This window comes from Lepisosteus platostomus, chromosome 3 (assembly GCF_059453375.1).
Source record: "Lepisosteus platostomus isolate fLepPlt1 chromosome 3, fLepPlt1.hap1, whole genome shotgun sequence".
In the NCBI taxonomy this organism is placed as follows: domain Eukaryota; kingdom Metazoa; phylum Chordata; class Actinopteri; order Semionotiformes; family Lepisosteidae; genus Lepisosteus; species Lepisosteus platostomus.
Genome location: NC_142613.1, coordinates 64,597,561 through 64,885,918, shown reverse-complemented (window position 1 = coordinate 64,885,918; position 288,358 = coordinate 64,597,561). Strand labels below are relative to the sequence as shown.

Below are 288,358 nucleotides of genomic sequence, written 5' to 3'. Positions count from 1 at the left end.
AATAAGCCAGTTTTGCCCAGCTGTTCTGAATCATAATTACATGATCTTCTCGTAAAAGCAAAGAACAATGTGGAGGATGACGTGGAATAATTCACTCCTGTATTGAAGTAAATATTTGGGAAGCAATGTACATACAGTACAATCTCTAACACGTTGGACTTTCCAGTCAGTAAAACAATATGACAACCGGGTAACCACCACAAGTCTAAGAAATAAGTAGAGCCAACTAACAGACTGTTAAATGTATTTCTCTGTATTTATATACCCTGATATCAATTTACTACATTAATCAGTACCAGTGTTCGCTATATACAACATACACAAATTCCTCTTCTCACATTTTTGTTGCATGCATCCCACCTCCACCCTACCCCATTTTTGAAACTACTACTTGGTTAACCTCTCTCTCTAAATAGTGTGCCAGACCTGCTTGTCCTGTGGCCAGTGGGCTGCTCCTTGACCAAGCAGGTTAAAGCAACAGTTATTATACTTCAAATACACAAGAAACACCAACAAAAGCACCTGATTCTTGGGTGTCACATTCTGTCACATGTAATTAGATGTTTGGTTTGATTGTATTAAAAATGTAAATGTGCATTACGTTCATGTACTGTAAGTTCCTTCTTTCAAGCCAATGGTTTATTTATACTGCAAATACAGAATTGCAATTGTGATACTAAATTTCAGCTCACTAGTCCAGCAGATATCACAACGAATATTGGCAGTGCTTAGAAAACAGCCTTCACATATTCAACCACCAAACAACAGCGGCACTTGTCCTACAGTAGTTCACTCAGTAGATGCTGATGTATTTGTAGGTCAGGGTTACACACCTCTCAGGTTTGTGTCTCATTATGTCCTTTCAAAATGACAAAAGCATAAATATCAATGTACTTTTTAAAAACCAAATTTCCTGACAGCAGCGAAAAGAAGATAGTTGTTTCACACCCATTAACTTTGCTTTTTGACCGCTGTAGATGAGGGATCCCCTTCTCTGACCTGTCACTTCATTAGTTACTTTCATTTTTTCACCTCCTACTCTATTGTCACCTCAGAGCAGGTCTTCTGAAGGAGAAAGGCTGTTCTCTCACATACTCTCTCAGGCAAGGAGTTGTCAGGAAAGCTCCAGGGGCTTAACTAAAGTCAATCCGACACCTTGTCTGAAATGTTGAAATTTTAACATATACCTTACAACATCAAATTGGTGGGCTGAGTGTTTAGTTTTTTTTGTAGTTGGGGAAAATTTTAAAATGTCTTGCCCTTTAACATTGACAACGGTGGATAAAGCTGTAATCATTGTTTAATAATTCAGGCATCTCAGAAAATATTTCAGTTGCAAAGTAGACAATGTCAAGTCCATGCAGAGGTGCAACAAACACTTCTATGAACAACAAATCCTATTTCTGTGCTGTACTTCAGAGGTTTTACAGGGCTCTAACAATACAAGGTCATTGCATTGCATTCAGATGGCAGTGAGGGAGAATGAACATGATTGGAATGTTCTAGAGTGAGCAATTTGAACATTTCTGGCACAAATGCTGAAAATGAACACTGAGAGGTAACCTGAAGACAACTAAACCTAAAACCAGGAAATCAGAGTTTTTATTTATCATTCTAAAGATTCTAAAGTCAAATGTTTTCCACACAGTGAAGCATGTTTTCAATTCAAGTGATTTATGTTTCCTCTCTTGTTTTGATATGTAATAGTCTGACATTTTACAAAACTATAATGGTACTGCTGGGAATTTTTTTGACAAAAAATGATAACTGTTTGGATGTGACCTTTTTACCCTATTGCATATAAATGTTTATTTTTTCTGATCATCAGAAAATGATGGTATGAAAATGTATTTTCAGATTTAATTAAATGTTAAAACACAATAGTGATTATCATAAGTTACGTTTTTGTGCCTACAAACGTGTAAAAATGTCCTAAACAAATCTCCAGGTGGAAATGTACATTGTCAGATTCATATCATATTTGGAAAAAGTACTAAATGTAAAGGAATATATAATAAACAGGCCTTAAAAGACTTGTACAGAGTAAACACAGATGTGATGATTTCTGTAGGGGCGGGTTGGCATTGTACAGTATGCAGTAAAATAACAAAGAAATGTCCAATATTGCTCTTAACTTAGATATGTTTTTAATTTTTTTACGAATCAATACTTAGTGACATTTTTATATTTCATTATGACTCTGCTGTAGACTGCCAAATTTTGACAACCAGCATATACAGTAAAGAAAGTGTGATGAGGCCTAGGTGATAGAGGCTTTCCATTCTTGGCATCCATACTACAGTGAAATTATGTTTTTTTTTTATGTGCTGATAATCTGTTATCCTATTGACTGACTTTACAGTATGTTTTGTAGACATCAAAATGTTACAGTCCTCAAATACAAACAATAGCACCCTGACCCACAATGTAATATAGCAAGTAATTATGTAATACATAAGATCATAATACAGCATGGAATAATATCAAACAATTAAAATACGAATGTGTGATTCAGTTGAAAAGGCTCTATAAAGAACACTATAAAACAATCTAGCATCTTAATAAGCCACTTCATTAAATTCAGTTTTCCTTTTAATAGATTATCTCTGTTTCAGGTTGTACAGTATGAAATTCAGTTTAATGGAATAAATGTTGGAGTTAATAATAAAACAATGTGTATAAACAAGTGCAGCTTTATCTGCACTAAAAGACTATAGAAAGATCCTTTAAAACAGTTTAACACTTTGAAAATTAATTGCTTTAAGATAAAGGATGTTATACTTGTTATCAGGTGTTTAGAAAATCACAAAATTTTAAAATGTAAAGGAATACATATATAAAATATAATAAACGATCAAACATAAGAAAGGGATACTGTATGCCTTTGCCTTGTTCTACATTCATAATAAGACATAAAAGTCACAGCAAAATGTTTTGAAATAAAATATATAACACCTTATCCATCAAATTTACAACATACTGTGTATTTATACAACATATCCTTTTGTTAACATAGAATGTGTTGATTCTTCAATTCAAGACATTTTCCTAGTCTAGCACTTTAGTAGTTTAGGTAGTAGACAGGTGTTTACATCAAAGGAGGAAGATGCTAAATACCAATAAAATGATGTTTGAATCTACAACCTTAATTAACTAGTCAAAGTCAAGAATGTGCGATGTACTGTATAAGACATAAATCCTTGTAAAAAAGATGCGATGCAAAATAGCTTTAAATGTTTTAGAGAAGTGAAACATCTGGATCTTTATTGTACTTGTATATTTATTTCTAACATTTGCAAATCTGTCTGCATATTCTGCACGGCTGGAGTCCAGTACACCCTCACCCTTGAGAAAATTATCTAAAATCTGGCAGTTTTCTGCTCTTAAAATTGACAAAATAATCTCTGTTTTAATGTAAAAAAAAGATAAGCTAGTGTCAAGAGTACTCATCTCTCACATAATAAAGTTTTGCTTTTAGACTATTAGTACATATAACACTCCAATACATAATGGCTGCCTAAGTACCACAGGAACTAACATGAGAATATTTAAAACACCTTAAAAATGAATGGTTAATCGAATTTACAATTCACTCATTTAGTTTTACCAAATGGTAGACAGCGTTTTGAGTGGCACAGTAAGGATTTATCATCTGCTTTTTCCTGTGGTTGTTTTCTCCAAAATAGTAAAATATCAGTGGAGTCAGACAGACACATATACCAAGCCTCATGAAAGTATTCAGACCCTTGTTAAAATATTAACCCAGGAGTTAATAGAAAATAGGAAACACAAACAGAACCATCATAATAGGATAAGTACTTAAGCCTTTTGCTGTGGAATCAAATTACCTTACGAGTCACACAATTATTTAAGTGGTCTCATGGTTGTGAATTTCAAGTGAAGGCTTTACCATGAAGATTAAGGAGCTTTCAAAGGATTTGGAAGAGCATCCAATCTGATAGTAAAGGTTAGTTTATAAGGTCAGTCTACAAATTATTTTTTTTATTTTGTACAGATTGTCATATGGCACATATTTTTAGGCCATGTTATTTAAGTATATATCTCTCACTCCAGACATCCCATCCAAACCACTACTTTTGACACAGAAAGTAATGGTTACATGTTAAAGAAATTACGTTTAAAAGTTATTTGTCATGTAAAAAAAAATAGAAAGCACCAAACAGCACGGGAGCTTAATATTCACTTTCTTTTTTACATATCCTGAGATTATCACGAATCAGTGTCATGTCAGGTAAGAACTATTATTGGTGAGAAATTAAAACATTAGAAAACTGAAATCCAGATTTAAGTTAAGTAATAGATGAAGCAATAACACAGAGAGTCAAAAGGAATTTTTAACTTAATAATGCCCTGTAGTCAGTAGTTTCACACTTTGGTGAGGTGGGGAGAATTTACAACGCTACATAATATGTATTCAAAAAAGCTCTTCAGATATAAAGCTTAAAACATTTCAAACTCTACATCACTGCTGCTACCAAAACAACTGACCAGCTGGCTTCACAAGGGACTTCAAAACTATTGGCTTTATTTTTCATTTTCTTTTGTGACTGAGAACAATCTTTACTATTGTAATGTAAAATACATTTTGCACTTGTAAAAAGTCAGCCACACAATTTAAATCTTCCAAAGTCGTAAGTCAGGCTAATAGGAATATTTTTTTGAATGTCACTTATTTAACATTTATATAATCTGGAAGATTTATGTTTTTGAGTCTTTGGAATTTATTCTAAATAACCGAGTCACTTTCAGAGCTGCTGTCCTTAAGACAAGACACTGGGAATACTGTAGCAAGAATATATGAAGTGAAGCACATTTTATATGTGCTGACAGGCTTCGTAAAATGTACTTACTTCAATAACTTCTACGCATGCGGTATGATTCCTATTTGCCATAAATATCTTAGCTTTCTCAAACTGGAAGTAATTTCCACTTAAAAATGTACTGGTGAAACATTTCAAAATGTCACGATTCACTGCATTGTAAAGAACATTATATTTTATGTGTCTCTGAATACCATTATATGAAAACTGATAGACTGCCTGAGGAAGATTAATAGCTTAAATCTCATCTGCTTTACTTACACCACAGCTACTTTGGTAAAACAATTGAGTATGTGAATCATTATATTCAAAGGGTGAATAAAAAGGAAAACAGGCCGAGCTGTCATTGCTGGTCCAAGTTAATCGGGCTTTCATTTGTTTTTCTTCAAATTTTCTTAAAATCTTTTATATTCTGGATTATTATCAATAAATAACCTCTGACCTCACTATTCTATTGTGACCCTAGTCAATAGAATATGATAATTTTTTTCAACAGGATGGTTTAATTGGACCTTTGGAAATTATGGTATATTTTATTGATCAAAACAAAGTTGTTAACACTCTTCATTCTCTGTTTTCCTATTTAGTCATGAAGTATTACAGTAACTCTGTGTGTCTTTTCTACTAAACATTTTATGTTTACAGTTATGGAGTACTACAAATGGAAAGAAATGGCATTCACCGAATATCACTTTATGATTGTTCGGTGATTCATTGTAAGACAGCACCAGAATCGAATTACTGCACGTTACCTGTAAAAATATAATTTTTCTGTTGATCCTGTATTCTTATAAGATAATTTGTGTTTTCTATGTAGTACACAGGATAAAACTATTTGAAATTCAGATGGTCATTCATTTAGCATGCATTTATAAATACAGTACGCTGTTTTAAGTTATAGCAATTATCTTTCTTAATATTTCAATTTCCTTGAAAAGTCTGCATCTTTCATGATTAAGACTCAGCAGTATTCTAATTGGAGTGGTATAAATCATCTGTTTTTTTTATTCAGTCTCTATGGAGAATGACCTCCTCCACACATTTATATGAAGGCCTTTTTGTCTGTCTCATTACACTGCCTACATGCTCAATCTAGTTAATGGAAAACTTGTCCCAAGTCACAGCTCTTTAATATTTGATTATTACTAGCGGTCTAGAATGCTTCTCAAGCATACTTTATATAACATCTTCTTTTGCATTACTGATTTGTCTTTAGATATTCTACAATCATTCTATATGTGTCATCATCATTCTGAGTCTAACTTGTCTTTTCAGGATTTAGATTGGATATTTCTTATGTTATTCTTATCACTTTCTTATAAACAAGACAGACAATGTTGAACTTTCTTTACACGAGTTATGTTTAGAAGTCTCACTGATGACATGTACATCCGTAAAAACAGATGTTTCAGTTATTTTTGGACATTTGTGAGAAAATTGGAAAGCCTACAAAAATATTACATAACATTTAAAAGCAAAGTGCCAAATGTCAAATGAAATAGGGGAATACATAGTATTCCCACTACTGTACAAAATAACAATTACACTTCACAGAGAAATCTGGAAATAGACTAAAAATTGAAAAACATGCAGTCATGTTCCTTTCGTTGTGTTCCTGTAATTAATAAATACATTACATACGGGTATACATTTTATAATGGATATGCATATAATTACAAATAGCTTTACTGGTGAGATCCATAAAATCTGATTACAGTTACTGTCAATAAATTATAAAAATTCGAAATACTTTTGGGATTACTAGTAGTTAAAAAGGAACAAATTAATCATATTTGCTTTGACCCTTTGGGATCTTATAGATATAAATGAAGTATTTCATTGATCTGCTACTATCATAAAATAAATATAATTTAATAGAAAAACAAAGCTTGTATACCGCACCTCACTCTCAGAACACAGAGTACTTTTGTGTCTCTTAGGTCATAATTAACCACTCAAAATGTAATTATATATCGAAATACCACAGTTTACTACTGCTGATGTGCAAATGATTATCTTGGCAAAAGAGAGTTAACTTATTGGTGCCAGTGGTGCCAGTACCCAAAAAGGGGCACCCTAAAATCTTGAATGACTACAGACCAGTGGCACTTACATCACACCTAATGAAAACTCTGGAAAGGCTTGTACTGGACCATCTTAGAACCCTGGTGAGTACAGCACTGGACCCCCTGCAGTTCACCTACCGGTCACACTTGGGAGTGGAGGATGCAGTCATCTATCTGCTACACAGAGCTAACTCTCACCTGGAGAAGACGGGGAGCATTGTGAGAGTTATGTTCTTTGACTTCTCCAGTGCCTTTAACACCATCCATCCACCTTTACTGAGAGATAAGCTAAGGGCTGCTCAGGTGGACACTCCCCTGCTGTCCTGGATTATAGACTATCTGACCTGCAGGCCACAGTATGTACGGCTACAGAGCTGTGTGTCTGAACAGATTGTTAGCAGTACTGGGGCTCCACAGGGGACTGTCCTTGCTCCATTCCTGTTCACCTTTTACACCTCTGACTTCAGGTACAACTCTGAGACATGTCATCTACAGAAGTTTTCAGATGACTCTGCAATTGTGGGGTGTATAAGAGAGGGGAGGGAGGAGGAATATAGGAGCTTGATTACCAACTTTGTGGAGTGGTGTCATCTTAACCATCTCCAGCTTAACACCAGCAAGACCAAAGAAATGATCTTTGACTTTCGAAGGAATAAGTCTCCGCTGAACCCTGTTTCCATCCAGGGTGAGGAGAAAGTACTTGTACATTCCTACAAGTACTTAGGGGTACACCTGGATGATAAGCTGGAGTGGTCTGGTAACACTGATGCTCTGTACAAGAAAGGTCAGAGCCAACTCTATTTTCTTAGGAGACTCAGGTTCTTTGGTGTGTGTGGAACACTGCTACACATTTTTTATGAATCAGTGGTGGCGGCGGCCATCTTCTACGCTGTTGTGTGCCGGGGCAGCAGCATCATGCCAAAAGATGCAAATAGGCTCAATAAACTTATCAAGAAGGCTGGCACTGTGCTGGGGATGAGCCTTGACCCCATGGAGGTGGTGGCTGAGAGGAGAATGCTGACCAGGCTCACAGCTATCATGAATAACACCTCTCATCCGCTTCATGGGACTGTTACTGGGCAGCGGAGCACTTTTAGCAACAGACTGCTCCAGCTACGGTGTTCAAGGGAACGTTTCCGCAGGTCTTTCCTCCCGGCGGCTGTCAGGGTGTATAACGCTGCCCTAGGCTAGGACTGTTAGCCCTTCATTTGCTCGTCTATGGACAGCATGTTTGCTCCATTGTACTTTTTGGACAATCAGTCTGTATAAACCTATGCACATTTTGCACATATTTTATTGTTTTTACAGTGACTATGATCATCGCATTTTGCACACACCTATGTATTTATTTTATTATTTTTTTTATTGATTTTGTTGTCTTTTGTTTTATAACTATTCTGATGTCTGTTTTTGCTTGTCTTGGGCTGGACTGCTGTAACACATCAATTTCCCTATGGGATTAGTAAAGTATTATCTATTTATCGTGATGGTGACCAATTCTCCATGTTATTATTAGAGTTGATGTTAGTAAATTAGTTTCATTGTTGTTACTAATATTTTATACAGAAAAAACTACAAGAAAAATCAAACATTGCACTCCCAACATATTCCTGTCCCGATGGCAAGCATTAAATAAAAGGATAAAAATGTAAAAAAAATTACCTTTGCGATGACCCTAGGACTGTGTAGTAAAAGTCAAACTTGAAGCGGAATACAGTTACATTGTTAGTGTTTGTTGGCTTAAAGCTTTGAAAAATCTGGCAAAATTCTCAACATTGTTTTAGTTTCTTATAATAGGAAAATGCACATGTGTTTTCTCGCTGTAATATTAATTTCACACTCAGATGTCTTACTTTCTCTCCACGGTTAGTTTACAGGCTTGCTGGGAAAAACTCCAGCTCCCCCACGACCCTATCTTGGATAAAGCTGTTAGAAAATGGATGGATTTTAGATTACAGCAGATTACACGAAAAGCATATTCATTAATTCTAAAATGTGTTTTAATTCATTTACGTTAAGAAATGGGAATATTCTCCACAGAGTAACACAGTCAATGTGAGTACTGCAATTATTTTTTTTGTAGGTCATGCATACCAAAACTTGACGCCAAAGTGACATCTAGAATCCACATGGACGTAAAAAGAACATTGTTCATTGGCTTGATACATATCTGGTACAAGCATAAATCATACAAAGATTCATAAGTGTTGCTTTTAGTCCTTTGAAATTTAAATAAGAATCCCAAATGAGTGTACACTAATAAGACTGCCTTGGACAACTTACTCAAAAATGGATCATTATGTACTGCTAGGACGAGACAGAAGATTTGGTGCAACAATGGAGATGCAATGCAACATGTTTTGGGCTCTTTTTTAATTAAACTCCAGTGGTCTGCAAGACAATGAACAAAGCAATGGACACAGTACACTTTTATTTCCTGTACCTGTATGTTTTTATTTTACAAGGGACACCTCGTTTGTTACTCCACCAATCCATTTTAGAAATATTTTATCCAATACAGGGTCACTGAGAAGCTAGAACATATCCTGGCAAGCAACAGGCACACTGTATACAGTACCAATGCCTTGCTAGCTTACCAAGGATACAAGCTAATGCCTGGCTAAACCAGAAGCCATGAAAACATCAATAATAAAAATGCTAAACATAACTTGACCTCTTCTAATCTGTAGGCTTTTTATGTTTTTGCACTTTCATAGCACTTATGACCTCCTCTCATTTGTAACATTCATGTCATATGAGGCATATGACTTGTGCCCAGAGTGCTCTCCCAATGTCCCAATGTCCAAGGATGCTCGTACTCAAAATCCCAAATTGGCAAGCAGTAGCATATTGACCATCATTTTTCAGTGGGCACAATAGCCTTAATCCAGTAGGACTACAATGTAAAGTGTATATAAGCATATACTGTATTCATGTTTGCAAATACACCTGTACCTCTTTTTAGGAAAATAATTTGTTCCCAGAAACCCATTCATTTTACTTTTTTCACCTAAGAAATCACAAAAGAAACAATAATATCTAACATTCATACTGTGGTTTGTGTTTTTAGTAATAAGTTTTAGTGTAACTGCTTAACTAGTTAGACATCCTTAAACGTACCTAAGTACAATAACCACTTTATTTATTTGTGTAATTACACAGACACAATTTTCCTTTTCTTAACACCTTTGATAAACACCAATGATAAAGTCTAAACCACACATTTTTGTACACAAAAGGAAAGAACGCACACAATAACGAGCAATGTATGAAGCCAGTTGTGGTGAACTATATTGCATGTTTCTCCTGTCACTCTGTAGGCTGTGCTCGCTCTCACTCGTACTAGTTAGTGGAATGTTAGGCGAACACTCAGCATAAAAATAGTCATATGACGCCTTACGCTCCACTCTCTGCATTTGACCGAGGTTTTGACATTTTTCTTCTTGTCTTTTGTTCGTAGTTTCAAAGTTGGCTTTCATTACTCGAAATGTGGGTAGCAATTCACATGCTTCGTAGAATTGAATTTTCATAAAAAAAGATACTTATTGACAGAGCAGGTACTGTAGGTATCAAATTCCAAAAAACTTGCAGCAAGGCATTCCTAAGCATTGATGCTCAGAAATGTCATAACACCTAACCCAACAACAGCACTTGCTTAATATAAGTCTGGTGGATTTTTTTCCAACAGCAGCTTAAATCTGTACCCCTTTCTACAGTTGAAGCAATGTGAGTGAAATCCCTTGCTCAGGGGTACCCATGGTCTTCTAAAGATGACTTCTCAATACTACTCCACATGGCTACCTCTGGTAGCAAGTAGACACAATGGCCCTAAAAGAGGTGCAATGTTTCACATAACATTCTCTCTTACCAATGTTTTTAAATGTTTTTAAGATTATTATTGCATTGCATTTCATGTATGAATAACAGCCTTAAGGAATTTCAGAACTATAGTGATCTCAAAATTGAAGGATTTCAATGTACTTTAAAAATGTTTAAACAACTTGTCACTGTACTGTAGACTGTAGAAGCAAAATGAAAACACAGACGTTAACATAGTCAACCATACAGAAATTGAGTTTCAACAAACCTTGAAAATATGCTGCAAAGTAACATGTAGATGCTAAAACTTTAAGTAGTTTTACTTGCTTATCCTGGACCTCTATTGATACTTCAATTATGTTTTGTACTTAAGGTAAACCTATTAACAATAGTTTTCCCTATGTTACTAAAATCTGGCATATAGTTAACATAAATTGTGGGTAGTCCCATGTCCTCTGCCTGTTATTTATCTTCCATTAGCCTAGAAGAATTGTCTGATATTTAAAACACTGTCTTAAGAGTGAGCTGCTTTAAAAATGAGAAATGTTTTGTAAAGAGCTCAGCTATATTACTTCTATACAGAACCTAGAAACATCTTAACCTCTAAACTAGAGATTCTTCAATGGATCACTGAAGCAGGGCTTTACTCATGTGGATAAAAACTTGCAATAATACATAGCCCTGCTGCATTCAGATAAGCACTTACAGAATCTTATGTACAGTAAGTATTCAATTTACCCACTTCTGCATCTTTAGTGTAAATATACTTTCAGCAGAACCTATCACTTTGTTTATGCATGAATTGTTTAGAAAAATAAAGTTTGTGGATTGATAGAATGTTTTTGACGTCAGTTTTGTTAGTTGATCATTCCTGCCTACGGTAGCTGTGATACACTCGAGTGACTTTGTTTAAGTGCTCAAGTATCTCATTTGTGAAAGATTTGATTGGTCACAGACGGTGGGTTATATTGTTGAATGTAAAGATTGTTGCAAATCAAGAAACAAAAACTTAGAAAGGAACCAATATGCCCTGCTTGTGGTGACTGAGATAACAATGCCTTCACGCAATCGGAGTGCACAACTGGCTCCTTCACTCCACACCACTCACTAGAAATGAATTAAAGTTTTACATAGACCACTTTGATGATGTTGCCGAATATGCTGCAAAAGTACAGGTTGATATGCTAATTGCTATGTGCAACAGACAAAACAATGGATTCTTTACAATCCAAGTATGAAGAAGGAAAAGTGACTATTTCTATAGAAGTGATTTGCGAGTAACTGAGGGCAACCTCAATTCCTGGGTTGCTCTTCCTGTGGAGTTTATGTATTTCCTCCATGTGGTCTGATGGGTACAGTGGTGAGAAAAACGTTTGTGAACCCTGTGGAACCATCTGTGTTCTTGAAGATATCACATTTTAGGAGCAATTACTGCATCTTTGTCATAATAAATAAACACAATCTGATTAAATACAGTATATAGCACACAATTGAACTTTTTCTTGTCTATATTGATCACATGGTTTAAACATTCACTCTCTATGCTGGAAAAAGAATGTGCACCTTTAGATTAAGTAACTGGTGGAACCTCCTTTAGCACAATGACCTCAACCGTTTCCTGTAGCTCCAAACTGCACAACAGTTTGGGGATATTTTGGCCCAGTTCCTCCTTACAGAACTGTTTCAATTCATTGATATTTTTGGGATGTCTTGCATGAATGGTTTGGTTCAGGTCATGCCTGAAGTGTGATTTTCCTTCAAACATAATACTGCATGTTCATGCTAAAAAGTTCAACTTTGGCCTGATTTAAATTAGGTTATGGACAGGACTCTGACATGGCCATTCCAAAATGTGAAATTTCCTCCTTACGCCATTCTCTTATAGATTTACTCCTGTGTTTAGGATCATTTTCATGCTGCATGACCTAACTTCTATTAAACTCTAGATCATGGATAGATACCCTGATACAATTTGGAATTCAATGTTCTCTCAATTATTAAAAGTGTCTGGGCCCTGAAGCACAAAAGCAGCCCCAGACCATGATGATCCATCCACCATGCTTCAAGGTTGGGATGAGGTTTTCGGGGTTGGTATGCAATGTTTTTTTCCATCCAAATGTAATGTTGCATATTCATTCTAAAAAGTGCCACTTTTGCCTCATCTGTCCATAGAACATTGTTCCAGTAGTGGTGTGGAACATCCAGGTGGTCTTTGGCAAACTTAAGAACAGGCAGCAATGTTTTTTGAAGAGCAGTGGTTCCCTCTGTGGTATCCTCCATGCACGCCACTATTGTTCGGTATTTTTCTTATTGTGGATTCGTGAATTAGCCAATGCACGAGATGTCTGCAGATCCTTAGCTGTTACCCTAGGGTACTTTGTTACCTCCTTGAAGATTGTACAGCTCGCCCTTGCTGTGGTTTTTGCAGGACGACAACTCCTAGGGAGAGTAGCAGTTGTACTGAATTTCTTTCATTTGTACACTATTTGCCTGACTTGATTAATGGAGGCCTAAATCTTTAAAAATGCTTTTGTAACCCTTTCCAGCCTTATGAGCATCAACAAATATTCTTCTGAGGTCTTCTGTAAACTCTTTTGATTGGGGCATGTTTCACTTCAACAAATCTGTGTTGTGAACAGCAGACTCTGTTTCTAACAAAGCTTTGTTTTTATAGGGCAGAGCACCTCTCACTCACACCTGAATATCATCTCATTGATTGGAACTCCTGACTCCTATTACCCCCTTTAATAGTGATCATTATCCTAGAGGTTCACATACTTTTTCCAGCATAGACAGTGTATGTTTCAACAACATGTTCAATATAGACAAGAAAAAGTACAATTGTTTGTGTGTTACGTGTTTATTCATATTGTGTTTATCTATTGTTATGACTTAGATGAAATTCAGATCACATTTTAGGAAAATGAATGCAGGAATACAGATAATCTCACTTTTTCACACAACTGTACTGTGTCTGCATGTGTCCTGCAATGGACTGGCATCCCATCCAGGGTGTATTCTGCCTTGCCAAGATAATCTCCGACTCCCCTCTACCCTACATTTGATTAAAGCAGTCAGAAAATGGATGGATGATGGCAAATTGACAAAACGGTGCAACATTGATCAAGTCCTGGAACCTCACTTGCTGCCCTTGCTGCCCTTCGTGGAAACTCATGCAGGACACAGCATTTCCTCATGCATTTCTCAAAGACTGCCTGTCTTTTATTCAGGTGGACAAACCCAAGTTCGTTCAAGGAATTGAGAAGGCTACTTAAGGCATTTTTCCCCGCTTAATCAGTGCTCCAACATCAATATAGAGCATTCTGTGCTAGCTTTCACTTTCACCCTAACAAGCTCCTTTTTTCCTTGAGAAAATTGTAAGCACTGATTCAGTGGGGTCTTCCACCAGACAAAGACAAAGACAAAGCCTCCAGCTCATTAAAAAAGCAGTCACTGCTGGTTCTATATTTTAACCCTTTTTGTGAGCAGTCACCTCCAGGGCTTTTCTTCCCCAGACTTCACCACTGCCGCTACCTGACAGGCTGTCTCTGCTGGGGGTCACGGCCTCTTTCTACCAGCAGCTCTTTGTCATCCCTGCCAAGGCTCGGTTATCCAGTCTCTCTGAAGACTCCCAGAGCTTTTCTGAACCCCTGAATATTCCTATATAATGTCTGGTCATAAAATGTCAATAAATGTCATTTATTAACAAATAAAGGCATAAATAAAGGTCAATTCTCAGTGAACCTGCTAGAAAACATTTTACCAATCTCAGGATAATAACTCTGTGAATTTGTAGCAGTTTTAAGTGTTATTTATATAATCTTTCTTTCTGTGATGCTAAATTTAAATGTTTTAGAATTACAGTACTTAAACACAATTTCCTATGACTCAATATATGACTCAATCAATGGTGCGCAGGCATTATGATCTGTTCTGTAATGGTAATTTCACCCAGAATAAGGTAATTGCCAACGTTCTCTACACTAAGATTAACTTTGTATTGAACAAACAGATTTAAACAGCTACAGCAATGAACCAGACATTAACTGGAAGATGTATATATTATACATTTTAACTACTTGCTTTCTTTTGCTATGTACTGTAGTAGCAAAAGTACACTAGGTTACTTAGGTGTTCATATACTCACATTCAAGCAAGCTACAGTATATCAGTAGATATACAAAGAGTGAATTAAACTTATGCAGGGGACAGAAAAGACTCCATAAAGTGAAAAACGGTGAATTTACAACACATACTTCACTGTAGTGAACCAATAAACACACCTGAGGCGGCTGGCTAGGGTCGCAGAGCTGCAAGCACACAGCTGGGGTGGAAAGAGGCTAGTCGGGCAGGCAAAAGGCCCAAACCCTGTAGAAATGCATCTGAATGAGGCATTCCGGGTCAAGCAAGGGGGGAGACAAAGCACAGCCGGAGGGAAATCCAGGAGTTAAGGTGGAAGAAACACAGTCGAGAGCCAAGCCAGAATGACAGCACACACACTTGATCTTAAATCTGCCAAGGGGCTTACAGGGTTATTCTGAAGCGGTCATACCTGTCTAAAAATAAAGGTCTCCCAAATGAATGAAACCTTAGATCTTAATTCCCCTAGTGGGATGATACCCAAGTATCCCACACAGCATTTTCTTATTCCAAAACTTGTAAATCACAGAACTACCATGATATACTATTTGAAAACATACGAAAAAGAATCAACAGATGTAAACGTACAAAGACTGAGAGCTCTGATGTCAAGCATAAATGAAGCAGTTCATAATTCACACCCTTTACCTCTCAATATGGCTCGGACAGTAACCATACAAGAACATACCTGACTACACTGCACATGTTAAGCATCTATGCCCCCCAGAACAATTCCAAGGGTCTTGAACAGTCTCAAAGATCATCCCTGAACAGCTTTCATCCACATCAGTACCTTAATCTTTGAGTGTAAAAGTCAGTATTTGTTTCCATATTCTTTTGAGGCAATAACGTTATAAGTTCTATAACCCACTAAGCTCACCAAAGAGTTTGCTTAAACATTTGAGGTGCTCTGCCAAACTATTTCTTTCCCCACATAAGAGCTGTTATCTGTTCTTGGATTATTCAGAGTATGCAAAAAGCAAGGTAAATTGGATTTAAATCTGGAGAAGGATTTGATTAGTCTAATATTTTCCAGTTCTCTCTGGATGAATCCTTTGCTTGTATTGGCTTTATGTTTTGGGTCATTGCCATGATGTAAGGGTGAAATACTGCCCAGTAAGAATGAAAGCACTTTTTCCTGTCTAAGTAGACAAAATGTTCTGTAACCTGCAGAATTAATTCTTCTGCTACCATCACTATATATCCTCAATAATTGTCTGTGCACCAGTCCAGGATGTGTTTATGCACATCTAGGACATGACTTTACCTCAATCATGCTGCACAGAAGAGGTGCTGTTCTTTGGAGCGTCTGCAGTTTGTTTATTCCATAGTTTAAATGTTCATGTCACTTTGGTAAAGGTTTGTTTTGGTTTCCTCTTTGCATGAATCTTTTTGATATGACTCTCCTTGCTCATCTTTGTTCTTCTCGGCAAATCTGATTCAAATCTGTGGTCTAGTTTTTGTTATTCCACTGTCTTCATTTTCTGTGAACTGTGGATTTTGATCATCTTCACCCCTCTACTGTGGTGTTTGTTGGTGATTTCACTTTCAGTTGTTTTAACGTTTTCCTTGACATCTCTGATAATTTAATCTGTCATCAACTGCAGATGTTTTTCTTGGCCAACCTGGTATTGGCTGATGAGTAATTATACCTGTGGTTTCTTTTTTCTTCAGTATATTCCAAGTTGTTGATTTTGGTAGGCCTGTGTTTCTGTGTTATGTTATGATTGAGCTTTTCATTTAGCTTCAAAATTGCCTACTTTTCTTTAACAGAGTTTTTTACTTTTCATTTTGACCTTTGAGTGTAGACTACAAACAGTGAAGCTATGATCAATGCTTTTTTAAGAGTGCTTAATTATGTACCTGTCAGAAAACTTCCTAAAGAGTACCAACACTATCATCTTATTTAATTGACCAAAGTAAAAGTTATTATAGTAATGGTGAAGTGTGTAGTAAAGACCCTATGTGTGACGGTATAATCCAGAAGAGTCTGGAGAAGGACATCAGGGAAAGAAACAGCAGGGTTAGGATGGGTTGACAAACAGGAGGTGGTGACTGTAGTGATCCAGTGCACCAAGGCAGCCAAATCCAGGGTAGTAATAAGGGTAGTCAGGGCACAGTCCATCATCAAAGAGCCGGGAGAGCCATCCAAGACAAAGACAATTAAAACCAGGGAATGGGGAAGTAGGACCAGAAACACGGAAGATAAAAACATGATGGGACTAGGCACGCCAAGCCCCAGGCTCAGAGATCAGGACATCAGGGTGAAGGCCTATATCCTCAAGCTTCCCCTGAAGCCTGGTAGTAGGTGGGGCTTCGGGTGTCCATCTTCCAGAGCTGAGCCAAGAACTACAGAGACGCTGGGCTTATATAACAAAAAAGGGAGGAAACACAGCTGAAAGTACTAAAACTAAAATCAATACAAAAGAGGACGGACCGTGACAGTAAGTTGTACTTACCTACTGTACTTACAGTACATTCAGAGTTCATAGTAAGTAAAGATGGAAACACCGAAAGAGAAACACAGAAAGAAATAAAAAGACTGAAAAAAGCTCTTCAGCATAGAAAAGACTAAGACACATATATAATAAAATGATATCAATGCCTGCTAATGATAACAGCTTTCCAGATCAAAAACAAATGGGTTGCTTAGAGATTCTAGTTCCAGATACTCTTCATAAAACCATTATCTTTCACCATTCATTAACTGAAGATATAAAACAGAAGTACCATAAATCCACAAAAGAAAAGAACAATCAATTTATTTCACAAAACATTAAAGGGGAAAAACACAGAAGAAGTACAGATTGACTAAATGTGCTTAGAAAACCTTTGAATTTTCATGAAAGCTGATTTTGTAGGGGTAAATGAACAGGATCATTTATTTTTTAAAACCGCTACTAGTGAACCTAAGAAATAAGCTGGTGCTTTCATGTCTAACACAATACAAGTTACATAACTGCAAACTAGAAGAAAAAAATCTGTCCTAGTCGACACCGTGAAGAAAGTGCACGTCAAATTATTTTTCGGAAATCCATCTTTGATTTGTTATTCATTGTTCCGATGGATGTAATCATTATGAATTTTGAATCCAATGATTTATGACTAAGAAACATGTCTCTGTAAACTTCATGATAATCATGCTTTCCTTCTAGACAAGTGGTATTAAAATTTAAAGACTGAATTAATGTCCACTGATCCTGTTTCCAAAACATGTTTGAATGATCGCACTCAATGAAAATCTTCCAATAAGATTAGTGAAAAAAGAAAAAAATCACAGTTAAAAAAAGAAAAAGAAAGCTCCATTGAGCTGAGATCTTTCAAATCCAGCTCCACAGACTCAGATGTTTTTTCCACATAAAATAGTAGTTTGTAAACACCATGAAATGAAAAACAAGTCAGCATATGAATGCTTTAGGAATATGACGTCTCAGAAAACTATTCTTGAAAGGTTGGTAGTGAGATCCAAGAAGAGCACTTCATTCATCCAAACAAGAAGCAACAATTTGTGCCGGAGAGCAGAGTAATATCAAAATCCCTATTGAAAGGAAAGGGCCCTCAAGCAATACGGGCATACCTTACTCACAGATCATTTGAAATTACTTTGTCTCTGTGGTTCATGTTTTCAGTTGTGGATCATGAAAAGGGGTAATTTGCAGCCATTTCATACTGAAGTACCATGAGAGGGTTTCCTGGGATATGAAACTTATTTATGGACAAGAGAAGAGTTCTCCTGCTGCAGATATCGGTGTTTTGTAAAGAATAGCTGGCAGAATAGTCAGACATGGAAAGGTCACACCAATTATTATTAATTTATTCAAGTCATTGTATTATGGAGGTACTGTATAGATGTAACATTGCTATATATGAAAAAGGTTACTGTTGACAAAGCCACCAAAGAAATGCCTGGAGGTCTTGCAAATTGTACCATCAACAATACACATTCATCTGCCAATCACACTTTTTCCTGGAATATGTATATGTCAAGATGTTAGCAGTCTATATTTAATTTAAGAAAAAGGTTCCTGTGTTTATGAACAAATGCAAGACAAATTTTCAGAACCACAATTGACTAGAACTGACGAACACCTGGAACAAACATTTTGCTTTATGTGCCATAAAGAAAATAAAACATGGTGGTCTATTCTATCAATCCCACAGAAGATCAAGATCACCAAACAAATCCATTGCCAGATCTGGAAATGTGGATGATCAAGTCTGCAGCTCCCAAGACCATTGCAGCTCCAGTGCCAGCACCACTGAAAAACGCAAATAAAGAGCTGATGCCCTTTTTTCAGGAATACAGCAATTTGAGATGTTGTCTCCCTGGAGCTGCAGTATTTAACATCCTCCCAGTTGTTGACCAGGACAAATGACTGGTCTCTCCAGTTGTAAAAAATTCAAAGATCTAAGAAAAAATACAGAAGAGCGGGGAACATCAGTGGTATTCCCAGGAATAATATGTGCACCATGCAAAGGTGAACAACTGGAAATATGAATTTTTAAACATGACATGTGAGTGGACCCCAACTACAATTACGAAAACATCATCTTTCTCACTGGAAACCTTTCCATGGCAAAGGCCATTTATACACATTAGATGGATTACAGTACATCTAGTTGAGTTGGGACCAGCTGGCTTGGGTCAAAAATCTCCAAAGAAATTTGTAAACATCTAATGTTGAATGGAAGGGGTGAGAATTCAGAGGAAATTTGTAAGGGGAGTACTCTGGAGATACAGAACAGAACTTCAGGAAAAATGTCAGATAATGAAATGATTACATCGAAATGTCAGGACCCCAAATTCAAATAGGATTTCCTTAATTCCAGATAATTAAATCAAGAAAATACATGTTAAGAAAGGTATACTGCACTCTTAACCAAGTAGTTCATCAGGCAGAAGAAGCGGAAAGTTTTGACAAACAGGAGGTGGTGACTGTAGTGATCCAGTGCACCAAGGCAGCCAAATCCAGGGTAGTTTTCTCCTGATTTAAATCCTATTGAACATGCATTTTAATTGTTCAATAGGAAACTAAAGTCAGAAACCCCTACAAACAAGCAAAAAATGAAAGTGGCTGCAGTTAAGGCTTGGAAAAGCATTCCAAAGGAACATATCAAGAATCTAGTGATTTTCACAGGTCACAGATTTGAACCAGTCATTGTATGTAAGGTAAGACCAATTCCTAACTTTACACTGGTTTAATTTACTTTTAAGTTAATTTGTGCCAATGCTTCTAATCACCTAAAAAGGGGAGATTGAACATAACAAATCATATTGTCCTAACATGGCGAAAAATGTAAAGTATGCAAAATGATAAACAGAGTTGAAATTCTATACTTTTGCTTCAGTTTTATCTTTTGATCTGAGATACAGAGTTCTTTACTGCACTGCAAAAATACAAAATTTCACTTCACCATACCAATATTAATGCTTTTCATTCTATTTGGAACTTGTTTTTCTAAGTTATAGTCATCATGTAGTTAGAAAATAAACCTGTAGGCCTAACTTGATAGGTCTAACAAGATTTAAGGTCTTCTGACAACTGCAACAACAGTAATGATACAGAGCATCTGAGATGATTATATTTAGACATTAAGAAGGGTTTTGATAAAGCTCCTTATCCATCTTGTAAAGAACAATGGACACTGGACACAAGTGAAAATTGAATTTAGGGTAATTTAAGAATGTAAATGTAACAGTTCTTTGGGTTTCCACCTTTTCCACTCCTGCCCTGCCTGGGCACAAACCTGGGTCTCCAGCATCACGCAACAGGGAACTTGCCAGCTGAGCTAAAGGAGACCTCCTCCAGCCTGGGCAGCTGAGATTTCTGTTCTACGCAGGGGCGTATTGGTTACATAAACAAGACACACTTATTTGTACAGAGGACAACCAACTTACCACATAGTTAAAGAATAAATATGCCAGATCCTTTAAGAAGTAAAGAGATAACATTTAATTAATTTGTATTCAGCATTGCCACCGGGTTATTGACACTGACGTCTTCATTTATTGAAGGTTATAGACGGGTTTGTACATGATTTTGCAGCCCCTGTAGTGAAGTGTTGCCTAAAATAATATGCTATTTATTTTAGGAAAAACTGTCTAAACAGACTATTAATTCTTCTTGGTTTAGAAAAAGGGTGTATTAAAGGGTAACTGCTAAGTACCTTTTTGCCCTTATTAAGTTTAATCAGTGTAACCTAGAGAGATTTACAGTAATCTTTCCAAGTGTGAAATGGCCTGAGCAAATTAATATTAATTCCTATAATTCACAGCCTTGTAACATGTATGTATAAATAATAGATATTAGTTATGTCACATTGGTAAATCATAATAAAGGCAGCATTAGTGTCACGATTGTAGTCCTTCCCCCTTAAGGGCGCTCCGGCTCGTTCACTTTTTAGTTGATTTCGTGCACCTGATCCCTGTTCCTGCCTCCCTACAAAAGCCAGAAGCTCACTTTGTTCCAGGCTCTGCATTGGTTTCCTGATCTAGCCGAGTCCGGGACCTGGAGCGCCTGGTTCCGTTTCCCCTTTTTCCCCAGACCCTTCGCAGGATCCCACTCCAGTTTTTAACTTTGTCATGTCTGTCTACAACCCCTCGCCGGATTCCCCTCCGGCTTTTAACTTTGTTTTGTTCATCTTGGATTTATCACCCAGCTCTGGACCTTCGCCTGCACTGGACTTCCCTTTGGACTCCCTTTTGGACTGTTCGCCTGGACCACGCCCCCCGGAGCACCTTCGTCACGCTTCCCCCCCCACCCCAGTTCCTCTACCAGCCCAGTTCCTCGTCTCCAACCTGTGTGTGTTCACTCCCTTCCGGATTGTGTCCTCTGCATAGGGTCCTGAAAGAACTCTTCGTAACAATTAGCATTGCTTGGGAGAGTATACCTGTGTACAGACACTAGCCATTAATTAACTATAATGAGGGATTCTCGCGTGGACCTTAATTGAATTTAAGGGTGTGTCACTGCTAGTAGAAGAAACATAGGGATGTAAACCCAGACATTGAGTGAGCCAACTTTAAGCATTCTGTATTAGGATTTATTTCCGACAAACCCTTGTTTTTTTATTTTAAATAAATTAATACTAACTGCAAACTTTTAAGTACACTGGTGTTTGGAGTCTTTCATGTGTTAGAGTCCCCTGAACCGAGAAGGGGAGGGCTATAGTGCACCTCTAGTGTTCAGGGATATAAGCGACATTAAAAATGGACTTTTCTAGCCTGGATTCTCCCAAAATGCCGTTGGAGGTTTTGATTTACTTAAAGTGAATGTGTTCCACTGGGCTGAGTACAACGTTTTTTTTGTCTAACATTATCAAATATATGCCTTGATTTACCCAAAATATAAAGCTGCAGTGGTTCAGAGGTCAGCACTGCTTCCTTGAAGCGCCGGGGCCCTGGGTTCAATTTCAGAGCTGGGGTGCCATCTTCGTGGGGTTTGTACTGAGTGCTCTCCTCATGTTCACATGGGTTTCTTCCCACAGTCCAGAAATACAGTATACTGGTAGGTTAATTGGATCTGGTGTGAGAGTGTGCAGGTCTAAGTTTGTGTCTGTGTGTGCCCTGCAATGGACTGGCATCCAGGTTGTATCCAGCTATTAAAAGATTAATTCACCAATTTCAGATACTAGGCATTCAACGTTACATGTCTCTAGATTAGAACTGGTCAACAGATAGAAAACAGGATGACTTAGATCAATACAAACTACGGTGATATCATTGGTAGAATACTGCAGGAGGCTGAATTAGGACTCTTGCATCTCCTAGTTTATATCAATGATCAGTATTCTTGTAAGTTAATGAAGTAGTCAAAACCACAGGAAATTTCAATATACTGTAAGAAGCAAATGCTGTAGAGCTTGCAAAGGAAATTCAAAAAGATTTAGTCTGGGTAAACATCTGGCAGATGACATTTAATGTAAACCAGGACAGTGTGTTACATTTAGTTAAGAGAACAAAACTAAATACAATGATAACATGACTATATATTTAGATATAGAATTGGAAACAATGAGCCTGAAGAAGCTTCTTATGAAAATGATGTATGTGAATATATTGAATTAAAAAAGATATTCATAATGTTAGGATATGTAATTTAATTGAATATAAATAACATCAATGAATGTTTTGTGAAACTAAGCCCACATGTATACTATTGCATATACGGGAAGAAAAAGGGTTGAAATATTCACCGTACGTACTACGAGGCCAACAGCAGTTGCCAAAGGCTCCGGCAAACTTCTGGTCTCCTATGTGCAGCATAATAACTGGCTGTATTTGAATGAAAGTGGAAATGCATTGAAATCCAAGAACAGCAGGCACAAAGGGGATGTGGGAGCATGGAGCAAGCTACCCTGTTGTGTCATTGAAGCTGATACCCAGATTTCTTTAAAGGAACAGCTAGTTGAGATCCTCAGATTAACTATTAACTACCAAATGGACAAAATGGGCTGAATGGGCTTGTCTTGTTTCTAACCTTATGTCCTGAGACATGACAGTGTTTGTTCCACAGCGAATACCCTGTCTCAAAGTACTTCTCTGCTAGATTCATAAAAGCATTTCCCACAGATTAGTATTTGCCAAAGAAAAGACTCCATGTGAAGTGCTAAGGCATCCCTGTCCAAAGAATCAGTTAAATGCAAGCCAGAATAAACAGATGTGCAAGTGAAAATTCAGTTAAAACAGAGACCACATGAGATCAAACAGAAGTCAGAAGATGTTCCAAAAATTAAAAGTCTTTGTAACTTTTACAAAGTTCATATATCTGAACACTGAATTATTGACATTGTGATATAGGCAAAACACTTAGAGCTTTCAGCAATGGTCACACACCACCAGTTCATAGGGAATACAGGGAAGCTACTGTATGCATGTTGTCTAACTTTTTTAGAGAAGTGCTTGGGCCAAACAACAATTTTTTATTCTAGGTCCAGTCATTCAAGCCCCACAGTATGTGGGGGAAGGAACCATTAACTTTTTTACCTTGGCCTTGGCCTATCAACATTCCTAATTATGACACCCTGCTCCAAGCTGCTTGACACGGTGGTTTCACATTAGGTGGGTAGATGACAAAAAGTAATTTTCAATTCAAATGTTTTTTCTAAAAGAAAATATCACATTTCTCTGATTTCCTCTTGCTTCAGGATCACTGTATAAATACGTTTTGTGAATATGAAATGATTACCCCATAATGAAGGTTTGCTGTGACATTTGTCATAGCTGCTCTAACCAAAGTAACGGAAACCTCAAATCTACCAGAAGACCTTTCACTCACCCCATTGCCATGACAACCAGGTCAGGTGGAAATCGGTCCCACTTGTGTGCACTTAACCTGGCTATTTAATACCTGCCCCTGCAATACTCGAATGTTCAATCTTAGTGATTTTCATGCTAGTCTGGCCATTCTTACTGTTACCTTTGCTTACTGCCTTGTCTTTCTCTCACCTGAAGAAGGCTCCATGGCCGAAACATTGTGTTTTCTCTGTTCTTTTTTTTTCAGCATGGAATAAACCTATTACTTATTCTTACTGTGCTTATCTTGTTTCTTGTTTTTTTGCTTTGTTTCCCTTTGCTCTTGGATTTTTCAGTTTAGATGGTGTTCTTGTTTATTCCATGGTCTTCTGGATCATTTCTCACTCATGACTTCTGTGATGTTTGTTTTCATTTCTCTCCAACTTCAACCCTTGCTTGTTTTTCAACCTTGGCTCTGGAATGTGTACCAAAGGCTTTCTCACTTGTCATTTCAGCTCTTACTTACCTGCAATTGAATCCATCTGGCACCTTCTGATGACTACATTTTCTCGAAGTAAGCACGGCTATTACAGGTATATCATAGTAAAAGCAGAATAAAGGAAGGTAAAGGGGGGGAAAACCAAGGTTAAGAACATAAAACAAATCTTGTATCGTAGCATGAAGAAGTTAGTGACTTCACTCCCCATGACTCTTAAAACATTGAAATCCCAGAAGCTAGGAGATTAGCCTTATTAATGTTATTATTATGTTATTAATGTTTGAAAGGGAGTGTCAACATCCCTAAGAAATCTTAAAAATGAGTGCTTGTGTCATCAAATCATGTGCTTGTAATATTAACAAATGGGCAAAGCTCTGCATTATAATGTAATTTGCCCAAAATTACAGTTAAAATACAGGCAAGTGCTTAGTGAATTTTGCCTGTTTTTAGAATTTTTCAGTTTCAAATAGCACAATGTCAGTATTATGTAACACTTAATGGTAATATATGTGTGTCTGATGGAGTACTGTATGTTGACTTTTGTGATCTAATTATCTACCAAATAAACTAGTTTTCATCTAGTTTCCAAACCAATTTCCGAAAATGGTTAATATCTGTTCCAAAAAACAAGTACTTTAGTACTTTGGAGCAAAAGAAAGCATTATTGGCATTTTAAAGTGCTTCACTACATTTGAGAATAAACTCATTTTAGCTTTATGAGAGATCTCTAAAGAACCATCAACCATCAACCATCATCCTTCAAGTAAACTATACATTACTCTTTAATGTACTGTACTTATCTGCATTGCAGGTGGTGAGAGCTTCACAAAGCACCATATGAGGGCTATTTGTCATGCCTGAATTGTTACATGTATCTCAGTCTACTGAGAATTTTGTGGAAGTGAATTTGTGAATTATTCCTGATTGGATGAGGTCAGCAAGGTCTGTTTCACAGCGTGTTGTAGACCTAATATATCTTCTGTAGCATAAGACTCACTTTCGTTTGTATGTTGATGGTACTTATTATTTATGTATAACATCCTTTTTTTAATGCATTTGTATTCAGGCCAGGAAAGGTCTGTGTTTCTTCTTTCATCATCTTTAATCATTTAAAATGATTAATCAGTTTAATCTGATGCCCACTTACCGTTTAATTCCTATTTGTGCAGTGAAATAACGTGCTCTACATGAAATACGTGTTGGGATTGAGCAATAAAAATCACTTTAGTGTCTTCTCTGTAGTTAGATACTACCTACTGAGCAGCAATGGCATCTTATAGTACCTTGTTGCCTGATTTCATAAATCTTAAAAGAAGAAAACCTCTAGTGTAAGTGTCAGTGGGGGACCAGTAGGTGTCACTCTTTACTCTGGACTAGAATTTCCGATTTCCAATTCAGCAAACTAAAGATCCAGTGTGAGGCTTAAACTGAGGTCCTGACTAATTTGTCAGTAATTATCCCGTCATAGATGCTACATTTTTAAAATTTAATGGAGTTTTTAATGAAAGTTCGGGAGCAATGAAGGCAGCCGAGCTAATTTGACACAGCTGCTGCAATTCCCACTAATTCTGATGTAAGCAACCGGTCTCCATATATACCAAACGTCACCCTCTCTTCTTCCTCGTTCGTTTTCTGCATCCCTCCTCCACCCCCTCTCCACCTTTGAAGCTGCCCAATTGGTCGCATCAGAGTCCTATCCTCCCCGTCCAACGGCCGGGAGGTTGGCCCTCAGCCAAGCGGGTTAAGCCATGTCTTCATATCCCAATAAACGATTCTAATTTCTCTCAACTTTTCTGCTGCTGTCATTCTTCGTGAATTGTAGGTGTTTGTCTTAAAATGTACTCATATTTAACTAAGTATTCACTACCCCCCCCCCCACTTCTTAAAAGTAAAAATACTCCAGTAATATTAAGAACATGTTATAAGAAATAGGCACTGCTTCATTTGACAATGCCACCAAAGTGATGTATTCACTGTATATACATGAGACCATGTTCTATATGTTCATATGGGAATCATGTGTTGTGTGAATTGCTTTTCAAGTTCGACAGATATAAATACCAAAAACAGAGGCTGTCTAAGCAAGAGCACCATGATTTAATCATTTCCAGCCAGGATATGAGACTATGCACTATGACGCAAACTCAGATTAAACGTTGACATAAACTCTGTTGATCATATCAATAATAATGTGCTTGGGCCACTGCGGGTGAAGAGGGGCACAGTGTGCTGTAAACTTTTCAGATTTTTGTAAGTGTGACATGGAATGGAAAGGTTAAGGAACACTATTAGTATTTTACTTTGTGTTAGTGGTTCTTTCATGGAAGATAAGGTCTTCAAACTGTTGTTATGACTGAGCTAGGGTGGCCCAAAAAACTGACAACAACCATAAAAACAAAGGATTTATTGTTTCTTTTTTCAGGTTTTTACAACAACACAAGCACTCAGATCCCTCCACACACCCGTACACGCACACACCTGTGTGAGTATGCATTTTCAGACCTATCAGCATTAATCCCATAATTAAATAATTAGCACCCAGTGTGGTGTTTTACAGTACATCAACTGTAATACGTGACCGTATAACAGCCTCTGGCGGCAAGTCTTCTTTAACTGCAGCCCATTCTTATGACAGCCCACCACAATGGCCGTGGAAAGTTTTTCATGCATTTTTTTTATTTTCTTTCTAAATGTATTCCCTCTAATTGTACATCTTTTTGTTAATAAAAGTAGTTTTTTCTTATTATTTTCATTTTCTAGTACAAGTTAAAATGATAATGGGATCTTACTGGTTTTGTTACATTTGCTAAGCCATGTTGTTAGCTAAAGAAATACTGACAACCTCTGGATGGTCCCCAGAGGGGTGCAAACAGCTTTAACATCAACATCCACAAATGTCGGGACCTTATAAATCACTGTCAACAAAATGCATTCTGTTCTTTGAAATAAGGCTAATTACACAATTCAATTCAAAGGGAATATTCTATTCTCTGTCACCAAGAAGCTTTTAACTCGATTTTGTTTTTCACAGTGCTCTAATTTATTGTGTTTAGCTTGTCTCAGTTCTGAAATTGCATCAGACTACAGGTCTTGACATCTCTCGACTTCTAGGAGACCCTTATCTTCAGTGTTTGTCTTTGCCATGTACTGGAAATGAAATGATTTGCAAAGTTAAAATAAAGCAGGAAAAGACCATGACAAATGTTAGTTTGCTAGAGGTGCTATGAAATCTACCTGAGCACCTTTTCCTTCAGGCCATGGACTCAGACGTCATTAGCCACATTCAGTTGTGCTCTAATAACCTCTAAATAACCTGTCAGAGCAGTGTGATATGGGAGTTTGGGCCTAACACAAATGTGTACTGTATAGTCATGCATTGCATCATTTTAGAAGTTATACAATAAGTGTTTATTGTCAATGTTTGAGCAGTGTTGTACAGCCAAACATTTTAACAAATTATGCATGTCTAGGGACTGCCAGTGGCTCCCTGCTAAGATGGTGGTTTAAATAACAGGTTCTCACACATTGAGCCTATCTCCTCTTAAATAAGTCAGTTTCTGTTTGGGGCCATTTTCACAGCTATACCCCTTTAGTCATGCCCACAAAAAGCAAGTTTAATTGGCAAAGGAGTCAGGTAGCCCCCTCCTCATAACTGAAGGTTAACAAGCCTCTTGCCTGGCAGACTACAGATTTCCTGATTCTCCAGGGGAAGTACTGTTGATCTCCCCGAGACGCAACTCCACAGTGAGGGATTTTACTGGGGACTACCTCAGAGGTCACTGAAAACCAATCTATTTGTTAATGTAAAAGCTGTTTGCACCACTCTGGGGACCATGCAGTCTCATCTTCAGTGGGTGGAGGAAATGATTACAACTGCTCATCATCATTTGTCAACAAAGAAAGCAGCTGTGTGGAAATTCTGCACATAGAGCAATGGCAAAGACATAACATCAACAGGGAGTTGGAGAAGGACATATCCCTGTTTCATTACTGTTCAAATAAGAGGATATAAGCCTCTGCTTTAGGTTCAATACAGTCAGCTAGCCAGAGGGCACTGAGGGAGACCCATTTACTCATTCAATTATTAACAAATACTGTACCTACAGTACCAAAATGGCTGCCCTCACTGGCTACCATCAAGCCCATTGGAGTGATGAGAGATCATACACTGCAGTGCTCTGTGCCTAATCAGGACTTAGTATGCATAAATTATGAGATTTAGCAATTTAATTAAAGCCTCAACTAGTGTTTGCTCACAATTGTGATGATGATTAATGCAGTTTAGTTTGGGTGAGAACAAACCAACCAACAACTGTCTTTTAACAATCTTTAATTCAAAAGCGTGACAGTAACTGAAGGTACCCTAGACACAGTCAGTCAATATGAAATGTTGTGGTAGCCAATCCTTCACAATCGCAAATATTTAATGCATTGATTGCAGTTCCTTATCTTTAAATTTATCTGCTCCTCTCTGTACAGTTCATGCATAAAGCAAACCAGCTGTTTCTTGCCATACAAAATACAGATCCCTCAGGATTAACTATTATCTTAAAACAAAATGGTTAGCTTTCCTGTAGAAAATCCCCTTGGGATTGTTTATGCACAAATAAGGAAAAAAATGAAGTGAAAAGACTAGAACAAAACACAGATAAAATGCCCAAGATGAAATACAACATGACACAAGATACTGCCCAAAATGATACACAATATACTAAATGCATTACTTGTGTTAATATTCAAAAGGCTTTGCTGTGGAAAACACATTGCAAGTACAATGATGTTCACAGATTAAGAAATAAATACAGTAGTGAGTGCTATTCCTGCATACAATATATCAAGTACATATTTGTGCATAGGGATGTAATAAAGTGATAGTCTTATAAGAGGCATGTTTTGCCAGACCGAAGCTGTGTCACAGACTTATTAATCTGGTGCTCACATTGGATTTATAGTCTGTGGCTTGCAGATTTTAACACAGTTACCAGGAGCAGCAGTTATTCTCTTTTTTACTGACATTAAGTTGAATGTTTGTGGTCCTATAATAAGAGTTTTCATACCTACATTATACTTATTGTTAGGTGATATAGTTATCTCGTCAAGTAGATAAAATACTTCGTTATCTGCTAAGTATTGCCAGCACTTGACAAGAATGAACTTCAGTCTCATTGCTAAAACCATTGTTCATTTGAACATGTGAGCAATCGCATGCAGTTGACCGGCCTACTGAAATAAAGGAAGAAAAAAAAACTTCAATGGAATACTCAGTTGAGTTCTATACTACTTACCAAAAGCAGAACTATTCATATATCTCTAAAAAAAATTAATTATACTATATACTGTAAACATGAGTAAAACAAATGTTTGATAAATGTTTTTAAACTCATACATCTATTTTCTTTATCCTAGAGTCTAGCCTGGGGGGATACATCTTGGACAGGATGCTAGTCCATTGCAGGGCACCTACAGTACAGATGCTTACACACACACCAGGGCCAATTAAAGCTCTGCATATGCCTTAAGTATTATGTCAAATGCCAAAAATAAATGGCTGGATGAGATCCTTGGGATGAATAAACTACCAAGAAACCAAACAAGATAGATTGACGCAATGAACTCCTCTCATTTGCAACTTTTCTTGTATTTTTACTATAGTTCTTCAGTTAATGAAATAATGTCCTAATATTTTAGTAATGCTTATTGGTCTTTATCACTGTGAACATAGAAGGCACTCATTTGTATCCATATCTGTGTTCTGCAAATTTCTTCTGGTTTGAGCTAGGATTATGGTTATTTAATATACTGTATTTTGATCTTATTGTACCTACTGTACATGATTGTTGCTTGTACTCATTATCTAAATTTTCCATATTGTACGTCTCTCTGGATAAGAGTGTCTGCTAAGCAGATAATAATAAATGATTTCAGTATTGCTAACGGTTTATTTAAAATGATAATGTTTGTGATAGAGGATTTACAGTCCCACTGTTGGAAAATTAAATCCATGATTTAAATTGTTGTCTATGCAAGGTAGTCAAATGTCAGGCCAGTAGTGCAATATATCAAGTCTGCCCTGACAGTGGGAGAATAAAGACATTTCATCTCCTCACCTCTCAACAGGGCAGAAAGGAGACTGATTTATTAACCTGCAGCCTTGTGAGTCACCCACCCAAAGCACCATAGATTAGATGAGTGCCATGCTGAAATGTCTATGGGAACTAATTTATTGAACTGACTTATTGAGCAACAATTTCACAGTGTTTTAATAGCAGAATCACAGTATTATTGTGAAGAAGCTATACATGGAAGGCTAACTAGCAATTCACAATATATACTGTACATACAGAAAGAGAATACTTTATATACAAACAGGAAACAAAAAGGAAAGCAAACTAAAAATATTGTTTGTGTAGGCTTCTACCCATTTACTTTAACAGAGTAACAGAGTACTTTAACTTCAAGTAAACTAAGGAGAAAATAGAATGACACTTGCTGGATTGGAGCCCAGTGACTAAACTATATTTGAAAACCAGAACTTAGAGGTACAGGGCACATTTTACCATGTGCATTTAATGTGTAGCTGTTGTAGTATAATAACTTCAGAGTTTCAAGTCAAAGGATGTAGTGGTTCCTATGACAGCAGCAGTTTCCAGTTCGAGATAAAAATGGGGAGCCCAGTTCAACATTGTAAGTAAACAGTGGGCCGTGGTTCAAGTGTTAAACCTATCAGCAGGCACAAACAGGTAAGCAACAAGTGGGTCTAGCAAAAAGGCAAAACACAGTTCAGAATTGTAATCAGAGAACGAGCACACTTTAAAGCTGGAGAGACACATCAAAGGCACAAAAGGAATATCCAAAAGCCGAGGTCCAGTGAAGAAATATGGGTTTGTACAACACAAGGGAAAGCCAGGGTCAGAGCCAAGCAGGGTGAAGAGTCCAAAGCAAAACACAGACAAAGCTACAAGCAAGAAGAAGATTAGGTATTATCAGGTGCTTTTTTTACCTTTGTGGGAGTGGGAAATATTTTTGCGATCTGTGAAGTATACTGTACTTCTGAGGTACAAGCCAAATATAACTAAGGAAAAAAAACAAATGGTAGTCATCCTAGTTAACATAAGAATCCCATTTATACATTTACTAACCTTGTTAGCTTTAGAATTATAGTTTGTTAACTGGATGAACATTTTTTTAGCAGAAGCAGAGTGTACTGTAGGCCCTCTACCAAGTTACTAAACTACACTATTAGTATTAGTCAGATATGAAGTATGAGTCTCAGTCACTGCTCTATAATGTCTCCTTTTTGTGCCGATGATTGGATTTTAAGCATTCTTATTAATCAAACAGTCTGTGTAGTTTCAATCAACAAGCTCACAAGAGAGATTTATAGAGCAATAATATAAATAAATAATACCTGCAGCTTTTAAAATAGCAGATCTGTCCAACACATAAATAATTTGATGTGGGCTATCTACAGCAATCACAGTCTGAAGTATAAATCTACCTTTTTGGAATGAAATTCTGGAGGAAGGAATATAGACTCATCACAAACAATGGCTAAATATAGCTCCAAACAGATTGAATTCTACTTTGGGTTGCATGTCCGTAAATTGTGATCTTCTGAGAACAGCAGATTTTATTTGAATTCTTAAGGCACAAAAAGGCATATCCAAAAATCTCCTAGAACACTAAAAAATATAACAACGTTAATTTAAATTAGTGAATTAATAAAATAATAAAATAAATTTTCAATTTTAAACTATTTTCACATGTTTAAATGAATATCAGATGTTAAAATGAATGAGTCTTAGTTTTACTTTGTGCTATGTAAAAGATTATGTGATTCTACACAGTACAATTAACAGTTCAAAGCCCATTATTATATTAATCTCTAGTCATCCTTGATGCAGTAAATAAGTTATGGCTTTAAGGTAGTTAAATAGTTTAAGGCTTTAACTATCATGAAGGGAAATCTCAGCATCTCAGAGACAGGAATAAGGTGTAGAAGAAAGTATATACTCAATAATTAGAGATACAGAGTTAATTTTAAGTTGAGTTTTAATTTCTGTTCCTTGTTGCTAGTTATACTACAGTATGTTATACTATACTAATGTTATACTATATAAAATGTTATTATTGTGAAATATACTATAATAAAACCAAGCTCAGAATCCAAGTTGCATAATACCTGTTAAAATTCCTTACAGAAACACATTCTGGTTTCCGTATGTCTCCCAAATTCTCTTTGACATGCTTGACTTTCAAAATGTGAAAATGAGTTTAAATGTCTAAATTATATTTTAGTATAAATACGAGGTGTTAAATGAAGCAGTGTAACATAGTGGGTAAGTCTCTGGACTCCTCTGGACTCTACTCAGGTTTACTGCAGGTATCCTGAGCTAGACCCACCCTCCTACTGACATCAGGACCTTACTGTATATGCTTAAACAGCTGGGTGGACTTTACCAACTGGGGTAACTGGGGTAAAACACCTAATTCAAGGATACAGTAGCGGTGTTAACAGTTGGGACTTGAACTCACAATTTACCAGTTATGACTGCCCTCCCCCCTAGGAAGATCTCACAAAATGGTTATTTGTTTATTAGATTGTGAACATCAGGGCATTTGAATTTCACCATTGAGATTTATTATTAGTTCCATATCAGTGGAATAATTTTCTGTATTGCAATTGAGTTGCAGAGGTATTAAACAACACTGTCAATACCCTCCTCTTTGTGCATTATTAGTGAATTGATAGGGGCATCAGGTATGTGATCTGAGTTTAAGGTGGGGGCTCTTAAGGAAAGGCAGAGTAACTTACCTATTAATTCTGCTAGATAGGGAATGCTATTATAAACCCATTTTCTGTGTGTACAGTATAGTGAGTTGATTTTTGATGCAGTGTCAGTGTATAATACCAAGTATATGGCGAACATGAAGTTAGATCTGTTAGAGTTTGATTTTTTGTTTAGTTATTTGTAGTTTTTTGACTGATCACTCATATGACATGTTTGGTGTACAATATTTGATTTATCACTTTGCTATTTTCAATACCTTTGAACATAGAACTCTCCCTTAACTCATTATTCTGATCTGTTGAGGACTACCAATAACACATAACACATAAGAAAACTTTACTTTTCAAACCCAAATCATTCTTATGATTGAAATCCCACAACATGCCAGGTTAGGTTAATACATGTTCCGAAATTGATTAATAAATGCTTCCAAATTCCAGGTATAAGGGTAGCACCTAATAGCTTAATACCCACTATACTTGAAACCCTACTAACTAAAGTGATCTTTCAGGTTCATAACACACGTTAGATTCATCTGTGGCACTTTACTATAAAAGCTGTTCATATTTAGCTTACAGGGAATAAAGAAAGCCATTTGAATGTGATGTGATGACATAATTAATTAAAGTCAATAAGAAACTGAATTGACAAGGAATGGCTTAGCTGAAGAGCCAATGGTAAAATGTTACCATCTGTGGCACTGTAACAGAACACCTCTAAGTCAGATCCCATGTAAAAGTTGAGAAATGTTTCCAGTTCACCTTCCAGCAAGTGAGTGTGGAATCTATCTGATAAATAGACCTGTTCAAAAATAAATCTTGAGTTTCATTGCAGAGTGAGGTGGTGATGAGGCATGAGACTGAAAATGTGTTCTTACCCAAGACACTCAGATACAAAGAACAGATTTCTGCAGTTTGTCCTGCATCTGTGTTCCTTACCGAAGGCATCATTCAATGAGTATTATAAAGAAATTTAAATGTCAAAGAAAATACATTTTAATCTAAAGATTTGAACTACCACTTTTTTGTCTCCATATTTTCATATGGATATGTGGATATCTTAAAACTACAATTTGCTAGTATTTTATATATATATTAATTTTATAGGCTTGTAGAGACTGGATGTCTGATGTGTAAAAGCAGGACATGGATTGTGTGCCTAAGCAGCAAAAGAATCCTGTGTTTGACATTGCCAGGTCAGTATTTCTGGATGTCAGAAATATTCTTTGCTGGCATTTTCCCAAATATGTCCCTTTTCCCTTTAACACGACTTTTATGGTAACAAGGGAGTCTGCTCATGCTGTATCTACTGTATGTATAAAAAGCACCTCTGGAGCTGAGGGTAGCAGAGAACACTGGTGTCTCCCTGTTCAGCTCTCCAGAAGGACTTTCATGAACTTCTTCCAAAACTACACAAAAGTGCTGATTTGTTGCACATCAACACACCTTTTCCTTTGAATTGTTTGTGCAAGAGAAATGATTCCACGTATTAATGATTAACAAATATAATATAACTAATTCAGTCTTAGGACTGATTTGAATTAGTTTCAGTATTCTAATCTTCAACAGATTATGTGCCTTTCATGATACAGAAAGTTGGAATACAATGTTCTGAAAATGAATACCTTATGTATCTGTAATGTTCCATACCGGAAATGCCTGAATGCCTTTGCGTGATCTCGATACATTATTGATGACAATATGTTTGCTTATTATGGAATTCCTTTTACCTGCTTTAATGTATGGTTTTACATTAGAAGGTGCATTTGTGCTGATGTCCCTGATCCTCTTCTGAGATTATGAAGAAAAACCCTAAATGCTTTATTGATCAAGAAGATCAGGGAACAGACTGCAGGAAGTGGGTATAAATGTTATGAAAAGATTAATTATACATTGAATGGAAATAAAAATGTCAAGATAAAAATGCTACTTAATCTATACCATTTCTGGGTTCTAGCTTCTCATAATTAGGCTTTACAGTGTGTAGATACTTTCATTTCTTTTAATTGAAGACAATTGTCAACTTTTTGTCACTGTAGGTGCATTTTGCATGTCTTGTTGTGCTATCAAATCCAGAAACATATTTTAAACAAAAAAGCAAATTAATACTGTCGCCTTTTCCACTGGGAATTAATAAAGTATTTTTAATTCCCTTTTGTTCCTATTAGTGTTGGTGGACCAGAAGGTTTCACTCTTCCCTCAGGACATGTATTAGAAGACCAATGCCCCAGTATGACTACCAGGGACACTGTGCTGTAGGAGGCGGTGACCAGGGCCGCCTTAATCACGGGCCCCTGGGCTATAGATTTTCAGGGAGGCCCCCCATCTCCCAACACACATCACTCCCAACGAACAAACACAACTGTGCCCAACATGTCATTACATTTAAAATTCAAATGTTGTTCAAAACGTTCTACAAAAACAGAACTTAAGACAAGTTAGAACAATTTCTTAATAGCACAGTATTATAGGCTACTATAAGTGAAGTCTACCTGTATACTGGCTGATATACGAATTTCGTCCGCATTTGCTAAGCTGCTAAAAACATTTTTAACACCGCCACAGACGGACTTCCCAACAAACACAAAGTGCATTCCTACGTTATTCCCAGAACAACAGATTCAACCAATGTCCACTCAAAACACCAGCACCATTACAGAGAATGCAGTTAAGAAACGCAAATCGCACAAAATCACCTAAAATGCAAATAGGTGTTTTACTCCTCTGCAATCAGGACCGTGGCTGGTAGCCTAGCTGATAAAACTACTCAAGACAACTTAATCGTTTTGGCCAGTGATGAATACAAATAACGGTAGAGGCTCATGTTCAGAGAGAAAAAAAAACATTTTAGTTACCGTCAGTAAAGCTGAAAGCAATGCACGTGACCTGAACTGAACTTTTAAGAACAGTGGACGGAAAACAGTTTTGAGTGTGGAGAAAGAGTTTTCGCCTGTGGCTGTCGAAGCACAGCATACTAAGGCCCGTTGAAATGTTATTAATAGACTACTGCAGGCATTCCTTAAATGGTTTTGTGGTATTCTGATAGAAGTCTCCGAACAGTCCATTTCTGAGGCCTGTTCCTCTTACATCAGGCACATTAAGAATCGGTACGCAACGTGGCACATGTCGTACATCGAATCCAATCAAAGACGAACCGGTGCACCTCCGGGCATTCTGGTTGAATTGATGAACGCACCCATATGCGCTATAAAGCACACAGCGCATAGCCTACGAAAACAAATAGCCTTACCAAGCAAAATGCAACATGAAGAAAAAAAACCTTTATGTTGGAAACCGTCTTTGGAAAAACAGCTAGCTACAGACTAATTAACAAAGGCAAGCCGATGTTAACCACCACACCGTCCCAACGAAATTATAGCAAGCACAATTAAGTTAGACATCTTTGCAGAGATTGAAAAGAAATGCCATGGCTGGCACGGAAATAATAACATCATGTAAACAGGCCTAATCTAATATTCAACTTAGCCCTACCTTTGATGTATTTTGAGTTGGCGTGCAATGTTTGGTCTTGGGCTACATCACAAAGCGAATACAGCAGGGCTTGTCATTGAATATTGTAATGGATTCGGGTTCTCTGACTTGTGCCCTCATCACTCCCTCCCCAGTTTGTCCCTCCACTGCATGGGCATAATCCTGGGTCTCCGGTGAAGACTTTCCTCAGCCCGGGCGGCCAAAATCCCGCAGGGGCATATTCCTTACAATATGATAACTGATTATATTTTTTTTCCATGCTAAACTGATTAACTTTGGCAAGCTTGTATGTGAGTAGCTTACAAAATTGCACCACAATTGGCTGGATTTTTTTATTTTACTTCAATGTCAAGAGTTTGATAGAGACTTAGTCAATTATATCACATTGACCTGCCCATTTTATTTGTTTAATTTTCTTATTGGAAACGCTATGATGCATTTTGCAAAATGGAGGTGAGCAGGGAAATGACCCAGAGTATTTAATTGAGAGATATTAACGGGACTGGTAGGTAGCAATACATGGATAAATTGCAGTAACCTACTGTTGTCTCCTAATTATACCCCAAGTGCTCCACCCGGCCTTGAGCCCTGGTAAGCCCGTGCATTAATATGTCCCTGGTGGTGTCCTTCAGATGAGGTGTTAAACCAGATTCCTTATTGCTTGATCATCAAAAGACCCATGACATTCTTTGAAAGATTAAAGATGTTAACCCCAGTGTCTTGCCTTTACTCTCTGGCCTCTTAAAGTTCCCCCTCAACTCAATTGGAATGGAATCTTTTACTTCTTGACCTGAGCTACTGTGTACAGGTGTCGCTGCCCCGTAACCACAAGTCACCCAATGGGTGCTGTTCTTCTGTTGTGGATGAAATGCTTTCTCCTATATTTGAAGTGCTCTGGGATCCTATGGGACTAAACCAATACTATCTATACCAAGCTAAGCAACTATACTCATAGTTACAGTATAGCTGGATGATATTAAATGAAACTTTTAATGCCGGCAGCCGTATCACCCTGTAACTCACAACTTGCCCACTGAAGCTCAGCAGGTGTGGGCCTGGTCAGTACCTGGATGGGAGACCTCCTGGGAAAAACTAAAGTTGCTGCTGGAAGAGGTGTTAGTAGGGCCAACAGGGGGTGCTCACCCTGCAGTCTGTGTGGGTCCTAATGCCCCAGTATGCTGATGGGGACACTATACTGTAAAAAGGCACTGTCCTTTGGATGAGATGTAAAACCTGCCCTTACCAATCATGGCCTCCTAATAATCCCCCTCTATGAATTGGCTTCATCACTCTGATCTCCTCCCCACTGAGAGCTGGTGTGTGGTGAGTGTTCTGGCGCACTATGGCTGCCGTCGCATCATCCAGGTGGGGCTGCACATTGTTGATGGTGGAGGGGAGTCCCCATTACCTCTAAAGTGCTTGTAACCTGTAAATTGGAGTGTCCAGAAAAGTGCTATATAACTGTAAGCAAATATTATTACTAAAGCTTTAAACCCAAACATTGTTGTAAATTGAAAGAGATGGGGCAAAACTCCTCCAACAATAACTGGCAAGAAAGAAGTTGAAAATTCTTTTTAAATTGAAAGAACCTATGTTTTTATTTAAGAGTGTTATTTTGTTCAATAGAAAAATGCTGACTGGGAGAAAACCCAAAAGCATAATTACTTGGAACAACTGAATTGAACATCCACAGTACATGGTGTATAAAAGTACAACCACTGGTTAATTTTATGCTTAATAACAACTATGACATGTGGTCTTTTAATGCAGGGGGACAATGACTAGAAATTCAGACGCTACCATTGCCAGTCTGCATATGAACAGCTAAATTATCTTAATGATAATGTTGCTTTATTAGCCCTATACAATTTCTTGCATTAGGAATTCATCTTTTCACATACCCCAGCTTGCTCTCTATGAGACACAGACAGGGAGAGAAGCTTGGGGTCAAAGTGCAGGGTCAGCCATCATACAGCACCCCTGGAGCAGTCAGGGTTAAGGGCCTTGCTCAGGGGCCCAATGGAGTAGGAATCCTCTGCCAGCTGCTTGATTTGAACCAGCAGCCTTCCAGTCATAGGTACAGATCCTTAGCCACAGAGCCACCACTCCATCTTGCAGTCCTGCGGCAAGACGTAACTCTGACTATTATTTGTTCTAGTCACTGAAGCGAGCACTGTAACTCATTTTCCAAGATGTTGAATCCTTGAACTCTGGTGTTGACAAGTGTTTTTCAAGGCAGCTGTCATGAGAGATTTTTTTAAGTTCAAATCATAAGATATTCTATTATTGGAGCTTTGCATGTTTGGAAGGCAAATGGACTAACCACATTGAAGTGAAGGCAACATTGAACAAAGACTGAAATCTTGAGTATTCCTGAACTGAAAGAATGGCCCTTGTAAATATTAAGATGTTTTCTTCATGTTTTCTCAATGGTCTCATTGTGAAAATACTTTCCACGTTCCTACTCGGGTATTTGAAATTGTCTGTTATGCGTTTCTCATAAAGAACTGATGAGCCAAAATCACTAATTGTTTGATTTTAATTTCTCGCCTTTTGGATATGTAAAATCTGTAAGGAACAATATTCAAGACCGAAATGATTTATGCTGACAAGACCTCCACAGCATGTGTCTTACAAAATCAGTAGTATTGTTTGTCAACCCCAAATGTGTCGATCATTGCGTAAGATTAACACCAATACAGCCAACGTCGTATACAAATGAATGAAGATGTCTTCTTCTAAACCTTCTAGAGCAGATTAATATTATAGATGGGTGTGACAGGCCTATCTCTCCTCAGGTGGCTGGTGAGGCCTGAGCACATGGACAAACACAATGGAAAGAAAAAAAAGAAACTTCCTCTAATGCCAACTATCCCCATTAATCCCTTTATATATCAGACTTTGGCTACATGAAGGCCAGGTGATAAAGTGACTCTCACACTTCAACAATTAGACAATTAACATAGTATCCTATACGTATAAACTGTAGATACAGTGTATACTGTATATACTATAAACACCAGGTGAATATGTGCACATATACTGTATATACAAATGACTGAAGTCCAATCAACCTCTAAGGAGAGATCAGCTGAAACTAATTTATCACTAACTGCTGGCCAGCCTTGATGGAGTGAAACACATGGGTTTCCTCTGGGTGCTCCAATTTCCTCCCACAGTCCAAAGATCTACTGGTAGGTTAATTGGTTTCTGAGAAAATTGGCCCTGGTGTCAGTGTGTGTGTCTGTGTTGACTGGTGTCCCCTCCAGGGTGTATCTCACCTCGTACCTGTGGCTTGCCAGGTTGGGCTCCCCCCTTGACTGGATCTTAGGAGTTGGAAAACTAAATCTAAAAACGTAGCCTTAATATTTCAATAAATCCATCCATTTTCTAACCGTTTTATCCTATACAGGGTCAGTCATGGGAGCCAAGCAGGCAACAGGTACAAGGCAGGACCCCAGAGGGGATGCCAGTCCATCACAGAGCACACAGAGACACAATTTCAACAAATCAACTAGGGAACATATAAGCGGAAAGAAAGGACACGATGAAATAATTAAATAAACGATAAGATCCAGTTCAAGATCTGGAGGAGAATAAATTGCAAGCACACGTGAAAAAGCTTATGGAAAGGCTAATAGAGAGAAAGAAAAATTGTAATGGAGGCTAATAAAAAATAATAAGTTAATAAGTAGGTCAGTATGGCAACAGCAAGAATACATAAAGGAGGAAGTAAAATGTATCTAGAACAATAATGGGAAACACTTAGACAATGAAAGAGATAAGTACTAAAGAAGTACTTCACTCAAGTGTTCACTAAGGAAGAAGAGAACAAAAATACCTCACATAGTGCAAATACAAAGTTCTGTACTAAATAGTATTGACATAGAAAAGGCAGAAGTTTCTCGGGTACTGAGTACTAGGAACACCCAGTATTTACAAATCTCCAGGGTCTGTTGCTATCCCACCAATAGCTCTTAAGGAAATGAGATACTGTATGTCAGAAGGCATTGATACAGCTCTTCCAATAGTTATTCAAGATGAGTGTAGTGTAGTACCCGTGGACTGTTGAACTGTTAATGTAGCGTCCATGCATTGAAAGGCTGACATAACTGAACCAGGTGCTGTATGCTACAACTGGCCAGGTATACGTTCTCAGCCTTCAGTCTCCTCGGCGACTGGTCAGATTGGCACAAGCAGCTCCACACCGCCTGGTGCTGTCCCAGACACCTGCTGCCCATTAACCCTGATTAGCACGGTATTTAAGCCCCACAGCACCACTGCATGGGTCTGGTTATTGAGATGCTCTCAGCCCCGCTCTGTTATGACCTGAGAGCTCTGTTTTCAGAGTTGTCCTGCTTACAGGCAGCCTGGTGCCGTCCCACTCCTGCTTCCAGTCCTGTCCTGCTGCTAGCGGTCTTGTTCAGTGCTGCTTCACTTTCCATGCTCCTACTGTATCAGCACAGCTCCAGCTGCCTCTGTCTGCTCTTCCTGAGCAGCTTCCACCATCTGGGAGGCTTCGGGTGTTTGACCCCTTCTGTGTCCAGCTGAATGCTGCATCAACCTCTTGTCTGTTCCATTTACTACCTTTTCAATAAACTGGGCTGAACCACACAAATGGATCCCTCAAAACAGCTATTTTCCATCAGGCCACGGTGTAACACTGTAAGTATAGAATACGTCTGACTTCAATTGCAATTACCTGTAAAGTTATGGAACCAATAATTAGAACTTAAGAATCACATATAAGGAAATAATGTTCTAGGCGATCTACTGTAGCCAACCTAGATTTATAAAAGGTACAGTTGGTCTTGCGTATCTAATTTGTTCGAATTTTTTGAACAAGCAACAACAGTAATCAATACAGACCATAGAAGACGGTGTGTTTAGATTTTTAGAAGACGTTTGATAAAATTCTTCATAAAATATCAATTTTCAATTAGCAGGCGGTAGGCATATGCAGAAATGTGTGTTTGGATTGAGAACTGCTTAATGGACTGAAAGCAGAGAATACAGATAATGGGATGTAATTGTGGAATACTACAGGGATCTTTGCTAGAAACACTGAGTTTGCTTCTTTCTATCAGAGATTTGGATTCTGGTAAAGTTTGGTCAAGTTTGCAGATGCAGACCAAAATAGGAAGATTAGCAAACACCTTAAATCAAGGCATGTTATGTTAAAATTGCATATTCTACTAGTATGGCCTCAATTAGAATATTCAAATAAATGTTGATGTTCTGAAATCAGTCCAGAGAAGGGCAATCAGACATTTTCCTGGGCTTAAAGGAATGGCCTACACTAACACACCAAAAGAGCTAAAGCTTTTTAGTCTCAAACAGAAAACATTCAGTGGAGACCTGATCCAAGTATTCAAAGTCATCACATACATTGTCATTGTCAACCCAGTGAACTTCTTTATTATCAAATGTGTCTTTTCATGAAATGACACACCATAGGAAGGGTTTGAAAATGTCCATAAGGTAACCTTAGTGCACAGGTAATAGAAGAAGTAAAGCCATTTTTAAAATCTCCAATATAATATCTAAATCTTCTTACTTCTATCTTCTATCTTAATGGCCTTTTCGTCTATCTTCTATCTATCTGGGTGGAGCGGTGGCACTGTGAATAAGGCACTGTGGCTGGGAGGTTGCTGGTTCAAGTCCCATGGCTGGCAGTGGAATCCTACTCTGTTGGGCCCCTGAGCAAGGCCCTAAACCCCAACTGCTCCAGGGGCACTGTATAAATGGCTGACCCTGTGCTCTGACCCCAAGCTTCTCTCTCCCTGCCTGTGTGTCTCAGGGAGAGTAAGCTGGGGTATGTAAAAAGACAAATTCCTAATGCAAGAAATTGTATATGGCCAATAAAGTAATCTTATCCTATCATCGTTTGTTATAGAAATATTCTTCCATAACATTTTTTTTCTTTTTAAGGGGCAAAAGGGAATTTTGGTCATGGTGTACCATGTATTTGAGTTTAGCTCCGGGTGACATATCAGTTCTGGTAGATTTCCAGACTATATGAGGTACAACATTTATAATTTGGGACTAGCTTTCATCATGAGGCACAGATAAAGGTGTAGCATATTATGAAGTTGCTTTCATACAATTAACAATTGCAGATTGAGTTCCCCAGTGAAAATAAGACTGACGTCATGGCACGTCAGGTTCAATAGGAAGGCTGTTGAGTCAGGATGTGTTGACTGGGTTACCACGGTAACAGCGATAGGCAGGGTCCTTATAAATGGATGGAATTGCTGCTTTCAGGAGTAGCAAATGGTGACTGAAAAGGTGAGTGTAGAATAATGGTTGTGGCAGAGGCAATAAGGTCAACAGCAAAAAGGCTCAGTTTGAATGCAGCAAATAAACACTTCATTTACATTTCAAGGTTCTTTCATTTTCTAATTTCTTTAGACTTTGCATTTCAGTTCTTAGCTCTTTCATACAACAGCTGTCATCTTTATTTATCATTGTAGGTCTGCATAGACACATTTCTGTATATTTGTTTTTATTCATTCACTCTTTTTGAAAGCTGTATTCACGTGTTGAGAGTCAGCTCACTCATCTGAAGATCTTCTGTCACGCACACATCAAGTAAAAGTTGAGAAGGACTCAGGAGCAGCAGTACACATGGATTCCACAATGCACGGCCTTACTGTGAGTTTGTTGCTCTACAATACCATGCTAGAGTTGCTAGAGCAAAGGAATTCTAATATGCTATAGTATAAAGAATACTGATATTGTTTGGCCTAGTTGGTCGGGATTATTGCATGTCACCTTGCATTCAGGGTAAAGCAACACATTTCGATGAGCACGGTTAGCTCTCAATGAGAGGATTAGATAATTAGAGTCTCCCTTTATCAACTAGAAAGGTTGGTGGTCCAATAGCATTGTTGGGTTTTGATGATGAATGCATGCTAGACAATGGTGTTTCACCTAGAATAGTACAGTCCAAAGTCCTGCTGTATAAATTAGTACAAACCTAATATGCCTTGGTTGAATGTATCATTACTAAAAAATTAATATCTCAATTACTGTAGGTATTTTTTTCTGTGGCTAGGGGCCCATATAAGCTCTTAAACGTGGAATGTGTTTGGAAATCTATCACAGAAATATACTGTAAGTTAACGTAGTATGTTTGTAAAGCCTATACCTTTACTTTTGTTTATTTTACCTCATTTCTGTCCATTACAGGGCCTATCCCAGAAGCACAGAGCACAAGACAGGACTTCGCCCCAGTTATTGCTACTTCCAAAAATAATTACAATTGTCATTATTAACAACACACAGCCCATTCAGCACCTGTGTCCTTATACATTCATAAAGAGAAAACAAAAGTACAATTGTTCCCTGTGCACCGGATTAACAAAAATCAATACTGTGCACCAATGCTGGAAAAGAGCAGAAGTGGGCTGTTCTTAAGGTAAAACAAATCTTCAAGTCAGTTCTAATTTCACTTTTAGCTATGGATTTAAGTTTATTTGTTCTTATAAAATAAAAAATCACAGCTGTTTTTTTCTTTTCTGATTTTTCTGCTGAAACAGAAATTTGAGTTTTGTGTTCTGTATCATATAGTACCTCAGTAACTTCCTATGGATTTGAATTGTTCCAATAATTACAGTGTCATGCCATGTAATCTGCATGTAATCTTCATGTTGGAAAAGAAATCCAAAAGATGTATGCCTCTCAGTTCCACAAGTTCCACAAAAGCCCCTAAAAGAAAAATGTTTAATCTGTATCACCACTTTGTACGAACTCTTAAATGGTCAGTGAGCAGAGATCTGGAAACCATGTTAATGGTTCCTAATTTAAAAAAATGGATTGATCCAATTATGCTCAGCTAGAATGAAAACCAGAAGACTCTGTGGCTCTCCGGAACCTTTATGCCTAGAAAGCACTCTGCCTTGTGGTTTTGAGCAAGGAGTACCTTGAAAGCATATTCAAAACCAATTAATAAAAGCAAGTCAAATCAGCACTCGGAATGATGGTAACTTTAGAATGATGCAGCTTTCTAAGAAGCACATTAATATTGAATACGAAACTATGAGAAATGTTTGCGTAAGATATTAAATGGCAATAGTCAATATCGCCAGTTAAAGAATCTAACAAATGTTGTAATGGACGTACCGGAATGATAAGCAGGCTGTCCATGTGACTGGTGAGAATTGTGCAGAGGGGAGTGAGGGCTATCAGTTTGCCGGGAAGTGTAGATAAATTACATGGGGAGTATGGAAACAGGAATGATGATGTTCGAGCAAATCGCACACTGCTAACAGGCAGAAGAAGAACAATAAGAATATTTTTTTCTCAGTACAACTTTTTCAATATAAACCATGAAATGCAAATTTTACAATACTGTACAGTTACTTAATAAGGATATATATTTTTAACCATTACTGCAACTATCTTTTACCCTAAACAGCAATAGCTTTGCCGTGGCAATTGTTTTTGAGTTATTGCAATTATTTTCCAGAACTATAATATCCGTGAATCAATGCAGCCAGGAAGCAACTCACTGTGACATGAAATCAAGCCTAATGCATCCGTTTTAGTTTTTTTTTGCTTATAAAGATGTTACTGCTTCATAAGGAAGTTGCCATTGTAGTTAGAAATGATATTTTGTGCTACTCGAATCAATTAGCTTCTACCTGTAACTACCAATCGGACTACATGAGACTACTGTTCTCCTTTGGTTTGTGACTTCTGATTTTTCGAAAGTGCTTTTAAAAGTGGCAATTCCTCGCTTGAATTCATAATGCGCATCTATTAATAAATCACAATCAAATATATTACTATGAATATAATTAGTTATGATGGAGAGGCATTAAATATGTTTTCAACTGAAGTTTTTTCAATGGGATGTGAAGATTTATTATATGCTCTTCGGCCGGTTTAACGCGGTGGAATGTTAGCTCTCTCTGGTGGTCAAGGATAATTCCGTTAAAATTCAACTGACAGGTGTTCAAAGAAAACTTCACGGGTAGTGTAGTCGCAACGTTTTTAAAATGATCAACAGCAAACAGTGGCTTGCCTTGGCTGTCTACCGAAGTGTTTCACGCTGAGCTCTGTGAAAAAGAAAGATACCTCATATATATATATAAGAGAGAGAGAGATTGTTTAATGCCATCTAAAAAACCCACACATGACAACTATACCTATATACCCAGTGGAACAAGTAAAGGTTTATTGCACCAAAGTACATCAGTGAGCAATTATTAACATCCAGGGCCTAACTGGAATGTTGCTTTTGTTGCTTTTAAAATAATACAGCTATTTAGTTTAGAGAGGTTTGTTTCTAGTCGTGTTACACTCAGTGGTGTTCTTTTTCCTATGCACTTACAACATCTTTTTATCGTAAAAAAAAACAGCAATCTTATTTAAATACGAACTCGGGAACACTGCCGTCATACGTCACGAAACATTTTTAGGACCGTGTTTTGTCACCGTGTAGCGAAGTACTTAAATCCTACTGAAATAATTTTACTTTTGTTGGTAACAAGATAATAGAGTTGAAATGGTCATGTTACGGTTACTTTTCTGAAAACAAAGTAGCGTTTAGTTCCAGAACAGGACGCGTAAAACGCGGTCAATTAATAGTGTCTTAATACTGTATTCTCTATACGAGAGTTAACGTGATCACTGTCTGTGCAATAGCGCCATCTAGCATTCTAACTAGATATCGCCTTTCATGTAAGTTCAAAGTTATTGCCAATGCAAGAAGGGTCTAAAATAAAAACCAATATAAGTACACAGCCTTATCTTATGGGAATAAAAGCTCCTGATTAACAGGGGATTTAAAAAATTTACCGTCACTGTTGAGATTTACTCCCATGTAAATAATCTGCTCCTTTTTTCCCTTGATATGTTTTCTCAGACATTGATTTATTTACAGAGTATCAGGTTCTCCTGTATTTTTTACCATTCCCTGTGAATGTAGCATGTCGCAGCTTGCTAAAACAGAATTGCATTAGAGGGCCTTAGTGACAACAATACATCAGCATGTAACATGCCATGCTTTGTCATCAAATTCAACTTAATTGCAAAGGACAGCCTGACAGCAGGGGCCTAAATTAAATTCAGGAATTCAGGAAATCAGATGGAACTTTCATATTCGGCTTACTGGAATGGCACTCAAAGAGCCTGTCTCATTTGAAATATGATCCCCAGGTGAACCCCTCCCTGATCTTTCACTAAAGATATGTATGACTCTATTTAGATTTAGAGTGTGTGGGTTTGAGTCTGTGGGTGCCCCGGGATGGCCTAGTGTCTTGTCCAATATGTGTCTTGTCCAATACTGCTTGACAGGTTAAGCTCCTTCACGACTCTGAATGGGATAAAAATGTTAGAAAATGCGTGGTTGGGTAGCTTGTAAGATCTGGCTGAAGAATCTTTAATCTTCAATGAAAGGACAGTTGAGTTTCAGGACAAAGAATTATTTATTCAGGCATGCGGGGGACATGAATTGGGGAAAGTTGTACTAACAGTTTCAGGAAAGTACAGAATACACAGAGATTTTATAGGTTTCAAGCCAAGGTAAAGCTGTAAGTTATGGCCAACAATAATACATGTTTTGTAAGATGTATAACAGCGTATTTTCCACAGCATCCTTGAGACAGTTGGAGTTGGCTACCTTTCTGTTGCAGAACCTGCTCATTGGCAGCTTCACACAAAATATTGAAAAATTAGAAATCACAGCTGATACGCAGAAAACAACAGATTTTACACTAAAAATGCTAAGAATAATTGGTAAGGCTTCTTCACTGACCTTCCTGAAGTTCCCCCTTACTTCAATGAGTGAAGCAATTTTATCTACCAGATCTGATGTGCAGCTGATGCACAAATGGCTGCCACACATCACACATGTGGGTGCTGCACTATCGTAGTGGATAAAAGGGGTCCCCTCCTGCTCTAGATAAAGCACTCTGGACTGGGATGAAAATTACTGTGCAAGAAAGTATTATTAAATACATGCTGCATTCATTTACAGCACCTTCTTGTTTTCCTTATAGATTCCATGCTATTGCAATAGTTTTGAAACTCTTTACTCTGGTGCTGAAACAAATGTAGGTGAAGCCATCAAACCATACTTTGCTGACATTTAACAGCTCATAGTTACACAGACAATTGCAGCAAACGCAGGCAGTACCTGCACACAAAATGACTATACAATTGTGAAAGAGATTCTGTACACTTATAGTGATATTAATCCTCGCCCAACAGCTAGGTATTACAACAGAACCCAGATGAATACTCTGTCTCCAAGGTCTTGATATTCCAGACCAGACCAGTGCTGTCCACCAGTTTTAGAACTAGAAGGGCGACAGATCTTCCCAATCATCAGAATCGCTACAGTCGAACCCAGGTGGAGGCTGATTACCTTGGTGTGCGATTCAGAAGGCAATTGCTTAATCCAGAGCTAATTTACAATTGCTATGACTAAAGGGAGTTTACACTTATCTAACCCATTTTCCTAGGTTTTCGTTTGTACTTTTCAGAATGTTTCAGCGTTTTTCACTTTGAGGCTGCGTGTTACAGTGTGTAAAGATCAAATAAATTCAGATTTTAATATGTCTTGATTTCAGGCTGTTAGCACACTAAATGTGTTACATTGGAAAGGGGGTGTAGACTTATTATAGACACTGTGAATATCAGATTTCATTATTTTATATAAAACTGTGTTATAATGGATATTTTAGATCTGGATTTGGGTATATTCTATATCGTAGCACACTTCTAGTCCTGTGCACTTTGAATGCTGCTTTGGAAGCCCCATCTAGATATTTAGACCTTTCATACATCCAAGATAAGATAAGAGATAAGATAAGATCACTTTATTAGCCGTATACAATTTCTTGCATTAGGAATTTGTCTTTCCGCATACCCCAACTTGCTCTCCATGAGACACACAGGCACGCAGAAGGGGAGAGAGAAGCTTGGGGTCGGAGCGCAGGGTCAGCCATTTATAAGGCGCCCCTGAATTAACTGGGGTTAAGGGCCTTGCTCAGGGGCCCAATGGAGTAGGATTCCTCTGTTGGCTGTGGAATCTAGGTGATGTTCCAGTACCTGTCTCTTCAGTGGGGGGGGAAACAACACAGAGGCCATGCAAGGCCAGAATTGAATATTAGTGTCCTATGTTGTAAATTTAGTATTTTTATAATTCAAGCTGCATACAGAGTACAGATTTTCCCAATATTCCATTTTTGACATCCCCCTTCCTGTTACAAACAAGAAAATAACAATTTTTTCCTGAGATATTTACACTGGCTATATTTCGCAAAAACAATAAAGTGATTTCACAATAACATTTCAGAAGCTTAGTTTATAATATTAGAGGCACAAAAGATAAATGTGAAATGTCCATTTCATGTGTGAAATAAACAAGAATATTTCTAAAATTTCTTAGCCAGGGCAACACAAGTCTACTCCTCCAGAAACAGTAAATGATTCAATGAATAGAACACCTGGAGCAACACTGCACAGCATCATTACCCATAGAAATGCAAATCCATAGCTTAAAAAGCCATGACCATCTTTATATAAACTTCTTTAGATTATTAAATTAAGATTTTTTTTGCTATAAAAAAATCAGTATTGTGAACTTTGTGTCTGGAAGCAATTTTCATGTTGTTTAAACAGAAGCTGAAAGAGAGGCTATAAACACAGTCACACTGTATCGGTTACTTGATATTTAACGCTCATATCAGACCAGGTGAGAAATACAAAAAAATTATAACACAAACCCAGGTTTTATAATAGACGATACAAGAATGAACCTGGCACAAGAGAAAAAACTCATGTCTGCTATCAAACCAACAATTTCTTCTTGACCAATTCATTTTTCTGTATAATCTCAGCTACAATGCTGTTGTACCAAGTTAAAGTTGTTAAGATGTCCATTAAAAACATTACTCGAAGACAGTACTTACAACATTCAACTTGCTTCCCACAAACCTGATTAACAAAAAGAAATGTCGTGAGAATTATTTTAAAAAACTCACAAAGCTTTGTGATCAACATAATTGAACATAATGTTAAGTTTACAATACAGAAACACTGATAAAAATCTCAAATTTTCTAGCCAGTTTTTGCTAGAGTACCTTGGTCTATAAGCACCTTAGAAGTCCATGAAAACATGCAGCATCCTTTGATTAAAGTAATCAGCCTATTCCGATTTCTCTGTTTTTGCTTTTTTTGCTTTCCTTTTCAGTTGTAGTGTCTTCAGCTCTGTCATTGTCGCAAATGTTCTGTAAATCCAAAGAATCTGAATGAAAAACAAAAAAACAAACTGTCAAATAATATAGTATGGAACCTTAAGGCTACTGTCATTTTAAGGTCTGATGGTCTGTTTATTTAAAATTAAAATATTAATGAATGTGCTTTCCTGTTAAAGAGAAAATATAAAAATAGATGTAAAGATTAGGGAACTCTTAATACAAGGTATCTTCCAGTGAAGAAACTTTCCTAACTTCACCATACCAACATGCTCCATGTGGCATTTCACATTTTTCGAAGTCCTCAAAGCCAATTGTTTTATAAGTTCAGGTTAAAATGTGACTTATCAAGCAAAATAAAACTAAATTACAAGTCAATTGCCCAATACAATAACTACAGACATTTGGAAATTAAATAAAAGCACAGAGAAAGGACTCAATTCAATAAAAGGCTCAGCTGAAAAATGCTTAAATTTAAAGCTTTTGCACAGACTTTGTAAAATGGAAGAGATATAAAAAAATATCAAAACATTTAAGAATGTAGCTTCATTACAAGCTACTGTAGAAAGCAAGAGATATAAAGTTTGATATGTTTCTAGGACTAGCAGTAACCTACATTTTAATGTACAGTCAGGTAAAAGTTTAAGGGACAGGAAAGAGAGCCATGATCATTGTTATTTTGTATAGAATTAGATTACTTCAATTGGAAACAGAAGCACAATGCAATTTGATCATTTTCTGTGTCATTTTATTATACCTGCTATCTGTTCCTATGATATTCACTGATGTATCATTTGGAAAACCTGACAGTAGTTCATATAATCATAAATCCTTACAGTATATAATAAAACTGTGTACCCCAAACAAAAAATTAAAATGCAAGGCATTCATTTTTTGATTGTTCAAAACTTTCTATGGTTTGTTAAGTCTTAAGATATATGATGAAAACAGTTCTTTTACACAGCACCCGATTTATAATTTCACAGCACATTATATAATGTTGTGTCTTCTACAGCTGTCTTTCACTTTCTGATTTTATTGTTGTAATTATTATACAGAAACGTGTTAAATCATTGTATTAAAATGTCTATAAACTTTCAATTGATACTTGTAAGTACTACACATGTATGTTAGTGTATAATGTGGAATTCCCACGGATTAACTTAACTTCGGTCATAACTTACCACAATAATGATAGTGTTGAGTAAAAGGGGTGCTGAAAACACTAAGGAGATGAACATTCCTCTTGAATCAAAGTACTGGTACTTAGAAAATGACCTGTTTTTATAAAGGAGACAAAAACTAATTACTCTCTTTACAGGAAATTGAAAATGTGGCATAATAATGTGTAGGAACTAGTAATATGTTTATTCCACGCTGAAAAGAAAAGAAAGAAAACACAACGTTTCGGCCGTGTAGCCTTCTTCAGGTGTGAGGGCTCCACGGCTGAAACATTGCGCTTTCATTCTTTTCTTTTCAGCGTGGAATAAACCGTATATCAACACACAACTGATAAAATGAAACAAGAGACACGGACCACAGTATAGAAAATGTTAATTAGTATCTTCCATTCTGAACAGTCAAAAAATAAATACAAGTGTTCGTGGATAAATTTATTACTAAAATTTAATGTAATGTTGTCAATGGTAACTATTTCATATGATGCTTATATTTAATGTAATACACCGTTACCATTTTTGAGTACATAAAATGTTTTTGCTTGTATTTATTCATAAATCTACAAAACTGTATTTCACAAGTTACCAAGTTGCACTTATAGCATAAAATGTTTGTACAAGGTTATCACCGTGAAAATTTACAGAGAAATATTTTAATTTCTCTTTTCTCATTTTACAATTAGGGCACTTATCAATTCATAAGATACAAACTTACCTCCAATTCATTGCTGCAATTTCATTTATGTTCTCTGCAAAGTACACCATCCCAGCTACAAGAAAACAATCCTTAGTTAGCTTAACTTATTAGGCTCTTTTAATTCACTGTGCTTTGTCTTTGTAAGCTGTTCTTACTGTAAAAAGGTTAAATGGTATGTTTTTAACTTTTCTAGGATTTTACATCATGATTTGGGAGGATTTAATTCTAACTCATACTAAATAATACTGATTGAACAGAGAATGTAATATTGCAAATATGGCTCATGGTATTACAGCATGGTTTAAAGTTATGAAATAATAAAACCACCACAAAAAGAGACTATCATAACCATAACTACATCACTAAGCATTTTCATGAAACCCATGCACCTGGACAGAATTGTCAAAGATGATTTTTTCTAGTAATGGTACACCCTGATACAAACCGTAAACGGGCAGCAAGTCCGTTTTTATCATTTATCACATGGCGCTCGTTTTTATTGGTAAAAAAAAAGAACAGATGCAATATCTATCAGAATTGCCTCAAGTAAATGTTGCTTACTATAAACAAGTTTTTTCCAGAGGTATGGTACAAGAGTGATAAAAAAATAAGTATCCTATTTTGTATTCTTAACACTAATGCACACATTCAGATAAAAGAGAAAAAAAGATTCTCAGAAAAATATTTTGCAATGTTCATCCACCCTTTTTCCTAACCTCTGTATCCAATACAGAGTCACAGGGGAGCCAGAGCCTATCCCGGCAAGCAACAGGCGCAAGGCAGGGTACACCCTGGACGGGACACAACACTTCTAATTGCATTGGTAAATAATTTGTCAGTGTAAGAAATTAAATTTTGTATATATCCGAGAGATTTTTTACAATTGAATAAGTACCTACAAATCATTTTTAAAACACATATGGATTATATTTTATATACTTTAAATCTGATGAAACTTACTATTTTGTATATTATCTCCACATTTTACAAAGGAATTGGTATGGTGTACAATGTGAGTTGTACCCTCTATTTTGTATTTCAATTTTTGTTTGACAGTTTTCTTTAAACTTCAGGTTAATACCACAATGATATGACAACCATGGTATTTTGTGGGTGAGGTCCTTATTACATGGGAATTTCATACCATCCCACTCCTAAGACAAGTGAAATACTTATTCACGACTGATATCTGGGAAAATCCGTGCTCACTATGGAAGGGTTTCCTTTGGAAGAACCACATAACTGGGCAAGCAGCACCATGGTTGTGAAGGTTTGAGCTAAGCAAGGTATCCTGTACAACCAGAGTCCCTTGTCTGGGAGTGTTCAGCCTGCAGTTTGATGCTAACTTGGATCACAAGTTCAAGAGCACGCAGAGAGCATCATCATTCTAGGGCTGGTTTGAGGGTAACAAAACAAGAGACAAGTTGATTGGTAGGTGGTTCAAAATTTGGGAAGGGGGATGGCATAAACATTATGCCCTCTTCCTAATTAAATACATAAACATTGACTGTGTTTATTCAAAAGTCTAAAACACGAACCTTCATAAATCCAACTCCACGCCAACACTGTAGAGTTTCACCGATTCGTTCGCCTGTTAGAAATGCGAAAGCTCTCACTGGCTTAAAGAGTACTCACCCATCACAAGGAAATGAAAGATCTGAAGTCTGTAAAATCTGAACGTCACAAAGGTAATCAACAAGCAGATAGCGTGGAATGTCACAAGTCCAATCAGCCAGGCTTCGGACCACTGGATCTGAACAAACAGCAGATTGAAAAAGTTCTGCAAGGTTCTCTTTCGCAAAACACTACTGACACCTGTCTATGTGGCATCATTAGGAATTCCTATCTATGCCTATTACTTCATGACTCATGACATGGATTTCAGGGTTAGGTTTAATTACCCTGGCAGAGTAGCAGAGACTAAGACATATGAGCAGAAACTGAATTGTGAAAAGGTAAACGTATCAGACGTCGAGATATGCACACCTTGTTTTAATTATCTGACATATATGGAATATGCATGATTGCTTATATCGGAAGATATTTTTAACTAACTAGAGCAATCATTCACAACAGACCTATGGCCCTATATTAGGAGATTACGCCGTATTTGGGACCCACAGTTAAATTTGCCAGTAAATTAGTGTTGTTGTTTTTTTTACATTTTTTCCCCATTTTCCGACGGGAAAGTTGCCAAATTAACCGAATTTAAAAACGTAAACAGAGCATGAAATCTGACATTAAACGTAGGTTGTAATATCTTCGGGGGACATTATGAAAACGCCAAACATTATGCATGCATCATATTTAATATATTGTTTTTCTCACTGGCGTAACACCTGCGTTCATTGTCTTTTCAGAGGCAGAGGGAAGAAAAGGTTACTAAAGTACATCATGCTTGAAGACAGCATCACCAAAAGCAGATACATATTACATCATGTGAATGTTACAAACTTCCTTGACAGAATCATCACAACGAAACTGCTCAAAATAAGATGTATTATAAAACTCCCTTACAGAAAGCAGGAATGTCCAAATAGAAGTGATCCTCAAGTTGCTGATAGCATCGATTGGAATTGAACTAACATTCTGCTCTTCTTGCTCAGCCATTTCAAAAAGTTTACTATCACAAAACCAACAAACCACTAAACATAAAGTCATCGGAAGCTCACTAATAAACCTGGTTTAGCTCAGCGACGGCGCATTGTGATGACGTCGGTCAGAGCAGCGCCGTAAAACAAGTGAAAGACGCGCTGATTTAGATTTTGAGACCCTACCTTATATCTGTTGTTAAGTATTGAAATTGTTTTTTTTTTCAATAGTCCGTTCTACGCCACATCTCCATGAATCTAAACATTTATGAAAATGCACACCCTTCCTTACACACATACATGTCACCGAAATTATATTTATTATTCAAATTGGAAACAAAACTTGTTTCAATATTTAATCCGAGTTGGTTCGAAGAGCACAGTCTGCTCCTCTTGGCAGGCATTGATGAGAATTCTGAGCTCTTTATCAGCTGCTGTCTGATGTTTGTCAAACAATTTCTAAGCAAAGGACAAAGTAAGGGTTTATTCCATCCTGAAAAGAGAAGAAAAGAAACACAAGAAGAAGGCTCCACAGCCGAAACGTTTCGTTTCTACTCTTCTCTTTTCAGCATGGAATAAACCTTTACCTTGTCCTTTGCAGCCTATACATGCCGACGTAGCTAATACTAGCAACCTATTTCTGAGCAAGCCGAAATTGTATCCAGTTAAGTATCCCCTGGAAATCTGTAACCCACTCCGAAATGCTCCATATATAAAATGTTTATTATTATTATTATTATTATTATTATTATTATTATTATTATTTATGCAGCTAACACATAAGGACAAATATGCACATAGTCATTGTGTGCTTCCTTTTGGGTTTCCCGTCCCGTGCAACAATAATTTAAACTTTCATTCACGTGGTGGCGGTAACTTTGTTGCATTGCTCCAATCTCTAGCAAACGCACAAAATACATGGGGAAAGCGATATAAACACACACAAACAACGGGCTGCTTTTTTAACCCATATCGTAATAAGCAAAGGCACAAACATGCACGCAGGAGCTGTCTACTGTATATCAGCGAGCATCCTGGACATTTTTATTGAGCGTGTGGTAGGATAGGATACGACACCTGTAGAAGACCCCGGTTGTACAAGAGCTGCTACATTCCCCAATGCACCAGTTTGACGAGGGGAGCGAGCCGGAGGCTCAGAGTGAAATAGAAGACCACTCCGGCCTCTCATGGCATACAGGAGAGAGAGTGATCCACAGTTCAAGACAGAGAGCCAGCTCAATGCTGCAAGAGACCCAGATTTATCAATGCAAGATTAATGGCTCAGTAATAAAAAAAATAAAAACTGAAGAGCTATCACCTATATATCCAAATTTTAGTCACAAAAGATCAACCTTTTTTAACCTCTAACACCTATAAGCAGGTGCAAAAACATTTCGTCTGAATCAGACTAATGTCTTTATCGCTATTTCTAGAGGCACACCAAGTAATTACCAAGTACAGTATGGGTTGATGAGTTGATACTAGAGCACGAAAGACAAGTTTCTGCAGAGGGGTTGCATTTATGAAGAAAGTATTTCTCCCATGTTGCTAATTATAGAGTTTAATAATTGAGATAGTGCCAAATCAAATAAATCTTTAAAAGATCTCTTCACAGCATGAATGTTCCCAAATGTTTTTGTTCCCAAAAACGTTTCCGCATTTCCTTCCTCCCGGTGGCTGTCAGGGTGTATAACACTGCCCTAGGCTAGGACTGTTAACCCTTCACAGCATGTTGCACGATTGTACTTTTTGGACACTGCATTAATATACTGTTTATACTGTGGTACTTTCAATCTGTATATACCTATGTGCATTTTGCACATATTTTATTGTTTTACAGTGACTATTAGCATATTTTGCACACACCTATTTATTTTATTTTGTATTGCTGTATTATTTTATTTTTTTGTCTATTCTGATGTCCGTTTTTGCTTGTCTTGGGCTGGGCTGCTGTAACACCTCAATTTCCCTTCGGGATCAATAAAGTCTTATCTAAATGTGTTGTTGTTTTTTATTTGTTATGCAGGGAGGTGTAGAGGCAAACAATTTTCAGATTTTGCATTTTCACTTCTGTATCAAAATATACATTTTGTTTTTATTCAAATCAATTTTAAGTTGTACTTGTTTTATTTATTGTTCAGACTTATCTGTTCATCATTACTCTTAAGATTGCATTCCACTTTATACTACATCACAAAAGTCTAACTATAAACAAATGTATACAATTCTAAATCATGAATTCATTCAATTGATCTCTTTATTATTTTGTCCTTTCTGCCTCCTTTAGTGTTTGCCTCACATAAATACATTTTACTTACATTTAAATAACTCTCAGTAGTACTCTTTGTGGAGCAATCATATTGTAAGAGTTTAAAATCAAAACCATTCCAAATAGAAAAAATGATCATGGGACAGTTTACCATTATACACTGTCAAATACTTACTGTAAATACCTGAAAATACAACAATACTAGCATCAGTTTTAAGATATTTTTATTGACTTGTAAGTGTCAGAATAGTAAATACAAAACTTCAATGTTATTTATTTTCAACATTTGAAACAAATAGACCATAAGTAAATAAAAAGTTGCTATGAAGATGACAGCTATATCTTTTAGTAGAGATAATTCAGTTCAAAGATTCATCATTCACTTTTGGTGTTAATTAGCATTCTGATATGAAATAATTTATATTTAACTTTTAAAATATTAAAATGCAATATAAAATATTAAAAAAGTTTAATTCCACTATGACAAAAAGGTTTTCTACAGACTGTTTTTCAATACAAAATAAATATAATTTTGACTTAATACTTTACATTTAGCACACTGAACATAAATTAGCTCTTAAAGGCTATCATTATGATTATGTTGAAAATTCTGTAAAATTACAAAAAAGCAGGATTCAATGATAATTGTTAACACTTGATAACACTGTAAAGTTCATTGAAATAAGAAAGCTTTTTCACTGAAAATAATATATAACAGATTTTACAGTACACACTACAGATAATCACAACATAGCTATAAGATACCTTTGTTATTTTGGGACATAAAACATTTTCTATTTTTTTAGAATAGTTTTACATGTGGACATTTTTCCTTTTTTACCATGTGGTTACACAGCATACCTGTACACACTGGTTTTCAAAGAAAAAAATGGGTGGATATTTAAATTTACAAGCCAACAATTAATTGACATTCACAAATGTTTAAGAAAGAGGGCTTAAGATTCTGTTTTAAAGAAACTGAAAAATAATATCACATAAGGCACTTTTAATTACACCTTTTGAAGTCTTGTAGAATTCAGTCAAGACTTTAATCCTTTGTGTTTAAGAAAGCCAGAAGGTGGCACATCTGTTGCACTTAAGGCATGTATTTAGGCTAAGGAATGTTTCACAGGTGAAATTTTGTTAGTCAAAAAGTTCCATGCTGAAAATTAGAAAGAAAAAACAATTCAGCTCGGCAGACCGAGAGTCTCTACACTCTCTTGACCAGAATACTGTGGACTCAGACTCTACTACACCGCCTCCCATAAATACTGGGATGTATAAACAGGTATCTTAACAAGTTGCCATTTTAAAATGAGAATTTACTCCTCACTGATTGATGTAGTTAACAAGATAGATACCCGTTCTAGATACAGAACCCATGCCCGCTTGGGACTGCTGTTCAAAAACCTGACTTGCACTCCTCCTTTTATACAATCGTATTTTAATTTAAAAACGTCCACTTTGAAATTTCTTTTTCACTAGCAAATCTGACTGCTGCATGTGGCACCAATACATTACCCCTTTTATATTTTATGTAAATCAACACAAAATTAAATGAGACCAATGAAAAATCAGTAGCACGAGCATTTGTCAGCATCTAAGCTACTATGGATTGTTCGTTTAGTGATTTGAACACTTCATAATTTGTTCAAAAGTGCAGCCAAAGCTTAAATTCATCTTGTGAATCAAAGACAAATTTGAAAAAGACAAATAATACAAATAGTCATTTTTTAGCACTTCTAAGGTACACATACTTTAGGCACACTCTTGAAAATGTTTAATTTCGCACTTGTTTCCACAGAAATAACCTAACCTAACCTAACCTAAGAAATAACCTAATATCCTGCTTTTCTTTTATTGTGTTGTGAGAGGAAGATATTGATGTGTCGTGTTTATTCATGTAGAACAGCCAGAATACTGAAAGCAAAAGTAGTCCATTCTTATATCATTCCCTCCTTTCTCTTCAGTCGTTATTTTCCACATTGAATTCCCTCACCCTGTCTCCTAGGCTTCAGCTTGCATCACTCAAACCTCTTCCATTTCGTTCTTCTTGTCTCACACATTCACATGCTCCTGTCTTCTGCTCGAACTTGCCTTTCCCTTCTTTCTACCCCACTGAGACATACTAGACAATATTACAGACTAGCAATATTCTGAGAATTAACATGACTTGTGGTTGCTACAATCACAAAATCAGATTTGAAAGTGACTGTCACAATTATTCTCCAGACTGTAACCTGAGGTATTGTGAAGTTTACAGTCTTCAGCACTTAAATACTGACATTTGGTTTTCAGTACATTGCGAAAATGGTATAATATTTCAACTATTACAGCTAATAATTTTCTAAGTGTTTTATAAAACACATTTTTTTAAAGTTGTTGAATGTAGAATGTCTAAGATATTTACACAGCATTATACTGCCATATTAAATATTACAGAACACTTTATACTCCTTCAATTCATTATAATGAATCACGTTTATTCTATAAATGTGATTCATTTTGGATCAGGTGTGATAAAAAGCTTTTCATGATAAACAATGTAAATATATTGTTTTTGTTTTCTGCTTTTGTATACAAATATATACATTTTTTATTAAGATTAAGAGCAGCTTACACCAATAGATAAAGTTCATTACCATTGTGTCCCCTCCTTTTCTTGAGGCAGCATAAGCAGAAGTTAAGGAAAGTACTAAAATACTGTAAGAAAAGCACATTACCTTTTTATTACCTCAGGTAATATTAAGACGTTTCATGTGTTCATCATTAATAACTTGTGTTCAAGATTTCTGAATTTTCTCCAAAATCATTATCTGTCTCAATTGGCTTCTGATTATGGTGTCATGCAGACAACTAGAATACGAGGAGTTGATGTCCCGGTCAGCCATGGATGTGGATTCGTCGCCATTATCAGCTTCTTGACCTTGCTCCATGTGTGTCTGGGAAAAGAGCAGTTGCCACTGTCATAGGCGAAGAGTAGCCCGCTGCAAACTCCTGAAGTCCAATCACAAGACACCGCCATCCAAACCGAAGGGCCTTGCCCACATTCTGCAAAAACAATTGGGACATTGGGTTTGAATCCCACATAAAGAAATGTCATTAGGTGTAGAAGTTATTAATACAGTACAGAAGATAAATAACAAAGGAAGAAGTATTTCTTTAAAGATGTCTAAATAACAGCAGTTTCATTTTTGACATACAGTGCCTTGCGAAAGTATTCGGCCCCCTTGAACTTTTCAACCTTTTGCCACATTTCAGGCTTCAAACATAAAGATATAAATTTCTTATTTTATGTGAAGAATCACCAACAAGTGGGACACAATTGTGAAGTGGAACGAAATCTATTGGATTTTTGAAACTTTTTTAACTAATAAAAAAATGAAAAGTGGGGCGTGCAAAATTATTCGGCCCCTTTACTTTCAGTGCAGCAAACTCACTCCAGAAGTTCAGCGAGGATCTCTGAATGATCCAATGTTGTCCTAAATGACTGATGGTGATAAATAGAATCCACCTGTGTGTAATCAAGTCTCTGTATAAATGCACCTGCTCTGTGATAGTCTCAAGGTTCTGTTGAAAGCGCAGAGAGCATCATGAAGACCAAGGAACACACCAGGCAGGTCCGTAATACTGTTGTGGAGAAGTTTAAAGCCGGATTTGGATACAAAAAGATTTCCCAAGCTTCAAACATCCCAAGGAGCACTGTGCAAGCGATCATCTTGAAATGGAAGGAGTATCAGACCACTGCAAATCTACCAAGACCTGGCCGTCCCTCTAAACTTTCAGCTCAGACAAGGAGAAGACTGATCAGAGATGCAGCCAAGAGGCCCATGATCACTCTGGATGAACTGCAGAGAACTACAGCTGAGGTGGGAGAGTCTGTCCATAGGACAACAATCAGTCTTACACTGCACAAATCTGGCCTTTATGGTAGAGTGGCAAGAAGAAAGCCATTTCTCAAAGATATCCATAAAAAGTCTCGTCTAAAGTTTGCCACAAGCCACCTGGGAGACACCCCAAACATGTGGAAGAAGGTGCTCTGGTCAGATGAAACCAAAATCGAACTTTTTGGCCACAATGCAAAACGATATGTTTGGCGTAAAAGCAACACAGCTCATCACCCTCAACACACCATCCCCACTGTCAAACATGGTGGTGGCAGCATCATGGTTTGGGCCTGCTTTTCTTCAGCAGGGACAGGGAAGATGGTTAAAATTGAGGGGAAGATGGATGCAGCCAAATACAGGACCATTCTGGATGAAAACCTGTTGGAGTCTGCAAAAGACCTGAAACTGGGACGGAGATTTATCTTCCAACAAGACAATGATCCCAAACATACAGCAAAATCTACAAAGGAATGGTTCACAAATAAACGTATCCAGGTGTTTGAATGGCCAAGTCAAAGTCCAGACCTGAATCCAATCGAGAATCTGTGGAAAGAGCTGACAACTGCTGTTCACAAACGCTCTCCATCCAACCTCACTGAGCTCGAGATGTTTTGCAAGGAAGAATGGGCAAGAATTTCAGTCTCTCGATGTGCAAAACTGATAGAGACATACCCCAAGCGACTTGCAGCTGTAATCGCAGCAAAAGGTGGCTCTACAAAGTATTAACGCAAGGGGGCCGAATAATTTTGCACGCCCCACTTTTCATTTTTTTATTAGTTAAAAAAGTTTCAAAAATCCAATAGATTTCGTTCCACTTCACAATTGTGTCCCACTTGTTGGTGATTCTTCACATAAAATAAAAAAAATTATATCTTTATGTTTGAAGCCTGAAATGTGGCAAAAGGTTGAAAAGTTCAAGGGGGCCGAATACTTTCGCAAGGCACTGTACAGTAAACCACGCTTTGCAGCTCAAAGAGCAAGTGCTCTTTCTCATGCTATAAGAAATGTCAAGCTGCAAACTTTCCATCCAGACAAGAATTTATCATTTAATTCAATACAGAGACATAATTTAGTACATAGGTCACATCATAGTTCCAGCTGGTTTCATCCTGCTACAGACTATTATTATAGATTTTTTAAATTTATGTTCATTTTTTATTATATTGTATATTTTACTATATAAATAGTAATTTATATTTGGCGGAGCGGTGACTCTGTGGCTAAGGATCTGTGCCTGTGACTGGAAGGTTGCTGGTTCAAATCCCGCAGCCAGCAGAGGAATCCTACTTCGTTGGGCCCCTGAGCAAGGCCCTTAACCCCAGCTGCTCCAGGGGCGCTGTACAATGGCTGACCCTGCACTCTGACCTCAAGCTTCTCTCCCTGTCTGTGTCTCATAGAGAGCAAGCTGGGGTATGTGAAAAGACAAATTCCTAATGCAAGAAATTGTATAGGGCTAATAAAGCAATATTAACATTACATTATTTTTGATAATCCAAAGCAATTTAAAGAAAACTCACTCAAAAACAAATTTAAATTAAGATTAAAGTCTCAGTTAGATCTGTATTATAAACATAATTAGAAATAAAAAAATCAAGATGCAAAAAAGCAAGTTCAGCTGGAGCTAAATAGATTTTTGTTAGAGACATCTTTGTGTTGAGTGATTCACAGGATTGTACGGTTATGCTCGCCCTGCCCTCACTGTTCTCCAGTGGGGCGTGTCGCAGTTTCTGTAGTCTGCGGCCATGCCCAGCTCGCGTGGAGACAGCTGATGCAGTTCACCTGACAGCAGGTCCTCTGAGGGTTTTAAATCCCTCCACTGTTTCTCCTCGCCGACTCAGCATTGCCATTGTTCACTCCACTCCTGAGCCACCTGCCAGCGTCCTAGCAGAGCGCCTCTCGTTCCTGGTCTCTAGGGCCCTTGGACTCCTCCTGCGAGCTCTGCCCATGGCTGTGCTTTCCAATAACTTCACCAGGCTGCTGAGTGTGGACCAGAAGTCGGGACCCTACACCAGACCCGGATCCCAACAAACAACTCCCTTGGCTCGGTCACCAGCGCGTCTCCCTATTCCGCCCCGGCCTGGTCTCCGGAAAGGACCACCTGACGAGCATGCGCCTCTTTCAGTCCAGAGACTGAGGCGCCTTGAGCATGACTGTGCCATCTGGGAGTATCCTGATCCTGCCTGGCTTCAGCGCCAGACCCCTCAGGCCTGGACTGCTCCTCGGAAGCAAGCACAGCTCTGGGCATTGACGGCTCATCCCCTCCTTCACTAGTTTGGCCCTGCACTTTCCCTTCCTGCACCACAGCCTGCCAGTCCGCCTGACCGCACGCCAGGCGACTCCAGAGGGCCGTCCTCCTTTCCTGCGTGGCCTCCATTTTCCCGGGAGTGCAGCTGCAGGAATCCGCTCCGAACTGGAAGAGAATGGGACCCCAGTGGCCCTTGCTCCCAGACTCCAGTCGGTGCACTTTGGTGAACAAGTTCGCTTCAGGCTGGTGCTGCGCTGTTCCAGACACTCCTGCGCCCGAGCCGCCATGAGCCGGCTATCCCCCCTGGTCTGTCGCGCCTTCGCTCTTGGGTCTGTAACACCTACAGTGCCACCTCAATTCCTGGGGGGTGGGGTTGGTCATAACATGTACGCTGTGATAAATTACAGAACTCATTTTCCCCCATACAACCATAGCTGTCAGGTGCCCTGAAGGCCAGGTGATGCAGGCTTACAGTGTTAATTTCTTTCTGTGGCAAACTCATATTGTCACCAAGAAGTCCTTCAATGTAGTAGATCTTCTTCCTTCATTGAGAAGAGACTGCAGGGAGCCAAGGACTGCTACAGAGACGGGGCAGGAGATTGAGTTCCAGTCCCAGGATATGTAGCAAATGAGAAGAGTCCTCACTTTCAGGAATACCAGTGCCTATTGAGGGTTTGTGTGTGCTGTAGAGGGTGTGAACCACACCTATCCGAAGTTAATTCTTTCTTAACTCCCTTTAGAACGGAAATATTTGATTTGAAACAGCCTATATACGTTTTTAAAAATCAAATACATAACTCAAAGTCCTTTAAAAGTGTTTCCATGTTTTTCTTTGGTCTTTGGGTTCTTAAGGCGCAGGCTAATACGGTGTATTTTCCATGGACTGACTTCTTGCGTCTCGGCTTCCAGAAAGATATCAAAAGTATTTCTGGTTTTCTGAACCATTTACCTCAAACCCCAGCTATGGCCATTGTTCAGTGCTTTCATGTCCTCCACTAAAGAAAATAAGCAAATCTGTACAGACAATCGTGTTACTATTCTTGTTATTTGTGTACAGTTAACTCGTTTCTGAAAAGGCACTTCCGCTTCTTTTCCCTGGGGGGGTTCCACAGCAGTGCACTGCTGGTGTCCTTCCCAGCTCAGGAACGGCCCAGCGAAAACAAGCATTTCCTCTCTTCTTCATGTGCCCCTTCCCTGGAACCTTGCTTGCATCTTGTTCACTGTGACAGTGTTCTTTGAGCCCGTCTTTATTCATGCAGCACATTGAGCTGCATTTCCTCCATGACTACTTGGAACTGGTCATAGATGTAACACTGGTTGGCCAGATTTTCTCACACACTGCCTTACTTTGCATCTGCATTGGCTACAGGTCATGGACTTTCAAGGGCAAAATCAGTCGATCGCATTCAAGAATATAATCAGCCTCCAGAGTCCACTCCTCCGCCCACTTGGAAAACAGAGGTTTAAAACTGCCGCAAACACCCAGAGACGGGTCCCCCTGCAGGGAAATGGGGATGGATCACGCAGTCAAACTGCACCTTGGAAGAAAGAGGTATGGTGGCAGCTTGGGAGAGACCCGACAGTGAGCTGGGAGAAAAGTGCAGATGCACTGGTGTGGTGGGACTGTACTGTATGTGGGTGTAGCAGAGCTAGTTCAGATACAGTGACATCATCACCCTCACTGCGGGTAGCAGGGACCTCAGCTGCCTGGGCTGGAGGAGTTCTCCTTTAGCTCGTGCAGCTGGTTCCCTGTTGCATTATGCCGGAGATCCGGGTTCGTGCCACAGGTGCTGCGGGACAGAACGAGACTGCGCGGAGAATGCGACGAGACTGCGCGGAACCGCGATGGTCACATGGGCAGAAAGGCACCGAGCAGCTGTACAGTCAGAAGGCTGTACAGTCAGAAGGCTGTAATCACCACTGGCAGAGGCCATCATGAGTGTCTAGTTTCAGGCTGAGGAGCCCACATGAAACCACATGAGAAAAAATAATATAGATATTATAGTCGAAAGTATTTCTTAACACAACAAAGGGAAGAAGATCTTTGCTCTCCTTTACAGTATGTGCAATAATTTTGCGATGTTGTTCTTTTGTCTTTACAATAATGCATATTCTGTGTATTATTTTGACAAAATAGCATGAGAAAGAGCACTTGCTCTTTGAGCTGCAATGCATGGCTTACGTCAAAAATGAAACTACTGTTATTTAAACATCTTTAAAGAAATACTTCTTCCTTTGTTATTTATCTTTTGTACTGTATTAATAACTTCTACACCTAATGACTTTCAGTATGAGCTTGACTTAAAGGTTAGGATAGGACCTAACAAACAGTAAATACAGGCTAAAAGTGAGAACATACTGTACTAACAGAGGTTTTTCAACTTATAGAGGACATCTACCTTATAGCAAAAGTGGATTTTTAAATATGGAGCATCAGGGTAACAGGTAGCACATTACATCTGTGATTTAGATCTTTGTCATGCAATAAACTATATAAAATAGGAAAGATATCAACCTTTGATACTTTTTATTTGATAGACAATGATTTATGTGTTAACCAACTGATTTGATGACATGGCAGGAGGGCACAGAGTAACTGGGAGTAATTCCAAAGTTCCATAGTCTACTGAAACTGATAAAGCTAATGAATCATCACTGTCTAAAAATAACTATTTAACTTGGTAAGTTGGACTTTTTTGTAGAGTGTTCTTGTATAATTTGGTACAAAATTATGGCCCCGATTTCACTATCCATGCGATTTACTAACTATAAGTCATAATTACCTTTTTTTGTCCATTTCAAAGCCAGATGAAATGTCATTGCAAAGATTCCTAAAGTCAATAAACATAAAACAGTCTGTCTGAGCTGCTAATCTCCAAAACAAACTTTGTAATAAAGCTGTAAACAAGAGGAATAGCAAATATTTATCTTTCAGCAGTACAGGACAAGACTATCCATTATTTAGTAACAGACTAAAGTATAACCAGTACTCAGAACTGTAGCAGCCATTTCATCTGACTGCTCACTGGAAGGAGTTAATACAGACTGCCAACTAACAAGGAAAAACATATTTGTGTTAAGCAAAATATAAACCACAAAAATGTTTCCTTTAACTCAGCAATGAAGACAAACATGTTTTTTCACATGCTAAGCCCGTTTGTCAATAGAAATTCCTCTACAATCGGCATCTTACCGGTAACAATACACTTCACTGGCCTGACAAGGGAAGTCAGGAGTCACGGAGTCATGTTTGCTGCTTAATACTTTATTATAGGTCGACAACGTTTTGGTGACAGATCATAGTTTAGAGATGTTTTACTGTTTTCAGTTGGAGGTAGTGAATACAGACCATGGGTGGAGATCCTATTTTTAAATTGATTTTGGTCATTCTCAGTGACTGGAAACCTTTAACAGTCCTGCTAGTTAGCAACCTTCTAACCATCCATTATCAGAAAGTTCTGTAGCCAGGCCAGGGTTACTACAGTTTAGCAATCATCTTTCCAAATCAATACACCAAAAACAGCACTTCACATTAACTTCTGCCTGTTACAGTAGTTACTGTATATTGTTTCCTTTTTGGCTAAGGTTCCGCACCTGTGGCTGGAAGGTTGCCGGTTCGTATTCCACGGCCGGAAGAGGAATCCTACTCCGTTGAGCCCCTGAGCAAGGCCCTTAACCCCAGCTGCTCCAGGGGTGCTGTATAAATGGCTGACCCTGCGCTCTGACCCCAAGCTTCTCTCCCTGTCTGTGTGTCTCATGGAGAGCAAGCTGGGGTATGCAAAAAGACAAATTCCTAATACAAGAAATTGTATATGGCCAATAAAGTGATCTTATCTTATGGAACAGATGATATTGAATATATGTATCGTGTTGAAAAGATAAATATAAAATCTCAACTTTAGATATAATGTTGTCTCCTCTTTCACAGTATATTTAGAAAACATTAAGATGGTAGAGAATTCAAAGCTCTAATGGAGAAAGCCTGGAAAGTAATCTCCTCTAATCCCTCTGGCAATCCAAGCCATGTCACCTGATAACAAATATGCACATACTTTGAAGGATGAAAAAATCATATTTATGAGCTGAAAGTAACTAGTGAGGAAAATGTGCCAGCTGAAATTATAGAGAATACCAGCAATTCTAAGATTGATTTAAGTTTATAATCTTAAGTATTCTTCTTATTGCTTAAAACAACTAATTTAATAGTAATAAATAGGTTTAGATTGGTTTTGCAATACTGAATATATATCTTACAGAGTAACAACGTACATTTAACAGCCCATGATTATGAAACTTTAAAGATTTCAAAGGCTTTAACAATTTTAATGGTAACATATTATAAATTGGATTATCTATTATTTTATCTATTTGATCTCTTATATGCTGTTTACTAGAGTTGACTAATTTTTGAGCATGTGCACAGACTGGTTTCCTTGATTTGGCTTTGCGAAATATAAAAGTGTTTTTTTTTACCATCATTTTGTAATTGTGTTTGTTTTTTTGTAAAGAGTATATTAGCATGAATGAGACAGTAATGATATTTCTGTGACTGAAGAGGGAACTTTCTATTATTCCCCTCTCTTATTACTACATAATATTGCTTCATACACAGGTAAACTGATGAACAATGAAAAATGGTAGGAAAGCAACGGTACTCTCATTATTTTAATCTGGATATTTACTTCATACCTGAAGTTATTTCAACCTGACACTACATTGGAGACAGAAACAACCTAAGATGTTTCTCCCTTGATATGTACAGTATACAAAAGTCCAGTGCATACCCCAATGAAGGTTACAAGCAACAGAATTAAATGTAATTTTAAATACTACAATTCTCTCAGTATTTTTCCCCAATAATCATGTAATTTGTATAATTTTGCAGATAAGCAAATAAAACTCCCAATGCACACCAGTTACATCTTTTTCAGGTTTCATGAACCAGAGAAAGAACTGACGGCATGCATTTGAATAGGACCCACAGCCAAAATGATGAACAGAAATACCTGTTCCTCTGTCCCTCACATACTACCGCAACTTGTTAACCTCTTGAGAGAAAGCATTCCCTGTTCTGTTGCATTTGGCTGCTGCTCTGTTGCTGAAGCCTAACAGTTTTCCATCTAATACAAAAATCCTCAAATTCTTCAAGCTAGCCCCATACCAATGCACATGACTTTAGGGTACCTTAATTAGTTTGTTTTCTACTACATGAGCATGTGAATAACATAATTACATCAGTATGCTTAAGCTGCACATAAAGCACAGTATATTAGCCTGTAAATATTTTTTCTGGCTGCATTACTGGTGTTTGTAAATTGACAAATGATTCTTTTAGAAAATGTTCAATTTCATCTCACATTTTTAATTCCTACATCAAACCTTTGATCTAAAGTCCACAAATTCATAATGAATTTCAATGAATGCCACAAGACCTGAAAACATTTCGCAAGGATGAGCTGGATATAGTCCACAAAGGTTCAATGAGATTCGTGCCTGGTGTCTGTCGAGAAAAGTGAAGAGTTTGCTACCTTAGACCTCTTTCATTCTTGGTCTTTAATATGGTATACAAACAGGGACAGCTTCATCCAAAAACCATAGCCTTTAGAAGATCATTATTGCTTAGAATATCAGATGTTTTAATGGTAAATCACACTTCACCCCCAAAAGTCAAAGAATCACAAGTCTGGACAACTCTTCACAACTGGACACCTTTGAGCACTTTTTGCTTGCTGTGACAGCTAAGCCTGCTACAGATTTATTTTATTTTTATTTTATTTTTTATTTCTGGTGTTCTTTAAAGAATTGAGTAACAGTATTGTGACAGCAAAAAAAAGTGATATTCGGAAAAAAACGGCTGTTTTTTTTTCCCCAAACTGTTTTCAAGAGGTCTCTGTAAAAGGTCTGTTAAGAACTGGGTTTTAAGGAGTGATTACTATGGTAATTAAATGGAATTCAGGAAGGGTCAACGTGCACAGGTTTTTCCATCAAAAAATGTAATCGTATATTCAGTTAGGTCTGTTTAGTTCATTCATGCTTTTACATTAAAGATACAATAGTCCACCTACCTATCCATCCATTTTCTAACTGCTTTTTTAAAATTCAGGCTCAAGCAGGAGCCAGAGTCTATCGCAGCAAGCGTGGCGGGATACACCCTGGATGGGATACCAGGCCATCGCTGGGCGGGCGGGCAGACAGACACAAACACAGACACTAACACACACCAGAGTGGACTGAGGAAGAAAGAAAAGCAAGAGGAAACCCATGTAAACACTGGGAGAACATCCAAACTTCACACAGACGGCACTCCTGGTCTAGAATTGAATCCAGCGCTCCAGCACAGAGGGCACCATCTCCATGCCACCCACCTTTTAAGACAGTGATCTACTGTACATAAAAGTACTGTACATAAAAGTAATCTCAATAAAAAGACATTCACAGTTCCATTTTCCAACACATTGGTCTTCCTTTTCTTATTTTACATGCTTACGTTATTTAAGAAAAGTGTACTGTAAATAACCCCAAATCCTTTCATCATCATCATCATCATCATCGCACATACCACATAGCACATACTGTAGCACAATCAATAATGGCACCGGTAGTAACTTGCTTTTTACACACATTTTTTTTTAATTACCTTTCTGTACTTCTTGTACTTCTGTTTCTTTTGCTGTTTCTTTTCCTCTTTAGCTCGTCCTGTCGTCTCGTCGTCTTCTACCAAAGGCTCGTACTTGTCCGGTAAGAAGGCGAAGTGAACCTGTCTGGAAGAGCGCTTGTCTCCTTGACTAGTGCTGGAGCCTTCGCTTCCTTCTGAAGCGGCAGCCTGCGGGGAGTCCGACTGCCGCTTGCGCCACCTTTTCCCTTTTCTCGTGTTCGGAGATTCAACAAACTGCTCTTCGATATTCTCGACGATTTTTGCTCTGTCATCCCGAAGTGTTTTTTGTTTCATCTTTGTTTTAAAACGCCTGTCCTGTTGTCATAGTACACTCGAAACCAGTTGTAGCGATGTGTTCGTGGGCTAGCAAGTGGAATTGGAGTTAGCACCGGACCTTGGACACAGTAATTAAAGTAACTTGAATAGCTTTACGTAAGACGACTAAGGCTTTGCAGTTGCACGCAGATAATTAGACCTGACACATTCTTTACAATAGGAAGTGTTTTCTTTGTAACTGTTGGAAATCTGGTATTATTACAAAGACCAATAGTCTCTTATTTTAAATGTATTGTAAATTTTAAAAAAGTAGGATGAACACAAGGACCGCTCCTCGTTGCAACCATGTGATAAGAAACCTGGATATCGATCAGTGAGCCTCAATAAATTCTCTGATCAGGATTTTAGGCTCTTAAAAATAAATGTAAAACAAGTTCATTAATGTATGAAAAATAGATTATTATTATTAAGATTATAATTTTCAATTCATCACATAAACTATATATTTATATTATATACACTTGAACTGTGAACTATAAATGTATCACGGCTAGTGTGCGTCATGTAAACATTATGTATGTACAGTATATAATTTTCTGTCTTTAAGTATGTAACAAGTGAACCTCTCCCTGCGTTGATTCGATCTCAGTTGCTCGCGGGTTTGGAGCTACTGACCTGATGGCTCACAACTACACTGATGTAACAAGCTTGACCCACTGAACACTCTTACATTTACATTAAATAATACTAAAGTATATGTGGGGTTCGATTAACGGTATTTCTGGCATAGTCAATCACTTTTTTTAGCCTTCACTGATCATTGTATTTGGTGTTACCAATTTATAATTAGTATTGTTAATTTGATGCCACTTAATACGGGCTAGGTGTATTGAGAAACAGGTTACACTCCAGTGAAAGCTGGGATAAAAAAAAATCCCTTTATATAGCACACAATTAAAATTGAAATGCATGTTCATGTGAAAACAAAAAATCCCATTACCAAATCTATATTCTAATGCCTTGTGGTTTGTGACAGGCAATAGCTGAATCCCACCAGGGTTGGAGCTACACAGAGATGTCCATGGCCACTATTGACACACTCATCAGGGAAGGGTAGAGGGAAGCCCTCAACTGTTCCATAGGTCCTTTCCAGGCAGTGCAGACGTTACAGTATAGCCTGTTGGATGACCCCACCCCCACCCCCAGTAGAAGGCGTGTCTTGGTCACCCTGAAGTGATCTACCTCCTGACACCTCGGACCGCAATGCTGCAGAGAGTACTGTCTGCTACGGGGTGCACCCAGAGCTGCTTCTACACCCCATGGACGATCTGTTGACCTGACCACTGTGCCCAGAAAGCCCTCAAGGAATCTGGGTCTGACCAACACGTCCTACAGTATGAAGGAGGCATTCCAGCTTTCACACACTGACAGACCAGCTTGAGTTTCACCCGTCAGTTTCCTGAATGTCTTCTGAAGACGGCTTGAGGCCAGGCAGAGGGATGCAGCAGTGTCTCAGCTCTCACTCCTCACAGCATTCTCCAAGACCCCCTCTGCACTTGGCCGCTGGGACAGGACATAGGCTTTCAGATGGTGCTGGCCTGGACAGTGTTGCACAGTGTCAGCAGAGGACTTGAAAGGTGCTGTCAAAAGAGCTGCTCAGGTACACCTGGCACTGGGTAGGAGGAATAGACTCCAGGTCCCTTATTCAGAAGTCTCTCAAACTTGGCAGGAGTGTTGTAGAGGCTGAGAAGCATCACCTGAAAATGTCTAGGACCTTACCCCCCTCACCCCTTATATAGAGCATGAAAAGAGGAATAATAGGATTTATTAATAATTCCTTCGATGCAGTGTTTTTGTGGACACTCTGCTTCATCAATGATGAAGCATTTAACAGGTAATGGGGACTCCCATCCATCATCACCAATGTGCAGCCACACCTGGATGATGCGACAGCAGCCATAGTGCACCAGTATGCTCACCATACACCAGCTATCAGTGGGGAGGAGAACAGAGTGTTGAAGCTAATTCATAGATGGGGATTATTAGGTGGCCATGATTGGTAAAGGCCAATAGGAAATTTGGCCAGGACACCAGGGTAACACCCCTACTCTTTTTGAGAAATGTCCTGGGATTTTTAATGACCACAGAGAGTCAGGACCTCGGTTTTACGTATCATTCAAAGGATGGTGCCTTTACAGTATAGTGTCCCCGTCATTATACTGGGCCATTAGGACCCACATAGACCATAGGGTGAGCACCCCCTGCTGGCCCCACTAACATGTTTTCCACCAGTAACCTTAGTGTTTCCCAGGTCTCCCATCCAGGTACTGACCAGGCTCACACTTGCTTCAGTGGGCTTCCATTCCAGGGTCATTGGAGATCTGGAGCCTATCCCAGCAAGCAGCAGACGCAAGTCAGGATACACCCTGGATGGGACGCCAGTCCATCATAGGCTGACGCATTCACACCAGGGCCAGTTTTCCTCCCAGAAACCAATAAACGTACCAGTAAATATTCTTTTTTTTAATTTGATATTTTTACATCTGTTGTTAGTATTGCTGCCTCACAGCACTGAATTCAATTCCTTGTTACTATCTGCATGGAGTTTGTATGTTTTCCGCATTGTTACATGAATTTCCTCCAGGTACTCTGGTTCCCTGCCTATTCCTAAGACATGCTGGTAGGTTTATTGGCTTCAGTAAAATTTGACATTAGTGTGAATGTGTTTATGGCTGATGTCCCCTCCAGGGAGTTTCCCACATTACTCCTGTTGCTGCCAGGATAGACTTTGGCTCTCCTGTAACCCTATACTGGATAATATAAGTTTGAAAACAGATGAAGGAATGTTTTATGGAGTCCTTGTAGGTGACCATGGACATCACTTGGAATGGTAATCTCTGAAGTCTGTGTACAATCCCATAAAACCAGCAGAGTGAGACATAACAGTATAAAGCAGGAAATCACATTGACAGAGCTGTCAATCTTAAAACAGCCCTTTGCTCTCATTCGGTCTGAATACCAGTCCAATAATTGCCTGCAGCCTCATTGTATCATGTGCAGTCCTCTACAACCTGGCTATAGACTTGGGTGAACCACCTGTTCCATCTCCAAGAAATTCAACACACTGGAGTTTTCACTCCATTATTATTGGGCCACAGACAAGGATGCTTAAAGGTGTTATGTGGTACCAATATTATTTAAGCCATAAGTTTCCACTTAATTCTGGACCTTTATCATGTGATGCAGTGTTCTGCTTAGTAAAATTCTAAATTGCTTAAGTCTATAGCAAGAGCTGTACAACCATTCCCTTATTATGTAAGTGTTTGGTTCCTCAAATCTTTACATATGGATAACTCACATTTTACGCATGTTAGAAGCAACCATTTCTTGGCCATTGCAGGAAGGTAGAGAATTACCATTCATGATATTGCAGTGATGCACCCTACTTGCTCTAACTGTGTCATTGAGTGAGGGAGAAGCAGAGCAGAACTGCAGGCTCACCAGGGGTTTATTGTCCTTTAATGATTAACAGGTGTGTGTGTCATCAGGGAAGGGAAAGAGAGCAAGAGAGAGAGAGAACATAGAAGCATCTAGCAGTCCATGAGCTGCTAGAGCAAGGTTTCCCAATTTGAGGTCTGTGACCCTCAAGATGGATTGCCAAAAACACAAGGGGGGCTTTTATAGATTTGATGTAATAAAATAGTTTTAAAAATAGCTTTTCCTGCAGTGATCCACACAATGTATATTCAAATTCATATTATATTTACAGTTTGGATAAAACAGTAGCCTTAGTTTTGCTAATTGACCTTCAATCTACTTCACAAGCACATCACACTTCACATCTGGGACAAAATCTACAATTAATCACTGCAACTGTGCCAATTCACATGCCAATATGTGCTGCAAGCTGACCCCCCCAGATGATAAAGCTTTCTTTGGTCAGAGTCGAAATGGCACAGGGAGTATAGCACATTTGGCAAAAAGTGTTGCCAGGAGAGCTACCTGGATTTTGGTTTTATAGAAAGTGCAGATAAGAGTTGGCCAAAATGTGACAAATGGGAAAAATTTGCCAGAGAGCATGAAGCCTTGCAAAATGCCAAGAAGCCAGGAAAGGTGACATCCCCTGAGAGTATGAGATAATTTCCAACAAAAGAAAGATATACTGTATCAATCGCTATTAGACCAGTGGGCATGAGAGACGCTTTTGCAAGAGTTGGGAGCGATGCACTGAATCCCACTGAGGCTTCTTTCGAGTGCTCACACTGAATCACACAACAAACCACATGACATTAGCAAATACCTCATTAAAACCCGCTTGTATTAAAATGGGTGAGAAAACGTGGGGGCTGCAGGTAGCTGCTAAACCAAAGACAGTACCGCTATCAGCACAGTCAACGACAGAATCGATAGGACGGCACATAAGAGGGGATTTTTTTCATAAACAAACTGATAAACGGGCCACTTTGCAGGTCAGTTGGATGAGACACCCGTTGCGAATGAAGTGGCATTGATTGTGTACGTGCAATACATTGTCTTGTTTTAACTCGGTTTTATCAAGGAGAGCAAAGGACATTTTCAAAGAATTTGACTCCCACCTTACAGCACAAACGTGCTGTAAAATGCAAGAATATCGTCACCATGCATTGATGTGGCAGCTTCCACGATGGGGGCGTGGGGGAGAAGAACAGGGAATTCAATTGTCAATTGGGAAAAAAAGGCTCCTCGTTGTCAAATAGTTCATGGCATGATGCACTAGACAGCAAAAATTGTCTGGCGGACTGAAAAATCCCCCCCGATAGCGTAGCAAGGGGTTTTCGACATGAACTGCAACCGTATACTGCCCCGGGTAGCAGTGGCAAGCACATCACTCGGTCTATACCGGTTGGCCACGTTCGTTGGACAATATTACCCCCGCTATAATCCTTCTCCGATTTGTTGTACCAGGAGAAACCTCTAACCTCCAAATCTTCCTTTATAACTGCTCGCTATTCTTCTTAGCCGTGAGAGTCGGTGTAAAGGACCGGGGTAAAGAATATTCGTGCTTGTTCAAAAAAATGTCATAAAAACGAAAAAGTAAAGACTGAGAAAGCATCCACAATGTATTTTATACACAAAACAAGCATTCTCGCAACTCTAAGAGGTTTCGTGAAAGCGCTACAGGCGTGCCAAAATCTTTTTCGAACTTCGAGCTAACTTTACCCCGGTGTAAAACCGCAACCTCTGACTGCCTCAGCAACTGCTTAATAGGAAGCTAGCGATTCCAAGTGCAGCCAATTCAGCGATTTCCTCGCGGAATTTGATGAATGCGGCTGGTCTAAATGAGATGACCTCGGCCCTCGGTGATTCATCTGTGCTCCCAACACCCGCTTTGCTACACGGACATGTTCGATAAACGCCTTCAATGCTCTGAGACTAACTGTTGTGCAAGGGAGCAATATATGCATTCGTTCGCAAACTGGAGAAAAAGGAGCTTCAAAACACAAGCCAATGTGCCTAAATCAGTGATTAAGGAGGTACCCGCTAACACAGAAACAGGTTCGCCACAGTACTGTATATAGAGGTTACCACACGTGAACGAAAGGTGAGACTGAAGTATACAACACACCTGATGAATATTGCATTATATTCACTATTCATCTGCAGAACAAACTTGCTGCACTACTTGCTCTTTATATATGTAACTTTAACTTTTCCTACCGAGAAAAACATATTTTAATAATAATTTTATGTAAAATTAACCTTATGTAAATCGAGTCTTGTGTGACTGGGGAAAAGGTTACTAAATTAGCCTCTGCATAATCCTGAAACGGCCTCCTTTGAGTCACTGGATTTATCAAACGCTCCACAGCCGAAACGTTGTTTCCTTTCTTCTCTTTTCAGCATGGAATAAACCTATTACTTGACACTTTCAAATGTAAGTAACCTTTCTTATTTTTTTGTGGCTGTGCAGCTACTGATCCTACTACGGCCTTTTTATTGATCATCACAACTGCACCTTGTGAAACACTAAAGCATGATGTAAGCATGCTGGCCAGGATACCAGACAGATTATATTCGGGAAAGAAGTGTTTTTTTTGGGGGGGAATATCATGAAGGGAAAAGGGACAGTACAAGGACTACTCTCACTTCTGGTGGTCGGGGACTGTAACACAAGGATGATTTCTGGTGTGCGTGTGCCTATTGTGGATAACGTTTTGAGTTCCTTTTTTTTAAAGTTGATACATTTTGTTCATTTCAAACAGTTTTAGGAATGTCTTGCAGCGGTCTGCGAGTGTGCTGGGTCTCTTCGGAATCCAACGCACAGAGAGCAGGGAGATGCGTCCTACAACCTTTAAAATTGCTTAGGTCGTACTGTAGCTGACTAGATCCTGAAAGTGTTGTGACGTACTCTGCTGAAAGTGCATTACCCGCTCATTACACTGAATTTTCCCCTTTGAACGGTTGGGGTTTGCACTGAAATTTCCCCTTTGAACGGTTGGGGTTTGCACGAGGCGATATAAGTCGTTTGTCTCAGCAAACACTTATTTTTTTTCATTGGAGACTTGGCACTGCGGAAAGTTACCATTCCTCTCAGTGCTGCTGTTGGTTTCCAGCTCAGCCAAAATTATTCAGACAAAAGATAACAAGTGTATATTATTAAAAAAGGGTGTTTCGAAGATTTTGTTTTGTATGATTTTTTTTTGTTAAATCGTTATCAAGAGGCAGCCAGCTCAAGCCATTTGTAAATGTTATGTAAGTATTGAGCTTTGGTGTGAATGTTTCAGAGGCATAGAACGTAAAATGATTTTGTGTTCATATTGCTTTGGAATACCGTAAATACATAATATAAATCACTTTTAAAATAAAAATTAAACATTCTCTAAACCGTTGTACAAAATGTAATTAAATCCATAACGAATTTTAATTGTGCGTTATGATAATTTTTTCTCTACTTTACTACCTCTGCGCTGAATAGATTAAAATTCAGAATACCATTTGCAATAAGTAGCAGACGAGGCTCACAATAAAAGATGTATTTCCTTCAGATAATCAGAAGGAGACGATGTCTAAAAAGCCGCTAATGTGAAAATATGATTACCTCTATTGTATATTGAAGTTGAGATTCATCCCAGCAAGGGGTTGAATTTCTGAGTTTCAGTCTCAGATCTCAATATCTTTGATATCCCAGGGACTATCCCTGATAGTCTTTAGCAAATACATTGTGTATATTGTTACGCTCCGGGGTTCATGTAAGTATGCGCCCTCGCCGCTGGCGTCTCAGGTCAGCCCCCCACCGTCGGGGACTCGAACCCGGACCTCCGGCGTCACTCAACAGGAACCCAGCCAGTTGAGCTCAAGGGAAATCTCCCGTCAGCCCGGCAGCTGCGGTCCCTGCTATTCACAGGGAAGGGCGGTGATGTCACTGCGCTGGTAAGCCGGCTCTCACAACCTGCAATGGTGGCCGTATGCGTTACAATATATTGGCGAGCTCATTGCATTATTAAATGAGTTGTTCCCCTACCAAATAATTAATTTTATTAATAATTACAAATGCATTTGTGAATATTATATAATGGATATTTAGATTATTACCTTGCTGGTTGAGCAGAAAATGGCAGTTGAAGTTGCAGTTACGAATATTGCTTTCAAATTGATACAGAATAACAATAACAGAAAGTCTGTGTTGAGCTGTTTGTTGCTTGCATTTGAGGAAAAATTAAAATATGCTGTGGAATGAAATTTGAAATGTTTTTTTTTGGTTCGGACTTCATCATAATCCACTAACTCTTACTGTATGTGTCTTTGCAGATTATTGAAAACTCAGCAAAAACAATACTGTGGACAGCCATCTTACTTGGGACACTGAAGCAACATTATCTACTTTTAAACTCCATCTTACTGTTACACACAAGCTCTTCTTCCTTCCAATTTACTTTAAAGTTCTTTCTGTTCCTACAATATGCCACACTTAGACATCTGGCCTTTTGATATAACATCTCTGTTATTTGTTCTGCTTTGCTTTACTTTCATTTTCTACATTTCTAAACCCCTAAAAATGTATAATTTCCCACCTGGTCCCCGAGCTCTTCCAATCATAGGAAACATTCATATTCTGGATCTCAAAAAACCATACATGACCTTGATGGAGGTAAGTTCAAATACGGTTAAATATCAGATGTCATGTGTGTGCTCATTCTCTGTTTGGACAGAGTATGTAGCTTAGTGATCATACTGTAACTTTAGGGTTAGTTATCTACGCTTTTGAAGTTTAGGATTTTCATGGTGTTTATAACATAATCCATTAACAAGAAGGAGTAAGTGGTGATGACAAAGTGTTGAAAACTACCAGTTTGCAAGCATGTGGTAATTTGCACAATTGACAATTGGTATTTCTTGTTACGTGAAATGAAATTTGATCTTTTTGGATGAACAGCATCTAAAGGGTGTGAAGGATCTAGAGTCATTTTGCAATTGAGGAATGTTTAACAATCCCCCCTGAAAAAGTCCAAAATCTCATAGTATGCTAGAAGAGAAATCTTATTAATCTAATCCATGTTATAGAAGGATTTACAAAATACTGAAAGGATGTGAATAAATGGAAATGTTTTTTTCTGGATTTAAATTCTGTTTGACCAATAAGACTTTTCCCTGTGGAAAACTATTGAAATTACAGAATAACATTTTTAGATTTCTTAAAGCAAGATACATTATCCCGTTTACATATCTTTTTATTATATTTGGTGTTCCTAATTCCGCAGGGTATGAAAAAATCACTTTACAGGGTATATAATGTGATGGGCCGGGGGTGAGGTTCAATAACACTGGCCATCTTTTCTGTCAACAATGGAGATAAAAATTGCTTGCATCCACTGTGCACTTTGACTTTTTTGCCCAGAAAAAGATTATGGTGGGGAGATAAGGGAATTCATGTTCCTAGTTTTAACAGGACAATGAAGTAACATTTTTAAATTATTTTCACAAATGCTTAAAACAAAACAGTATTATCTATGAAATGTGTTACCTTTAAACCAAAATATACTTAGGTTCTTAGGCTTTTTTCACTGGAGAAAAAGTAGAATTTGTACTTGCATCATGCATAAAATTGTATTTTCTGCCCTATTTACTAAACTAATGATATGATTAATATAATTAATGACACTAAATGCCTTAATTGGAGATGACACAGTAGATACAGTACAGGGTATGCCACAGAGACAGTGTGTAGACTAAAGTCATTATGCAGATTTGCATGATTGATTTATAAGATAAAACAAAGCTCTGTTCCACAGACATTTTTATAGAAATATTGGGGATTCTGGATTGTCTTTTTGCAAATTTCATTTCATTTACTGAATTTAGCTTGTACCTTGTTAATAGAACATACTGTAGATAAGAGGACAATATGTATTTTAACAAAAAATATGGCTTCAAAAGGATATTAGATGTTTCCCTTCACTATTTAAGTAATGTCTTTCTTTTTTCTTAGTTAGCAGAGACATATGGATCTGTGTTTAGCATTCAAATGGGCCTGAGGAAAATGGTGGTTCTGTATGGATATGAGACCATAAAGGATGCCCTTCTATCTCATGCTGATGAATTTGCTGAACGCCCAAAAATACCGATATTTGAGAAAATTACCAGAGGAAATGGTATACGCATATTATTGTTGAAGAAAGTAACTTTGATCCAGTATCTTTTGCAGAAAGGGGGCATTTTTTAAAGAATTCTTGTTATACTGTATTTGTGTATTCCTGGCTGGCCTTGTGACTAAGTGTTTTGCAGACGTCAGTTCTAAACCAGCATTCACATAAACTACAGCATCATTGTAATGAACTGAAGAACGAGTTTAAAAAACTTTGTCTTTATTTAAAGCAAAAAAAAAGTCAAAATAAAGAAAAAAAGTGTTAAGAAAAATACAAAAACTTACAGATACTGTAGATACTTATAGCTATAACTATATAATTCATGCTTTTTGCAGTCAAGTAGGAGTCAGGACAACCAGTGTGAATTCAGTAACCTTCAATGCATTCTCAGGAGAATTTAAAGGAGGGAGAGTGCTCTTATCCAGGACAATTCCTATTCTTCTGAGTCTCAGGAAGTCCAGTTGTACCAATATGGCCATTTCTAATGTCAAATATTTTAAGTGGGTAAATAATCCCAATATCCCTAATATGGGCATTCCAACTATTTACTTTTGTTATTTCTTCTACCACCAAAAACCTACTTGAAGTTAGTTGATGCAGCAAACACATATGATAGCCATGCAAGCAAAAGAGAGAAAACTCACAAATTCCCTCTCAAGACTCTTAACTCTTCAAGATGCTTTACATTTTTCCTCAATAACCACAGGCATTATCTTTGGTCATGGGGAGTCTTGGAAAGCTGTCCGCAGATTTACTTTATCAACCTTGCGTGATCTCGGAATGGGTAAAAGGACCATCGAAGATAAAATCATTGAGGAATGTGATTATCTAGTGAAAAATTTTGGAGACCAAAATGGTAAGTAAGGACTATGTTCTGAATGTACAAAAAGCTCTAAATGAGAGGAGTCCATTTGGACTACTGTAGGTTGTTTGCAACAGCATTGTCTTCAACAACATTTACCGTTGGTTAATGTTCTAACTGATTTTTAAAACATAAAAAATATGTATTTAGCTCTTAACAACACAAATCTTTATTTGCATGTATAATTTATTGTGGTATTAAATGTATATCCAGTATAATGTTTTCTGGCAGCACGGACTTAAAGATGTTTTAGATAGCCTGTCGAAAATCATCCTAGTATTACTTCCATGTCAGTCTCCAGTTTAAAGCAGTTCAAGTAGGCAGCTGCGTCAGCATGTGTAGGCTGCAAAGGAACAGGTAAAGGTTTATTCCATGCTGAAAAGAGAAGAAAGGAAACGCAAGGCTTTGGCTGTGGTGCCTTCTTTGGGTGTGAAACCTGCTTCACCGAAAAAAGAACTGTTTTGTTTCTTTTCTTCTCTTTTCAGCATGGAATAAACCTTTACTTGTTCCTTTGCAGTCTCCAGTCTTTGTCTTAATATTTGTTGTAGATTTTGCTAAAAAGGTACCCAAATTGTCAGGTTTGATTGGTATATCCATCTACAGTATCTATCCCTGCCCTGGCATGTTGCAGTTGAACGATTTGTTACTTACTGACATACAGTACTGTAAGAACTACAGTTGCCACTTGTGAACAAGGTCCTAAAGCAAGACTTTTCCACTGAGGGCCATTGCTTCCTCCTACACTTTTCTCTAGGAGAGAATCATGACCTTAGATCTGGCGGTGTGAACTGTTATCTGTAAGTCGCATCCAGCAATCCTCTGTGCCATTGCAGTGTTTGTAGCGTGTCTTTGTCATGTTCGGCAGTATTGCCATACCGTGCAGTCATGCCATTAGTGAGGCATCACTGTATGGTATGGCACACGCACATGTAATGCATTCAGCAGCTGCTGGTGCTGCATCATATTGAACTGGTCAGCCAGTACTTCTCAGCCAATTCATTGTTGCTCAGAGGGTCTCTTTCATTGACATTACAACATTACCGACCGCTGGTATCTACCAGTGTATCCTGTGTTTGTTACCGTGACTGGCACTAACTGACAACAGTTCAAAGATTGATGCCATCTGTTTCAATAGCCAAATTTGATTTAGACTTTGACTTCTGTTCTAAAGTTTATTGAGAAGTTTAACATTAATAAAAATAACCTAGCGATAGCAAGGTCATTTGCATTCTCTTCTATCCTCACCTACAATATAAAGGAAGATCTATTGGAGGTGGGAGTTGCAATCGTTCTGCTCAGGTATAGTCAACATGGATTTATAAAATGTAGATCTTGATTAACCTGTTGGTTTGAGTTCTCTTAACAAGAAATAACAGTAATGGAAGCATATGTGTAGTGTACTGTATGTAGATCTTCAGTAGCCTTTTAATAAGGTTCCTCATAAAAAGCTAAGACTGATGGTAGACATTCAGAAAAATGCATACATTTGGATCGAAAATAGTACAGATGAGGAGTGAACCCTCAAATTGGAGTGGTGAAATTAGTGGAGAACCAGTGGAATCTGTGCGAAGACCACAGCTTTTCCCAGTTTATATTAAACAACCCAGATTCATTATAATTAGTAACCGTGACATGTAGTCAAGTTTGCAAACAATAGAAAGTTTGGCTTAGCAACCACTATAGAAAAAGCAAATGAAATGAAAACATTTTAGATAATACTCAACACTGGCCAACACCTGGAAAATACCCTTCAGTGCAGACAAATGCAAAATATTACATGAAAGCAGCAAATACCTACATTAAACACAAAATGGGAAAGGATGAGCTTTAAAAGGCTACTTATAAAAAAAGACTTGAGTGTAGATGTAGAAACATTTACTTATCCAGGGTGGGCCCTTGGCTTAGGCGAACTAGGAGGCTCCCTTGGGCCCCGAGTCAGCCAGGGGGTCCCCTCAATCCAATAATTATATCACCCTGTAACTCACGACTGACAACTCACTGACGCTAAGCAGGTGTGAGCCTGGTCAGTACCTGGATGGGAGACCTCCTGGGAAAAACTAAGGTTGCTGCTGGAAGAGGTGTTAGTGGGGCCAGCAGGGGGTGCTCACCCTGTGGTGTACATGGGTCCCAATGACCCAGTATAGTGATGGGGACATTATACTGTAAAAAGGTGCCATCCTTTGAATGAGACATAAAACCAAGGTCCTGTGGTGAATTCAAATCCCAGGGTCTTTCTCGAAAAGAGTACTAGTGTTACCCTGGCGTCCTGGCCAAATTTCCCATTGGCCAATTTCCCATTCTTGTCTTTACCAATCGTGAATCGGTTTGCCTTTGCCACGACCCCCAAGCACCGGATCACCGCCGTCATGCCCCCCTGTCTGTCAACCCGTCCTGATCCTCTACGTCTTTTCCCTGTTGTCCTTCTCCACTTACTTCCGAACTATACCATCTTCATATGGTCCTGGACTACACTTCAATTGTATGTGCAAATTGTGATCTGGAGGGCCCCCAAAAAGATAGGGTTGGCACTGTAGGTATCCTGCAAGTGGGTAGCAGGCCAGTAGCTGAAGGAACTGCAGTAGCAAATGACTTGCCACTAGAGGCCGCCAAAAGGCCTCTAACTAATGTAAATAGTTGAGTCATTAACTCGGAAAGATGTTACTCTGTAAAACATACTGAGTGTTAATTTGTTAATTATTTACAATGTTAATTGTAAAGGGTCTTTTGGTACAATTAGTACCAAATGGTGTAATTTGGTTTAATTAGTGGTGTATCTGGCGTAATAAGGGCTTGTATAGTGATAGCAGTGCTTGGGTTTAGTGGTAGTCATGAGGGTGTTGAAGTAATTCAAGTGGGTAGCTGCATCAGCGTGTGTAGGCTGCAAAGGAACAAGCAAAGGTTTATTCCATGCTGAAAAGAGAAGAAAAGAAACACTGCAGACACAGCCAAAATGTTTTTTCTTGTCTTTTCAGCATGTCATAAGAAGGTTGCTTGGAAGTATTTTTCATTAATTGTAAATTATTCAAATTGCAACAAAACTGCCTGCACTTGATGTTGTTACTTTTTATGTGCATAGATATTTGAGACTATCCTAGCTAAGGATGAGGTCTGTAACAATGTTCATTTAAACCCGTGTTAAACAGTGTTGTGAGAGTATGGAGCAAGATTACTAGTCATGTTTTTTAAATCTTCTGTTTCCATTCCAATTAATTTCTTGAAAAAAATAATAGAATTACATGTTAAAACTTTTTGATTGTTTTATCTATAAAAATCACATAGAACCAGATCAAAAGTATCAGGAAATGAATGAGAAATACTGGTGAACAAACCTTGTTTTTTAAGCTTCTAATGTTGATTAGATTTCAGCATTTGTTAGTGTTATCAATTTGCATTTTCAGGACAGCCATTTCAAACATTACTTTTCCTGAATGCAGCGACATCTAACATTATTGTTTCCATAATCATGGGACACAGACTTGAATATGGAGATGAGAATTTTAAGAAACTTCTTGAAATGAATAATAGAAATTTTGTGCTGACAGGAAGCCCACAGGTTCAGGTAAGGAACAAAAATATACAAAATAATTCTTAGAATTTTATATTAAATTACAAACTACAACTTTGTACTACATCAGCAGAGTCTAATTCTATTTTTCAGTTGTACAATATATACCCAATTATCCATTCCTTACCCGGCTTTCATCATGATGTTTTGAGACACCAAGATAATCTGAAAGCATTCTTCAGAAAGATCTTCATAGAAGAAAGGAACGTATTAGATGAAAACAGCTCAAGAAATTTTATTAATTCATTTATGAAAAAACAAGAAACAGTAAGTCCTGTTTTATATCTCTAATCCTCAGCCAAATAATTTTTAGACTGTAATCAGTATGATTGTCAGTTTTTGTTGTTGCAGCTACAATTTTATTTGCAAATGTCTTGTTTACTACTTTAATCAATTCAAATTGGTAAGAAATGTTTTGTCATTTCTAGTAAAAATGCTAAAAATTAAGTAGTTCAGCAATTTAAGAGAAATGCCTGAAATGTGTTGTTGGAAACTAGAGGTGTTACAATTTAATCAAATCAAAATTAATATCAGTATCAAAATCAAATGTCCTAACACTAGCTTTATATGCAAGCAAAAGAAAACCTTATTGGCAGATAATACCAAGTGCAACATGACATGTTTTATTTTTTTCCCTAGTACAGTATGATAAGTTAAAAGGACAATGTTTATTTACAATAATAAACATAAACAAGTTTTCATAGCAATTTTGAACTGATAGTTATTGATCTGCGAGTTCCAGCGCCATGATTTCCATAGTCAAATAAAGCACAAAACTCTAACCAGCAATTGAGGACCAAATACAATAAAAGGAAACTTGTGTCTTCTAAAATATTAGTTCCTCCTTAGAACTAAATCACTCTCTAAACCAGATACTAAATGAATGTAAATCTTTTTCTTAATAGCTAAAAAATGAGATACTACTTTTAGCCTGATGGATACTGCAAATAGGAAATCGGTATTTCTTCAATTATAATAGGCCAGTTCCTTACTTAAAACCAAGACTTGACCTCCTTAATGCACAGATTATCTCAAATGATTCTGGATATTTAGTCTGTTAAAAGAGATTCTCTCTCACAATAACTTCTTTCTCCTGTACAATTTTCTTTTCTCCACTATCTTTTTATCCTGCCATGCCGTCTATGTGATTGCTCTAAGAGGGATGACACTGATTTAATAAAGAGTTGTTTGGCTATTGTGATGCCTAAAGCAAGATGATAAAATAAAAGCTGTGTAAATACATTCCAGGATGCCCATAGATTTACTTATTGAATAAGGGACATTTGAAATTTGAGAAATTGGAAATCCCCAACAAGTCACATTATTTAACCATTAATATTAAGAAAAATAAGAACATAAAAGCTTAATATTTTCTCATTTAATGTAATAAAGATTCGTATATGTACTTTTAACACACTTTCTAAATTGAATATATGAAAGTGAAAATGTATTGGATAGAAATCAAAGAATGCATGGGGTTCTTTGAGCTAAATACAATCAAATGTAATGTCAAGTTAAGTAAATGTGTTAAATAACATCAGCTATCTGGTCAAGGGATGAATGGGAATGAATATAAATTTAAAAATATTTTAGCTAGCCAGTATTTAGTGGATATTTGTGTTTTATTAGTGACTGAAATTGTAATCTTTCAGGAAAAGAAAAATCCTCATTCACACTTTCATGAGTGGAATCTGTTATGTACCGTTACCAATTTGTTTGTTGCTGGGACAGAAACAACTTCCAACACTCTGCGCTGGGCTATTTTACTTATGGTGAAGTACCCTGAAATTCAAAGTAAGTTGTGTGTTCTCACCTCTATTTCAATAGTAAAATTTAATTTAGATTTCTGTTCTAACATTTTTTCCAGAGGTTTAACATTAACACAAATGACCCAGCGATATTTACAGTAAGTAGATATGGATAACTGAGAAAATTTATACTGTAGGATAGTGGCCATTTCAGACTCTCATTTTATCTGGAACACACTACTTTATTAGAAGTAATAAAAAAACGTTGGATGTTTTTGTGGTCTTCACTTTGTTCTATAATGTATAGAACAGTCGCATTTCCAAATGCAAAGAGTTCCACTTTTGAGAGACTGGTGGACTAGCTGTCCAACCTAAGACCTAAATCAGAAATAAGAAATAAATAAAAACTTCAAATTAGCAACTAGTCACTAGTGCCATTACAAACACAGTACTTAACTAGCATATTGCTTACCAGAAGCCTCTTTTTTTTAAGTGATATATGAAATATTCTTGTAGTATTTTACTGGTGGATTCATGTTTACTTAAACCATGCCTAATCAAACAATTATGATAATGACACTGATCTATTCAAGCTACACTGACATAAATGGTGTGACAGTGTGGTGCGGATAGCGCTCCGGCAAGCACCGGTAAAAAGTCAACGCCTGGGATAAGGGGCCAGAAGCACCGGTGTGAGGTTAGCAGGGACCAACAAGAATACGAACAGAGGTGGAAAAATAAACAAAAAGCAAAAAGAAAGTGTACCACTGTGCCTTGTTACCTCCAGGCTGGGCTTTCTCTGTTTAGCGGGGTCCAGTCTGGTGAGCAGAGCGCGTAAGGTAAAAACAAACCAAGAACTGAGTGCGTAACAGAACATGAGTGTGTAAGCTTGCCCTACTGAAAGTGCGTGATGGGACAGGCAGAAATAAAAAAAAATGAAAAGAAAACCTTACGTGGTTGCTATCCCCTCCGGAACTGTCAGTGAAAACTCCCCCCCTTCTGGGGGGTGTCCAGTGTGTCTTTATAGGATCCGCCCAGCTGGGGCTCATCAGCTAGAAGCCAAAACAGCTGAGACCGCAGAGACGAGCCGTCGCCCTTCTACCAGGGCTCCGCCTCCACACTGGACACGCCCCCGCGTCATGCCACAATGGATATAAAACATTAACTACACAAACTGACGGGTAAATCAGGAAACAAAGCACCACACCATTTCAACTACTATTTATCTTTAGATTTGTAACGCTATCGTGGACACCTATGTCGTGTCGTATCATCCTAATCCGTTAACATGACATGGAGGACATACACATAGAAATCCTGTGTTTCAAATGGGGAAATGCAGGACTGGGGCTGTGGCTGGACCAATCCTGAAGTGAGCAACCTTCCCAGCCCAAACTTTGTCCATTACCTACTGGCCTTTCTGTTTGCTGTATTGACTAGTACCTAAACTATCACGATAATCCTGTCTGGCCAGAGACATATTACAAATAGGCATTGCCAGTGCCGCTGACACACAGCAGTTGTTTTGTCATTAAATATTTGTAATAATATGCCTCCTCACAAGACTGAACCTTTTTAAGCCTAATCCATTGTCTCACCATATGATTTTACCAGCCTATTCCGTTACCCGAGTAGACTACATTTTTATGGAGGAATCACCTTGCAGGCAGCTGACATTTATTCCTCTAATAATTTTGGATAAAATACAGAACATTATAAAGCTCTCCATCTCTGGAGTATCCCCACACTATCCTCTAGTGGACCGAAAGCACAGAGAAAAAATTGTACTAAATATCTGTTCGTTTCTTTGAGTTTTGAGTTTGTAGTGACTGCAATTGATGTGTATCAATACTATGCACGCTTCTTATGTGGTGACCAATGTAATCGATGCAGGATTACCAGTCCTGCCAATGGTGATTAAATGTCCTTCTGTTCTCAGAAGAAATCCAACATATCCACACCTGTTTCTGACATAACATGGGTTTCTACAATGAATTTCAGACTGTCATCCCGTTTTCATGCTGCACACGTCAGTGTCCACCCAGGTTTAAGCTGATGCCTTGTATGAGAACCAGGTGGCATTTTCTGATGGGTTCATGATGAAATACACAATGCACTCAAAATGTTCCAATTCACTGGCATAACTGATTTCTTACAGTAAGAGGTCCTTTTAAGTGAGGATTTGAAGTGTTTTTACTTAAAACAACTGAACAAAAGAAGTATAAAATAATTAAAGCAAGGAATTCAAACTGACATAATCAATGACATCAAACCTTTCTCCAAAGCGGGTCTCCCGAAGTGGATTAGGTTTTAGACAAAAAAATCAACGGGAACAAATTTGTTAAATGTGAAAGCTTTGACTATGTGCGGTCAAACACTGTATGCACAGGATATGAAGCGCACATCGTGTCCTTGTTGCTTCCAGTGGACCATGTGACAGCACCACTTTTAGAGGAGAGAAGGTGGAAGGCGAAAACACTCCCCAGCAGGCTGTGAGGGGCGCAGCGGGCACTGTAGGCATGCGTGTTTTGTGCTGTAAAGTGATGGCCATTCCCTGTGATCTCACAGCAGGCAAATGAAAGTGTCCAAGATTATGATGTAGCCTTCCTCCTGAACTCCTGTTATAAACTCCATATAAACATTCAAACAAGGAAGAGTACACAGGTGTATATCTCAACTTTGAAAATTCAATTTGGAAGACATTTGTTGTCTAGTTACCTGTGTAGAAATCAGATCATTTAGCTCCTCATCTGTAGATCACTATGGACCATTGTATTCTGTCATTTCTGTAAAAAGTAGTAACGTAATTTTCTAATAAAATTTCTTCAACTGTGAAATTTTGGATTATCCGTACAAGTCCTCAAGGTCAGTGAGTAAAACCTTAGGAAACAGGTTATTTTGTACTAGTTAAGAAACAAACTAAAATTAACTAGATGAGTCTTTGGCGATCCAGGAGTAAGGTGATTTTTTTTTACAATAGAAAAAAATGGCACCATTTGATGGTTTATTTGGATTATTAGAACTTATTGGTTGTACCACGGTTTGTACTTTGAATATCTGTTCACGTTTGATGCACATTCTAAGAGGTGCTTCTGGCTGGCATCATTGAACTATTCTATATTTCTTCTAAAACTGACATTAAATCTGTTCATTCTCTAATTTAGAGGAAGTTCACAAGGAGATAGACAGACTTATTGGGACTTCTACTCCCAGGTTTCACCACCGCCAGCTGATGCCATTTTCCGATGCTGTGATGCATGAAACCCAGAGATTTGCAGATATTTTACCAATGGACCTTCCCCGTGAAACTACCGTGGATGTAACTTTCAGAGGATATTTCATTCCAAAGGTAAATTTGTGCTGTACCAATGAGTTATTGCAGGACAAATCATGGCAAAGCAGTTGCAGGATGATGAATAAACTGACATTTTTTAAGAATTTTGGAGTGCAGAGGTTGGGTGTACAGTACTATGCATCTCTATTATTAAAGTCATGGGCACAGATGGTAATTAGCATATTCACACAAAGAGGGAAAAACAAGACGATTCAGGCCTTCCTAAGCCAAGAACAGTTAGGAGTGGGAATTATGACATTTTTGATCCCTTGATCCAGCATGATTGATGATTTTACTATATTCGGAGCAAAAATTTGATTTTAATATTTCCCTTATACAGTTGTAGGGTACTCCTCTACATACCACAGGGTCTGTGGTACCATATGTTGGGATTGTCTCACTCCTGTAGACTTCTCCCTTAGGATCCATAGCAGTCATGCCTCATACATATGAACTTTAGGCCTGCAAAAGTCATAAACACACTACACAGGTCCAAGTAGTTCAGGTGGGTAGTTGCGTCAGCATGCATAGGCTGCAAAGGAACAAATAATAGGTTTATTCCATGCTGAAAAGAGAAGAAAGAAAACGTTTCAGCCATGGAGCCTTCTCACACTTGAAGAAGGCTCCACGGCCGAAACGTTTTCTTTTTTCTCTTTTCAGCATGAAATAAACCTATTACTTGTTCCTACACAGGTCCAGTCTTCTTAACTCTTTCTTTTCAGGTTGCACATAAAAGGGAGCCTCTGCAGAGGAACTCCCAGAATAAAAAATTACAACAGGTTAAGAACTCTGGACGCTGAACTCTGGTGGTGCCAGAGGGTTCACACCAGGACCAAGCCCTCAAGTTAAACTCTGCATCATCAGAAATAACATTCTTTAATCATTACACAAAGTATTGCACATGCAAGCGATCTCCAATATCCTCTAAATCCAGCCATTCAATTTAAAAGTAATATCTGAAATCTGAAGTATATAATAGTACAATACAAGCACTTCACCAACTGGTCTGACCCAGAAACTTTCTAGTTATAAGTCAAGGGCTCCAAAAACGACTACATTTTGCCGTTTCCATGTCTTCATCCTTTTGGGTTCGTTTCCTCTCCTCAGCAGAGGTTTCTGAGCCACTGCACTACGTGTCCACAGACATAATTTTATACAAATATGCATCTTAACTAAACTTGAAGAAACAGTAACAAGTGAACTTACAGAAAAATATTTACAAGACCTGTACTGGATTATTTTCATACAGAGAATTTACATTTGGTATGGAATGTCTTCCTCAACCTCTTGTCAAAAATACCAGTTTCTCGAGCCGCCTCAGAGATTCACATAAAGCAGTGGGTGAAACATGTTGAGCTATGGACTTGTTTAATATGTTTGCAAGTTGTTTATCTGTTCAGAACTATTAAACATAATTGTATGTTTTTCCTTTTTTTAGGGAACCTACATTATTCCATTACTGAGGTCTGTACACCGTGATAAAAAATACTGGGAAAAGCCAGATGAATTTTATCCTTCACATTTTCTCGATTCAGAAGGGAACTTTGTAAAGAGAGAGGCCTTTATGCCCTTTTCAGCAGGTAAAATAGAGATTACTGAGAAAGAATAACAAATTAGGCAAAGCTATATTCATTACAAGCTTTTCAAGAACTTCTCGCATTCATTTCCTTCCCGAGAACAGCTGTTTCTGAGTGTTTTGTTGTGTTCAATTTCTCAATTTTCACCTTTTCGTGAAACAACATTCTGGTGTGCATTCCATTTGACACGAGAAGAAAAGATCCAGCTTGGCCACTGCCATTATAGACTCATTGTGGAACAGATCATGTTCAGTGACTTCCTCAAAAATATATTTGCTTGTATTTCGGTAAGATCACATGAAAAAATAAAAATAAACCAGGCAGTGTTGTAAGAGATTGCATAAATAACCATGAATGTATAACCTTCACAGAAAAATAGTTTACTAATGTGATGTCTTGATGACATATTGCAAGTGTCATCAAGTAATTGGCAATCTCTCTGTTCAATTTTTGGCGATGTTAAGAAACTCATAGAAGAAACATTACAGAGGAAGGCTGGCCTACTCATCCTAGGGTGTTACTTATGGATAGTGTGACGTCTCCAACCTCTTTCAGTCCACAAGCAATGAGATATTTGATTTGAGGTTTTTCAAAAGTTTAGAGGGAACCTTAAAACTTAAGTTCAATATTATTAAAGAGTGTTGTGATAGATGATAGGTTCAGGGAAGAGGATGCTAAATCACGATGCAGATTTAGGGTGAATAGGATGGTTTTCTTACAGCCTTTTCTTCTTTGGCAGGACGTCGAGTCTGTGCTGGGGAAACGCTTGCCAAGATGGAACTTTTCTTATTCTTCACTTCCCTGTTTCAGTCTTTCTCTTTCCATGCTCCTCCTGGTGTCACAGAAAAAGATATCGATCTCTCTCCTGTCGGGGGGCTAACTTTGTCACCTAAGCCCCAACTTGTGTGTGCTGTAAAGCGCAAGGATTTTGCCTAGAAAGATCAATGCAACATTCTAGATGGAAGCTAAATGTGCTGTATTAATTGCATTAAGTGAATTAGGAGGTGTGCTGTTCTTCATTAGAATGATTGAGATCTAGCCAACATGATGTGAAAAATCCATGTGTAGTAATGTATGTGAGTGAAAGATGTTTAAGACATTGCTTTCAAGAAACTGTGTTCTTACATTTTTAAAAGGCTGTAGCTAGGAACTACATAATCTTTATAAAAATGTCCAAGAAGAACAGGTCAACTCAATATTTCCACCTGTACTTTAAACTCATACTATAGACTACTGTGTATTAAATTGATAAAAATGATCAGATTACCTAGAATACCGTAAATAACTTCAGTTTCAATTAATTTAAAAATGAAAGTGTATTATCCTGTTTTGCTTGCAGTGTATTGATTATGATGCATTACATTCTATACCATATTACACCTAAAGTTTATAGAATGATCTATTACAATTTTAACTGGTAGTCCATCATAGAAATGCTTCTGCAGTAGTGTATGTCACAAGATACTAACAATTTATCTTTTTAATTTCGTGGATTTGTACTGAAAATGGTTTAATAACCGTGCTAAAATGTCACAAAGACTCACTTGTGGTTTAGAAATGCACAGTAGTTATGTAGCATGTAGTTTGTATGAGACAATCCACTTCAGCAACAAACAAAGGAAGGTACTGGAAAGTAAACTCATGATATCTATTGCTAATTTGGCTACATACATTAATTATTTAATTAATAATTAATTATTTAATTATTTAATGTTACTTTTGTCAGATCAATTTAACACTTAAGGGTCTTATAAGTGCTGCAATGGATACAACTGAAACACTGCATGTTCTGTAGTACTGCTTTATGCTTGAGACGTAAGGACCATCTTTAACGTCTCAAGCAGACAAAGTTGAGCATTCATAAAGAATTAATCTGTAATAGCACAGAGAAAGCACAAGTAAAAGTGTCTCATCCAGCCATATAAATATAATACAAACCTTTTATCTGCAATTGCTAGAAACCCTGAAAAACTTGCCTAATTTCAAGTCCAAGTATTCAAAGTACAGGGTGCTTAAGAAGCTATTGTATCTAAACAGGTGTATTTTGAAAACTGATCGCCACAAAGCAAAGTAATTTTCATGCACATACTAACAGAAATAACAGAAACCCATTCTTACAGACATTGACAGGATACCCCAAAGGGCATTTATATCACAGGTTTCAACAACTGAAGAGGCAGTGTATTCCTGAAGTATACAGATCAGTGGACAGTACAGATGTTCAGCTCCCTATTGTCCAATGAATAACCTGTCTGGAGAAAATTTAATTCCTCTGTGATTAATAACACAGGTATTAGAATACGAAACACTATAATCTTAAATATGAGCTTATTAATTCCATTCAAATTTCCCGGCAATTTTTGGCAGAACGTTCCTTCCCTGTTCTGAATTTCTTATTATTTAATCTCACTGTATATTGCATTCCTCAAAACTAATTTAACAAATGAAATTTTAGGGATAACTTGTCAAATTAACATTTTAATGTTAATTTTTATTTGCACATTAAAAGTCCATTTCTGTAAGGAAGGAAAGCTTACTATCATTTATTTTTTAGGGCTTTCAAAATACTGTAAAGTTGTCGTGTTCATCAAATTAAAAAAGGGATTCACAAACTTAGTAAGTTGGTTCTTGGAATCATGCTATAATGATTAAAAGGCACTTGCTTTGCCTGTGAACTGAGTAAAGATAGCTGCTCAGCTGAGGCCAGAAAATATAGTGTGCATACTAGAAGACAGAAACATGAACATAAAGCTATTAGCTGTTCTTAAACTGATAAGTTATTTTATTTTGTTTAAAATTATTTTAAGAGGGTTTGAAGTTTTGTTTATTTTTGATTAAGTGAAGCCACTATAAATTTATTTTGAGATAATTCGATTTAATCATTAAAGCCAAAACATATTAGGAAACCAATGCGTAATTTGGTCTTGAGCTGTGCAAAGATGCTGGCTGACAAATACTGTTTCAACATAAAATATCCATGAGCTTGTAAGCTGTAAGAAAAATGAAAATCACAACTGAAGTGTTGAAAATTTTAATGTTTTAAAAAGCGTCTAATACACAGGTAACAAGATCCTCTAGTTTTTCTTGAATCTCTGAACTTGATTTCTTAATTGATCTAATTAGATAATGTCCAACGTTTTAACGTGGACTTAAGTTTCTTAATCAGGTGCTAATTGTGAAGCACCAATAGATGCTACAGGACTCCAGCCCTGGTGGCCTGGTTGCCCATCACTGTGATGAGGTCTAAAACCTGAGCTACACTGCTCATTTATTAAACAGCAACATTTATGTATACACCTAACAAACTATAATGAAAAGGCACTGATATAGCATGTAATGCATTTCTAATGCCTTTCTGTATATAAATCATGAGAACACGCAGTTGTCCTCACTCTTGGGGGCGGAAGACCAAAGTACTGCAGGATTTATAAACCACAAATATTTTTCTGACTAAAAGACTAGAAATACTTGTAATTAAGGCAAATTAAAAGAGTTCAGGTAGAATGAAATACAGAAGATCCTATGCTCTACCAGATCAGGATTGAGACGCAATGTCTTACCATTAGTACTCTTTTACTGATGAAACATCATCTGCACACAAGCAATATATACATTATTTATATTCATACATTTTAGTTTTTCAACTGAACACATTTTACATATTTTGAGCAATCAAACATTTTATACACCATATGTTTCCTTGCTTTGTACAACACATACTGTAGATTCATTAGTTTCACGCAGCACATTTTCAGTTAGGGATGTCAGTGCGGGTTGTGCTCTAACTCTAAAACCCCAAGGCCAGTTCCAAGAAGGACCTTTAGCTGAAAAATATTCACTTTTCATCTTCCTCTTCCTGATTTGGTCTCGCAAATGGCAATGTGGTCTGTGTACGATCTGGGTCATTGAGACGAAGAATCCGAATCAAATTATTCACTGGCAGAGAACTGAAAGACAGTACATAGATGATAAGCGATAAAGGAAATCCAGATCTATAATATAAACACAACTACAGTATATACAATACAAGGAAACAAGTAAAGATTTATTCCATGCTGTAAAGAGAAGAAAAACACATCATTTTGGCTGTGGAGCCTCCGTCAGGTGTAATACCTGACACCAGAAGAAGGCTCCAAAGCCGAAATGTGTTTCTTTTCTTCTCTTTCAGGGATGGAATAAACCTTTACTTGTTCCTTTGCAGCCTATGCATGCTGACGCACCTACCTACTTGAACTTTTATATACAATATATATAGGGATTTTCATGTTTAGTTATAGCCTTTAAATATCAAATAAAAAATAAAATATGAAATCAATGTTGATCCAAACATGAGAAAAAACACCACAAAACATTATTCCCTTTACATTAATATAACTAATTTACTGACAGTTTTAAAAGGAAATTATTGACACTTGTCTTTATACTCAGAACTTGCATATCCTACCCCCAAATATTTTCACTCAAATGACAGCCATACAGTATGTAGACAGGTTTATTGTGCTGCTTTTTCATGTCCGCCAGGTTTGGCAGTGGTTTTACTGAAAACTATATAAAATAGCAAATATACGCAGGACACACTTTAGTTTAGAGATTTAGTTTTTTGTATACAGCACTTTTGTGCGAAATTGAACATTTTCTTTTAAAAAACTAAAATTTTGAATACTAAGTTATTTTATTAGCACACTACAAACTTACTTGAAAACACAGTATGGTGTAGAGGGGCCTGACTGTTTTCAAACTTTTCTTTAGAATGGGAAGAGAGAAATATCAAGACTGGAGCTATACCTCATGCTCTGTGGGGTCAGGAAAATGAACTGCCGGTAGCGCTGACTTGCAGCAATTTTCAACATCATGTCCATGGAAATTCTTCGATTCACCATATCCTGTATTTTAAAAAAGGAAAAATCTTCCAATGAACTTATTTCCTCAGTCTCCCTTTTTTCCCCCCATTCAAAGGCAATTCTATGAATATGACACAAGTGCACTACACTCCTGGACCTTACTGACAAAGCCAACCCAATTAACCTCTATAAGGAACTACAGCAGCCACCAGCAAAGATCGGCTTGGCTTGAACAAGCAAATGAGGAACAGGAACAGGTTTAAGAGTCTACTATACGACAAGGCAAGGGATGTCATTATCCTGTATTCTGTTTAATCCACGTCCTTTGACGATTTCCACTACTTTAACGTCCCTCTGCAACTCCAAACCAAGTGATAAAAACAATAACGTACCATGTACACATCAAACTCATCCAGGCAGCGGAAGGGGCTCTCTGCGATGGCCCACAGCGACAAGACGAAGCAGACTGTGGAGAAGGAACGCTCCCCTCCAGATAATGATCTCATATCACTAAGAGCAGCTTTGTCGCCCTCTCCTGGTTGAACCTGCCAATAGCCAAATAGGAAAAAGACCACACAAGTTATGCTGGGTCCAAGACATCTTAATCGAGGTCACTGTAGACAAGAAAAAGCCTTGTTCAACTATACTAGATGCAATGAAAAGCTTCACTTACTGCAATTGAAAGAGCTCCATTTTTATGGTCAAATGTCATTTTCCCAGAGTATCCTCGCTGTGCCAGCAGAGAATCAAAGTAGTACTTGCATCGCAAAGAAAGATACCTTCCAAGAAATTAAAAAAATGTTTACAGGTTGTGTTATGTTGTTCAGAAGATTTAGTATCAGAGACATAAAAAAGAAAAACAGTACAACTGCAATCATTTTTGATTTGGCTTAGTACGTATAAATGCCTGGCACTGATCTACCTGACACACAAAACAAAGCTCAGAAAACCTTTTGGCTAACCTGTCCACTCTATAAAACATATGTAAAAGTCTCATTAATACCAACAAGAAAAAAAATTAAAACTTCACTGTGTTGCCATTTTATATTGATCAAAATCAGAATTTAGAATTTTCAGACTTCTAAATGGAATAAACATTTGTGATTTCCAATTATAATGCATATTTTGAAAAATACAACAGCATTATACATTATAATTAACGTCAGGGTGGCAGGTACTGAAGAAAAGCATTAGGTACACCACGAGGAATTACATGTTTTTTTATCAACCCAATGAAAGAAGCAAGACTCAGATCTACAGACTAGACCGAATCACAAGTCACCTACATTCTCATATCCGAGTAAGCTTTGTGTCGATCATTCATTATCTTGCCCAGCAGAACAATGAACTTTCTCAGGTTCTTCATCTGCAAAGAGATGTTTCTGTACTTTTCTAATGCCTCACGGTACTGCCTACAAAACAGGAAATATGCACACAGAACCAGAAGAATAAAAAAATGTTTTTTAGTAAGCACCAGCCATGAATACAATTCACTTCTACAGATTGTTTTACAAAGTAGCAAAGGCACAAATTGCATATTTAGTAATTACTTCCATCTCAGCTTAACATGTTCTGGGGCCTTTTGGGTAGAGTAGCTCTCCTAAGCACAGGCTGAGCTCTAGGATCACAGGCTCAGGCCTAATGACACCAGCTGTCTGCAATCACGATTCCCTAAGAGGGAGAGCAAAACTGGCTGAGCATCACCTAGGGCAGGGTGGGACTGGTCAGCCAGGGCTCTCTCGGCAACACAGCGACCCAGGGGCTTGCAGGCAAGTTGGGCCTGTCTTCCACTCAGCTCTGAACAGCTAGCAATTAATGATAAAGGCGACCTGCAGTCCCAATTTCTCAGACCTAATATTAAATCTCAGTAACAAAATAAATTCAGTGACGTTACAGAACAATTTGATAAATAGAGAATGAAGCACAAAATCTTAAAGTTTGTGAAAGTACTGTAAGTCGCCATGTTGTCGCAAACTCGCCTTCGGGCTCCCAAGAATTGAGATGTGAAGTGACCCTTTCTGCTCACTAGTCACTGTAATGACTAATGCAATGTGATTTACCAGCAAATAAGTACAGGTTGTGCAGCAGACATTTCACAGCAGAAATGATCCAACATAATCTGCAAGCCAGAGTTAATAAGTAAGTAGTATAAAACGTAGTATGAGACTAAAATCGAATGCAATATTTCTATTGGAATAAAAGAGATGTATTCACAAGCCTGCTTGTTTACAATGTCATAGGGTCGCACAAGTCACCGTTCTGCCTCGTTCTGAATGGCAAAACTTGGTGCTGCGCTGACCTGGAAGCTTAATCTATTTCGTGATGTAAATTGGCGGTTTTACAAGTTACTGTGTACATTGTACTTTTATTGTGGTTTGAAATGCACCCATCTATGATGATTCTTTCTAACCCCAAAATATAAAAACAGCACTGCAGTTCCCCTTTAAAAGACAGAAGGAGGGAGGGTAGGAGAAGACTGTTGACACTCCCTCAAAGTGTGCGCAAACTGAGACATGAAAAACACACAATTGGCAAGGACAATGAAAATAACTAGTGGGGGGGAAAAAAAGAGCAAGACTTTTTGTCACTGTAAATGCAGCTAAACTCTGACACGTTTGTATTTGCTCACAATTAATGGTCAGTAATATACACCTCGGCTATGGTGTTTGTCACTAACGAGTACTTCTGCTCTCTGGGTGTTTTCCTCTTGCGAAGATTATAGAGAAACAAGATATTTTTTGTACACCACACCCTGCAAGACATATTTTCCACTGGCACACATTTTGTGTCAGAGATATGAAGGAGATGCACTGTTCTCATGCCACAATCCGGTAGAACAAGATGACTATCTTTTCATGGGCTGCGATCCAAAAAAAACTCTGCACTGTTTTACCTAACAATTTCTTCTCGGTCCCCTTGCTGATCCTGCTGCGTACTAATTTTCTGCCGCAGGCGATTAATCTCGCTGTCGAGGCTTTTTGCTGTCCTCCTAACTTCAACAGGTTCAGTACAGATCTTTTTGGCTTGAGCAACTGATTCCTGTAGAGACATTTGACATGATAAATACATTTAAATATTCAAATTTATATATAACCTCTCTATTCCTGCCTTTTCAAAACTACAAGAAGGACAGAAGTGTTTACAGAAAGCTAAAAATTCTTGTTATAAGCAATACTGTTTAAAGTTCCTTCCTGTGTTTATAAGAATATACCAAGTCTAATTTTAAGTATAGCAGACAGAATGGTTTGATATGAGTTTCAGTTGCAATAAAAATGAAAATATTTCCCATTTTTCTCATTCTAAATTCTATAGTTTTCAAGTTTTATACAGCAAATATCTCATTAAAAATCTTGTTTTAGCAATTTGCACTAGGCTGGCTGATGTTAAAACATACCTGCAATTGCTTTTCTTTTGTCTCCAGGTCTGCCTTCAGTCTTTGAATTCCACTTAAATGTGCCTTTCTTTTTTCTTCGTAATGCTTTTTGTGGTGCTTACTTCTTTCCACTTCCTGATCAGTTTTGCTAAGTTCCTCCTGTTGAAACACAAGACGTCCTTGTAAGAAAAAGTTCACAAAATATCACTGAGAAACAAAATGGGTACCTGAAAAGGCTCCTCTGGTAGAAGGATGTGCATCTAAAGGTGCCAGAAAAATAGGTTACTAGGGATAGAGCTGTTATTGCCAACTGAGACAAGGCTTCACCGTCCTGATCCAGATGTCAAAGTCACGCTGTAAGAATCACAGCTGTCCACTGCTCTAGGACACTATTTTGTGTTCTGAAAGCCACCTGGGTTCAGCAACCCTGTCACCACTAGACTACATTTAGATAAGATAAGATCACTTTATTGGCCATATAACATTTCTTGCATTAGGAATTCATCTTTTCACATACCCCAGCTTGCTCTCCATGAGACACACAGGCACAAAGACAGGGAGAGAAGGTTGGGGTCAGAGCGCAGGGTCAGCCATTGTACAGCACCCCTGGATTCCTCTGCCAGCCACGGGATTTGACCCGGCAACCTTCCATCCACAGGCGCAGAGCCACTGCTCCGCTCCGCCGTTTATCTCTCTACCTACTTCCTGGTACCCAAAGAAAGGAGCAACTACCCCATCCTCTATCTTGAGGAATTAATAGCTTCTGTAAAAGGCAGTAGATCCTGCTTTATGATCATATATACAGAACATGAGCTCCATTCAGCCCAACAACTCGGACTTCAGGATTTATACTAATGCATTTGAATCCACACGATGACCCACTGCAGATACTGTTCTCAGAAACAAAGGACTGTTGTAGATTATAATTGTAGACCGAGCGTGTACGAATGTCTCAGGTTGTTTAAAAGAATAGACAGGAAAAGGAGTCGGAACTGTTGGGCGAAACGCACTACACATGGAATGTTTTCAGAAACCTTTTATGGTGGAACCTGGTCTTTGTGGCTAAGCCTCGATGGATAATTAATTCTGGATGTTTCTATGAGAAATTGCAAAATGAAGTGAAGTGTTTTTGAGTTTTGAAATATAATACAATTTCCAGTAACTGTTACATTTACAATTTTAACAATTTTACAACTGTAACATTTATCAATTTGTTAAACATTCTGGAAATCAAAGTCTTACGTTGTTTCTATCAGAAAACCATTACAAGGCAATGTGAGACAAACACTGCTCCCCTCATCTTGGCCACTCACTCTAATTGCAGCAGGAATGAGACGTAGCCAACAGTAAAAATAAGTGAACAGCAGGATGAAAAAAGGACTATTTCATGGCCTACTGCCTTCTTACCATTACACGAAGACCACACCAGGGACAGATATTGGATGACTGAAAGAGAAGCAATACCAGAAGCCTGTGGTGGGGGGGGCTATTATTACCCTGGCGATTCGTACCCCCAGCTCTTTTTCCAGCTGATAGGAGATGATGGCATCTGCTGTTAAAATCCGTATTTTCCCGTGCGTTACTAATTGAGGTGAATACACACATTTCTATTTTCTCCCTAAAGGCAGGTTTGTCCTAAAAGCCTTGAAAATACATTTTTTTATATAAAAATTGGAGGGTATTCTCAACAAACGACCCAATGGTATTTTTGAAGCAGACTGCCTAGAACTACAAGTACCCAAAAAAGCTAGGTATACCTAAAAACCTATTTTCAACTACAAGCTTCATACCCTTCCAAGTTTTTGAATTCACTAATGAGACAATACACTGGAGTTCAGTAACAACCATTTCATACAAGGTTACAGCATCTAAAAACAATTACAATCATGAAGTTACCTTGATTGGATCTGCTTCTTCTCTTATGTTATTTATGTCTTCCCTGTGCTTTCTATAATTCAGTTCAGCTTCATCTAAAGCTTTTTTGAGCTCATGCATCTTCATTCGGGCATCCTCGGATTCTTTTAAAGCAGTTTCCAGTTTGTTGCTGATGTCCTGAGACTCCTCTTCCTGTGCCAAACAATGAGTTATATTTTCATTACAAAAAAATGCCACTGCATTACTTACACAGCAAAGGATTGCAATGCTAAAATCGCAACAAAAACCATCAACATACATTTCAAAAGTACACTGTAAAGGTTTTATTTTTTTGCTCTGAATCTTACTAATTAACTGTAAACGTTAACTGTAGACAAAATGTAACACCATAGATAAAGTGGATAAAACTGAAAGTATCATTCAACTTGAATAAAAAAAAAATCCACAGGAGCACAAATGTTTGAAAACTGCCCTGATAGTCAACATTCTTTTTTTTGCAAGTAGTTCCCAGCCTTACTTTAGCATTGTAGCTTACATGTTACCACCTGAACAAGGCTACCAAACAATTCTATTACATTTTAATATATAAATCATTGTATTACTATTATGAATTGCAATATTTAAACTTTATTTCTACTCATTTCAAAGACACTAAAATACAAACATTAAGCTTACAAGTGCACTTATGTCTTCTGACTGGGGTTCCTCAGTGTTTTGTAGATCAGTAATTTCCAGTTTTATTTTTCTAGCTTTTTCCTGTATAGGAAAGAAGACTAAAGCATGAAGGATGAACATAATAAAACAAAAACATCAACAAACTGTTTATGGCTTTTAGAAAAACATTTATAAAGTTTATTTTATGTCCCTAAGCACTGGTGACCTTTTGACAATATGCACACTGAAAATTTTATTTAAGAATCAATCAGCAGAAATCAGTCTATTAGAGATCTATTATAGAGATTTATTATAGGCTGCAAAGGAACAAGTAATAGGTTTATTCCATGCTGAAAAACTGTACAAAGATTTGCTAGTAGGTTAATGGCTTCTGTAAAAACTGGCCTTGGTGTGAGTGTGTGCGTGTTTGTATCCGTGTTCTATGATGGAATGGTGTCCAATGCTGCCCAGGATAGGCTCAAGCCCACCTTGTCCCTGAATTGGATAAGCTGTGATGTAGTGAAAGTGATGTGACGTTTTATAAAATATAGTTCAAAAATAATTCTGATCCTATAAAAATAATTGCAGTTAAAATATCAACCAGAGACCATGAGTAGTACACAAAATGAATCACCTTTGTGTTTTTCTGATTTTCCAGTGTTTTTCGATGCAGATTCTCATTGCGACGGATCTCCTCCTCTATAGTACGTATCTGCTGTTTGAACCTTGCGATGTGTGCCACCTGATTTTCTATTTCTGCTCTCCGATGCCTGTGGAAGAAGTGTTAATTCCACACTAAGATTATTAATATTAATTAGTATTAATGTGAATACCAAATACTTCATGAAAAACTTTTAATCTACCCATACAGAGAAAAAAAAAATATTAACAATATCTACATAGCTGGTCAAGTTTAAAAACCAAATGCATAAAAAATCCAAAACAAAATGGTGATATCAGTAAGATGTATAAGATTACAATCAGTATTCAGAACTGAGAGTGAAGATCATCTGCTTGTACCATGTTACTAGTTACGTGAAAACACAACAAGCTAAATGCTGATTAGCTCTTAAATGAGATCAGGGTTAAATCACAACTTCCTACTATAAATTGTGTAAAAGGCCTATACAAAAATGAGTCTGACTGCAGTAAATGTGGTCAATTCCATACGAACCTGATTTCTTCCTCTAAATCTCCACTCAAGTACTGCGCCCTCTTCTGCTCGTTGGAATAGTAGCGGTTGGTGTAGACCTGGTCTCCATCCTGGGTAAAAGCTTCACGGCAGTTCCTTGGGGGACTTCCACACTGCATCACCTGACGGGCGTCTTTGTTGTTCTAACAACACAATATCATCACTTGTGTTTAACAGTAAAATCGGAGAGCAGCCCGCACTGCTTTGAAAGGATTAATAAACTTATAATTTTGGTTTGAGGTGAAGTCCATACTAAGGCATTAAAGTAACAAGCAAGGCATCTGAAATGGCTCAATGACTAAAGACGGTCGCCCAGAGTGCAGATTGAGCCCAAATTCAAGCTCTCCTGGTTCACGCTCAAGACACTTTATTAGCCACAGGACACCAAAGCCTTATGATGCAACATCAACTCTGGGGAAATGCCTGCTGCCTGAGAATGAGCTCAGTAAGAGACGCATGGCTCAACCAGCTGGTGCTCAAATTTTAACTACGAAAATCTGTGCAGGCAAAACACCTCACAAAAAAAGGAATTTTGTCATTAACCCTTAAACGCTTTGAATGGCGCCTTTTCTAAGAAGAATCGCCGCCTTTTTCTTCTACTACAAAAAGAGTATTCTTGTTTATGCGATTCAAATACAGAAGAAAGACTACAAGTGCATTTTTAAGTTTCAATGTTAAAGACCTTCCCTTGAATTGCAGCATTTCAGAAGGAAAGGGTTGCAAAAACATTTGTGACGATACAGCATAGGTAAAAGAAAAGACATACTTTAATCAGGAGGACTGTCTCTATCCCTCTCATGTCTATTAGACAATTTGTTATGACTGGATCCTCTATTTCCAAAGCCTGAAGAACCGATGGGAATTCTGGGTGATTCACAGCCCTAAAAAGAAAAGCCTAATGTTAGTTTTACATGTCACTTTCAATGACCACTTATCCAATTCAGGGACACGGTGGCCTTGAGCCTGTCCAACGCCAGTCTATCGCAGGAGACAAACAGACATTGACACACTCATACCAGGCCCAGTTTTTACAGAAGCTAATTAAGCTAACAGTTTATGTTTAGCACTCCAGGAACTGAACCCAGGACCCCAGCGCTACAAGGCAATAACACCATTCTAGTTTCACACGGCTCTAATTAAAAACTGTTGATCATATATACTGTCTGATAGAAATTCCCCCAGACATCTGATTAAGAACTATTTCTTGAAGAAAAAAGTATCAACCACCTGCAAAGTTTTTTTCATTAAATTGAACTCTGTAAAATTTACACTCCAGTATTTTGCTTATTAACAAGTTTCAGAGTTGCATTGGCAAAAATAACGCTGATCATTCTATGAGTCATTCGAATTACATTGAATGAAAGTATTCTGAGAATTTATTCTGATTCATCTGACCCAAACGGCTTTAAAATGTTGATGTAAATTTCCGATATAAACGGTAAGTTCCAATCAGTTTTAGCCAACTTCAAATGTTAAAGAAGTGACATTTTCACAAAAGTAGAACAGTCATGTTCACCCCTCCTTGAGTCAATAAAATGCATTCATGATCTTTAAAGCAGTCCTGCACAGAGGATAAGAGTTTTGTTTAATGGGTCACATTGTGGCTCCCTGAATGACTCAATCAGTAAAGGTGCGGTTTTCAATTCTGTTACTACTCAGCTGTAGCACGAAGAATGAGTGAGCTTTAGTATAGCCAGGGTATCATCAGTTAGCTGGACAAATGACTTCAGCTGATATTTCAGGCGCTTGCAAGCACAGGACAGGCAGTAAGACACAGTGGACTGCGGACTATGCACCGTGTGGAAGGGGGAAAGGCTCGGACGAGTGCATTATTCCGAAAACATAAGCTGGGTTTGCAGGTAACAGGGTCGGGTTTGCAACTGGACCAAACTGGAAGCGTATCAAAATAAAGAGCAAAATATCACTGATCCTAATTCTTTCAAAAGGACATGGCAGAACGTAAGAATTGTATAACTTCACATTCCCAATATTTTCTGAATGTGATTAAAACTTGGCAAACTGAGCAACTGCTGTTGAATTCTGAGCAAGACCACATTCAGTCATTTCGAATTAAAACTAAGACACTAAGAAGCTCTACAGTGTTAGGTGCATTACTTTCAAGAAAAATAAAATTCCTTGCTCATTTATGAAGAAGGACATTACTAAAAAAACATTTTAAACATGAAATGGACAGAAGGTGACTTCTAAGGTCACAAAGAACATCACATCACAAGGATGTTTGAAAACAACACAAGAAGCAGTGTTCTAACATTATTTAAAAAAATAAAATAATTAAATAAACATAACAAAAATCAAATCATACCTATGTCTTGTGTTGTACTCTGTGTTTGAAAATGCGCTCACAATAATCTGTGGTCTTCTCCCATGATTGTAGTACCGAGACATAATTGTCTGCAGCGTCTTCTCATCATTGTAGTTGTCACAACAAAAGGCCATCATAAGTCCCTTCAGACAGCTCTCTACAGCTAATGCAAGGTCAGGGTATTTAAGCCGTATGCAGAATCCTGAAAAACATATTTCAAAATCCGCTATACTGTGCATGGACTATTCAATAAAGAAACCAAAAATGGTGGCTGCTGATTAAACAAAGAAAAAAATAATTTCATTTTTTACATCATACCATGATTTAATAATAGTAGACTTACAACTGACGTGCAATTAGGCTGAAGGCACTTGAGAGAAAGAAATATGCACAAAACAGAGCACAGATGTAGCTATAAAAAAGATGTGCTATACAAGGCCTTTATGTCTTCCACTATACTTAAGTATTTAGAGTAGGGAAAAAGAAAACATTCAGAAACACATAAAAAATTATGGGACTTTACCAATAGGTCCCACAGGTTTCTTTTTAAATACTCCTCTCCTGTTTGCTTCATCAATGTCTTTTAAAAGAGCAGGCATATATTCCCCAAATCTCTTAATTTTATCCGTTCTGCTGGCCTCCACAGCACTCAGTTCCCTCCTTTTGGCATTCGTCAACGCTTGAAGATCTCTCTCTTCACGACTAAGACAAGTGAATGAAATGTAAAATGAGCATGGAGGAACACGGGATAAAGGTAACCGTTATGCCAGATGCTATTGTGTGACAGCAGGCACACTGCCACGCTGACTGACACACCTCATCTTCGCAAGCTCTTCTTTGTACTTCGTAACCACCTGTCGAAACTGGTCCAGCTGCTGGCCTAAAGTATCGTCTTGCTGGCCTAAAGACGTTAGCTGGTCCTCAAGAGTGGCAATTCTCTCCAGTCTTTCCCGCCGGTCCACCTCAGTGGACTGACTTGCGCTATCGAGAGACGACATTTTATTGAACAGGTTGCAGGTAAATAACATTTTCGAGTTTCTCACGCTCCTACTATGTTGAGATCAGATTCGGTACTCACTTAAGTAAATATCGTCTGCAACTTTGAGCTTTTCATTATCCACACTATAAGCTTTCCATCACTCTGGTTAAGGGTTATCTTGGTCTCATTTGTTGATCAAAGTTCTAAAACTCTCCTGACCTAACTGACCCAAAACATAGGGCCCGGGCAACCAAGGAATTCACCAGGAGAGAAGAGTGAAAAATCGAACATTTATAAGTTTTGACTTTGCTGTCCCAGTACTTTTGGATGGCACTGTATATGCCCAAGCACTGTATTTGCTTTTCTTGCTTCCCCACATGGAAGATTTCTTTCATGTATCTTCTAGCAGCTCTGAATGCAATATGTGTACTGGACTTTCTTAGTCACAGATTGGATCACCTTTTTTACTTATCAAAGTTAAATTTAATTCAATGTCTCCAGACCAGAAGATAATGAATGACAAGTGTGGAAATACCTGTACTTCAGCTCCTCAATGTGCTTTGTCAGCTGCTCTTTGTCCTTCTCCAAGTGCTTCAAGTTAGTCTTACACCGATGATATGCAGCCTGATAAAGGAATCAGATAAGAATACAGGCATTAGAATATGGGAACCAGCCTATGATGAAGCTCAAACAAATCAGACATTTACTCAATCTTAAAACAAGAAGCATAGCTCATTTTGTTCTAATTCTGGGAAAAAAAATAAGAGGACCATACGTATAAAACACATTATAAATGAGAGGAGGCAGTTCAGCCCATCAGACTCACTCAAGAGTTAGTAGCTATTTGACTAAAGGATCTGATCCAGCCATTTCTTTATATAGAAACCAGGGTATAAGCTTCAATAATATGTCTGGGTAGCTTGTTCCAAAGTTCCACAACTGTTCGTATAAAGATGTACCTCTTGTTCTCAGTTTTACATGCACCATTGTTTCCACTTTGCCCTCCAGTTGGCGTTTCACGATTTATTCCTAGAAATTCCACTAGGTTGATTTTGCAATGTTCTAAATGATTTCTAAATGATTTTGAATAGACTACAAATATTCAGTTTATTTAACCTGTCGGTGTGGAACATTTTCTTAAAATCCAGAAGGCATCGGAGGATTTTCATTGAGCCGATTCCAGACCAGCAAATTTATTTTTTTGTAATTTGGTGACAAAAATTGCCTACGATATTCTAAACAAGGTCTTACTATTGTTTTTTACCATTTTAACATAGCACCCCTTGGCTACAATTCTACCCTTCAAACTATACATCTTAATATTTTTTGTATTTGTACTGCTTCCCTGAACTGTCTAGAAGACGTTAATAATATATCAATATAAACACTTTAGTCTTTGTCTTAAGTAGCCTCTACAAGATCAGTAATTCCCACTTTGTATTTACAATTTATGTTTTAGCTACCTGCATGCAATCTCCTGCACCTGTCCACATTAAAAGTCATCTGCCCAATCTGAGAATTCACCTCTTATTGTACTCTCCATATTCAATTAACACACATTTTCTATCACACAGGTCCCCAGATGAATACCGCCTATAATTTAAGAATCAATCCTTTATGAAGAACTTCATCCAAAGCCTTCCAAAAAATGTAAATACGCTATATACTCTGTGTTTGATTGTTGCTTGTAAACAAAAACCTCATAACAAGTTAGTTCCCCTTAAGTCCTATTTCTATAAAGCTGATCCCCTTGATTGGTTTTGAAAGTTGTTTACATAACCTTGTAAGTAATGGTCAGAATTGTCTATAATCACTTGGTTCAATATTATCACCCATTTTATGGAAGGGCAGCACATTAGCAATTGCTGTACGAATGCCTAAGCAACTTTTCTCGTTTCCATATATACAATTCATAGGATTCCATCTGACCATGGAGATTTATTCATCTTCAGTGCTTCTGGTTCCCAAAACATGTCTGCCTCTCCTACGATAAAACTATTTAATGAAGAACTTTATCATTCTACTGCCTGAAGGAGGTAGTTGATTTTTTTCTTTAGTAGCTATTTGAAATACTCATTTAGTACATCAGTACCGTAGTACCATTTCCAAAGTAGGAGCAACTGTTAAAACAACTTGCAGTGAAATGAACAGAAACACAAAATGGCTGTAAACATACAGGCAACATAGCTGCGCAGTGGTTAGAATTGCACTGGGTCCTTGGTCCATTTCCTGCTTTGTTTCTCCTTGTGCTCATGTGGGTTTCCACTGGGTGCTCCAGTTTCTTCCCACAGTCCGAAGACATAATGAATTGGCCTTGGAGTGAGAGTGTTTATATATGTGTTAGCCCTGAGATGGACAGTGTCCATTGCTTGCCAGGATAAACCCGGGCTCCCTTACAGTCGTTTGGATAAAGCGATTAGAAAATGGATGGATGGCTGTAAACATTACAAAAACATCACGTACAATTGACCGGGACAATCGATGGGTGGGGAGGGTGACTTTATCTATATGAGCATCAGTTCCTCTTTGTGGCTTTAAGTCTTTTCAAACTCACCTCAGCTTCTTTGCACGCTTTGCTCCGTGCCTGTGCTTCACCCTTCAGAGCTGAACACTGTGGATCCAGAACGCGGACCCTCTCAGTGATGTTCTCCAACTGACCATGGATCTCTTTATATTTCTTCTCAGCTTGATCCACCTTTTCCTAGGGAAAAAAACAAACTGCTTCAAAGGATCTGCCTAAACAATGTGCACAATGTTTCAGAACTGACTTTTTAATAGAATACAAAGGCAAGACAACCTGTGTAACACAATCATCTGAATACTTGGTTTATGCATTCCTGTGTTAAATATTCCCTGCTGTTATTCCCTCTCCAGTAAGGAAGAAATCAAGGCCTCTGTAAAAACAAAACCTACAAACCAATTGCAGAGCAAGTACAAAGTAAGAAATGGCAGATTCTTGGTGGCAACATTTCAAACAGAATGAGGCCTACAGTATATTCAAAATCAATGAATGCTACAATATCATTACCCTAAATTCCACAGATACTTAGATCCTCAACAAAAACATAAATAGAATTTATTCTATTTACTACTTCTAAAAAACTGTGTAAACTAAAGATAATTAACCACAATTACTCAATCAAAAAAGTTAACCTTCCACTCTTCCACTTTCTGATCAAACTTCACTGTGGCCTTTTCTTCATGGGAAATTCTGTCCTTGATCGGCTGCAATTCCTTCTCAATTTCAGCGACCTATTGGAATCAAGCAAAATATTAAATGAACATGAAAATATAGTTTTTAAAACTGCAATTAATAAACTCTATAATTGGGATATATTATCGACAAACGAGTATCTGTATAAGCCACAATTACAGGAACAAGTAAAGGTTTATTCCATTCTGAAAAGAGAAGAAAAGAAACGTTTCCACTGTGGAGCCTTCTTCAGGACTTAGAGAAAGTGTGTAATTCTAATTAAACTAAAAACCTGACAGTGAACCCTACATGCTTAATAAAGCAACAGCAAATAACACATCAGAGATGTGATGAATTTGTGAAAAAAAAGAATAATGATTGGTGATTGACACCTGAAGAAAGCTCCACAGCCGAAACACTGTGCCACTTTCCTTCCCCTTTCAGCATGGCAAACTTGATTTACTTGTTCTTTTGCAGTCTATGCATGCTGACTACTTGAACTACAATTAACTACTTGAACTACTTGAACGCATCTAACTACTTGAACTACAATTACAGGAAGTTAGGACTTTCGCTTACCCTATAAACAATTATTATTAAACTAGGAATCTGCTCACTTACCCTAGCTTGATTGAAACTGTATTGAAAAAATATGAATTCAAGAAATACAATTCAATGTCATTTTGATTCCAGTTAGTCAGCAAACTAACTTTGGGATATCTTATCTGCAATCTGTACACCATGCTCATAACAAACACAACGAAGTATTTTTAAAGATAACTTATACTCAAGCACAAAATAATAACATTAGTACATAAACCTTTCCTGACAAAATCTGATTTGAAAAACATTTCCTGAGAAAAAGACGTAGCTTAAGGGCAGCCATAAAGAACCTGCTACCATCCAATATTTTTGTTCATGACCTCAAAAGATAATCAGAACAAAGAACTTCTAAAGCTAATTCAATTGGTAATAGCTAAATTATTGATAAGTATGTTACAACATGTTTAAAAACTTTGAATTCATTTATGGTACTACCTGTTTTGCAAACAACTATGACTACGACTAATATGAATAATAAAATATAAAAGATGACATTGCGAATAGAAGTAGTGTTACACCTATTTATTACATATCCATTATTGTGCATTTGTTCACTGAATAGCCCAACACAAAAACAAACCCAATTGGAAATGGGAGAGTTGAACATAAAAATTCTAAAAGCCCATTAATAGATTTTAAATTATTTTGCAATTCAACCAAAGTTGCAAAGAATTACATACAGTAGAATGTAATATATCTTTTTTTTAAAGACCCAGTCAAGGTAATATAATCATAAGACTAGACAAAGTCAAATAAAGTATTTTCAAACTGTTTGAATCAATCCTTTACGACTAAAGCCTTGAGTGCTCATTTAAGGAGGGAAACCTACAGCAGCATATAACAACAACAAATAACAGTGCAAACCCTGTTGGAACACACTAAGCTGGATTCTCCATTCAGTTACGTAGAGTCCTTGAATATTTTTCTGAAAACCAAATTAAGTGAATCTCGTAACATACGGGTGTACTCAGCATTTAAGATCATTTCACAGCTTGTCTGTTCTAATGTGATCACTTGCGATACACACAGGAGTGTACTGCTGGGACGTCAACCTGCTGGATTCTCACCCCTTGATGGAGGGACTGGATTCTCAGTTTGCCAGTGAAAAGCATCGACTAGAAATATCTGTTCTGTACTGGCCAATTACAGTCAAGGCTTGCTGGTCACCGGCTTACTTTTAAAGAATGGTACAATTATTATTTGGCCAATGTCTCACAATGCCGTGACCATAACAAAGCAATGTTGAGGTGACGTCACAGGCAGGCTTCTCATCTCTAATAGAGCACCTCTGTCACCAGCTCACCAATGCCATCTGCAGAAAGTGGCAGATTTTTCACAGGCTGTCCAGACGCTAATACCCAATACTTCTTTTGCTAGATTTATTTTTCATTTTGACTATGGTACATTCTATTCAGAAAAAAATATTATTTGATCTGTGCTCATCTTCATATTTTCCGTGATTTTGAAGGGAATCTATGTGTGAGTCCTTGATTAAAGGACAGAATGTTCATTCTACTTTGTAATTTGGTATATACCAGTACTCGATGTTCATATTTATCTGGTCTGGAAGTACGCAGCAGGACTGAAGATACTCAATGCTGAAAATAAGAACAGAAGGATAATATGTTTTACCAATGCCCAGGCCATCTGATGCTTCAGTTCTTCCAGTTTGGCAAGCATCTCGTCTAGAGAAGCCAGACCCTTGTATTTATCTTCTTTTTCCAAATACTGGCGTTTTAACTCCTCTAGGCTCTATAATAAATTGGAGAAAAAAAAAGCTTTCCATATCCATTTTTAGCACACTATATTAAACATTCGTTTTGTTACATTAGAATTAGACCAGGTTAAAGTTTAATATTAAACTTCATCAGCACGGGTTAAATATCTTTAACTTCCTGAAATTTTCCATTCCTTATAAATTCTTGTAGTTTTCTATGCAATGCAGGTCTAGTGGCAGTTTTGTTTATGTTTACTTGTACATTAACTAGATGTATGAAAAAGGCAAAAATAGAATTTGTGAATTCAAAGTTCATGTTTATATAGAGAAGATCTTCAGTACAAGATGTCTTAAATTTATTGAGTAATTCTAACTGTACGTGCATTGTAGCAGCCAGTGGAAAAGAGAACAGGCTGCTCTGTATGTGTGTACTGATGGAAAAGGGATAATATAATAATTACAGAAAGGAAGCAGCAGTACTTAAGAGTTCCCATTTCAAACCTGAAATATGTTTGTGTAAAAAATCTAAAATCTTAAAATAAAGAGAATATTTTTTCCTTTCAGCATGGAATAAAACTTTCCCTCTTCCTTTAAATGAAGATACCTGGGGATTCAGAGTACTCTGCTAGTACCTGTGCCTCACTGACACAACTTACATATTCTTAGGATTCAGGACTTTGAGTTTATTATGTACTGTATATAAAAGAGTAATTTACAGTTCTCTTTTTACTATTTATAGATTGTATCTGCTTCAGATTACAATCAATAAGATTTTAAGCAACTATGAAAGTTACCTCTTCGTGTTTTTCAATTTTACTAAGTGTGACAGTCCTCGTCTTCATAATGTAACTGTAATCTTCTTTCATCTGCTCCAGCTGAGTGGCTTTCATGAAAAACTGAAGGAAAATATATAACAAATAATTAACTCAAGAGGCCAAATAAAGGCAAGTATCAGTGAAAGTAACCTAAGATTACTTACATTAGCAGCCAGCATGACAAAATTACATGGAATATACCTACAATGAACAGTGGTGACACTTGACTCTGTGCTTATTTGAATTAGTATTGTACAGTAGCTCTTTGTTAGATCTGTAAGTAGCAATTTATTAAAAAACTACTCAACCATATACAGTATACTGTATGCAACAGAACAATAATTGTTCTAAACAATAACTATTATTTGCAGGATAACTTATAAAATAGAATATATGATTAAAACAGCATATAAGTGGCCAAACAGCAACAGTTGAAGGCTGCTCCTGTCATTGTCAAGGGCACTTCAACTCTTTACTGCCTATCAGGACTTGAAATTCCCACCAGTAAAAAAAACTATGAATCTGACTGGACAGCAATGAAACGTCAAAAGACATTAGAGTGTAGAATCAGTAATCACTGGCTCATATTACTAACAACTACTTTCAACACAGGTGCAGAGAGACATCTCAGGACTTCACAGGAAGGCCCATTTTCTGCAAATACTGTTGTTTCACGATGAAAACGTTTCTGAGTCATCAAAGTAATCATTCCTACATTATATGAGAAATAAGAACTTCTTACTTTTGTTATACAAAAACAAAACAAGCCCCAAAGGTTTAAGTTGCATATTATAATTATGTTTTACTGTACATTGTGGTTATCACAAGATGCATCAATATAACATTTAAACTGTCAGCAAACAACATTACACCCTTCATTGAGAAGTGTGTGCGTTATCAATGTCACAGCCCTGAGGTACCACATAATTCATTGACAAAAAATGAAAATATAGCTAAATGAAAAATAAACTGACAAGTACTTAACAAGTACTTTTACACTAGTAGAACATCTAAAGAGCCTTTTAATTTTTTATTATAGATCTTCTTCTTTCTCATCAGTTTCTGATTTAAGTTCTAGATGCAGACTGCCTTACCTTGTATTTATCTCCTTCCCCTTTCGAATGTAGGAAGTGCTTACTCATTTCTTGGGTTAAAATCGACACAGGGTTATCAACCTGGACAAAATGGGAAAATGAACTATCAAGCACACGTATTTGAAGTTGCATTTCTTTTCCCCGATATCAATAAAAGTCCTTTGCCTTATTCATGACAACGCCGATGAACAATTTTACAGCCGCCGACACAGAAGATCTCAAGGCTGGTGATGAGACAAGACAAGCATCCCTCCAGTTCTTAAATATTTCTGAGTAAATCAATGCACACACCTGGATGTTGAAGTGATCCAGAATGGAAATGAGCTCCTCCTTTTTCGTTGACATTAACTGACCTTTTAAGAAACAACAAAACTTTTCCAACAGTTCTGAAAAAAGATAACTAGAATGCAAAATAAAGTGTCAAGTCTGAAACACGTTTATCACTTACTTTTTCTATTACTCTTTCTGCACAAAGATTTAACAACTTGATTTTGGTCTTTGGCTAGTGTTTCCTTTAATTCAAATGTTCGCTGACTCATAAACATTGTTTTTTCAGAATTCTATACGTACTGCTATAACATATCTATGTAAGTGGAGTACACACCAGATTAAAACACCAAAATTGTCGATAACACCATGATTACCACTAGTCATTATATTAAAATTAGCAACAATCTAGAACCTACTGCAAAAAAGTCAATACAAACTTAGAGATTGAAGAGCTCTAAATAAATACCAGAATCCCACTCTATAGTTACTTTCTTGGTAAATAATGCAATACAATACAGGTCTACATACAGTAGTACAGCTTAGTATAGTACATAGATCCCTTCGTTTATATTAATCCTATGTCATTTGCTCCTATATTGAATTTTGGAGCTCAATGCTTAATGATAAAGGAATATAAAAACATCTGAAGCCCAGTGAGGAAGCATTAAAATTGCTTATCCTAAAGCACTGAATGGTGTGAGGCAGGAATTACCCTCTCTCTCACTACACACCTGTGTCAAGGAAATGTCTGATCAGCGTTTTGAGTTAAAAAAAGTAGCCTTGCTGTTACTAACTCTTTGAGAGAGTGAACATTTGACCTATGTGTTGCAAAACTGAATGACTAGTACAGTAGGGAATAAAAACAGGTTTATTTAAAACAAAGAATAAGAAATTACCCATTTTGTTTTTTAATTTGTAAGATCTGACACCATCACTCGAAATCCTTTGTTCAACAATGATGGACTCCCCATATACCACAGGCTTGTAAGCATCTGGTCCTCTGTTGCGTAAAGTTATTGAGACATCTGCAGAACTATACATGCAAAAACATAAAGAGCTCTGATTACATATCTAAATAAGATCAGCTTTGCCCTATAATTCTGAATATGTACTGCAGCTCATACTGTACGTTGATCTAGATACAAAATGGAGCAGTACTGACATTGCTGACATAAATGGTGGATAAAATTTAAAGAGACCCACCCATTTTAATTTAAAAAGTGACTGCCTCATTAACAGAAGCTGCTACTGCTGCTATTTGTTAACGATATCAGTTAAAATATATAGTTAAATATATCAGTTTGTGTTACTGCAAGAATCTGTTGACAGTATTGCATGTATTTCAGCCTTATTACACATTGCCCCAGCTCTTACCTTTCTCCATCTTTCACAAATCCTTTCAAAGATGATCCCCTGTTTGTAGCCACTGCCTTACCACCAAGGCCAACAATCAGTGCTGTGAGAACAGCACTCTTGCCACCTGATATCCAAAAAAGAAGACACATTATTTTGCTATATATGATTACCCAACAAAACAATAATAAAATAAAATAACCCTAACCCTATTATTAACCATAATAAAATAATAAAAAGAAAAAAAATGATGTACACTTCCAACATATTTGTTTACAAAGTGTACTATGTTAATGTTTTGGTTCTGAGCAAGTAAGATTTCAACAAATATTTTTTTTAGTTTAGATACAGTGTCTTGAAAAAATAAGCACACTCCCAAAAGATTATGGCTTTATGCGTTTAAACATTTGGTTTTCACTGAGTCCTCACAAAGTCCCAACAGCAGATAAAATTACAAAGGAACAAGTAAAGGCTTATTCCATGCTGAAAAGAGAAGAAAAGAAACACAATGTTTTGACTGTGGTGCATTCTTCAAGTGACAAAATCAGCCTAATTTAACACACACGTATTCAACTCCTTCATTTATTTTAAAAATGAGCCAGCATTCAATACCTCTGTATGAAATAGTAAGTAAACACCTTGTTTCAGTAACTTGTGGCACCCCTTTTAGAAGCAATAACTTGAATTACACGTTTCCTGTAAAAGCTCATCAGTCTCTCACACTGCCTGGGAGGAATTCTGGCCCACTCTTCCTTACAGAACTGCTTCACATCTTCACCATGTTTGAGGGCTTTCTTGCACATACGTCTCTTTGAGTGCCACCATCTCTAAGGGTTTAGGACTTAGACATGGCTATTCCAAAATCCTGTATTTCTTTTTTTATTAGCCATTCTATCACTGCATTGCTTATGTGTTTTAAATTATTGTCCTGTTGAATGATCCACTTTCAGTTCAGCTTTAGCTTTAGCTATTAGACCGATGGTCTCACGTTTCCCTCTAGATACTCTGATATAGTGGGGAATTCATATTAGACTCAATGATAGCAAGATGTCCAGGTCCTGAGGCATCAAAACAGGCCCAAACCATCCCCCTCCCACCACCGTGTTGATGGCTGGTATGAGGTTCTTCTGGTCAAAGGCTTTCGCCAAACATGAAGTTTTGCATTGTGGCCAAACAACTCCACTTTTAACTCATCTGTCCAAAGCATATTGTTCTAGAAGTCTTATTTTTCATTGAAGTGACATTTTGCAAACTTAAGGCATGAAGCAGTGCTCTCCTTGGAGAGCAGGGGTTTATTCCTTGCTATCCTTACAAGAAAGCTTCTCTTTTTCATTCGTTTCCTGATGGTGGACTCACAAACTCCTTCCTTAGCATGAGAGAAGCCTGCAGATCGCTGGATGTAACCTAAGGGTTCTTTGAGACTAGGAACATCATGGTGAGAATTAGGTAGGATGGCCACTCCTGAGTAGCATGACAGTGGTTTTGAATTTTCTCCATTTGTAGATTATCGTTCTTACTGTGAAATTCATATTGTTTTGAAATGGCTTTGTAACTTTCCCCAGACTGATAAACAGCAACAAGGCAGTTACAGATTTATTTTGATCTGGGCATAATGTGTTACCACAAACCTGAAGGCTTTAGGCCAAACGTAAAGTTTAAACAAAGTTTCTAATTTTATATACAGGTAGAATCTCATCCTCATGATCAACTAATCATTTGTACATTTTGATGCACCCGACTCTACATACTCCTAACTGAAATGGCAGAACTAAGAGTGCACTTACTTTTTCACACAGAGATATTAAATTCTGGCTGATTTTTTTTTAATAATGACAAAGTAGACTTTTGTATGTTATTTGTCACATGGGGTTAGTTTTATCTGCTATTAGGACTTGCTGAGGAATAGGTGAAGGCCATATATATCTAAATATGTTAAACATTTTATAGTTTAACCTTTTCACAACACTGTATGTGGATATCCATTGTTTACATTCTGTTTACTTATAAACAATGCTCATTTTAAACATGGCTGAAAGCAATAATGAATCATTTAACATGAAATGACTGCACATAAAACTCATGTTAAAGGTCATGTCATGTGAAAGAATGTTAGCAAAAATTATCATTATATATACTGGCAAATCACAAACATATAATCATCAAATAAAGACGCATTATCGAATAATTCTGGAAAAGAAGTCAACACACATTTCAGTCAGGAATAGGAATAAGTGGACTTACTTCCATTATTTCCAACGACAAAGTTAACATTTGGTCCAAAAGTAAAGGGTCCTAACAAGGCATGGCACATGAAGTTTTTCAAAGAGATGCTTTCAATGATACCCACTTCTCCAGAAGTCTAAAGGAAAAAAACAATGAAATCCAAAAGGCAGATGGCTTTTGATAACTTTCCCTAATTTCATATTAAATGCCTTGCAGTCCAAGTTAGAGAAAACGTTCATGAGTAAAATGTAAAATTAATTTCTTGAGCATTGTGAAGTAGAAGAGAATGAGAAATAAATACACAAGGGACTGTTAAAAATGCTAAACTACAGCACATGCAGAATATTTCTGAAAACCTGTCCCTGTTGTCTAGGACTCAGACTGAAAAAAGAAACTGTCCAAAAGAAATCTACCTGGGAACTCTGAAATACAAGATCTACATTGCAACGACAGAATCCTGAATCAGCAAATATGAAACGATTAAAAATAAAGTTGGGAATTATTTCTCACAGCTTAAGAATCTTACAAACGGGATCAAAGCATGTGAAAAAAATGAAACATGCCGAGAATGACTGAAATGTGCCGTGTAATTGTTAGGATGACTGTAGGTAAATAATCCATACCAAGTGTGCGGTGTTGGCAGTGGCAGAGAAGACGTGTCTAGAGGAGTCGGAGTCCTCATCCGAGTCTTCCTCTGGGGCTGTCCGTGCCCTCTTGTGCGCATTCTCGCTTGGGGCATTTTGTTTTCGCTTGGACATTTCTTCTCTCTCTCTGTGAAACACAAAACTGCATTGATACGCAACTACACCAACAAACACACACTGTTACACTACCATATAAGGACATGGGGCCCTAAGATCATAAAATAAACACCTCAGAGTGTATGAAACGTTTCCCAAAACCGCCACAAATGCGATTAACAAGATCCTGTGGTGTTCACCCCAAATGTGGCGATGGATTTACAGCTCCTGTGTTCCTACTTGGCAGAGATTGAGAACCTGAGTGAACAAGATTTATTCTCAACTACACCTGACAGTACCCATCCAGCACACAAAGAAACCTGAGTTCTGAAATTATGGAAATACTGTATTTACCAGAGTAAATAAGAATAATTTCTGACATTTATATAGCGTATTTCTGGATACTCCACTCTAAGTGTTTTACAGGTAATGGGGACTCAACTCCACCACCACCAATGTGCAGCCCCCACCTGGATGATGTGACGGCAGCCATAGTGCACCAGTCTGCTCCCTACACATCAGCTATTATTGCAGAGAACAGAGTGATGAAGCCAGCTCATAGATGGTGATTACTAGGAGGCCATGACTGGCCAGGGGGAAAGGCAGCTACGACACTGGCGTAACACCCTTACTCTTTTCAAGAAACATGGAGACCATAACCATGGAGAGTTTGAACCTCGGTTTACATCTCATTTGAAGGACAGTATAGTGTCCCCATCTCAATACAGATGGTCTCCAATACAATACAGGAGGTCTCCCATCCAGGTACTGACCAGGCTCACACCTGCTGAGCTTCAGTGAGTTGCTAGCTGTGAGTTGCAGGGTGACATGGCTGAATCACATAAGATCTTGCGTGAAACCTTCAGTTAGTTAAATACAGTATTTCCGTAATTACAGAACTCTTTGTGTACTGGATGGGCACTGTCAGGTGTAGTTGAGAATAAAGCAAGTTAATATTTTACTCATACTAAGCTGTGCAAATACAGTGTTCATCATCTCAGAAGCATTCAGATCTTAGTCTAAAGGCATTTGGCATTTGAAAAATAATAGGATCATAGATTGTTTTCAGACAGCAAAATGAAGGAAGAGAATGAAAGTGATCCAAAATTTCAAATTCTGAAACTCAGCTTCCAACATAAATTTGGAGACTGACATTTGGAAACTCAAAAGGAAACTACAGGTCAAATTTAAAAGTGTTCCTATTTTTGTTTGTGAATACTGTACGTAGAGTAACTTGTGTGTTGTATGTTTGTGTAGTTTGTGTCTTGTCGTTGTAATAAATATTTGTTTAAACAAGTGTGGATTATTACTCCTCTCACCAAAGCTTTGTCAGAGAACAAAGAATCCGTGTGCCTCTAATTATACGTACCACTTGGGTATATTCTAGAGAAATCACTTACAAGTTGGGAGTTATCAATAATTATTTGACGTATTGACTGAAATGCTTCATAACAGGTGTTCTAGGTTCACTGTAATTTTGCCCCACACACAAAATGCACAATCATTTTTTTGGGGTATTAAATCAGACTTGCCCAGATCTGCATAACCACATCGCACAATGAAACCACCAAATGAGTTGTTCCACAATTGCCGGGTTAAAAAATGAAAGTGAGCAAAAAAAACGCATAGCTCAACTGCACAAAGCACGAGGAGAAGAGCATCAACTATCGGCTGATCACTTGGTAATGTAGTGAGATACCCTGGACTCCTGCTCTTCAGGTGGGATAGTTCTAGCATGTACTCAACCCATGAATGAGAGGAAATCATATACTTGTGCCTGAAGAAAACTACAGTAATAATAATAATAATAATAATTGCTTACACTTATATAGCGCTTTTCTGGACACTCCACTCAAAGCGCTTTACAGGTAATGGGGTCTCCCCTCCACCACCACCAATGTGCAGCATCCACCTGGATGATGCGACGGCAGCCATAGTGCGCCAGAACGCTCACCACACATCAGCTATTAGTGGGGAGGAGAGCAGAGAGTAATGAAGCCAATTCATAGATGGGGATTATTAGGAGGCCATGGGAAACCAGTAGGTTTCCCATGCATAAACAGTCACAAGAAGTGCCGACTAGATTAATGAAAAAAGCTCAGGATATAGTTAAGGTTAAATTATGCAGCAATACTACCGCAAACCCATCAAGAACCCTAAAATGCTCTTTGACATCCTTAAACAACATTTTAATGAACTGACTGCAATTGTAGCTTCTACTGCATTATGCCAGCATCAAAGAGACTTGAATGACTACTGCATCCAGCAGAAGCAAGGCCGCAATAACGAAAGCCCCAGCCACGAAGTCGCATGATTCTTCAGGAGGGGGTGATGTTCACATGAAGCAACTACAGTATGTTTACCTCCTCTCGGCGTAATGAAAGGGCAGACTGAGAGAAAAACGCGTCACGGCGCGATCAAAAGGCTCACTGGTTTAAAAAAAATGCAATACCCCCACCCCAACCACCAAACAAAACAAAAAAAAAAACCATGCAATGCATCTAGCTAACCAGGGATCAAGACTAGGACGTCAACACACAGGCACGTTTCCGTCCATTCCTCCTCCAGGAACTGAGACTGCTCTGGAGCAAACAGAAAGCGAAACTGCGCTTGCACTGACTGCACACGCCGCACGCAGTCAACACGGGAAGTGGGAGTGGGGTCCCGGGTGGATTCTGATGCTCGTGCTGGTTACCGGGGAGACAATCGTTGAGATGCTGCGATTCCAGGCACAGGCAGCAGTACTGTACTGGGACAGTTTTTGCGTCGATGCTGGTACAGTCAAGTTTCCCAGGCCCCCAAAGCGGAAAAACTCGCCAATGCTAAGAAAGGAGCCCCAAAAAGCAAAGTGGCAAAGGGATCACCCGGCAATTTTTTTTTTGTATTGAAAAGTTGACACAACACTGGAGGGTCGTTTAAGCACCTTATAACATAGTTTACGTAAAACACTCGATTTAAGACCATCACGTCGTTAAAACATCCGTTGTACTAAACGCGACAGCTGCTCAAAAATCCGTTTAACGAAATAGCGATACATCAACCATCAACCAGAAATTGTTTTCCCCCAAAAGTACTGCTATTGCAGTTGCATTCATTCGCCGTATGCATTCACCGAGCATAAGTGTCACTGATATCTTCTATCTGAGAAATTTATGTTATCTCGCCCGGTCGCTATTATTACAGAAAAATATACAATATTTCTTGAGATAGCAATACTTTACCAGACTTTGTATACCTCCCTGGATGGGTGTCACATACCGCGCTCTTTCCGACTTAGGAATTCAAAATGCGCAGAATCCAAGAACATAGGTGATGGGCTCGCAAGTACCGTAATTCACATAATAAGTGAGGACTACTATATATCACTAAGTTTAACGGCGTCTTTTCATGGTGTCATAACGACTTCAAAAGCCCTTGTAAGATAATAAAAACAGCACAAATGAAAGTCGTGTCAAAACATTTTACAAAACCTATATTGAACAAAGTTAAAAAAAACTTTTGAAACCTTTTTTGACGCAAGCAACTAATACAGTTGCTTTCTTTTCACGCCACACAAAGACCCGGGTAAAGGTAAAATAAAGTCCATACTAATTTATTCCATTGCTAAACATATGATGATGTTGCGGTTGCTGTCTTGTGGGAATTTGTCCCATTCCTTTCATAGAACATAGAGAATCGTGTTTCTGCTCACTGGTCTCCGAGACCTAGATGCCAAACCTCATCCCACAAATGTTCAATGGGGCTTAAATCTGATAAATCACAGGCATCCACAGCTTATCTGTCACATTCCTTCATCTTAACTGCGACAAGACTGAAGTCATGCTTATTGGTACCCCCCATCAACTTCATAAAGCCAGTTCTGTAACCCTGTCTGTAGATGGTTCTGTACTTGAGCTTCAATCAAAATTGAAAAACCTTGGGGTTATATTCGATTCTGGCTTAACATTCGACCCACATGTGCAGCATACTGTCAAAACATATTTTTTTCACCTCAGAAATATTGCTAGACTACGCCCTATGCTGTCACTAACTGTGGCTGAAAAGTTGATCAACACATTTGTGTTCTCTCAAATTGACTACTGTAATGCTCTACTCGCTGGGGTATCAAATCTACTCTGAACAAACTGCAGTATGTCCAAAATTCAGCAGCTAGAATCCTTACCAGGTCTAGTGCAAATGATCACATTACTCCTATCCTAGAGTCCTTGCACTGGTTTCCATGTAGACTTTAAAATCCTCATGCTCACCTATAAGGCTCTGCATGGCTTGGCACCTCAGTACCTGTCTGAACTATTATCGCCCTACTCCCCACCTCGCAACCTTCGCTTTTCTAATTCTGCTCTCCTTACTGTCCCCCAAGTCCGTCTACATTGTATGGGTGACAGGGCCTTCTCCTGTTATGCCCCCAACCTCTGGAACTCTCTCCCTAAGGATATCAGAGAGTCACCTTCTCTAAACTTCTTCAAATCCAGACTCAAAACCCTCTTCTTTACTTTAAAGAGCCTTTACTTAACTGGTTCCATTCTTTACCCCTCTGCTTTTCTTAGTACCACCATTCACAGTCTCCTCTATATATTGTAATTGTGTTTTATCTTGTGTATTCGTCTTATTTATTGTTGTTGTCATCCTGTAAAGCACTTTGAGAAGCCACTTTTTAAGGCGCTATATAAAATAAAGTTTATTATAGTTTATTATTCCCCTCTCTCAAGAAAGCTATTGTTATACAAACAGCACCTTCTGGGGGGTTGTCACATCAGAAAGAGTCCACAGGAAGGGCTGTAAGCGAAGTCCCAGGTAGTACTGATCAAGGTGGTGGTGAGCAAGCTTGTTATCATCAAGTCTTACTAAACCTTGGAATTCAATGACTTTTTCAAGAAAATTTGGCGTATATATTCTAGATATTACGGTTGCACATGCTTATCCTAAAGTTAACCAAAACAAAAGCGAACATATCTTAAAGAACAAACAAAATTGATAACATATACTGTGAGGTATTTTCAGGAACAGGCAATACACCCTGGACAGTAAATTCAAGTTTTACTAGTACATGCAATGATTCAGCCCTCGGTCTAAATCATCCCACATCCTTGACTAAACCGGAAGCGATCTCCGAAATGCAATGTCTGATGCTCTTTTGAAATGCCTAAATGTTGAATATCCACCTATATACAGCTATATTTCCAAGTGTTCACATATACAAAATGAATCTAACCCACATTCTTCATCATAATTGTTTAAGTCACAGAGATCATTAAAAAAGATTCATTTTGTTGATATGGCTTTAAATGAAACTGTAAATACACACCCGGAACCGGAAGTCCTGTGAAGCGCTCAGGCAGGCAGGAAGGATGAGAGTTTGGGAGCGCTTTATTTGAAATTCGCTTTTCAGGGGGGTTTGTTCTAGAGGTAAATCAAGCCAATTTTATTATGAAGAAAGCGTTTGCCATCTCTGATGTTTTAGCATTTATTTCTAAGTAATGTGTACGAAATTTGTGAAAATTTAAAAAGAAATGTACATATGTGAAGTAGATACCCTGACTGAAATCCATCCACTGTATCCACTATAGCCGGTACGCATGTCTAGTTACCAATGGAGCACAAAATAAAACGTTTAAAATAACGCTACCCTTTTAAATAATTACATCATGAGTTAAAAAATGATATTCAGGTGTTTATGATGGAGAAAGCATGTTATATCTGACGTACATTAGTCTGTTTTCACCTTTCCAAGAGACTATTGTGACTCCATGTTTCTTTTCGTGTCCTATGGAAATGAAAACCTGATATATACATATGCATTATAATTATTTTAAAGAAGATTGAGCTAGGCCCCAAGTGACGTTATTTTAGCGGGTGTAAAATATTGATCTACATGTCTATTGGTTTTACTGACAGCAGGACCTGATCCAAGCACTCAGATCCACAAAGCCATTGACTAGTTCATCTTTTGGACTTTGTTGGTATCAGCAGTGAAACATGTAGCACGGGGCACCATGAAATGGAAAACAAGGGGAATTTAAAACTGATAACGGGAGACGTGTCTTTAGTAAAGGATTGTGGGAACTTGGAACAAGTTACCCATTCATACTGTCAAAGCTTATGCCATTACTTCTTTCAAGAAACGGTTGAATGAAGCTCTCGAGATAAAACAAAATAAGCCAGATGGGCTATGTGTTTTCATCTGAATACCTTTTGATCTAATTCTAGGCACCCCGGAACTGTAAAATTTGAAGCATGGGCGTTAATGAGTTATGGCCGATTCTGGAGCCAGTGAGAGAATCTGTGCCCCTCTACAGTCTTAGTGGGAAGACCTTGGCTGTGGATTTAAGCCTGTGGGTTTGTGAGGCTCAGTTTGTAAAAGAGATGATGGGGAAAGTTACTAAACCTCATCTCAGGTGAGTTATCTCAGGATGAAGACTTCATGACTAATACCTCTCAGATCAAAACCAGCAGAGGAATTTTTGTAATGAACTAAACATGTATTATGGATAAATACAAGCAATTTAATCTTTTATTTCCATTCTTAATGTTTTCTTTGTATTAAAAATTAAGGTGTTTTTCATAGGTCTGAATCACACAATAGAGTAGAGTGATATAATAATGCAAATGGTTATAACAACCAATTAAAATAAGTACAGTATAATACAATACAAGGTACAACATGAATAGTATAATTAAGTGGAGGGTTATACATTTAAGCAAAAATAACACAGCTAATCACAACTTAAATTTCAAGTTCACTGTAAAAAAAACATGAAAGATGCATTTGTAATAGTTTAATGTAGAACTGATGACAAATTCTATGCATCTCAGGAGACACAATCACAGGTGCAAGTCTATTTATGTGACCATTATAGAGAAACATGTTTTGCATTGATTAAAATGCAGATGTAATTGCCATTAAAAGAAAACTTGAAATGAGATGTGTTCATTTGGATTCTCATCCTAATACCTATAGAACTTTTTTTTCACCTGTAACCACCAAAAAAGTAGTTTATTTTTTCTTGGATTGTAAAAGAGAGAACTTATCAGCATAACCTTTAAATGTCTTTTTTTTTCTGGTCAGAAATTTATTTTTCCGAGTTATGTCTCTAACGCTTATGGGAATAAAGCTGATTTTTGTGGTGGAAGGAGAAGCGCCAAAACTGAAAGCTGAGACTATGAACAAGAGAAATGAGATGAGATTTGGACCCTCAAAGAAGCCTGCATCTAAACCAGGAAAAACTGGAAGGTCCCATTTCAAGTCTGTACTTAAAGAGGTCAGGATGTGTGTGGTTTCACGTGCTCTGGTCTAGAGAATGTGTGTCAGTATTGGTGGAAAAGCAGCCCTACCAGTTTGTGTGTTTTGTGTTAATTGTGACTTTACTGTTTCTTTTAATCTGTTGGCATGCTTCCTGAAAAAAAAAAGGAAGAATTACTGTACAAGGTTTAATTTTTAATTGATACATTTTACAAATAAGCATATTTAATAAGCAAGGGGCGGAGCGGTGGCACTGTGGCTAAGGATCTGCGGCCGGCAGAGGAATCCTACTCCGTTGGGCCCCTGAGCAAGGCCCTTAACCCCAGCTGCTCCAGGGGCGCCGTACAATGGCTGATCCTGCGCTCTGACCCCAAGCTGCTCTCCCTGTCTGTGTGTCTCATGGAGAGCAAGCTGGGGTATGCGAAAAGACAAATTCCTAATACAAGAAATTGTATATGGCCAATAAAGTGATCTTATCTTATCTCTTATCTTATCTAACTCCCTGAGTTCTAATACTCATGGATTGTTTGTAATGTTGAATTTAGATGATCAGACTGTTTTTGTTTTTAATATGTGATGTAAGGGGGACTGTGCTGTCCTGCAGAGCGCTCTAAATGTTTTGCCGTTATGTGCTGTATCTAGTGCTCACAGATGCTCGACTGTCTCGGCATTCCTTGGGTCACGGCAGCGGGAGAGGCTGAAGCTCTGTGTGCCTACCTGGATGCCAACGGCCAGGTGGATGGATGTATTACAAACGATGGGGATGCCTTCCTTTACGGAGCTCAGACGGTTTACAGAAACTTTAACATGAACACCAAGGTAGGATATTAGTTATCTCTTACATTTCCTATGTTCAGTATATGCGTTACAAACATATATACCGAGCATAAAAGACAGAATGTTTCCTTGGCCAAATCATTGCAGTGATTGTCTGATAGATGGTATTATCGATACATCTAATTGCTAGTAATTTGCCATGCAAATAATTTCAATCAAAGGGGAGTTTTTCTGCAGTGTAACTGGAGCTAGAATTTCTTTTGCATTAGGTCAACTTGTAATTTGCTCTTTAAATAAAAGGGTGTAGTAATACTGGTGAAATAAAAATTATACATTGTGACACATCCATAAAATAATTTAGCCCTCTTTGTATGCTTTTTTATTGTAGCCTATAAATATTCCCTATAAATTTAATCAGACTCCTCCGCTTATGATACAGTTTTGAAACAGGCGTTGCATTGTATGTCTACAAGGTCATGGAACAGGTTTTGTTATTTTCATCTGTGTACTAAAGACGTTTCAAAAGATGGATTTGCATGGTATGTGCGTACTGGATTGAGGAAAGCTGTATCAATCCCTTAAAACCATCGGGCAACTTCTGATTTGTAGTCTGATGTATGCCCACACGTTACCTGTGAAGATGTGTTCTGCCACATGCCACCACATTACTACAACAGAGGTTAGAATTATGGGATTTCAATCAGGGATACAAACAATTGGGTCCTTTAAATTTCCTGTAAAGGCATGTATTTTAGCAGCTCTGGGTGTGAGGAAGCTAAGCTTTTCTTCTGATTTGCAGCTCATCTTATGAAGTAGTTTGGGATGTGGTGTTCATTGCCATTTAAAATAATTAATAATAATAATAATTGCTTACACTTATATAACGCTTTTCTGGACCAGAATTACCAAACCAGTACCTCAGTATGGTGAATGGAGCCACAAAGGTATAGGAAGTGCTCTCCTTTGGATGACACATTAAACTAAGGTTTTGACTACTTGGTCATTAAAAACCTCATGACACTGTTGGACAGAGATATTACCGTGGTGTGCTGTAATAATGTACACTTTTATAGCACTTTTCTGGACACTCCACTCAAAGCGCTTTACAGGTAATGGGGACTCCCCTCCACCACCACCAATGTGCAGCATCCACCTGGATGATGCGATGGCAGCCATAGTGCGCCAGAACGCTCACCACACATCAGCTATCAGTGGGGAGGAGAGCAGAGTAATGAAGCCAATTCATAGATGGGGATTATTAGGAGGCCATGATTGGTAAGGGCCAATGGGAAATTTGGCCAGGACGCCGGGGTTACACCCCTACTCTTTTCGAGAAACGCCTTGGGATTTTTAATGACCACAGAGAGTCAGGACCTCGGTTTTACGTCTCATCCGAAGGACGGCGCCTGTTTACAGTATAGTGTCCCCATCACTATACTGGGGCATTAGGACCCACATGGACCACAGGGTGAGCGCCCCCTGCTGACCCCACTAACACCTCTTCCAGCAGCAACCTTAGTTTGTAAAAGTAGGAAGGATGTCGCTGTGACTGCTGTACAATATTTTGTGATTTTTTTGCCTTGATCACTTTAGCTCTCTTTTATCTTGTAAGACTTATAATAAAACTAATAGGCTCCAACCTGTAGAGAATGAATCTACTATATTATTCATTTACTAACATGCTATACCAGAGTTCTTGTGTTTGTCCTGGTTAGTAATGATTTCTCATAAGGACTCTAAAGTAGCAGAATTACCTTGTAGAGCTTTTTATGTTCTTTGGAACTTACTTATTCTAAAATTTATTTAATCAGTTCCTCAATCACAGGCTACTTAATTTAATCAGCTTGGGCTGGAGATTCCAGATGTAACTTAGTTAACATAAGGACTGGTAAATATCAAGAGTCCTTTAGATGTAAACTGAAGGCCTGTAATTTTGAATGTGCTTTTGTGTTCCTGATTATAATTCAAAGGTGCTGTGCCCAGGAACTGTGTTCTGTTTTTTATTTTTGTAATTATAACCTACTACAGTACCTGTAGTAGTACATTAGTATTTTTATACTGCAAAAAGTATTTTAATAAACATTGTGGTGTTTCCATGCTATTTACGTTTACGATGCCTTATTCTGCTCTGGCATTTTCTCCATTTCACAACTACATTGTTTTTCAGGATCCTCAACTCGACTGCTATAAAATGAAAAAGATTCAGTCTATCCTGGGACTGGAACGGGAAACCCTGGTGGGTTTTGCAATCCTGCTCGGTTGTGATTATCTTCCAAAGGTAGGAATCAGGTGTATATTATCTCTTTCAATTACAGGCGGTTACAGAAATGCAGAATCAAATGTTTGTATACTGTACAAACGTCAACCTTAACATGGACAACATTGACGTTTTTTTTTTTCTCTGCCAGGGAATACCAGGAGTTGGAAAAGAAATGACTTTAAAACTTATAGAGACATTAAAGGGAGAAACACTCCTTCAGAAGTAAGAATTGACCTATTAAACATATTTCTGTGCAGTGTTTTAAAGGCCTTTTTAAAAGACACTTGGTTGGGCATTAAATACTACTTACTTTTCCAGTTTCCAATAATTTGTGAAAATATTTGAACAATCTCATAAGCTGTCTCTTGCAATGGGACTTGAACAGCAGAGTAAATTTGGATTACAGCATTTTTAACCCATCTACCCCAATTCTACACCTTGAAGAAGAATGTGCTACACTCTCGCTTGATGGACGTGGCTAAATATCAAAACTATGAACTAATACGATACGGAATTTGTTGTTTTCTCCTCTGTGTAGGAGAAAAAAAATGTGTAAAATGTGTAGATGGCCGACCTAAATGTTGTAAAAAACAAAGCAACATTAGACAATTCTTTTAAAATTTAGGCTCTTGAATTGTCTAGTGAGAATTTCCTCAATATGAAATACTCATTTCTAGGTTCAGCCAATGGAAGGAACAGACTCAGGATCTGGACGTTCAGAGAAGAGCTGTTAAAAAAGTAACGCATTGTCAAATCTGCTGTCACCCAGGTGGGTTATTGTTCTCCTTTTCAGAGGGTAGTGCAGAGTTTGGTGCTTATCCCATTCCGGCTTCATGGTGGCCTGGAGCCCATCCCAGGAAGCATGAAGCACGAGGCAAACCAGTCCATCTCAGTGCTGGACCCAAATACAGACACACACACACTCGCACCTCGGCCAATTAACCTACCAACATGTGTTTGGACTGTGGAAAGAAACAGGAGGACCTGGAGAAAACCTGTACAATTGCGGGAAGAACATACAAACTCCACGCGGCTGGAACTCCAGGCCTGGAATTGAACCCGGGGCCCCAGCGCTGTGCCACTGTGCCATCCCCACCTCTGATTGCCTTTCACAGGAATGTACAGTATATGAATGTCATTACAATTTTTCAGAAGAGGGGTGGGGGGGCTATTTTTTTTGTGCTTCCACAGGATCTGCCAAGACACACGAGAGGAACGGATGCAACTTGTGCGACAGCAAACGGTTCTGTGAGCCCCAGGGATACGACTACTGCTGCCCCTGTGACTGGCATCAGACAGAACGAGGAAGGCAGGCGAGTGCAGCAGAGTTCAACATCAAAAAGTAACTTTTCACCTTCACTCTTATCTCCATGTCTTGGGTGTTCCAGAGAGACTTCGGGTTCAAATACCGTAGCACAAAATTTAGACTCAGGAAGTTTAGGCTTCGTACACTGAAATACTCAGTTCACGTTTCATTAAAATAAACACGGGCTAATCTAGATATATACACTGTATATATTTCCGTAGGACATTGATATATTGTCTGCATTTTTAGAAGATGACTAATCTTGAGGTTAAATGTAAATGTCAAGGATACTGACAAATGGATACTATGTATGTTATAAATTATTTTTTGCTGATCAGTTAGAAACTTTGTAACTTTTCTGATATTATCCTATTGATACATTTAATCTTCTTGCTCAAATGATCTTGTTTTTGAGCTCTATAAATATAGCTCTTTACGCAACGAATTTCCTCTTATGTAGTAAGGCTAAAACATTTCATTTATAAAATGTATGCAGTGTGTTTGTAACTTAATAAGTGTACTGAAGTCATCTGTGGCCCGAACAGTGTTAACTTTTGGGTCACACTGAGTGTTATTTGTACATGCATTTGCATTATTTTCTTTGATTTTATTTAATAAAAACTTCATAATTTGTTCGTTTTTAACTATAATTTCAAATTGGTAATTCAGTTACTTATATTGCACAATTAATTTTTATAAATATTTAAAATGAGGACAGATTGCTTATATTTGGGAAGTCTGAAGCCAACTATATCACCCTGCACATTACATTTATGAAATGTGTATTACAATATATATGACATCTTAAAGATACAGATGTTATTTATAAAGAAATGTATATTATTCTATAATATATTGAATTATTACAATTCTAATAACTAAGTTGTGTTTTCTGTGAAATGTGTGTGAATTGTTTTACAAAATATTACCTATTTCTTAACAGAAAAGCCCTAGCATGTGAAGGATTCCCTTTTTCAGAGGTAATCATCAGTGTCAGCATTTGTCACATTGATAAGAATGGTCTGATCATATTTTATTTTTAAAGTATTTAATTCATTGTCATGTTCAGTTCCTATTTTCCTCCCAGCATTGATTATTCTTCTTTCAGATAATCAAGGAATTTCTGATATCCAAGGACAAACTTACTAAAAACCTCAAGTACAGAAAACCAAATCTTTTTGCAATGCGGGTAAGCTGGATTCTCTACTGTGTAGAAATAGTACAAAGGAAAATTAAATATTTAATTATTGTGTGCATTTTTATGTTAGCACACTGCATCTGTAATAATGTAAAAAATACTTAATGTATTATGAATCGTGTTTTTTAACTACATAACTGCCAGCAATACATTTATGGTATTTTACTAGTTATTTTTCTTTTAATCACTTCCAGTAGCGTAGTGAGCTTGGTGACATTACATGTCTGTGACATGAGCTGAACAGCACTACACAGCTATATCCACTGATTATCACACAGTACCGTTCGCGGCACTGAGCATCACTCGGAGGAGTGATAACTGCATGTAGAACACATTCTTCAATATACACAGCTGCTCTGCTGAATTATCTACTTTACAAGAAGATGCTGCCAGTTCTTGCATGTGCAACTTTTGTATTCATTTTCCATTTCAAATTTAAGATAATGGAATTAATGATGATGTTTGCAGTCACTATGAAAGCAAACATAAACTGAGTAAATGCTAGCTTTGTGTAAGATCTAGTATTCATATAGTAAACATGATTAAAATAGTGATTCATCTCTGGTTTTGTTTCTGATTAGTTGAAAATGTATTTCGTTTTTCCTTTTCACAATTTGTACCCTTTAGTGCTTAAATGATTTGAGTTTCCTGATGAAAGATTATTCCTGATTGGGAGTATTACTGTACTACTACTATTAAAGAGCAGTTTGTACAGAGTCAGACTTCTTACTGTACATGGACAACTGTCATATCACTTTACATGTTTCAGAAATTTGCTCTGGACAAAATGGAGTGGCCTGAACACTATACAAGTGAGAAGGTGGTTGTGTTGATCACATATACAGAAATGATGAACAGAAAATGTGGAAAAGAGAGTGCTTCACAGATAGAGCCAATAAGGTATTGTACTGTTTAAGAGTTTTAAATATGGTATTGCGGCTAGATTATCTGAAAAGAGTCTCTTTTCACGTTACACTCCATTCAGAGAGTGTTAAATACAATAAAGCCATATTTACATTTCAGTAGCCAGCAACTGTAAGACGTTATATGGAGAACTATTTTTGTAAAAAAAAATGTAATAATACAAATTTAAATCATGTTTATTTTATGCAGGATATTCAAGTCAAGAGTCAGAAATGGAGTTGCTTGCTATGAGATTATCTGGAAGAAACCAGGTTAGAAAATTATTTTCTATAAGGGGTTCTTATTGAGTTTTTTATAAACTGATGCACAGATTATGTTGACTAGAAAATAATTTGTTCTAATTGTTGTTATAATAAATACTACTATATGGGCAGTATTAAAATGTTTTAGCAAAGTCAGGTTTTTCTACTTTTAGATTAGTAAATTGCTTGTTCCGTTAGATTACAATACATTTCTCTCATACTTTACCATAATATAAATTTTCAGGAAAGTACTGTGGTAAATGTATTTTTATTATATGGGTAGATTGTGCCAACTAACCTATTAACTCGCATGTGTTTAATGCTAAGATGTATTTGGCTATTTTTGAGATCCCTCTTGATTATAGGAGTTAATAATGCTCCTACAATGTCATTTTCCACATTTCTCAGTACCAGTACCATCTGTCAATCTAGTGACCATCTCCTGATTGAGTTGTTGGTCAACTCTCTGTTATCAAAATACCAATTCATCTAATTATTTTAAGATGATACATTATTCTGCACAGCTACTAGACAGCATCTGATAAAAATGTAATGTCCTTCTATTCTTCCTAAAATGTAAATTATAGAAAGCAGTGGAAGAAAAAACAGTGACTGAAGAATCCAAATTTCACAGTTATAGATTGCACTGTTTCTTTAGGAACTTGTTTTTTTTCCTGTTGTAAATTGAAATTTTAATACCGATTAAAGGTGCCAAATTAGGCACTGTCCCTGAAGGTGTCAAAAGAACTTCCTCTTTTCCAGTCTCAGGTCTTACACAAACAACCCCCAAGCATGTAGTCTTGTGTCTAATCAAAGTGAAGGCAGGTCTTATTCTTTGTTCGGATTAATTATTTCTCAGTTACCAAACTCAAGTTGAATTTGTACTGTAAAAACGTTTCAGGCAATAGTGCAAACCCATTTTTTTTCCTGTCAGTTTAAGAATTCCATTGGAGCACTTTAAACATATATTTTGCATACTCACCTACAGTTCTTGTTGTCTTTTGCGATTTGCGTTCTGCACAAACATTTTGACCACTAAACTATAAATGGTTCTGTTTGCATTTTAGAGCACTTTATTTATGCAGAAGATCATCCTGTAGAATCTTTGGACACAGTCAAAACAGTTGAGGAGGTATCTCTGTTCCAGTCAGCCTACCCAGAGACCGTTGATAGGTTTTTGAAGGAGAGGGCTGAGGCTGAGGAAAACAAGAACAAAAGTAAGTTTGTATACGTTATATTCTTTAGCTCGTACGAGATAAGAGCTAAGAGGATGCAGCTAATATTTTACAATAAACATCTTCCATTGTCACTTCAGTATATCAATTTAAAAATATAATAACAGCTATAAATGTTCTTTCTTTTGATGAAAGCACTTAAGGAAACATCCAGAAATAAGACGTCTCCTCCTTTGCTGCTGCAGCTGTGCAGTTCAAAGTGATTTTGTATCATGGCTCTTCAAAATTGGTCTTCCTCTTAAGCCTTTTATTTCAGAGGTGTTGCTAAGCAAAGGACACACATTTGTACCTCTGCTCAGTTTGATAAGATATATTTTCTACTGAAAATATCATAGGCAGAGTACAGTGAAAGTATAAATTGAAATGTGGCATATATTATCATATACTGTAAAAACCTAAAATTACACTCACCAAAAAACCTCATGGAAGGAAAAGTAGGAAAAAAAATGAGAATGATACTTTTTAACTACACCAAGTAAATAATAATGCACAATTACACTTCAGATTCAGATCTTACAGATGGTGTTTTGTGGTCATTGCAGATAAAAAGAAAAAGCCAAAAGGGCAGAAGTCAGGGGATACTGATGAAGTTTCAAGCCTCTTTGCCCAAATGAGCATCCATAGTTCTTCTCAAGAAAGAGCAGAAGTGGCTGCCATTGCCACAGCTCGAATCCCTGCAGTTGTTGCCATAGACCACGAAGGCAGTGAGGCGACACCGGATTGTCAAGTTCTCCAAATTTTCGCCCACACAACTACGAGCCAGCAGGAAGAGTTGTGTGAGCACCACACAAATCTGCATGGCCCAGAGAAGCCACAGACTGAAGATGCTGGTCGTGCTCTGTCTCCTGTTTCGCCAGATAAGGCCAGTCTAGCCTCATTCTCCCATTCGGCATCTGCAGTAATAGATGTGCTGCATCTGAGTGACATTGACTGGGCAGCAACATCCTTTGGTGCATCTCCACCTCCACAACTGCAAAACGCAGCATCTGAACCAAATAATGTTACACCTCAAAAAGGTGTCAACTGCAATGGCGAGAGCACTGGCGAATCTGGTGATTTCAGTTCCTGTAATAAAGTAATAAAACCCACAGTTTTGCATTGCGAGAGATTTTCAAATCAAGGGACAAAGCTGCCCGTTTCAGAGCTTTCTTTAAGAGAGCGTGTTATTATGAAGAACTTTAGTCAGTCCAATAACTCTCATATTCAGCATGCAGCTGGTGACAACTTAAGGCACAAAGCTCAGCCAAAATACCTGATTCCCGCAGGGCACAATACTATGTTCCAGAAACCAATAACATCACCCACGAATGCCATCAAAAAGACTATACAGACAGCAAAAGAACAGATTTGTGCTGAAAACACATTGCTGAATTATCATCAGAAATCTTTTAGTAAGCAGAATACAATCTCTTCTCTTCCAAAAGCAGACATGCCTCTCACAAATCAGAAGGCAGTCAGTAGAATTAAGCAATGTGCAAAGAACTCTAATAAGTCATTGGAAAAAAAACAGTTTCTTAAGACTAGCAGCATAACTAAACCTTCCAGTGGAGTACAGAGGCTAAGTAGCACCAATGTAGCCGACCAGCCTGTTCACAAAGGCAGAAAGAAAAATGTCTTTAAAAAGAGTGAATGCCATGTACTGTATTCATCTAGCGAGGACAGCGATTTAGAGAATAAAATACTCAAAGGCCATAAAAAGGTGGTTCTTTCTAAACCTGAACAGAAGTACACATCCGTCAGTAATAAAATCCGAAAGCCAGCCAAGACAGAAGGCAATTCGGCTTCTCTGAGAGCAGACTTCCATACTGCAGATCTTGTATCACAGACAGCTTCTGTGGAGCAAAATAAAAATAATCATGCAGAAATGAAAGCGAAGAAACAAATAATTGTTGATAATGAAGAAATTATAATAGGGGACCAGAGTTGCACTTTTGACCTTAATTCTCAGAGTCCTAAAGCTCTTTCTCACACATGTGATAATGTAGCAGATGATTCTGTTATTTTATTAGACAGCCCGCTGCCTCTAGCTGAAAGGCTGAAGCTCAAGTTCAGTAGCTAATGTATTTTAAAATAAAATTTACAGAATTTTTAATGCCCTTTCCTGGTAGTTATTTTCTACTTTTTGTGTTAGTTAATTCTGTATTTCTAATATTTGTGTAATTTTCTTCATTTTTAATTATTGCAAATTTTACATAGAGAATTATGTTCTAGTGTCTTTATTCTCTATTTTAAAATTATTTCATTGTAATTCACTGTAAACTTGTGTAAATATCTGTAGCTGCTTTTAAGTATCGGAAAACTAGCTTGATTGTGCTAAACATTAAGAGAGCTGTGAACACTAAAAATTATTTTCATATTTTTTGTTTGTCAAATTGATTGAAGTTGTAGGTGATTGAAACTAAATTACAATGATGTGAGTTGTAACATTGTATATATACTTTTATGTGAATAATGACACTTTATATGTACCTTTTATGAGTGACAACTAGTATATTATGCCAGTAAACCTATAGACTTCTATGAAAGTGGGCATTGGTAAAACATTCCTAATGCAGTTAAAAAACACATTAGAGGTTATGATTTTGTTTTTGTTGTTGCAGCAGTCACATTGTATGAAACTGTATTGGACTTGTGTATTTTTTCCAATAAATATATTCATATTTTGTTTTTGTATCCTGTAAAATATTGAGTTATTGTGTGTTCACTTGATAAAACCATTTTAAATTCTTTGAGACATTACAGATCCTTTCAAAACTGCATCAAGCCCATCTTAAATTATGACACCTAAAACATCTGTTTGCAGATGCATTTAAAACAAGTTTAGTTCTATAAATAATGATAATAATTTAAAGTTTAAAAACTACCGATCAATGTGTAATGTATTACAAGTCTTCAGTAGAAGACCTTGTTGTAGTTCAGACTGATTCCACATCTGCCAGCCAAAGAGCAAATCAGTAGAATTTCCTCTTCTCATCTTCTCAACTTTCATATTTTCAGAACAGTATCTCAGCAGAAACATAAAGGTCTCCCATAATAGGGAGTACTTTTTAAATATAGCATTAACTCCCCTTGGTTTCCTTTAAGAACACAATTCCTCAAGTCTGTCAAGTTGTTTCTCAAACATACTGTAGGTCTGACAAATTATTGTTTGGCCAATTGTATTTTTACAAGAAAAAAGTATATTTTTATAAAATTGCTGTAATACTTATTTCTATTTGTTGAACCAAAAAATAAAGAAAAGGGCATATTGTAAAAAGATAATGTGACTGTTTTTAAGCAACAAAAGCTCAGTGAAGTACAACTCACATTCGTTTAAAATATACAGCTGTGACAGGTTTTTAATTTCCCTATACGGCCGCGCTTCGGGTATGCATACACAAAACGCACCTCATGGACCATTAAATGGGAATAATGACATTCCAATCAATCAATTAAATTGATCAAGATAGATAAGATAAGATCGCTTTATTGGCCATATACAATTTCTTGTATTAGGAATTTGTCTTTTCGCATACCCCAGCTTGCTCTCCATGAGACACACAGACATACAGACAGGGAGAGAAGCTTGTGGACAGAGCGCAGGCTTATTCGATTGAATAATTAATTGGCTTAAGGAATAATAAATCATAGCTGTAGGAGAACTGTCGTAGAATGATTAAATGTAATATCTTCGACATCTTCACAGATTTAAAAATACGTTACGTAACGGGTTTTATTTGCGTGAAAAGAAGGCATCTCCCCGCACCGGTTACCTTTTTACAACTAAGAACAGGGGAATAGATTTACTTGAAAGGCGAGATGCTTCTTCAAAGCTGGTATTATTCCCATTAAAACTTTAAGGAGTAAAAGATGAAAGATTCAGCACCGTCCTAATAATCGTATCCACGGTGTTAAGGTGCTGTTTCCCAGGAGCAAAGTGTAAGGATTTCCACTATTACCGTGTTGATCTCTCAGTAGCGCTTAGGCTAAAACAGGCCAGAGTCAGTCTGTCGGAGTTCCTTTATTATGAGTGACGCAAAGCACACCTACTCAGACATGAAAGAGTTCTTTCATTTGTGAGGAAGACATTTCTTCCCTGAAGAAATGGATACGACCGAGCAGTGAATAGATGGATGGACATCTAGTGCTCTTAAAATAAGACGAGTAGAGAAGATACCAAATCTGATCAGCTGATATGATCAATGAATGATTTTGTGGATTTTCGTGGCTCACTCATATATATAGTACTTCACGATATCTGACTTTATACACATTTTAAAAGCTCAAGTTACTAAACCATATAAATTGTTTACATAGTATGCAATACGGAATCACACCAGAATGACTACCGTGTGACTAGGAATCTGAAATATCAATTAAATGTACTGTTGTTGTTACAGGTTTTTCAAATGTAGTATTTTGCTTCAGTAAAAGTTGTATTAACGTCCCCAGAGCATTGTTTTCACTTTTTGTTAGTGGAAAAAAACATTTTCACATTTACCTTTAGCATCTTGCATCCACCGTGTTGTAGAGACTCCAGGCATGTTTCCTTGAACGGATTTTTGTTTCCAGAATACTCTTGACATTCTGGGCTCTGGCAAATTAGCAACAGCGGGAAATTCATCATTTTTCATAGTTTTAAATGTCTTTTACTCAGAAATGTATTGTACTCAGAAATTTTACAAACCACGCGCAAAATACTGAGATCCTAAATCTTATCATTTCATGGTAGTGTGGTATTATGTGTAATATTCGTAGCAATTGTAAAATTATAATTTCATTATTAACTATGTTCTATCGTTTTTATTTTGTTTAATTCCGATCTTTTCCCTGGTTCACTTTTCACCTTCTGGAAAGTTTGCAGTGTCTTTACAACTACTTGTCACTTATAGCACCATTTTAAAAGTGTACAGTACAGCTTCTTAACTTTCTTTAAATGCCTATAATCTAGGCTTTAAAATTTGTGTTATCTTATTTAAATCATATTTCCCACAATTAAAAACCATAACATTTATAAATATATATATTTACGTGGCTAATTGTAAAATCGTGAGAAACGTGTTGTGGAAGTACATTTCACCTCCTGGTGATGATTTCTGGATGCTATGTACCCCGCCGACTTGAGAGCCGTTTTGATTTAAGATTCCTCAAAAGTAAAACCGCCTGTCGGCGTTACGAACATGATTTATTAGCCTTCAAAGTCACAATGACCATTTAACAATGCTCTGCAAATGTATTTGATGAGCGCCACGTCTGTTATTTACAGATCACTCTACACAAAAATAGCGTACTTCTTTTTCTAACTTTAAACGATTTCCAAACTTAATAGGGGGCTTCACTTAGTGTGTTAAATTATGACATTGGCACCTCCCTTTAAATATTACGCCCTGTCCATGGCTTTCTAAAAATGCAGATACAAATATTAGAAATCGATAAGGTTCTCTTTACAATGTTTTAATTTCACATTTTACAAGGAAAACATGCATTTCATCAATTGCGAAAGCGAGTCTGGTTTCTTGCTGATTCTTTGTGCTTTGCTACAGTCTTGTCCTGTTATAAATTATATGCATTTAACTCTTGAAAAGAATGAAATATGGAATTTTACTCTTCTTCTATTCTAAAAAGCATCCCGCGAATGCCACATTAAAATAATCTATAACGCTATGCCATAATTTGGGAAAAAAAAGATTTCCCAAATTTTTATGACAGAGTGGTTTAATTTGCATGCAGAGGAAATCAAAATCACTTGTAAACTCGAGTGTTCTAACGATCTCACTACTAGTTCTGAAACTTGCCTAACAGTGAGTTACGCTTCTGTAATATCCCAATGAAATTGGGAGCATTTCAAATAGAGAAATGTGAAGTAAGAAATGAAAAAATGGTTTCATATTATTTGTGAAACGAATTTAGAACGCGGAATCTTATCTTGTTGCTTTCAACCCTAAATCTAGAGCAGACATATTATGTTCAATAACACGCGAATTCCGCCTTCTTCAATAATGTAAAAACTCCTGGTGTATAAGTTAGCGGTTTTCTACGTCTTCATTAGCCTGCTCGCACCACTCTGATAATTGCAGTAATACCGATGTAAACCACTGTTCACACAATGGCCAATCTAATTATTTTTCTTGCTGCTACACTTTACCTGGCTGTTTACGGCTACTTCACGTACTTGTGATAATGAATGAAAGCTGTCTTCGGTCTTCGCCAGAGCTGTTAGAAAGGTTGCGTTGTTGGCACTTTCCCTTTCTTTGAACTTCGGCTCTCAGCTGTGAACACGAACTGCTAGAGATGTCGCCCTCCGATATAAAGGCGGCCCTTCTCGATCCTTTTTCCTTGAACCGCTACAAAACCTCGACTTGACGGGTGTGGAGGGAGAAAGTGCGCTCTCGGCATGGAGAACCTGCCCGAAGATCCGCTTGATCTGGATACTGATCTGGACCACTTTACCTCCAAGATACTCGTTGACTGGAACTGGGCGACAGAAGAGACCGGCCAGGGGCCGTCTCCGCACAGTATGTCCCCGGAATCTTCGTTCGACTCCATGTGCTCTTCGCCAGAGACGGCACACGGCGTTGTGGGATACCGGACTCCGGCCACTTTTCCGTATCACCTGCCTCTGCACGGCTCCGCGGCCTCGTCCAGCTCACAAGGAAGGAAGCCTGCCAAACCCAAAATGACAACCAAACGGAGGATGAAGGCCAGCGAAAGAGAAAAAATGCGCATGAGGAGCCTGGCTGATGCCCTCCACCAGCTGCGAGATTATTTACCTCCGGATTACAGCCAGAGGGGACAGCCCCTCACCAAAATTCAAACCTTGAAATACACCATTCAATATATTAACGAACTTTCCGACCTGCTGCGAAAACCCCAAGAGCTTCAGTGAAATAAGGAACTGTTATCCAATGGAAACGTTTACTCAGAGCGGACTGCACAAAAGCAAATACTATTCAAAACATCATGATGAATACAGATGCTTGCTGTTTCGGGATGAACTTTTTTTTCCTGAAGTTCTTTGTAAAATAGCGTGTTTTTCCTTTCTTCAATGATGAGATTTAATTGGCTTGATTTAGCTGCTTCTCGTGTCTTGAGGGTTAATTCTGTATTGCTTTGTATGTTTGTGGTTGCATGATTGGTTGCGCCTGTGTTACATTTTTTGTATATTTTGCTTTATTGTTATACTAATGTCGATGAAATAAAACAAATTTTTATTTAGACTTTAGCCAAGTTCTTAATTTAAAATATCACAACTGGGGGTGTGTAGTCACATAAACTGGACACGTTACGTGTATTTTATGAATGGATTGTGCTTATCCAAAGCGGAGCCGGGGTCTGGTGTTTGGTGCTGCACTCGCACGTCATTATAGTTGCTTCGATTGGTTTTAATTTGCTTTAGATCATATATTCCAAATACTTTCTGCATTTGACAACGGAAAGTGCAAACGACAAAATGTCAAACATCTTTCACTATCACCGCAGAAGTCTCTCAGAATTTGCCAGAAGGGATTTAATATGATTGGGAAGGAGTTCCTGAGCCCGAGTACCATCGAGATTGTTTTATCTGATCAACCTCAAAACATCACAAATACATTACATTACATATATTACGTATACCAGCGTTTTCGCTGATCCTAATATTAATTGCGGACACAATTACACCCACTATAGGTATAGGTCTATATTTAACAGTAGATTATAGAGAACGTCATTACATTAGGAATTACTGTTGCTGCAGCGGTCGTCTGTTTCGGTAGTGCCCGCTGTTCGGTTTGTGGATGAGATTCCGGCGCCTTATGTGTGCAGTTTGTGTGATCCCTGTGGTCACGTGGGGTTTGCTCGAGTTTTATCCTAGTGTTATCCTCACTATGTGCTCAATTGCTACGAGTGTGTTGTATGTGTACAATACTGCGTACTAAACTGCGTGCTAGCCGGTATGGTATTGTCTTCATTTTGCCCCTCGGCTGCGTGCTCAATTGCAACCGAAGGAAAAAAACCAAGAAACGAATTCGGAAAGCTGCTGATACAGTCCATATTGCGACCCTAAAGATGAAGCCTTGCCGTCGCTCTACCAAATAGAAACTGATGGGGGCTCGGAATCAGAATACTTGAATTATTTGTGTACATAAAACAATATTTAATTTGGCAATATTTAATTTCAGAGTAGGTCTACATTTATGTATACTTGTAATGAAGTGTCAAATATGGGATGTATGCATGTGATAATTTAATGTTTGTTTTCAATTAAAAACAGTCCGTGTGAGGGGATGAAACTCCCTATACATTACTCAAGTATATGCAACAAACTAATGTTTCGAGCACAGCCTGGGTTTGTGGCGTGTAACACACTGGCTTCAATCTTCTTTTATAATAATGAACAACACATGGTACAATTCATAGACTTGAGAGAACACCTTGTCTATTCGTTTTTTTGTTACTAAGCCGCTTTTATCTGTAGGCCTATAAACGTATCATGCTTTTTCATGTTTTGTACAGGATTTGCTCCACCTCAACTGAGCCTTTTCTCATTTTATCGAAATAGTGTGCAGTACTTATGCTCAACGACTTTTAATATATTCGTTTCAGTTACGTCACTTTACTATGTTGTGCACTTTAATACGTGTATAATATATTAATATATAATTGCACATATTATATCAGTAATGATTGTATAATCATAAACTAGTAAATAGCTGTAACACTCTGTACAGACGAAATACAGAGAGTAGTGTTAATACAATCATTGGCTTAAAGCACCAGCTAATAACTGTACTAGCAAGTAATACAGTACTACTTAATCAGTCACTGGCTGTATTCACATCCCAATTCGTTTACACGGACGAAGGATACAATTGACATCAATACGCTCGGGTATACAGTAGTTCTATCAATTGTCAATTGCCATTTGAGAGTCAATTGAGAGGCCATAACCAGATGACACAGTGTAGTAGCTAAATATGCTAGACTGTTATTAAATTAAATTAAATAAATTTAATAATTTTAAATACAATTAAATTTGTCTAAAATCACATTTGAATAATGTTTGTTGTTGCCATAAGAGGAGAGAAAATGTATTGTATATTGAAAGAGCCTTTGGATTTTTGAAACCACGTTCTGCATTTGGTTTGCAATTGTAAACGAACATAATTAACATTTTTATTTGGTTTAATTCAGATCTTTTCTCGTGTTGCGTTTTCCCCTTCTTGAGAGTCTGTATTTTCTATAAATCTACCTGTCAAGTACAACACCCGTGATTATAAAAGTCCCGCAGTACAGCACCCTAATATTCTTTACATGTCTATGATGGAGGCTTTAACATTTGTATGATCCTATTACACTCCCCACTATTAAAATCATTGCATTTAGAATTTACCCTCTGAGCCCCCCTTTTCCTTAAAATCATTGCTCCCCTCCAAGTGTCATGTTACGTAAAAATAATAATAGAATTGACCAAGTGACATCCGGATGTGACATTTAAGAGTCAACAGAGTTCTCTCTAAACTGAATATCTTATTACAGTATATTTAACACAACTCATACTATAGTCTACGTGCTACGTGCTAGTAGCTGTAACACTGATGATCTTTTCATTCATTATTAATACAGTGCAAGAGAATTTTGAATGCAATTTGTTGTTCAACTTTACAATCCATTTTGGCGTCAAAGTGGTTGATATCATTACGTAGCGACAATATTATTGCAGTAAGAAGTTGCTGTTATATTCTGAAATATATCCTTCCCTATATGATCCAATTCTCAACGCAGTACGGTACCACGATTCTTAATCTACGACTATAGCAAGTTTTCTTGTTTTCATATAGTACCTCTAGTACCTGTGTACATGTGCTGTGTCCTACCTGGCCCCACATTTGTCTATGCGGATATTGAAAAGGTTTTGATTTATGTTATTTTTCTGTTAATTACCGTCGCTATTATTGTATGAGACTTGGATATAGTCTTTAATTCGCCAAACAATTAACCAAGTATTCTAGGTATTGCAGACCGTGTTGCATTTTTATTGAAAAAACATGCACCCATAGTTATTTTTAGCACATCGTATAATGTGTTCAATACTGCGTTAAATATGGATGTAGGTCATTGAACTGTACTCGATGCACCTCAAGGGTTATAATAGGCCAGAATATGTCACAACATTTTGTTTATGGTCTAGGCCTCGTGTACGCTTCACGTCTGCACCTCTGTACAGTTGGTATACACATTGTTTTGTTGACAAAAAGTGCTTTGCTCGTTAGCCGGGTTGTTTTCACCTGTTACTGAACTGGCAAGACACGACTCACGTCAACCCCCAGCAAAGACGCAGACTGACATCTTCCACCTTGCAATGCACCACTATGTTTAATGAGCGTACAAACTGAGGCCATTGTGGTCCACAAATTGATTTCTTGAAACCCGTAGCGTTGGTGTATCTTAACATGATGCATCTTTGACTACTAGAGGCGATTTTGGTACTTAGTTTTTTTGTGACGTTTTCTAAACTTTCCCGCTGCTTGGACTCAGCATCAACACCGAACCGCTTCTGCGTGCTCGCATTCCGAACACGGGCCGGAGAAGACGGGCTTTCCATTCCACCAATGACAGCGAGAAACGGGCATAGTGAGAGTGTACATTAGCCAACCAGGAAGCGTCTATGCCCCCAGGAGGCGGGCCTTGTTCATAGCTACAATGTATCCTTGACAAAGGAATCTGAGCCCTAGATGTGTCGGATTTTTACAAACAAGCCGCCATTTCAAAGCAAGCCAAGACAGGAGGGTGGAATATATTTTATTGTACCACAAGCTCATTTGTGTTTTAACTCGTCTGGTTTTTCGTCGACATTCCTTTGTAATTCATTTTCCAGTGAGGTAAGTTGGTTATTTATCATAGCAACAAATGATTACAGACACCTTTCACGGAATAGATTTATGGAGAATTTCATGGTGAAAATGTATTTTAAAACCAGTTACAGGAAAAAAGCAAAGGATATGAGAATGAATCTGGTAAATGTTGCGTGGAACAAATTCAACCCCCTGTAAGGTTGCTAGGCACTTTGTTACTTTTTGATATATGGGCGTGACTTCATGTAAGCTTGTCTTTTTACGTTCAATTCCTTTAATATTTTACCTATACAGTTAAAAAATAGTTTTTTTAAGAGACCAATTACGTAGATTGTGAACGATGTGATTAAACAAAAAGGAAGCTGTACCGAATGCATTCTCACTGTTTCTGAAAAAAAATTGTAGGCTTTGGTTTTACATGAAGACGTCTTTTCATCTTTTAAATAAAATGTTTCTTAGATATTTGAACATGTAGAATTGCATATTGCATGCTGGTGCGGTCTTGCATGCAAAATCTCTACAAGACCGAACAGTGCCGAACAGTTTTTCAGCATGCTATTTAAATCTGGATAGCCTGTCACTTTTTAGTAGTGTAGGCTAAGGCAAAATGTTTAATCAAAACTATTGTTTTCATAGGGAATTCTGATTGTCTTTTATACTACAATACGAAAAACAATTTTCTTTGCTGTTTCCATTCCTAGAGAACCTTTACAAAAATGACGACCCGCTTAAACTGTCCGTTAAGAGTCCATTTGCGCTTTAGTGTTACTAAGCCTTCCTGATCTCACCTTCAAAATACCGGCTTTAATTTAACCTGGTATTTCGTTCTTGTTTCTGTCCGATTTCAGTTTTTTTAAAAATGTTCAACGGACCAGGAACCGAACACCTGTTACAAGATGTAACAGATATACATGATGGAGGAACCCAGATGACTTTCTTATATGACAGCGAATGAAATTAGATCGAACCGGTATCCCGATGACAGTATATGCTGTCCATGGTCGATTTTTTGAATTATTGAGTTAATAATAAAGAGAAAGAAGAGTAAAACTTGAACTCATATATTTTGCTCTGATCTCTTCAAATCAGATTTGAAAATCTGCAGCGCATTTAGGATCAGCATTTGAAGAGAGATCCTAATTATATAATTGTCCCTGGAGAAAAACCCCATGTGGTATTCATTTCGTAATTGAGCGATACTTGATGAAGCCGTTTTCTCTCTACTGGTTTATAAGAACAGTGATTTGCGGTCATTTTGACTTTCTCAACCAAGGAAATAAGAAACTAGGAGGTTGAGTTCATACATCCTTATTGCAGTTTCAAAATGCCACAGACGTATGAAAAACTGTACTAGAAGAGTGTCCTAAAAAGTGTATACTAATAGTTGGGTGTTGTAATAGATTCTCTTCTGTGGGCAGAGAGATCTTTGACTTTATTTGTATGCTTTGAAAGAGGATAGTGTGAACTAGTTAAGATCTAGTTATGCGTGAAGCGTTTGATGTTTCTGAGTCTCAGCGTAGTGAAGTCCTGACTGTATGCAGATACGACACGTTGTCCGTAAGTGTTTGGCTTTCTTGTTATTGCGCAGCAGGTGCGCCAGTGGCGTGGAGGTTCAGGCTTCTGTGTCGTAGCTCTCGAGTTCGAATCCAGAATGAGGCACATTCTGTGGAGGCTTGTTGGGTTGTGATTTACATACCTCTTATCTCCCAAAGACATACTAATTCATATTTCTTTTTTTTAAACTATTTAGCGATGAAAAAAATTACAAACAGAACACATCCAAAACAGCAATATAAACGTTTGCCTTCATCTTTCATTTTTGTTATATGTTCATACATATAAAATAAACTATTTACATTATGCCAGCAGATATGTGGGGGGGTTATACAAGACAATACAATTGTTTAATGAGAAACACAACAAATAACAAAGTAGTCCACACAGAAATATTACTGTATATTCTCTCATAAACTGAAATTGGGTCTCATTGGGGAGACAAAATGAATCCATGTTTCCCAGTATTTCTTAAACCTCTCTGCCTGTAACCTGAGAGAAAAAAAAATATCTTTTCCATTCTAAAGAGTTCACTCACAACATAAACCCATTGTTCACGTGTTGGAGATTCTTTTCTAAGCCATTTTCTTGTGATTGCTTTTTTACTATAAAGAGAAAGAAGAGTACTTTTAGCTGCTAAAATAATCCCCAAGATGTATCTATCCTTTACTTCAATATGATCAGAGTCAAAATTGCCCAAATACAAAACAGAAAAGTCACATGGTATGTTCACATTTACTATATTGTTGTATGTATAGATTTCCAGTATTGTTATATTTTTGGGCATGACCAGAATATGTCTGTGTGAGTCACGCTAATTCATATTTCTGCATTTTCCCTGGGTGTGTTTGTGTTCTGACATAGACTGGTTTCTCTTCCAGGGTGAATCTTGTAACTTGTTCATCAGGAATAGTCCTTGGGTTGTTTCCTTACATGAGCAACTAATTCAACTTACGTCAGCTTTATCCAAGTATGATCCAAAGTCTGAAATTCAAGAATGGGTATAGAGTTTGTGAAAAGAATACACTTGACAACACATAACATAAAAATCTTGATCTGCTTTGCGACCAGGGTATATTTAACAATTTACAGTTCTAATGAAGTTATTGATTGTAAACTGTTGACTAGATCCCATTTCATTTGTACTATTTGTTTTAATATGAAACAACACTGTGCTAATTACCATGATGTTAATATAATATGATCTTCATTTCCTAAAACAAAGTACTGTCTTTACTGCCCTAGGGAGAGTGTAATGTGACCTTTTTATGAGTTTTATTAAAAAGGAGGGAGTGCAATTTAAGCTGACAGAATGACATTTGTGTTTCTCACCTTTGAATGCTTCACCCTCAAGCATAATGCCTGGTTTATAATGATATAGTCTTTGAAAATGCAATTCATTGCAATATCTACAGTGGATACAAATATTTACAGTGATGTGAAAAAGAAAGTACATCCTCTTAAGATTGTATGGTTTTACATATTAAGGCATATCTGGCCTTCACCAGGTCCTAACAGTACATAAATCTAACCTCATGTGACAGATAAAATACATACATTTTACTTTGTCATTATCTATTAAACAACAAAATCAGCCAACAGTCAGAGGCCTTGTGTAGAAAAGCAAGTGCACCCTGACTGCTTCCATGCCAGTCTAGAAGGTAATTACAATTGGGTAACCAAATGTACATGATTAAGTGATCATCAGGAAATGTTTACATCTGTATATAAAATCAGAAATTTTGTCAGGTTGTCTGGAGCATTCTGGCTAGGGTAAACACATCATGTCTAGGTTAAAAGAGATCTGTGACAGTCTCAGAGAAAGAATCGTTGTTGCTCTTCAGGCTGGGATCAGTTATAAAGCCTTTTCCAGACAGTATGAAGTCCATCAATCCTCAATACAAAAAAAGATCATTTACAATGGAGAAAGTTCAAGACAGTTTCCAATTTACCCGGAGTGGGGGTCCCAGCAAATTCACCCCAAGATCAAACTGTATGATGCTCCTAGAGATCACAAAAAACCCCAGAGCTACATCCAGGGAGCTACAGGCCTCTGTCAATATAGTAAACATTAGAATTAGATTCAACTCTTAGGAAAAGTCTGAACAAGTACAGTGTTCGTGGAACAGTGGCCAGGAGAAAACCCTTCACTCCAAAGGAGCATTGCTGTAAGGCAATGTCATCCAGACAAATGAGACCAAAGTGGAGTTGTTTGACCACAATGCAAAATGACACTTGTGGCAAAAACCAAACAATGAGTATCACCACAAGAACCCGATACCAATCATCGGCATGGTGGTGGAGGGGTGATGATTTGGGTCAGGTTTTCAAGTGCAGCTGCTTTAGAATCACCATGAATTCCTCTCTATACCAGCACATTCTAGAGGAATATGTGAAACCATCTGTCCAACAGCTAAAGCTTAGCCGAATGTGGATCATGCAATAGGACAATGATCCAAAACACACCAGTTAATCTACAACTGAATGTCTGGAAAAGAAAAGAATTAGGATCTAGGAAGGGCTCAGTCAAAGTCCAGAGCTCAACCCCATTGAGATACTGTGGTGGGACCTAAAGAAAGCTGTGTATAAAAGAATGCCCTCAAACATCACCGAGCTGAAGCAGTTTTGTAATGAGGAGTGGGCCAGAATTCCTCAACCAATCAATCAATCAATCAATCAAAGTTTATTTATCAAATGCACAACAATACGGCGTGCAGCAGTAGTTGCTGGCAATGAAATGTCTTTTTCTGCGAGCTCACAAAAATTACAAGAATCACAAGAATCACAAAAATCAAAAAAATTCACAAAAACACAAAAAATCACAAAAGTGAGGTTACATTTTTTAAATTGAATAAAACTCAATGTGAGTAGAGCTGTTATGTGTCCATGGTGTGTGCAATATATACATGTAGTGCAGTTATGCTGAATATAGTGAGAATTGTGTGTCCATGTAGCCATTACAGGTGATTTGCTAAGGAGCTACAGGTTGGCTATTTAGCAGTCTTATTGCCTGGAGGTAGAAGCTGTTCTGTAGTCTGTTGGACCTGGAACGAATGCTTTGGTACCGTTTACCGGATGGTAGGAGGGAAAACAGTTTGTGACTGGGATGACTGGGGTCCTTGAGAATGGACCTGGCCTTCTTCAGACATCTAGCTGAGTAGATCTCCTGGATGCTTGGTGTGGTGGGTCCAGGTTAAATCCTCTGAGATGTTAACTCCCAGGAATTTAAAGCTGCTGACCCTCTCCACTGCAGTCCCATTGATGTGAATAGGTGTGTGATCTCCACCCTGATGTTTCCTATATTCCACAATCATCTCCTTAGTCTTACTTCAGGCAGCTGAGATCTCTCTTTAGCTCACGGGGCTAGGTCGCTGCAGAGAGACGCGGGAGTCCCGGGTTCGAGCCTCCAGTCGGGATGGGGCCGACCAGATGCGGCAAGGGCGCCCGCCTGAGCCCCCGTTGCGTTACATTGGTGTCAGAAGCGGGATGGGATAGCCCTTCGCCGGGGACGGCGATTTAAGCGGGGGAGAGTGTAACGCTTACGGCTGACAAGCACTGTGTGTAAGAGCCGGCGTACCAGAGCGGGTGACGTCACCGCCCTTCCCTGTGATAGCAGGACCACAGCTACTGGGCTGTAGAGAGATCTCTCTTTAGCTCACGGGGCTAGGTCGCTGCAGAGAGACGCGGAAGTCCCGGGTTCGAGCCTCCAGTCGGGATGGGGCCGACCAGATGCGGCAAGGGCGCCCGCCTGAGCCCCGTTGCGTTACAATATTATTTTCGGCAGCTTCGCGGAAGATCTGCCAGTCAGTGGTAGCAAAACAGTGATTTAGTATAAAATCTGATTCATCCGACCAACGTTGAATGGTTCTTAACGCTGGCCTCTCCTGTTTAAGCTTCTGCTTGTAAACGAGAAGTAGCAGAACGGAGGCGTGATCAGATTTGCCGAAAGGAGGTCGGGGGAGGGCTTTGTAACCATCCCGGAAAGGAGTGTAAACATTGTCCAACGTGTTTGTTCCGCGCGTCGGGCAGTCGATGTGTTGATGTAGATTAGGCATTTTTTTTTTCAAGTTCGCACCGTTGAAATGACCCGCTATGATGAATGGTTCCTCCCAGACGATGTGAGAGACTGATAATCTCTTACAGGAAACGTCCACTTCAAGTTATTGCTGCTAAAGAGGGTTCCACACTGCTGAATGCTGAATGACTTTTTTTTGGGTTTAATGAATAATGACAAAGTAAAATTTGTGTGTGTTATCTATCACATGCCTAGATGTGGGGACTAGATGAAGGTCAGATATCTCTTTATTATGTAAAACCATAGAATCGTAAGGGGGTGTACTTTCTTTTTCACATAACTGTAAATTACATAATGAAAATTTGATACGTGTTCTCCATTTAAATTGGGTTTGAGAGAACTACTTTTGATTGGCACATTGTAATTTGTGATGAATCTGTCCATGACGTTCTCCAACTGACAAAGTAAAATAAACTCTCAATACAAGTAAGCTCATAATCTGGTTTGTGTGTTTACTGCATAATCTTAATGTTCATGACAGATCAGATTAATTAAGAGATGTCCTAGTGTACACGAGTCTAAAGTTAGCACTGTAGTGAAAGCTAAACTTTTATCTTAGTCAGGCACAAATAAGGTAATAATTGGCAAAGATCTGATATCCATAGATTACAAGATGAATGTGTATCCCAAGAAAAAAACATGTTTTATATTTGAAGTATTAAAATGGTTTTTAGAAAAAAAACAAATATATTTGAAAATATTTTTTTTCAAATACCTCCAGGTTTATTTAAATACCTAGGTCAAATACTACAGTACATCTTAATATTTAGAACTGTTGGAGCCATGAAGGGTTTGTGTACTGTAAAGTTACTGCTAATGATGCAAGCAACACTACTGTTATTGTTTTTACTCTTGTTACCATGTTTTTTAAGCTTTGATACGGTTATTGGCCGTATTAGCTGCAGTGTAATTGTCAGCATATCCCTGACACTGTCTCCTCAAAGACTTCCAAACTGAATACGCACCCCTGTGCAGTAGCAGGGGGGTTATAAATGTGGGAGCACGGCACTGTCACATGATAAAAGAATAAAAGAACACTGATGAGCTGCCTACAAACAAATATGATGAACAACAACTAAGAAAAACAACAGCTGATTGATACAGTAGGTCAACAATATTTTGACAGAAACTTTTACCTCAGAGGTCTCCAGTCCCAATTAAGGAGTTTCAGTTTTAAATATTTTTCTTGTGATATAATCATGGGGATCTGATGCCTAAACATTTTATCTCATGTCTTCCAAGTTACAATCAATGACAAGAAATAAAATATTTAAGATTTTTTTTACATCCTTTTCAATACATGAGGGGAGTGGCACAATCTCAGCAGTGACAATTTACTGGACAAAGAATGGATTGCTGGTATGTTCCTTGTTGTGTACTAACCCATAGCCCAGCACATCTGGAAAGTATTTCCCAATCGGGCAACACTAGAATAATGCACCCCAGGTATCTTACCCTAGGTGAAGAAGAATTCTGGTACCTGTGAGATCAAGGATTAGTGTGCACTGTTTAGCACTAGAGCATAAACTGGGCAATTTTAAAACTTGTTGTAAATTAATATACTGTACTTGTTAGAAATAAGTATGTTGCAAAAGCCAGATTTCCTTTTCAAAAATAAGTTCTTCAAATTGCATTAGAGATTAAGTCAAGTATCTAAAAAGTTTAAAATATGTTGACACTTTAATACTTTTACTGGGCTAAAGTTTGGGATAGATTTTGAATATGTCTGTTTCCATCATTTCAACATTGCATAACAATTGTATAACAATGGAGAACATCCTATTGACAGTTAATTATAGTTTCTATTTCCAGTGGCTTGCATGTTATCAATTGCTTCAATTTTGAGTAACTGTGCACCCTACTATATCCAAACATCACCTACACTGATGCCTGGTGTTGTGAGGCACAAGAATTGTAGTGCCGCACTCCCTCATTGGCCTCAGAAAGCAAACCTTCATGCTAACAAAAAACATGCTTCCTATCAGTGTTTTGAAAAGTATATCGTTTACATTCTCATGCAACGGCATGGATCCAAGTTATTCAGTGCCAACCCGCAAGGCCGCAAGAGATATCTGTCAGTCTGAAACTTGATCTTTGGTCCAGTTGTCAAATGAATTCCTGCCAAGGAGAAACAGGCCTGTCTATTCTGGAGTCTTCATAAACATGAACAGCTGGAGGAGATACTTGGATCAATTAGCTAACACTACCAAACAAGACTCAAGGAGCTGGATAGCGTCCTTGCACGTGTAACCATTCTTATCTTATGTTCATAGTGCCATGCTCAAATAAGCTATTCAAGAGTCACCACACTGGAGAGCAGATTGGAAACACTTGTGAGGAAATCTGAGACCACTACAAGTCTACACAGTAGTTACAGACAATGCAAGCAACACGATGGCTGTCTTCTCTTTCTTTGAAGAGATTTCGTCTGCACAGGAAGACGATTTTGATGATGAAGAAGAGGGAAGTCAGGATCTCGATGAAGGTAACTTTCCTGACAGGTGTTTTGCAGCTCACTATTAAAAACAGCCTTAAGTCAGCAGACTGTATGAACAAACCAATTGTGAAAGCTTCCAGCATCGTCATCCACTGCCAAAAGCCCTTTTTCACACCAGACGACTTGAAGGAGAACAATCACTTGCAACCTAATGCAGTCACAAGGTGGAACTCTAGGCTGAAAATGATTTGTTCAGTTATCAAAGCTGATGAAACAAAGCTAGAAAACTTACCAGACACCATGCTGTCCATCTTTGAAAGGAAGTGCTTAGTAATTCAACAGTTGATATCCAAGCCCTTTCGAAGATACCGTAGATCATATGCAAAGATCTCATATTGTTACAGCAATCTACATCATCCCATGTGTTGGAGACCTTTTCAGAAATCTTCATTGTAGCTTTTTGCAAGTACAAAGGCAAGCTCATCAACAGCCTGAATGCAAAGCATCTACAAGAAAAGTGAATTAGACAAAGCAGACACAGATCCATGCTTTAAGTTAGTGTAGCGTGACAACTGTGAGAACGCCACTGTTACAGCTGAGCTTAAAGAGTTTGCCTCCAAATTAATCAGAATAACATAGGATGTGCAATCCATGGAACATCCAGCTAGGAAAAGTGCATTTTGCTGTCATGGAGCAGTCCACATACTAAGGAGTATCCCAGCACCCCACGCCAGTCACCACCAGATGATTCGTTTTAATTCTGGAGTAGACGGAGGAAAACATGCCCTACATAAAGCAGACTGGCAGCTGAGTGCTCTCATGTGTCTGTATCCCCTGCTGCTGTTCAGGCCTGTTCGCTGCTCACTCTCTGATGATCTCTAGCATACTCGGTTTTTAAAATGCAACATGGCTAATTTTCCAATTACTCTTGAATTAAACACATGTACGTGATGGGGTGTTCAGTGTACGTGGTTATATTTTATTCTTTACTTATAGTAAATAGTAAGTACAAAATGTATAAAAGGGCTTCAGACTCAGTCAGAACCTTTACAGTGGATTCAAATTAGAAGGCTGTGATAGCAAATCTAGCACTGATTTCTGTTTTGAAATTTCCTTGATCATCTTGCAACATGCTTCAAGGTCTTGGCATTATAAATTGCGAATTATCATCCCTCAGTCTGAGTCACTAGCACAACAACACCATGATGAAACTGCACCATGTTTGACATCTCATCTATTGTCAACCTCCATACGAATGGTGGTCAGTCCCAGTTTGGAAAATAATATTCTTGACTCATTAGAATTAGAATTTATTAGGATTGATCCTCTGTGTTCCTTGGCTTTATTGATAGGATCCAACTGAATCCCACCTCATTCAATGGAACGAGACACAGAGCAGTCAGTGGAACTGATGGAAACCCAGCCAGCCAGTACAGAGCTGACAGCTTCAGACAGCAAGTCCAGGTCTGTAAAATAGATCATCATTATTTATTCTGATGAGAATTTCTGCATGTCCAACTCACTCAGCTCTAATGCTGTTGTGAAAGTGTGTTGCTTTACATTGTTTTTTTTTTCACATTGTACCATTAGGATTCATTGCCTTGTGGGAAAGAGCCACACATTCCATTTGGAAAATAGAAATGGTAAAAAAAAAGATCAGCTTCTGCACCTTCCAGTGTGTAGTGTCTTCATAAAGAGGAGTCTTGCTTTTAGAGTTTTCAGTGACTTCACAGACACTGTTATTTAATATCAGGGGTGGCCAACCCAGGCTCTTGAGAGCCAGAATTCAATGGATCACCCTTAAATCAGTTTGTAAACACTTGGAACAATTAGTTTTAATCCCTTAAAGTAGGTTTATTGTTAAAAAATGAATAAAGATCAATAGAAATGCAAGTGCCTTGACTTGACTTAACTGAACCAATTAACCTACATAACTGATCCAAACTCCCATGTATGAATCCAGGTGCTTTCCTGCCTTTTATAATATTGATGATTTGAGGGTGACGTTTAAGACCTACCGGGTTGATGTGGGTCAGCCCTGCCGGTTATCGTCGCAGATGTGGGGTGATGCTTTTTCTCCACAGGGGCCGAGGATCTAAGGGGCGTGGTCGAGGAGGCCGGATGGGGCGAGGCAGCAGAGGTGGTAGGGGCATGATGATGAAAGGGCAGGGCCCTCCAGGGAGAGGCAGGGCCAGAGGCAGAGATGGGGCCACAAATGGATTTGGACCTGGAAGGTAGTACATTATCACGTCAAGTTTGCGTCCATAGAAACTGACCTTCACAGGGAATAAGTCTCTGTTTGATCACTCCTCCAGACTGTTCATGATAATCATTATGCTAACCTGTGGACTTTTAAGTACTAGGAAAACATGTGGTAGTAATCCCTGTTTTCAGCAGCTTGACCTCACTTTGAGATACTTGAAAGGCACTCAGAAATTAAATTGTGTTATTATTGTAGTTGAATAATTTGCATGATCTTTGTTGATACAGTTCCCTAGCTTGCTATTAACTGAACACTGGGTTGGGCTGCGTATAACCCAGATAGATTCAGTACCTCCATTGATAAAAATCAGCATTACAAACAGCTATATGAATGAAAACACACATATATGACTTTTTGTCTGGGTTCAGTTGGACGGGTGACTGAAGAAGAACTGTCAGTTTATTTCTTTGGCTCTCTTCACTTTGATCATACAGTATCTGTGCTCTTACAGGCGAGGCATGGGGAGAATGAGGCCATATCCTGACCCGTGTGGCCGAAGAGGGGGCAGGGGAGGTCCCATGGGAATGGCCCCGCCCCCCCCTCCTCCTCCTCCTCCTCCCCCTCCACCGCTTCACATGAGAGGACCTTACCCTCCCATGCCCAGGTGAGGGAGAGCGTGATCCGATCCTTGATCAGACCTGCAGGATTCACTCGTTGGGGTTATAAGGTGGTGTCGTTTTGAGCTGCACACTGAGCAGAACTTAAAGTGTTGATCCATGGTTTAAAGCCAGGATGCAAAGATTTATATGTCGTCATTGTTCAAGAGTGTACCATTTCCTCAGATCCCCCACTTGGGCTTCTAGAGCTTGGAACTGGACATTTGTAAACCAATTTAGTGGCTCTCTCACTTTCAAAGGGTCTCACACAGAACAAACCTGCTGCTGGTGGTATTAGTTTGGATGGAACTGGGTATATGATACTGAATGTACCAGGATCCCAACAAGTCTGCATCGAGCAAAAAAAAATGTCACAAGCAAAGGAGGCCATTTGGCCCATCTAGGCTGTTTGGTAATTTTGTGGACCAAAACTAAACAATATATTCTTATTGAGGTAGTTCAGGTGGGTAGCTGCATCAGCATGCGTAGGCTACAAACGAACAAGTAATGGGTTTATTGCATGCTAAAAGAGAAGAAAGAAAACACAACATTTCGGCTGTGGAGCCTCTCTTCTTCTTCACATCCGAAGAAGGCTCCACAGCCAAAATGTTGTGTTTTCTTTCTTCTCTTTTCAACATGGAATAAACCTATTACTTGTTCCTATTCTTATTGAGGTCTTACTTGTGCATTGTATAATTTCAACATAACATCCCTTGATTTAATCATCTTTGCACAGGTAGCATCTTGAGGCTCAATATTTTGCATGTTTTAATAGTATTTTTTCATGTTATCACACTGCACTTAGGATCTGCAGTTCCTGCACACTCCAGTTTAATCTGACAGGTGTTTTCCCAGTATTGATTTTTACTGTGGTTGACATTGTTGTCTCACAACACTGGGGCCTAATTCTAGACCTGTGTGAAATTCTGTGTGGAATTCTATCTGTGTGGAATCTGTATGTTTTCCCCATGTTTTCGTGGATATTTGCTGGGTGCTCTGATCTCCTCCCAAAACTGTCCAAAGACGTACTGATACATTAATTGGGAAAATTAATCTGGGAAAATTGGCCTTGGTGTGTGTGTGTGCCCTGCGATGGACTGGCGTCCCTTCCAGGGTGTACCCTGCCTTGCGCCAGTTGTTTGCTAGGGTGGGCGCTGGCTGCCCTGTGACCCTGTATTAGATGAAGTGGTTAGAAATGGAATAGATGGATTTTTTTCTGCTCTTCATAATCGTTCATAATCGTTCTTCTGTGCTCTCTACGTTGTTCATCCTACTGTGGTACAATCTGCGAACCTGACTAGCATGCACTAGCATCATCAATTTCGGGATTAATAAAGTCTTATCTCTTATCTATCTACCGACTGTACCAGAATCCACATCATCAGATATAAACTGTGGAGTAGCAGTCCTGATACTTCAGATAGGCTGTAGTCCACACTCCACAGTGAAATCTGGCTGTTACCATGGAGACAAGGCTGGCAGAGATTAACGATGTTTCTCCTCCTCCTTCCTTGTCTGCAGACCTGGACTGCCCCCGCCTCCTCGGCCAGGACACCCGGGCTTCAGGGGCCGGCCTCCCCTGCCCCGCGGGAGAGGGCTGCCTCCCGGCCCCCAGGGGCCCTTCCACCCTCGAGGGTAAGACCACTATCGGCCATCCCTTCAGTCCGCCTCCTTTCAGTCCCGAGCTTCCCTCTGCGAGGCTCTTTTCTCTTTCCTTTATTATTATTTTTTAAAAAAAATCTGTTTTAAAATTAATTCAACGTTAGAAATTCAAAAACCAGTAAGGCTAACTTGTAAAAATAATATAGAAAAAGAAACCCAAACAAACAGATGGCTAACGTTCCCTGAGGGGAGAAAAAAAGAAAGAGGAAGCCTTTTAAAGATTTTTACAATTGCTGTTTCTTTTTAGTTATTGGAAGCCGTAAAAGATGCATGAGTAATTTTGTTAATCCTATGACATATATGATGCTTATAATCGTCGGAGAACAGGGGATGTGAGGAGCAGAGCCCAGCGGAAACCCTGGGCAGAGCTCCTTTCGAGCTGCAGGGTAGAGTATGCGAGTGGCTGAGCAGAAGAGAATCCAATGTGTGATTTTATCCTTTTACACAGCTTTCCCAACGGACCTGCCGCTCCGCCGCCTCCTCCGCCACCTGGCAGGGGCCAGCGGTGGCCTGGGCCCCCAGGTGGCAGACGCTTTTAAAGCTGCTTATGTTTAATACCAAGCGCTTTTAAAATAAGGGGGGGGGCGCTGTCCGCACTCACTATCCCACCCCACGTGGGCTACGAACTAAAAACCCCCACCCTCCGTCTCCCCTCTCGCACAGGCCCAAGATGACAAAATTGGGATTCTAAGACACCCCCCCCCCCTCCTCCCCCCTCTTTGGAAGATAAAAAATTCACAAGGCCACAGTATTCACAAGGCCACAGCACTCCACTACGGACATGTAAACGATTTTAACCCCAAACACGCCCGCTTTAGAAGAAGACTTGATCGTATTCCTGAGCTAAAAAATTCAAAACGTGTACAGCATGCCGTTTCGAAGAAGAGTGAAGATTTTTAAGCGCTTTAAAACTGAAGTATTGGAATGCTGTTCCCCTTTTTGAATTTTTTGGAAAGGGGAGGGGGGTGCCGACAATATAAAAATGAAATGAAAGCTTACATACTTGTGAATCCAACTGCCCGGTGCTGTGGCACTCTCTGAAACGACAGACACTTTTTGCCCACAAAGCAAGAGATTGAGATACAAATCAATTAAACAAACACAGACTGAGAGATGGCAGAATTTCAATATCTTTACAGCAGCCCTCATGCACCAGTGTTGATTAGTTTTATATTTAGTCCTGTGACTCCTTGGACCTTTCCAACTTTTGTTAAATATATATATTTTTTAAATATGTCAACTTCAAAATACAGTATATGCTGTAAGGACTTGTACAAGCATAAGATCCTATTAATTGAAAGATCAACAAGCCAACATGTTTATCAAGAAACCTTCAGAGTTATAAGATCCCTAATGTGCAGCTATATGAAGTTTTAAAGTGTTGTTTAGAATCATTTATGTTTGTGTACTACAAGCTGTTGTGGAATGATCTTTTACGAATGGATATAAATGGATATACTTTTTGAAATAACGTAACTATATATATTTATAAGCAATTTACTAAAAGTAATTGCTTTAGTTTAGGATTAAATTAGTATTTAACTGTGTTTAGGTTTGAAGTGTTATACTTTTAAATATGTAAGTCATGTGGATTTGTGAATGTACTTTTTGAAAACAAAGTTAAAAACTTTGGCTAAGTCATGAAGGAAAAAATAAACTAAAAATAAAATGTGAACTGTTCCTTTTTATTATTTTTAACTTAAATCTGTAAATGTTTTTCCTTTATCTACAGCTGGACTTGGTTAACATGTCAGCTTCAAAGTTAAATGTAATTAATATGGAAAAAAATGTGGAATATCACATGTCACAATATGTGCACTGTATAATCACTCCAGAGTTACAATGGTCACAGTACTGGTAAAATAATTTTGTTGTACAAACAGACCTGTTTTTCCTAAAAGTGCAATTAATATGTAAACTGCACTTCTTTATTTTTAAATTAATTGCGACAGAAACAGTGTTAAATCTGTGGAAATCAGAATGTAATATTGCACTGATTGTTAAATGAATGTTTAAGTTGGAGGACCAAGAGCTTATATGGAAAACTGTATTAAAAGATCTTCACAGCTTGTAAGTTATATTCTGAATCTGCAAAAACATGCTTTTTCCTTGTGCTGAGGGCTGAGTCAGTTTGCAATTGCTTATCTTAGACTAGGGCACCATTGGATGACATTGTCTACATTTTAATGAAGAATCGTTCATTTTTTACAAGTATGACAGACAGGTGGGATAAATCCTACGTTCTCTCTGGCTTCCTGATTTCTAATTTGTTAAAGAAACAAATACAAACATTTCATTGATTCAAAGCATGTCTGTCTTGAAAGAAACCTTTGATTGCTCAGATATATTTATAGTAAGTGGTGGTAGGACTCAAATGTTTTTTTTGTAAAATTTGTATTGCATATAATTTATTTTCATTATGCAACAATCAATAGCAATGCATGAAAATGCATGTAAAGGTGCAATACCTCAGACTAAAATGTACAGGTAAACAAATCTATATGCATTTTTGACTGCATAGAAATGGTCATTTGTACTGGGTGGTCTGCTGAGCAGATATGGAGCTGTCCCTCTTTACAGTATCTTTGATAAAGTCACAGTGTGAAGTCACTAGACATCTCCAGTGTTACCTTCCAACAAGCAAAATAAACCGTGAAGAAGGTTTACTAGAAACATCAAAATGTTAGATTCTGAACAATTTGAGGACTAAAAAAATGCATCTCAACTTTATTACGGAAAGGCCTGATATCTGTATAACTTTAGTTAACTTTGTCTTATATACAACATGTTTCAGTGAATTCAGGAAAATATACCATTAAACACTATTGAACTAGAAATTCTGCTTTTTGCTGGTTTTTATATATAGACTTGTACCAAGTGGTCTACTACAGTGCTGTCCACAGTAATGTATTGATAAAACACTTAGTTCATTAATTATTATTTTTCATGTTTCAGTGAGAGAACTAAACAGTGTAGTCAGTCTCTTTTTAATTTTGTAGCTAAAGCAGATGGATTTTGAAAAACTGAAAGTCAAAAATGGAAAAAAACAATATTACTAAATTGATCTGTGTTCACGTCTTTGCATAAGCTTGACCTGTTTTATGCTACATGCATTTACCTTGATTTCAAATCTGCTTCAAGGAGTGTGACAGTCGATGCTAGAATCTGAATCCAGCTTCACACTCTTGATTACTTTGCTCAGACTTGAAAACATAATATAAAGCCTAGTCATTGTTTTGTATGAAAACCAACATGAAATTTAATTTAATGTATTGGGATCTAATTATATGGAATTTAAAAAGAGCTTTGAAAAAGTCTCCATGGACATCCAGTGAAGAAAAAAGACCAGATTTGAATTACTTTTTGCAAGTATTGCAAGATTTATTTTTAAGTGGTAAGCATTTCACTGCCCCCCCTTTTATAGATGCTTTTTGTTTCTAAATAAAGGTTTCTAAGCAATTTTCTATACAGGTGTTGCACCTTTTACAGTTTTGATTTTTTCTGCATATGTATATATATTTTTTTGCTTCTGCCACGTTTAAAGTTGAAATCCTCCGGATGGCTTAACGGTAAAAGATTGATGCTGTTGTTGTCTCCTGAAGGGTAACATAGTCACCCTTTTGAAGCCTGCGGGAGAAGGCATGCAGACCCTCCAGGAGCACACAGCCAGCACCCAGCAGAGGTGAGACTCCTTTTGTGTCTGGCTTTCTAACAGCAGAGCTCTACGGGACTGACAGGCTTCTCTTCAGGGTCTTCACAAGCAGAAAAAGAGGGATTTAAGTGCCAGAACTGATGCACTGCTCTTAGTTCAAGTCTGCAGCCAGCGCTCTTTAGACAGTTCCGTTGTGTTTTTCTGGAGAATCTGAAAATTGAAATTTGCGTTATAAAAGCATGTACAGTATGTTAATGACATAACTGCAATTTTCGATACACATTATGTACTACAGAAAGGTTAATTAAGACGTCAAATTCTGGTTTGTCAAAATGATTTACTGTATTTAATGGAAAATGCAGCTAAATCTTCTTGAGCAAATTCTCATATTAGCCATTAAATGATTCTTCACACTTGTATAATATTGCTCAGAACTTGACGCATATGAACTTTGAAATTGAAGTATTAATTTTCTGTCTTAGATCAGACATTTTGTCCATTAATCTTACATGAAGCTATGAACGTGAAGATGAACTTCACTGAAGTTCACCCCTCAAACCATAGCACACGGTTCAAGATTTCTTGAAAGCGTGATTGGGGTCATTATCATTTAAGAATATTTAAATTCTGTCCCATTCATCTTCTCAGATGAAATACTGTGATGGACTAAAATACTGCTTTAAATATTAGTGTACTATTTAGTGAAGAAAACCAAGTCCAAACTTCAAAGTCCCTTTCATTTTCTGTCTGTTTTTCTTTTAAACTTACAGTATATTTTAAACATGCATTTTAAATGCATGTTTGATGTATTAATGTCGGCAATACAATTAGACTGTTATTCGGATTTCAACATCCAGAGTTTTCAGTTACAGCAGTTTGATTTCATATTCACAGCAAATTACAAAATGATAAACTAAATTATGAAATCATTGAGGTTTTTAATTTACAATCTGCTGCACAAGTGCATTGTGATGATCAGTCTTCAATTATCATGCTATTTATCACAATAGACATGAATGCTTTAAAGTCATGATTTAATACCATTTATTAGCTGGAAAAAAAATGATTTAGCATGCAGGCCTACAGTATGTCAAAATAGTGCTGTATTATAAAATACAATTTGAGACCCTCCGGCTAAGGTATCTCACATTTCTTCACAAAATGAAAAAAAAAGCAAAGCTCATTGACTAAATACACTCCTATTCCATTCAATTACACAAAAAAAAAACGTTTTCAGCTGGGATTTTAAAGGATTTGGCTTCGAGTATTCATAATGTTGATGGAATGGCTGTAGCTCACACTCACAGCTCATTTTCTTTAACAACACTAGTCCATTTCCTCCTCTGTCTTATCCACCCAAATTTGATGAATCTATTTATTTTGCAAACGTAACAAAGCCTTAATTATGTTTGTTTCAATGTGATGCACACAGAAATAGGATTTTTCTGGCAAGCATCACTTGACTCACTTTTTAAATTTTAAATCGAAAGTCTACTAGTACAGTATTCTTTACTTTTGTGTGAGAGACTCCTTTTCTGTGACTATTTGTGATTTTTCCTTTGTTATGGTGCAGTTTATTTTACTTGTCCTGAAGAATCCCTTCTCAGTCATAATATAAAAATCGAAATATTTTTGTAAGGTAAAGAGCAAAGAACAAGCAGTTCTGTGTAAAGAGATTTTTTGTCACCACCATAAAGATATGTTGAACTCTAGCTCCAGTGTTAATGAACCTTCTGGGACAGAAAACTATACAGCAGCTGCTCCTAAATCTGTAGTCACTGCAATGCTGCACTCATAAAGTAATTTGAGACAGTAATTTCTCTGCTACTCCTGGTCTACTCCTTAAACTCACATACACTGTATGCCTCATACTGTACAGTATATGTCTCTCTTTATAGTGCTAAATAACAATCAAATTTGAATGCATGGTAAGTGATATTATAAAACAAAATCACAAGTTTTAAACATTTGTTGTTAAGTCAATGGTTTGTAGCAGTTCAATGGACTGACTTCAGATAAAAGTTGGCTGTGAGTTGCCAGTGATAACAAAACTGCCATACTTACTGTTGGCTCCAATGGCTCGCATTGTGAAAAAAGAAGATGGCCTGACAGCGCACATCCTGGAAGAGGCACGTTGCAGTCTTGTGCCGGTCTGAGCACTACTGATTCCAAATTATTGTAACTTGAAAATAAAACAATGCTATTTCTAAATTTTAACAGAAAATAGAATCAAATGGATCATTAAGATTCAGTATTTCTGCCCGATTTGTAACTCCCAAAATATACCGGGTATCATTTTGTTGTTAAAGCCAATATCCACAATTGCCCTAAATGCTTTTTAGGATAAACACAACTCACTCAGTTTTGGAATTTGCACTGATCCCATTATTTTTTAGGGGCTTAGACTGATTGCATTATTATATGCACTATACAGTGCATTGCAGAAAGTATTCTGTCCCTTGCACAGTTTTCACAGTTTCTTGATTTAAAGTTTGCAGTTATGACACTTGGCAGTAGAAAAGTATGTATGTTACATACACACTTTACTCCACATCTCCTCAGAAAAAAACAAAAGGAAAGAAAGAGTTGGTTCAGTCTGTGTTTAACAAAAGTAGTTCACATGATCACATATGCCCTTGTCTGTCAGATCTCTCAGTGAGGTAGTAATTTTCCAGGACAAATTCAACTGTGAAGATTACAAATCAGATCTTCACAAGAAAGGCACAAACCAGGAGGAGGGTATACAAATAAAAACACCCAATATCCCTTTTGAACACTGTGAAGTCAATCATTAAGAAGCAGGATATGTGCAAACGGGCAAGTAGTAAATTGGGTATGGATGCAGACTTGTGTCCAGCAGTGACTTTGAGCTCAATGGCATACTGTAGATGGGAGCAAATGTCCACAGGTTGCATAACCTAGTCAGTCACACTCCATAAACCTGGCCTGTATTCCAGCCTATATGAGTGGAAAAAACATCATCCCACATGGTAGTTATACCAAGCCATTTTAGTGATAGTGCAACCATGTGGCAAAAGGTTTTGTGGTCAGCCAAGACAAAACTGGATTTTTTTGGTGGATATATTTAGCACCATCCCAAGCACTGTGGTGGCAGCATTATCTTATTGTTCTGCTTGTCAAGTTTGATGAGGGATATAAATGGAACAAAGTACTGGCAAATCCTAGGGAAAAGTTGATTCAGATTTAAAATTAGTATAAAAATTCATCTTTCAGCATGAATGTGATAACAAGAGGAAAACCGGTTTCAGTCTGCTAAAGACTTTCTGCAGGATAATGACCCAAAACACAGGGCCAAAGTTACATTGAGCATGTTACATTGCAACTGCAATTAATGCCAAAAGTGTTTCGACCAAATATTGAGTTTATTGGTCTACATCTACTCATACAATCAATATATCTTTAGATTTTACTGACATTTGCTGTAACACTCCTTACCCATGGAAGTGTTTGGTTTGAGCATTCAGGTTTTAAATAAAATATTAATAAAAATGTAGGCATTTGTAGGGAATGCATATTTTTCCAAGGCACTGTATACTTCAGCATCTTTTTTGCTCCAGTGTCTCTCAAAAAGACCTACTGCCATCTTTGGATCGTGGTCCCATTTAAAGTATTCTTATGGTTTTCAGGTATTTAAGTACATTTGTTTGAACTGTTTCAGTCTGGAAGGTTTATAAAAGAAGCTCTGCAGAGTTGGAATAAATGTTGCACAAACTTTATTGTAAGTATTTAAGTTGCGTATTAGATTAATGATGGATTTCACATTGCACTCAATCTTGCCCTTGCCCATTGATAAAAGAATGGAATAGTGGAATTCCAGTAGTGAAAAAATGATCTGAGGTTTGCTGCACACATTAATTTAATTCAAGTATTAGTAATGTGAATATCTGTAAAGAAATTCAGCCTAAGGCTTGAATTATTGTCCCATCTCACTCCTTCTATCACAGCCCAACACTCAAACACAGGTATGAGACAGTGTCCAGGAGATATGTATGCCCCCTTAGAGCTCAGAGCTTCAAGTTTATTCCTCCTTCAGTCACCCCTTAATTACCCGGTAAATTAGGTAAAGTACATATATGGTAAAGGTGGATTCTAATCCTGAGTTATATGATGTAATACTTCTGTAAATATAGTCTTGAATCACTATATTTTTTAATATTATTCATATTGCAATGTCATTGCATACTATAACACACAATGCAAATAGCTGTGAGAATTCAGTCATATACTGACACTGTTCTTTAATTCTTCTGATTTAATGATTTTGTTCTGTTGGTTTTATCTAAAATTATTGCAATCACATTATGTGTTTACATCCATTGACACTGCTGTTTTCTGGACTACTGTTTCAACTAATAGTTATGGTTTTGAGATGATTCTGAAAGACCCTCATTGTTATCCTGCTTACAGGATAATTTGCATTTAGAAATAGCTGCAAACACCAATGAGGACATTGTTTTTAAAAGATGATTAATAATAATAATAATAATTGCTTACACTTATATAGCGCTTTTCTGGACACTCCACTCAAAGCGCTTTACAGGTAATGGGGACTCCCCTCCACCACCACCAATGTGCAGCATCCACCTGGATGATGCGACGGCAGCCATAGTGCGCCAGAACGCTCACCACACATCAGCTATCAGTGGGGAGGAGAGCAGAGTAATGTAGCCAATTCATAGAGGGGGATTATTAGGAGGCCATGATTAGTAAGGGCCAATTGGAAATTTGGCCAGGACACCGGGGTTACACCCCTACTCTTTTCGAGAAGCGCCCTGGGATTTTTAATGACCACAGAGAGTCAGGACCTCGGTTTTACGTCTCATCCGAAGGACGGCGCCTGTTTACAGTATAGTGTCCCCGTCACTATACTGGGGCATTAGGACCCACATGGACCGCAGGGTGAGCGCCCCCCGCTGGCCCCACTAACACCTCTTCCAGCAGCAACCTTAGTTTTTCCCAGGTCTCCCATCCAGGTACTGACCAGGCTCACACCTGCTTAGCTTCAGTGGGTTTCCAGTTGTGAGTTGCAGGGTGATATGGCTGCTGGTTGTGTAGCTGATGTGTGGTGAGCGATTAAGACTGTAATTGTTCAAATTGAAACTCATAAATCTGCCACTTCCTTGGAAGTGTTTAGGAATCCAAAGTTTGAGACCTCTGAAAGCTAAAATTAGTATTTTTATATGGAAAATTGAAAAAATGATTAACTATAGAGAATTGCTAAATATGAATCCCATATCAAATATATTAGATATCAAAGATGGACTACAAAATAATTTATTAATCTTAGTTTAACATAATCACCTTTTCTTTTATTATTTTTATAAATTATATTGACTTGACTTGCTCTACATATGTTTAGAACCATCCTTAATGCCTTAAAAAACAAGTGACAATGGCCTAAAAACAAAAAGTGTGAGGTATTTAATCACAATTGTATGTTTTTTTCAAATGTTTTTAAATCAGATTAAAAATATTAGTAAATCACGTTAAAATATAAGGCTAGTGGCAAAGTGGTAAGCGTCTCTGCCTCACAGCGTTGAGGCCCTGGTTTTAATTCTGGGCCCGAGGTGCTGTCTGTGTGGAGTTTGTATGTTCTCCCCGTGTTGGGTTTCCTTTGGGTGCTCTTGTTTCCCCCCGCAGTCCAAAGATGTACTGTAAAGTGGTTGGATGGACTTTTTTCTAAATCGTTATGATTTAGAGCCATATTATGATTTAGAGCCAGCAGCCATATCACCCTGCAACTCACAACTGGCAACCCACTGAAGCTAAGCAGGTGTGAGCCTGGTCAGTACCTGGATGGGAGACCTCCTGGGAAAAACTAAGGTTGCTGCTGGAAGAGGCGTTAGTGGGGCCAGCAGGGGGCGCTCACCCTGCAGCTCATGTGGGTCCTAATGCCCCAGTGTAGTGACGGGGACACTATACTGTAAACAGGCGCCGTCCTTCGGATGAGACGTAAAACCGAGGTCCTGACTCTCTGTGGTCATTAAAAATCCCAGGGTGTTTCTCGAAAAGAGTAGGGGTGTAACCCCGGCATCCTGGCCAAATTTCCCCATCGGCTGTTATCAATCATGGCCTCCTAACAATCCCCCTCTGTGAATTGGCTTCATTACTCTGCTCTCCTCCCCACTGATAGCTGATGTGTGGTGAGCGTTCTGGCGCACTATGGCTGCTGTCGCATCATCCAGGTGGATGCTGCACATTGGTGGTGGTGGAGGGGAGTCCCCATTACCTGTAAAGCGCTTTGAGTGGAGTGTCCAGAAAAAGCGCTATATAAGTGTAAGCAATTATTATTATTATTATTTTCCTGTCCTTGCTTCATTGTTCGTTAATCCTTATATATATATCCTTATCTAGTGGTGCGTTCTTTTAGACGGAGGCACAATACTTGTGCCTTTAATTACCATTTGCTTTGTTTCTTGAGCTGATTATGGAAATGGGCTGGCTGAATTTTTGGCACTCTCAGGCAACTGTTTCACGTATAGAACTGTGTAGCAGGACTTTCTTAACCATGCTGGAGGCCATTGATCAATTCGAGAAAAAGCTGAAAAGCGTGATACGGTGGTGTAGTGGTTAGCACTCCCGCCCTACAGTGCTGGGGCCCAGCGTTCAAATCTGGACCTGGGGTGCTATCTGCATGGTATGTATGTTCTTCCTGTGTTAGCTTGGGTTCCCTCTGGGTACTCCAGTTTCCTCCCACAGTCCAAAAACATACTGGTATCTTAATTGGCTTCTGGGAATATTGACCCTGGTGAGTGTATGTCTGAGTCTGCCCCATGATGGACTGGCATTGTGTCCAGGGTGTACCCTGCCCTGCATCTGTTGGTTGCCAGGATAGGCTCTGGCTCTCCTGCATTGAATTGAACAGTGTTTAGAACTGGAAACAGGTAGAAAATGAATGGAGGGATGTTCTTATGTAGGCAGACATTACTCACCCATTTGTCAAATCAGGAATTTAACTGAGATATATTTCAGTCACTTTGTGTATTGGACAATATAAGCTTCCTTAAAAGCTCATCCCTTCATGACATTAGTGAAAAGTCAGATCCAAAGTAGTATTTTAATTAGTTGTTGGACACCTTATGTTTTTGTTGTGAAGGATTATGCAACATTATTTGCCAAGCACGTTTAGAAAAGACAAAGCTAACCTCTGAATGGACCTCCTATGATACCAGCATTTATTTTTTATACATTTAAAGTTAATTGAATTCCATGTTTCAGCTCTGTCAAAAAAGTCTTCACTAATAGACTTGTTCCTCCACATCTTAACGTTGCAGATCTGCTTGTGCATATTCATATATTCTGCAACAGACACAGAACTGTAAGTATTCCTGCTTGTTTTTTTTAAAACTTCCACATGGAGTATGGGGTGTTTTCAAGTTTATTTGTACACTGATGTGCATTCAAAATATTTAATATGTGCTTTTTGAATGAGTATTTAATGCTAAAAGTATAAAATGGGATTGATTTTTCTATCAAGATCAGAATGAAGAGTATAATTGACAGTTTGCATTATCTGTTTAGGCAATCATTGTAAGTATCAGTTTTTAAAATGATAAATACTGTGGTAAAATATATGAAACAATAAATCCCTGGAATGCTAACCATGAAGAATCAGTGTTGTTTCTACTTAATACCAGTGCACCTGAATTTGAATAGGATTAAAAGAAAATGGCACCCAGTTGCATATATTGTCATGTGATGCCTCTTTCAGGATAATGTATTGTCACACAAGCTTAGGTGTATTGCTGCCTTTTATTACCCGGTACATGGAAAAAGCTGTGAAGTGTTAAATGTGTTCCTTTCAGAAGGAAGTCATTATGATGTTTGCGTGATTGGATGACTTGTCATATGTGTTCCAGCAGCAATGAGATCACTAGGTTAAATGTGTTGGCATGAACTGAGCTCCTGTAACTGTTACAGCTAGACATTGCAAGTCATGTCAGTTATTGTACCAAATATACAACAGTACTAGCTGAGCTAATTCTTGCACGTGGACTATAAGCCTCTTTTGTCCTGCTCATGACTTTACATTTGTCAGAGAATTTCTTGACTTTTAAGAATTCATGGGAAGGCAGACTACAATTCCTTCTTTGGTAATAAAAGGTAGTTTTTGTCATATTTGTCAGACAGGTTCTGTAAATGTGTATCGTAGGTGTTCACGGAGAAACTGCCTCAGCCTATACAGTACTGAAGTAGTGTTTTGACATTGTCCTAATTGCTTCAATGTAAAAGTGGGTGTTTTCACTATAAAGAAGCAGCTTCAACACCATCATAACTTTTGAATTTGAAGCAATGTTGTCCATTTAATGCTTATTATAGTTACACGGTTTTTCTGTTTGAAGGCTGGATATACCCTGGACATGATGCCAGTCCATCACAGAGCACATATAGACACACACACACTCACACCAGAGCAATTCCTACTGCAAGCCTGTTTACTTGTAGGCTAATAAGAACATCTCAAGCCTGTTTACTTGTAGGCTAATAAGAACATCTCAAGCCTGTTTACTTGTAGGCTAATAAGAACATCTCAAGCCTGTTTACTTGGGCTTGTTCACAGAACCTATTCCACTTCTGGCAAGTCAAGCGGTGACTTATTGAAACTTTCGACGTACAGCACCAAGGGCACAAAAGCATTGTTCTTTTGATAAATGGGGCATATTAATTCCTTGACAATCATTAGGTTAAATCACCTCATGTTTTCAACCAGCCCTCTGATTCATGAGCTGATTTAGTGCTTATGCAACAAAGTCACTCAAGTATAGTAGGTTCTCAACATCGGCCAATTTAACATTTGCTTAGTCACAATTTGGTCTAGTTGATGGTTTCTTGTATAGAAGAACAGAGCAGGATTAAACTGAGCCAGAGGCTGGTAAATGCAAATTTCAAATTAGCCAAGCAACATAGGATTGTCAGACAAATCTGGCTAGTTACTGAGCCTCTCCGTCCCCCACACAAGTACACACTACCCAGAATCCACATCTCAACGTGGTCCCGGTTTTATATTGTAACAAACACTCCTGGTTCTTTGGCAGTAGCATGGGAAATGACAGGCTGGAGATTATTTCACAGGCTCACTGATACCTTTATTGCCCCTTTCCTTGCAGTGGAGCATAAAGTGCAGGCATCCGCTGGATGCACAGGAGGGATTCATGTTATTTCAGCTGATTACTGCAAGTTTATAATTACTGTTGTTTGTTGTATTTGATCAATGTTACTTTAATTTAAAGCCAAAGCATTAGTACTTTAATTATCATATAAGGGAGGGTTACTTGCATCTTAGCCATACATACTATGACTACTGACGACAGTTCTCTGCACTGAACCCTTGAGAATGTCGTGACCCTACTATATATATACCAAACAAACATTGTATATTTTATTTTTATAAAAAAACCTACATACAGAGTGATGTCTCTTTTGATGGTCAGTGTACAATGAAAATAAAAGCATTCCCAGGGAAACTACCCGTGCTTTCCATTACTAGTGAATGCAACTGCCAACAGAAGGCAATTCAATTAGGGTAGCGATGGCAAACTTTGCACTAGCCCATACAGCTTTGAAAGGACTCAGTCATCAGGTGTCAAGTATTTCACATACAAATCTTCGAATGCACATGAAAAACAACTGGAGTTTAACAAATACATTTTTCAAATATGTGCATTAAAGGTCCATAGTTATTGTAAAAATATATTACAATAGCAATTTTAATTAAATGAGATGCTCTTGAATCCAACCCAATTACAACACGTAGACAGACTGCAGGTTTCAAATATCAAATAATTTTATTTCATCATTTTGCTACACTTCTATAACACTTTGCTATATTCTCCGCCGTTAAACAAGATGCACAGGTGAGCCCCGTATCAGCCGCGGTCCCTCAGAAAACACTGTGGCTCTGACAGGGTCTCTGTAGGAAGAACTGAGGGAACTAGTTGAACAGTGGAATACAGAGAACAATGACAGAGGACCTTCGAGCAAGCGGAAGTGGTTTCTCAACCAATTTCTCTGCAAGACCTTGTTTAGAAGTTCTAAAAATAAAAAACAGTGCTTTGATTGTATCCTGCTGCTTGAAAACAGCTTCATTCTTTGCTGTTCTCAAATGACAGACATGATTTTCACAGGCTGTGTAGCACAGTACAGTTCAATCACTGGGTCTGTCCACTGTCTGTCCTACGAGATGAATCACTCTCTCTCCCGTACTTGGTGTGACATCACAGACTGGGCTTCTCCTGCATGGACAAGGAACTCCACAAAGGCTCTTTAATATGGTCTGGAAGTTTTTCTATAGCAGTCTGCAAAACAGGAAAAAAAAATCAATACTGTCCTCATTACATTTCCAAACTGTTGTAAAGTATGCCCTTTAGAAAGGGTTAACCACAAAGTCAACTATACAACATCCAACCAAAAAGCATTTCCAGAATGATGTCACCACATGTTATTACTATGCTTTTTTTGTCCCAGATGAGAAATGCCTGCTTTGAAGGCATGTAAAAGGACACATATGATATGCAATACATTTACCTGTAACACAACATGAATCCATTAACAAAAAAACATAGGTACTTGCTAGACTACAACCTAAAAACTATTCAGGATGACCATATCCACGAGATAACATGTCATTTTATGTTTCGATAACTCTACTGTGCTTTGTATTCCCTTGGACCAACATTTTCTGTAGTTATCATCCTTTCACGTGATGTCTTAGTTCATTTGAACTTTTAAGAATGCCATGATCAAAATACAGTTGTGTGAAATAGTGTAAACCCATTGGAATCATCTGTATTCCTGCAGTAACTGCTCCCAAAATGTGAATTGAAACAATTATGTAAAGAGGACTGACCGAAAATACCCTCAAACTGGTGTACAGGACTGACCAGCAGCTACAGGAAACGTTGCTGCTAAGGGAAGTTCCACCAGTTACTAAATATAAAGGTTCACATTCTTTTTCCAGCATAGAGAGTGAATGTGCTTAATATAGACAAAAAAGTACAATTGTGTGTTATTTGTTTAATCAGATTGTATTTATCTAGTGTTTTTAATCTTTTTTAAATAAATTACACAAAACGTAGAAGCAGGACCAGGAGAACTTTTACAATAGATGAAATATGAAGAGAATGAATGATACATTTATAGTTTTGCAAGTGTTGGTTGAAATGTATCTATTTGAACAAATGCTTCACTTGTAGATCACAAAAAAAGTAGATTCAAATACATTCTAGTGACTAAACATCAACTATTGTATAATAATGTAACAATGAACAGATTCAACAGGGTCATTTTTCTATCCCTACCCATCAGATATCTTTCATAATGTTCTTTAATATGCTTTCCCAATAACCATGCTTATAAATTAATGTTACCTTAACAGTCAAAAAGCCTATTTAAAATGCACTGGGCCCTCAGTGTTCTTTAAACTGTTTTGCTGAAAGCATATAAGAATAGACATACTGAAGAACAAGAAACGTGACCTTTGGCAGAACTGAAATCCAAAAGTCAAATATTAAATATATTATGGAATATTATATTATTAATATTTAATAAATCAACCACCCAAAGCACAAACAGATCCACAGACAGGTCCCTTAAATGTTTTAGCAGGATTATGAGAAGTACAGAAAGGGGGCCTCATCTAACTGATTTAAGATAAGACATAGTGAAGTGCTTAAGACAAACATAACTGAGCTATTAAAGACTGCTCTCCTTTAAATAGAGCAGTTACCTTTGTTACTTCCATAGCGACCCCTTCTGGCAAGTTCCGCTGGATGTACTCCAGATACACATCCGCTGTGGAGCCAGTCAAATGCTTCAGCTGGGTGTGAAAGAGAAGAAACAATTAAAAAGCGCACTAGCCACTTACTTTAAGTGGAACACAAGGCTGACCTGCAGCATTCGAACAAACCACACTGCATTTGGGATGTCCTCAGCAGACCCCTGTGTGGAAAAGCCCACTAGGCTCACTCCCTGGGATTCTCTCCAACTGGTTTTCTCTCTTAGGAATGGGCTACAGTCTTATGTTGTCAGCATATTGTGTAAGGGTCTTGCTACCTTGTAATAGGCTTAAGTATTACAGCCACATATTTTGTTGGTGCTTTGTATTGTTCCAAAATAAAAAGGTTTTCTTTCAAGCTTGGATGTTCATTTCTTTAAATCTTTTTCATGCAGTGATGGTCTTAGGCTTCTGCCTTAAAAAGGACCACAACAGGATGTCAACTCTTGGTTCCTCATCATACCACTCCCACTTAATTTCATGGAAAACTTGTAGCTGTAAAGAAATCCATAAACTTTCAAATAAATGCAACTATCTAGGTCTACTGTGGAAAACTGTGCCTACATAAAAAGGAAGACAGACTTGTTCATAAATCTCACCTCAATATACCTATAATGTGTCCTTATTTCATACTGGACTCTGTGGTTCTTAAAAATGTGAACAGACTTCAGAAGGGTGAACCGTTCAATCTTCTTTGAAGGTTCATATCTGAAATCAAAAAGAGAAACCAATAAATGTCTTGTGCTATCTAGATAAGACTAGTCAGTTTTTGAGCATGTAAAACAAAAAACCCTCTCAACAACAAACACTAAGCTACACTACCTAGTACTCTGTAAGCTTCACTACTGAATTAAAGAATAAAGGTGTTATAGCTAGAAGTTAAAGCTAACAAATATAACCCACTACAACTCTAAAACAAGCTGGAAATTAGTTTTGTCACCTAGCAGAATTAAATTAAATAGCCTAATATTTCCACAGCCATTCTTCACACTCACTTCTCAATGCGCTCAAAGTCTTTCACATGCAAAATCAAAGTCAAAGTTTTTTTCTTTTTAATTGAATCAATTTATATATATATATAGGACAGTGCTGGATGCTTTCTTTCCTCTTTCCTATCTTCGGCAACAGGAACGCCCTCAGGTGAGAACTTACACCTTGCCAATGGTGATGCCCAACTCCTGGGCAGCCAAGGTTGCAAAGAACTCATAGCTGTCCAGAACAGCTCTGTCGTGCCCCTTCACAAGTACGGCCACACTCTGGTACAGCGTGTCGGGTTCCTCCGTCACTCTGATCTACAGCACAGTTCAAAGTACAGGTTACAGAACAGTCATAATGATCTTTGATCCAATCATTCATCCAAATCGACAAGAAGACAAGAAATGGATGAGAGGAATCCCATCAGATGGGAAATTAGCTCTATTCAAACTTAAATGCGGAACAGAACGCACTAAAACAAAAATAATTTCTATTTTCTAAGACAAAAAAATAGAGGGAAGGGGTTCTTGTTTCCCTATCAACTATCTAATTTACCTATTAAATAATAATTTAATATTAAATACGCATCAGAGATTCATTTGGCAATTCTATAGATCCTCTCACCAAATAGCCCTTTCTGGCCACCCAGTGACTGTTCCCTCTTCAAATGCCTTTGGGGAAAAAAGAGGTTCCTTCTATTTTTCAGGTAATGACTTAGTCAGCGAACACTGTAGACAGACAGCCAGGTGGACAAATTCTATAGACAGACAAATCTGTATGAAATGAAACATACTCACAGCTGGAGGGATGGCACAGCAAGGTGACCCTGTATGCAGAGCAGCTGTTAAGGTTAATGAAGGCAGTTTGGTGCTGCTTGATAGGAAAAAAAAAAAGAATTAACATTTCCACCTCCGATGCAAGATGCTTTCAGAAACAAGGAAGAGACTAAATGTGGACAGTAATAAAATCTTTCCCCTGCTAAATGTCTCCCATGTGATCAGGTCACATCACACATTAAACATGTAGAAAATAAATAGTACCTATAAATTTGAATCATGTAAAACTTGTAAATGATGAGACAAACACAACCCCAAAACACACTAGCTTGGTCTGCGTCGAGGTAAGGCTTTTTACAATGTGAGTGATATCAAGATGAGCTCAGAAACTGTAGTTTTGAAAGACAATACAGCAATACAGCATCAAAAAGCCTGTCTCTTCAAAGGGCACAACTTTACAATCACAGAAACAAGCCACACAAGGTTTATGTTACTATAAAAAAGCAACAGAAACAAGTACAAAACATCAAACGCTTTTCTTTCCTCATTTTATAACTACACAAATAAATATACATACATGGCATCATTTTTTATCTGCAATGTTTACATCCTTTAAATATTTACTAACATTAACTTTGGGTCAAGACTTAATATTTAATTGCAAATATTGCATAAGGTGACCCTGTGCTTTGACCCCAAGCTTCTCTCATTGTCTGTGTGTCTCATGGAGAGCAAGTTGGGATATTACCCAATTACCCATTTACACACAAGTAATTCTAATTTAATCACAAAATTGACCATTCCCAAATATCCATTTTGCTTCAACAAATTAAACAAGATTTCTACCGTAATGTACAGACACACGTGGCAAGAACACAGCTCTTTGCTTGTTTGAATTAGGTATTAATGCAGCTTCTCAAATGAAGTGTGCTTACCACAAGAGGTCATTTCTTCTCCATCCAATACTTCTGCAATGCCCAAACCCTAATATTCGCGATTCCTGAAAATAATTAAGATTCAAATGAAAACAAAAAAGTAAGTTAAGGCAAAATTATACAATTGCTACTATTACGATTATGACCGAACGACAGTAAATCGAAAGGATTTGAGGTTTGGGGTGATCATGAAACGAAAAATAACTAAAATTAGCTAATAATGCAGATTTTATTCTCTGCTCATGTTCCCTAAAAATATATACATATTTTAAAAGCTCTCGATTAAAAACGAAAAGGAAATTACTTAAGAGTTTCACGTATTTCAAGGACACAGTAAGGAGCGTTTAGGTTAGGTAAAATTGGAAGTTTCATCTCACACAGTAAAAAAATACCTTTGTAGGAAAAATAATACCACAAAATTAGTTCGTGAGCGAAGAAACCAAGCATATACCATATACGACTCTAGTCAATTTAATCTTTTCTTCTTAAAAAGCGCCCTTGAAATTCCTCTACCAGGAGGTACATTTTTCTGGTATTGCCCTTGGATGACGGTCTAAGAAATCACCACGCATGGCAGTGTCCAGGTCCTTAAAACAGATTCGAAAAGTTGCAGGTGAAGTTAGATTAACTCTGTGAACACCGATCACGTTGCCAAAATGATACCTGCTGAGTACTCTGCAATACCCTCAACAAGGTACGGAGACTCCTCGTCACACACGCCGCGGACCCCATGTTTCCAGGCAGCGTGAAGCAGCCAGGGACATTAAGCGACGCGCAGCCTTTCTGTTTCCTGGTTCACAGAGAAACCGCTTCCGTCGGTCGCGTTGACGCCGAGGGCCGCCAGGGGGCAGCGTCTCCCTTAAGCCTCTTGCGGAAGCCTGCGCGTCTGTGACTCGTTTCCCTTCATCATCTCCGAGTTCTCAATACACTACAGCCACATCCGCATTTTTTATAAATGACAACGTAAACTGTCATCCAGTAGAGTGGCCTTGAAGAAGCCTTACATTTGAATGCCTTAAATGGGCTAAGAGTTGTTACAGACTGACCAACTGAAACCGTTGCTCACTACTGCATACAGTATATAATGGCTACAGAAATGTACTACTTACTCAGGCATTCGCATTATGTGTCAGGGAAAAGGAAATCGTATCATTGCCCCTCTCTCAGATTCTCTTAGATAACCAGTAATGATAATACATGTATGAGCTTATCTTCTAAATTCGACATGAAACCTCAAGAGAAGGAAACTAATTTGAATGCCTTAATTCACAACAGGGAGCTTCTTGTGATTTCTTAGGAATTCAGTGATTTCAAGATGACCACTTAAGCCTATTTGTAATGTAGACATTATACCAGTAAAGTGGTATAATTAACTTCTCAGGACTTGTTAACATACAAGTGTTGCAGTCCTATGAAGACAGAATCAAAACTAAGTGAACTGGATAATTGAATTGCAGCCACAAAACATTGAGAAATCATGAGCACCAACAACATTTAGAACCTGACTGCACTGTCAATACAAGTTGAATGAAGTTGTCCTAATCTGCTGTCGTCTCCTTTTCATTGTGACCAGTAATCTCCTTTGCAAAACATTCATCACTTTCACTTCAATTCCCTGAAGATAATTACTGGTTTTCAATAATTGTGATTACATGTATACTGTCTTGGGTAATAGCATCTGCTAAATATAGAAAAAATAAATCACTTTCTTGTCAGGTTTTCATCTTTGCTCATTTACAATGATTTTCATACATTAGTAAGCAAATTATACTCGAACAAAAAGCTCAAAGTTAGATGTTTCAGCAACTTGTTTCTTGGGAATCATCTGGAAGCTGTAAGAAGCCCAATAAGGAAAATAATAATAATATAATAATAATAATTGCTTACACCTATATAGTGCTTTTCTGGACACTCTATTTCAAGCACTCTACAGGTAATGAGGACTCCCCTCCATCATCACCAAAGTGCAGCTCCACCTGGATGATGCGACAGCAGCCATAGTGCACCAGTACACTCACCACACACCAGCTATTATTGAGAACAGAGTGATGAAGCCAGTTCATAGAGGGGGATTATTAGGAGGCCATGATGCTCAACCCAGTGGTTTTAAGTGATTGTCAGTTCCAAAACACACAATCACTTTAAATTAAATAATATATATGTCATTATTTGGTTGCACATCCCTTTGACCCAATTTCAGCAATAAATGCAGTAACTGCTTGAAGCTTCTGACCCACGGGGGCTTCCCAGACTCTCTTTGTAATCATTTGTGATGCTTTGCTGCAGCCACTTAAAACTATTGCTTAATTCTTAATAATAATTGCTTATACTTATATAGCACTTTCCTGGACACTCCACTCAAAGTGGTTTACAGGTAATGGGAACTCCCTTCCACCACCAACGTGCAGCCCCACCTGGATGATGCGACGGCAGCCATAGTGCACCAGTACACTCACCACACATCAGCTAACAGTGGGGAGGAGAGCAGAGTAATGAAGCCAATTCATAGATGGGGATTATTAGGAGGCCGTGATTGGTAAGGGCCAATGGGAAATGTGGCCAGGATGCCAGGGTTACACCCCTACTCTTTTTGAGAAACACCCTGGGATTTTAATGACCAGAGAGTCAGGACCTCGGTTTTACATCTCATCCGAAGGACGGCGCCTGTTTACAGTAGTGACCCCGTCACTATACTGGTGTATTAGGACCCACACAGCCCTGCACACCCCACTAACACCTCTTCCAGCAGCGACCTTAGTTTTTCCCAGGAGGTCTCCCATCCAGGTACTGACCAGGCTCACAAAAAATGTCCTTTTCTCATTTATCCCCTTTCTTATCTTCTTAATTCCAGTTAGATCATTAAGACACAAACACCATGGCTATCAGTTGATGCACACACAATGAAATAGTTTCTATGTAGTAATAAACCCATGATCAATTACTTTTTCCTTTCTCCATTACCAGACTTAAGGGGTCCTCAAGTCTGCTTTTCAGACAAAAAGTGCAAAGCTGGTACTAAAGAACTTGATAATTCCCCTGTCTGTGAATGTAGTAACGTTTGTTAAGATGGGGTCCATTCATGAAGCTTGTTTAAATTCGTGAAATTAGACAAGTCACTCAAGTGGTACTGCTGTTGGGAATTTAGCCACATATTTGTGACTTATTTCCTTCCTTGTCCACAAAACACACAATTCTGTTTACAAAGTCACATATTTTGGTAACCGCAGAATGTAATTCCGTTTGGATTAAACCTCTTAGAAAAAACAGGAGAATCTTTTAATATTTGTTATCTGACAAAATTATTATTGGATAACTAATAATCGTGTAACAACTAGACAATATAACTTGTTAAACAAGTCATTAAAAAACAGACCATGTAGAAGTGCAAGCTTTGCGCTGTACAAGCTTTTAATAAATAGAAAGGCATGAACTTGTGTTTGAAATATAATAAACAGTACCTTAAAAGAACATTACATTTCAGAAGGTACAAAAGGGAAAATAAACTCCACAATCAAGTAAGCATTACCTAAACAAATTACATTCTGCATTTTAAGAAGAACAAGATCCAGATTGAACATTAAAAATATTTACACCCTTCCCACAATAAAAACAATCTTGGTGTTAAATACAACTCTGTAAATAAAACATATTATTTGTCGACTTAAAAAATATAGTTTTATATATAAAACTATTTACACTTTTTTTTGCTTCAGAACCGTATACCAGGACAAGTTTTAAAAATTAAAGCTAACTGTCCTTTTTAAAAAAACAATGGCATATGACAGAATTATACAAAGAACAAAATAAAAAAAAAACATTCAACAGTCCCTGAAAAAATATAAGGGTTTAATAGTCGCAATTTCTAGGAACCTGAATATACTCACAGGCTGACTGCTACAAGTACTACTTCAGGAACAACTGCGATAGTGCCAAGTGCCATTTGGTGGGAAAACGAGATGTTGCCATCTGTTTATTTTCCTTTACCACTATTGAACCAAATTAAAATGTATTTGCACTACTCGTCTTTAATGTTAACTTAAGGTTATAGGAGAGATGCTGTAGTGCACCACAGGTGTAACACTCCTCAAAAGCATTCAAATACTGAAAAATATGAGTAGTTTCTCATGCTGAAGTGATTTCAACTTTATCTATAAATTTATTGAAGTCCAAAGCCACCCCAAAAATACTGAAAATGAAAATAAACAGCACTGGAAAAACACCTATGCTTGTAGTTAAGTGCTCACAATTGATTGTCACATTTATGAGTGGCTGTATTTGTTGAAATAACTTCCAATGAACGAAAGACCTCATAGACCTCCACATCACACTGTAGGGATGGGAGCACTCTGGGAATGCAAACTTAATAAAACCCCAGCATGTACAGAAACACTTATCAATTATTTTAAATTAAATTCAAAATATAAAAACTGCATATTAAGGTTACTGAGTCTATTATACTCACTCATGGCTTAGAAATACAACCTGGAAATGTTGTATTCAAACTTGGTAAACCAACAAACATTGTTCAGACATTTATTGTTTTCTAATCCAGAAGATCAATTATATATTAGATGCACGTACCTCTCAATTTCATTATTATACAGTATTATTCTATTTTGAAAAGACAGTGTAAATAGTGAAGACCGACAGGTTTTAGACAGGCTAAAAACCAAAAGAATCATTTTTATATTTTCTTTTGCTTTGTTAGTAGCTTTGGAAGAATGGAATCAATAATGTATGTTTTGTTGATAAGGAAACCAGTCTGATTCATAATCCTTTACATGCAGTGGATACATATTTGGAATTCATATGGAAGTCGCTATGCCTAACTGAAAAGCCACAATTCCATTTCTATAACTGGTGACCAACTATAAAGGCTTAAAAACTGTGAAGTGTTTATAATGAGCTGCATATTAACTGTTCTTACTAAAAGTGATTGGCATTTGTTTTAGTCCATATAAGGCAGCAAAAATCTTTTTTGTTTCCTGTAGTCTGTTAAGAATAGGAAAGACTGTTCAGAATGTTTTGTGCTATGGTTACATGCACAGGTGTTAGGATACAATTAACGTTTTGAGCAATTGAAGTTATGTATAAGAATGCTCCCCTGAGACTGGCCCATAATTGTAGGACTGCACCACACCAGCAAGAGGCAAAGCAGAGCTGAAATTTAAACTACCATAATGGCACCTAATCGGGCAGTTCAATCTAGAGCAGAACCAGAAATGATTTTACTGATCTCCCCCTACAGTGACTACTGACAGCTCAACATTTACAAATTCATTAAGCATTGCAAGTTGCTTTTGAACAAAAGATTTAGGATTTAGTATTAAAAAGGTTTGAAAGCTTGCATGGAAACCAAAGCATGTTTTTGTGTTTTAAGTTGGGCAACCACAGAATCTACAGCATCTCAGGAACTGTTTGTTTGGCAATCTTAAAACCTAAAAATGTAAAGTAAGAAATTAACATATAATGAATAAAACTTCAAAATGTTGTAAACCATTGAAAAAATATGAAACAGCTTCCAGTTCCATTACTATATTTACAAATACCAAAGCCAGACCCCCTATCTGAGTTCAAGATATAAGATCATCCTGAGAAAATTGCTGCAGGTCTTTATGTTAAGGAACAACATAATTTTATGTTACTTGTTAAAATGGGTTTGACTTCCCTTTTTCTTACTTTTATTTTTTATCACCGTGCCAGCCAACTTAACCTGTAACCTGACAATGACATTAATACAAATTTATAAATGTGAAGACACCTGGTGATTTACTTTGATCTGCAACCTAATCAAATGTTTCACAAGCCATGACCTAAAATATAGCACTTCTCTGCTTACAGTCATCTATCTTGGCACTTCTGTTCTAGAGGGATTTTCATTATGCTCAAAGAGGCTTGCTGTGTAAAAGATTTAATTTTTTATAGTGTGACCAAACACTATTTTTTCAGTTCATATTGAATTTAATTTAATTGACCCTTTTAATGGAAAACGTATTTACTAATATAAGAATTGTGGGGGTTGTAAAATAAACTTGTGAAAAAAAACGATGCAGAAAAAAAACATTTCCAATACTGTGGTAAATATTTTCTGCAGTAGAATAAAATGAAATGATTTCTGAGATTTCCTGCTTCCAGAATGAAGTTAACCTTATAAAAAATTACTGTTGTGTAAGAGTAACCAATTAATAAAAAAGAAAGAACAGAAAATATTTATTATACACTGTAAAAATGCCAAGAACATTTTTTTTGCTCTAAAAGCTACTCCCCAGCATGAATGTGAGCGAAAACAGAACACAGAATACTGAGCACATGGTCCTGAGATTATTACAGCTATGGTTTTCAAACTGCAATTGAAAAACCTGGGTGTCCCCAGGAAAACCTGGAAAACCATTCACTCCATGGTAAGCAGTGTTATAAATATACACCCTCACACACATGAGTTTTCCTCATGTATGAGGAAACACATTGACCATGCAATTGGCTAAGTCCATCCAGGATGGTTTTCTCTGTTACACGGCAATACATACTTTTCAGAATCATTGTTAGAAACACAATTATATAATGATTTGCTGCTAGTCAATATTTAATTAGGGCAACTAATTTGCTTGGAAAATGGGGCTTCTCAACCGGAGTTTTTTTAGATAATTTGAGCCCTCCTTCACTTTCTCTTCCTTTCAATCACTCACATTGCAGCAAATCATACCTGAGAAGATATGGGTTTAGGGCTGAGTTCTTTGCTCTATGGAGCCCAGTTTCACTGAGCCTGGGGATTTTTCTCCCACAGAAGAATTAGGATGAACAAAGAGGAACAAGGGATGTATCTTACTGCTGAGTAGTCATTGTTTTCCTTAACTATGCCTTCAAAATGAACTCAAGAAAATTTTTAAAATACAAAAAATAACAAAAGTGAAGGCAGGTGACATTGCTCTCCACCTCTTCCCAGAGGTGTGCGAAACAGGGCCCAGTTCAGCCTGTTTTCCAGGGTCGATCAGACGTGAAGGCAAAATCTGTGTAGTTGGGTGGCTGCTGGGCGAGAGCAGCAGTCTGGGAGGAGGTGAAGTGTGAAGTCCGTCGGCTGCCATCATGCGCATGAGGACGCTGAGGCCCCCTTTGCCCTCCCGGACGCCCACCCCAGTCACAGCTCGTCCTGCTGCTCGGGCAGATACTCCCCCGGCTCCCCCATCAGCAGCAGGTGAGGGCTGATCAGGGCCTCCCCCGCCTCCTCCTCTTCCTCCTCCTCCTCCTCCTCTGCCCCCAGCCGCTTCACCATGCTCATGTGGTCGAAGGGCAGCGGGGTGGGGCCCATGGGCAGGCAGGCTTTGGCCCCACGGTGGGGTGGCTCCAAGTCGAGCCCCAGGGGCGCCCGCTGGGGCTTCCTGCGGTCAGGGTCCTCCTGCTGCCGGTGGGTCTTCATGTGGGCATTGCGGCTTTTGATTTTGAAAAACACCCTACAAAGAGAAAAGAATGTGGAAAACAACACAGGCTCATAAAAACACAGCTGCTCACTTCTGGGTAGTTGACGCACCTGGTAAGTGCTCTCAATACAGTGTAAAGAGTTTGATCTATCTGCTCAGTACAACAGAAAGGAAAAAAAAAAAAAATCCAATGACTATTTTTCCTGGAACGTCTTATCGACAAATCAGCAAAACACTTCCAACATTTCGAACGCCAAACAATTTCATTCAGACGGCTTGGTGAGGGAGTTTAAGAAGGAAGTGAGTGTCTTACTTTCCACACTCCTTACAGGGGAAGATGAGAGTGGGATCGGTGTCTCCGCTAGTGGTGCTGTGAGCTGGGGAGCTCTTGACCGAGCCGTGACCTGACTGAGACATCGATTTCGGTTTGCCACCAGGCGCAGGCCTGTGGGCCTGGTTTGTGTTGCTGTGGATCCGTGCATGGCCATTCAGAGCCTGTCTAGAATTGAACATCTGCAGGAGAAACGCCAAGGCAAGAAAGCACAAACAACTGGTTATATAAAGTTGTATCCAAAACCTTAGATGTGTTATACAAAGTGTGGAGGTGGCTTCAAAATTAGTTATATACACAGATCTGCTCAATATGTGTGTTCTGCAGTTCACTGCATTACATTTTTGTATAAGACTGTCTAAACTATGCATACAACTTAGTGTATGCACAATGCAACAATTCAGGAGGAAGTCCTTCAATAATGTAAGTAGATCCATGTTAGCCCTTTTAAAAACCCTTTTAGTGTAGATCCCATATTTCAATGTAGGTTACATCATCCATCCATTCATGATATGTAGTACATCATCCATGTAAGTGCAACAACAAGACTCAGCTAGTAGATATCTATGCTGTACTGTGTTCGCCACTACATCACTGCAGGTAATTATGTTGACAGCCAAGAGCTGTTAACAACTAGCTCATCTTGGACAAGTGTTGCTGCAAAACATTCATGTACAATATAACAGTTTAATGAATGTTATTTAGTTTGAAAGTATTTTAGCAAACAATGAAGCACTGTAATTATGTAGTTTATTACAGACAGACCTAAAAGCATCTCATTATCTGTATATTAATTAAAACATGTGTTAAAAATGGATATTGCTTTTTATGGTTACAGATATACTTTTTTGGGATAACAGAATGTATCTTTATAATAATCTATTATATAATATACTGTGTATGTTACTCAAGGCCAACATATCAGGAAACAAGTCATGCATCTGGATAGAAGGTTACTTTTCAGATGTGACTCAGATGACCTTTTGATAGAGGCTTAGTGATCTGAGTCAGTAAGTATGATGATGCACCAGTTTTACATTCAGGAACGGGTTAAAACAGGATGTTGGGCTGAGTATCAATTAAATATGTGTTTATAGGTGTTACTTTGCTTAAATGAACAGTGAACTACGTGTCACTGAGCAGAACTGTGTAGCCTATATAGCAAGAGTTAAAACACCATGGCTGCCCAGTTACTGAAACCATGTGCTAATGTTGCGGGAGATTGATCTTTTAACATGCATGTTCAGATCTCTTGCTGATAAAGGTATAAGGCTGCAAAAATGAACCTGCTATTTTTTAATATCCTGCCAGTTTAGATATTAAACTGTTTTGCATTAGCTGTTGTTGAAAATGTGGGGATTACTGCTCAGCTTTGTTGTCTTTTTGCATATGTTATCAACTGTTAGAAAATGTTATAGTCTGTTTTCTGCCTTCATTTTCATTTTGTGAAAATGAAGGCAAAAGTGAGGGAGATACCCATTGGGTGTACTGGGTTTACTTTATTTTTGTTAAGGGATGATTAAAAATGTCTAGTACATCCAGGCATTCGCCCCGGCACCTTTCGTCCAGTCAGAAATCCATGGTCACCTTTTACTTTCATGATCATTACTGTACACACAACAGGGCTGTAAGAAGCTGGAGAGAAGAGAATATACAGTAGGGCTGTACTCACAGATCCACAGTTAGGTACCTCACAAACAAAGGTTGCATTGGGCAAAGCAGACATTTGATCAGCTTCTGCCAGTTCATCAAGTTGGATTTCCTGGTCAGGAGACTGTGGTACTTCAGGCTCTTCCTCTCTGCTGGACTTCTTTTCCTCCTCCAACTCTTCCGACTCCAGCTCTCCATCTTCTCCGCTTGCCTGAGGACAAGTACGACACGGTGCTCTTACGTTACGATCACACTAAACTCCTGAACATTACAGGATGGCACGTACTGACATAAAGACACATGCCCTCACACCTGGGCCAATTTTCCCAGAAGCTAATTAACCCACCAGTTTTCAGAAATGAAGAAAACATACAAACTCCACACAGACAGCACCCCAGGAATTGAACCCAGGGTCCTTGCACTGCATGGCAGCAATATTAACCACTGTGCCATTGTACCCCTCTTTACCAAATGTTTTGTTTAATGAAATTAACATATACTCCAGACTTTTTGTGATTGGGACAAAAAAGTGCAGAACGGCAATTTTAAATAACATTTTGTGTTGCAGTACTGCCTCTATGTTGTTGTTCTAGACTAGGCAGATATACCCCCTACTTGACCCCTAAGCACAATACGGGATAACACTTTCTCATGCTTAGAGCGGTCTTGGTTACCACTGCATTTCTAAACCCTATTCTCTCTATTTTTCATTATGTTTCTAAACAGAAAGTTGTTTTTTCTTCTGGTTATAAAAAGTTATATGTTTGAGCAGCTATACACAAACAATGCTGTCTCTAAATCTCAGAGGTCTCCTTGTCAACATGAGATGTCTCACGCTCTACACTAAGCTCAAAAAATGACATTGTATGCAATTTCCAACTAGCTGTTCCATTATCCCATCGAGAATTATTTTCTAATGATAAAGTTTAACGTAAAACACAAATACACAGCACAGCCCAAACATCTCTTTATATTTGATAAGATACTTTTTTTAGGCTTTACAACTAAACACATGTGTTACTCTCCGGATCTGCTTTTTCATAATGTCTAAGCAGGCAGATGACTGCTTTCAATGCCTGAGTAACTCAAAGAGAAACACAGATACCCTCACACATGCGAAAGATGCTGACAATGAGCTGCACATACAGGCTTTTCTGTGTCTGCAGGGTAAAAAGGTGGAGAGACACTTGCCATGTCTTCACTCTCCTGGTTAGTCAGGCGGGATCTGTTCTTCTTGCCCAGTCGCAGTCTTTTCTTCCAGGTGTAATAGTATTCAACACACTGTGCCACTGTTTTAGTCTTCACCTACAACAGAGGCACCTTAAGCTTACATACAGTCCATAACACATTTGCTAAAGAAATTTATGTTTTTCTTTGCCAACAATTTTTTTTTTAAGTCAACAGATTCAAATAATGAGATTTAAATATATGGCAGCAAAAGTTCATTTCAAAGGCTAATAATAGTCACCGCTGAGAGAAAGATCTAGCTGCAATGAACTGCAAAAGGAAAATAGGCTGTGAAAAATAGTTTATACGTTTATAATTTGTAGGACCAGAAATTTATTCTAGAATGAATTTACATCTATTCTGTCATTTCTGCAGCTCTCTAATTGAATGTGTTTCATTGTGGAGGCAAATTAAACCACTGTAATTAAACTATTTCAACAGTTTCTATATAACTATTTGCATTTGACAAAACACTTTGTCAGTTCAGTCTTTGAAAAACTGTAACATTCAATCTGAATTAAATTTGTAAGTTTGTAACAATTAAGTTTGAACATTTGTGTTTCACATGGAGTGTGTTGTGTGTTACATAAATAAAGGTGGAATAAATTCTGATTTAATGGGTTTTGATTTGTAAGGCCATCAAATGTGTTATTTTGGAAATGGAGACGTGAAGACTTTCAATATGCACTGTAGCTAAATAATGGAGCAGATTCTTTCATATACTTAAAAAAAGAAATGTATGCTTTTACGATTATTTGAATAATTTTATGGTATCAGTTTTCATGACTGACTACATGTACCACTTTGCTGTTAGATACTGATTCTTGTTAGGTTCACATTTGCCATGCGAAGATGATTAGCAAAAAGAACTCTGAAAAAATATTTCTAAGCTCGTTATCATGACAACTGCATGCCAGAGGCATAAAATGCAAATTTCTGCCAAAGTTAAAACAAATTCAGGCTGAGAACAAGATGGTCTAAACGGTTTGATAGGCCTGTCAAGACTTCATAAAGCACTTCGTTTTACTTGAGGAGCTAGATCTACCCCAAGTTTCTTGTATCAGTACCAAGACAGTAAAACAACCAGTCAAGGAAGCAGTAAAAGGAAGCACCAAAGTGCAGAAACTATAGCTCGGGCCGAGAAAAGGTGCAGATCGATTTTTGTGGTTATTAGTGTTATAAGAACAAGGAACACTTGGAATGAAGAGATCAGCAGGTGCTATTACAGCTGGTATTCCAGTACTTAAATGAAATAATTTTTACATGTACCATTAAACTAGTACAGCAGGCTCTTAAGGCAGGGGGATTCCACTGATAGGGTAACTACTGATGACAATGTTCCATTAAAAGGTGAACAAAACAGAGCCAGAAAACTATAGACCAGTTTTAGACCAAATCACATCTACTTCATACCAATTTTGTGTAAAGTTATGGAAAAAATACCAAGAGCTAAGTACTGTAGGAAGACCACCTAAATGGTCATTATATAATTGAAAACTAACTGCTAGGTCAGTGGTTAGAGTAATTCCCCTTGTTCCCCATTCAGGCCTCATTTTGTGTTCATTGAAACTGACCTGCACCTTAAGAAATCTCTGATATCCAAATATTAATATAATCAAAGTATAATTTCTTTTAAGGCTGTTATTATAAATCAGGTAGTGGGAACATACATTCCAAGTTTTGCAAGGGTGATTCTGAGCTGTAGGAAACAAAGCATGAAATAAATTTGAGTGTTCAAGTAGAAATTGTCTCATGTCTCCTCAAGACAATGTGGAGAAGCAATAAGAAAAAGAAAGGGTTTGGTATATAATTAAAACAGTTCATTTTAAAACAGAGAAAGTTATACTTGCACTTACAGTACACTAGTAAGACCTCTTTATGGTATTCACTTTGGTCATTACATCTCTATAAAGACATTACAGCCTTAAAAGGGATTCAAAGAAGAGCAATAAGAATGATTTGTGGTCTCAAGGGATTGTCATTTATGGACAGGATTAAAGAGTATAAATCTCTTAACATTAGAACAAAGCAGAAATTTTATCCAAGTGTATAAAACACTGAGGGATAAGGGTAGGTTGAACCAGTAACCTATGGCTATTTCAGATTCAGCAGCAAAACAAGGACAAAGGGTCAGAGCTGCAAACTGAATGAGACTTCATTTAGGACAGAGCTGAATGTCAGAAGAAGCTGAAGGTGTGTTTCTGCGTGATTGAGAGATGTACTGTAACTAGCAACAGATGAAGCGTCCTACATTTACAGCAATGAGAAACAGTGGCACGCACGTGCTTTTTGACAGGAATCAATTTTTACACAATGCGTTTATTAAAAACAAGGGTGATAAACACACTAAGCTTAAAACGAAACAGTACAAAATTGTAATAAGTTTGTAAATACAATAAGGTATATTAAGCTTTGAATATTTCCTTGTTGAATTGTTGAATCAAATTATAGTTAAGACTTTGTATGGGTAAACACATCAAAACGGTAAACTAATGTTTGAAGCTTTCAGAAAAGCAAAAAAAAACAAAAAACGCAAGCAGATAAGAATTTAAAAGCACCCTAATTTACTGAGAACAACGCCCTCTCCAAAAACTCACTCTACGTCTTTTGATTTTGCTTATGCTTAACAGCAAGTGGTGACAGGTTCAAGGCAAAGAGGCTGCCAAGACGATAGGAAATATACATCTCTAATGACACATTTGGCCTGCAAATCAGCAAAAGGAGCGTTAAAGATCAGCTGACCAGAGTAATTTGTGATGGGAGCAACGCAGCTGTACAAAACTACCTGTTTAGTGTAGCGCAGCTTAAAAAGCTTCTTTCTTTTCACCAGTGTGAATTAACCTCCATGTCATTCTGTGCAATTTAACTCACACTGCTGATGCAGCAACTCTCTAGTTTTGTAACCAAAATGTAACGTATAATTTCCTTTGTAAAATGTACATAAAATTGAGATTTTATTTAATAAAATGTTGATACTTGCCTTTCAACTCTTAATTATTAATGTTAGAAGAGTACAAAATGTTAGTACACTTTGACTTCCAAAAGGAATATTTTATATAAAACTGTGCATTTTCTTAATATCTGTTAGGAAAATAAAAGCTGAATTTATATAACTTTGCTTCATATTAATATTTTGATCTTACATATAAATGTTAGAACATTATTAGAACATAAAAAACAAGAAATTGACTGTAAACTGAAATTTTATTCATAGGCAGGTTCTACAAGCTCTGTGCTTCCCATTATATAAAGTGTATTTTTCTTGTTAGTAGCACTCTGAACAGCGGACGTAAAATGTCATTTGACATGTGATTGCCCAGATAACCGGTTCTTACAACTGTGCCCCTGTCTTCGAGAACTCCTGGAAATAGTTAAATCAGTGTTTCAAGACTAGCACCTAGAATTAGCATGTGGAAAAAACTACAGCCCTGAACTGCAGGACTTTGTATGTGATCTAGTAGTACAGTATCCTCAGAGGCCTTCCCACAATCCTGCTGTAAGAACTTGTTTTTGTGTCTTCCAAGACTGAGGTCTTCAAGTCAGAGACTGCAGCTTGCTTTCTTCCAGACAAGCACATTCACATTGACATAATTCAAAGCAACTAATTATTTAAAATATTCTTTTTTTAGCTCCATCACATTATTTTATTTTTTACAAATCAGCACATCAATCAGCACATCAATTCCATCATTATCTCCCTTCTGTTATTTTATTACTCATCCAACAAACGTGCTCCTTGAGTACTGCAAATTATTTTTGTATTGTTTCCCTGTATATGTTTGTCATCCTGTGTCTGTGGCAAAGAGAGAAAGACATACTGGAATTTAAAGTGCAATTTAACACCCCCTCACTCTGCTACACTCCAACGCATACACCCACCTACAACGATTGGTGCGCACACACAATTTCATTTGTGTGGACAACTTCACTTGTATGTGATACAACGAACAGAAGGCAATGGAATTAGTGCTGTACTGTATGTTCTCCCAGAAATATGGAACTTCCATTAATTACATATTTAAATTGTGAGTTATCTACAGCCAAGAGAGGTGAAATAAGCCCAGGAGAAAAATACAGAAAAAGGGTGATAAAAATGATTTCCTTAATTGAGAATGTGATTGCACAATGTATTATCTAACAGCTTCTCATATAAGAGTTCTATATTTGATCCTAAGTCTTTAAGACTCATTACTTAAAGGTGTTTATATTCACACATCTTTTACAGCCTCTGGACAATGTGAAGGAGCAATTGAAAAAGAAAACAAAGTGCTAAGACATACGTATAGTTTAAAGCATGTTAAAACTGTATAAGGTACCAGTAAGACCTCATTTAGAACATTGTGTACAATTTTGGTCACCACCATGTTATAGAAAAGACAATACAGCTCTGGAATCAGTGCACCAATGAGTAACCTCATACATTCTGGGATTCAGGGGAATATCCTGCACTGACTGGCTGAAGGAACAGCACCTTTTTAGTCTTGAACAGAGAAGACTGTGGGGGAACCTTACAGAAGGATTCAAAATCATCAAAAGGATAAAAAAAGTCAACCCAGTGGATTTCTTCAGAACGCACAGGGCAATACAAATCAGATGACACAAGTCTAAACTGCGTGGAAGTGCAATTTAAACTGAGGACAGGAGGCATTTCCTTACCCAGAGGGCTGTGGCAGTTTGAAACAAGCTACTTGGCTATGTTGTTGAAGGCGATACCCTGGTTTCTTTCAATGAATGAATAGATGAGATACTTGGATTAACTTGCTACTAACTGCCAAAAGAGCTAGATGGGTCAAACACCCTCATCTCCTTTCTAACCTTTCTTTAATTCTTCTTATGTTATCATTTTCCTACTGTACAGTAGTCACCTCATTAATAAAACAACAATTTCCATGAAGCAATTTTGCACAGATCAGCTCTTGGATCACCCCCAAATGTAAACTACAATACAAACACCTAAAATACTACACACTATCTGCCTGCATTGAAATATGGATGCTACAAGCCAGCCAAACTTGGGTGTTTGCATGCAATATTTGCAATAATCTCACTTCCAGCCACAAACAAGAGCTGTAGATTATTATGATACCAATTCTGAGATCAAAGGGCAAGGAATGAAAAAGTCAGTTCACTTATTTTTGAGCTGCTCCTTTGAAACTGAGTTAAAATAACAATACAATACAATACAAGAAAGGTACAAAGATATCAAAATCCATTTCACTCACCTCTATAAATGCCGTTAACTACCAAAAGAAACGTCTGTGCTTAAGGACTATAACGGTGATATGAAACGATTGAAACAAAAACATAAGCAACAATAACGACAGGTCCAGTATCACCAATAATATAAAAATGAAGACAATAATTTACCATTTTCTGTACATAAAAGAAATCCTTGTTGTGCACAGCTAAGGCTTTGTTCAGTTGCTTCTTCTCCAGAACTGACCATTTATCAGATCCTGAGGTGGGACAAAAAAAAAACAAGAAATGGATTTCAGTTTCCATTTGAGCAAAGTTGCAAGGACCGATAACCAAATTTATCATAAAAAGAGAGGTGGCTTCAACATTAGAGGTCTTTGAGGTTTCTATGTATGTGTACAGGCAAGTGAAAAGTCACATTTAAAAAAACCCAATCTATTACAGTCACAAGGTCCTTATGTAAGCATTATCTTCCAAAGCCCCATTCATAACTCAGGTTGCTCCCAAGTCAAAACAATTGCTCCCATAAGAAATAATGCGATCAGCAGTAACTGAGTAGGTAGGTAGGTCCCTTTTCAGGACATTAAGGTCCATGGGGGGAATGGGGGGCAAGGGCCACCATTTTTCTCGACCATCTGACGCTGGAGGTGGAGATGGTGTGGTCACCTGGGAGCCGTCTGGAAGGAATTAGAGCAAACTACATTGAACCCAGGACCTTCCAGTCAGGAGCTAGACGCCCTTGCCGTCTGAGCTACAATGTCTCCTGTAACTGAGTACCTAAGCTTACAAATAAAGCACTTTGAACCTAAAACATAGTGGCTACACAGCAAGCTAAGGTATAACACTTAAACCACCAACGACTTGCTTGGAACAGTAGTGCATCATCTCCAAATCCAAGTACTTTTTAATGTTCATGCAGGTTTATACAGTCGTTTTCTGTTGAATAAAAGGAATGTGCCTTTGGTTCTGATTCTCCACTCACTTGATTAACACTTGCTCTATTTTCTCAATACACCACTTCCTTTCTCAGTCATTGTGGTTAACTGGACTGGTGTGGAACTTCTGGAATTTTGGAACAAGTAAATGTTGTTCCAATAATGAATGACTGAGGCCAAGAGAAGTGCTAATGGGTGATGGAGATTCACCGTTTTAATGCCTTTTTGTGATGTCTACTTTCACTTCAAAGCTTATGGCCCTCTTTCTTCTTTAGAATTGGAATCCTTCTTTGGAATGTCATTGTCACTTTTCTTTTTCTCAGGCATTGTTATGAGCTACTAACACTAAAAAAAACCACAACATGATAGAGAAATGTTGGACGTTAACGTGAACTGAATCACCGAGCCACTGACCGAGTGACTGACTATACCCAGTGTCCTTGAGCCACACCCCCTTGTAATACTGAGAAGTGAGGCTCAATTCTGTTGTTATATTCTGGGTGTATGCGCTATTATGCCCTGTGAAATTCGTACTATTTCTTATGGGAACCAGTTAAGATGCTGTTCGTATGTATGGATATTCAAATCTCGATCGTTCATACGTCTGAACTTTTAAATTTAATAAGAAAATAATCTTTTAATCATCCATTACATCAATTACAGATATCTATGCAGTGTATATATAGTTAGTACATAGAGTAAAACATTACCTTCTATCTATCTATCTATTATTACAGGGTCACTGGGGACTTGGGAGTCTATCCCGGCAAGCAATAGACACAAGGCAAGATACATCCTGGATGGGATACCTGGTTGTCTCAGGGCCCACACATACACACTCACACCAAGCCAGTTTTCCCAGAAGCCAACTAACCTACCAGGACTGGGGCAGGAAACTGGAGCACACAGAGGAACATAGATGCTAACACAGGGAGAACATACAAACTCTAAACAGAGGAATTGATCCCAGGGCCCCAGTGCAATGCTGATCACTGTGCTGCCATAAAGCATTACCTCTTAAAAGCAAGTTCTCCAATTTCTTATTTTTAAAAAGTAATCATTCACACAGGGTAACTCCAACACTGTCTGTTGGCATGATGATGAAACTCACTTTAGCATTATTTAAGGTGAGGTTATTACCATAAAGAAGGAGCTTCATTGAGAACCCCTTTTCAACATTTAAGTTCCATACTCCTGCTATGCAGCAGAAAAAATGAGGGCAATGACCTACCGGCATAATGGTAATCAGCAAGAGGATGGGATTTTGGTCTCAAAGGTCTCAGCATGAGCAGTTTTTCCAGTGTAGCCTGAGAAATAGAGACGAAGAATAAAAGATGAACATTTAGCCTCCGCTGGTAAGGGTCAATATGTACTTTAGAATTAAATTTAATAAAGCATTCAATATTCAAGAATATAAAATAATACATACTATTTCAGTGCACTGTAATTGACATTATATACACATGTAGCATTGTTTGTATTCATATTCTTAAGTATAGTACAGTCTACAAATAAAATTTCTCTATAAATCAAATGTATTGGTTAAAAACACTGAGCTGTTATAGGGCAACGGTGCTATTTTTATTACTAAAATAACTAAATAATTTATTCTCCTTTATAAGCACTCACTGAATCATAATAGAAGGCTGAAGGGAAGCTCAGTTGTTTGTACCAAAGACAGAATTCTGGGATATTTTCAAGACACTCCACGCTTTTGACGAGGAATTTTCAATACAATGATAGATCAATCCAATGCCCATAATTTTTTATCTGTTAATTTCTTGACCTTGTAGAATAATAACTCTCCAAAAGTATCTTGCCCCAGTTGAAGTAAATTATTTACATTATTATGACATTTTGGTATTGGCCAATAAGGTGTACCAAGAAAGGTAACACATACTGTACAGTAAGTCAGTACAAACTCTAAATAATTCAGCAAGGGTTTGTAACAATGAAGGCTGACTATATGCAGATCTACTGATGGAAGTGTTTCTTCTAAAAGTAAGAGCTTTAGAACTGAGAACAACGTGGAAAAAGCATGAAACAAGAAAACTGAGACATAAATTCAGATTTTCTTTTCTTCGTAATTTACTGTATACACAGTGCGCTATCAATAAAGGGATTTAAGGGAAGAAAAACTTTGCTATCTCATGTTTGCGCAATATAAAAAACAGAAAACCACAGTCTACAGTTAAGACAACACAGTTTACACCATGCTGTTCTGTGTGTTATTCCCCTGTGGGTCTCTGGGGTGTGTCTGTCTTTCCAGGTCCTCACCATGATGTTTCCTCTGCTCTCAAACAAACAGTGCAAAGCATATTCAGAGTTGGTTCCCCCTCCAGGCAGCACACTGGAACAGGCCATTTTAACCAGATTGTCCACTGCCGGGAGATGAAGGCACAGGAGGACAGAAAGAAAAATTGAGGTGGATGGAGAGGGAGCAAGAGAAAGAATGAGAAGCAAGGAAAAAAAAAAACTTTGTCAAAGACTTCTGCACATGCTGATTCACATGCACAAAGTGACAAAAATCGAATAACAAATAAACCTAATTTTCAATCATATCTGGAAACCATTTGCTCTTGTACAAGAACTTGATGCAAAACTTTCTAAGCAAAAAAGGATGAATCGCCATTGACGTAGGTGTCTGCCAAGGAAATATATATTATTGCTTTATAAGGATAATACCCCAGGAGTGGTTAATGTCTGCAAATTTTTTACCAGGGAAAAAAATGTCCCTCTCGTGTCATAGTTATATGACTGGCACCCAATATGAAGACATAGTGTACATGAGAGTTACGGAGAGGGTACCTTTATGCTGAGCGCCCGGAGAGTCCAGGTCTGGCTCGGGGGTCCACACCAGGCTGGCTTTGTGCAGGTCTCGCTCCACCCTGGAATGTCTCCTCAGCTCAGGAATCACAGCCTGGAACCGCGGGCCAATGTTGATCCGTCTGCAATTGGTCAATAAACTCAGTTTTATCACGGTACCTTCATCTAAACCCAGACCGTTTTTCATATAGTTGGAAAACAACCGTTTTAATAAATGAGTTCAAGTAGGCAGCTGCGTCAGCATGCGTAGGCTTCAAAGGAACAGGTAAAGGTTTATTCCATTCTGAAAAGAAAAGAGACCCAGAGTTTTGACTGTGGAGCCTTCTTCGGCTGTGATGAATTGTTTTAAAAGCTTGGAACAGTGATGTCTGAATCAATGATGTCGATATCGTTCGCTTGGTCAAGGGAGGGTGCAACATGGGCTTGATACTTGGGCTTGGTACTTACGGCTTCACATCCACAGGCTGCTCTCCTGAACCTGGGGTCACTGCCACTGCACTGCCGTCCAAACTACCTGCCAGCCAGGACACAGCACTGTAAGTTAACACTGACCACCAGGGCAGAAGAACAAATTAATTTCACCTCCAGGTCTCACTGCTCTGAGTCTTAACCCTGCATCGATTAGTTTAATATTACCAAAGTCATTTATGAACTTTTGCTACCTGTTTTCAGTCATCACATAAACAGAAGGAACATTATAAAAGGGTTTCTGGCTGGGTTATAAATAAACACACGCACAGATACTGTGATTCAGAAACGACTGATGCTTTTGATGGTAAACTGAATTACTGAATAGGAGACTGAGGATTCTAATATTTAGATGTTTCAGTATTATACCATTAATTGATTAAAATGCTTTTACCGTTTTTTACATTTTACTTCTTTTCCAACTTTTTATTTAAGCCCAGAAATTAGCCACGGTGATTGAATTTTTTTCTGTATAAAACAGCAGTAAGTTTCATTTTTCTGTATTTTCTATATGCAAACGATATCTTCAGATCTGCTACAAAAAAGGTGGGCTGAAACAGGGAAAAATATCCAGTGGATTTATCCTCATACATTTGAAAGCAATTTGTGCAAATCAGGTTTTTCAACAACAAATCATCTGTTAGTGTGGTGTGTAACAGTTTACTATAAACCAATCATATTAAAGTGTAAATCAATCACTTAACTAATCACCCAAAAGGCAACACAAGCTGGAAGAAAAAAAAAACTGTATGAAATAAGATCTGTTTCCCTAAAATGGACAATACATATAAACATCTGCTGTTCACAGGTGTTCAATAAGGGGATCTATAGAGGAGAAGGCATTCTGTAGACACACTACTTGCTCTTTAAGCTGTCGCAAGAAAAGCGAGACTACTTTTTTGCAGCCTGTTGCTTGCTAATTCAACAGGCACGTGTGAACACAAGGTCCGTGTCTGTCTGGAGCTGTGTGAAGAAAGGAGTAGGTGAAGGGAAGGCTGGCGTACTCACTGGCTCTGCAGAGCAGCAACCGGGGGGTTATGGGTGTAGGCTGCCCACCTGCGTGCAGGTACCCGCTGTTTACGCTGCTGAAGAGCCCCGAGCCTTGGCGGACCGGACTCAGCATGGGAGGGGGCGTGTACGGGGGGGGATCCCCCAGGATTCTCGGGGAGCGCAGCTGGCTCTGGAACAGTGTGGCGCCCCCGCCGGACAGGCCCCCACAGGGCGAAGGGATGATGAGGGGCTCGGGACGGTGGCGGTACTTCTTCTTGTCCTGCTGCCCTCCCCTCACCCCGCTGCCTGCCAGCTTCTCTGCCTTCTGGGCACGGCGGATTGGGTCCTGGAAAACAGTAAAATCCAGTTTTGTACAACTAACACACTAATTTTCAAAGTCAACTTGTTTACCACAACTGCAGGTACAGTACAGAACCACCAAGTGCGTTTATGACCAGCCAACATGCAAAATCAAAAACAACTTACAACCTGCTGCACAAACGTAATTATCAGCAGAGTTAAACTCACAAAATAAAATACGGCAAGATTCAGACACATTATTTAGCTGTCCAGATTCTCTGCACTCAGTTCCAGCACTCTATATGTCAAATAAATCGATTTATTAACCACAGTATTTTTATAAACCCCAAATGGGCTTGTGAGGCACATTTTCGAGCAACGTCTCAACAGGACCGAAGCACGTCTTAGGCAGAGAGGTGACGCTCACACAGAAAGGCGGAAGAAGGCGGGTGAGGCTTAGGGCACTGAACAGGCCGAGCGAGCAAGCAGTGGCAGGTCATGGCCGCACTCACAGAGGGGACGGGGCTGGGATGGGCCGCTCCAGAGCCAGGTAGTAGACGCTGTTGCTGCTGCTGCAGGGCCTGTGGAGGTTCGCTGGTCGGGCTGACGAGAGTGGCTGCTTCGCTGTCAGGGGGGCGGAAGGGAGTGGGAGAGAGGTCTGGGATTGGCGCTGCCAGGGGAAGCTTTACAGGCACAGAGACAGGCATGATGATGGGAAGCAGGGGCTCCACCTCTTTGGGCAGCTGGGTGTCCCCTTCTTCCTGCACACAGACAAGGACACAGGCAGTAAGACCTCTGGACAGAGAGGAGGCAGAGGGGACGCGTGCAGAAAACTCTGGACAACAACTCGGTCTTCCTCAGCGTTTGAGGTCAAATGATTCACTATTATTCTGGTTTATTAACATTACTTTTACTGTACCTGGTAAAATACAGATTAAGTGTTTGAAGCCAACAAATCTTAAAGATGTTGCTATGAAGATTCTTTTTTTTATTTTATGAATTTATGACGGCTTAATATCCCTTAGCAGTTCATCTTGTATGACCATGTAAAACCAGGCAATGTTACTTCCTGTTTATGTGACTCAGTAGGTTGTGCAAGCTAAGTATACACTGCTAATAAAAATAATAAATACACCAATAATCATTATTTAAAAGTATACAAATAGACCACTAGAAATCAATAAAACCAGGTTAATAAATGGTAAATTCACTAAATGCCTTTTTTTCTGTTGGATTTTAATGGTTGGTATATTTTTTGAATGTGGAAAGAATTAACATTTTACACCAGTCTTCAAAGCGAGTGTGTCAGAGCTTGAAGCTTCCTCCCATCGTCTCACTTACTTAATCTTCATGATATCACATTTTAAGAGATTTCAGAGAACCACTAAATGACATTTCCAGGATGTGGGGGTGTGAGGCAGTTTTTCATGGAAACAATTAAGTTTACACGTAAAATTGTCATTTTTAGATGTCATTTTGATGTAAAATTTCTAAAGTATTTAAGTTTTAAATATAAAATTTCTAACAACAGCAAGGGCTACAATGACAAAATGGTTACAGATAACATTTTTAAGGAACAAATGCAAAAAAATGCCCATGACATCTGATATTATGTCCCACAATTGTCATCCTTTAACATACCAAACAGATCCCTAAATATGTTAGGTCAAATGTTCCTTGGGATGTCACATTAGACATTAGATTAATACACATTATGTATTAAGAGGTGTTGATTTTCCAGTTGAGAGTTACGACATTAATGTGTGTATATACTGTATATAAACATTTACAGTCCCAGTACATATCATATATTAATGTATTATATACACACACCACACAAGCATAAATCCTCATATAAGTTACACAGATTCCTCAGTGATAAAATGCACTTTCCTGCCAAGATTATCACGGAAGTGACAATGTCAGGCAATGTGTTCAAGGAATGCATTACACGCATTTACTATATTATTAAACAGCACTTCAAAGCACATAAACCAAAGTCAGACAAAAAGCACAAAGCACCAAGCACCATTACAAATGCTGTACACCCGCTGAACCACAGACTGAACTCTTGGATACCAGGCAAGAGGCTGGAATTTGTACCGTCTTTCCTGAGAGCTTAAAACTGAATAAAATACAACTATTTTTCACTAAGGATGAGAAGACTACTTCACGATAAACTGTGAGATAGTTTCCACCTCTACTATACTACTATAGTATTAACACTTAAAAAAGGCCTTTCACCAAAGCAAGGCAGTATATTTCTGAAATAATGTAACTTAAAAGCACATTGTCTTCTATAACATCACAACTTCATTGTTTAGTTTAACATGTGATTGTTTCCTATCCAGAGCTGATGAAAAGCAGCTAGATTTTCATTTTACTGTTATCATACAATGATTCATTCAAGTTCAGGTATGTTTGTTAAGTGTAACTTCCAGTTTGTGGTTCCTTGGCACAAAAAAAGAGCCTAAAGCAAGCAAAAAGCACCTGGGAATAAGGGAACAATGGGGACATAAGTAATTACAAACAATGAAAACTGCTGATGGCCCAAAACAACGCAGTGGGAGGTCTGAACTATACACCATGACAAGCCTCCTCCTCACCTGTTTTGGACCAGGTAGTGCCCTCATTCCACCATGGGAGCGCATATGTCCATTGAGCGCCGGGAGACTTTTAAACTCCTTCTGGCAGATTGAACACAGGAGCCTGTTTTTTGTGTCTTCCCTCTCCAGCAGAGGAGTGTTAGTCAGGGCACTGTGAACACACACAAACTGCAACTGAGCACTCAGTTGGAGATCCTCCACAGCAGCATGCCAGTGGCTCAGAAACACTTCACAATGACACCGTCTTTTAAGTAACTCATAGCCACGAACCCAGGGAAAGAGGACATTTAAATTAAAAGTGCTCAGGCATCAACTACAAATATATATTAACCATAATAATAAAGAGGAGACAGAGCAGTACAATTTTGGCAAACGTGTGGCAAAAAGTGTTTTGGGGTCAGAAGAGAAAAAAATTGAACTTTCTGGTCAAAATGCAAAATGTTACATCTAGCACAAAAACAGACTTGAATCTTACTAAGAAGTTGTAGAATGACACAGCTGCAGCCCATAATCGATCCAACACTAACTTGGGAGAGCATGAGCAAACCAGTAATAATTGGCAAAAACAGCTCCAGATCCAAGTTCGTGTGCAAAGTTAGTAGAGACTTCAACAAAAAGACCTGATGCTGAGGATCTGTAGGTTCTTTCACCAGATATTGGGTCAATGGGTCTAAATGCTTATGCAATCAACATATTTCAGCTATTCTCCCTACATTTACTGGAATTTGTCATACCCATAGAAGTCTTCAGTTTGAACATTCAGGTTTTGAATAAAATACAAATTCAGAAAAAAATGTGTATGCATCGGTTTGTAATTTTAGCAACTTTTTAGCAAGGGTCTGAATACTTTTTTTAGCAAGGCTCTCTATATACTGACTAAATAACTATGCTCTTTATATAATATGACTAACTCATAGTGTACAATAATCTTGGTCCTGGACAATGGAGGTTCAGTGCTCCTTGTGCTCCTTCATGGCTGAAAAGCAGTTACCTGGCTGAGGCACATTACAGAGATACAGTAGCTGTACTTACTGTATTCTGAAATCATGTGAACCACTATTACAGCACACAGAGGCCAATCGACTAATGGTGGGGGTCAATATGGTAATTTTGTGCACCTGAACCAATTTAGGTTTGCCATAGCACAGGAACCAATATTTATGCAATCAATTTATTTTAGCAATTGTTTTTTTCTTTGCGGTTTTGACTGGCATTTAACTTCTTTCACCCATAAAAGAGTTCAGTTGGAGAATTCAAATTTAATACAAACTGAAAAAATGTGTATACATCTTTTATAATACAGCAAAATGTGCCATCACTAGAATGGGTTAAGACAGGGCATTGTATATTTCACAGATAGACAGTAGATACATCTCTGCATTACTGACTCCATACTCCACTATACAGTACATCACTCAGGGTCAACTGATGCTATTTATCTCATAGCTCTTATCTCTACATATATCGTTCTGTCCCTACTTAGTGGAATGATACTGTTTTGTGGCTAAAAATGTCACAAACAATACTGATTTCACAAGAACAAGTGTAAATGAACATCTGTTACCAAACTGTGTCATGTGTCCTTTTTTAGATTTCATTTTTGTTTCCAAATAAGAGACACGACTGTTCCCTGTAGCCCTGAATAAAGAACTGCAGATTTGTACCTGTGATCTGGGGATGCAGTCTCTACCTTGACGTTTGACAATGACCCCTAAGGAAGATAATAAAAGAAGAGTTGAGTACAAGTAGGCCATCCAAAGACTAATCATTAAGAATTAGTTTTATCACCAGTAATCAGGATCATTACAAAATCAGATTTGTGCTGGGAATAAAGTTATATAAGATGGTAAAGGTAAAAGCTATAACATTGACTCGTTCGCCAGAGTCCATCCTTATTACTATAGCATTAAACAGACGTAGATCATGAATAAAGTTATAGACACTACTACATCCCATCCAGCTTTGTACCTGACTGAAGAGTAATAGAATATGGCTGACGTAGCTCTATAAGCCCGTATCTTAGACCTGAGAAGAGTTGTATTTTCACCACCTACTGTACCTGTGTCCACATGGCAGTGGGAGAGTGGAGCTGCCGATGGGCCCCTCCTTTGCTGTTCACCAGCTGGATGGTTGGGATGGCTTCGCGAACTTGCCTCTGATTCTGCTGGTGGGGGGCGCAGGACATGACCATGGGGGGATGGGGCTCTTGGCACACCAGACTGTCTGCCCTCGTGTTGGGGACCCCTTGGACTGCAGAGCTAGGGTCCCCAGGAGTGTGCTGGCTTGTGCTCAGGAGGTGGCAGCCCGGCTCGGGAAGATACTGTTTTGGTGGTGACTGGAGGCCCATATCCTCCTGTGACTGGACCTGCTGCTGCATCTGGAGATTGGGCTGGTAGAGCTGTCTGTACTGGTCCTGCTGCTCCTGGAAATAGTACTGGGTCCCGGAGGAGAGCTGGAGGTTCTGGATGGAATGAACCTGCTCTGGCTGGGAATAGGAGTGGTGCTGCTGCTGCTGCTGCTGCTGCTGCTGCTGCTGCATGGCTTTCCGGTTCTGATTATACAGGGGTATGGCAGCAGGAGGTTGCATTTGCTGCTGCGCCTGATGCATGGCTGGATGAGAGTGCTGGTGGTAATAAGTGCTGCGCTGGTGCTGTTGCTGCTGCTGCAGCTGCTGCAGGACAAGCGCGTGCGCCGTGAGCTGCGTCTGTTGCTGTGCTTGTGGCTGCAGGTAGAACTGGTTTTGCTGCTGCACTTGCTGCTGTTGCTGCATTAGCTGCTGCTGCTGGGACTGCAGGCTCTGTATCTGCTGACGCTGCTGCAGGGCTTGCTGAATCTGCAGATGAGCCACTCTTTGCTGTTGCTGTTGTTGCTGTAATTGCTGCTGCTGGTACTCGAAAAAGAGCTGCTGCTGCTGTTGGTGTTGCTGCTGGAGCTCCTGGACGTGCTGCTGTTTGGGCTGTGCCTGGTCGAAGCTCCTCTGTACTTGCTGCTGCTCCAGTTGGTATCGCTGCTGGGAAGGCTGCGGCTGCTGCTGTTGTGGCAAGGTCACCTGCTGGGACTCCTGACCAGGGGGTTTATGGGAAAGCAGCTGGCGAAGGGTGCTGTCCGTGGTGGTGCTGGCTAGAGGGGAGACGCCCACTTGCCTGTGCTGAGCCATGCTGTTGGCACTTCCGTTACCGGCATTGCCTTGGTGAATCCGCAGGTTTTGGTTGGCAAAGACCTGGGTAAATGAATCCAACTTCTGCAAGACGCTGCTGGTGACTTTTGGCTGCCCATCGGTGCTTGTCTGTGCTGTGGTGTTGTACTGGTACCCACCGCCATTACTGCCGTCTCCAATGTCTGGAGGCTCCCCTTGTGTGGGCGAGCCCCACATGGCAGGGGCACCCCCCATACTGTTTCGATGATGATTGGCAGATCCGGGCCAGGAGCCGGCAGCTTTGGAAACCTCCACCATTCCTGGAAAACCCTTTACAGACACGGCAGAACCATCTCGGGAGTCGTGAGGGAACTGGGGAGAGACCGGGGAAGACTGCAGTGGCTCCATGGTAGATGCCCCATAACTATGGTTCATTGAGGCCATGGAGCTCTGCTGCTGATGCGGGAAATAGCTGCTGTCAGTGCAATTAACATTGTGGTTTGTCTTGTAGACAGACTGGTCCTCCATTGTGAACTTTTTTCAAAGTTTTTTTAAACAGAACGTGATCTTTTATTTTAAAAAATAAATACAAAAAGCCCTGAGGTTCCCTGAGTGTCAATTTAGGTTCAACTATCAAAAATGGAGAACATGAAAGCGATTTAGTCCTGGATTTAATCTCGTCAGGTACTTCACATCTTCATCTGAGCATGGGCATTGTCCTGATTGAAAATAACCTTGAAAAAGATGCCTACATAAAAAGAAATAAAAAAAAAGTCACATGAACATCATTATATCAGTGATTCTTACTACTGCTGACATGCCTGAAATATAAATGTAATTTTAATTTATGGAAATATCTTGGAAATCATAATTTAATAACAGGTTTGAATGCTGTTATTTCTGCTGTAAAATCAATGTAGCTCTCACTGACATAACCCATTGATATTCCTCATACATTTTAATAAATAATAAGTGTTTACATTTGTACAGCAATTTATATGAGACGGATCCACTTATCCCCCACAGAATTACAGATTACTTCCCCAATTAAATGAAGGAGAAAATGTAGGGAGGCTCAACTGTGATGAGCTCAAAGTGGAATTTGGCCAGGGCACTCCTACACTGACCAAGTAGACAGACTTAATGTCTCATCGATTCCTATCGCACAGTGCCCCCCGTCATCATACTGGGGCTGTCACTGGTTTGGAATTGCTTTTCTAGAGGGAACATTGTCACATACTGGTCCACCACCACCTCTTTACATACATAGTAATGCAAATTTGTGTTTAAAGCAGGATTTATTTTACTTTATTAGCTTGTGGATGTGTGAGGAGTAATAGTATGGCATTTATACAACTATACTAGCATGAGTTAAATCATGGATTTTCCATCATTAAACAAGATTTAGAGTACTGTACTCAAGGCAGCCAATTTTACTGGTTAGGTCCTAAAGCCTGGCCTTCAAGTAAAACTAAATACAGGGACTGTCAAATTCTTTTCTTACCAAACTGTTATTCTTATTTTTTTTGTGGCAAAAATAATTTCTGAAAATAAAACAAATGATGAAATCCGCTGTAATCCAACAACCACACTGTAGTAAGGTGAATGCACTGATGTAACTGAGGCATACTGAGTTGTAAGTGAAATGCTACAGACAGGGGTTCCTGGACCAACAAGGTCCAGTCTAGCTAATCTCTTAAATTCTACTAAGATCAGGCTACACATGCTAAAGCAATCAGAGAAATATACCCCCCATATAACATTCTTTCTATGAACAATGATGCTTACTGATTCATAGACCATTATCTCATAACCTCAATAACAATAACGCAAACACCATATAGATATTTTTAAATTAAAATGATAGTTTGTTATTGTGCACTCCAGCGGGCCATAAGAAAGATTTTACTAGTGAAATGCAGCATTTTCTTTGGTATGACCTGACCTGATATGTTTTATGCATATTGCATATAATATAAAGCATACTGCAGCCTACGCATGCTGACACAGCTACCTACTTGAAGTACTTCATGATATGTTTTTATGTCTGCTTATAGACATTGCTTTAGCTTTGTGAACTGGTGGAGGGCATAATCCCACCTTGCAAGATTAGGTTGGTACTGACTTGACAATTCAATGTAGCTCTACTGATGCAGAGAGCAGTATATAGACATATATAGTCAACATGAAGACAAAAACACAAAAAAGACACATACTGCTGCATGGAAGAAAAGACTGATCTGTTAACAACCAATATGTAGTACTAATTTTCTACATTAATCCCAATTGAACGAAAATGCATTTGTTAACATTAGAACCCCACTGTATGGGGGAAATCCTATTGGCTTGCTTGGCTTTGACAGTGTTGAAAATCAAAATGAAAACAAAATTATTTTCTTTTAAACGCAGGAAATTTCTTTAGCCACAGCACAGAAACTAAATGTACCACCATAAAAAAAAATTGAATATAATGATGAAGAACGAAACCACAGATATAATTACCAATCAACCATGACTGGGTTAGCCATAAAAAAACCATCTACAGTACAGTTGATGTCAGAGAAATGATTCGAGCTGTCTTGGAAAACACTAAACACTAACATACAGTGCCAGTGAAATCACCAGCAACCTCCAAAGGGCAGAGGTGAAGGCATCAAAATTCAGTTCAGAGAAGACTGCGACAGGAAAACTGAAAAGGCTACACTGCAAGATTTACACCTATAATAGACACCAAGACCAGAAAAGCCCAATTAGAAAACGATCATAACTACTGTGCAAAGATGAGCCAGGAGAGATTTGGAAGAGATTTTATGCAGAAAGATTATGAACAAGAGAAAGCCGTTCAGCTCATCTAACCTGTTCGGCAGTTAGAAGCTAACTGGCACAAGGATCTTACCCAGCGCTTTCTTGAAAAAAGCCACAGAATGGTTTTAATAACATGGCTTGTACACCCACAAACCTTTGCATAAAGAAATGCCTCCTGTTCTCAATTTGAAATGTACATTCATTGTTTTGACTAGACTAAACATACTTGTTTTGCTTCTCACTATAACAAAGCCTGTTAATTTTTACCCATATGCGTTCCATAATGTTTCCATATACAAACACATTTTTGCCATAGAGCAGTATCCCACAAGTGTCTTCTTGGTAAGTACCGGACGCACAGAAGAATACAGGGAGCATGAGAAACTCGGTCCAAAGCAGCATGTTACAGTATCAAAGCTCTCCCACTTTGTTCATGTGGTTTGTTGTGTTCCTGTGATCTCCTCTCCTGACAATGTGCGTGATATTAATCTGATCTTTATCAGACATCTATTAAGCTATCTGTGATCATCGTGGACCCAAAAAGTGAAAAGATTTCTTTAGGTGGTGTGACAAAAGTGACGAAAGGAAGAAAGTCAAAAACACTTTTGACTAAATTGGAAGTAATTAAAAGAACTGCAGACGGCCAGGGATCAAAAGACATCTGCACAGCAATGAACTTGGCTGCCTCCAGTATTTGTACCACTGTATTGCACAAAGACAGGTTAAAATGGCTGAAACATGTTGGTGGAAATAAGTTCAGAGGGAAGGGATACAATACAGGTAGAGCTTTGTAGGCCTTTCTTCATGATTTTATGTTCAGTATTTATGGTTTTATTAAAGAAAACTATTCTTAAATTCTAATGTTTATACTGTATATTACAATAACAATTCATATTGTACAATGAAAGCACATTAGCTGACAATTAAAGACTTTTCTAAGTATAGCTAAATAGGTCATGATTACCACATACACGTGTAATTTTTCTTTTTTATATGATTATATTTTTTTGTGGGACTTGGGAACCAGTCAGGGGCTTGGTTATGTAATGGGAATGATATTTTCAATCGACAAATTTCCACCTTACGATCACTTTTCATGGCATGAATTATATTTCTAAGTCGGTGGATGTTTGTACTTCCAAATAGTTTCCACTTGTGTTCCCTGTTCCTGTGTCGTTATGTATCCTGACATAGTACACTGTATGAATTTGTCAATGCGTTTGAATACTTGGATCAGGTTCCCTCAAAGTCTCTTGAAACTAAGAAGGATCAGTTCCTTCAGCCTGTCAGTTTAGGACACTCCCTCAGCCCCTGGAATGTATGTGGTTGCTCTTCTCTGGACTGCTTACAGAGCAGCATTTTAGTTCTTGTGATCTGATGACCCAGATTGTACACAGTTATTTAAATGAGGTCTTACAAACAAATTGCACAACTATAACACCACATCCCTCTGTTTTCTAAGTCCTTTATCGGGGGGAGCCAGAACCTATCCCAGCAAAGGAAAGGGACAGGATACATCCTTGATAGGACACCAGTCCATTGCAGGGCACACACAGACACAAACACACACATGCGGTATGTTTTCGGAATGCGGAAGGAAAGCAGAGAACCTGGAGAAAACTCCCAGAAACACAGGGAGAACGTACAAACTCCAAACAGACAGCACCCTCGGAACTGAACCCAGGGCCACAGCGCTGTGAGGCAGCAGTGCTCTCCACTGTGCCACTGTGTCCATTGAGTTCAATTCTTTGTTTATTACTACAGTTTATTACTCCAGGTGGGGCTGCACTTTGGTGGTGGTGGAGGGAAGTCCCCATTACCTGTAAAGCGCTTTGAGTGGAGTGTCCAGAAAAGCGCTATGTAAGTGTAAGCAATTATTATTATTATTATTATTATTATTATTATTATTATTATTATTATTATTACTACTACAGTACACAGCCTTACATTTTGTTTGCCTTTTTATTTGTTTCCCACAATGTCTAGAAAATGTATATAATGTGTCATCTTAACCACGTCTTCTTCATAAGTGACCTTCTAAATGATACCTTTTTCTAAAATGTTTACAATTTTACCTTTTTACAATTTAAACACAATATCCATTGACATAAATTTAGCTGCATTTCCTAATATACTGTTTTCCGTTTTTATTCCTTTCACTCATCCTTCACACATATGTAAATCTTTTTCGTCAGCTGTCTTTACAAACTCAGTAAATATACTGTACATTATGTTTGTACTATGCACATACAACACCCTGCACTTGTCTACATTCAATATCATCTGCCAGGTGTTTGCCTAGTCATCAGTTTAATCTAATTCTTAATATGTTTGCTGCTTAGTTAACTAGCTACAACAGAATCTAGATCTGTAATAGAAATAAGAAACAGTGGTGGCCTTAGAACAATTTGCTGTAGTACCCCTATAATTACATCACTCCAGTTTGAGCATTAACATTTACCAAGACTCTCTAGAAATGAACCAATCCACAACATAAATAGATGCATTCATCAAATGCCTTCTTTCTGTAATTAACCTTTAATGAGCAATTTTTCAAAAGCTCTCTAAAAATTTATAAAAGATTATCATACACTCGATGTGCACCCATTACTGTTGTTGCTTGTTTAAAGAACTCTGACTCTTCTTTAAGCAAGGCCTACCTATCTGAAATAAGAGTATCTTTAGATAAGCAAGACATATCTAAACCGATGTTGGATATCTATGACCTTATTTCCATAAAGATGATCCTCTGGCTCTAATTATTTTTTCCATAACTTTCGACGTCATAGATTTTAGAGAGTAAATTTCACCTTTAATGACTGAACAGCAACAGATGTCCTGGAGAAACGGATCGCAGAGGAAGTTGTAAGTATGACGGACTACTCACCGTGGCAGTGAGTGTCATCACTGATCCTGTGTTAGGCTTGGCTGTGCTCCTCTTCAGTGACTCACTCGGCTAGGCTTGATCCAGGACCTTCTCTGGGACAAAGTGTCTCTCATTGCCTAGGGGATGAATACAGAAGATTGAGCTTTATTTCCCCAGTTAATGTATTTGTCCGATTGCATAAACTATGTAAAAATGCAAAATGCATTATATAAGAATTTCTTAACAATAATTATCATGCCAAGACAAAGTATGCTCATACCACATAAAGCGATAAAGCACAGCCAAGCAAGAGCTCTGTGTTTCAACACAGTAGCTCAAGTTGGGACTATCTGAAGTTGGCAAATCAAATACTTTTGTGTTAAATGTTCCACCTTGTTGAGCGTGCAGAGCTGGGGCTGGTGGCTCAGACTCCTCATCTTCACTGGGGTAAAACGGCTCTTCACAGTACTTCCACTGCATCCATGCCTGTCACACAATGGAACACACTCTCAGTTGTGCCAGGGTCTGAGCCTTTAAAGGACTCTCAAAATTCCGAAACAAGTGAGTCATGAAGCTTATATTTAACAGTAAATTAAAGCTTTAACCATAAATGTTGCATCCCAGATCAATAACCAAATTTGTGGCTAGGATGTTTGACCGTTTAAAAGGGAGCAATGAAAATGTATAGGAAATTCCCTCCTGTCCTGGAAAGCTAATACAATATACAATTAAGACTCTGATCCTGTTTTTGCTGCATTTTAAAAAAGCCTAATGTAGTTACATGTCCGCATCCCCTTCCAATGAGTATTGTTTAGGAACACTGTAATGAGTAATGAGTAGTGTTTTGGAACACTGTTTTTGCATTATGCAATTTAATTTTAGGACACTTAAACTAACATACCATTTTAGAATTTCTCTAACTTTGAGGACAAAAAATCAAAGAACATATGTTTTTTTATAAAAAGAAACCATGAAAGATGTACGTTTGCTAATAAAAAACTCATTTATCTACTTTATCATTTTATTTACAGTATGGCAACAATGAAACGATCACACATACAATGCACACAGACTTACTGAAACACCCACCCCCACACACAGACACCTCAATGTTTCTAAAAACCACTGACGCGCTAAAGAAGTAAGCCACAGGCAGCCACTGTCAATCACTTCCTGTCACATGGGTTGAACAAGTAGCCGGAGTGATCTGGAGATAAGAGTCTGGGTATCTATTCTGTGCTCCTTAAAAGGAATGAAGAGGGAGACCCAGGGCTGCTCTCAGGAAACACCAGCTCGCAGACGATCTATGTTTGGGTCTTCTCGGTTTTCTAACACGGTGTAAGAAAACACGGTGCAATAAGTTACCATCTAATAATGAAAAAATCTGCCAAAAATCTTCAAAAATGCTTGAAAACTGTCATTGAACCCCCAGCTTTCAGTATTTTCTATTTCCAGGAAAATAAAAAGAGATGCAAAACTTTAAAATCTAGGACAAACAACATCACGTACAGAACATGGCAAACTCAGAGAGTGATGTCTGAGACCTTGGCATCGTGCATCATTAAAAGAACATTATGGCATTATGCTCAGGAAAAAAGCTCTTATTTATACCACAGGAGTGAAAGACTTGTGTAAAACGTGCCATGCTTCCGCGGTGTTATACCTTAGTTCTTGTTGAGTAACTGACCACTGCAGTTAAGCTGAATTCTCCTGAAAAGTCTCCAAAGAAATAAAAATGCAAATAAGCTTGGATGCTGATTACCTAAATCCTGTGGACTTCAGAGTCTGAATAACATCCTCCTCCCCCTCAAAAAAACTATTCTTAATATCCCAGTCTCCTCATTCTCCTCATTAGTTTAAAAAAAAATCAGCTTCACTATGAAATTGAGCAAAAGTCTGAATAAGTTGTAGAGCTGTGCTTGTATGTGTTTAAAGAACTAGGCCTATCAGTCCAAAACAGCATCTTCACGCTTGGCTTTGACTGAGCTGGTGCCTCTGTGGAAGAACTGCAAAGACTACTATGTACAGTAGGTATCGAAACATGCACCGGGAAATCTGTCTTTGTTTCTTTTCAGGTGGTTGGACACCCACTAAGACCTTCAAGCCTGCAAAGTATTGTTTTACATCTTCGTGAGCCTCATGTATTCAATTTCAGAATCACATTCATTTCAGTTTCTGGGGGGGGAGTTTTTGTTTCATGGAATGGTGCATTCAACATCAAAGTGTCAAAGCAGGAGCAACATGAGAGACTCGCTAACTCGCTTAATATGATTCAAATTAAGATTTTAAAGTGTTCAGTTATTAAAGCGCAGGACAGTTAAAACAGAAAAGCACACTGCAGTCATTTCTAGGATTAACAGAGTGTCAAGTTCAGGGGAAAAAAATCTTAAATAGTCCCAGAACAAAAATATTTTTTGTATTGTGTCATCCCACCATTGCTTGCTCAGATAGGCTGCAGCTCTTCAGCGATCCTGAATTGCATGAAGCAATTAGAAAATGTAAGTACTAAGATAAGCCACCCTCTATTAAAATTGCTATACTTTGCTTTTAAGCAGCTTTTATGAAGGATCATAAGATTTCTGCTATTCGTTTGCAAAGCTCAACGTATTTCTCAAATTTTTGTCCATTCTGTGGAATGGTGTTTTAGTTGTTGTAGGTGAAGTCTGCTGTTGCTCCCACAGTACCAGTTCAAATGCTATCTCATCAGTTTGTCTTGTAGATTACCACTGGAAGAATGAATGGATATTGTAGGATAAGTAAGGTTACGCTTGATTGATGATATGTAATTTAGTATTCATAGAATCTGTTTTGCAAAGTTATGTGTTTGACAAGTTAAAAGGCACTGAACAGTTTTCGATGGGCCATAAACTGGAAATCTTTCCTGGAGAATTCTAAGAATCTGCCTCCCTGGCAGAACAGCTTTTTACAAGGACCAGCAGCAATACAGCTCTCTTTACAGCACAGCGGAAAGACTGCTAGGTTCTGTGTTCACTGGCAGATGTCCATTTCCTCTTGAATAACATATAACTTGTAAATACTGTACATTAATAAGGTCGTTGTCTATAAATAATGACAGCCCATTGTATTCTCATTTTAGTTGGAAACCAGCTGAGGAGAAGTGTGTGGGTGTATTTGTGGGTACTTGTATATTAAACATGTTGATTTCTCCTAACATTTGTTTGTCTTACTGTAGTAATTAGGTTGGAAACAACACAGAGAAACTGAAGACAGTATTAATACTTTCCTTTACTTTGATCCTTGCATTACTCATGTCTCTTGTACCAGCAAACAGGCACAAGTGACTCTCAATGCATCAGTGACATAATGAGGGCACTGTTCTATAAATGTGATGGCAGACAAACCTGTGGAAACATTTTCTGTTCAAGGATGTAATGATAAGTGAATATATTGATTACGGTGAAGAATACTACCCTCTCCAGCATTCTGTACTTGTATTGATCAATTGTGATGAATAATATCTTCATCTGTTGTCAATTAAAGTATAACTTGCATGTTGTATAGAACTGGATCAGCAGACACAAGGTTTGAGATACAGTAAATACGCTAGATCATGTACTGCTTATTAGCTTTCAACATTTTCGGTTCATTTATTTGGCGAATCTATATTTCTTCTGTCCTTTTTTTCTTATTCCTGTTTTACAAATAGTAAATAGTAAATATAATACAAATAGCCGGTGAAGAGTATCGATTTTAGACCTGTTATATTTGACACCACAGCAATTACTAGCTTGTATTTTATTAAATAATACATCCAGTTCCATCTATTTTTAATAAATGTCTAGTCCAATACCAGGTTGCAGTGAACAGGATCCTCATCTGTCAGACCATAGGCACACATACAGGCGCAAACAGAGGACAATTAACAGACACCAATTAATCTAGGCGTATTTTGGGATTTGTTTTACAAAACCAGAGTGCCAGAGGCACAAATATGGTGAAAACATGTAAACTCCACACAGTAGGCGGCCTAAGCTGAAACTGTACCCAGAATCCAATGTGAGGCAGCAAGTAAATGCCCTTCATTCAGGTCCATTCATCTCGGCTGGCTGTTTTGAAAATGTTGTATGCTTCAGGTTTTCATTGCATTCCCTGGCCTGCTGCCTATTCACAACGAGAAGGTGTAGGCAGTTTTTGAAAAGAAAGAAAAAAACAAACAATAATAAATTAACCCAGACAAGGTTGAGGTCACTGAGATAATGGCCCTAGACAAAGAGCCCTGTCTGAATGGTGACAAAGAGAACCTTTACACAGCACAGTAAGTCAGGCCCTGTGATTGGCTGGGCTGAATGTTAATCTACAAGACAAACTGATGAGATAGCATTTTAACTGCTACTGCTGTGGGAGCAACTAAAACACTAAGCTGTCTGGATGGAAACTGTGACTGAGTTTTAACTAAGTTGAATAATTGTGATTTCCACAGAATGGTTAAATTTGACTAATATATTCAGCTTTGCAAAGAATAGCAGAAATCTTATGCTCCTTTGTAAAAGCTGCTTAAAAGCAAAGTATAGAAATTTTAATAGAGGGTGGCTTATCTTAGTACTAACTCATCAGTATTTTCAGATTAATTTACAAATTCTTTTTCATAAAATCATAAAAGAGCACAAATACATGTCAAAGACTGAAGAGATGGGGTTTACAAATAATAATAATATTTTTTTTTGCAGGATGGAGGAAGTAATCCATAAGTAACAGTTAAGGATGCATAGAACAAATTATAGTGCAGGAGAAACTTACTGGCTGGGACTTTTAAAACACTTGCTTTGTGAAGTTGGTAGAAAATCAAGTTACTGGTAAACCAATTGAACTAGTGGCCTAGTTGCATTCTTGTTCGTAACCCTTTCTAGGTCTAAAATATACATTTACATTTAACATTAGCTCCCACTGATTAAAAAAAACAACATTATCTTTTAGGTTTTATCTGTGGCATTAGTTACCAAGAGGCATTCACTTCAACCAGGCGTCAAATAATGAAGGCCAATTATTACTAATCATTAAGTTTTCAACTAAATGATTAAAAAACTATATCAAATTCTATAAACAACAAACAATTCAAAAAATGTATCTGCTAAATTTAAAGTGAAGTGCATTCTTAAAAAAGATTTTTTTGTTGTTTTGAACCATCCAAAATTTCAGTTAAAAAATCAAACAAGAACAGCAACAGCACAAGGATTTTTTTCTAGTTGTTTTAGTCTTCACTTCACTAAACTTTTATTGTTTACGACGTCTCACTCCATCTGAAGTCCACACTTCGTTATGCACAAGTCTCTGTCAGGTTCACAGGAGTTAACAGGGAGTGATTTCACATCACCTATAATCTGATCTCACTGGCAGATGAGGTACTGTAAGGGTGAGTGCAGAGAGCATGATCTCCACTAATGCAATGTCACTTCTTTAACTGGTTTCAGATTAGTTTAATAAAAGACAGAGACAGCATTAAAATAGTTTCCTGTCTGTTTTTGGCTCCCCCTTCCCCCACAGAGCATTTAACACTTCCTTTAAATAAAAAAGACACCATTTTGAAATGGTCATTACTAAATTCTCACTTACAACACAACGCAGAGCTTTTCCACAAGGAAGTTAAACTTTCGGTGATCTTGACCAGTCTCAGCAATGAGTCAGAAGGCTTGTACACTCAGCGTGAACATTTACCAGCATGTCAATCTGTTCCCCTTCAAAATGAAAAAGCCAGACCAATTCAATTTCTATCAGTATAACTGTAAGTAAGAAGAGACATAGGGAGTCATGTCCTTTATGTCCAGTGTCCTTTGAAGCCTTTTGCTGTACTAAAATCTGAAGTGATAAAAATCACTTCCTGTTATGATTACAACCATGACAATGAAAATAAAAAAATAAAATAAGGACATTTTGTTCTGTGTGGAAAAAACTGGTGAACATTAAAGAAATATACAGCCACATTGGACTTATACAAGCTATACAGTACACCCAACAATGTATATTTAAAAGTCAGATATAATTAAGAAAGACAAACAGACCAAACTCCTTCAGTCTCTATATTTTGAATAAATATAAGTAGAATATATTTATTATTATTTTTTGCAGCATTTCTAACTCTTATTTAGATTTATGTGTGGGGTCTCCATGGGTACAGATAAGAGATGCATCTTAGAGGATTCTCTTATCCTGCTCTTAGATCGTGATCAGTATGTGACCCATGTGCTTGTGGTAACACTGAAAAACCACTGATTGGCTGAGATGCAATACAGCATCATGAAAGACCTTATTAGCTCTTCTGGTAAATGATGCACAAAGAATGACAAGTGTTTCCCGGGGTTGATATTCTATTGCTTTCAGGTTTATTAGCAGGGTGTGAATGTTGTTTTAACCAATAGTAACTGCAAGCACACCTCCAAAGATCTCCAACCTTAAAATATTTTTTAAAACCCACGCTTTGGCATTTTGCAATAAAAAGAGCAGCAATTTTCTGTAAAGTACCAAGAGATCATCTTTATGTGTAATTTAATGTTTTGCCAAATACTTAAAGGAAAGCCAGAATCTCTTCTGCTAGTACTATAAATACTGAAGTCGTTTTCCAGAAAAAATAAACTTTTTGGATATTGGAAGCTCACGGTATATGCAGGTTAATTATTTCATACTATTATTAAAAAACAGTTGGCTGAGCTCAGGAAAATCGTTAACTTCTTTGACGGTTCAAGCATTGTTATTATTAAATTTGAATTTATTATCAAAACTGAAAGCTAATGCATCTGATCAAAAAAAGCCTACAGTACTTATGAGGAAATTCTCCAGACAGAAGAAGAATTGCAGAAATGTCTATTCCTGTTTCGTAGTGAAGACTACTGCAGATTAATCCAATTATACCACCGAAATTTATGATTGTCTTTTGTTAGTCACCTTGGCCAAGCTCTACAACACTTGTACTAATGCAGATCAGCTACAAGTATAGACTAAACATGTTCTGCAATCTACATACATTATAACTGCTTGCATTTCTACAGCATGTTTCATTCCAGAGGTATCTACATATAGGAGATCCACTTCATGCACCAGGCTAGGGGATTTACAGTTGCCATTATGTGCTGACAGGCTTGCTAAACATGAAATCAGGTGAAGAAGTGAGAAATCACTCTACCAGTTGAACTAAGTGGGGCACTGTGGATGTCACAGAGTTTCATATGGCCGGCAGCCATATCACTCTGCACCTCACAACTGACAGCCCTCTGAAGCTCAGCTGGTGTGAGCCTGGTCAGTACCTGGATGGGAGACCTCCTGGGAAAGCTAAGGCTGCTGCTGGAAGCGGTGTTAGTGTGGCCACTAGGGGGCGCTCACCCTGTGGTCCATGTGGGTCCTTATGCCCCAGTATAGTAATGGGGACACTATACTGTAAAAAAGGTGCCATCCTTCAGATGAGATGTAAAACCAAGGTCATTAAAAATCCAAGTGTGTTTCTCAAAAAGAGTAGGGGTGTTACCCTGGCGTCTTTGCCATGTTTTCCCCTGGACTTTACCAATCATGGCCTCCTAATAATCACCCTCTCTGAACTGGCTTCATTACTCTGTTCTCCTCCCCACTGATAGCTGGTGTGTGGTGAGTGTACTGGTGCACTATGGCTGCCGCCGCATCATCCAGGTGGGGCTGCACATTGGTGGTGGTGGAGGGGAGTCCACATTACCTGTAAAGCGCTTAGAGTGGAGTGTCCAAAAAAGTGCTATAAAAGTGTACATTATTACAGCACACCACGGTAATATCTCTGTCCAACAGTGTCATGAGGTTTTTAATGACCAAGTAGTCAAAACCTTAGTTTAATGTGTCATCCAAAGGAGAGCACTTCCTATACCTTTGTGGCTCCATTCACCATACTGAGGTACTGGTTTGGTAATTCTGGTCCAATGAAAAGAGTGCTACCTATTGGTCCATCACCATCTGCCTGGTTTTCACTAGTGCTTTCCAGGATTAAATGGGATCTGACGAGATCAGGTTACAAACTGATAAGGCTGCTGTCACGTGCTTCCTTCCACAAGACCCACAATGCCAACAGTATTGCATGGTCACAGTCATCTCATAACGACAACTGGCCATGACAACTGCATAGCGTAAAGCCTTCAATAGAAATTTTGTGTTAAACTCAGAAACCAGTCATCGAAACCCATGAGCCCAAACACTTCAGCATTTTGCAAGATTCTGAAATGGATGAATTGCTGTGGTTGATGATGCATGATCAGGATGTTCATGCAATCAGGCAACTGACCATCAGAGCAATATTCAAGAATGTTGGCATCTCACAGGGCATGTGCCGCACAGTTTGGGGAAGTGAAGCATGTTGGCTATTTTCACGCCATGGCTTCTCTGAACACAGCAGAATGAGCACTGAGTACTTGTGTGTCAGGACTTCCCTGCAAGTACAGGAAATGACTCAAATTACCTGCTTTGCATTGTTACAGGCAACAAAACACAGGTCTACAGGTTACAACCTATAAACAGGCAGTAATTCAACACATCTGCCAGACATCTTTATCTTTACCAAGAAAGATGGAGGGTGGATAAATGTGGTTTAATGCAAAGGCATTGCTAGTAGTACCTCTGACCCAGACTGACCTCACACCACCTCCACAGCAATAAGTCAGCACTTTTACGTGACTGTTCTGCAACGTCTATACCTACCCCCGCCTCCAGAGCTGTGACGCCACAGGAGTACCCGCCACTTCGAAAGGTAACAGAATACTTTCCGTGTAAACACAACAGTTTCAGAAAACGGCCTAGTTGCAGTTGTCCTAGTCAGTGTCTGTATATGCAGTGCAATAATATGAATAAGCTTTATGTGTTCATGAGACATTAAGTATTTTAGGTTTTCCTGAGCATCTTTGGAGGTTTCTATATAGTATTTGTCACAAATTCCATTATACAGATTCATGCTTATTTACAGCTGTATTTAGACTGATTTATTGGGGAGCTGGAAAACTGCTTTCTGGAAACTTTGGGATTCTCCTGATTTTGAACAAGTAAAGACACTCGAATGTTTTAACAACCACAACATGATTTGGAAATTTGTTTCACAGAACTACTTGGTGTACGGTTTTGTGAACTCATATTTTTAAATAGAACTAGTGATTTGGAATTCCTGCCAAACAGTCCTAGGTGACAAGAACAAAAGCTATACTACAGTGCTTTCTTACAACTTATACCAGTGAACTGGTTAAATGTCAATTAAGAATCACTGTAGAACCAGTAACAATATATCTAAGGCCCTGAAAAACTCATGAGTAAATTCAAGAGACAAGGCTCATTACAGGATAGCACATTATTTCCATTAATCTGTAAGTTAATTGGTGCCCTAATCATTACAGTATGAGCACAAACCACACTTGGAAATACTATGCCTAAAAATCAACTGAAATTACAGTCACATTTTGGACAGTTTTACATTTTTCAGGTTGTCCTAAAAGGCTTTCCCAACTGTCCCAACTCAAGGTAGAGGCAGGAAATATTTACTCACAGTTTCAAATGATTCCTTCCTGTTTTAAGTGATCGAATGAGTTTTAAACAAAGTTTTACACTAGACCACCTAAGGTCACGTACACCCATAATGACTAAAATGACTACAGTACTTCTGACTCTGTTACTTCTGCAAAAGAATAGTAATAGCTGTAGTTCTCATCCCAAAAGTATTTCACTTTTGCTATACATTTAGCACTAACTCTACTCTTATTTTAGACTTCAATTGTGATCAGTTAATTAAGATTGCCAAGAAGATCTAGCTCATTTAAATCCCTAGAAGCGTCTAAGTACTAAGTGCAGGATGTGCTATGCAGATGTTCACTAAAGCCTTAACACTGGCCCTCCATAGGAAAATGAGTGAACAATACTGCTACGATGAGCTACATGGTTGAAATCAGCATCCCTTTCAGGAACCATCATGTTAAAGGAGGGAACATCCAGTAACCTGTTTATAACTGTAGTCTGCCACCTTTGCACCCACTATTGGGAAGACGAGAACATAAAAAAGGCTACACGTGACAGGAGGCAATACAGCCCAGCCAGCCCATTTAAGCCGAGTAGGCAATTTCATTCAGCTATTTCTTGAAATACATCAGGATATCAGCTTCAGTAACATGGCTGGATAGCTTGTTCCATGCTCAAGCCCCTGCCGAAAGAAGTGCCTCCTTGTTTATGCACTTTATGCACTTAGTTTCTACTTGTGACCTCTGGTTTGTGTTTCAATTTCTGAAAACGTCTACTGGGCTGACACTGTCATTGACTAATTGATTGACAGAATCAATGCTTGTGAATACTTGGATCAGGTCCCCTCCCTCATAATTTTCTCCGTTTGAGAATGTTTTGGGTTCGTCATACATTAATTGCTGAAATGTATCTGGTTCCTCTTCACAAAAATGATTCCAGAGCAGCAGATCTCTTTTTCATAACATGGTGAACAGAACTGTACATAATATTCTAAATTCGGTCTTATTGTACAATTTTAACATTGCACCCCAAGTAAATTCTCCACTTTTATCATTACGTATCCTAACACTGGTTTGACTTTTTAATTGCTTCCTCACATAGTTTAGAAGAGGTAAGTGATCAAAGTGTTAAAACGAATATATAAATCTTGTTCAAAAGCAGCCTCTTCAAGCTCAGTGTTTCCCAAAACAGAGATCGCCTTGTTCCCAGACTGGGAAATAAATCCAGGCCGTGATGGGGACAGTGCGGAATTCTAACCTCAAGACCACTTACCCTTTACTCCCTGGTGGAAATATTGTTCCACCATAATTAATTTGTTGGTGACCAGATAGCCCTGGTTTTACAGCTTGTTTCAGAATTTGAAAACAAAATGCTGCGTTGGGGGATGAACACTATAGAAAGCCAAGTTCAACTGTTTTCAGTTGCCTTTCTAAGGTGTTTGTTAATTACACGTAAGAAAACATTTAGGGGGTGACTGAGACTGGTGTGTGTTTCATTCACCCTCATCTGAGCCAACAAAGTTGACTCAGTTAACGCACTGCTGGAGCCAAAACTGGTGGGCTGCCATTTCGGTGTGGTCTTCAACAAGGCTGTAGAAATCAATCATAAAATTTCTTCACAAACCACACCAATAAACCAGTACTGCAGTTTCTTCCATGCGGTAGAAGTTTCTTACACAGCAGCACCACACACCTACTTGTGGTTAATCTCGAAAGCCACGATATCCCCAAGTTATATTCATTCCATACTTAACTGCAGCTTCACAGAGCTTTTCACTTCCACTCTGTGGACAGAAGGCAGCGTGATGCACAGCTCAGTCCAACCATTTAGTTATAATTCTTAAATGTGCTGTACATTACCCATGCTATCCAAGAAAGGATGCCTCTTTAGCTAAGGAGTCTTGATGTTATCTCTAAGAAGATTAAACAGAGAAACCTAGACTGTTCAAAGACAGATCACTTTTTCTGATGCATCTCATTTAATTATTTCTAGACAACACTGCCACATTCTCCAAAGTAATTCCAAATTTTTCAAGGTTTTAAAAATGCGCCACAAACATATTATAAACATTGAATAGATATGCAGGTGGTCATGTCAGTGCTTTTGACAGATTACAAATTAACTTTCCCTTTTCCTCCATCACCTACAGTATCAGATAACTACAGCTGCAGAAACTGTGCTCAATGCAATAATATTTATAATACATCATTTTTTATTTATCCAATAATGATATTTTACTTCTAACCTAAGGACTTTATTATCTGTTCCACAAAAAAGTAATTAAAATAATCTTAAATCCATGTGGATTGTCTTATGTAATTCTTAATGTAGTTGTATGTATAAAACAGTTTCAGGAGACAACTTAAAGTTTCGGTAAGCAGCTTCTTTTTGTTGAAATGGGACACAATATTTCACAATATTAGTATCCTGTTCTTCAAACCACCTTGAAGATGTCATAGTGAAGAAAAAAAAGTGGAAAGATCTGTAAATTATAAATCCTAAAACTATATTGGTTTGAATGAAGAGTGAGATCTGTTGTCTTTGTTATATCACTGAGGATACAATATTTGATGTCTGCCTTTTTTATTAGTATCACTGAAACCACCTGTTGTAAACCAATACAAATTAACTTAAAACAGTTTGTTACAAAATGAAAAAATAGGGTTGTTTAAAAGGTAAAAATACTTCTAACAATTACAATTTTGTAATGCAGTCCTTGTTGTGGTAATTTTAATTAAAGATTACACATCCTATCTTCAGCAATAGCTCAGCTTCCTATTAGAGGGGTAGTCATGAAACAATCTTAAGACCACAAAAGCCAGAAGATACTCTGGTATGATGAGCCATGGGTCAAATACAGTCTTTGTACTACTGCACGACTCCATGGTAATTCTACATGACGCTGATCACTTTCCTCTTATAAACACTGTTTGTTCTAGCATTCCTCTGTTATACTTTAATATACTTTCCATTCCAAATTTTTTATATATTGCTTTCCTTTTAATTTAAACACTCAAATACTTAATGCACATTAGGCATGTAGCAATGTCCTTTGGATCCCACATTACATTTCATCTGTATATAGGGCACAGCACAGTTTTGCACTGTCTAGATTTCAGGGGGGAGTGACATCACTTCTGTAAATCCCTCAGCATGGCAACCCTATTCACATACAGTATCCCATTTTTGTTCTTTTATATCCTCTGGCTGCCTCTTACTTGAATCCTTTCCTATATTCTAATCTATGAAACTGCAGAAAAAGAACGGGTTTTCAATAAACTTAAGGAGATCAAGTTTAAGTTAAGTTTAGTTTAACAACTCATATATTACACATAATGTATACGTGAATAACACTGTTGGGGGTGCTGATACTTACTGGGATCTGTGACTGTACGATTATGAAGTGGTGCTAAACTGGTCCTTCTGCTCCTGGGATCATGCTGGTTACCGATAACAAAGGGAACACTGGTCACCTGCTACTCCTGTAACCTAACTAATAACTCTCTACGTGCTGACCACATCTACACGGTGTTCAAAAGGTCAATGTGGAAGAGTAATCAGAAAGAAACATCACTGATCAGCAATTATTTGTTTTCAAATTGGGATGCCAATTGAGAATAATTATGGCTAAATTCTAAAGAAGACAGTGAAAAATTACAGCTACCTTTCAGCTGACAATGTGGCAGGAACAAAAAAGTAGAAAAGCAGCACAGAGGTGGGAAACAAACCTGCCAAGATACGTGTCTGGTTTTGCTGGCAGTTCTTACTGTGCATTTCAAAAGAAGTGACAAACAGAAATAATTTAGTTTAGCCAAAGAGTCTTGATTGATATGCTCCGTCACCACTTCTGAACTGTCATTTTCTGTCTGTACTGTTTTTTGCACGTGTCTGCACTTGTCCTTATTTGGTAAGGGATACGATAGGATTCTCTTACTGTATTCAACTAAAATAATAAATGAAATGTACTATAAGCTTTTAACTGCAGAGGTGGCTTGATTGTTCCCCCCTTTTTTCACGTTCATCAAACTTTTGTGGAAGTGCTCTATTGTTTCTGTTTAATTCAATGGACACCTGAGTCTTTATACGCCTATCAAGATACTTCCAACAATAAAGTATAGCTTCCTTTACAAGTTGAATGACTTCTGAGTTTCTAAAATAGGACAGTGGTTTAGGCATAATATCTAAAAACTGTGCTATAAATACAAAATAGCAAATAAATAGTATTCAAACACAAAAGGTAGTGAAACATTGTGTTTTGTGTTGTGAAACTACCTTTAACTTTAAGTTCCTCACTATTAGGTCATTCACTCTCTGGGAGCACTCAGCATAAACTACTGACTTTAGCAGCAAAAACATCAATCTTCTCGAAAGAAATTGCAACAGAAAGATACTTTTACTTTTCTTTTCTCCTATTTCTCAAACACATCACTCTGTTACTAATCAACCCTGGAAGTACAGTACACGAGTCTCTCACAGAAAGTTATGTATAAGACACTGTACATTACTCCCCTGTCAAGTTTTCATCCATATTGCAATAGGATTATGATCACGCAACTGTAGTAGGAATGCAGCCAGCTTGGACCAAAATCTGTTGTCCACTCTCTCCAAATGAAGGTTTAGTCAAAATGCACCGATACCATAATTAACAAATACTCGCAGGTCAACTTCCTAAGGATAGTGCAGAAACTGAAGAAAAACCACAGTGAATATGGGCAGAAACCCAAGTTTAGGCTTTAACATGTCTTTCCGGAATACAATGTACCATAAACTGCATTACAGGAGACATAATGTAGTTGCGCTTTCTGTCAGTTTGTCTTCTCACATGCTATTTTCTCATGGAGGTGAAAAATTCAGTTATCCACAACACACACACACATTGTTTGCAAAATCACTATTATATCTTACACCCTAGGTTGCTTGCCACACATTTCATCTATGCTTCGGACACTTTAGAAAATTATTAAAAACAACAGGATCCAGTTAAATAAAAGACATACAATGAACTGCAAGTATAGGTAAAAAGGATATTAGAGAAACTGAGAGGGATACAATACAATGTAAAAATCTAGGCAATTAAAGAAAAATGGCTGATGTATTGAATTCATATTTTCAGTCAGGTGTTCTCTGAGGAAGAAGCCAACTACATGCCTCAAGCAGTGGAGGAGGACAGTTCTTTATTAAATAGTATTGGAATACAAGTGGCTTATGATTGTCCAGTACAGGAGACACTCAAAAATAAACCTAAATGAGGAAAGGGTTTTGGTAGTATGGAACACGCTACCCAGTCATGTTGTTGAAACCTGGTTTCTTTTAAGATACAGCTGCATAAGATCCTTGGATCAATTAGCCGCTAACCACTAAACAGGCTAGATGGGACAAATGGCCTCCTCTCATTTGGGATCCTTATGTGCACACGCGTGCCAGCAACATTCGTCTGCATCGTTTGACCAGGATGAAGATTTTTGGATTAGTGTTTTTGACCGTTGGTCTCTCAGTCTAGATGAAGGCCTCCCCGACACTGGATTTACTATGGTTTGGGTTTGCACAGGCTAACCTGCCTTCCTGGCTGAAGACTGGTGAGGCGATGGCTTTGACCCGATGACTCTGGTGTTAATGCAGCGTGTTAGTAATAGTGCACAAGACTAGAAAGGTGCCATCCTCTTTTCGGCTACATTTTTTTAGACCTGTGAAATGATCCAGTCAGTACTGAGTAGCATGAATCACTATTATGGCAAACAATTCAATTACTAATTTATCGACCTTGACAAACGAGATAAAGGTACATTTTGGAAGCACGTAAATAACAGTGGCTACGAGACTTTACATTTGTAATAATACTCAACTTATGATGAACACTAGTTTCACTAAGGGAAGGTATAGTCATCAAATCTTCATGATAGTCCTGCAGGTTAAATAGGAAGCTGCCCAGGGGATTTTCTCTACTGTATTTAAATATAATTTGTAGAACTACATAGTATACAAGTAGATTTAGAGTATATCTCATAAAACATTACTGTATTTTGAAAGGTGACAAACTATTGAGGTGATAAAGTTAGAAGTAAGAACACTAAAGTAGACTACATAGACACAGTTTTCCCCCTCTTTCACACTACCACTTGTTCTTATTTGTGATGTTCAATTAAGACTGTGAATCAAAATGATAAGTGCAGTTGACGGTGTTAGATGCCTATGTGGTTTCTGACAGTTTCCACTTACTGTACTCACTCCTTTCACTATGACTTCACAGACACAGCAGGCCCTCAGATATCTACCCAGTTTCTGTGCCTGTCGCCAAATGGAGTCCTTTGTTTCAGTGAAGCACATGCACACTGTAATACCTCAAAAGACAAACCATCTTAAAGTAAAACAAACAGCTTTAGACTCAATGACTGTTCTTAATCAAAACAATTACGTTTTGTAAATGGATGGCTAGCACATGGGTATACTGTATATAAAATGATGCACTCTAAATATATGGAATTAAGGTTAAATTATATTACAACTTTGAGCTTTTATTAATTCAGGACTTGTACTGCAAGTACAGGTGTGTTATGGGAAAGGTCTCTGACACTGCACATGGCTTAGAAATGATGTATGATAAACGTATTCTGACTTGAGATGAAATGTATCCACAGAAGACAAAATGTGTTGAAACAAAAAACACTGTGGAGCAGATATGCACAAATATACTAGATACACAGATAAGCCTCTGAACAGCAAATGTAAATACACAGCTTGTTTATATTTATTCTAATGAAGCGATATATACTGATACTTAGTTTAAATAAAATATTGCAGAAAGCAGTTGCAGTGAAAATCTGGTGCACAGTATGTTTAATAAAGTCTTCTGACAAGCTAAAGTGACAGAATAATAAATAAACTCCTGCTTTCAAACCATCGCCTCACGCTGGTATTTTGCATGTCACTCATGGGATTACTGTACATTGTCCTGCAGCATTTTCTGAATTGTGTGTAGCCTGTAACCTACATGTCAGTGACTGGCTCAGCAGACGCTAACATTCTTTGCAGTTCAGACAGAGCTGGCCCCTGTGGACTGACAAAGGAAGAAATGGAGTCGTTTTTCAAACTAGGAGGGGTGTATCAGAGAGTTTACAGTGTAAACACAGGGCCTCTCCCCTTTTCTACAAGTGGTGTTTCACAATGTTGAAAGGGCGTTACTGTTACAGCACACCATTACCAGATGATCTAACTCTCACTCAAAAGGTGTCATCCTCTTTTAGCTCACGTTTCAGAGCTGCGCACTGGCCAACTGTCGGTACTGAAGCAAGCAACATCTGCCTTGCTCCTGGCTGCATTTCGCTAAGCCATGATGGTCAAAATTGTTCAGTTCAGGCTTTACTGACTGTAAATAAGACCTTCAATCAACTTTTATAAATCCACTTTGAGAAACTACAAGACAGTGTGTCAACAGCTGAAATTCTAAAAAAAAAATAGTCACTCAAACTGAATGCAGAATATGCAGCAGATATGAAAAAAGAATACTTTTTAAAGTGTATCTATCGCTCCACTGAAAAAATAATAATTTTTCAGTGCATAAAAAGGCACAAATTATCTTGCTTCTCTTATAAATTAAACCTACCTTACATAGAAAAGCTCTTGATGATGGATAAGAAAATTACTTTATGCAAAATTCAAGTTTAGGCTTTACCATATCTTACCAGAATATTATATACCACAAAACAGACATTTATAGCAATTCTGCATTCAATGGAAAAGAGTTGTCAATTGTTTTCTAAAATCTTTGCACTTGTTGCTGTATCAAGTTTCATACTTGATGACACAAGAGAGGTGCAAAAATCACAAAAAATATAGACATAGTATAGAAAGATATTTACTAACTAGGAACCTTTTGATGCAAAGATCTCCAAACCTGCTGTTGTAGGTTCCAGACAATCTATAGGCTAAAAGATATAGCAAAGTTCTCATTTACCCAAATTAATCATTCTTAAGCATTCAGACAGTTTTACTACATAATAAGTAGGACTAAATGAAAAAGTAGAATAGTCTATGCTTTAATGTTGTAAGATGTAAAACAGCCATCAGTGGAAAAAATGCACTGATTAAACTGTCCTGCTCTCTCTTTTGTAGCTTCAATGCAGCTTTTTATACCATATAAATTGCACTGAATTTCAATTTAAACATTAGGGACTGAGAAAATAAAACACCTACTGCTAACCTGAAAGCATCAAAGTACACGAACACTCACCACTGCATTAACAATTTTACAAGAATACATGCAACAAAGACTTTAAATAATCCCTTTAATCCAGATTATTTCTACTGTATACAGATCTCCGTAGCAGACAGCTAAAAAACATTTCCATTACTTTTGTGTTCTCTTCCAGTTAACTATTCTGCAGAAAAGCTGTTGTTTTGAAACTCGAAAGGCAAGAATTTGCAGGATCTTTGAGTTACAGGTTCGTTCATTTGAGACTAATGTTTGATGGGAAAAATCTCTCAGGCGGTTGTCAAAGGTGGTGTTTAAGTGGCGCAGGAGCACCAGTAGGTGGCACTATTTCCCCGGGACCAGAATTTACAGAATTTACTGCCCCAGTATGTTGACAGGGTACAGGTACAGTATATAGAAACTAGGTGATGATAGGATAATAGGAGGTGCCGTTCTATCATCAAAGCATTGAACCAAAGTCTTGTGTATTCAGTCATTCTCAATTCCATGGCACTGTGGGTCTCTACACCCACACCAGCTTGGAGGAATTTGTGACAATTATTACTGGCAGATTTGTTCAAGCTCTCTCAAGTTGCTTGGGGATCGCTTACAGGCCGCAGTTTTTTTCCCTTCAATTCTCAATAGTATTCAGAATAGGACTTTGACTGAGCCACTCAAGAACTTCCACTTTCTTATTCATAAGCCACTTCAGTGCAGATTTGGCCACATGCTCTGAGTCCTGCTGAAAGGGGAATGTTTGCCCCATTTTATGTCTTTGGCAGACTAAAACCGATTGTCAGCTAGTATTTGCTTGTACATTGCCCTGACCACTTTTCCTTCAATCCTAACAAGCCTTAGTCCCTGTTAAGCAGAATCATCCTCATAGCATGATAATATGTTACTTTGTGGGGTCTGTGCCAAATGTAACATTTGGCATTAATTTAGACCAAAAAGGCCCAGTTTGGGCTCATCTGACCACAATGCCTTTTGCCACATTTTTGCAAGATCACTCAGGTGCTTTATTACAAACTCTCTGCAGGAAATTAGATGAGTTTTCCACTCTGCTACATAGACCAGCTTTGTGGAGTGAGTGGGTAATTGCTGACTGACACACATTTTTTTCCATTTCTGCCACTGAACTCTGTAGCTCTTTCAAAGCTGTAATTGGCCTTACAATGGGATCCCTCACCACTTTCCTCCTTGCCCTGTTGATGAGTTTGTAGGGGTTGACCTGATCTAGGCAGGGTCCAGTTAGTACTATGCACCCTTCATTTTGTGATGAGTAGATTGTGCACATACTATCTGCATCTTCAGATACTGTACTTCTATATTTGTTGTATGTTTTTCGATGACTTTATCCCTGATTTGCTTTGAAAGCTCCTTAGTCTTCATGATCTTTACATGAAATTCACAACCTGACCAAGGGACTTTGATTCTGAAAACATGAAAACCACTACAATTGCTCACAGACAGAGGCTACTAACTGTGTGGCTCATTAAAATAATTTTGTGCACCTCAGTTAATTTAGTTTGCCAGAGGAAAGGGTCTAAATACATGCAACCACAATTTTTCCATTTTTCTTTCATATTACCTATCAGTTTACTTTGTCCCTTTGCTTTTCTTGCTGGCAATGCATGGAGTAGATTGGGTATATAACAAACACTGATTGTTACTTCTAACATGTCATGACCTCAAACTTTAAAGTTACAAATGTGTAAACTGTGCAAGGGTCTGAATACTTTTGCAAAGCGCTGTATTTTAAAACAGTATGATTATCTTTTAAAATCTGTAAGTGTAAAGGAATCAGTAAGTGGAATCAGTAGCCCGCTGTATGAATCTTTATGGTTGACAAGCATTCAAAGGGGCAACTATCTTTGTTTCACATCAAATTAGTGTTGTGTTACAGTGCACACCATGCACTGAGAAGACATCCAGAACAGCTTTGTGGAATAAGAATAAGAGTCTTCCTTCTACTTATCCTTCTAAATGCACAGTATTTTTTTGCAGTGATCACAGCATTTCCTCAAGAGAAATTATTTTGAAATCTTGCCTACCAACACATATCAATTCCTTTGAAGCTGAAGTGCTGATTAAAGAATTTCAGTTTTGAAAAGCTGAGCAGAAGTTTCAACACACCATGGCTATAATGATAACGAAATAAAAGCAAAACAATTCCTCATAAAAGTAATATAAACATTATTTTATATTAATTCAAACACTATCGTATAATATAGTCACACCACTGTTTAATTGTATTCTACAACTTCGTAATCTGTTATTTATTAATTGTTTTACACACATAAAAACCTACAACAGAATCCTCAATACTGCCAACTCATCTTTGGTGAACTTTCATAATTAAAGTCAGTTCAACAATTCTTAGAAGTATGCAGTGGCTCTTTCCTTCCCTGCACATTAACTTCTGCTTAATCAGCTTCTTTGTGAATGCAATCTGTACTCATCAACACCTGCTTCTATTTTGTGAACAGGACAGCATTACTGTATATCTTCAGCATACCATTCCAGCTAGGTGTTCTTCTGTCTTAAAATGAACTGTGACTGAGATACTCATTGTACATCATACAGTATATGCATATGGTGGCTTAATTTCATATACACAAAAACACAAAACTATAAAATAACATGGGTTTTGGATGATCAAGACCACAACAAGGGTGAAGTCAAACATGTCTAGTCTTCTGTTAAATCCCTCCACAACTATTATGAAGAAAAACTGACATGTTAATGGCTAATTAATTTTAAAAATCCCTTATAATGACTATAACCAGTCCTAAACTGATGTGGTTAAAACATGAAAACATAGACTAGAATTTGAAAGGAGCTGCTAAGGTGACAAAAAATATGAGAAGCAAAAAAAAACAAGTCCAAATCATAGTACCTTTTTATTTGATGGAACAATCTGTCAGTATTCGTTTTTGGAATGAATTTAAAATACTCACCATATTGTTTAAAAATATTGTGGGAGAAGGTGGGGGCAGCTTCATTTTATGGCCTGAGATTAGAAGTATAAAATCTTTACTACACTGTGTATTTTCTTGGTAATACTGTATATACTGTAATATATGTGGATATATTATTTTATATCTCATCAGTGTCCTTTAATTTAATTTAAATGCTGTGGAATTACCAAAAATGTTCTGTTTCTCTTCCTTTAACAGTAGACTAAGAAAATGTTAAACAGTTCTGTGGTGTTAAGAGATGTCACAGAATAGATGTACAAACATTTCAAATGTCCACAAAAATAGAAGGCAAAAACACTTGTTTTGGAGAAACAAGATCATCAATCCAACAACAGGATCACATGAACTTTAAAATCACATATTCAACATTCTGCTGTAATCCAGCAAACTGAAAGAGGCTCCACCTCTTAAGACACAATATGGCAAATTTTGTAAAAGAGGAAAATACTTCCTATTGCTATGCTGTTAGCTATCTCAGTTCACTATGCACTATACACAGCTTTTTTTATTTTAAGGGATGATGACTAACTCTTAACTGTGCAAAAACTGTTTTAGGGTTAATCCAAGGAAAATTCTGTTCTAGAACTCAAGGTAGTGACGTGGATAAGATATGTGTTAATTATAAAATGACAACAGGGCATGTGCTGTACTATAGCAAAATGAATCAAGCGTATTACTCCAGGATACAACAGCAGCATCCCACCAGAGATTTTAAACCACGACCCAACATTTGACTCCAGATCTTTAACTCTTTACCACATCCTGCTGGATCATTACCTAGAGTTTTTGATTACATACAGCATATAACATCAGCAGCTGTGAATCTGACCAATTGTGTCTTTTTGTATGTGTGACTGCATTTTCCACACTTTATCAGTCTAGATCGCATTTTACTTTTATAATGGCAATTTCAAAAAATGAAAAACAGGGATTGTAATGCAAATGTATTCTTCTGGAAAAAATGTTTCAAGGCTGGGGTATATAATTAAAACACTGTTGGTCTGAACAATACATCTGAAGGGCTCAAAGGTCTGAATAGTAATTGGTATGTTTTCATAGAAGAATGAGAGAACATGTTAAGCAAATCCAAAACCAGAAGGTGGAGGGACAATGGTGCCTCTTTAAGTAAATTGAGTGCAAATCCATCTAAGGATGGATTAAATACAAAAAAGAAAGAAGACAATTTATTTTTCACTTCCATACTTTCAACCATTATGAAAATTACATAATACTAGTAAGATACTGTAAGATAAAATCACTTTATTGACAGTATACGGTTTCTTGTAATAGGAATTTGTCTTTTCGCAGACCCCAACTTGCACTCCATGAGACACACAGACAGGGAGAGAAGCTCGGGGCCAGCGCGCAGGGTCAGCCATTTCTACAGCACACCTGGAGCAGTTGGGGTTAAGGGCCTTGCTCAGGGGCCCAACGGAGTAGGATTCATCTGCTGGCCACAGTATATGAACTGGCAACCTTCCAGCCACAGGCGCAGATCCATAGCCACAGAGCCACCGCACCGCCCTAGTACACCTCATTGAGTAATCCAAGCTTTACCAGGACAAGACATGTACATCAGCCAGTGTAGTGCTTTACAGGGTCAAATCATCTAAGCTGTGTAATGTATATTTTTGAATGTGTCATTTCACGATTTGTGGGCTCATAGTAAATAATGAAGCATCTGGCATCCTTAGCAATCTGTAGATTTACAATAACACACATAGTACAGCATTTAAACATCTGATTTCCAATAATTATTAAGATAAAGTCTATGAATTTGAAATGAAACAAAGTCACACAGAAAACCCATGGAAAATGATACAGATATCATAAGAAACAAATGCCAACTAAAGAGACAAAAAACGTTGTCTAACAATTTTCAGAAAGCCTGTGCAAAAATATTGGAAATTCTTGCAACAAAGCCACCTGTAAGACCCAACACTCTAGTGTTTACCAGAAAGACAAGATGCAATTCAGAGATAGTTGAGTTTTAATTGTGCCTGATTTTGGTCACTATGTGCAAAGTGGTTTTAAAGAAGGAAATGCACGAACATGTACGAGTAGTTTGAAAGGTCTAGATTTTTAGACATTAGATTTAGATTTCAGATATTTTTTCTCATCAGAAATAACAATTTTAAAAGCTTTTATAGATAAGGTTACTGTAACCTCTTGCAAAAGCTATTCTGAGCATTCCTTTTCTTTCAGTTTTTTCATGTTTTAGAATGTTAAGTGTAATCTGATTTCATAGTTCCTTGTTAGAAATGTACCGTACTCAACGCAGAATAGAAAAAAAGACTTGTGGAAGCATTTGAACTTTCAAAGCCACTAGAGAAGACAATGTAGTCAGGGTTGATAAATGACCATTTCCATTTCAAAGTCATTTTTTATAGACATGTGTAACGTTAACTGTCATTGAAACCAACTACATGACACTATGAGTAATGTCAGTAGTGATTAACTCCAGCCTCCAATAGTAAATATATAGTAAATGTAGAAACTTTTCTACTTTCCATGAATTGACAGCTTCATATTAGTGAGAAATAAAGTAATTGCCCTATGGTGTGAAAGCACGTCAATAACACTTACTGTATCCTTTCCTTGTGACAAAATCAAGTAAAATGTGAGAACAGCTTCATTTTCCTCAAAATGATTATTTTTGTAATATGTTAGAAACATTCACAAATTCTAGTTTAATTACTGGTAAGAAAACTCTTATCTGGACTCACTAAGACTTTGCTGTCTTGTTCTAGACATTTTCTTTATGTTTCTGACAAGCTTTGCACAACAAGGTATTTTCCCCCATCGACGATGTATAAAAACAGTAGGGAGGAGAAACACTGGAGGCAGTAAAACAAAGAGTGAAAGCTGGATGGAACAAGTGGAGAGAAATAACTGGAATAATCTGTGACAGGAAAATTCCTAGAAAGTTAAAGTGCAAAATGTACAAGACTGTGATTAGACCTGTACTACTATATGGAGCTGAATGCTTGGCAGCTGGAAAGAGGGAAGAGAACTTGATGAGAAGAACTGAAATGAGGATGGTGAGATGGATTCTGCAGATTTCAATGAAGGATAAGATCAGAAATGAAGAAATCCATAGACGATGTAGGGTGGTGGATGTGGTTGAAAAGATGGGAGAGGCGAGGTTACGGTGGTATGGACATATCATGAGGAGGGACATTGAGGAAGTAACAAAGAGGGTAATGGAATTTGAGATGGAAGGTAACAGGGGAAGAGGCAGGCCTAGAAAGACATGGATAGATTGTGTGAGAAAAGATATGGGGGTATGGGGATATGAAGTGAGTGAGGAAGATGTGCTCAACAGAGACAAGTGGAGAAGAGCAACCAAAGCAGCTGACCCCAGGACAGTCTGGGACTAAGGCTGTGAAAAAGAAGAAGAATGTATAAAAACAGTCTGGAGAACTTCAGCTGAAGCTTAAGTTATCATTACAATATTTAAAGAATAGTTCAGAAATTGCAATTAAGTCAGAGGCGCTACATCACCTTTTGTGTTTTGTTCAATGACCTTCAGCCTTCTGCAATCATGACGAATAGTCTTCTCCTATCATTGTACATGACAGACTGAATTATGTTACTAGTCTGCCTACTTCAGTCTTTCTGAAATTCTGTCCACAATGTTATCATCCTTTCTGATAATATATGTCACTGCATTTCACATACTGTATACTGTGAGTAGATAGTACAGAGCTACCATACAGCAGAAGGATTACAGGCTCTCCTTTCTTTGTAATATGTGAATACTAAACCATGGTCACAGTACAGCTTATGTTTCTACAAACCTATTTTATGCAATACAATACAAGCACCAAAACCTAGCTTTTGAAAAAACAATGTACTAATAAAAATACACATATCCCTAGTCTCATGTGGTAACACAGCACTTCATCCTCAGCTCACCCAAAAGAAAAATCAACAGCACTACGTTCATCCATATGGCAAAATTATTATATAAAATAACATGCATCTCTTGTGACATATTCTCACTTTGAATTGCATTAAAATCTTAAAGCCAGGGGGAAAATGTGCACATCCTTTCACTCACATCTAGTAATTTAAGAAATGATGAAAAATTAACTTTCTATATACATACACAATTACTAATTCCTAAAGAGAATATAATTTTTAAAAATAAAAACAAATGCCAGAAAGCACTGATTTTCATTATCAATACCTGAGGGAATTTCAGAGTTTACACTGATCTTAATAATAATGAAATGCAAGATTTTATCAATTTCTATTAAAATCATAAAGTGATATATCATCATTTTTTTGCGTAACTGTGGTTTGTTGTATTTTTTATGCACTGCATTATAAAGCATCAAAAGAAAAATGGTTATCGTGAAACGGACAATCTTTTTTGTAACAGGTGTATTGACATTATATTGAATATACTGTACAGCACATCCAACCATCCATTTTCTTACCAGTTTATCCAGTACAGGGAGTGGGGGACAGTAATGTCGATGGACATTAGTCCATCTCAGGGCACACACTCACACAAACACACACACACTCTCACACCAGGGCCAGTTTTCCCAAAAGCCAATTAACCTACCAGGACGTCTTTGGACTGTGGGATTAAACTGGAGCACCTGAACAAAACCCACAAAAACACACGGGGAACACATAAACTCCATGCAAAAAGCACCCCAGGTCTGGAAATTAACCCAGGACTCTAGTGCTGCAAGGCAGCCATACAGTATATGACATACAATAATTATTCTGATTAAAACTGACCACATGAACAAAGTGTCATGAATGACGAATTAAAAAAATGATACCAAAAACATGTAATCACTTTATCTAATAACACCCATGAACAACTAGTTTGGCATGTTTCTTTTTTAATACTCATAATATTTAATTCCATTTGCATATTTTCCACTGTATACTGCAGCTCATATTCAATCCCACCTCCTTAGAGGATACTGATAAGAAACCTCAGAATGAAGACACAGACTTCACATCCAGTATATTCTTATTTCACATGTGTAAACAATAGGCACACTGCCTACAATAATCATGGCAGACTGCTATCAGTCTCTTCTCTAGGAAGCTGAACATTAATATGTATGCAGAGTGCACTGTTACTAACCATAAAACATAATATTTTTAATTAAATGAAGAGGCCTAGTAAAGTAACTGTGACAGTGTTAATTATATGTGTGGATGTGTCTCAGCTGTTTTTGAAGAAAAAAGAAAGCACTTCTTTCTGAAGTGTTTTTATGTTGATTGTATAATGCTGGATGTGAAAAACAGGACTCTGCCCCTTTGAAACAGTTATGCAAAATTCATTTCATTTTTCCTGAGAAGCGTGCGTTCCAGGAGCATGAGGTGATAAGAAACCTCCACAGTATTTCTCAAAGAGTCCATCCACGTTCTAAATGTTTCTTCAAGGAAAATATGAAATATAAATCAAAATACAAAGAACAAGCAATATAATAATATAAAAAGGTCCATTTCTTACTAATGAGCGATTTAACCACATCAATTATCTTTCATAATCCTGACACTACATTTGTAATGTCTTTTGATTATTTGATGCCTAATTTACATTGAACTAGATATAATACCAGATTATGCTGATCTTTAAAGTACATTAAATATGAAAAAAATGAAATATGAAAATGCCCTGCATACCAAAAAGGAAATTGCAGTACAATATAATTATAGTGAGGGTCTTAGAAATTATAGTGATCTTGTCACACATCAAAATAAAAACAGTGTCAATAATCTTTCTAAATGGTATGCTTTGAAACAATAAAAATAAAATGTGCTGCATACTACGGTACAGTACAGTATATGTTTTAGAGCATTACAATGTTCTTGACGAATTTTAAAATACTTTTACTGTCTTGGACGTGAATTCATTAAAACTATTGGTATTTTGCACTTTTTAGTTCTCTAGTTTTTTTTAGTATTTTTTTAGTACTCTAAATTAATCTTTAAAAGTTTTTAGTGGTTAATTTAGAGTATTTGCAGCAAACACACAAACAGCAAGTGGACAGTGTAGGCTAGTTAATGCATATAAAATTCTAAATGTTTTATTTATCTATAAATACAAGCACCGAGCAATGACAAAAGACACACCTTCAACTCCTAAATACAAGATGAAACAATGTAATTCTTTCAGTAGGCTGGCTGAAACATTTGAGTATTGTTTAGCAGATTGGCAACCCCTGCCAAGAGATGGCACCTCAAGATATTCTGCCTGCCAGGCCAAGCCCTTTTTGAAGAATCGCAAACTTCCTAAATAACAGTGCATGCTTGGGCTGATCCTCAGCTCTAATTTATATTTCACTGGTGCAAATCACAATATTGTGAAGAAAAGGGAAGGTGGCAGTCTGATGTCACTTACAGTAATTGTCTTGTTTTAAAGAAAAACAGAACCACATCCAGATCTTACAATGCCTTCAACAACAGCAAATTAAATTCTGTAGCCTGAATGGAAACTCAAGTTTTTGTAAGGACATTGCTACGATGTCCTGGTACTGTAATTAATTAAGGATATTTAAACACTTTGATATTTAAAGGTTTCAGCCAACATGTCTGCCTTCCAGCACATGACATCATCACATTTCTGGTGTATTTCTGAGTGTCTAACAATAACACTGTACAATTCATTGCCAAGACTAGCCACCAACTGATTTATTCACTTATTAGTCTTATTTACCAGTTATAATTATATATTTTATTACTATTTCCATTTACCTAACCTCTTGGTAAATGTAGCTACAGTATATAATAGTTAAGTATGAATGAGACAAGGTTAAATTAATCTGGGTGCTATACTTCAGGTATTTCAAGTAATATACCTATTTTATCCAGCTAGGCTTTTACTATATCAGAATATAGACCACTGATATACATGTAAATTAGTAAAAGTCTACTCTCTGGTTTCTATCCATTAACCCATTGTCAAGCCAGACATATGGATTTCCATGAATAACTGCCATCTTTAATTTCAGGACCTTTTATGAGGAACTGTGACAGAGTAGACTCCAGCCTACAGTCATCACCACGTCCTAAAAAACAGAATACTGAAAAAACAATAAACATCTTTATACAACTAAACAAAAGGTTCTAACTTTCTTTTGCTTATACTGCTTTGTGTGTACACACACAGAATAACAGAAGGCACAAAATAAAAACAGAGGTCCTAAAGGTGTTTAAAACTATCACAAACTTTTACACAATATAACAGATACAGTAAAAGTTATATTTATCTTCTGCATGTAGGACCCCGAAGAACAAGAGAAATATCATAACAGGTGGCTTTTTTGTGCCTGAAGGAAAAGGTTCTCCTGAGCTGGGGGAGACCAGCTATAACTGAGTAATATGAATTATATATACAATCCAAACTGTTTAAAATGTTATATAAATGTTTAGAATATTGTATGAATATTTGAAATGTTAGTATAATATAACATGACAAAAAGGCCATTTTGTAAACAACTACTAATTTTGAGATGTACACCTACACACGGGGTTTGCTACAGCGGGGGGAGTTAGACACATATTAGTTAAACACATGTTGTTACTCATTCAAAGAACACTTAACAAATTAATCATGAGTTGCCTTTAAAAAACTCCATGTTGACGATACCCTAGGCTCTTTTTTTTTAATCTGCCAATTTGGTTCTAATAATTGTTTACACAACCTAATATGTAACACACGTCACACCTACAGAGCTATAATTACTTGGTTGAGTTCTATTACCTCCCTTTTGGACAGGCACCACATTACTAATTCTTCAATTCATGGAACTACCCGTCTTAGCGACTGCTGGAAGAGATGGATCAATGGCTTCTAAAGCACAAATCACATTTTTAGGTGTCTGACCCATACAAATTCCTCAAGACTAAGTTCCTGGGCCTGAATAGTCTTTGATATACTGTGCTACCCACTTCTGTCTTTCTTGTCCCTGAAATAGTTCATATCCACTAATGTTGCAATCACCCTTGTCAATTTCGGGTTGCTGTGTACTGTATCAGTTTCCAGCTGTTCCATAATAAGGTTCTCACTGTTGTTTTCCAAACAGTTCTGGGAGCACATAGCCACGTGCTGTACATTGGATTCTACACAGGGGTCCATTTAAAAGCAAAAACATGAGGCTCTTCCTCTCCCAAACTGTTGTGGGAGTGTGGAACAATCTACTTAGACGTGTGGTTGAAGCCGGTACTGTGGCTTTACACAGTATATGCCATATAGGGATGGCTGGATGGGATCCCTGGAATCCAGAAGCTACTACTAAACAGGCCAGATAGTCCGAATGGCCTCCTCTCATTTATAACTTTTCTTATGTTCGTATGGTTCTGCGAGTTCCTCAATCTTGACGCCATTTGAATTTCTTCAGACTATTCTCCAATGCATTCATTTTTGCAGCTGGACGTTGCTACAGTTTAGACTGGATGCTGGTGTCCCTCCAGGGTGCACCACACCAACAACACACCACGTCACACAGTGTGCAGATTACAGGCTTTAAAACCCTTTTCTCAAAGAACTGAGTGTGTCCTTGATACAGAGTAGTGGTCTTTTTGTTTTATGGTCCTCAACGGCAGGTGTGTCTACAGGCTGTCAGTCCAGCTGAGCTTATAACGCCCCGGATCAACTCATTACTGGCTTATTTGAACCAGTTTAACAGCTTCTTCCGGTTCTTCAGGCAGAAAGACATACAGTAAAACAGCTGCAGAGACACCGTCCCTCCAGAAACATCACGGGGGACTCCTGAAATGGGACATGTCCCGAGAAATTTATGTTCTAAAAAACAGAACATATTAGCAAATATCTGTTTAAAAAAACAAGCATCAGTACACGTGCCCTTCCTTTTAATATAACAGAAAGCTATCTTTCCTCAGTCAGGAGTCCTCATTAAGAAGACATATTGTTGATACTGGAAGTGCTGCATTATAGACACATCACAGAACAAACATTTATTGGAATACTTATCGAACTGCAGTTTGGTATAGTCCATATCTTTTTTCTGTTTCACCTTGGCTTTCCCCTTTTAATGTGTCAAAACTGATATCGTATTGTGTAGTTGCAAAGCAGGCATATATTATTTACTACAGACAAAGTGAGACAGGTACAGTAGACTGCACCACCCTTTGTGCAATTATAAAAGCTCGAGTGGCCTATTATCTTCCTAACCAACAAGGGATACATGCAAGAATGTTTAGTGTCGTTAAAAAGAAAGTGCCCTGACAAGCTTGCTAAGTTAAAAGTATTTTGATCTTCAGTTCTTACAGTACTTTGCATATTGTACAATTGCAAAATCAATCAGTAAGATAGAAATTGAATCTTTTGACATGATACCAAAGAAATAAGCAGAATTACTCAGCTAAATGCATCAAGTTTTAACATGGAAAAATGTCTTGACATTAACTGGGGTTCATTTTTGTATATAAATTAACTTAAATTCACTATTTTTTCCAGTGTCAACAGTATGATTTAATACTATTCTGCAACACATTTATTTCTAATGTATTTCCTATATAGGGTGAAGATGTCTCATATTCTATTACTGGTAAATCCTAAGAATGCCCAAATTCAAGGTGAACTTAAAAAAAGAGAGTTGAAGGTCTGATGATTCCCCTTTGCTTTTATGCCCATTAAAATCAGCAATAATAGTAGTCTACTGAATATTTAGTTTTACAGAAATCACTACACCTTTAATGAAATTCTTTATTATTCTAACCATACATTTCTTTAAACATCTCAGTCATTACTATAATACAGGTCAATTAATGTCTGGAGAGATTATGTATACACTTAAATGGTTTAAAAGGCTAAAGATGACTGATAAATGAGGTAAAGTTAAATGTTTTTCACATCAAAATCTAATCAATCAGTGCAAAAGCTTCGCATGACCTACAATGCAAACTTTCCTTAGTAACATCTACCATCTGGCTGAATGAGTTCCTATTCTTATTCTATAAGATGCAATACTCTACACAGTCAGTATAATGGACTGGCCAGATCAAGCACCTGCTTCCATTTGAATTAGCACAATATGAAAAAATATTTTTATAGCACTCTTCATACTGCCATATCCCACAGTGCACAATGTAATTAAAATAGCAAAAATACCAAATCAGAGTGTTAATATTTAAAGCTAAAATAAAAAAAAATGTAATCATGATTTATAGAAATGCACTGTATTAGCCTGCCTAGTAGAAAGTGGAATAGAATTCATTAAACAACAAGCACATCAACATAAAGCTCTAGCTCCAGATGTTTTCAAACAATATTAAAAAACAACATAGGTTTGTTTGCATTTCTAGAGCTCACATATCATGTTCAAACTTGTGGAATCAAGAGCATTTTAAGATAAAAGAGGACCATGTAGAGGATTTCTGAATTTATGCAATAACTCAATGGTAGTAAAATATAACAACTACAACATACAAAGGATCTAATGAGAAAAATGGTTATCACCCGAACAAGCCTTCTAGGTTTGGAATTGGATCATTAAATAACGATCACAGGTGGAAGCTCTGTTTTAATTCAATTCTCATGTACACAGTGTGAAATATGTCCACCAGTGTGTCTGTAGGAGGAGCTTAGAGTCACACAAGGAATACAATCTTTGACAAACTCAAAGATTTTTTAAAATAGGGAAACACTGAAGACCAAGGAAAGATTAAGGATAAGAAAATAATCAAATGCACACAATTTTCATTAATGTTTGAAATTCAGTCAATTTAATCTTCAGAACAATGGAAACAAAGTGACATATCTGATAAATCGCGCAAAACGTCCTATCGCCCAAACCGATAGCTGGGGTAGACAAAATGTTCAACAGCAGCAAAATCCAAACCACAAATACAACCATTCTCCTTTAATACTACCTGCATTTGGGACACAAATCAGGCACTTTTCTGCACTGTGACCCACAATTAACTGAAGAAATGGACAAAATTTAGGGGTGATTTTTGACTCTTCCCTCTTTTTCAAATCACAAGACCACTAAGTCTGCAACACATCCTTCGACCATTTATGAAACATATCCCGTTTAAGACGAATTCATTCTCCCACTGATACCGTGAAATTAGTTCATGCAGTAGTCTAGTCTTGAGCAGATGAAAGCAACGCTGGATCATCCAAGATATTACTTCAGAAACTAGTGTATATCCATACTGTACCTGTGCTGCTCGAGTGCTGACCAGGTCTACAAAATCTCAACATATTTCTCATGTGCTGAAAAATCTGCACTGGCTACCAATTTCTTTCAGGACAGACTTACAATTCTCTTGTTGGCCTGCCGTACCAGATTCTGCATGGTCTGTCTGCGGTGCACCTTTCCTTTAAAGAGTTACTATCCCCACTCGTCCTCATTCACTCACTTTGTTCCTCTCCCTCTAGACTCCTCACGTTCCAAGGACCTCACATCGTATGTTAGGGGACCAGGGCTTTTCATCACCAGCCCCTCTTCCTTGGAACACACTTCCTGACTATATTCAGGAAGTGTATTCTGGGCGGAGCGGTGGCTCTGTGCCTAAGGATCTGCGCCTGTGGCTGGAAGGTTGCCGGTTTGTATCCCGCAGCCGGCAGAGGAATCCTACACCGTTGGTTGCCTGAGCAAGGCCCTTAACCCCAGCTGCTCCAGGGGCGCCGTATTAATGGCTGACCCTGCGCACTGACCCCAAGCTTCTCTCCCTGTCTGTCTCATGGAGAGCAAGTTGGGGTATGGGAAAAGACAACTTCCTGATGCAAGAAATTGTACTGTATATGACCAATAAAGTGATCTTATCTTATCTTACATTCAAAACACACCACCTCCTGATGTTTTTAAAGCTCGCCTCAAGACTTACTGTACTTGTTCTCAATGGCCTTCAATTCCTAACATAATTCTCTCTTTCAATCTCATCATTTATACAATTTTGCATTAATCTTCTTCTGCTTCTGTACACTTCCTTTTTATATATAATTAATATGAAGTACCTTGAGAATCCTCTGATGAAAAGGTGCTATACAAGCACAAAATCGATTGATTGAAGTATTCACAACAGAGGTAAATGACATTCTTGTAAAAGTGGGTGAAAACTACATGCCAAGAAATAAGATGCTTTAATAAAAAAGGAAACATAAGTAGTTTTAGACTTACTTTTCAGAATATTCTCAACATTCCAAAAATTTTTGCCATTGTTACAGCAGTGTGACGATTTGGTAGTCAGATCTCAGAAGGCAAGAAAACGGGAATGAGAGAAACTTAGGCTTCATCAATGCTAGTATGGGAGATGTCTAAGGAAAACCAGGTTGCTGCTATAAGTAGTGTTGGTAGACAAGACATTGGCTGTCTTATGTCTGACAGGGGTCACTGTTCTATAGGAGGTGTTTTCCTTCGGATGAGACCGAGCTCCATCTAAGGGTCTGACTATTTGGCACTGTTCACAAGAGTAGGGATGTTAACCCCACTGTCCAAATTTCACCTTTGGGACTGCGTAATGCTGCTTTCCTAGATTTTCTCTTTTATTAATTGGGTGAAGTCATTTCCCCCTTCTCCTCATAACGGCTACCATGTGTCACCCAGGTGGATACTGCACTTCATTGATGGAACCCCTCTTACTGTATACTGTATGTAAAGTGCTATGGAAATCTTCGGGATGAAAAATCCCTACACAAATTTAAACAATTATTATTATTTGTATTTCAGAAGTAAAACAAAAGAGTGTGATGTTTCTGGAAGAGGGGGTTAAAATGCTGTGCCATAAACAAACATTTTCATATGTCTTACAACCAGAGCTGCAAAATGTGGTAAAAAACAAACTGCCAATGATCTCATATTTAAAAAGATGGCAGAAGTGTCACTGTTAATACTTAAATTCAATGAGATACTGTTCAGTAGCACTTAAAGGAAACCATCTTAGTTAGATTTATTTATATTTACTTATTTTCCCGTGACCCGACCTTCAGAAGAATTTATTCAGAAAGTAACAGCCTTGCATTCTGAACAGGTGCGAAGCATCAACGCCAGCTTTGTACAGCGAGGCAAGAGTAAAGCCTCTCTGGGCTCTGGTCAGGAACCTTACGAGGCAAGAGCGAGATGAAGCATGAGTCATCCCAGGGTGCACTGGGAGACATCTTTGACACGCAGTATTAAACCCACTTTCTACGTCAGAAACGCACTGAGAATGAGAAAGGTTGGGCTGTTCTCAGCCCGCCTGGGGTTCCTCTCACTTCATCTGCTGTCTTTCCTTCATGGACTCTATTGCATAACCACACCATCTCTACTGTACCACACCTCATTATTAGAACATCGGCAGGTTGACACAATGAAAGAAACACACCTTTCACAATTTTCAAACCTACAATCCCATTGAGCCGAAGGGCTGGGCTTCTTCAGGGACACTTGTGATGATCCCTGCTGGATCAGGAGAAACTGAATCACTCACCTTCAGTCCAGAATATTCAATGCTATACTCATTCCAGACCTTAATTAAATGTGGAAATTTGGACAAAAAGTATGTACACCTTTACACGACCTTTACACAAAATGTTTGACACAAAATGTTTACACAAGCTTTACACAAAATGTTTGACTCACAAACATAGAAATGTGTCTTTAGAATTACAATCATCAGTATAAGTATTTGGAGTCTTCTGTAAAACATCTGATAAATATAACATATGGCACTCAGATACTCCCCATTGCTATCTCAGAGTATTACTGTTAAGCAACAATACACTAATGAAAAAGGAATTATTTGAAATGACACAATATCACTTTTCGTTTATTTGAAACTTTGAAGAGTGTGGCTTTTATTGTGAGACACATCACCAATTGCTGTAAACTATACCAGGAAAGAACAAAACAAAAAAAAACATTTTCATTCACTTGATAAACACTTCTATCCTTGATACTAATCTTCTTCATATTTCTAAGGCAAGAAAACCCATAGAACTAAAATACCTGCTGTTAACTACAGCAACCAAACTTTATGGTATCATGCATTATACGAGTACCATGAAAGTATGTCTTGCAAATATATGAAACAACAACAAAACAAGAAAAAAACAATGTTATACCATATAGTTGTAAGAATATTATTCATTTGATTTTTTTTTGTTAAATCAAGAAGATTTAACTAAGAGACTCCTATATATACCCAATAAATAGAGAGATAAAAGTTTAATATTAGTTCATTTTGTCTTGGTGGTTATAAACTCTCTATTAACTCTCTATTTTTTAACATAAAACATCTGCTAGGCTTCTGAGTTGATCCAATTAGTTCCGGGTCACCACACACCCTTCACAAAGCAGAATGTGAAACAGACCACACCTCGCAACAGGACTACCCTGCTCTCCTTTTTGGATGATACTCAATATTATCCCAACATCTAGTTGGAGCTTAATGACAGGCTTCCACATTTCCTAATTCAATTGCAAAAAATCTTAATAAATGGGTTTAACATTTTAATGTTCTTGAAACAGGGTTATTTCACTAGTTTTTCTGATTCCACAGAAAATTTAACATGCACCAGAGCCAATGTAGATACTGAACATTTTTTTCTCATCAAAAATTTAAACCATTGTTAAAAGTTCTCTGTTTTTAAGAAAAGAAAGTGTTTGCTTTTCTATTAGAAAATTCAATGTACCTTTTGCATGTACTTTGGCTACAATCGTCCACAAAATCCCTGCTGAGAATCCTGGGATCTGTTAAGAAAAAGAAAAACAGATGTCATTAGCATTACTCAAATGGTCCTCCTTGTAAAGCATATAGGTTTTACAGCTACCCAATGGACACACAAAATTGTCTGTGTAGCATTTTCCATGTGTTTTTAATAAAACAGAATGCAAAGTACTGAGGTTCAATATCGAATGATTCTCATACATACAGTACAAATGTGTCTTCAGAACTACAATCATCAGTATAAGTATTTGGAATCTTCTGTAAAACATCTGGTTAATATAACATATGGCACTCAGATACTCCCCATTGCTATCTCTAGAGTATAACTGTCTAACAAAAATAGACTAATGAAAAAGAAATTATATGAAATGACACTTGAAACAATATCACTTTTCATTTATTTGAAACAAGATTGTGGCTTTTATCGTGTGACACATCACCAATTGCTGTAAACTATACCAGGAAAGAACAAAACAAAAAAAAAAACATTTTCATTCACTTGATAAACACTGCTGTATTTTCCCCAGAGGACATCTGTGGAACTTTGGTTAAAAAAATCCATTGTTGGCCTCCAACATGGTTTTTAGAATATTAACATTGGGGTTTTGCATTAATCTTACAAAGGAACAGATCTTCTTGCATAAGATGCAAAGAAAGCTGACATTCTGTGTTGGGATATTAACATGCTATTAAATGGGGCTTCAAAGTCCAAGCATAAAAGGAGAAACCTTGCTATACTATCCAGAGACCTGAATCTCAATTTCAGGTTATGCTACTTATTGACTTCAGGCAGGAATCCATTTGACATCCATGGTCTGGGAGTTGGCCAGATACAATTAAGATGGGATTTTTACTCAGCACACAGTGAAGACAGTTGCGGCTAACAAGACAACAGCCGAAATTGCCCATGACAGTGAGCCTGTGTTGCGGTTGCCAGTTAAGGTCTGCAGTTTACGTTTCAATTTGAGATGGCAAAATAAAATTAGTCAGGCAGTCAGAATAATCACAGTGGTTAATCTTAAAAACTTGTACTATGTTCCTCCATTGTATAGTGGGACTACTGGTACATGAGAGCTGCCCATTAGATACTGTAGGGGCTGCATTTCAGAGGTAGATGAAGTGCGTTCCTGTGTATCTGTAAAGTCCTTTGGTACGAAAAGCACTACATTAATGGAAAAGCAATTATTATTGCTACTACTAGGACTGGAAACATTACATATCTGGACACTTATTCTTACCCCTTAACAACGTGATGATGAAAAAGATCTCAAATGTGAGAATAAATGTCAGTATAAATAGGAAGCAATACATAGGCAATACACTATACATAGGAGGCAACTGTTATTTAGAAAGCTGTCAGGCCAAACTCAATATAAACTAGATTACATTAATCTTCTACAGGGTTTTGTTTAATCACTTTAATCACCAATTTTAGAAATAGTGCCAAACTCATTGAATTGTAAGACAAACGTTTCTGTTGTTAGCAATTTCTATTTCAAAGAGGACAGAACAGTTTCAGGGAAACTCAGGAAATGCAGTCATTTTTCTTTTTTATTTTCTGAAGCTTCCTGAAAACAACCACAGAGCATTTTCTCATCCATCCCCTTTAGCTTATCTGTGTTTAATTTTTTCCTTCTTTGCAGAGTTAAGAGTAATAGTCTTCAAATAGACTGCATGCTTTTGGACCAGCTACACAGAGTTGCCTGTGGCACAGACGTAAGCAGGTGACTTCATTTTGTAATTATTTTGTTAAACTGCTGCTAGATTTCTTTGTCTAAAATAACATGTTCTTAAAGGAAAAGTTCCATGACATCTAAATATCACTTAAGTATTTGATTCTCTTTCTAGTCCTCTATTTCACTCAAGGAATTGCACAATAATCCAATGATTTTTACTGACTGGTCTCAGCTGTAATATTACTAATTTTGACTGGACTAATATTTTAGGATCTGTTCATCTCAGAGTACTATTTTTTGGCATGTTCAATTCCCAGCAAGCCTTCCATCTAAACTGAAGTAGTTGCCGCCAACATTCCTGAAATAGGTATTGTTTGGCTCCTTTGAGGGAACATTTAAGATCTTTTCTTTCATTAAATAAGGTGCTCTTCAGTGGCCATCTATCAGAAATTGTGACAAAAAAGCTGCTGTCTACTTTTTCTTTGGCATTCCCTAATCACTAGAGGTTTAATAAACAGGCTTCTGCATCTTCTCAAAGCCCTTCACTTGCCAGTACACTTGTCTGATAAATAATAACTTTTCCAAAAGTCTACTGCTTCAGTTATTTTTTTTCACACAATCATTTTTCCAAAGGCATCGCCTGCTGATTTGTTCTGAAGACACTAGCGTCTCTACGCAAAGTGTACCAAATACTCACCAAACAAAGTGCTTCAAGCAGGTAGGAATGTTGACTTTTATATCCAAGTTGAGATTTCTAAGCCATCGCACAATGTGTTACACAATGTACAACACAAGCTGTAGCTGTAGGTAATGATCAGCAGACGTACAGCGCAAGCAGGTTTTGATCCCACATATTCTGCCTACTGACAACAGTGTGGAAAGGGTAGAGCTTCACTTCTCTGTTGTGCGGCACTTTTAATTCTGGAGCTCCTAAAAGACGTTTGACCCCTCTCAGTGTAAGCAGTAACAGACAGGCCTCTGTTGAAAGCAGGCCATTCCACTTCTCATAAGGCTCACTTTGTTCCTTTTCTCTACAGTCACAGCCAACCCAGGGAGAACATGCCCTTTACACAGACAGGTGACCCAAGCAGGACTCGAACCCTGGACCCATAATGCTAACTACCTTGCTGCTGTGTTGCCCCCGTGATGCAAAGTCTCACAGACCACAGTCTCAGTACTGTAAGATGTTGTACTGCATATAACCATATTAATGGACATCATCAGCTTCGTAACTCCACAAAGGGTTACTGAAAGACAGAAGCTGACAAACAAGCATACGTGACCTCTTATTTACTACACTATTAACCACAGAAGGAAAAGGCAACAGCACAACACATGAAGTACATCTCAGTTCACAAAACTGTGGTGTAGCAGGTATTCTACCTGCAGAGCCGTTAGACCACACAAGAAATCACATGTACAAAACCTACCCTGCTGCTTACATTTCAACACAGTAAATTTCACAACCTGAATTAACTTCCCTAGCATTGCTTAATTAGAAGAGCATAGTTACCGTTTCATTTAGAGATCCATTCAGTGTCAGCCATAGACCTTCAGTCTTCTTCACAGTCATTTCAGCAACCCATTTCCCTTGTTTCACTCTCACTCCTCTCTTGATCAGTTATATTGACTGGTGGGTGCAAAACTCTACACACCAAGTGCATCTCCATGGTACTAGTCTAGTTCTTTCTTTGCACAACTCATGTGTACGTACAAACATTACTTGGCAATCTTTCTGCACGTTAATATATGTCTATACACTTCTTGTATGAAGCATTTATCTTACATAAAGGCTCTAAAAGGACTTATCTGGGAAGGCAAAGTCCTAGCTTTCCACAATTTTTAATATATAAAATAAACTAACGGATATATTTGTGTAGGCTAAATGCCCAAAAGGCTCTATGTACTGAAGAAAGAACTTCAATAATATGAAGAACTTAGAATAATACACAATACTGAATTTAATTTTAAAAATTACATCTGAAAAATGTATATATGAAATTCAGTGTAAAAGGTTAGGTTAGATTAGTTTAATCTGTAAGAATATTTTAAAGTACTCAGATCTATAATGACATATAATAACTGTATTCCAACTGAACTACTTGTTTGTCACATTCTGCTAGAAAAACCAAAAATGTTTTCTGCTCTGCCAGTTTAATTTTTGTTTTTGATATGCATGAGAAGATACTTTTAATTAGCTATGTTTTAAGTTCATATTCATATTTGTATTTCCAATACATATGATTCATGAAATCACTGCATGAAAAATGGATGCAACCTAGAAAAATACCAACCCTGTATGGAAGCACTATGAAAAGAAAACTAGATGATTGTGGAAATAAAAAATATTCTGAAGTTTTATTTGCCATGGAATAAGATGCACAGTAAAACATGCAATTTTCCTTCTCCTTTTTTAATATATACTGTGAGTACTTTCATGCACATCAGGTGAACAGTGGTTTTTGGGTGACACTGTTTGCCTCCCATCATCTCATAATTATTAAAACATTTTAAAACAATTATATGCAATGGTCTGAACTTCATAACTGGCTAAAAGTGATTGGGGTGTTGAACCCCCTGGCCAGGAGTGGACCCAGAACACAAACACCCTCTTTTTACATGCATTCTTAAGGGAAATTAAGGTTTTTGATTTACGTGGTGTTTTTTCGGGAATAGATAAATCAAAAACTGCTTGCAAAATCTGAAAGGATTACTGCCAAAGAAGTAATGTGAAGTGTTCAGAATAAAAAAAAAAAAAAAACACATTTGCATTAAATCACACACACTGCACTTTGGAAAGGTGGAATCAAGTATGATGTTCACCCCCCGGCAGTTTGTTCAGGGAAGGGCTGTCAAATGGTGATGTACTGTAGAATTTGGACAGTCAAAAGTAAAACGGGTATGACAGCACGCAGTTCTGGAGTTAATAAAGACAAGCATGAAAGATACAAGAGACTCTAACTAAAAAAGGACTGTAAATGTACTATGCACTTACATCTCACAAACTGCAAACTGCTGAAAATATTTCACTTTTCATTAAGGGAATCATTTGAAATTTAACTGCAAATGTCGTTAGATCGGTATCAAACGAGTAAATAGAAACCATTCTGCAGTACCACTGTATCACACATCACCTTTTAAAGAACAACGCATACGTGACAAAATTCCCCTCTGGGGGGTGTCGTCATGGCCTCTGTTTTCGGTTCATAAGAAAAAAAAAGTGTTTAAGAGTTACTAGGTGGCACAGTGACACAGCAGCTAGCAGTGCTGCCTCGTAGCGCTGGGGCCCTGGGTTCAGTTCCTGACCTGGGGTGTTATCTGCATGGAGTTTGTATGCTCTGCCCGCATTTGTGTGAGCTTCCTCCAGGGGCTCCGTTTCCAAATAAATAGTAAATGGTAGCAGGTGACCTGGCTTCTGGGAAAACTGGCCCTGGTGTCAGTGTATGTGTGTCCTGCGCTGGATTAGCGTCCCATCCAAGGTGTTCCCTGCTTTGTGCCCTTCGCTTGCCACGACATTGTATTGAAGTAGTTAGAAAATGGATGCATTGATGAGTTAAATTACAAATACATACAACAAATTATTTCCCCTACTGCAAAAAATGAAGACTTTACCACTGAAACAACCACTGAAACCACGCATCTTTTTTCTCCCATGAAAAGATGCGGTGCCTTATCCTTCTGGATAGGGGAAGATTGCTATAGCATGGAATTTGCTGGTTGTTTTATTCCCAGCAAAATAAGTTTATATCTGCTGTGTATTTTTTTTAAATTATTTACAAAAATATGAATGACACAACTAAACCAAATTACATTTTAGAAAGATTTTGAAAGTCTTGAATTTGCATTTGGCAACTAGTGAGTCAATATTTTGATTATATACAAGCCTCAGTGTCATTTTTTAATTTTAGTGTCAGACCACTTCATCCTTGTTTCAACTTTGCAATAATACAGAGCCTAAAGCATTCTCATGTCTGTGATATGAGAGGTTTTAAAGCAAGTGAAAAAAAAACTTTAAATTTGAAGAGGGAGAGCAGCATCTGTAATGTACATGACTAATTATTACTGTTACAGATGTGAAGTGAATGGGCAATACTAATTAACTCATGAAGTGAAGTACTGTACATGGGTTCATTTTGGGACAAAAATACCAAGAAATACATGTCTCATGGAAGAAGCATTTTGAGGTTAGACCTTTAACTACAGTAGTTTCAGGAGGCTAAGCTTGCATTCTTATGTCATGATATGGTTCTGACAATTTGTTAATTACGTGTCACAGAAAGCCTGTTGCTGAACACAGTGGCACAATAACTAAATCTACAGACCCAAATGAAAGTAAGTTATTTATCTCTGCAGTCGAAGAAAATCCAACAGCAGCATACACCATACAGCGGAAATATTTTATAATTACATACGTTTTTACATAAGTCAAAATTGCTATTTTCAAATGGCTCGCTCATCTATATTGATCCCGTAAGTAATGACTGTGGTAATAGAATGACTTCAGAACTGTACAGAAACATCTTGTCTGCCTATGTACTGTACAAAAAAATGCCTTCAGATTGGCTGGCATGTCATCATGCAGCAAGACAAGAGTTTGGTAATGTCAGTGGATCACAGGTTTGAAGCAGTTATTGCCTGCAAAGGATTTGCAGCCAAATACTAGGTTTAATACTACTTTAATTTACTTTAAGTTAATTTGGCCCAATACTTATGTTCACTTGAAATGGGAAGACTGAACACAAAAGGTGCTATTACGCTAAAATGGTATGACAATATAAACACAGAAATACCCAGAAATAAAAAGATTAGACCTATAAGTGGTGTCATTGGTTTAAATTCTGTACTTCCGCCAGATATTCATCTTTTCATCTCAAATCCGAATTGCTTGGGTATACAGTAAAAATAGCAAGTTTGACTTCACTGTCCCAGTATTTATGAAGGACAGTGAACGTACTACTAGGGACCTTTCCTCCACCCTACTAATCCAGCCAGGGGTCTCTGGTACACTGAACTGGGCTTCTATCACCTCTACAAAGGTGCAAATGTTTTAGAAGCAAAAGGGGCATTGACCCTAGTGTTACGTATATACTGTATCATACAATATTCTGCATATTTAAGCAGAATTATAAATTCTGCCAAACCTGATAAACTAGTGGATTGAGGACTGGAAGTCTGATTTCTGCCCAGTCTTGTCAGGTTTGTCACTCAAGAAAGCTGCTATCTGGAGGGCTGCCACATCAAGGCTGCCAAGATTTAACTCTGTGAAGCCTGACCATCGGTTCAATGTGACGAATAACGTAAGGCAGAATCGGTCTGACGTATACGAGTCTTACACAAGCAGCACACATACTGTTCACTTGGTATATATTCCCTGGGGGCGTCGTACCTGCCCTCTCGTGAACTCCAGAGTGCTGTTCTCAATGTCTTATACCGTAAAAGCAAGATAAATTTACAGCTGCTGAGTAAATCTGTGTGTATATATTTAACTGTTCAGTAGGGTTCACTGATAAGGGGGATTTACTCAACTTACTTACTGACACCTGCATGCTCAGTTTGCCTGAGCCTGTCATGTACAGTAAATTCTAGTCATTTTTAGGAGTCTAAGCACATGACTTTCTTACCTCTCAGTTATTTATGACTGTATCACTCAGCTCACAGATAAGAACAATACTAAAATTCCAATACTAAGCAGTTCCAAATACTTCTCTGGGCTACTACAAAATCTTTATGTTTTATGAGCAATGCAGTAAATGGCAAAATGTGTTTAAAAAGTATCTACAGTTAATTCCAATTAATAAATTCCAGTGAACTCAATTTAACAGTTTCAAGTTAAATAGCTGTTACAGTAAATTCGTATGACGTTTTTGCTGATGTGCTTGTTTATGACGGCACATTTTACATATGAATGTACTGTTATTAATTGTAGTAGTTGAATATGTAATTTTTACTACTGTATATTGTGTAGTGCAGTTCTTTTGGTTATTGGTTGGGTGTACTGTAAGAGTTCACCATCATTCCTGGGAAACACTGGGCGCAAGTCAGGACACACCCAGGACACTCACACCTGGGCCAATTGCTCTTTTCTACAGAAGTCAATTCTCCTACCTGCATGTCTTTGGATAGCGGGAGGATACAGGAGCACCTGGAGGAAACCCACATGAACCTGGGAGGAACATGCAAATTCCATGCAGACAGCAGCCCAGGTCCAGAATTGAACCCAGGGCCTCAGTGCTGCGAGGCAGCAATGCTCACCACTGTTCCACCTTGTGGGCCTGTAAGAGTTTGTATTTTATACAGTTACTGCCTCTGCCCTTCTGTTTTGAGACCTAACTTTTACCTGACCAGACAGAGATACCCTAAAAAACCTCTTTCTCTCTAGGTTTTTCGCCTGAACCTCTTACAACGATTAGTGGACGGTAACAAAAATTGGTTTATGCATTGCTTTAAAAGCAGCTAGGAGTCAAATTTAAAAGCTTCTTAATTTAATAAAAAGTAATCTTGCTAATCTAATCTTGTATAACCAATCTATTAAGGTTGATCTTTGACTACGGCTGAATCTGAGGCATCTTGATATCTGAAGTGTTGTTCTGGAGAAAATACTTATGCTCTATATTTAGTCTATGTTTAATCTTTAATTACAACTCTCCTAAATCCCATTTTTTGATATTTTACCCTCTCCTTTCAGCATGTTTCACAACACCTAGTAACCTTGTTCACTACATCCCTTCACGAAATTTAACATTTTTTTAAAAATCAGAAAGATTTTCTTTTTTTCCATTTTTATGTTTTATACAAAACTCTAAATGTGGGTACTGCCATTGATTTTCCACTTACACTGTCTTGTTGTTAAAGATGCTTTGTCCCAAATCTTTGTTAAATACTAATGGGTAGGTATGTATGCCGTGTATCTTTCCATACTGTAAATGTTGCCCTTAATAGTGAAAACAAATGCAGATTTGTCAAAACCATTATGGTTATTAACCATTTGGCTAATAATAAACAAATGGTTATTATGGTTATAACCATTAACATATTAATGGTTATTAATAAGTTAATAATAAATGTTTATAATAACCATATTTGACCACCACTTTTATCCAAAGAAACCTAAATTTGTGCCATTTATACAGCTGAGCACTTTCATACAAGTTCATAATAGACATTTTGTCACGATCGTCGGCCCTCTGTCACAATCCTAAGCCCCTCCTCTTAAGGGGGCTCCGACCCTTTCGTATTTTAGATGATTGTGTGCCCCTGCCTCCTGTTTTGTCTCCTTATTTAAGCCTGGTGCTCTCGCTATTCCTGGCTCAGCACAGGGAGATGGACGCCCGGAAGCCCGTCCACCAGCGGGTCCAGGAGAGATGACATAGGCTTCATCACGGTGTCCTGACCGTCTGAGTCCGGGGCTCGGCTCACCTGGCCTCGTTACCCTGGTTTTACTCCCTGTTCCTGTTCCGGATCCCATTCCGGATTTTAACCTTGTCTGTCTTGGATGGATCTCCCATTACCTGGACCCTGGACTGCGCGCCGGATTTCCCCCTTGGACTGTTTGGACTCGTTTGCCTGCCATTTTTAAAAAATATCGTTTAAAATTTTAATTTAAAGTAAACCTATAGTTTGTTACTCTGTTGTCACAGTTATCTTCAATGGGCAATCAATTGCACCACGCCCTTTTCCTGCGCATTCAGAACCAGTCAAAGTCAAAGTCAAAGGCTTCAAAACGAGAAATAAAAAAACAAAGTACGGTTAAGAACGCAAGTTACTGTATAATATGGTTTAATAAACAAAATTAAGATACCAGTATGTTTTGAAATAACAAGTACTCAGTTTAGGAAACGCGGCATTCTAAATTGACTTTTTTTGCCCAAATCATAAGATATAGAGGTTTTCCAGATCTTTTAAAATGCAGCACTACCCACAACACCGCCCCAGACACACCGATTGTTTAAAATGTTTAAAACAACTCAGAGTAAAGAACACTTACAAGCCTTTGTTTGTTTCCACACAATGAGAAGCATCTGAGAAAAAAGCAACAGTAACACTAAGCCATACAGTACAGACACCACTAGATCCTTTTCTCACATACAAAGTTACCTCACACAGTTTAATTGGATAGGCTTATATAACCCAAATTCAGGTGTCAAGCACTAAGCACTTAATGAGGCAGTAGAAACAACAGTTAGTTACTGCAATACAGATACTTCTTGAATAGTAGTAATTAACTACTAGTAAACTAATTTAAGTACCTGAAGTCATGAACTGACTATTTAGAGCTTAATGTTCACTCAAATTTATCAAGCTTATGAAGTTAATCTGTTAGTACTATGTACATTTATACCTACTGTAATTAACAATGCTTATTATATGCTTTGATTCCAGTTGTTAACTAAAGTCCATCTAATTACAAAGTTAATTCAGATAAAATATTGACAGGATACCACTGAGAATTGAAACTACAGAAATCATCTAAGAGCAAACTGTGTTCTTGGTATTTAAATGCTTAATGGAAAAAAATTGCATATATTTCTTATAAAGCAGGTGAGGTTAAACAGGAGGCTGAAAGAGCTCAAAAATCACGTGGTTGAGTTCCGAGAAAGATTTTGCCATCAAAGTGATACAACAGGTACAAGTGTCAAGAAATGCATCTGGCCAAACAAAAGTGTTTTTACATTTACAGAAGAACGGCTTGCTAATATTAATCTAGTTTCTAAAGTGAGTTTAGTAAAAGTCAGAAATGACTTGACTTCTGAAAACTTGTACACTGAATAACCTTAAGACAGGCAAGCATTCTGGAATATAAACACTGAGAGGCAGGGGTGCTTCCTGCAGTGTTATGTACTGTAGAACCACTGATGTCATCTGAAATTCCAGGTACAATACTTTCACTGTAACCAGAAGTCTGCTCTTTGGTGGTCTCTTATCAGCTACTTTACCTAAACTGCATAGAGTGCTAAATTGATTAAATTAACATAGTCTAAAATGGGCATACAGTGTTTTGTCAGTGTACTGGAAGCCAGTAATGTACAGTACACTCTAAGGCTAAAGATAGCTTAACTCACCTTGCCGAAGGTCTACACTGTAATTTCTTCTAACTCATAGGAACTTGCAGAATGAGAAATGTTTATGGGAAAAATCACTGAAGATTAATCTCATTAAGAACAAAAAGAAAAAAAATGTTTAGAATTCCATATTGTAACTGAACTGGAAAAGTACCAGAAATATTGAATTAACATAGCCTTTTTCCTAAATAACAATTTTAATCAAGTAATGGACATGTTCTTTCTACTATGGATCACAAGATGTTGTATAGCACTTCACATTATGTTCTGCCTTCCTTTCTGAGACAGATGAGTAAAGTTAAATTAAAGGTTGCTTTCATCAGACACTTATGGTGGCAGGTTTAATTTCTTTTTTACTTTAAGCCATTACTTATTTCCTTTGAAAAAGAATGGTTGTAGAAGTTATTACAGGTAAGCACTACAAAATATTATCTGTAATACTGATAAGATGAAAGAATTGTAAGGCTCCTTTATACACCTTGATTTTATACCCAGGTATTTAAAATTACTTTTATTCAAGCATTCAACTTCAAGGGTGCTCTTGCACATGAAGAAAGGGGGTGTTTACTTAGTTATATCCATTTATTCATACTTGGATATCCGAAAGGTCTACATTTCACACCAGGATATCAACAGAACAGTTAAAGAGCCCACTGAAGAACACACACGACCTGGTGTTGTAAGCAACATACATCATTCTCCAGTGTCGTAACCATACTTCTAGTTCAGTAAATGCTAACATTTTTCTTTTAATTCCTTCGCATTTGGAATGAAAAAATGTTAATGAACTACACCCATAATAGAAATCCTCACACAAGCAAGCAGGGGATAAAGACAGCACAAACCTGTCATCCACAGCACCAGAATATGAGCAAAGCTTACAAATGATTAGAGGCCATTTAACCCATCTGGCCCACTTTGCAGTAACTAATTGAGCCAAGGAGCTCATCTTCCTGTTTCCCGAGGGAAGCTAAAAGTTCTCCTTTAACCACATGGCTGGCTAGCTGGTTCCAGACTCCCACAATCCTTTGCATAAAGACATGCCTACAGTTCTCAGTTTTAAGTAAAGTTCCACATCATTTCCTCTTGTCCTCTGGCTTTTGTTTGAATGTTGATTTTATCCTCTATAAGTCCATTTGGGTTGACTTCTTCAGTGGCTTTGAGGATTTTTAATGCTTGTGTCAGGTCCCCTCATAGTCTTCCCTGTGCAAGACTAAAAAGGTTCTGTTCTGGCAGCCTCAGTGTAGGTCAATGGTCAAGCCATCAACTTCTTCTCATACTGCAAGCCTCTTACTCACACCACAGGCCTACTGTAAGGCATCAGCTAGTGAACAAAGGACTAAGGACTTTTACCTCTCACAAGGCAAACCAGAGTGGTTTCCAAACACACCCCCACCCCACAAAAGTGTTCTAGGCCATCCTTTGGTGCCTCAACTTACCGATGGCAACTAGAACAGCACCGTTTAGAACCAGTGACCTGTTCAACACACTTAAGCAAATACTGTAGTAAATGAAGGATGTGAATAAATAATCCAGGAGACGTACTGTATCTATGAAACCTTTTCCTGCCCTTTGGGTTTTCAAACTTTTTGGGTGGTTTAATTCACTTTAAAATCTCCATTATGACATTTGTAGACTGAACTGCGGGTATCAGAAGTGTTGCTGTGTAAAGAATTATCTTACCTAATGCACTAACGTGTTCAGATTTTATTTGCTACTACCAATTCCCCTTTACAGAGAGGTAGCAACATGAGGTATGGCAGTTGAGCTCGTGTCAAGAAACAAGATAGGTGCAGATATGAGTGAATTATGTTGTCCTAAAAATGGAAACCCGTATTTATTTTTATTGTTGTGGACCTTCTGGAACTGTTACGACAAAATTTAAATATACTCCGTTTCCCAACAAACCAGATGTCTGCACTAGAAGAGGGAGAAGGAAGATTTGGAGGACTTGTGCCTGCCATACTCTGATTTCGTGAATATTAAGATTATTCACTATTTAACCAGCCGCATACACAACAGAGCTACTACCAGCAGGATGGGTGACTGCCTTTCACCCACACTTCACTACAAGCTTGCAGGTGCCCAGAGAATCCTAGTGTTCACAGTCACTCTTAAGGCCCAAGACAGTCAAAGACACAGGCAGCCTGAGACCAGTGAGAAGAAACCAGGCTTTAATGTCGCCTCTTACATAAGTAACTTTTGCGTCACGAAACCGAAATCAGTAGAGAAGAGATGGGACACTGAATGGCGGCACGAGCAACTGCTCTTTTCACCACACTAGAGTGACGTAGAAATTGTTGCCACCCCAAGACAGTTTCCTGATAAGAAAATCCCACCAGCTCTGTCCTATTTATTATTTCTGATCCCTTCTGCTGCAACTAACCTTTACTCACAACAGCAAACTAGTTGCAAGCATGTTTCGTCCTAGTTAGACAGCAACTAAAGTTGGACATTAATGGTATCTTTTTACAAGTAGCTTCCCCAACACTGACACTGTAAAAACTTCTGCTTTCATGTCAGCGTTAAGTGCAGGGCTAGAGTTTTCCATACTGTGTAAAAATAAACAAAAAAACACAAAAGGTCTCTCAAGGAAGCCAAGAGCAGCTTTGAATACATAAGCAGTTAAAGACAGTATTTACTCATAATTTTCAATCTGTTTCTGATCTTTATTACTGCAGGAAAAATCTATCTATGTAAGAGTCGAAGCTAAAAGACTGAAGTCACACCTTTTACATGGGAAGTTACTTTTCATCTCTACCCTGATGTGCCCTTTATAACACTAGAAAAGAAACACAATATTTCGGCTGGAGCCTTCTTTGGGTGTCACGACTAGGCTTTCTAACCACCTCCTATTCCTTTACAGCTGTCGTCGTTATAATATCATTCCTAAAGGATTTTGTCTGAAATTTAACACTTTTTCCTTTGACTCTGACACCACCCAGAGTAACACTCGGAGACTTCTACAACATTTTTCGAGGAAACTAATGCTTTCTACCGTTTTCTCCCTCAAACAACAGATTACCGTTTCTGACAACAACATCAAAGAAGCTAAGGAATTTTTATGGCTAACAGCTCCACATCATCGTCCTTTCATAACTAACCCCATCAGATCCACACCCGATGAAGGCTCCACAGCCGAAACATTGTGTTTCTTTTCTTCTCTTTTCAGCCTGGAATAAACCTTTACTTGTTCCTTTTCAGCCTACGCATGCTGTGGTACCTACCTACTTGAACTACTTAGAACACTATTTGTCTGTACTAAACACGCACTTACACACTACTGCAACTGAACACAGCAGAGAAACAGTCGTTTCAACAAAGATCCACAGGCAAAGCAGTGGTTCTACAGAAACAGTTTTGTCTTCAGAAAGGTTGGTGGTCACAGCATAAATGGTAAAGGTTCAAAGGAACGGAAATCAATGCTCATCACAACAGTTAGAAAGTGATGTGCCAAACGCACGGTGAAAAGGTGCTTTAATAATGTCTTTCTAGCTCTGCGACTGTTTCTCTCACTTCACTCCCCACGCCAACACGAAGGCCATGCACAGGTCTGCTGGAGGCTGCAGAAGTCCAGCGGCCACCTGGTAAGACCACAAAAGCCTGCAGGGCTCGTCACGAACGAGCAACGGCAGCGACGCTGCAAAAAGCAGAACAATAATTTAACATCTAATGAGCGTTTTACACAACACGCCTCATAAAATAGTTTGGGCACGGCCCCCAATCGATTCTTGTTCGGTAAGGAATATTTCTGAATGCCATCAACTAGTTTGTCTGCGATTTCAAAGCTGCTATAACATCTCAAATCCCTTTAATAAATCTGGACTTCATGATCCCTATTTTACACTGTGGGCAAACTGATAACACTGGAATCCCAATAGATAATGTTTTTGAATTGGAAAAATTCAACAAAGGCACTCATTCATGAATCAAACTGACGTGTGACGTGTCACTGTCACATTAAATTCCATTTCATTCATTATGAGGCATCATGCATTATGAAAAAGCCTAAAACAACATTTATGTACTCAATTGTCCTGAAGCCTCATTTGTTTTTCCCCCCCGTTATTTTCACTACAAGTCAATGTGAAAAGGATTATTTTCTTAGAAACTTGACACCACACAACATGATCATCTGTTTTGCAGTCAGTTCTTATTGGAATGGTTGTGAATGTTAGGCTCGATGTTTGTTTTTCATATGCAGTGGGAAAGGGGTGGCATATTGAAGGCTGGTCCTCCCTGAAAAACCACCAAGCCTCTTGGGCAGCAGAAGCACCAGTTTATTACAGGGCTTACTGCCACTTTGATAAGAGCTTTTCTGAACAATTCTGCAGTAGGCTGCACAGACGGTGCTTGTACTCTATTTCTACTGAGTATGGCTTGTGAAGCTAAGGTAATGAGATGACTGAATATTCAACTCTTGTGTGAAGACTTTGTGCAATGTACAGGTTACACCACATTGAACTGTATGCTGTGCTGTTCCATTGCTCACAATAAAAACAGTAAAATCAAAAACACCAAACACAACGATATGACTGTCAAAAAAAGCAGAAAGGAGAAAGAAACAGGGATTTTTTTACCACTGACTGTTGAAGCGCAGCTTAAAACAACAAAGTAGCTCATACGATCTCTCTGAAAAATCATTTTTCAGCCATAATTGTTCAGATTTTCTTTATTTGGAGTACTTGTCTTTGTCCTTTATATGAAAATAACTAAAACATGAAAGTAAAATGTACTGTAGTAGAAAAATCTTGCATCATTTACTTGATTTCTTTTGCATTTTGTTAAACTAAAGAACCCATTAGCTTACAAAGAATGAATGACAGAAATATAGCAACTCCCAGGTAATTTGTATTCATATTCGTTTGAATATTTATATATTTACTTAAACACTACACCCTTCTCCTTGTCTACTGTATGTGTTCCAACTGAAACTGTTACCTGTAATCTAAAGCTGGAATAGAATTTCATTAATTCTTTGTAATATTGATATAACATTCATTGTTTCAGTTATATTGAACTGTTGTACTGTCATTTATTTCTCGTGATTTCTGCATCACTACACAAACATGCTACATCTCATGGACTATCTTAATTAAGTCATACAAATCTGGTCACAGTTGATAAAGTCATACAAAATAAGGGATTCATTTATTATTATTATTCTTAGTTTAAAGTTTTTCTGTTCACACATTCTGTATGCTCAGATCTCATTTGCATACCACCAAGATCCATCGTTTTATGAATCAAGTATAAAACAATACCCAGGATTTTTAGTTTCAGAATGGAAATAACCAAAATGTTTCGTGACTTTGTGGGCTAGAGCATGTTGTGGATGGAACAGCTAGAAGTTAGAAGGCTCCTTCTACTGAATGGGCAGTTATCTCAAATGAACACATTTATATGAAATGACACTAATATGTAACAGATCTATTTATAAAAAGGAAGTGGTAAATGAATTAAAACAGAAGAGAACCTTTCTCTGTAATCTATCTTGCCAATTCAGGTACTGTACAGTATTGCTGCAGATACAAGCACTTCAAAAACCTTTATTAAGAACCAACGTCCTACAGTCACTTATGAATTTGGGTTACCGGAGGAAGACTAGTATATTTATGTTCTTCTAATATACAGAGAATTAATGCGACCTACACTACATAAAAAACGTATTTCACCTCAGTTCACAGACCCAGAAGTTTCTTTGTGTTGTAATAAAGAAACTTAGTTTGAGACAGTAGCAGCCATTTACAAAATAAAAAGGAGGTGGCTAATCAGGAATGATAACTGATGAGCTGGGAACAAAAAAGTCTGATCAAAATGATACAAGATGGCAGGTTTTGTTTCTTAAACTGGGCAACCACCACCATATCTGTCTACTATCTTTCTACTGTGTCTACTATCTTTCTGTGCACTGAAGTTACTGTATACAGGTGCACATAAAATATACCGTACATACAGTATGTGAGACAGGGCACACTATATAATGCCACAAGGATCAGTACTCTTTCTGAAAGCCTTCCTAAATCAGTGTGTTCTAGTTTTCATGGGTCGCTGTGTATAAATGGCTCAAGTGGTACACCTGATCATTTTTCAGATTATTTTAACACATCTCTAAGTCACAGTGACTCTGATCATCACACTTAACTTCAACAGATGGCACTGCAAAGTTATGTAGTTTGGATAAAGAACACAAAGTAAATCTGCCAAAAATAGTTGTAAAATCCGCAGGAAATTAAACACCATGCAGGTGAATATACAATACTACACCATCATGTACTTCCCCCCCACTATTCATGTTCAAACTATGAATGTGGGATTCAGTTATGCAATTAAGTAACCATAAACAAGGCAAATTATGACTTCATCCACCTATTACAGCTCCACATTATTACAGAGAACTGATCCTATTTGAGTTTCTGATAGGAAAGTGAAAAGTCAGGTCCAGAAAGTCATTTGTAAAGTGGCTATTTTTGAAAATGACCACTAACCTTAAACCTTAACCTAATGTTAGTACCATATAGGCTACATTTACGCACATCATCTGTCATTATATTTTTCAAACAATTATAAGGAACACTTGCAACATTTAGCTCCAGTGCAAATAATCTGTACCAGTATTTTACTCTTCACACATATTGTAATCTAACTAAATATCCAAAAATATGTTAAAGTTAAATTAAAATATTCTTTCAATTTGGTTAACAGACCATCGTCTCCCCCTGCTAGATGTGCATCTTTAAAATTACTCTTCAGTAAAAAGTCTTCACGATGTTCTGGTATGTTGGCCTTATGGATAGAGTAATGTACCCCATTACACTACTACTTTATTTTACTAGCTTTGAAGAGATAAAAAATAAAGAATTATTTTTTTCACTAGATCAAGCTTTTACATACTGTAGTTGTATAAAATTATACTTCTCTTGATTTCTTCAAAAATATCAATTTAGCCCATGTTTTAGCATGTGTTAGTAAATATTAGACACATTAGAATGTTTGATGTAACCATTAAATATACTACTGATAGCATGCGACCATGAACACAGATGTTGCATAAATAAGACTCTCCTTGCCTGATTAGAATAATTAACTGATGGAAGAAGTTAAGTATTTAGTTTACACTGGATAAATGTCACAAATGGTTAAGTGCACATAAATCCTTTGTACCGCCCTGAATTTTGTTATTCTATTTTTCTTTCACTTTCTTTTTGCTTGTGTTGAACACTGTAGTGTGTGTGCTATTGTTCAGTGCTTTGCGTTTCTTGAAAAGTGCTCATATTATTATCAGAAAACTACTGTAATGAAGATACCGAGAGCAAGTTGACTAGTACTGTAAATGCCGCTCAGACGAAAACTGTGCTTGTGCTGCAGTGTTTTGGACATGATTCACCAGCCTCAGAGGAGGAAGGCACAGGACTGAATAGCTGACAGGGGAAGTTGAGGTAAAGTTAGAGGCACACTTAAAGTTGTAACAATAGTGCAATTCTAAGGCAATAATTTTCAGTCAAACAGTAATGATAAGATCTTTAATGAAAAGGTCACATTGGATGATATCCAATAATAGCAAAAAAACTGTTACATAATTATAGATTTTCACACTTATTGACTGCCCAGGTGCTTCCACACAAAGATATTTTTGGAGATGCCGCATAGAATTCTAGTTGCTACTAATTACGTTTATTTCAAAGAGCCAATGACACACGAATGTGATGTGAAGTTGTGACTAACCTATAGAAAACAGCAATACTTTTAAACAGAGAAAAAAATAATAAATTCTGACCGAATAGCATAAGAGCACCACCTGAAAATCCCAGATATTCCCTCTGAAGACACTCTTAAGATTTCTGAAGACTTTAGTAAACTAGTGATTTGTTCAGATGCCGATCACTAGCAGCCTCAAAAACTTTTTCCATTATTTTAAAGTGCTGCAATAAGAAACAACCACACAACACTCTGGGTGGGAGTAGTTTCCAATAACCATGTGTAAAAACATCAATGAGCATATACAGTATGTGTGGTGAAACAGACTGTCCTGTTCAGCTTTCTTAAACTTGGAGGGGAACCTAAATTTAACAGCCTGGGAGTCAAAACAAACTTCTGGGGTTTCCAAAAAGATGCACAAGGTTATCCATGAAATGGTGTAAAGACCGCAGAACTTGCTTTAATTCTGATACATACACAACACAACAGAAGTGTTTTTTTTTTTACTCATCTCCACATTAGGAAGTGCTTTGGGTGTGAAAGGCTTAACCAATTTGTGTCATTATTCAAATTTTAATCGCAATAACTGGTTCAGTTAACTAATTATGAATCCTGTAAATGAGGGTTCTATGGCTCTGTCCTATCACTACCCAAGATGTTGGTGAATCTGTCTTGATCTTTTTCATAATGATCTTGTCTCAGTCATAACACTTGTTTGTAGTGTGCTTCCAAAAAAATACTAATTACCTTCAAGTAGAAGCGACCTACCATTAAATCCAAGTCTTTAAAACACTGTCCCTCTGTATCAGAGTATGCACTCTGACCCCAATATGTTTGGATGGCTTTCATTCTTTTTCACAAAGATCAGAAGCACATCACAATTTCCCCATAGTATGCAGTCAGACAGCACTGCCTCAGGATTAATACTCTTTTTTCCCTTTAATGTGTGAAACCCGCTCAGAAAGTTGTATTGTAAATGGGGTCAGACCTCAATTGAAAGAGTGTGAAAAGTGTCAACAACAGTCTGTGAAATGGAAAATTTCATGGTCTGATTTTTCAATGCAACTGCAGAGGAAAAATGAAAACAGACACTTTTTTAGATTGTTATTTCAAACATTAATGCACATACAGTAGATACATATAAACCAAGTGATTTAAAACAGTCTGGAAACCTCAGGTTTCTCACATGCTCATCTTCCAAAATTAAAGAGGAAAAGTGGAACTAAATAGAGACCAAACCAAAAAGTATGCGCAAGCTGTTTTTGAATGATCAGTTACAAAACCTGAAAGCAAAAATTCTGGATAAAATGCAAATGTTTCTCTTTGACAACGACCTTGAGAAACGTAGTGTTTCCAATGCATGTCAGAGGACACGCTTTTAACTTAGCTGACACTAACACATAGTTCAAGGTACTTCACACGTCTCACAACATCCTGTGAATTTCACCTGATAATGCTGTTTAGAACTCTGCTCTTGACAGTGGAGGAGTAAGTCAGACAAGGCCCTACGTAATTATTACAATTACACGTAATGTAATTTTTAAAAAATTTCAATTACTCATTGCCACCATTTTCAGCAAAAAGCCAGTTTCACTGAATTCTGTTATTTGAAGAAAGATAATCAATATAAAATTTAAGAAATTGAAAAGAACGTGCCTAGCAATTCTGAAGGCAATTTCTGTGGCTGATCAAAGGTAAAATCATAGAATTTTATCAGAAGTCTAATATAACTACTTCATGATTTTTAACTCACACTACAAATTCATCAGTGGTGTGGTGTTCAACTGCGAACATCAAATTATTCTTGTAATGCACCCATAACTATTACTACAGGCATAGCAGAGTATGAATAAAACTCCAGCCATTTTTACAAACTGATCATTTATATGAATGTGCAATTAAAATAAACAGCAGAAGAACTTAAATAGTAATGATTTTTGCCATGACAATGACATACCCAAAGCTAATGGAAACTATGCAAGTGGCGACTTCTGTCTATTTCCACTATTCACAGTTAATATTACAACCAATATAAATCCCTTATAATCCCTTATTATCCGACATACTTTTGAAAACACATATAACCAGTACAAAGGATGGGCAAGGGCATATATTAATAAATTATGAAAGGTAAATGACAAATACTTAAAAGGAAACCAAAATCCTGCTGAAAAGTTGCTCAACTCCCTGATGTGTTCACCTTCAGCGGTAATTTGTTAAGTACATTTCCTCCTCGCACCTTGGAGCTGTGTTTGACCTGTGTTTGACACAGGCCCAGATCCGATGTCAGATTTATTGATAGCAGAGTCCAGACAACAAACGTTGCCCATCAACAGCACAACTCCACACAGTGGAGTCTTTGTCGCTTCTTAAACGCCCTGTTATACTGTCATACATCCCTTCAACACCTCATCTCTGAAAGACGATGCTCCTCTGAAGACTCGGGCACTGACATGTGCTCACGTGCTTTCTAAGCACTGGCATGTGCCCTTTCAGAGAGTGTTAAATGACACAGATGCGGTGTGGAATGCATGGGACAGTGAAATAGGAAGAAAAGTGGCTCTCCAGGACTCTCTTTCCCATCTCTCCTGAGCGCTCAGCTAGAATCTAGAGACCAATCAGGGGTCTTTAAAAAAGCAATTAGGGGTCCCCGCCAAAAGAAATGAAAGCTTCCACCCAACATCAATACAGTATATCCAACCAACACTCTAAAATGTGCGTTCAATCGATTCCCATTTGAAGATACTGACAATCCTAATTCCTGCAGAATGGCATTTCTACAATTTGTGGTAAGTACCAGCATTTCAATTGGTGTATTTATATAAATGTATACATACATTTGCATGTGGAAGCTGGGGCTTCTATTCAGTGCAAGAGGTTAAAAAAAGAGTCCCTTGTCAAAATGTGGGAAACGTTTGAATTACTCCTAATTAAAGCCAGGGGTTTGCTATGGGCCTGCTCAACATGTGAAAACAGGAAATGGTGTTGTTTATCAACACAATCACCAACAAATGCATAAGGATTATTGCAGTTTGCTATACATATTTCAGACAGACAAGAAATTACCCTACAGTTCCAATCAACATCTAACTGTACAAATACCCCCCACCTCACTCACTTGTACCTGGCTGTTACAATATGAGGTTACAGCATACTGCCAAAAGAAATGTGTATATACTCTGTGGTTCTGACTCTTTGGTTAGAAAACAGTACTGCCGAGATACATTTCTCAAAATGCTTGCTTCTTGAAAGCTAAACCACACTTACTCAATCCAGGTCATCATCTTTAATCATTATAAATCAACCAATTATATTCAGTACTGTACTTTGTTTAAGGATGTTTATAGCACAAAAATTGAGAAAAAGACATTATTGCATGAATACAACACTCTAAATATACCATAAGTTAATATTTAACTCTCTTACTGTTGTCCATACTTTTAGTCTGTGTTCAGACTAGGACAGTTTTATGTCGTGTCTGCAAGCAGTATTGTTCTTTCCTGAGTGAAGCGTAGACATATAGTTTATTTGTAACAAAAACAATGTACTGAAGTCACCTGAAGAGATGGTCTCGTTATGTTTGGAAAGTAAGCCGGGGTCATAGGCAACAGACGGATTTTCCACACAGGAAATGAACCTGAACTTTAGCTTTAATGAATGTGCATTCATTCACAGGTATACATGATATGCCATGCAATTAATGAGATAGATAACATCTAACAGCTGGATAAAAGGAGTGCACCACTGTCAATTTTACTTTCTGTAGCTGCCTATGAAAGACGTTCCTGTCATCAGATGAATGCCCCAGTGTTGTATCACAGGGGGAAAACAATAAGAACATGCAGTAACACTGTGCACAGCGTAATCCATTCCTTTCACTACACTGTCAAAACCACTAGTTAAAAATAAAAAAGATGCTTATTCTGTATAGCACTGCTCTAAAAATTGTTTATTCGGCACAGCACTCTTCTTCTGTTTGCATATTTTTGAAATTCTAGCTGAATGAATTAACTTCCATGAACAGCAAGAGACTGACATGTTCTTTCATACCAAACAAGAGAAGCAAGTCTGAAATAGGACCCATGTGGAAGCAAGACAGTGAAAGGACATGTCATGAACATTGAAAATGGAATGAAAGGACTGTGAATTTTAAATTTTTTAGCTAGCACTCATATTTTAATTGTGTGGGGGAGACACGCTTTCCAACAAATCTGGTAGGAGAATATGTTTGAGGTCATCAACAAAATCAGAGTGGATTTAACTAGCAGGTCTTCACAAATGACACTACACGTTAGAACCTTCATTATAAAGATGGGCTTACTCCTTCGCATTAACTTCTTATGTTCCATTTCACTCCCACTATATACAAAAATGATCCTTTTAATAATAATCCATTACTAAGGTGCGGACGTCACCTGGATTACATGTGGTAGCCATTATGCACCAGGAACTCCACCACACAGCAGATCAGGTGGGCAAGTGAGAAACTGTTTCACTGAACAGTATTAAGGGAAGCTCAGAAAAGCTAGTCTGTGCAAATCCAGAGTGGAATTTAGCTAGGATGCTGGGGTTACACCACTACTTTTATGAAGAGTCTCACTGGATCTTTAATGACCACATAGTCACGAGAGGGGTTTAATGTCTCATCTGATGGAGAGCACCTCCTACAGTACGCAGGGGCATCGGTTTGTAAATTCTTATCCAGCAGGGGGAGTTCCACCTACTGGTCCTCCAACACCACTTACAGTATCAACTGGGTTGTCGGACGTCTTCCATCCCAGCAGGGACCCAGCCTTGCTTAGTTTCTGACATGTGATCAGATTAGGCCACAGTGTGGTAAGGCTGCTGTTGAAATTACCTCAGATTCAAACTGTTTTAATGGAAGGGATATGCGATCATGTATTTGACCAACATGTTAATGGAGACATGTTGTACCTGTTTGAATATTATTCATGGTCTTTTTTTTTAGTTGAAGGTGCTTAGGATTGGACACAGGATTGTGACAACAAGTAGCCTACAGTGTGATCACAAGCACTGTCCTTGAAGTCTGCCACTTAATACAGAAGAACTTCACGGAGGGATGACAGCTAGAAGGAATGGAATCGTTTAATCCAGATAGGGTGCACAAGTGTTCCTCGTCAGCAGGCTATTGAATGGGTATGTGGCTGGGTACCAACTGCCCCCAGTATTTTCAGAAAGCCATGCAATTCATAAAACTCAACGAGCACCTTCTTCCTTGCATCTGCTGTAGAAAATGTTATGATCTGTACACCATGTTCACACAAACCACTGCCATTTAGGACACTTCAGTAAAGTGTCTTGATATGGCTGCTTTACGTTTTCCCATAGCAATTACCTGCTACTTCCATGAAAAATTCCACTTACATAAATCTAGAATGCAGTTTGCACTTGCAATGAAATAGAAAGCAACTTTGTCTCGTTATATGCTTTTGGTTTTGATCAAGCAAATCACACATATTTGGCTTTTTTTAACCCAGCAAGCCTTTACTGTGCTATCTGTTCTGAATGACTGGAAAGTTCAAGGATGATTAATTGATCTAAAAATCATCTCCATTCTAGCATCTCTGCTGTACCAAACTTGAAGAGTTAAATCCGTGACATTACAAATAATAATCTTGTATATAGCACTTTTTTTTTCCAATTATTCATTTAGCACTTGCACATGAAATGTGAAAGTGCTCTGGACGTGAAACTAAGTACTGTATATTTAAAACTGAGAATGGGCGACAGTTCTTTATACAAAACGGTTGAGGGAGTCGAGGACAAGCTGTCCAGCCATGTTGTAAAAAGCTAAATAAATCACTTTTTAAGAAACAGCTGGATGAGATCCTCTGATAAATTATCTACTAAAAATCGAGATGGGCTAAAATGGCTTTTTCAATTTGCTAACCTTCTTATGTTCCTAATGTACGCTACATTACACCATCAGCTCCAGATAAAAGATGTTCTCAATCCCCTTGTCAGAGACACACTCAGGGTGCACTAAGTACCTAACCATGTTCCGCAAGTCCTGCAATAGAGCCCTCTAGGACTTAAGTGACTGATGTGATGTGTTAAGTACAGTAAGACACTGATATTCACAGGTTCTACATCTGTGATGTGATTTTGCCTATTCACACAATAATTGGTGACCAAATTATTTATATATTTGTAGATCAAAATCGCCTGCTCACAGGCTACATTGCAGGAAATTACTGTAAATGTGGAACCAGTTTGCTCATCTTCATCTCGTCGATCTCTTTTACCCAACCTGCATCGGGCTGTAGTAAAGTCACAGCTTCCTAAACAAAGAGCTAACTTGTTTTTGTAGAAGTGCATCATGGGTTATGCTTTGGTTATTCAGTTTCCGTCAGGATAGTGTTAGATGTACATTATGTGTAGACCCGTTATCAGAATCTACGTACTGTCACTGTAGGTGACTCAGTGTTGTGCTCTGACATAAAATATGAAATAACACAAAACCTCCATGATTCGCTAAACTTTTAAAGACTTAGTGTGTCTTGTGGAAAAGGATAAGAGGTTTAATACAGTACAGTAGTGCTGCAATCATAACAGTTATAAAAACAAAATCTAAAAAGTAAAGAAAATATGCTCTAATAAGAATAAAAAAATAACCTTATACAGGGTATGCTGTAATACCATAACAGTGAGCTAATGTATTTGCTTGCACATGCTATAACTTGAAATATAGTGGGAAAACAAGTTTACAGTATTCATTTTTACTAAAAATACCTACTACCAATAAATACTAACACTATTTCTGAAATATTACTACAGTAATGTTTGTTTCATGAGGCTTGGAAACATTACCCTATCTTCCCCACCAGGTATTAAGTCCCACATTTGTGAAATCACCATTTGCTGAGACTTCAAGGTACCTGAACTTCCTGAATGCTGAGGTTTCACTGGTCTCTCTGATTTAGTGTTCCAATGACCCCAAACTGCTGCTGCTCAATAACAACAAGTGCCACCCTACTGTTAATCTTCATGCACACTTTGTACTGGCAGGTCTACATAGCAAAGTCTTTTGCTGTGCTGGGTGCACACTGAGATCACCCTCAGTAAAAAATCAGAAGAAAGTTAGAAGACAGTTTGTGTCCAGGACTGTGCTGCTAGCCTGAACAACCGGACAAAGATCAAAAGCCATAATAAAAAATGAAAATAAAATCGATATCTTTGAATTGTACTGCTTATGATTAAAGTGACGCGCCCACAGTTTTTTCATCACCTGGCCTACAGTATATTAACAGCTAACTTGATTGCCATGAAAACAACAATGGCTATTTTTAACTGCAAATCTTTTAATTACCATAAATAATGTTGAAGATAAGCACAATTTACCCCAAATGCACAACAAAGCAGGCTAGTCTTTTGTTACCTGACCTACTTATTGGAGTAATAGTCATATGGTGTTGATAATTATATCTAAGGCACTGCTTTTCTTTTTCATGTACAGCACTGCATCTCTTTGATGTGAATGGTCCTCCGATAAACGTGGTGACTTTCCCCCAGCTGTGCAATGAAACAAGGTGATTGATCCACTATACTGTGATCAGGCAAGAAAGATTAACAGTCATTACAGAACCAATCACCAATGTATCTAATTAATTGCCGCTTTTAATTTCAGCACACATATAGTTTACAGTTACAGAAGATTCGAGAATGGAGTATTTTGCTACCCACTTCTTAATTTCTGGATATGTTAACACCAAGAAATGATTTAAACCATCTCTAAAATGGTTTTAAAACAGTTTAAAACGGTTTAACACCATACCAAGACATCAGCAAACTACCCTCTAGGTCAGCATCAGTTTAGCCTCCTGTATAGTTTCAAAAAAAATATTGATTTTTCCACAGGAAGTCTAAGACCATGAGTACAAAACACTAACAGCACCTTTGGCATTTGACTGTTTTTTTTTCTGTCTTATTAAAGTAAACAATATTAAAATATTGATGTTCTGTGTTTTTCTCCTTTCTTTGTCTTGCATACATAGCTCACTGCTATACCGTCAAGTAGCTACACAATCCAGCACAAAAAAAAGCTGAGGTGGAAAATCTTTCTCAAAGCAGCAATAATGGAAATATGGAAATAACGTGGGAAGAAATACATAGCATTGTCAAATAGGCTAAAATCCATATTCTACATAAGTGGTCTTGAGAAAATTATATTTATTCACTCCTTCAGAGTAAGGTTGGAAAAACCTGCCCGGCAACTATTTTTCCTAGAATATTAGAATACTCAGAAATGCAAATCATCTTGGAAGAAACAACAGAGAAAAGGCCACATATTACAGCACTCACATATTAGCATCTTGTATCCAAAACAAAGGTAATTTGCAATTTGTTAAGCTGCAATATGATAATACTACACTTTATATAGGCCTGTTCAGCAGCTCCACCTTTTAAGACTTTATTCATAAACACTCATTCATTCAAGAATGAGTCACAAAATACGTTGTAGTGAATTCAAGAAACGGAGTGACAATACTCTTGTCTGTTGCGGTATAACTTTCATATAACCCGGCAACAAAGAAACTGCAGGAAAACTAAAATGATGCTGTATAAGCAACTGTAAGCGAAGCAACAACTTATAGTACGTGACTGTAAACACAGTTTTTTCAGTGAAAAATAACTGTGATTATCACAAGGTCTTCAAATATGTCACAGAAGGCTTCTTGCCGCATCATGAAAAAAGGGTAAGACAATAGGTAAAGTGAAATTTTGAGTAATCCACCAAATACTCTTCACTGGTGGGGAAATTCAGTTCTTGGCCACCTCAGCGAACGTCTACCACAAGGAGATGGATGCCCTCCGAACAAATGGGTGTGAGTTATTTCCTGAGCCATTCCTGCACTGTCATCGGTGAGCTTCAGTCATCAGGCCAGCATTAAATTCCAAGTGTGGTAATGTGTAGAGTACATGGTCTGTAAGGTCGCTGTGATAATGGCTCACAACGAAGATACAGTACAACGTACGGTAGCACTAGACCGTTCTAGTTGAAGAAGTACAGAGTAAGTGGTTCTCACTACCGCCTCGTGATCAAAATGCTGTCGGCATCACTTTTCTAACACCTTGACTATAACTGCCTTTGGCGCTGGTGAAGACTTTCAGCTTTTCCATCTGTTTGGCCCAATGAAGAGGCTCCCCGACGTCACAACACACAGGAAGTGTTGACAAAGAAGCCAAAGCAGCAGGGACTAACCAACGCCGGGCTATTACATGGTCATTCCTAACTTTGTGAAGACGTGGGAGAGATATGAGGGTGCGTGAGGGGCACTGAGGGTGTGTGAGAGAAAAAAAAACAACCTTTTCCCACCTGTCTCTCTCTCTTCTTCACCGTGGCTTCACTCTAGAGGCAGCGCTGATCCTTTAGCAAATAATTCTGTCTCTTGCAAGGCACACGTGGTCAGTTACTGTTTGGCTGGTGAGTGACACGTTTGTGCAATGTAACCTGTGGTCTACCCCTGCTTCCCGTCTACATGGGCGTTTGTGATATGAACTGATAGACCGTCAACTCTTATAAGACATTTTCAGCATGGCAGCTTCCTAGCCTTCACAATATTCCACAATTTACCCTCATCGTCTGCTCTTGACGGCACCTCTCCAAATCGCTACATCATGTACAGTTACAGGGATCCTCTGGAGCTTCCCATAGCACCTCATGTATGTATATATGTGCACGGACTATACTGTGCGTAATGTGTGAGTACGTTTAATTTGGAATATTGTGTACAATTTTGGTCTGCACACTACAGTAAAGATATAGCTGCTCTGGAATCAGTCCAGAGACCAGCAATCAGATGCATTCCACGGCTCAAGGGAGTGTCATACCCTGACACACTGAAAGAATCTGTCTCTGAACAAAGAAGACCCTGAGGAGACCTGTTACAACTATTCAAGATCCCAAAAGACACCGACAATGTCAACTTTCTTCATAGATTTCTTCATAGAGAACAGTGAATCAAGATCCAGCAGACACAAGTGGGACCTATGCGGACGTGGATTAAAGCTTTATCTGAAGGGTTCTGGGAAGGTGGGACAAGCAACCCAGCCATGTTTTTGAACCCAGTACTTTTGCCTCCATCAGGAAACAACTGGATGAGATTTTTTTTGGATCAGTTAACTAGTATCTACCAGGGTAGCTGGGAAGCCGGAATCTATCTCGGCAAACAATGGGTGCAAGGCAGGATACACCCTGGAGAAGACGCCAGTCCATCTCAGAGCACACACAAACACAATTACACCAGGGCCAATTTGTTCCAGAAGCCAATTAACCTACTATTATGTCTTTGGATTGTAGGAAGAATCCCGTACGAACACAGACCATACAAACAGCACACCAGGAACTGAACCCAGGACCGCTGGGCTGCCAGGCTGTAATGCTAGCCACTGTGCCACCCCCAGTGAAGGGTTCTTAGTGGATAATTTCCCAAGTCCCTTTATTTTCTGATTTAATAATAATAATAATAATTGCCTACACTTATATAGCGCTTTTCTGGACACTCCACTCAAGCGCTGTACAGGTAATGGGGACTCCCCTCCACCACCACCTTCGTTACATAAGACTAAAATGATGTAGTTTACTGTTAATTTGTTTGTTGACTAGAACCCTGCGGTCATGTACCATATTTCTTAAATAAGGAAGAAGTAAAGGGTCCAAGCAGAACGCTTTGACTATGGAGCCTTCTTCATATGAAGCTGCCGTTGCAGCTGACGCGTTTGTAAATACAACTGTATTATTTCTACTACTGAGTTTTTTTTTCCCTCACATGCTGAGATCTTTATTAAATGGAAAACTTGTTTCTCGATGTACAAACCGAAGGAATGTTCTCCTATTTAACGCAATAACTGGTTGAGTTAAAAGATGTTTCAAAACGGAGTACTTCATTTATTTTGTTATAGCCAAATGTCCCATAAACAAATTAGCATGTTTTGTTATATATTTAAAAAAATGTATTAAAAGAAAAAAAGAATCAGAAATTCATAAACATATCGACGCGCTTCCATCTTCTCGTTGTCTCCTGTCTAACTGATCCTTGGATCATTCGTGCATTAATGACTGCTAAACGGGCTAGATGTCCCGAAAGCCCGCCTCTTCTTTGGAGCTGTTCTCTGTTACAAATGCGAGTAAGATCGCAAGAATCGATTATGTGATCCTTGCTGTGCCACGTAAATGTAAAGCCGGGCCGATTGTGCAAAAGTCCATGAAATTTAGCCTCGCTGACATTTTTTGGCCTTAAAACATTCTCATAATCCTCTGTCTATAGCGCGTTACTTTGCCAACTGCGTTCGTTTTAGCAGTTAAACTTCACTATTTATAACTTGAATATTTAAGTCTATGTACTTAATATGCCTTATAGTGCAGATCAGACGAAAATACACAGTACACGCATCAATATTTTTATACAGTCAAATGTATTTTTTGTTTCGCTAGTGTTCTGTAACGGTCACTGTACAGTAACACGTTTAAGGCGGTTTTTTTTTAAGATTGCCCAGTGTCCGGCTAACGTTTTAATGTTACTACAGAACAGTTCAAAAGACTATACTTTCGAGTGGTTTTAACTGGTTCTTAAAATGAGAGATTTTAGTCCTGCGCCTTAAATCCAGTTTAAAAATCCAACAAAACGTTAGTCCGCACGCCCAAAAGAATATTACAGATCACCTTGATGGAGAGTCGATAAGGTCTCATCATTTGTTACCGCCTTAGCTGTTGGCACTGTATAAAAAAATACGACCGGTGCTTAAAAGAAACGTAATGCTCCTCAAACGGTGACAAGTCAGAACTACAACACACTTGCGCGAGGTGTATCTGTTCAATATTTTTTAAAACCTCCCAAAAATGTCTTCAGACTTGCGAAAAAGAAAATTCAAACAGCTCCTGCGAAGTACAGGGTCCCGTTTCGCACCGCTGGCACGGCGGGGGGGGCTGCCTGGCGAGTCTGCCTCACAGCCGCACGGAGCATCTTACGGCCCCGGCAGACAGTGGCAGTGCACACGACGGGTTAAAGACTGTACATCGCAGAAAGAGCACGACAAAATACATATATATATCCTCCAACCTACTCAAGCAGCGCATCGCTAAAGGCGGATTTCCTGGTTTGAGAAATTGGATGCTATCCCTTTAAAACCAACACATACCGAAAAAAGGAAATAAGTCGAGATGTTCTCCACTGGCTACAGCAAACACGGACAGTAGACTAACCCGTCAGGTGTGTATGCGCACACATCGGATGTGTAATTTTCTCACACGGGAGTGGGGCTGGGGACGGGAGGGAGAAAAAAAAAAGACAGCTCCCGGAGACACTTCACGGCCAGGTTTCCAAATGCGTTTCAGCGAAAGATAATCTTAGTTATAATCCTTACTCATCCAAAGTATTGCAAATCATGCTATGCCCCCAAACTAACTGGGTAGCGGGTGGGCCGAAATAAAGATAAAAAGCGTTAAACTGACCCAGACTTTTCCACTGTCATGCGACTGTGCGCTGCAACACTCGGCACCCTAGTGTCACAAGCACGACATGTCTGTCAATTTCGATGTCAGCTCCATACAACAACTACTGTACTACTATACTGCACGTATATATATATAGCTTGAAGTGCACGGTACTGTTTGACACCCGACATGAAACTTGCACGTCCGTGAAATTAACCACCTTTTGTGTTTTAATTTTTCAGACCACGATTTTTTTTTAATTTACGGTTTCAATCAAATGGCTTTTCTTGAAGCACCGTGTCACCAATAACTCGAGTCCAACACCTAGCCGCATTTATTCAAACTTAGCAGTGCAACAAATGGTGATTCTTGTTCTGTTCGGAAAATGACACTTCGCCGCATTAAAATTAAAAAAAGAGCTCCCTTTCAAATGCATGTCAGGAGTTCCCTTCTGAGAAGGCCCTGCCTGCTGTACATACCGAAACTCTTGCAAAATAAAACTTTTTTTTTATTAATCGTTACTTCCCAGGCGCATCTATTTTTACACCTACCTTTAGAAGGCACGCGTGCAGAACCTTTGTCATGTAGAAAACAACGAGCAAAGGCTGTGAGGTCGCCTCAGGATTGCTGAAGAAATCAGTCCGCTTGAACAGTTGTTTCAATTTAATTTTACATGCAATTTACAATCAACTTGTTCCCTTACCTCCCCTCTACAGGATAGTTTGAGTTATGCCGTACAGCTACAATCCTGTAAACAAGTATCGGTCCGCCGTAAAACATAGCGCCTGCAAATTAGACAGTTCCCAAACAGGTTATAGCCTCTCGGTTCGTTTTTTTAGAAAGTATATTCCATACATTATATACACACGCATAATAATACGTTTAACTACTTTATACATAGATTTAATCTGAACACGAACCACAATTCATTTTTTGAACTCGTACTGTAATCTGCATGGTAAAATTCTTCCGCGGAGAGATTCTGGTCAAGACTGCAGTTTTTAAAGCAGGAAGTAAAAACGTTAGAAGAAATGCGTATTTTTTTTACTTTTATAATTTTTGTTATTAATTTGATATATGAAAATATCTATTGAATGTGCAACCGGCTTTAACGTTGTATTTATATGAATTAAAACAAAAGAGTTAATATTTTACAATGCACGCAGGTGTGTGGACAGTTTGATGCTTCTGCCTTGCAAATTAAGTATTCGTTTTCTTTACAATTAAGTACTCAGTGCGCTCTATTTTAAAAAAATAACTGTGCCCAATGGGAATCTTGGGAAACTTTAAAGAAGTCACAACAATCTGATTTCAAATGCTTGTCTTTCAAGTTGAAATATAATGTGAACATGCAGTTAATATGGGTGGCGCGCAGTGTAAAGTAAGGAACCTTTCCTAATATAATTATGCAAATTACACCCCGCATTTTTAATACTGCATTGATCCAGCTTCATTTGCATGCTTCTGTTAAAATGCAAGCTATCGTTCTTTAGATTTTTGCATACCCTGAACTGTCCGTAGTGCTAGTTTAGAAAGGCAAACCTGGGAGGGTTTTACTGCAGCGTGTCCAGTATTTATTACCACTGGAGACACTCCACCCTGATTCCCTCTAAAATCGCTAAACCCCTCATTGTGGTTTTACTGTAGTCTGTAATATAATAAAACATTGTTAGAAAAAAGAAACAAGCAGTTTAAAACATTGACTTAAATGATTTTTTTTCAAGGACGTCTCATAAAATAATGAGATTCATTGTTGGCATTTTAACACCATTTTATTGTAGAAAGGTCTTTTCAAAAAGCTCAGGGCTGGGATCAAGGACCGGGTAACTTGGGAAAACTCAGCCCCATGCATTTGGCAATGCCTAACACCATGTCTACATGAGAGTTATGTTCAGTGGTTGTTCTATCTGTCCAGTTAATATGTGCAGAGGCAGAAAAATCCACTGGAATTTAAATATCACTGTTTTCCCATGAATACGTAGCAGAATATCTTCCGCAGCAGAACACCTACAGTGCCGAGAAAAAGTTTGAATCACAAATTTAATATTTTTACCAAGACAGCTGTTTGAATCAAAACCAGTTTTAATCCAACCGCCCATCCATCCATTTTCTAACTGCTTCTTCCAATTCACGGTCGTGGGGAGCCAGAGCCTAGCCTCGCAAACAATAGACGTAAGGCAGGATACACCCTGGACAGGACGCCAGTCCATCAAAAGGCAGACACATACTGCATAGTAGACACAAACACCGACTCCCCGCCCAACCCCCAATAAACACCCAGTCCAATTTTTCAGAAGCCAATTACCCACTAGGGTATTTTTGGACTGAGGGAGGAAACTGATGTGAATACAGGGACAACATTCAAACTCCAGGCAGACCAGTCTTAAAGGAAATATAGTAACCAATTCCATGTCTCTCTTGAAACAAAACGATGTATGAGTTAAAAAATGATTAATTAAGGTACAGGGGACATGGAAAAGTAAGCCAAACCCTAGAGAATAATTTGAATCAGGTGTTTAAATAATTGGGTAGATCTTGGTGGCTGAGTTTGGAAGTCCCCACCCTATATAAAGATCAGAAACGCAGTATGTCTCTGAGAACCTCAGAAAAATAGTAGTGATGCCCATTAGTCCTGAAAGGGTTACAATACCATTTCTAATTATGTGGGGTTCTGTCCATCCACTGTCAGATGGATCGTCTACAAATGTAGAAATTTCAAGACTACAATCACTCCATCCAGGAACAGCCATCCTCCCAAAATAACTCAAGAGAACAAACCGCACAAAACTTCACGGAAGTGATAAAGAACCCCAGAGTAAGTCCAAGGAACTGCAGGCCGCTCTCACCTTGGCTACTGTGAGTCATTGTTCAAAAAACAACTGAACAACAATGGTGCTCTTGTTAGGCCAAAGAGCACATAGATAATCCACAAGTTTTCTGGAACAATATTCTCCCAATGAGTCAAAGGTAGAACTCTGGGGCCTCTGAGAAACCTTATCTGTCAAAAACCAAACCCAAAGTGTGATGGTTTAGAACAGCGTTGCTGCCCCAGAACCTGAAAGTCCTGCCATCATCGAAGACTCTGGAGGTGAATGTCAGGCCATCTTTCTGTGACCTGCAGCAGAACCTAAAGTGGATCTTGCAGCAAGACAACAATCATAAACATACAAGCAGATTTACAAAAGAATGGCTGCAGGAGAAGAAATTCCACATTTTACAATGACCTTGTCAAAGCTCAGAACTAAACCCATCAAAATGTCCTGAAAAAAGCTGTTCATGCAAGGCACTTCCAGAAATTAAATCTTAGTGTTTAATTTTTTTTAGGTCTTTCTTGGCAAATACTACAAAACGATAATATATGCACTGTATAATATTACATACAGAATGCAATAATGTTATATTTATGTTTTACTGGATATACATTTTACTCCTGTTACCTCAATGAAATGAGAATGTTTTGCCACACTTCCTGTCTGAGGACTGCAGACAGCTCTCAGAACCTGAACTAAAAGAATAAAACGAACAGTTGTCAACCTGTGTATTTTAAATGGAGACCAAAGAATGTGTATATGTGGGTCAAAGCAATAAAATAAAATTTAAGAAAGGTTATGAATGAAAGGACTACAATATACAATTTCATACTTAATAACTAATTGATCTAAGGATCATATCCAGATGGGTATCAGCTTCAAAAACATGGTTGGGTAACTTGGTCCAGACTTACACAATCCTTTATACAAAGAAATGCCTTGTGTTCTCAGTTTTAAAGGTACTTCCATGTAGTTTTCACTTGTGTCCTCTGTTTCATGTTTCACTGTTCATTCTGAAGATGTCCACCAAACTGACTTTATCAATGACTCTGAGGAAACACAAGATTTAAATAATTATGCTTTGCAAGAAAGGTTTTATGGAATTACAAGAAATGTCTTTCTTGAATTGTGGATAGAAAACTGTAAGTATGTCAAAACCAAGAGAGGAACGGCAAAAAGAGATACAGGTAGACTTGTTTTGATGCCAATGTCAAGTCTATATCACATCTCACCATACCAAAGGAAAAGTCAAGACAAGATGAAGAAACTAACACGAACACCCTTATTGGGTATCAGTTTAGAAAATATTAGCAGGTAGAGTAATATAGAAGAATAATACTGTTTACTTTCTGTTTTCACAGGGCAGAATAAGAAAACTACAATGAAAACACAAAGCACAGTTGTAAAAGGAACAAATATTTTATGTTTTAGTGTCATGCAACTACTTCAAACAGTTGATATTTGGATAAAAGGTTTTTTTCTTCCTTTCCTTTTTTTAAATGTAAAATTTGCCTTATTGCAAACTCTCTGTTTTAAAAACGGGAGCAGCAAAAAAACAGCTCATTTGAGGTTTATCTTATCATTTATACATACTGTAGATAAGCTCTGTATATATTATGATGAAATCATAATCAAGATTGAAGCTTGGTTTAGTCATGGTTAATAATAGAATTCATAACAATTAAGTTAATTATAAATGGTTAATAATAACACAATGAGTCTGAGTTCATCCCAAAATTGATGTTTGATGCTCATATTTATCATTTTTATCCTATTATTAATATTTATCATATTTAAAATGTATGACTTTGACAGACACAGACCTTATGATAAAGTGGCTTCATAGAGTTGAGCTCTTACAAACTCAAGAACCGTTGTCCTAAGGTCCAGGAAACATTATTTAGCAGGATCTACAAGACTCTAAAAGAAGCCACCATTATTAATAATGGTAATAGTGACACCTAACTACATACAGCACAGTCATCCTGAAAACCCCCGTTTTCTACACCTACTGTGTGGCATTAATTACGTCAATCAATCAACAATCCAATCAATTACCAATACAAAACAATGAAAATAAAAACCCGTATTTCTCCAGCTCCACCACAACCCTGAAATGGATAGAGTGGTTAGAAAATGGATGGATGGATTTGAAAGAAACACGAGAATATTCTTCTGCCCTCAAGGGGCAGTGTTTCCTTCACTGAAACATTACTTGCTTAAAATATCAATGACTTAAACAATTGTTCCTGATCTTTAAATATTAGACGTAGGACAACCTATAAGACTAACTGGACTGGGGCTGTCCAGCAATGAGGTTAGAGACCCCTGCAGTTTGCCTGTATGAGTATGAAAGATGTTCCATAAAATGCTCATTTAAATACAATTTCTATGTCTTTGAATACACAGTGTTAGAAGGCATGGAATATGTGCAGAAGTAATTTAAAGATACAATAAAATATTTAAAAATACAGTTTCTTAAAAATAAGACAGAACACAATGGACTCGCGGTACTCAAATGGACACTGAAAGCTTAAGGATTTATCAGAATCCAGGAATGAAAATACAGTAACAATGAGCTACAAATAATGAGTGAAGGACCCATACAATACTTTATGTAATGCAAGAACCACAAGGTGTTCACTGCAAGATACTGTGTTCAGCCTTGGCAGCATGTGAGACCCAGTTAGGGCAACTGACAAGAGAGGTTGAGGTGAAAAGGAATTAGACGGAGTCAAATTGTTTGCAATTTGAAATATAGACTAAAAGGCTTTAAAAATGCAACAAATGAGTGGTGAACACAATAATATTTGCGGTGTTTTTAATATATCTTTTATGTCCGATATTGAAGAAAACGTGTATAAACCTAGTCCTGTCAAGAAAAACTGTGACATAGAAAACAAAAGCAAGTCTGCCTTACTACCTACAGTATGTCTTTAAATCACTTCTTGTGTAACTACCACTTACTTTCTGATTAATAAATGGAAGTGATTTTTAAAGATGCATCTAGAAAAACTATTGGGGTTTGAAATCTCCCCATCCTCCTCCCCAGCCTCCACCTGCTTTCTTGGCTGCCTGAGAAGGGGGAGTAACACCCACTGCATCCCTCTATCACTATGTCAGGGACTGACTCTAGTCAGACATGACAGGTGTCAATTACCTGGATCAAGGACTGGGTAACCTTGAAGGAAGGGACTATCGACAAATGTAATAACAAAATGCAATGCCTTTGACATGTACCATTGGTATCCTGGCCAGAGTACTGGAATGGTGGGTCAATGTGCTGGGATATGACAAAAAAAAGGCTGATGTAAGTGACCTCACAAGAGGATTGGTTTTTCATGTACTTCTGGTACATGGTAGGATGCAATAGCAGTCATGGCTAATGTGTCAATTTGACCAGACAAACCCAAGCATTTACTTACAGTACAGTGGTTGGCAGATTAAAACAAATACTCACAGGAAATGCAATTCAGGCCTCAAGAATCTATCAAACCTCTACTCCCATCTCATCTCAATGTCTCTTGGGTGATTGATTCGTCATCTCCATCAACATTTGAGTATCTCTAGTGAAATCAGTTTAATGATCTGCTGCAATGTTAGGTAGACCAAATTGTTAAGATATTTTTGGTACTTTGGTAAAGTCTGCTTTCCTAAGGCACAGCACAATCAATAAAATATGGAGTAATGTCTGTCAGCAGGAAAGAATGTGGCCTCACAGTTATCTGTGAGACAAATAACTTGTTAGATATTCTGCATTAACAGTTGTTAGACTTGTTCAGAAAAATCGAGAAACAGGCTTTGTTCAAGACAGGCCATTAGTCAAGAGAAAGATGACTGCCCTTGACCAGGGCTGTAGCCGTCATTTGTTCCATTTCCGAAATTGTTTCGTGAAAACGGGAACACAAAAACAGTTTTCATAGCCAATATCATAAAGAAGAATTGCATCTACCAGTACATCTATTCCTATGAGGAGTAACAAAACATTGTTTGTAACTCTATTCAGAACACAGGCTCATATGATAGATCTATCCATCCATCCATATTCTAAGGACTTAATCCAATTCAGGGCTGCTGGGGAGCCAGAACCTATCCTGGCAGGCAACAGACACAAGGCAGGGTACACCCTGGACAGGACACCAGCAGCCATATCACCCTGCAACTCACAACTGGCTGTCCACTGAAGCTAAGCAGGTGTGAGTCTTGTCAGTACCTGGATGGGAGACCTCCTTGGAAATATTAAGGTTCCTTCAGGAAGAGGTGTTAGTGGGGCCAGCAGGGGGCGCTCACCCTGTGGTCCACGTGGGTCCTAATACACCAGTATAGTGATGGGGACACTATAGAGCTGAAGGTGCTGTCCTTCAGATGAGATGTAAAATCAAAGTCCTTCCTCTCTGTGGTCATTAAAAATCCCAGGGTATTTCTTGAAAAGAGTAGGGATGTAATTCCAGCATCCTGGCCACATTTCTCCCTGGCCTTTACCAATCATGGCCTCCTAATAATTCCCATATTTATGTGAAAAATACATTTAAAGCAAAATAATTAGTTGTTTTCAGGACAGAACAACTTCCATCTAGTCGATCTTAGTAATAGGTTTTATTTTTTAAGGAAGGATTGTTCCACAAGGCATGGACAGTTGTGAATTGTATACTGAACTCTGAAGTGGTATCTTCATTTATTGTATGAACTGCTGCTTGAGACGAATGCCAAATGCTTTGTATTATTGTAGGAGATTGGCTCCTGATGGGTGTGTTGGGTCCATACAGCAGTTAAACATTTTGTTTGTTAGTTACAAAAGCTAGCCTGCATAATGCACAGAGCTCACATCTGGGATGTTAACAAGGCTCTGTCACGGAAGCACACTCTGCACACAATCTGTCCAGGTAGTTGACCTTGAGTCTCCAATGTTCAGCCCTGCCACTGCATAAGCTTAATTGGATGAATCCATGGATTTTTCAATTGAACTCCTTTACCTCTGTCTATGGCAACAGATGACCTGATCCCAAAGGTAGTTTTTTTGCTGTTGTGGTTTTGTGCCACCATGTAAAAACATACACTTTAGTTACTGCAAAGACTGTTGGTGATATATGTAAATAGTTCCTGAGGAATCTTGGCCTTTTCTGTGAAACCATGGAGTGTACTTAAGAAAGCTGTTGCGATTATTATGGTGAGGTTGTTTAAGGTCGCCATTGCTATGAATGGTGGACAATCCTTGCTGCATACCAGGTGTATGCTGACCTCTGGTGTGTCAATAGTGAAGTACACATTCAATACAATTCTGATACAAATCCAGTGAAAATTATTTATTCGTTTCCTATTTGGCCTCAAAAACTCGAGAGTGGAAGTAACTGTTTCATAAAAATAAACCTCACAGTTTGTCTGCATCTTGACTGTTTTATTTTAGATGTTTGAGTGGGGAGCTGTACCGGACTGAATTGGTGGCAAAGGAACAAGGAAAGTTTTATTCCATCCCCAAAATAGCACAAACTCGACATCTAGCTATAGAGAGGTCTTCAGCCACTTTAGCCAAACTGTTATATTCCTCAGCATTTTTCAACATGGAATTAGACTTTACCTGTTCTTGCATTTTAGAGTCTGACCCTGTCCAGTTTATTTCAGTGTTAATCACCTGTACATGAGAGACAATGCCCTAACAGTATGCTGCCAAGTGGAATCGTGATTGATTATAAGAAAGGCTGTGCACAAGAGGTCCATCTTACCCATTTGGTAGTTAGTAATTAATTCATCAAAGGGTCTCATCTAGCTGCTTCTTGAAAACGGCCTGGGTAATTGGCTTCAACCACATTGCTGGGTGGCTTGTTCCATACTTTTTGGATAAAGAAGAGTCTCCTGTTATTGGTTAGAAATGAACTTTTAATTTTGGACTGTTTTGCTTAAGATCACAATACAATCGATTTTATGGTTAACCCGATTTTTTTGAAATTTACAAAGTTGGAGTTACAATACTCAAAGAATAACACTACTAATTTTCAATAACTCCATAACCCTATGATTAAAATAATAGTTATGCTTATAATAAAGACTAATGTGTGGTTTTTGTTTATTTTTTTAGCTTGTGGAGCATAATGTTCCTACTGCAGCTGGAGCCAGAACTTTGTTCAGACTGACATGATCCTCCTTCTTGCTCCTTCATGTTTTGTGCTGCTTATTGTAATTACATTGGCAAACAGATGTTAGAAGTAGGTGTCTATATTCAAAAATAGAAGGCTATAGAACTGCATAACATTTTACCAGTATTAGAGATACAGGAGGAATTAGACACTGTTTGGATCTGGACAGACCGCAATGTAACCAGAGACATAAAACCGAGGTCCTGACTCTCTGTGATCATTAAAAATCCCAGGGCGTTTCTCAAAAAGAGTAGGGGTGTAACCCCGGTGTCCTGGCCAAATTTTCCATTGGCCCTTACCAATCATGGCCTCCTAATAATCCCCATCTATGAATTGGCTTCATTACTCTGCTCTCCTCCCCACTGATAGCTGATGTGTGATGAGCGTTCTGGCGCACTATGGCTGCCGTCGCATCATCCAGGTGGATGCTGCACATTGGTGGTGGTGGAGGGGAGTCCCCATTACCTGTAAAGCGCTTAGAGTGGAGTGTCCAGAAAAGCACTATATAAGTGTAAGCAATTATTATTATTATCTATCCATTCATTTTAATGGATTCTTTCCCTGCACGCAACAGGAGCAAGCCAGGGTACACCCCGGATGGGATACCAGTCCATTGCAGGGCACACACAGAGACAAAAACACTCACACCAGGGGCAATTTTCCCGATGCCAATTAACGTACCACTATGTCTTTAGACTGTGGGAGGAAACTGGAGCACCCAGAGGAGACCAGGCGAACATGGGGAGAACTTACAAAGTCCACACAGACAGCACCCCAGGTCCAAACTTGAAGTTGGGGCTCCATCAGTGTATAGATATCAGTCTAAGATAACTTAATCTAATGCAGAATAATAATCAAAGGATGAAAATCTAGAAAAGTCTGTTAATTTATAACTTCCCTCATCTATGTAGTATGGAGAAATAAGAAAAAAAATCCAACACTTTCAAGAAGTAATTAAGAATATAGAATTAAACAAATGGTTTTAAAAAACATTTTTTACCAAAAAAAGTTTTAAAAACTGTCCAATTCCACAGTCCACCTGAAATGTAGAACCAGCATGTTTACTTTTAGTATCCATGTTATATAAGGAAAGAAAAAAACACTTATTCCTGGTCTGAAAGGTCTGAAATAACTGTAATACTGAGACAGATGAAAGGAACTGGATCTTTTTTTAGAATAGAAACAAGAAGATAATGAAGAGCCTGATTCAGCTGTTTAACATCCTGAATGGCATTCGCCATGTTATTTTAGGTAACATCTTCAAGATACGAAACAATACAATGACCCTTCTTTAGAGAGTATATTGTACTTCTTTACTGAGAGACATGGGAATCTGGAGTAAACTCAAATACTGTAGCTACTGTATTTCATTGAAGCTGACAATGAGAAATCCTATATAGATATAGGTCAGTGAGTTTTGGATCTGATCCGTAGTTTAACCCATCTTTAAGGCACAAAAATATTTAATCTATACTCTATGAAATTTACAACTGTATTTTTATTTAGGCATGGATACAATTCGTAAACCCTATTTGTGACACATTACAATGCAGGGGTTCTATATAAAGTATATGGCAAACGAAAAAGATCTTTTTTTGTCATTTTTTTATAACAGTCTTGTAAATGTACGTCTTTTACATTAGTAGTTCAAGTAGGTAGTTGCGTCAGCATGCGTATGCTGCAAAGGAACAGGTAAAGGTTTATTCCATGCTGAAAAGAAAAAGAAAAGAAACACAACGTTTTGGCTGTGGAGCCTTCTTTGGGTCAATAATGTCTTTTACATGATAAATTGTTAGATTAAATAAATCTGTCATTAATGAATGAAAGCAGGCCAAGGCATGTTTTAATCCATTGCTATTATTTGTGTTCTAACAATAAAAATCAAGACAGTCAATATGTACTAAGGTCCTAGTATCATACACAAATATATTTACATATACTGTGGTTATGTCCAATGGGATATTATTACATATTTTAAAATATTTGTACATATGTCAGATTTGCAATATTACCACTAAACATAAAGATACTGAAGTTACAGATACTGTTGTCTAAAACAGGGGATTTTGCGGCTACTGGTTTTGTTTCACCAGAGAACAATAAATTTAATTAGAACTCTTTAGTTATTTTCAGTTCCTAAACATACAGTACAGAGGGTTGCTTTTTAACTACTGCCTTTCTTAAGTAACTGAAAATATCAAACCTTTGAGTAGAAAAAAAAAAGCAAAGCGTTTAACCAAGCTTGCTGATTGTTTTAAAATTATCTTTAAGAGCTCAGCAACAATGACAACTAGTAGGATTTGGGAAACCCTGTTCTAAAACAATCAGTAAAAAATGACCTGTGTTTGTCAGGCCTGGTCATACAGTAGGTAGGGTCTGCATCTGCTGCTTTTATTTCCAGCCCAGTATGTCATGATGGGCTAATTGATTTCAAGAGCTATTTCAAGTTCAAGTTTATTGTCATTATACTCATACACAGGTTTATGGTATAACGAAATGCTATTAAGCTAGCTCTCAGATGGTAAGTAGTAAAAAACAACAACAACACAATTGTACAGTATAAGAAAAGAAAGACAGGGACAACAGGCAATGTGCAAAACAACAACAACAACAACAACAACAACAACAACAACAACAACAACAACAACAACAACAACAACAACAACAACAACAACAACAACAGGTAACAGGTAATGTGCAAACCATCATCAGTTGTGGAAAATCATACATCAACAGAATTAAATAAAGGATAGAAAATTATGGGGAGTGAACTCCGGTACAGTTTTCCAGATGGTAGAGGGTCAAACAGTCTGTAGCTGGGGTGTGTTGGGTCTTTGAAGCCCTTTTTAAAATTTGATTGAATCTCTTACTAAGCTTATGGAGAACAGCACAGTGATGCAGTGGTTTTTATTACTGCTTTGTAGTGCTGGGGCTCTGGGTTTAATTACAGACCTGGGGTGCTATCTGCATGGAGTTTGTATGTTCTCCCCATGTTTCCTCTGGGTGCTCCAGTTTCCTCCCATAGGCTAAAGATATACTGGAAGGTTAAAAAAAAGAATTAGTGCCACACTCAGGTGGACTTGAGCCAGCCACACTTTAACCTCTAAATTTACAGTCAATGGTCAGCTTGTAGAGATCCTGAAAATGTACCTTGTTTTAAATATCTTGGTACATACTGTACAGTATATTGATAATAAATTTAATTTCTCAGACAACACAGAATGTTTTTAAAAATATATATTTCTCTTGAGAAGACTGAGAAACTTTCATGAAAGCAAACACATCCTAGAGCTGGCTTACATGAGTCTGGTAGAGAGTGTGCTCTCTTCTAACATCTCTGCTTGGTATGGGAATTTGGATGTTAGGGATAAAGCCAAGCTCTGAGGGATTATAAACATAGGCAGAGAAATTATTGGTCAGAAACAGAACCAGCTGAACTACATCTAGGACTGTTTACAGTAAAGCAGTATCTAATAGTAAATGATACCTCACCTCCACTACACCCCCAGTTTGAAGAATTACAAGCCAGGGGACTTTTCAGAGTATCAACGGTTATAAAAAACATTTTAAGAAGTCATTCATTCCGAGTGCTCTGATGTACCGGTACCTTCACAGCATTTCACTGAGAACTATATACAGTATGTGTGCAGCTCACACTTGAATCTTATGTTTGTATACTGTATTGTATTCTATGGTATTGTTAATTACTGTATACAGTATTACACTGATTTTATATATCTTAATTCCTCTGAATGTTTTATGTACTCTATAAATACATTGTTTTAATTATTGTCTAAGTGAGGCCAAAGGTTTAAAAAAAAAGTTCCACTCTATGTGGACAATCAAGTAGATTCTGATTCTAATTGGCTTCTGGGAAAACTGGCCCTGGTGTGAGTGTGTCTGTGTAAGACCAGTGAAGGACTGGACTGGACTTGAGCCTGTTGCTTGCTTAGATAGGCTACCTTGTGATCCTGAATTGGATGAAGATTTTAGAAAATGGACGGATGGTAGTGCTGAAGGAGATTTGGACTACACCACTGGTTGAAGCCACTGGTATAAACCCTCTGCTAATTAGTGAGTTTCAGAACTAAGTACTTCAGGTGTTATAGTTGAAATATACTGTAACCTACAGGACTTGAGCAAAGGACGAACACTGACTCACTGTGGGAGTGTCTGGTACTGTGCATTGTAATTCTCACCTGTGTTTGTTCAAGTGTCACGTCGAGGAGATATTGCATTAAGTTCTGTATGATGAAATCGTTGGGAACAATGCACTTTCTTCGGGATATTTTTTAAACCAAGGGATGATTACAGACTAAAGTCTAAACCAAGAAGCAGATGAGTTACCGTTTACCAAGTAATAACTCGTGATCAAGAGCGCAGGTGGAACAAAACTAAGCACATACATTGGTATTCCAGGACCAGGACTAGAAACGCCGTGGTTTAGACCGGCGATATGCCTGACATGATTTAAAGAAAGGCTTTTCTTGGTTGAGATACGGAAGTTAAGAACATATATACAGTATCTATATACAGTACAGCCCGACATAAATGCGTGCACACAATATTTTCTTGATCAAGAGAGGGATGATTCTTCAGTTCTTGTCCGAGTAATATGCCTCTACAGGGACCCATGTAGAATCGTCATACCTTTAATACAATTATTATATGGGTTATGTGCATCAGGTTGGCAAACCATTGGAAAGAAAAAAAAACCGAGTTGAATCCTGTAATATATATATATTTGCCCCTAGGTGGAAGCAGCTCCACGTCATTTATTCATCACTACGCAAGAACAAGTTCCTTGTTTCATTATTCCCCAGCGATTGAACGCGACAAGTTAACATCTTTAAAAGAGTATTCCACTGCTTATTCCTCATGATGAGGTCTGGAGTCGAGTCCCACCTGAACAGCAGAGTTCTTGAGCAGAAAGTGAAACCCGAACATTAAAATACCATCAAAAGGAAAACAGGAAACCAGGCAGGTTTGTTTGTACTGCACATTCTTGACTCTGCACCACGTTAAAATACAAAGGTTGATTAAAGATATTTTGGAACTGATTCCATTTAAAAACAAATAAATAAACATTCCTCTCTGTATATCTGTTATAGTCGTACGAAAAACTGATAGCTCGAACTGTGACAATGAACATAGACTCAAGTTAGAAATAATATTGATACAGATGCATACAATCCGTACAGGTGTGAAATGTGTTAGGTCCACAGCAGTTTTCTCGAAATATAAAACATTGTGGCTATTTCTTTTCACTGCCACATCACTAAGCAAACCCCATGATAAAATAATGGTTCTCTATCAATTGTTATTTTAATGAGTCAAAGGCCATCATAATAACATCTCCAAAGAAACGTGGCTCAATAAAAAAGCACGCTTTTGGAGTGTTCTATGTGATGTATTTTCTGTTAATGTTTTTTTTTATTTAAATCAATGAACAGTGTGCCTTGTTCTGCTTGAATACACATTCTTACGTGTCGCTTCAAACAAACTTAAAACAGTTAACTTCATTAAGGAAATATGTCAGTTAGCAGTCTTTTGTACTGGACACAGATCTCGCCGAAATTTTATATTGTTTCGTCGCTGCTCACTAATCCGGAGAAAGACAGGATTTCTGTAGTTATTGAATACTAACTGATCACTGATAACATTGATCATCCTTGCTAATCCTAATTCTCAGGATTGTTACGGCCTTATTCTTTTATGAAGCATGTCAGATATCAAAACGTACAGTACGTCAACATAGGTACACGTGAAGTTATATGTTCAGTTTGCGTCGAAGCTGATCAACGGAATAGTCCGTTCAAAAGCGTTACATAAACCGAATTAACGGCTAAATAAATATGTCGTGAAATTCCAGTTAAAATCTAAAACATGAACACTTAAAAACCAGTTAATGTCCACAGTGCACAGCATCGACCTGCTT

General features: G+C 37.9%; 9 protein-coding genes across 24 annotated transcripts; 4 read left to right on the top strand and 5 right to left on the bottom strand.

The window, feature by feature from the left end:
* Window positions 1-49,077: 49,077 nt before the first annotated feature.
* On the bottom strand, window positions 49,078-54,664 carry tmem18 (transmembrane protein 18). Its single transcript, XM_088626456.1, has 5 exons — window positions 54,484-54,664; window positions 53,602-53,719; window positions 51,985-52,039; window positions 51,276-51,369; window positions 49,078-50,141 (listed from the first exon to the last, which is right to left on the bottom strand). The coding sequence occupies exons 1-5, from the start codon at window positions 54,625-54,627 to the stop codon at window positions 50,043-50,045; spliced, it is 510 nt and encodes a 169-aa protein (XP_088482582.1). The 5' UTR covers window positions 54,628-54,664; the 3' UTR covers window positions 49,078-50,042.
* A 4,618-nt stretch (window positions 54,665-59,282) lies between these two features.
* LOC148675283 (required for drug-induced death protein 1) lies at window positions 59,283-70,246 on the bottom strand. 2 transcript variants are annotated; one of them, XM_088626455.1, is made up of 3 exons: window positions 69,596-70,246; window positions 69,024-69,188; window positions 59,748-59,877 (listed from the first exon to the last, which is right to left on the bottom strand). In XM_088626455.1, the coding sequence occupies exons 1-2, from the start codon at window positions 69,905-69,907 to the stop codon at window positions 69,051-69,053; spliced, it is 450 nt and encodes a 149-aa protein (XP_088482581.1). In that variant the 5' UTR covers window positions 69,908-70,246; the 3' UTR covers window positions 59,748-59,877; window positions 69,024-69,050. The 2 variants fall into 2 exon arrangements, with proteins under 2 accessions (XP_088482579.1, XP_088482581.1); XM_088626453.1 differs by lacking the exon at window positions 69,024-69,188 and having other exon boundaries at window positions 59,283-59,877; window positions 69,596-70,205.
* A 5,062-nt stretch (window positions 70,247-75,308) lies between these two features.
* Window positions 75,309-93,210, top strand: LOC148675282 (cytochrome P450 2K1-like). Of its 3 annotated transcripts, XM_088626451.1 has the most exons (11): window positions 75,309-75,470; window positions 75,770-75,803; window positions 77,678-78,017; window positions 79,356-79,518; window positions 80,219-80,368; window positions 83,773-83,933; window positions 84,033-84,206; window positions 85,592-85,733; window positions 88,852-89,036; window positions 90,460-90,601; window positions 91,338-93,210. In XM_088626451.1, exons 3-11 carry the CDS (start codon window positions 77,829-77,831, stop codon window positions 91,532-91,534), a joined length of 1,503 nt encoding a protein of 500 aa, XP_088482577.1. In that variant the 5' UTR covers window positions 75,309-75,470; window positions 75,770-75,803; window positions 77,678-77,828; the 3' UTR covers window positions 91,535-93,210. The 3 variants fall into 3 exon arrangements, with proteins under 3 accessions (XP_088482577.1, XP_088482578.1, XP_088482576.1); XM_088626452.1 differs by lacking the exons at window positions 75,309-75,470; window positions 75,770-75,803 and adding an exon at window positions 75,941-76,056; XM_088626450.1 differs by lacking the exons at window positions 75,309-75,470; window positions 75,770-75,803 and adding an exon at window positions 75,955-76,621.
* A 403-nt stretch (window positions 93,211-93,613) lies between these two features.
* On the bottom strand, window positions 93,614-121,149 carry smc6 (structural maintenance of chromosomes 6). 4 transcript variants are annotated; one of them, XM_088626448.1, is made up of 27 exons: window positions 121,079-121,149; window positions 117,727-117,874; window positions 117,122-117,239; window positions 114,902-115,007; window positions 114,424-114,560; window positions 113,549-113,610; window positions 113,258-113,338; window positions 112,143-112,244; window positions 111,264-111,383; window positions 108,989-109,087; window positions 108,390-108,536; window positions 106,371-106,459; window positions 105,673-105,837; window positions 105,380-105,558; window positions 104,857-105,058; window positions 103,300-103,414; window positions 102,516-102,676; window positions 101,976-102,111; window positions 101,363-101,443; window positions 100,709-100,879; window positions 98,834-98,971; window positions 98,333-98,478; window positions 96,726-96,851; window positions 96,113-96,218; window positions 95,832-95,984; window positions 95,384-95,481; window positions 93,614-94,545 (listed from the first exon to the last, which is right to left on the bottom strand). In XM_088626448.1, exons 2-27 carry the CDS (start codon window positions 117,859-117,861, stop codon window positions 94,434-94,436), a joined length of 3,285 nt encoding a protein of 1,094 aa, XP_088482574.1. In that variant the 5' UTR covers window positions 117,862-117,874; window positions 121,079-121,149; the 3' UTR covers window positions 93,614-94,433. The 4 variants fall into 4 exon arrangements, with proteins under 4 accessions (XP_088482574.1, XP_088482575.1, XP_088482572.1 ...); XM_088626449.1 differs by having other exon boundaries at window positions 117,727-117,872; window positions 121,065-121,111; XM_088626446.1 differs by lacking the exon at window positions 121,079-121,149 and adding an exon at window positions 120,354-120,469.
* Window positions 121,150-123,155: 2,006 nt separating this feature from the next.
* On the top strand, window positions 123,156-135,696 carry gen1 (GEN1 structure-specific endonuclease). The gene is made up of 14 exons (XM_088626443.1): window positions 123,156-123,249; window positions 124,051-124,238; window positions 124,910-125,102; window positions 125,726-125,902; window positions 128,028-128,138; window positions 128,269-128,342; window positions 128,798-128,889; window positions 129,312-129,462; window positions 130,370-130,406; window positions 130,535-130,615; window positions 131,394-131,524; window positions 131,738-131,799; window positions 132,858-133,007; window positions 133,568-135,696. Exons 2-14 carry the CDS (start codon window positions 124,078-124,080, stop codon window positions 135,082-135,084), a joined length of 2,937 nt encoding a protein of 978 aa, XP_088482569.1. The 5' UTR covers window positions 123,156-123,249; window positions 124,051-124,077; the 3' UTR covers window positions 135,085-135,696.
* A 3,415-nt stretch (window positions 135,697-139,111) lies between these two features.
* msgn1 (mesogenin 1) lies at window positions 139,112-140,219 on the top strand. Its single transcript, XM_088626444.1, has one exon. The coding sequence runs from the start codon at window positions 139,399-139,401 to the stop codon at window positions 139,888-139,890; it is 492 nt and encodes a 163-aa protein (XP_088482570.1). The 5' UTR covers window positions 139,112-139,398; the 3' UTR covers window positions 139,891-140,219.
* A 3,444-nt stretch (window positions 140,220-143,663) lies between these two features.
* LOC148675278 (uncharacterized) lies at window positions 143,664-167,707 on the top strand. 4 transcript variants are annotated; one of them, XR_015935485.1, is made up of 7 exons: window positions 143,664-143,863; window positions 153,255-153,366; window positions 153,960-154,136; window positions 154,617-154,769; window positions 156,283-156,396; window positions 160,026-160,105; window positions 167,371-167,707. XR_015935485.1 is itself a non-coding variant. In XM_088626442.1 (6 exons), the coding sequence occupies exons 2-6, from the start codon at window positions 153,281-153,283 to the stop codon at window positions 160,033-160,035; spliced, it is 540 nt and encodes a 179-aa protein (XP_088482568.1). In that variant the 5' UTR covers window positions 143,664-143,863; window positions 153,255-153,280; the 3' UTR covers window positions 160,036-163,334. The 4 variants fall into 4 exon arrangements, 3 of the variants coding, with proteins under 3 accessions (XP_088482568.1, XP_088482566.1, XP_088482567.1); XM_088626442.1 differs by lacking the exon at window positions 167,371-167,707 and having other exon boundaries at window positions 160,026-163,334; XM_088626440.1 differs by lacking the exons at window positions 160,026-160,105; window positions 167,371-167,707 and adding an exon at window positions 156,872-158,501.
* Window positions 167,708-169,856: 2,149 nt separating this feature from the next.
* mrps10 (mitochondrial ribosomal protein S10) lies at window positions 169,857-175,367 on the bottom strand. Of its 2 annotated transcripts, none has more exons than XM_088626438.1 (7): window positions 175,219-175,367; window positions 174,556-174,620; window positions 173,642-173,717; window positions 173,022-173,161; window positions 172,469-172,577; window positions 171,822-171,911; window positions 169,857-170,391 (listed from the first exon to the last, which is right to left on the bottom strand). In XM_088626438.1, the coding sequence occupies exons 1-7, from the start codon at window positions 175,285-175,287 to the stop codon at window positions 170,311-170,313; spliced, it is 630 nt and encodes a 209-aa protein (XP_088482564.1). In that variant the 5' UTR covers window positions 175,288-175,367; the 3' UTR covers window positions 169,857-170,310. The 2 variants fall into 2 exon arrangements, with proteins under 2 accessions (XP_088482564.1, XP_088482565.1); XM_088626439.1 differs by having other exon boundaries at window positions 173,642-173,714.
* A 2,565-nt stretch (window positions 175,368-177,932) lies between these two features.
* LOC148675276 (transcriptional-regulating factor 1) lies at window positions 177,933-274,409 on the bottom strand. 6 transcript variants are annotated; one of them, XM_088626433.1, is made up of 19 exons: window positions 274,031-274,255; window positions 242,558-242,615; window positions 211,312-211,428; window positions 207,699-207,792; window positions 207,328-207,443; window positions 200,559-202,383; window positions 200,164-200,210; window positions 198,500-198,650; window positions 196,406-196,654; window positions 195,612-195,939; window positions 194,583-194,649; window positions 194,118-194,257; window positions 193,587-193,690; window positions 192,541-192,616; window positions 190,546-190,634; window positions 185,098-185,256; window positions 183,974-184,162; window positions 182,284-182,483; window positions 177,933-182,003 (listed from the first exon to the last, which is right to left on the bottom strand). In XM_088626433.1, the coding sequence occupies exons 6-19, from the start codon at window positions 202,161-202,163 to the stop codon at window positions 181,691-181,693; spliced, it is 3,717 nt and encodes a 1,238-aa protein (XP_088482559.1). In that variant the 5' UTR covers window positions 202,164-202,383; window positions 207,328-207,443; window positions 207,699-207,792; window positions 211,312-211,428; window positions 242,558-242,615; window positions 274,031-274,255; the 3' UTR covers window positions 177,933-181,690. The 6 variants fall into 6 exon arrangements, with proteins under 6 accessions (XP_088482559.1, XP_088482562.1, XP_088482558.1 ...); XM_088626436.1 differs by lacking the exon at window positions 211,312-211,428 and having other exon boundaries at window positions 195,660-195,939; window positions 274,031-274,408; XM_088626432.1 differs by lacking the exon at window positions 211,312-211,428.
* Between the last annotated feature and the right edge of the window lie 13,949 nt (window positions 274,410-288,358).

What these genes read in the sequence shown, in the direction of transcription:
- tmem18 (XM_088626456.1), bottom strand. Translation starts at nt 54,627, where the DNA reads ATGACTTTATGTTTAGTGGTTTGTTGGTTTTGTGATAGTAAACTTTTT. An exon ending in TTTGGACATTCCTGCTTTCT is followed by an intron (nt 53,720 to 54,483) that starts GTAAGGGAGTTT and finishes CTGTTTGTTCAG; the next exon opens with ATCCAGTGGTCCGAAGCCTG. An exon ending in CTTTCATTTCCTTGTGATGG is followed by an intron (nt 52,040 to 53,601) that starts GTGAGTACTCTT and finishes GTTTTCTTGTAG; the next exon opens with CTGGGATGGTGTACTTTGCA.
- LOC148675283 (XM_088626455.1), bottom strand. Translation starts at nt 69,907, where the DNA reads ATGAAACAAAAAACACTTCGGGATGACAGAGCAAAAATCGTCGAGAAT. An exon ending in AGTACAAGAAGTACAGAAAG is followed by an intron (nt 69,189 to 69,595) that starts GTAATTAAAAAA and finishes TTTCTTCCTCAG; the next exon opens with TCCACTCTGGTGTGTGTTAG.
- LOC148675282 (XM_088626451.1), top strand. Translation starts at nt 77,829, where the DNA reads ATGCCACACTTAGACATCTGGCCTTTTGATATAACATCTCTGTTATTT. An exon ending in CATACATGACCTTGATGGAG is followed by an intron (nt 78,018 to 79,355) that starts GTAAGTTCAAAT and finishes CTTTTTTCTTAG; the next exon opens with TTAGCAGAGACATATGGATC. An exon ending in CAGGAAGCCCACAGGTTCAG is followed by an intron (nt 83,934 to 84,032) that starts GTAAGGAACAAA and finishes TCTATTTTTCAG; the next exon opens with TTGTACAATATATACCCAAT.
- smc6 (XM_088626448.1), bottom strand. Translation starts at nt 117,861, where the DNA reads ATGTCCAAGCGAAAACAAAATGCCCCAAGCGAGAATGCGCACAAGAGG. An exon ending in AAGCGTGCAAAGAAGCTGAG is followed by an intron (nt 106,460 to 108,389) that starts GTGAGTTTGAAA and finishes TTCCTTTATCAG; the next exon opens with GCTGCATATCATCGGTGTAA. An exon ending in GACCGAGAAGAAATTGTTAG is followed by an intron (nt 96,852 to 98,332) that starts GTAAAACAGTGC and finishes CCTGTTTTGTAG; the next exon opens with GCAGTACCGTGAGGCATTAG.
- gen1 (XM_088626443.1), top strand. Translation starts at nt 124,078, where the DNA reads ATGGGCGTTAATGAGTTATGGCCGATTCTGGAGCCAGTGAGAGAATCT. An exon ending in ACTTTAACATGAACACCAAG is followed by an intron (nt 125,903 to 128,027) that starts GTAGGATATTAG and finishes ATTGTTTTTCAG; the next exon opens with GATCCTCAACTCGACTGCTA. An exon ending in GCAGAGTTCAACATCAAAAA is followed by an intron (nt 129,463 to 130,369) that starts GTAACTTTTCAC and finishes ATTTCTTAACAG; the next exon opens with AAAAGCCCTAGCATGTGAAG.
- msgn1 (XM_088626444.1), top strand. Translation starts at nt 139,399, where the DNA reads ATGGAGAACCTGCCCGAAGATCCGCTTGATCTGGATACTGATCTGGAC.
- LOC148675278 (XM_088626440.1), top strand. Translation starts at nt 153,281, where the DNA reads ATGGAACGAGACACAGAGCAGTCAGTGGAACTGATGGAAACCCAGCCA. An exon ending in CCTTACCCTCCCATGCCCAG is followed by an intron (nt 154,770 to 156,282) that starts GTGAGGGAGAGC and finishes CCTTGTCTGCAG; the next exon opens with ACCTGGACTGCCCCCGCCTC. An exon ending in GGGCCCTTCCACCCTCGAGG is followed by an intron (nt 156,397 to 156,871) that starts GTAAGACCACTA and finishes CCTTTTACACAG; the next exon opens with CTTTCCCAACGGACCTGCCG.
- mrps10 (XM_088626438.1), bottom strand. Translation starts at nt 175,287, where the DNA reads ATGGGGTCCGCGGCGTGTGTGACGAGGAGTCTCCGTACCTTGTTGAGG. An exon ending in AGAAGAAATGACCTCTTGTG is followed by an intron (nt 173,718 to 174,555) that starts GTAAGCACACTT and finishes TTTCCTATCAAG; the next exon opens with CAGCACCAAACTGCCTTCAT. An exon ending in CACATTATAGGTATATTGAG is followed by an intron (nt 171,912 to 172,468) that starts GTGAGATTTATG and finishes TTTCACACCCAG; the next exon opens with CTGAAGCATTTGACTGGCTC.
- LOC148675276 (XM_088626433.1), bottom strand. Translation starts at nt 202,163, where the DNA reads ATGGAGGACCAGTCTGTCTACAAGACAAACCACAATGTTAATTGCACT. An exon ending in TCCGGGCGCTCAGCATAAAG is followed by an intron (nt 193,691 to 194,117) that starts GTACCCTCTCCG and finishes ATCTCCCGGCAG; the next exon opens with TGGACAATCTGGTTAAAATG. An exon ending in AGAGCAGAGGAAACATCATG is followed by an intron (nt 192,617 to 193,586) that starts GTGAGGACCTGG and finishes TCTATTTCTCAG; the next exon opens with GCTACACTGGAAAAACTGCT.